At 35.4% G+C, this 253,117-nt stretch overlaps 1 protein-coding gene across 13 annotated transcripts; it reads right to left on the bottom strand.

Moving 5' to 3' along the window:
• Positions 1 to 15,810: 15,810 nt before the first annotated feature.
• Positions 15,811 to 231,252, bottom strand: BLTP1 (bridge-like lipid transfer protein family member 1). Of its 13 annotated transcripts, none has more exons than XM_019025467.4 (88): positions 230,885 to 231,139; positions 229,359 to 229,436; positions 212,731 to 212,860; positions 210,325 to 210,441; positions 208,829 to 208,907; positions 207,568 to 207,632; positions 197,155 to 197,341; positions 195,865 to 195,946; positions 195,290 to 195,483; positions 193,295 to 193,374; positions 190,996 to 191,146; positions 186,953 to 187,109; positions 186,471 to 186,549; positions 184,294 to 184,385; positions 182,646 to 182,763; positions 176,471 to 176,626; positions 176,099 to 176,196; positions 174,401 to 174,579; positions 173,814 to 173,920; positions 172,643 to 172,851; positions 164,161 to 164,388; positions 163,258 to 163,395; positions 159,056 to 159,235; positions 156,889 to 157,017; positions 154,469 to 154,588; positions 153,498 to 153,778; positions 148,692 to 148,942; positions 145,289 to 145,547; positions 143,282 to 144,119; positions 140,567 to 140,637; positions 139,607 to 139,780; positions 138,499 to 138,619; positions 137,341 to 137,487; positions 136,829 to 136,956; positions 136,277 to 136,476; positions 133,947 to 134,144; positions 133,048 to 133,259; positions 129,286 to 129,437; positions 128,677 to 128,827; positions 128,349 to 128,501; positions 126,121 to 126,361; positions 124,769 to 124,911; positions 120,623 to 120,842; positions 120,007 to 120,165; positions 119,179 to 119,354; positions 116,650 to 116,825; positions 111,887 to 112,593; positions 111,206 to 111,451; positions 109,176 to 109,269; positions 107,596 to 107,646; positions 103,629 to 103,835; positions 101,838 to 102,076; positions 96,808 to 97,052; positions 94,437 to 94,542; positions 82,209 to 82,306; positions 72,601 to 72,786; positions 71,539 to 71,707; positions 69,420 to 69,631; positions 68,116 to 68,314; positions 63,888 to 63,947; positions 61,873 to 62,099; positions 61,013 to 61,213; positions 60,699 to 60,829; positions 59,287 to 59,410; positions 53,038 to 53,147; positions 52,254 to 52,344; positions 51,659 to 51,721; positions 49,217 to 49,470; positions 46,035 to 46,250; positions 44,705 to 44,885; positions 43,969 to 44,170; positions 42,159 to 42,320; positions 41,495 to 41,634; positions 39,128 to 39,329; positions 34,938 to 35,138; positions 33,987 to 34,166; positions 31,783 to 31,920; positions 30,764 to 31,021; positions 29,831 to 29,981; positions 29,236 to 29,393; positions 28,909 to 29,101; positions 28,477 to 28,694; positions 25,403 to 25,654; positions 24,541 to 24,744; positions 22,575 to 22,769; positions 21,810 to 21,944; positions 18,844 to 19,009; positions 15,811 to 16,534 (listed from the first exon to the last, which is right to left on the bottom strand). In XM_019025467.4, the coding sequence occupies exons 3-88, from the start codon at positions 212,825 to 212,827 to the stop codon at positions 16,318 to 16,320; spliced, it is 15,282 nt and encodes a 5,093-aa protein (XP_018881012.3). In that variant the 5' UTR covers positions 212,828 to 212,860; positions 229,359 to 229,436; positions 230,885 to 231,139; the 3' UTR covers positions 15,811 to 16,317. The 13 variants fall into 13 exon arrangements, with proteins under 13 accessions (XP_018881012.3, XP_055241605.1, XP_055241603.1 ...); XM_055385630.2 differs by lacking the exon at positions 61,013 to 61,213 and adding an exon at positions 222,233 to 222,341 and having other exon boundaries at positions 230,885 to 231,127; XM_055385628.1 differs by lacking the exon at positions 61,013 to 61,213 and having other exon boundaries at positions 230,885 to 231,252.
• Between the last annotated feature and the right edge of the window lie 21,865 nt (positions 231,253 to 253,117).

Raw genomic sequence — 253,117 nt, 5'->3', positions numbered from 1 at the left:
TAAAGGTTGAAGGAGGCCCTACTCGAGGTATTAGGTGATAGTTCGTGGAAAATAAGAATACTAAGTCACCCAACAAATTTCGGCATGTAAACAAAAAGTAATCCAAAGGATGGAGTAACTTTGTTATAACAAAATTTCAGTGTCCATCTACCTTTTTATAGGGATAAGTTTTCTCTGTAATTAAGTCAGATGTAAATCTTTTTTTTAAAAAAAAAGAAGGAAGCCAGGCATGGTGGTGGGCACTGGTAGTCCCAGTTACTGGAGAGGCTGAGGCAGGAGGACCAATTGAGCCCAGGAGATCAAGTCCAGCCTGGGCAACATTAGTGAGACTGCCATCTCTTTAAAAAAGAAAGAAAAAAAAAAAAAGGAAAAGAACAAATAGACGTAATATGCATCCGGAAGTAGTTGGGCTTATTGGAAGAAAAAGTCCCATCCCCCTCGTTAAGCAGTGCATTTTCAATAAAAATATTTTTCTTTAGTGGTTATTAAAATGTGTGTTCACTATGTTGCTTCGATCAAGTGCCCATTAATGATCTCAATGATAACTCAATCTAGAATTTTTAATTAACATTTAGAGACTTCTGGTTACAGGAAATTAAAAAATTCAAATGTCAAGAAGTAAAAGGATGATAATACAACTTCTACGTACATTAGGATCAAATTTGAGGAGAGACATGCAATGGAAATAAAAGCTCGAGTGAAAGGAATGAGGTACAAATTTCCCTACTGCATACACAAATATATAAATTATGTTTTATTTTGAAGTAATTTTAGATTTACAAAGGAATTGTAAAGATACTACAGTCTTTCCATTCCTTCCATCCACTTTCCCCTAATATTACGTAACTGTCAACTAAAGACAAAGAAATCAGGCTTTTAAAGAATTAAAGTTAGTTTTGTTCAGTCTTAGGATTGCAACCCAGGAGAGTCTTTCAGAGGGTTTCTGTTTCACTGCACCAAAGCCATGTTTCAGCCCATAGCTTATATGTCACGTGATGTGGATGTTCAGCACGTGCTCAGAAGTTACAGTAGAGCAACATCTCATCAAAGTTTGGGTGGGAGAGGAGTGCATTGGTTATAGATTACAGAGGCATAATAATTATTCCTGTCAGACATTATCTCATGTACAGGAAAAGTCAAAGGCTAGGATCATTGAACTTCTTTTCTAGAAATGCAGTGATTCAGGCAAGAGACATGGGAACCTGTTCTCTATCCTGCTTTCCTGCTTATCATCTTCAGGGTATTCCTTCTGGCTGCACTCAGTCACTGAGTCAGGGAGTTGTGAAGTTATGCTCACAAGCAGAGTGAGCAAACATGGCTTCATCACAGCAAGAGTGGACTCTGGCTGGCCAGAGGCAGATGTTTGCTACTTTGTCTCATGTAACTGTGGCACATTGATGGAAACTAATAAATTAACATTAGTACAACACTACTGACTATACAACACACTTTATTTGGATTTCACCAGTTTTTCAACCAATGTCCATTTTCTGTTCCAGGATTCAGGTTGCCATATTGCATTTAGTGGTCATATCTCCTAAGTATCCCATGGTCTGTGATAGTTTTTCAGCCCTTCTTTATTTTTCATGACCTAGGTAATTTTGAAGAGAGCTGGTCAGGTGTTTTGTAGAATGGCCCTCAATTTGGATCTGTCAGGTATTTTCTCATGACTACAGAGTTACGGTATTTGGGAAGAATGCTACATAGATGAAGTTCACAGGGTGTATTAGGGAGTAACATAATGAGTATAGCTGGTGATGTTAACTTTGCTGACTTGGTTAAGGTTGTGTCTGTCAGTTTTCTCCACTGTACAATTTCTGTTTTTCCTTCTCTATTCTCTGTTTGTTAGAAGGTTCACCTGTCTTAGAGAGAGGAGTATCACAGAACTTGTGGACATATGTTCAAACCACGTATTAATAAATATTTGGGGGGGAATACTTTAAGGTTATGTATACGCACTGTTTCACCCTAGAGTTTCACCCACTAATTTTAGCATTCACCTTTGTAGTCTTATCCAAAGCAGTTATTACTATGGTGTTCTAATGATTCTTTTCAATTTCCTTCATTCTTTCTACATTTATTATTTGGAATTATGTAAGAAAGCCTTGCCTCTTTCCTTTATATTTATTCAGTTATTTCATTATATCAGTATGGAGGTATTTATTCTGTCATTTGAGTATAATCCAATACTATCTTTTTGTTTAATTTCGTTTTAATTTTTTTTTTTTTGACACAAGGTCTTGCTTTGTCACCCAGGCTGAAAGATACTTTCACCTCAGTCTCCTGAGTAGCTGGGACTACAGGCATGTGGACCACACCTAGCTAATTTTTGTATTTTATTTTATTTTAATTTTTTGTAGAGACGGGGTTTCGCCGTATCACCCAGGCTCGTCTCAAACTCCTGGACTCAAGCAGTCCATACACCTGGGTCCCCCATAGTGCTGGGATTACAGGCATGAGCCACCTGGGTTGGCACTACCATTATTGATTTTGTTGTTCAAATTATTCCAGCTTTGGTCATTGGGAACTCTTTCATGTTGGCTCTTGTATCCTCTTGACATGTCCTCATCTTTTTTTTTTTTAAGGTATTTTCCCTGCCCTACATCTAACAAAAAGTTGTGGTTACTTTTACAGGAGAATGGTATTTAGAAACTAAGCTCTGAGCATTAGGAGTGCTTATTGCTGCTGGGGTGTCATTGCTTCTATGCCTGCACAGAGGACAGACAGAGCTAGGAAATATATTTGTATGTACTAACTCCTGTATACAGACACATCTATATTTATATATAAAAACAAATTTATACTTACACCTTTGACTGTAATCTGACACCCCAGCAGTCATTCCTGCTTCCCTTTATTTGTGATTTCTTTCTCTGACAATGAGAAATCTGGCAATATCTAAAATGTATTTTAGTTTTCAGTGTATAGTAGATGCATATTGGTTAACTTGTACCTTTGTGAGAAACAAATTTACCACCAAGAAGAGTTTAGCATTTATTTATTTCATTTTTATTTCTTTAACCTTATTGACCAGGATATTTCTTTGATTTTTTTCTTTAATCTTACATTATCTAGTCAAAACAGTTTCCCAAAGTTACTTAGGTTGGTTATTTGTTTATAGTTCTATGGGTTTTGACAAATATATGGTCATGTATCCACCACTACAGTACTGTGTACAGAATAATTTCATCACCCCCAAATTTCCCTTGTGTGGTCATTTTGTAGTTAACCCTTCTTCTCTCTCCTAACTCCTGGAAACCATTGATCTGTTTTCTGTTTCTATAGTTTTTCCTTTTCCATAATGCCATATAAATTGCATCATAAAATACGTAACATTTTGGATCTGGGTTCTTTCACTTAGAAAAACACATTTAAGATTCATCCACGTTGTTGGGTGAATCAATAGTTTCTTCCTATTTATTGCAGAATAATATTCCATTGTACCACTGTTTATATGTTCATCTGTTGAAAGATATCTTGGTTGTTTCCAGTTTGAGGAAATTATGAATACAGCTGCTATAAACATTTGTGTACATAAATTTTCAATTCATTTGGGCAAATACCTAGGAATGGGATTGCTGGGTCGTATGGTAAGTGTGTGTTTAACTTTATAAGAAACTTCCAAACTTTTCCAAAGTGATTGTATCATTTTTGCATTCTCACATGGGTCTGCGCAGAATTTCATTGCTAGGTGTTCTTCCCTGTTCAGCCAGTGCCATGGGGGAAAGCTTTCTCTGGATTCATCTTTGTCTCCTCTGTGAGCACCCTTGTCCTTTATGTCTCCCAAGGAATAAAAACCTTAATCTGCAAAGGGAAGGGCAACAGCTGAACATCTGGCCCAAGTGTTCCTATGCCTATCTTTCTCCAGATTTCAAGTTAGTTTTTTGTACTGTGACCCTTGTTTACTGATGGGTTCAAGAAAAATTGTTAAAGTTTGTCCAGCTTTTAAAATTGTTCTAAGGGTGAGCACAATGCTTTTACCATCTCTCTACCTTTTCAAGTTGTTCATATATCTTTAAATGAGTGATGGTGGGCCTCACATCTCTAGGATACTTAGATTCAACTGGATACATTAAAATGAATGATAAATCAAGATGTATTTAAGTGTCAATACTTCCAGTATGCCAGAAATTACATCCTTTTCAACTAATTATGCTGGAAAAAATACATCAACTTTAAAATATGTAAAATGTTATGAATAGTTTTTCAAAATTAGAAAACAAGGGACTTGTTTGAAGACCAGTGCTTAATTAGATTGGGAGAAAGGTAGGACATTACTCACTTTTTCTGACCCTATTTCATCCACTGGGCTGTTTGTTCTAAAGGAATGCATTCCTGCTGGCATCACCCTTTAAGTCAGAGCCACTTACTGGAGTGGAGGAGTGAGACATTCACCTCATGCTCGAACTTGAAGGGTGCATCAAGAAACTCAGTAATTTAGATAAATGTTTTATTGCAATATTTTAAAAAATCAAAATTATTGCCAAAAGTTTAACAATATGTCAAAATTTCAAATAAAGATACCATTTAACCCTGCACTTGTACTAATTCCAAACTGAAACTTTAAGTCTTTTGTTCATAGGTTTTTAAATGAATGATGTTAGATCTCAAATCCCTACAATACTCTCAATGGATACATTTACAAAGAATAATATAACACCCTAATCTCTTCACCCTAATTCTGGCACTGCTGCAAGATAGGATGAGGAAAGGGAACTACAATTTTTTTTTAGCTATTACTTTATGGAAACTGTACATCTGCGTTGTGAAGTATATTTTAACTGTTGTCAAAGTCTTGTTCAGCATATGTTGGAGCAGGTATTCAAATTCAGGTCTACCATCAAAACCAAACCCTTTCATCAAAGCAAATATGTAGAATGGTGGTGAGCCTTTGGAGATAAGCCCTTATGGTGCAAGGGAACTCCTAAAAGATTTGTAGAAGATAAAACATGTTCAACATCACCAAACATTTTAAGTAGGGATTATTGCCCATGTTACTTTGCTTGGTGCTAAATAGAGATATACACATATGGTAGCTATAATTAAGTAACCCATAACCTTGATGACGCTAATAATGCAAATCACCTCAAGAATATGACAGAAGGCTGGGTGCAGTGGCTCACGCTCGTAATCCTAGTACTTTAGGAGGCTGAGGCAGGTGGATCACTTGAGGTCAGGAGTTCAAGACCAGCCTGGCCAATACGGTGAAACCCCATCTCTACTAAAAATACAAAAATTAGCCAGGCATGGTGTCATGCTTCTCTCATCCCTGCCACTCAGGAGGCTGAGGCAGAAGAATTGCTTGAACCCAGGAGGTGGAGGTTGTAGTGAGCCGAGATCACACCACTGTACTCCAGCCTGGGCAACAGAGCAAGATGCTGTCTCAAAAAAAAAAAAAAAAAAAGAATATGACAGAAAAGTCAATATATGATAATAAAATTAAGTGTGTTATAGAATGTTGTTTGGCATAGGAATAAGAATGAATCTTTGGTGGTAGAGAGAAACTCCTTTAGAAAAATCTTTCATAATCTTTGATATTATACCTTGTAATATAAAAATCTGACCTTACTACCTTAAGTGTTACAACTCTAATGTAAACAACTATCTTCTCTTGTGTTTATTACTCAGTAGCCTTCTAAGTAGTTTCCTGTTTCACTATTTGCTCCCATCCCTCTACTCCCTCCCCTCCAAACTCTCTTTTCTTTACTCTAGCCAAAGCAACTTACAGTCCTGGGGGAATGTTGAAGGGGAAGCAAGCACGTCTGTCTTTACGTGGTGTCAGGAGAGACAGCGAAGGGGGCAGTACTACACACTTTAAAAAAAACCACATCTCATGAAAACTCACTCATTATTACAAGAACAGCAAGGGAGAAATCTGTCCCCATGATCCAATGACCTCCCACCAGGACTCTCCCCCGGCATTGGGGATTATAATTCAACATGAGATTTGGGTGGGGACACAGAGTCAAACTATATCACGAGGCAGGTTAAAACATAGCCCTGATCTTGGAGCTTACAGTAAAATAAAGAATAAATAACATGCTTAGAAAATGGCCAGCCCTTTGATTGGGCCAAAATGTTTATCAGCTCATACATTCTGTCTGAGCCCTGTCAGGTTTATTAAATACATAGTGGCCTATTCCATTTTGTTTCAGCCACAACGTGTTAAGTTTAGCATGTGAAGACTGGAGAGATAATGAAGTTTTGGTTCTTATTTTTAAAATATGCTTAAAATATTCATACAGTCATAGCCTGATAATTTTGGTTGAGGTTTATCCAATTTAGGCTATGAGGCAGATAATCCACATAATTTGCATAACAATTCCTAATGAGTTATATTGTAAAATAATATGTTTAGTAGTTTAGTGTTTAAGATGTTTCAGTGTAATTTAAATATGTTTCATATTTCAAGACCACACTGAATGTTGCTTCTGTATTGGTTTTAGTAAACTGCCTCAGATTCGATACCATATATTTATTAACAAATGATTGATTGCCTAATGGATACATGAAAACATACCAGATTTTAAATACTTCCTTCCACATATTTCTGAATACTGGTGTAAATTAACTTGACATCAAATGGCCCAATGAGTTGCAGGATGTTTTGGCAACTGCTGAACTATATTACTGTCATCTTTTTATTATGTGACTCTTATGATTTGGCAAGGCAGTGGGCAATTGGGCATGATAGTGAATTCTTCATCTCAGTACATGATACTCAGTTGCTCATTAACTCAGTTGCTAAAGCCAGAACCTCAGAAGCAAGGCCAGAGTATAAGGTTGTGAACAAGAACACCAAGCCAAGGGAGTGAGTGGGGCTGAAGTACAGCTTTACTCTGCTAAGCAAGACATATACCTTGGTTTGGGGCTGCTTTGGCTTGAGGAATGGATGCTCTTCCTAATTTCTAATCTAATTAATATAAGTTATCTGACCACGCCAAGAATTATCCTTTCTTTCCCCCAACTCCCATTCCATCAGTTAGTTCTGTTGGCTGTCTCCACAACATTGCCCAAATGAATCCACTTCTTACCACTTCCACTGCTGCCACCCTAGTCCAAACAACTATTACCTTTTCCTGGGATTTCTGTGATAGCTTATGAACAGGTCTTCCTGCTTCCCACTCTTGCCCCTCTTAACTGTCCAATAAATGTTCCGCATTTTACTCGTAGAAGATAAGTGTAATATTGTTACATGGATATATTGCATAGTGATGTAGTTAGGGCTTTTAGTGTATCCATCACCCAAATAACGTACATTGTATCCATTAAGCAATTGGGAAATATCATTCTCCCCAGCCCTCTACCCTTGAGTCTCCATTGTCTATCCATCCCACACTCTATGTCCATGTGTATACATTATTTAGCTCCTGCTTATAAGTGAGAAGATGCAGTATTTGTCTTTGTGTTTCTGAGTTGTTTCACTTAAAATAATAGCCTCCAATTCCATCCATATTGCTGCAGAATAGGATTCCATTCTTTTTTATGGCTGCGTAGTGTTCCGTTGTGTATATATACCACATTTTCTTTATCCAGTCATCCATTGTTGGATGCTTAGGTTGATTCCATATCTTTGCTATTGTGAATAGTGATGTGATAAACATAACAGTGCAGGTATCTTTTTGGCATAATAATTCCTTTTCCTTTGGAAAGAGGAAAAGAAATCCTCTGCTACCCAGTAGTAGGATTGTTGGATCGAATGGTAGTTCTATTTTTAGTTCTTTGAGAAATTTCCACACTGTTTTCCATAGAGGTTGTACTAATTTACATTCCCACCAATAGTGAATAAGTGTTCAGCAGTGAAACAGTGTTCTCTTTTCTCTGAATCCTTGCCAACATTTGTTATTGTCTTTGTAATAAATAGCCATTGTGACTGGTGTAAAGATGATATCTCACTGTGTGGTGTTTTTTTTTTTTTTTTTCTTGAGACAGAGTCTCGCTCTGGAGTCCAGTGGCATGATCTTGGCTCACCACAACATCGGCCTCCCAGGTTCAAGTGATTCTCATGCCTCAGCTTCCTGAGTAGCTGGGATTATAGGTGTGTGCCACCACACCCAGCTAATTTTTTGTATTCTTAGTAGAGATGGGGTTTCACCATGTTGGCCAGGATGGTCTCAAACTCCTGACCTCAAGTAATCCGCCCACCTTGGCCAGATGAGCCATGGTACCCAGCCTCATTGTGGTTTTAATTTGCGTTTCTCTGATGATTAGTGATATTGAGCATTACATTCCCACCAACAGTGTAAAAGCTTTCCTATTTCTCCACATCCTTTCCAGCGTCTGTTGTTTCCTGTCTTTTTAATGATCGCCATTCTAACTGGCGTGAGATGGTATCTCATTGTGGTTTTGATTTGCATTTCTCTAATGACCAGTGATGATGAGCATTTTTTCATAAGTTTGTTGGCTGCATAAATGTCTTCTTTTGAGAAGTGTCTGTTCATATCCTTCACCCACTTTTTGATGGGGTTTTTTTCTTGTAAATTTGTTTAAGTTCTTTGTAGATTCTGGATATTAGCCCTTTGTCAGATGGATAGATTGCAAAAATTTTCTCCCATTCTGTAGGTTGCCTGTTCACTCTGATGATAGTTTCTTTTGCTGTGAAGAAGCTCTTTAGTTTAATTAGATCCCATTTATCAATTTTGGCTTTTGTTGCCATTGCTTTTTGTGTTTTAGTCATGAAGTCTTTGCTCATGCCTGTGTCCTGAATGGTATTGCCTAGGTTTTCATCAAGGGTTTTTATGGTTTTGGGTTTTACATTTAAGTCTTTAATCCATCTTGAGTTAATTTTTGTATAAGGTGTAAGGAAGGAGTCCAGTTTCAGGTTTCTGCATATGGCTAGCCAGTTTTCCCAACATCATTTATTAAATAGGGAATCGTTTCCCCATTGCTTGTTTTTGTCAGGTTTGTCAAAGATCAGTTGGCTGTAGATGTGTGGTGTTATTTCTGAGGCCTCTGTTCTGTTCCATTGTTCTATATATCTGTTTTGGTACCAGTACCATGCTGTTTTGGTTACTGTAGCCTTGTAGTATAGTTTGAAGTCAGGTAGTGTGATGCCTCCAGCTTTGTTCCTTTTGTTTAGGATTGTCTTGGCTATGTGGGCTCTTTTTTGGTTACGTATGAAATTTAAAGTAGTTTTTTCTAATTCTGTGAAGAAAGTCAGTGGTAGCTTGATGGGCATAACATTGAATCTCTAAATTACTTTGGGCAGTATGCCATTTTCACAATATTGATTCTTCCTATGCAAGAGCATGTAATGTTCTTCCATTTGTTTGTGTCCTCTTTTTATTTCCTTGAGCAGTGGTTTGTAGTTCTCCTTGAAGATGTCCTTCACATCCCTTGTAAGTTGGATTCCCCGGTATTTTATTTACTTTGTAGCAATTGTTAATGGGAGTTCACTTAAGATTTGGCTCTCTGCTTGTCTGTTATTGGTGTATAGGAATGCTTGTGATTTTTGCACATTGATTTTGTATCCTGAGACTTCGCTGAAGTTGCTAATCAGCTTAAGGAGATTTTGGGCTGAGACTATGGGGTTCTCTAAATAGACAATCATGTCATCTGCGAACAGAGACAATTTGACTTCCTCTTTTCCTAATTGAATGCCCTTTATTTCTTTCATTTGCCTGATTGCCCTGGCCAGAACTTCCAATACTATGTCGAATAGGAGTGGTGAGACAGGGCATCCTTGTCTTGTGCCAGTTTTCAAAGGGAATGCTTCCAGTTTTTGCCCATTCAGTATGATATTAGTTGTGGGTTTGTCATAAATAGCTCTTATTATTTTGAGATATGTTCATCAATACCTAGTTTGTTGAGAGTTTTTTTTAGCATGAAGAGCTGTTGAATTTTGTCAAAGGCCTTTCCTGTATCTATTGAGATAATCATGTGGTATTTGTCATTGGTTCTGTTTATGTGATGGATTACGTTTATTGATTTGCATACGTTGAACCAGCATTGCATCCCAGGATGAAGCCGACTTGATTGTGGTGGATAAGCTTTTTGATGTGCTGCTGTATTTGGTTTGCCAGTATTTTATTGAGGATTTTCACATGATGTTCATCAGGGATATTGGCCTAAAATTTTCTTTTTTTGTTGTGTCTCTTCCTGGTTTTGGCATCAGGATGATGCTGGCCTCAAAAAATGAGTTAGGGAGGATTCCTTCTTTTTCCATTCATTGGAATAGTTTCAGAAGGAATGGTACCAGCTCCTCTTTGTACCTCTGGTAGAATTCGGCTGTGAATCCTTCTGGTCCTGGACTTGTTGGTAGGCTATTAATTATTGCCTCAATTTCAGAACCTGTTATTGGTCTATTCAGAGACTCAGCTTCTTCCTGGTTTAGTCTTGGGAGGGTGTATGTGTCCAGGAATTTATCCATTTCTTCTAGATTTTCTAGTTTATTTGCATAGAAGTGTTTATAGTATTTTCTGATGGTAGTTTGTATTTCTGTGGGATCAGTGGTGATATCCCCTTTATCTTTTTTTTAATTGCATCTATTTGATTCTTCTCTCTTTTCTTCTTTATTAGTTTGGCTAGCAGTCTATCTATTTTGTTGATCTTTTCAAAAAACCAGCTCCTGCATTCATTGATTTTTTTGAAGGGATTTTTGTGTCTCTATCTCCTTCAGTTCTGCTCTGATCTTAATTATTTCTTGTCTTCTGCTAGCTTTTGAATTTGTTTGCTCTTGCTTCTCTAGTTCTTTTAATTGTGATGTTAGGGTGTCGATTTTTTATCTTGCCAGCTTTCTCTTGTGGGCATTTAGTGCTATAAATTTCCCTCTAAACACTGCTTTAAATGTGTCCCAGAGATTCTTGTATGTTGTGTCTTAGTTCTCATTGGTTTCAAAGAACATCTTTATTTCTGCCTTCATTTTGTTATGTACCCAGTAGTCATTCAGTATCAGGTTGTTCAGTTTCCATGTAGTTGTGTGGTTTTGAGTGGGCTTCTTAATCCTGAGTTCTAATTTGATTGCACTGTGGTCTGAGAGACAGTTTATTGTGATTTCTGCTTTTTTACATTTGCTGAGGAATGTTTTACTTTGAATTATGTGGTCAATTTTAGAATAAGTGTGATGTGGTGCTGAGAAGAATGTATATTCTGTTGATTTGGGGTTTAGAGTTCTGTAGATGTCTATTAGGTCAGCTTGGTCCAGAGATGAATTCAAGTCCTGGATATCCTTGTTAACCTTCTGTCTCATTGATCTGTCTAATATTGACAGTGGTGTGTTAAAGTCTCCCACTATTATTGTGTGGGAGTCTAAGTCTCTTTGGTGGTCTTTAAGAACTTGCTTTATGAATCGGGTTGCTCCTGTATTGGGTGCATATATATTTAGGATAGTTAGCTCTTCTTGTTGCATTGATCCCTTTACCATTATGTAATGCCCTTCTTTGTCTTTTCTGATCTTTGTTGGTTTAAAGTCTGTTTTATCAGAGACTAGGATTGCAACCTCTGCTTTTTTTTGTTTTCCATTTGCTTGGTAGATCTTTCTCCATCTCCATTAGGAGATGGGTCTTCTGAATACAGCACACCAGTGGGTCTTGACTGTTTATCCAATTTCCCAGTCTGTGTCTTTTAATTGGGGCATTTAGCCCATTTACATTTAAGATTAATTTTGTTATGTGTGAATTTGATCCTGTCATTATGATGCTAGCTGGTTATTTTGCCCATTAGTTGAGGCAGTTTCTTCATAGCGTTGATGGCCTTTACAATTTGGTATGTTTTTGCAGTGGCTGGTACCGGTTTTTCCTTTCCATGTTTAGTGCTTTCTTCAGGAGCTCTTGCAAGGCAAGCATGTTGTTGACAGAATTTCTCAGCATTTGCTTGTCTGTAAAGGATTTTATTTCTCCTTCACTTATAAAGCTTAGTTTGGCTGGATATGAAATTCTGGGTTGAAAATTCTTTTCTTTAAGAATGTTGAATATTGGCCCCCACTCTCTTCTGGCTTGTAAGGTTTCTGCTGAGAAATCCGCTGTTAGTATGATGGGCCTCCCTTTGTGGGTAACCCAAGATTTCTCTCTGGCTGCCCTTAACATTTTTTCCTTCATTTCAACCTTGGTGAAACTGACGATTATGTGTCTTGGGGTTGCTCTTCTTGAGGAATACCTTTGTGGTGTTCTCTGTATTTCCTGAATTTGAATGTTGGCCTGCCCTGTTAGGTTGGGGAAGTTCTCCTGGATAATATCCTGAAGAGTGTTTTCCAACTTGGTTCCTTTCTCCCCATCACTTTTAGGTACATGAATCAAACGTAGGTTTGGTCTATTCACATAGTCCCATATTTCTTGGAGGCTTTGTTCATTTCTTTTCACTCTTTTTTCTCTAATCTTGTCTTCTTTCTTTATTTCATTAATTTGATCTTCAGTTACTGATATTCTTTCTTCCACTTGACCGATTCAACTTTTGAAGCTTGTGTGTGCTTCACGAAGTTCTCTTGCTGTGTTTCTCAGCTCCATCAGGTCATTTATGTTCTTCTCTACACTGGCTATTCTAGTTAGCAATTCGTCTAACCTTTCTTCAAGGTTCTTAGCTTTCTTCCATTGGGTTAGAACATGTTCTTTTAGCTCGGAGGAGTTTGTTATTACCCACCTTCTGAAGCCTACTTCTGTCAATTTGTCAAACTCGTTCTCTGTCCAGTTTTGTTCCCTTGCTGGTGAGGAGTTGTGATCCTTTGGAGGAGAAGAGGCATTCTGGTTTTTGGAATTTTCAGCCCTTCTGTGCTGGTTTCTCCCCATCTTTGTGGTTTTATCTACCTTTGTTCTTTGATGTTGCTGACCTATGGATGGGGTTTTGGTGTGGATGTCCTTCTTGTTTGTTAGTTTTCCTTCTAACAGTCAGGCCTCTCAGCTGCAAGTCTGTTAGAGTTTGCTGGAGGTCCACCCAGACCCTGTTTGCCTGTGTATCACCAGTGGAGGCTGCAGAACAGCACATATTGCTGCCTGATCCTTCCTCTAGAACGTTCATCCTAGAGGGGCACCTGCCAGATGCCAGCCAGAGCTCTCCTGTATAAGGTGTCTGTCAGCCCCTACTGGGAGGTGTCTCCCAGTCAGGCTACACAGGGGTCAGGGACCCACTTAAGGAGGCAGTCTGTCCGTTATCACAGCTCGAATGCTGTGCTGGGAGAACCGCTACTCTCTTCAGAGCTGTCACGCAGGGACATTTAAAGTCTGTTGAAGGAGTGCCCACAGATGCCCCTTCCCCCGAGTGCTCTGTCCCAGGGAGATGGGGGATTTATCTATAAGTCCCTGACGGGGCTGCTGCCTTTTGTTCAGAGATGTCCTGCCCACAGAGGTAGAATCTAGAGAGGCAGCCGTGCTGAGCTGCGGTGGGCTCCGCCCAGTTCATACTTCCTGGAGGCTTTGTTTACACTGTCAGCATAAAACTGCCTACTCAAGCCTCAGCAATGGCCGACGCCCCTCCCCCCACCAAGCTGTAGCATCCCAGGTCAATCTCAGACTGCTATGCTAGCATTGAGAATTTCAAGCCAATGGATCTTAGCTTGCTGGCCTCTGTGGGCATGGGACTCACCGAGCCAGGCACCAGAGGGAATCTCCTGGTCTGCCGGTTGCGAAGACTGTGGAAAAAGTGCAGTATTGGGGCAGGAGTGTACCATTCCCCCAAGTACAGTCACTCGCAGCTTCCTTTGGCTAGGAACGGGAAATCCCCTCACCCCTTGCGCTTCCTGGGTGAGGCGACTCCCCACCCTGCTTCGGCTTGCCCTCCGTGGGCTGCACCCACTGTCCAACCATTCCCAATGAGATGAACCAGGTACCTCAGTTGGAAATGCAGAAGTCACCCTCTTCTGTGTCAGTCTCGCTGGGAGCTGCAGACTGGAGCTGTTCCTATTGGGCTATGTTGCCAGAAATACCCTAGAAATTCTTACAGCAATTGATGGAACATTTGAATCTAGTAAATCAAACCTAATAATTAAAAATTTGAGCTTTGTGTATTTTAATTTTTTTATTTTGAATAATTGTTACTATATTTTACAAGATTGATTTATATCATGTTCAACTTTTTCTAAAAAAGGGTTCTTCACTATAGACAGTTTGCAAATCACAGATCTCTAGTAAGCCTAGAAGTACAATATTTGCCGATAGGAAAGCAAAATCCTTTATGTAATTTTTTTTTTACATGTTATTGAAATTTTACAAGTTATCTGGATGCACCATGTGATTTACTGGACTAGAACAAGGTACATGATACTCAAAAAATAACTATAATAGACCACTTGGAAGCTTTGTAATCTAAGCGGCTGACCATGTTTTTTAATTTAGGAATAAATCTTAGAGATCATCTTTTTTTTCATGGTTGCATACTATGCTACTGAATGGATGTCACTTTTAATTAACCTGTCTTACACTGATGAACATTTGAATTGTTTCCAGCCATTTATTACAAAGAATACTGCAACATACTTCCACAATACTGCCCTGTTGCAGAATACTGCAAATATACATGCTTGTATAATTATTTCACACAGGGAAGTACTGTATGTATGTCCAGTAAAAATTATATGCCTTTATTATTTTGATAGCTGTTACTTAATTGTCCTTCATGAGAGTTGTACCAATTTACATTCTCATCAGTAGTGCACAGATGTGCTAGTTTTCTCATAGCTTTGTCCAACAGTCATAGAAATTTTTAGTAGTTACAGATTTGTCCTTTTGCTTTTTATAACATTATCAGTTAGTGCCAGATAAGTTTATACTTGTTATTTTATATGCACCAATGTTAAGAGATTTGGGGGTCGGATTCAAAGATCAGACAGATGACAGCTATGATGGCCTAGCAGAAAGAATACAAGATTAGGACTGTTAAAACACTAGGGTTTTGGTTGTGTGACTAAGTTGCTTTGTGACATTAGACAGCAAATCTTAATTCCCCTACTAACATTTACTAGATCTATACCCTTGGCTAAGTACCCGAGCTCTTCTGGAGTTTTTTGTTGTTTAATCTGTTAGAGATAAAACTGTCTTATCTACCTAAATCCAAGAGTCTGCACTAGAGGCTTTCTTCAGGTGTTTTCTAACTCTAGCTCTTCAATTCTACTGTTTACCCAATCTTTAAACTGGCCATACTGACTTGGCTAGATTTCCAACCTGAGGTAATTATAGCTACCTTTGAGTATTATTTTAGATCTTGCCATTTTAAATTTTTTTACTTAATGTGTGTACATAATACACATATGTATGTGTAATATATAACATACATTATATATAACTTCATACACACAAAAAATACATACAAACATGTAAGAAATATAGTATAATAAAAATTACTTGCTGTGAATTTACCATTAGCTTAAGAAAGAACAATACCTAATATTTCTCGTAGGTATTATTAATACACCTCTTGTGTGCCTGTCCCTAATTGCATCCTTCTTGAGCTAATTTTTTATAAACATAGTCATCTTCCTGTGTTCTTGGGGGATTGTTCCAGAACATCCGTAGATGCTCAAGTTCCTCATGTAAAATTGTGTAGTATTTGCATATAACTTACGCACATTCTCCTGGATACTCTTTAAAAATCATCTGTAGATTATTTACAATACCTAATAAAATGCCTACACATCACTTCATTCATGTGGACTTAATGTACTTGGTAAATACAAAAGTTTTGCTTTTTGGAACTTGGGTGGAATTTTTTTTATTCCTGAATGTTTTTGATCTGCAGTTCATTGAATCCACAGAGGTAGAACCTATGGCCCAACTCTAATATAGGTATAAATCATCATCTTCTATGAAAGCATCTGATCAGCTGTGACACAGCATGGGCATCTATTAATTATAAAAAGGAGAAAAAGATTGAAAAACTACTACAGACTTAAACCATTACTGTGACTTTATTACAATAGTTAACAATATTTTAGTGGTATACAATCATATCACAATTACTCAAGCTATATACAAACAGGTATTTATATAAGTCAACATTTAAAAAAGAAAAAGCAATTAATGACCTCCCCAAAATCACATTATCAACAAGATTTTTTTCTAAAAGTTACGGCCAATCCAATAACAAAAAAATTCACAGTTATTCTGCAGACATTTTAAAGATGCAGGAATTGTATTGCACATTATATAATTATAAACCATAACAAGCAGTTATATATTTTAATCTAGTTTTTCACAAAATTTACATTATCATGCAATACTTCACTGTACACAGAATGATGGAACTAGAACAAACAGGTTAACTTACAAACTTTTAATTATAGTAGCCACAAATTTAGAATTATTTTAAAGTTATATTTAAAATTATTATACTAAAAAAACACTCGTGTAATAAAACAGACACAATCATAATTTGTTCACAGATCAAATTACTTTTTTAGTGTTCTTCTTTGTCTTTGCCTTTCTTTTCCTTTTCATCCTGTAGTGCAGTACCGAGCTTTTTGATAAGAACTGACAGAACCTTGTCCAGTGGATCCATGACTCCTCTTTGAAGCCATTTAGGAATAGTAGTCCTAGCATGATGAAAGCCCAATTTTTGAAGAATATAATCAACACCTACTGGATCAATCTTTCTTCCAGTCCAAGAAATCAATCTAAAATAAAAATTAGTTATTAAGGAGTGTAATGCCCTAAAGCATGGTTCTAATGGTAGGAAAAGAACATCACTAAGCCTCTATAATATACTCAAGACAAAATATTTTCAGTAAGTACATTTGTATAAATGAGCCCATAATTCCTGGATTCACCATAATAATCGCATTCAAAAAATAATATATGTATGATTATAAATATCTTTGACAACCTAAACACAGCAATAGTGTTTACTGTATTTCATCCTGAATATTTTAGGCCTGTTATACAGTTATCTTAAACATATAAAAGGACATCTGGTTAATTTAAGTAGATTTCATAAGCATGTGGCATAATGGGAGAAAAAGGCTAAAATTTACTGAGTGCTATGTGCTAAACATACTTGAAGGGAGAACCATTTTTTCCCTATTCTTGCTATTTCCTTATACGTGGAGAAACAGCTGTTACTGAACCGCTCCTGGCCACCTTCTGCCCCTGTATTGATGATTTATCCAACAGGCAAAGTTAACGGAGGAAGTAACAGTTCAGTACCCTCCTCCCTCATGGGAGCCCTTCATTTTAGTCTGTTCCTTCATACCACAGGTTTTTCAGGAGCAAGCCCCTAAACAGGTTAGCCCTAGAGTATTCTATGTTGTGTGTGGCTACGTACATACATAGAGCTGCTGATTGTACAACTCCAGCAACCCCCATCCCACCCTTCCCTGAAGTTAAGTTCTGCATCGATGCCCTGCAGGTAGGAACAAACCTGAACTTTGTAGAAAGCCATTGTTGCCATATATCTAAGCCACATGTCTTGTTATCAGCTTTATCCATATTTATTAATCTCTCCCACTATTTCAATTGGTTCTGAACTCAGGGTGGGGGTTGGGGGTGGTTAGGCATTGATCTCCTCAAACTCAAATAGTTATAAGCATTTTGCGTTAATTCATTTAACCAGTGTAACGATCCTACAAGGTGGGTAATACCATTTTCCAAATTTTTCATGAGTCAACTGAGGCAGAGAGAACAGAGGGGTTAGGTGTTTTGGCCTAGCTCAGTCAGCTACTATGCAAAAGAGCTGGGCTTACAGCCAGAGCTCTTAAACCACGCTCTCTACCACTACACCACATTACTTAACTAGTTACTCTTGATAGTTTGCTAAAAAAAAGGAATATGGTAACTATTTTTATGCTCACTTGAACCTAAATTCATTTTGTATTCAATTTAAATACATTATTATTTAAATTTGCAAATACAAAACAGATTTTACAAATAGTTTTCTGCATTAGGACCTCTGCAGTATTTTAACAGTTAATATTTCTCATGGGTATATGCACTATTAGTACCAAAGTGTTTTGCTTATTTAGTTACAACAAATTTTACTGTATGCCAATTATTTATTAACACACCAAGTCAGTACTTTCTGCCTATACAAGAGTCCTCACTGCATAATGGAGATTTTATTTTGGAATTATTTTGTGACATAAATATGTCTGAATAAAAACCTTATCTAAATAAAATGTATATCATTTTGCAGAATGTTGTGCTGGGATGTAATGGATTTTTAAAAATAGTGTTATTTCAGGATTCAGACAGTTACAACAGGATTAACAAAGCAGATGAAATGAAAGGAAAAAAACAGGAAGGCTGTTAGTGTTAATCACAAACAAGGACACACAAAGCAAGCACCACTAGTTATAGAAACTGTCATAAATATAACTGAAACTAAAAAATACTTTTGAAATTTTGGGATAGTGATTTAATTGGGATAATTGTAGTAGACCATGACTCAGTAAGGGAACCTTAATCTGATAGTGTTAAATTTGAGATATTAGGCATAGTTTTATAATGCTTAGTATGCAAAGAGAGGGGCACTGTGATGCTGCAGGTTTTATTTCAGTGTTATGACATATATACAGCAAGAAATTAAAATAGTTCCTTAACAATTAAATATGACTTCTGCTGCATCTTGCCATACTAAGTAACAAAACAGTTTACAGTAGCTACCTCAAACCCTGAAAATAACATCTTGGTGAGAAGGTGAAAAACTAATGGGAACAGTGGAAGGACAATTATTCTCATATTTTAGTAATGTCACCCATTGGACAACTCATCAGTGCTGAGCTATTCTCAACATTTGTACTTCATTCGCCTTACCTAGAAACAAATACAGAAAGAAGCAGCAAAGACAGCACACAGAAGCTATAGACATTACAGGAGACTAACTTCTGAATATATTTTTTGATAATCGTATGTAACTTACATTATTCATAACATTTTGCTCATAGTAATCCCTTAGCATATGGGTAAAATGTATATACTCATTACTTACCTAAGAGTAGGTTCTAGATGCCATGTATTGCACATAAAATCTCTCCAGTCCACAGTAGTATAAGTGATGCTATCTTCTCTATCTTTATCAGAGGAATTGTCATCATGTATAATAATTGGACTTTTTTGTCCTGGTCGAGTAGATAAAATCCGAGGTGGAAAGATGGCTATAAGGAAAATTTAGATTAGTATGATACATTTATGTTAAATCACCATAAGAATTAGAACAGAATTGGTTTCATTTCTCATTTTATCTATGACCTGGCCAAAGCCGCATTTAATTGCATTTCTTAAAAATAATATTTTAAAATAAGCCATAAGTACCAATTATTGATAATTCTTGGAGATTAACAGTGTCAACATTAATGATAAAAAATGCTGAGATCATTGACTTGATAGCAAGCCTATGGCACTGAAATTGATAGTCGTAGGTTTCCTAAAGAATGGCTGTAGTAGGTTTTTTTTATTTTTTATTTTTTATTTTATTATTATTATACTTTAAGTTTTAGGGTACCTGTGCACAATGTGCAGGTTAGTTACATATGTATAGATGTGCCATGCTGGTGTGCTGCACCCATTAACTCGTCATTTAGCATTAGGTATATCTCCTAATGCTATCCCTCCCCCCTCCCTTTTTTGTTTTTTTTTTTTAACAGCTTTGAGATATAATTCACACACCATACCATTCATTAATTTAAGCTGTGTAATTCAATGGTTTTTGTATGCTAATGGCTAGTTGTATATATATTTGAACAGTGGTACTAAAGAGGTTTTTATGTAAGCAGGCTTTTCACTCTTTATAAAGACAAGTCTTTTAATTGGCTATAATAATTATATATAAAGTGTAATCTGCAACATAGGTATTAGGGTGGTGCAAAAGTAATTGCAGTTTTTGCCATTAATACTTTCATATGATCTTATTTAATGAATACAGCTTTCCTCTTAGGGCATTAGTTTCAATACACAAATTGGACGTGAAATAATTGAATAATTAGGTAATATGTGTTATATAGCTCTGGTTATAACTTGATTGGGAATGAGCCTCAAAATGAAGCCATAGTAACGCACTACGTAAGAACACAGATGCCCTGTTCAGTTAAGGCCTGCTCAGTTGCTGGGTTTTTGTTTATTACTGGTGGTGGTTACAGTGCCACAATTTATTTTGATGTTCTCTAAATATGTTGATTCTGGTATAGTCTGACATGCTGTTAAGCATTTTCTCAGGTATGTTTGAGTATTTTGGCCAAAACGAAGTGCTTGTTGTTTGTAATAACTTATTTATAATTGAAATCCTCACACATATATTTTGTTATTGTAAATCCACCCCCTTTTCCCATTGAAATGTTTTATAACAGTTTATATTAAAACGGTCTTTTTGTTGTTGTTTTTTAGAAATACACGTAGTTTGTGGCAGACCAAGACCAACACACTATTTCATAAAATGACAAATGTTTCACATCATAACCAAGAGAAACAAATTTGTCAGGTTTTCAAATATAGGTAGACTAGAAAATAATTCTGAACTTCACAGGTTTGTCTTGAATCTGTTTTTTTCTACATTAAGTTTAAATATTAAGGCATAAAAACAAAAAGGATTGCCAGTGACTGGTATCGGTTGGGGCTGTATGTGAAGATTTTATCTACTTATATATAATATACAAGATTGCCTATTATACAGTTTCTGTCATTTTACTTGAAGTTTCTACTGAGGTCATATAGATTTCTCCCAGCCATCATTATTGATTTTACTCTCTCACTGAATTTTGGGCACATCTCAATTGAATATTAATAAAAGAGCATTTCAATGTATGCTATGCTACCTTTGTACTCTTTCAACATGGTCGTTTGATAATCTTTATTTTTAAAAGTCAAGACAAATTTTATATTTTTTCCTCATGAAGAAAATGAAACAGTATTATAGTGTGACTTGAACAAATTACATTTATTCCAAGTTATTTATTAGGAAGCACATATGTGATTTTACCATTGTATATTCATAACGGTGCAATAAATATTTATTGAATGAATAAATGGCCATATATTTTATAAGCATTCCAAATCATTACATTTCAAACTACCTCATTCTTTTAAACAGTTACAGAGTACTATAATATATTAGCTAATTCCAGATATTAGGGCTGCCATACTTTTTTTTTTTTTTTGAGACAGGATCTCTGTCACCCAGGCTGGAGTGTGGTGGTGCGATTATGGCTCACAGCTCACTGTAGCCTTGAACTCCCAGGCTCAAGCGATCCTCCCACCTCACAGCCTCCCCAGTAGCTGGGGACTACAGGTATGTGCCACCACACCTGGCTAATTTTTGTATTTTTTGTAGAAATGGGGTCTCACTTTGTTGCCTAGGCTGGTCTCAAAGCCCTGGGCTCAAGCAGTCCATCCTCCTTGGCATCCCAAAGTGCTGGTATTACAGACATGAGCCACCGCCCCCAGCCACCATACATTTCTTAATGGGTAAACATTAAGTTACCAGTGTGTAAACCAATGTTAGCAAGCTCATGAACCCAAATACCACCACTGAGATTTAAATAATTTATTAAAAAGAAAATGTTTTCTGCATTCCAAACATTTATCAGCTTTCTCAATTCAGTTTTCACAATTAGGTGAATAACTCATGCTTCTTTATTATGTAGTTGTTTCTTTAGTCATTTCACTTTGATTTGCAGTATTTTCTCACATTTTCCTATTTTTCAAGAATCTCCTGTAAGATCTAACTGAAAATGTACATAAGATAATGTATACAGAAACACTTTGTAAAGTATAAAACACCGTTGGTGCTGTATATATAGCAAGTACTCAGAAAGTCTGTGATAGTCTAACACTATTTACTGATATCTTCAACTCACAGGAGATATATTCCACTCATTTTCTCATTAGACCATAACAATTCATGTAAATGGCATTGACAGCTGCCATTCTTGCAGCCTAAAAGAAAAAGAGTATTCCACCCACCTTTTTCTTTTTCTTTAAGATAAGCTGACACTAAATCATGAAGAAACATGATGAGCTCAGCATCCATAGTCACACAAATGTGGTCAGTGAACTCTGTCACCACACTACATTCTACTTTTGGCTTCAGGCTGGCATCTGCAATAATATGGTAAAAGATTTAATAAAATGAGTCATCTTCCTATTAATAAGGATTTATATAGGTCTATGTAAATGCATCCACATGAAATGCAACTGTAAAGAAATGAGTAATATCTGTATGTGATTTACAGGATGATGATAGTTTGTTAAGCACTTCCCTAGTACAGATTGAGTATCCTTTATCCAATTATGCTTGGGATCAGATGTCTTTCAAATTTTGGATTCTGGAATATTTGCATTATACTTACTGGTTTTAGAACCCCAACCCAAAAATCTGAAATCCTCCAATGAGCATTTCCTGTATCATGTCAGTGTTCAAAATATTTTAGATTTTAGGGCATTTCAGATTATTGGATTGGGATGCTCAACCTATATATGCCATTTATTCCTCATAATAGTCCTATAAATGAAGTCCAATTATTCTTCTTCATTTTACTGAGGAGAGAGAGGTATAAGTTGGTTAAATAATTTTCCAGAGGTCATATAGCTGATAAGAAAATAAATCAATTTTGCCTAGAAAATTAATTTCATTAGATATTAATATTACAAAAAATCCATGGGAACACAGCAGTAGTTTGAAGTGCCTTTAGAATTTTCTTATTAACTTTAAATTGTTTTTCTACATACCCTGTAATGAAGGCTCCTGTGGTTCTTGAACATGAATGGATTTAAAGTCAAGCTGCATCCTTGGTAATGCAAAGATAGTCTCTGTTTCATGGTTGTAGCTAGAACCTCCTCTGAATCCACTCAACAAACTAGAATTCTTCACAGTAGTGCTATTCTCAGTGTTGTTAGCATCAACATTACGAAGTAGATTTAGCTCTACATGCATAATGATAAAGAGAGAGTCAAATTAAAACAATAGGCATTGACAAGCCTATATAGCTTTTAAGACAACTATAATATACAGAACTATTATTTCAAAAGTTGGAAAGAATCACATTATATATAGATATACTACATATATCTATGTATACAGACATATACATATACATGGACACATATGTATATCTATATATACATATGTATATATACATATATTTATATATATACATATGATATAGATATATATGTAGTATATCTATATCAGTATCTCACTGTTGTCAAGACCAAAGCTTTATAATGGGATTTGTATAAACCCAATACATTCTAGCTTTGGTTTCTGGGATTTTAAAATGAATATTATTCTCAACTGAATTCATGTCTGAAGTTGGAATTTCACTAAGCCCAAAGGGCTCCATAGATTGAACACTTCACTCTTAAAGAATTTGAGATTAAATAGGATCCTGGTCTTGAAATCAGGTAGAAGTACTGATTTTCCCCAACATATGTGCTATGATTAAACTATAGATCTTAGTTTTATAAAGATCTTTTATAGATCTTAGAATTATAATAGTTAGTATTTTTCTTCAGACAGCAGTTCATTATGCTAATAGGCGCTTTAGGACACTCCAGCCATAAAGATCCCCCTTCCCCCAAATCCCTGTTTGGAAGGTAAAATAGTCAGTACAGGCATAATCTTCTGATTCACTTTCTTATTCTCCTTTGTTCTAGGAACATTTTTAACAGTCTCTATTCAATCCATGAGATGGCCTGTTCCATGGTAACTGTTCTCATGGGGCCTAATCTTTTCCATTTTGAAAAAAGGTCATTTTTGGCTGGGCATGGTGGCTCATGCCTGTAATCCCAGCACTTTGGGAGGCTGAGGCGGGTGTATCACGAGGTCAGGAGTTCGAGACCAGCCTGAACAACATGGTAAAACCCTGTCTCTACTAAAAATACAAAAATTAGCCGGGCATGGTGGTGCACACCTGTAATCCCAGTTACTCAGGAGGCTGAGGCAGGAGAATCGCTTGAACCCAGGAAATGGAGGTTGCAGTGAGCCAAGATCATGCCACTGCACTTCAGTCTGGGCAACAGAGCAAGACTCTGTCTCAAAAAAAAAAAAAAAAAGAAAAAAGGTCATTTTTATGTAAAACATTGAAAAGTCTCAACACCTGTCAATCTAGTCAGCTTTCCAATACACAGAGATAATTGGTAAAAGCAATACTATAAACCCAAATCCGAAAAGCACCACAAAATAAGTTATCATGACCACACTATCACAAGACTGTTGTATCTAATCAAATGAAAAGAAAAACTATCAAAAGCACTTTCTTTTAAACTTACAACTTGATAGAATGATAATATTTGGTTTCATTTTGTTCTAGCTATTCGAACTTTAAGTTTGTGGTATTCCTTTATTTAGTTGTGTAACAACCTCCCCAAACTTCCATTTTTTAGCATTACTAGAAAAATATTTTTCCAGAATCATTTCCTAAATATTTCCTAAAATATTTCTCAATGTAATAATTTTATTTAAAGCCAATTTTATTTAGAATGTTTTCAATTACATCTAAAATAAGTTGAGTCCATGAGATGCCACATTACCAGGGTGGTATTAAATAATTATTACTTGTGTCAGCCAGCAAGATTAAAATGAAAATTGTTTAAGGAAATGAAAACACCATCTCCATTTAAATTCTAAACACAGTCAACAGAATCCAAAATGGAAAAAACAAAATAAATCTCTCCAAAGACTCAAAATTTTAACCTTCATTCCTTGTAGCTGTAACATAATTGAACCATTCTTTCACACTTGCTACTCCATGGGGTGGATTTTCATGGCGACGCCTTGTTATCTTGGTTATTGTTGCCATAGGACTTTCCAAAGCACCACATGGTTTGGTAACCATAGTATTATGACCCAGGTGAAAATCTAGTGTTTGTACAATATATGTAGAATGATCACTGGAGCCTACAACAAAATAAAAATACTTTTTTAAAGTAATAAACCATATTTAGATTCAAGATGATAATTGTGGCCTCAGAGCTATAAATTCAGTTGTCATATATAGGAAGGCTATAAAAATGAAGAATAAATGAGGATAAAAACCAAATAATTCACAAATAATTCTTCTATTAGTGGTAATTGGATTTGTCCCTAGTAAGATGAAGAAAGCATCAAACATCAAACATTTTTTTCCCTCAATGTAGAAACCACCAAGTAGAAAAGTAAAGCTCAAAGGAAATGGGTTTATCACTGTAGAGATAAAAGCACAGCCTTGCCTATATATTTTATAATATAGTCTTGACTGGCAAATAATTTCCTCACACTACCACTATGTTGCCTTCACTTCATGGTTTTATAAGGAAGATTACAGTAACTATTACCATGACTTATGTTTAGCCACAGCAGCAGAAACTTTAATTGCCTAAGTAAGAAACATGGAGTAAGATGGCAAGTTCAGAAATTAACATGTTCCAGACATTATAAATATTGACTCATTGGCAGTGAACTCCTTAACATGTCAGATACATGCTAACAAACAGAGATGGACTTCAGAAATACAATTGTCATTTATAGTCATAACAGAAGATAGGAGAAAGTAAAAGCTGGAAATGTGTCAGTTTACCATCTTCCCAGATTTTCTGAGCTTCAGTCCAAAAAGCAATATTTGGTTCTTCTAAATGAAAAAGGGCCCAAGATTTTGAACGAAAATTTGGACCATGAAAACATGCCAGTGTCATATGATTTCCATGTAAGCTCATTGATCCTCCAAATTGCATTCCATCTTCTGGTAATGGAATCTGAAATAAGGATATGTGGCATCCTGATACCACCTTCAATACTCCAGGCCAGTGTCGATGATGTGCTGCATCAAGTACTGCAAGAAAACCAAAAAACACATATCCTGAAGTGCCTAATGAGTACCCTTGGATAGGGTAGAGTGAGGCAGCAAGTGGCTACTTTCTACAGTCTCAGGTGAGGGATGAAAACAGTGTCCAGTGCCTGTTAAACATTAAGCAATAGCTAATAAAGAGACATTCTAGGAAAAGACGCTGCATGAGGATGGATATAGCTAAGGAAAGTAGTAACTTGCTAAAAATAATTAAAACTAGTATGTCTGAGGCTGGGTGCAGTGGCTCACGCCTGTAATCCCAGCACTTTTGGAAGCCGTAGCGGGTGGATCATTTGAGGTCAGGAGTTCGAGACCAGCCTGGCCAACATGGTGAAACCCTGTCTCTACTAAAAATACCAAAATTAGCTGGGTGCGGTGGAGCACGCCTGTAGTCCCAGCTACTTGGGAGGTTAAGGCAGGAGAATTGCTTGAACCCAGGAGGCGGAGGTTGTAGTGAGCTGAGATCGTGCCACTGCACTCCAGCCTGGATGACAGAGTGAGAACCTGTCTCCAAAAAAAAAAAAAGAAAAAAAAAGAAAAACCAAAACCTAATATGTCTGTAATGATTAATGAGTTACAAAGTACTTGCATGGAATTTTATGTAATTCTCAATTCTCATTATAACTTTGTAAACTAGATATTTCATCTTGACTGATTTCAAGTGAATAAGCAGAAAAACAAAGAGGTTAAGTGAACCAGTAACTGGAAGACCTAGAAATCAAATGCAGACCCCCTTATTTTAAGTACTGCTTTTAAACTCATATTCCTTTGCTACTCAAAGGTCAGAGGGCCAGCAGAATCAGCATTGCCTGGGAGCTTGTGAGAAATGCCGACTCTTAAGCCCACCTGTACCTACTATATCAAAATCTATATTTTAATAACATCTCCAGGGGTTTCAGATGCATGTTAAGTTTGAGAAGCACTAATCAAACATACAACGTTTATTTTCCATTTATTCCAATAATGTTCCTTTTGGCTGTTTTCCGTACCTCTCACCCATAATCCAACCAAAGATCATGAATTGTATTCAGCTAGTATGTTTTCCTTTAAACAATTCCCTAAGCCTTTATGTTTGTTTTTTGTGGCGAGGAGTTTTTTTGAAGAATCCAGGCCAGGCATTTTGCAGAACATCCCTCAATTTTTATATGCCTAATATAAATTCTAGTTTAAAGGAAATACATGGACTACAGGAAAAACATAAATGACACCACAAAGAAGTAACTGAAAAAGATCTAGAAGGTAGGGAATTCTTTAGGACAGTTGGCTACATCTCTTCAACAAGTCAGTTCATATAAAAAATGAACTGTGCTAAATTAAAAGAAGGCAAAGGAACACAACCATATTTAACCTGTGACCTTGGATTGGATAAACTGGTTTGGACAAAACCATTATAGAGGACATTTTAGATCAATCATGGAAATTTGAATGTGTTTTGAAAGCTAAAGGAGATAATTAGCAAAATGGAAAGTTGGAGATTGTTGACCTACAAAATGGTATGAATTTTGATATTTTCTTAAAATGTACGCATATATACAGATACACAGAAAAATATCTGGAGGTGTATGCTCTAAGGTGTTCACAGTGATTTCTGAGTGGAATGTGATGGTTTTATTTTTTGCTTCTCTTGTGTTTTCTAGTTTTTTTCAATGTATACATATTACTTCTGTGATAATAAAGTTATTAAAAAGCTATCCTCATTCTGTTTCTCACCACTTACACCTCTATCATCCTAGTGAAAGCCACCATTTCTTGCCTGGACTCTTGCAATGGCTTCCTTACAATAATGATGTAACTATGTACATAACAATGATAATGGTAATTATTGCAATGGTTTCCTTCCATTCTTAACTGCCTATAGTCTGTTCTTCACACAGTAGCCAGAGTGAGCTTTAAAAGGGAGTATTTTTTGAAAAGATAAATCAGATATCAAATCTGTTTAAAACTCTCTGATAGCTAACCATCATATTAAAAATCTTACCTGTAGTAGACCTCTGTGAATTCATGTCCGGCATTTTCGTCCTTGCTCATTTCTGTTCCAGCCACAGTGGCAACCTTAATGATCCTCAAGCCAAGTTTGTTCCTACTAGGGGAACTTTGGACTCAGTATCCCCCGATGCCTGGAACTCTCTTCCCCCACATCTTAGCCTTGTTCTTTCATTCACATTTCCACTAAAATGTCACTTCATAAAAGGCCTAAATGATCACCCTTTCTAAAATAGCTATCCTCACATTTAATCATTTTCTATATTCTTCCCGTTTTGTTCTTTTGCTTAGCACTTCTCTCTTACTGAAATTATCTTATATATTTAGTTAGTAAATTTATTATGGTCTTTCTCTCCCATTAGAATCTGAGCTTCATGAGGGTAGTGATTCTGTCCACCACTAGATCTCCTGTGCCTAGAATAGTGCCTAAGCACATGGTTGTAGCTTAATATTTGCCAATTGAATTACTAAGTGAAAATAATGACCTGCTTATCACCTAATAAATCCAAATTCAGATATTCTGACTCCATCGACATTCTAAACCAGAACATGATATTCTCATAAACACTATTCAAGAGCGTGGAGTGGGTATGGATGCAGATGCACTGCAGCAGGGGGAAGAGATAACAAATGATGTCTTCCTAAATGATGGCCTCTAATTCCATTGGCAGGTAGAAATTCTGGTCCTTTGCTAACTGAGTGAGATAAAGAGCCTGTGGGCTATTTTCTAAGTGGGGCATACAGATTATTATTATTTTAAATTAAGAATGTAACATATTTAGTGAAAGATAAAGCATATATAAAAGCTTACTTCTAATTCTTACATTGTTCTTGTGAACTTTTTTCTAGGTTGCTAGTCATTGTCTTTGGTGGAAGGTAAGGAACTGGTCCCCAGGTAGACAGAGCTCGTTTGCTGGTATCAAATTGTTGTGTGAAAAATTCCTGGAGCTTCATTCCTATTTTTATCAGATCTGGTGTGGTTGACCTTGATATCATTACTTGGAAAATATCCCACTTCAAATCTCCATGGACGAAAATCTCACTAGAGCATAAAACAAAATCTTTGTCATATGTCTTACAGAAGATACTCAAAAAGTACAAGAAACATTTTCTTCCCCCGCCCAGCTTTTTAATTTGTGTTAATTGCATAATAAATAAGAGTTTTATAAGAAAAATTGCTGTTTTCTCACCAGATGATAGACAATATGTTGAGAACAGTCATGTAAAGTGTCCAAAAAGTAATCCTTAATAAATACCTTTTATCAGTTATGCTTGAATCCAATGTATTATACAAGTTTACTTTCCATTCATCCTGAAGCTTAAGATCAGCATTACTGAAGATGCCCATGAGGATACTTGAGCCCATGTAATCAACACGAGCTTCAGTAGAACCCATAGTAATCTGAATTTTGTGACTGGGTTGCTGATTTGGATGTTCAGAAATATGAGCTAAAATAGAAACAATAATTAATTTTGACAGACATGTCCATGGGAAAACCTCATGAGAATCCATCTCCAAAAGCGTTTTTTTTGATATATATATCTTAAGGATATGTTAGGTCAGTTTTAAAATTTCAACATACCAACCATCTCCAAAGCATTGACATCTATGGTCCCTCCAACTACTCCTCCTTTAGAATCTAATTGTGATCTTCCCAGACCAACAGACATGCTGATCTCTCGATCACGATTACTTCCTACTGACAGACGGCCCTGGCTCTTCAAACCACTAGTTGTCCAACTAAAAAATGAAAAAAAGGTTATTATATATATAGCTTCCAGTGTCATGAATTAAAACAGGATTTAAATTAAAAAGGAGTTAAATCAGATTATTTAAAAGGTCAAGTTTGACAATGAAACAACATACTTTATATAAAAACTGTGTGGTAAATATTTGAATATTAACATTGATAATGAAGCTTTACTCCTAGCTAGAAAAGCTAGAAAATTACCCTGTTCTCCTTATAATTGATTCCCTTTTTATAGAACATATATTTCATGATGTTTTATATTGCAGTATCCTTAGAATTAAGCCATTTTCAGGATAAAACATTTTATATCGTTTACTATCTTTTTCAAATATTTAGCATTCAAAAAAGGTTCTGAATATCTTTACTACAGTAGAAGAAAAGTTACAAAAATGATTAAATACATTTCCTTTGTATCTGAATAGCTTACGTTGTATTTCCCATTACATTACTCATATTCATTTGAACGTTTAATTGCTTCAAGTTGATAGCAAACACGACAAGTGTTTCCCATGGGGTCCCTTGTTGGCTTGCTGCTTTGTTTGATTTGTTAAAAGGAGTTGATGTTTTTGAAAGTGAATCTAAAAATAGAAAAATCAAATACATGTTCATTCACATAAATGCCAAGCTAGTTACAAAGCAAAAACTATTTTTATTGCTATAATCCAAAAAGTAAAAATATAATATTCTTGTATTAGAATCTAATGTTTAATGGTTATCCTATTGCCTCTAAAATAATAGTTACCACTTACTAAATGTTTATAAGTGCTGGCAGCTTTACCTCTTGAAAGCTCATAAAATTATGTATGGCCCCCATTTTATATGAGGAAATTCTGGTGTGCATGGGATATAGCAGCACAGATCATGCATCACCCTAGGATTTTGTTTAACAAAGAAGAAAATCATAAGGTGCTGTTGCCAAATACAGGACTCAAAGGCAGAAACCATTCTGAAATGCAGATGCCGGTTGGGGTGCCTGTCTTTTGTGTTCTTATGGACTTCGTATATATCTTGAATCCTGCATTTGCTCATTATATTTTAATCTTTTGACGAGAACTACATCATTCATTTTTATACAATCAGGCACAAGTACAAGACCAAGCCCATATGGAGCACACAAACAATATGCTAATTCCTCTCCCCTTATCTATTTGTAAAGCTACTGGCCATCTAGCTGTCTTGATGGCAATACTTTGAAATATTTGTTTTGTTGTTTTTACTGTGTTGGGGATTTTTTTTTTTTGACGTGTCATAAAAACCTCAAGAATATATTTTCCTATAGTTAGGGCTGAAATCTGAGAGTGACTAAGATTTTATCCTGAGAACACTGTAGGGCTACTGATAACAAAAATAGCAGTGTTACCTCTTCGAGGAACTGAAGAATCAGATACACTCCTTGATCTTATGGAAGCTGGGGATTTTAGGCTCTGTCCTACTGTCCCTGGTGACATGGTGCTGTTTGTCATATGCTCATTGAACACATTAGGTGACTGAGGCATGTGGGTGAAGGAGGCTGACTGACTTGGCTGCTCCCAGGTCTTGCAGTAAGCTTTTCTTGATGATTCAGGGGAAAGGTGTTGGCTTACCCCTTCAATGGAATCAGGTGTCCCTGGGCCAGATGCTAGTAGAAAACAAACAAAACAAACAAAAAATCCAAAGTAACAGGGTAAAATCCCTATGTTATAAAATAACTTCACCCATCCATCATTTCTAATCACATTGCATATTCCTTCTAGTTCTCTATTTAGCAGCTGTACAGCAATTTACAGTTTGCAAAGAACATGCCAGTGTTTTGTTTAAACTCCATGAAAAGAGCAAAACAGGACCTCTGGTCTCAGTTTACAGGTGAGGGAATACACTCAGACTTAGGGTTTCTCATATTTACCTCTATGTAACTGACTCTAGTTTTCATTTCCAAAAATCTCTTGATTTCATTACCTACAACAATATCTAAATCCAGCAGACAAATGCAGGCAAGATAGTAACATGTCCCCAGCATCTTCTGTTTCCCATGCTTCGCTAACCATGATTAACTTGGATATTTAAAAGGATTACAGAGTAATCATTATAGAATAAATTTACTAACAAATTAACTAACTTATAAATTTACTAATTTGTTAGGATAGTTATAGAATAAACTATATTTATTCAGCCAGAATGTAATCTCAAAGAAGACAAAACTTTTTGTCTTTTTGGTTCTCTAATATATCCTCAGTGCTAATATATCCCTTGTGGTTGGCATATTAGAGGGGCCCAATGGACATTTCTTGAATGACTGAACGCATCACATGGTACACCCTGCCAAGTAAGATCACGTTTGTGTTATCAATTGTAGGTCTTGCTGCTACAGTAACCAAAATTAAAATTACATAACAAGCTTACTTGGCAAATTTATAGTTTGGTCTCCAAGGAATAGACGTCTTGCAATACTTCTTCTATACCATGCTCTTGGAAATGCCAGAATTTCACTGAGTCGGCGCATATCATATTTAAAGGAGGCAGACCCTATATCACAAACAGCTGATACATAAATAACATTTGTCAGTACAGATTTCTAAAACCTTTTATGTTTTCACATGGTAGGTATAAGACAGGGTTATTACACAGCTGAATTATACTTAAGTTACATATTATGATTAGTAAGTGTTACATTCTTCCACAAATTACAAAAACAGCACATTCTAACACTGTTAGTACCATTTCCCTTTTTTGAGGTGATGGCAAGTTGGAATTCTATTATCACTTTATCATGAAATCCTCAGAGAAGTTCTAAAGATCAGTCTGATAGCCAGCTTTCAATTTTAACACAACAGTCTTTTCTATTATGGAAAATGAATCATCAGGATGAGCTGGTATACAAATTTTCTCAAAAGGAATTGTAAACCAAATAGCTGTGTGGCAGGGACTACTATTTTCCTATCAGACTAATAGCAGTGACTTTAGACAAAAAACATTTTGATGGCCTTCTTCCAGAGTTCTGCTCTGGAGCATTCTTCTACTCCTGTTGTATGTGCTCTTGTATTCTTCTACCATAGTTTCTGTAGGGTTTACATGCCAATGACTCCCACAGCTAAAATTTCTGTTTTTGTCTGAGCCCATACCTACATAGCGATACCCGCTAAGTCAGTTGTCTACCAGAACCTTCCACCTAAATGTCCTATAGACATTTCCTTCTTTATTTTCTAAGTTAATGGCTTCACTGCTCCTTCAGTCATCTAAGCTAAAAGTTTGAGGCATTCTTGTCTCCTCTGTTGCCCCTAATACAACTTATACTTAAGTTTATGGATTCTCTTCTATCTCTCTTGAACCCACTCCTCATTCCCTTTTCTCCTTTTTTTACTGCCACAGTTCATGCTCTCATCTACTATTTCATAGTCTACTTCAGCAGCCTCCTCAAGCATCTTTTCTTTCCTGTCTTTCAGGCTACCCTCAACTCTCTTTCTACAACACCATTCTGAAGCATCAACCCATTTCTTAACTTCTAATGGCTTCTCAGTGCCGAAATAATCAGAACCCAATTCTTTAGCATGGCATATGATATGAGTCCCTCCACAATCAGGTCCTATTTTATCAGCTTTACCTCTAGCCTCTCTATTTCTGGCTCCATCCACTTAAACCAATTAAATGTTCCAACATTTAATTGGCTCCAACCAATTAAATGTTCACTTATACCCTGTGCTTCAGCCACAGCAAATCAAAGTATGATCCAGAAGCATACATTTTGATGCTTCTGTGCCATTGAATACCATGTTGCTACCTCCAAGAATATTCCTACTCATTTTTCAAAATGTGGGCCAAATAACATTTCCTATGTGAAGCCTTTTCTGATTTCTCATACAAGACAGAATTTATTGTTTCCTTCTCTTTGTAGAAAGCTCCATTATAGCATTTATTATCCTGGACTTATTTATTTGTCTACACATAAGACCTTGTCTTATTCATGCCTGCTCCCCTCAATCACCTAGCAATCTCAGGTAAAAGTTTACCCTAAAACACAGGCTTAATATATATTTTCAGAATATTGGGTTAAGTGAACATGCCATATTTATTTGATTCATAATTATGAAAGTTTCTACTCAGTATTCTGGATTCTTCAGAATGTCTATTTGCATTTACTTTTAAACACTCAAATCGCAATGTAAAGGAAATGACTTGCCCATAGTTATATAGATGTTTATAAAACCAGCAGTACACATGCACACAATTCAAGGTTTTCTGACATCAAGTAAACATTTTTAAACATCACTCATCCCGTTTTAGTGTTTTAAGCATTTACAATTAGAAGAACAAAAAGAAACTGTACCAATTCATGGTGGAGAAAAAGTGAAGAAAAGAAGCAACTTTTACTGATTTAATTAGGCATACTTGGCCCTTGGGTGATATGTCTATTTATCTAGAAATTATATTCCTAACATTTATGACTTGGATTGACACAGTACCGTAGGCTGGGCATTCCTCTCCTTTATATCAACTTATCACTGAAAGCTTAACATTAAGTGACTTAATATTTAAACACTATTAAAACAGAGGCCATTATTTAATTTTGGAAAACAGTATTTCAATTTAAAAACTATAAAATTGAGTACCAGATATATTTATTAACGTAGTATCCATTTTGCTTGAAGACTTGCTTACAGACTGACTTTCAAAAAATGAGGCACCTCCTGAACGCCTGATCCGTGACAAACTCACTTTTACAAACTCAAGGTTTATACTGAGTGAATCTTTTCGACCAGTGACTGAAGTGGGCTCCTCATCCACATTCCCTTTAAAACAAACAAACAAACACAACCTCCACATCTATATATACATATATACACACAGCTGTCTAGTTAGGTGAAAATTATCTAATATACTGTAATATGCCATGAATTAAAATCACTTGAGGTAAAAATTTAAGCAGAGGGATCTAATGAGCATTAGCATTTCTAACAACAATTTAAGAGGTTCAAACCCACAAACATAATTGGTGATTTTTACAACCCTTCTCCAACAATAGAAACTAGAATTGACGTGGAATATATGTTTTCATCATTTATTTAAATACAAGTCAAGAGTTAGTTACTAATAAGAAGCTTTTATGCATTTGCAGTGTTTTATCTGCTCTTCAAAGTGACAATGAAATTTAATTTCACTAAATGGCTGACTTAAATTATAGTCTCTTTTTAAATTAACAATTGTGACCCATGCACTTTAAAATTTTACTTTCTACACAGTTTGTTGTATAAATGGACAGTGATTTGCTAAGACATTTAAATATTTCAATAACATAAGTAATCTCTGATATCCAGAGATTACTGTGCTGTGTATACTGCTTAGAAAATATTCTGAATTTTAAAATTCTTGTATAATTAATTCACCTGAATTACTTATTGTATATGTCTACTTATTACGTAAATATGAGATAGGTATTATCAAAGAGGAAAAATATAAAAAGCATCTGATCTTGGCTATGTCCTTATGATTTATGAAAATAAAGCTTGAAAGCTTGAAAAGATGCTGTAAATCTGAAAAAGACATAAACATGCAAAGTATACCTAATCCTCCTGATCCAGGTGTGAGGCCAGAAACAGCAGTTTTTTGTTTCCCTGCTCCATATGGATGAAATACATAAAGGGAAAAGTCAGACATGCATGCAGTGAAGCTCAAGCCGGATGAACTACTGCTGGAACTGGTCAGGTCTGACTGACTACTACTATGTCGACTTCGGCCGAGAGGGCTGCCTAATCCCGATGAACCTACAGTGAGCACAGGAAATTGAAAATATAAGCTACAAGAAAAAAAGGCCAGTCAATAATATGTTCTTAAGAACCAGACATGACTTCAGAATAAAATGGAAACACTCAAACATCAGATCAATAGATTTAACAGATCAATAGATTTAAATCCTTAAAACTGAAATAAAGACTTAGATGTATTTTCCAATTAATTTACACCAGGGTTGAATACTCTGTTCATCCTTAAAACAATTATTTTTATATATATGTTTGGCCTACTGCATGGTTTCCTATTTCTTTTCTCCTTCACTACTAGAAGCAGGCAGTGGAAGAGGCCCAAAATAGCTAGGGCTTAAGCAAAGTGGGGGAGAACATACTGTAAAAAAATCCATATCATATACTTGGAGTCCACATTTCAGTAGGTGCAGTGGAAACAGGGCAAGGTATGCAAAAGCAGAAAGTAAAAAAATCTGTTAGAGAGCCAAGTGTCCTTGTTGGTAACATTTACTAGGGATGGACAGGTAAATTCCAAAAACATAAAAAATATGAGACCATTTGAATGGATTATTAAATGATTTTGCTGGTGATTCCAAAATGTATGTCCAGACCAGACCTCCTTTGGATTTATATATTACAACTGCCTACTTGACCTCCTATTAGAATGGGTCACAGGCATTTAAACTGAACTGCACTCTTGATCTTTTTCCTTGAATTTGTTTTTCTTCCAGTGGTCCCCATCTCCAGTAAATGAATACTTCCATGAAAACAGCTCAACCAGGCTGGGCACAGTGGCTCATGCCTATAATCCCAGCACTCTGGGAGGCCGAAGTGGGCAGATCACGAGGTCAGGAGTTTGAGACCAGCCTGACCAATGTGGTGAAACCCCATCTCTACTAAAAGTACAAAAACTAGCCGGGCGTGGTGGCACGCACCTGTAATCCCAGCTACTCAGGAGGCTGAGGCAGGAGAATTGCTTGAACCCAGGAGGCAGAGGCTGCAGTGAGCCGAGATGGCGCCACTACACTCCAGCCTGGACAACAGAGTGAGACTTAGTCTCAAAAAAATAAATAAATAAATAAATAAAAAGAAAATAGCTCAACCAAAACCTGGGAGTTATCTGTCATCCTTCCTACTCCTGACTCTCTGTCATGCAATTTATCATTCATCATTTCTATATCTCAGGCATATAAGATCTGTCCATTTCCTTCCATCTCACTGCTGCCATTCTAGCTTAAGCAATTATTAACTCTGCCTGGACTGCAGAAATGGCTCTCCTTGCCTCATGCTACTCCAATCAACTGCCACACTGCAGCTGGACTGGTATTCTAAAAGTATGTATGTGAATCATATCCACTCCCTTGCTTAACCTTTCAGTGGCTTTCCCACATGAGTTGGCTCTTTCCTATCTCTCTAAACCTTTCTTATGCCAGTCTCCACACTTAACAATGGCTTTTTTTTTCCTTTTTGTTATTCAGAGTTGACAAACTGTTTCTTCTTCGTGCATTTTGTATTCTCTCCTGGGAGCGTCCGTTCCCCCAGTTCTCTGCTTCGCTAACCCATACTTCACGTTTCCATTTAAAATAAGCTTGTTTGCTGGGCTATTACTTGTTTCTCCAAATTCAGTTTAGGTTCCACATTAGTAAGTATGGACCACATCTACTAGCTAAGTTCACTATTACTATGCCCTAGCACTGACCCAGACCACAAAGTAAAGATCCTTTGAAAGAATGGATATTGTCGCAACCTATATATTCTCATCATCATTCCTTGAATAAATAATGATAAAATGAGGAGTGCTATTCATTTATGTTGTTTTCTAAGGAATCATAAAATTTGGGCATAAAAAATTTCTCATTTCATATTCCTTTCACTACCTATTCCTAGCATGGTGCATATATACTGCTATATTAATTTAAGTGCTAATAATTTATGACATTATGACAGTTTGTCATTAAAAGATTAACATTCCAAAAGAGAAATGGGCATGGGCATATATTTACCACTCCCAAGAAATAGCTAATAAAGTAATAGAGTACAGATTAAAATAATAAAATCCAAATTTAATCCATCACATTGACAATGATTAAAATTAAATTTAAAGCAGTGTTGGGAAGAATACAATGAACTGGTGTCCATACACACTATGATGAGAGTGTAGAAATCTTAATAGTCTTACCAGAAAGCAAATGTATCAAACACTTTCAAAATGTTCATATTTCCTAACCTAGAAATTCCACTTTTAAGAATTTCTCCTAAGAATATATCTTTGTTTAAAAATATTTACATACAAAGATGTTGATTTTAGTATTATTTTGAAAGCAAAATAACCCACAGAATCTCAAGTATATGATCAAAACAATGGAATATCTTATAGCCATTAATTTTAGAGATGAATATTTAATAATTTAGGAAAATACCTATGATACTTTAAATTTTAAAAAGTTACATAGCCGAAGAGGCCATATTTCAATTTTTGCCTTGGAAAAATATGGTATCACTACAGAAATGTTGTAGTGTTATCGCTGATAACACTAGTTATCTAGGATAAAGGGATATTCTCATTTTCATTTCACCTTTAGTACTTTTCATTTTCTATAATGAATAGTGAGTGTAACTTTTAAAATCAGAAAATGTTTTTCAAAAACCAACACTACCACTACAATATTTTGTTGACAACACAACTCCAACAGCAATATTTTGAAGCTAAGTACTAGATAATGGGTGACCACATTAGCAAAAGCTTTATTTCTAAGATATCAACCTTTTTGTTTTCCAATTTTGTTGTGAAAACTTTCAAAGATTCACACAGCAAAACAAATGATTTCCTATAACCATTTCCCCATTAATACAAGTAAATACTGTGTTAAGAGATATAATTTCAATTTTTCAAAGATGACTTTTGGGATGCTTTCTCACAAGCCAGTTTGTAATAATTTTTCCAACTGATGCTTGATGAGATTGTTAGAATAAAGATTTGAATCTAAGATGACTCTCCAAAAATAGGACCCAAAACCTAAGCTGTATTTCCTTACAAATCAGAAAGGTATTTCCCCCTCCACTGTCTTCATGCCTCTCTCAAAAATGGAATTTGGGATTTTATTTTTTTCAGGCTTAATGCAAACCTTCTCAACCTTGCCATTATTGACATTTTCAACCAGATAATTATTTGGGAGTGGAGGGGGTTGTCATATATACTATAGAATGTTTAGCAGCATCTCTGGTTTCTCTTCTAGCTGCCAGCTGTACACCCTCAGTTACGACTATCAAAATTGTCTCCTAATATTGCCAACAAGATAGCTCCTGGTTAAGAACCAATATTTTAACGACATTCCAGTCTTCTTATCAGTTTTCATTCAGTCTAGTCTCTTTTTTTCAGAGGTATTCAATAAAATTTTTACCATTTGCATGTGTGATCTCTATTTCATTTTTAGGACAGAAGTGGCACCCAGCTTTAACATAGTGAGGAATGCCTATCATCTCAGGAAATCAATTATATTTTAAAAACAAAACCTTTATGAAACACATATTTGAGTTATATAACCAAATTTGCCATTTAAAAATACATATGCTACTGCTACTTGATACAGTTTTCACCCAGTGTGATAAGAAATCCCTGTAAGGTAACACTATGTTTCTTATTTTCCATTTATAATACTGATTACTCCTTAATGTCAAATGTAGCTTAAGATAAAAGATATTCAAAAGTACTTGAACGTGTGGATTATTATATAGTAGTTATGTCATAGCGCTTGTAGTATGTACATTCAAGCCATATTCAAAATGCTAATTGCCATTCAGCTAAAAATAGAAACCAAAGGGTAACTCAAGTTCAAATAACACATGAAATACACTCAAAACATTGGTCTACTATAGATTTCTTTCTATAAATAATTCTCAAATATTCCCCTTTTCCAAATATATTTTAAAATATGTATTAATTACTATTAAAATATTGATTTAAAAATAGTATTTGGCTTTATACTAGAGGAATAAAAGAACATTATCTATACCTGGTATTCCAGTTTTGCTAGCAGAAGTCTTTGTTCCACTCTGAGTAGCATTACCTCCAGGGGATAAAGTCTCTGCAGGATATGTAGTCCCTAAAGTCTCCAGTTCTCCTCGGTTTGAAGAAAACACCAAATCCAGGGATGGCAGCTTTAACATGCATTCTACTCTTGATACTGGTAAACAGCTAAATTTGATCTGTGAGGGCTAAAAATAACAGACAGCAAAAGGTTTCTAGGAACTGGATAAAAGAAAAGTTTTAAACAGAAATAATATTGAAATGTTCAAATAAACTTAAGAAACATTTTTTTTAAACAGAAAGAAATAAAGTATATCACCTGAACTCATACATAAACCACAACATCTACAGGAAAGTTAAGAAATTTCACCTTGGATTTCAAAAGTTACATTTAATTTCCATTTCTGTCTACATATATTGATCATGTTTACTCATTTGATACTTAAGATTTTGTGTTCATTGTCCTAGCTTTTTAAACAGAAGCATGATATAAAAATCAAAATGTATAAACAAAATGCTATCATTTTTAAAAACCTAAATATTTGAGGAGCCATCTCAGAACAATAAGACAGTTGACCCTTGAGCACCACAGGTTTGACTGTGCTGGTCCAATTAACATATGAATTTTTTTCAGCCAAACATGGATTGAAAATACAGTATTTGGGATGAAAAACCCGCATATACAGAGGGGTGTCTCTTTTTTTAGTAATTCCTCAGGGCTGACTGCGGGACTTGAGTATGTGTGGATTTCGGTATACATGGTGGGGGGCAGGGGTAGTCCTACAGCCAGTCTCCTAAGTACACGGAAGGACTGTATTTAGACATTTAGATAGTTCAGAACCTTAAAGAAATTTATGCTCATATTAAACTTGTTCATAATTAACAAAGGTTGGTTTTTGTTTTTTTAGAGACACTCTGTTTTTTTAGAGACCACTCTGTTGTCCAGGCTGGACTACAGTGGTACAATTATGGCTCACTGCAGCCTTTGAACCTACCAGTCTCAAGCCATCTTCCCATCTCAGCCTCCCAAGTTGCTAGGACCACAGATACATACCATCACGCCTCGCTAATTTTATTTTATTTTATTTTTGGTAGAGATGGGGTCTCCATGTGTTGCCCAGGCTGGTCTCAAACTCCTGGGCTCAAGTGATCTACCTGCCTCAGCCTCCCAAAGTGCTGTGATTACAGGTGTGAGCCACTGCACCCAGCCCAAAGGTTTTATAACCCTCAAACCCTCATTCATTCTGTTTTCATCAGACCTTTAAAAAAGCTAGCTAAAAATTCTGGAATGTAAGACTGAAGCTCTTTTGGCCACATTACTGTTATAGAAGATAGTTGGAACAGATGACCATTAGTGTTTCCTTTACTCTTAAGATTATTAGATTTTAATTGAGGATCAACTAAACCCTGAAGTTTTGATACAAGTAGTTTTAAATCCTCCTTGATAAACAGATTTAAATATATACTATATTTGGTATAGTATATATGCTAATATATATTTTATTATATATAATATATACTAATATATTTGGTATAGTATATATGCTAATATATACTCCCAAAGGCCTATTGGTAGGACTGCATTTTAGAATAAAATATTAAATAAAAACTAGGTAACGCTTAGCAAAAATTTTAACAAAGGTACTATTGTGACTTTATATCTCAATTACACTTTATATCTGCCCAGAAAGAACTATAATGGCAAGAAATTAAGGTGCCAAAATAAAGGCATAAAATGCTCAAAAAAGGGTTTTAACTTAAATATTTTTATTTTTGTCACAGAAGTATGAGCTTTAATGTTTGAAAACCCAAAGATCTATGAAACTTCCCGGTAGAAAAGTGAATATAGATGATCTCCAATTTAGGCTGGGCGAAAGTGATACACATTCAGTAGAAGCTGCACTTTGAGGACCCATACAACCATTCTGCATTTCACTTTCAGTACAACATTCAATAAATTACATGAGATATTCAAGATTTTATTATAAAAAAGGCTTTGTATTAGACGATTTTACCCAACTGAAGAGTAATGTGTTCTGAGCACATTTAAGGTAAGCTAGTTTAAGCTATGATGTTCAGTAAGTTAAGTGTATTAAATGCATTACTGACTTACGCTATTCAGTTTGTGATGGGTTAATCAGAACAGCATCATAACTTGAGCATCTGTATATACATAAAATTTTACACATACTTCACACATATTCTGGCAACCTCCAAGCCATCACAAACATACTAAAGGTTCATGAACCTGAGGTTAAGAAAACTTTTAAACAGTAATAATGTTGAAATGTTCAAATAAACTTAAGAAAAACATTTCTCTTTAAAACAAAAAGAAAGAAATGAAGTATGTCACCTGAACTCGTACATAAACCACAACATCTACAGGGAAGGAAGAGTAAGCAGATGTTGAAGACGACACTAGTGATGTTGTTGATTCTTCCATAGGATCTGGTATTTCAAAATGTCCCATATCTTCATCTTGTGAGCTGACAGCTGTTTAAAATATTTGGTTAAGTTTTATTATTAGATCAAAGGCAAACTATTTATTAAAAGATCCTTATTGTTTATACTAGTGAGATGAAAGGTATGAACACCCGGAAACATTTGCTTCTGTAGCCCTTCATTCTATACGTTTTTCCCTGTTCACACCTCTTGCTCATTCCCCCAAACTCAAATTTTCCTGCTGCTATACCAAACACTGTACAAAGAAGCTAGTGATTATATCCTTGCCCTCAAAGAGATTCCAGTCCAAGGAACACACTAAGGATGTAGAACTTAAATGTTAATTTTGTCATTAACTAGGTGGGGCCATGGGAAAGTTATGTAACCTCACCAGGACTTAGTTTCTTCATTTGTAAATGACAATTAGATGATCTCTCAAGTTCTTTTACAGTTTATAATTCTTTAACATTTATAATTGCATATATTATGTAATAATGTATAATAGCATTAAGAAAACCTTCTATATAATAAGATCCCAAAATATATGTTATGGGGAGGTATATAAGGATGCTTACCTGTATAATTCCTTTCAATTGGTGTAATTGGGATAGTTTCCAGAGCTTTTTCCAGAAAGTCTAATAGGCAGGGACTAATAACCATTTCTTCTGGCAATGACTGAAGTGCTACCCAGGCATATAACTTGGCTGTTTTTACTCCTCCACTTCCTTTTCCTTTGGCTAGAACATTTATAAATTCCATTTAATGGATTTTATAAAAAGTTCCAATTAAACAGAAATTTGAATTATATTAAAGTTTAATCAAGCAAAGTACCTCACATTTAAGGCCTTACAAGAAAATAATAAAAGTAGCAGGTTGATAGGAATGATATGTTAATGTTAGAATACAGAGGCGATTAATAACATATAATAAGTTGGTTATTCCTACTTGCTCTGTGTCACAAGTTTTGGTCCAGTTTTTCAGCTTTATATTTTGGTTAGTCTCTCATTAGCATTAGTCCTTTTGTCCATTTAAGAAGATATAGAGAACTTTAACAATATTTAGTGGCAAGTGAAGAAAAATGTCACTGTTTTCAGGCTTTCCTGTGCTTAGCTTGCATGTATTTATAATGCTTCCCTATATGGGATGCCATTTCTCTTTCCTTTTACCTAACTAAATATATCTGCTTCAGGAGAATGAGTAAAACATCTAAGACTTAGTTAGCTTTGGCTAAGGTTTCCAACTTTTAACATTTATTAGTTGTTCAAATCTAGGAAAGACATCCAACTTCTATGAGCCTTAACTTTCCTCATTTATAAAAGGGGTTAATAGCTGCCATGCACTTAATGGACACAGATGTGCCTTGTTAGCTGAAAAGTGATACTAGGCATTCTCAGCATGATTACTATTTTAAAAGGTTTATATATCAAGTTTTGTCTCCCAAATGAAACTTTCTCAAATAATTCTTGTCTAGTCTGATATTCCTTTTTTTTGGAAATCCTGCCATGTATGTACGGTATCATTCATGTGCTATGGTAGCCAGATTCCAAGATGACATTCAATGATCCTTGCCTCCTGGTATTCATGCCCTTGTGTAGTTTACTTCCGTACTGACCTGTGTGATGAGTAAAACCTTGTGGCAGTGATGGTGTGTGACTTCTAAGGTTAAGCCATAAGAGATAATGCAGCTTCAGCCATGTTATCTTTTGGATCACTCCTTTTAAGGGAAGTCAGCTGCCATATCATTAGAACACTCAAGAAGCCCAGTAGAGAAGCCCACATGAGAGGAACTGAAGTACCAATTAGCCAGTCACATGACTGAGACATGATGGAGGCAGATGTTTCAGCCCCAGTCAAGTATTGTCATCTGAATACTTGACTGGGGCTGAAAAATCTGCCATGACTGCAATTTTGTAAAAGACCATGAGTTAGATCCACTGAGCCAAACTGTGCCTACATTTCTGATCAACAGAACCTGTGGTTGAGGTTATAAGCCACTAAATTCTGGGTAATGTGTTATACAACAGAGAAGTAATAAATGTGGTTAAACCCAGTGTACTCTCAAGTTTGATATTTCCATCTGCTCATAAGCTCCCAAATTTGAGCTATATAAAACTACTTTTTATATATACAGACCTAAAAATTTAATTAAGTAAACTATTTGGTATATTATTTATTTTATAACAGATATTCTAAAGTAATGTCAATTTCAAAAACAGGTGAAAATGGTTGGCCCACACTTCCATATATGAAGTCTGTATAGTCATTATTGACAAATGTATGTCCTTTTTTCTTAAACATGTGCATTGGAAAGTCTCAAAAGAGCAAGTAGGTAATAACCAAAAATTTTTAAAATGACAAAAAATAAAGTATATACTCCTTAAATACCTGCAGGAATAGGTGGGGGCTGGGGAGGAAGTAAGGTGTTAGTCTTGCTCTGGACAGTGCAAGGTAAAGGAGGAGAAGGAGGAGATGTTGCACTATCTTTCATACCATACAGCTTGGACTCTTTGGAGAGTGTTCTTGGCAAGGAAGATCCCCTGGAGGCATTAGGTGATTCAGTCTTTAGCGTCTTGGAATTGTAATGCAACTGTATTGAAATAAATAAACTTTTAAAATTAAAATTATGAAGATGAGGAAAATCAAGAAATATAGAAAAATGTGGTAGAAAGAACATTGGAAGTCAGAAGACTGTTTTAACTTTTAAAAGTTAGCTTTGTGATCCTGGCAAGTTTCTTTGCTTTTATTCATTTTTTAAAATAAAAAGGTCATTTCAGATAATCTTTAATGTCCTTTCGAATTGAATAGTCTATGATTTTATAATTCCAGAATCTAAAAAATTGTTGTTTAATGAAGTTGCACTAGCAAGGTTTAGCAAGTTTGTTACGAATATCAATTTATTAAAAAACCGAACTTCTTTCCATCAAACTTTCATGGAAAATGCTACATAAATGAAGTGGGAACCTGCAGTTTTGATGTTCTTCTGTCCAGAATATGGCTATATTAGACAAAGAAGTCACTAAGTCTCATTTTAATATAATGAGAAAAAGATGAACATATATGATAGAAAATAAACATTGCTACCAATAGTCTAATCCCTTACCCTAGGCAATTGGGTTTTTACCTTTACATCAACTCCAGGAATGTAAAATACTGTTGTTTCTAAGTCACTAGGCTTTGTCTGTAGAGATGATGGCACTTTCTTGCCGGTCATTAAATGGGTGGTAGAAGCATAATTAGTTTGAAACTTCTTCTTTTTTGAAGGTGAATCTTGATCTAAGCTCCTGGAACTTCGATCATAACTCCTGTAAACAGAAAAATGTTCTTATCTTTTTAAAAAATGACACATTTATCTTTTTGTTTAAAAGCAAACTTTTATTTTTACAGTAAATGGAATACAATCCTTCATTTAAGAAGTTGAAAAAAGTAAAGTTCATCAGTATCTCTAGCGAGACCGGTTAATGCCTTGCATGAGTGATGTAAATGTTGTATGTTCCGTAACTATACAGGGCAGTTACCTTTATTCTTTCCTAAGGTCGTGACTTTCATTTGAATATATTAGGTTGAACCAAATGAAACTGCCCTTTATATAGTAAAAATACAGCTAAATATTAGCAATTTATTATGGGTTATGGTTCAATCAAAAATAAACTAATAGTCATCCTTTTATCATCACTACTACATTTGTAAGACATTTTAACCGTTTATAGTACCTTTTTTATTTTCTCTTATTTTATAAAAGCCTCAATTAAATATTTTATTATGGAAATCTTTGAACGTATAAAAAATAATCAGAATAGTATCATTAATGATCCTCCATGTTCCCACTACCCAGTTTCAATAATTGTCAGCATTCTTTTTATCTACATCTCCACCCATCCGCTCAATTATAACTATTTTTTTACAGTTCATTTTTAGATTAGAAAAGGAAAACAAAATTTAAAGAAAAAAATGTTAATCCTGTTTATATCATCATTTAGTTAGTGATGTAAACAAATAGTAAAGCTGCAGTTATATCCTGAACACAATTTCAGTCTACTGAGGTCTGTGTAACTGTCTCCCAGTCTTTCTTATTTCTTTATGAACTCATCAAAGCTCTCAATAACCAAGATACTTCTGAGCATTGTGTTGTTCTTTAAAACTGAAATACGTATAATACAGGGACAGACACTGAGAAATTCATGTGTGTTAAAAGAATTCCAAAGATATAACTATTTTAATTAAAAAATTTGCAAAAATCTAAATCAGACATCCATTTCTAGTTGCCAGAAAATATTATGCACTTGTTTATAAGAAACTGTATAAGAAATATACACTTGACCATTATAACTATAATTACATTTACACTTCAAATCTGCATTTTGGGATGGAGAAGTTTGTTATAATTCAGTGACATATGAATAGTATTTCTAATAGATAAAGTTTCATGTATCCTTTTCCAATCAATTTCTTACCTTCTCAAACTTATATCATCATGTTCTTGTAGAAGGGTGGTTGGGTGGAGTACACATTTTCCACTATCAATTTCAACCCGTATATCAAGTTCAAAGTCAATATTTCTCTCTGTAGCTGTGCCACTAAGACTTCTATTGACTGGTGTTGTTGGCCAGCGTTCTGTAAATAGCTGATGAACAGCAGCAAAGCCTGTTGCTTTTTTACGAGATGTATGTCTACAGAAAGAACAATTGATCATTACATTGTAGTAAAATGAGAGTTCTTTTTAACAAACTAGTTTCCAACATGTTATGTGAGCAACAGTCTGTAAATAAATTTTACTATTTTGTAAATTCACATGAGTGAGTTTAATGGAGCCACACTTTATTCAGCTACTATGTACTGAATAACTATTATATGCCAGGCTATTTGCTAGGTGATGAGGACACAGACATAATCACCACTTTTAAGGAGTCTGAATATCAGTATATAAAATATACTGTGTATGTTGGAAAATATTTCATTTTCTCAAATTATAACATTTAAATGTTACTTTCCAGATTTTATTAAAGACAGAACAACAAGGAAAGAAAAATAATGCCATGTGCTCTTTAACAAATGGTGCCGGAAAAACTGGATATCCACATCAAAAAAAATGAAATTGAACCCTTATGTTATACCATACAAAAAAATCAACTCAAAATGGATTAAAGACTTAACACCTGAAACTGTTAAACTCTTAGAAGAAAACATAGGGAAAAGGCTTCATAACACTGGTCTTGGCAATGATTTCCTGACACCAAAAGCACAGACAACAAAAGTAAAAATAGACAAGTGGGACAACATCAAACTAAAAAAGCTTCTGCAAAGCAATGGAAACAATAGGGTGAAAAGGCAACCCATGGAATGGGAGAAAATATTTGTAACCATATATCTGACAAGGGAGTAATTCCCAAAGTATGTAACAAAATCCTAGCATTCAGAAACCAGAAAAATCCGATTTTAATAATTGGCTAAGAACTTAAGTACACATTTCTCCAAAGAATCAGCCAACAAGTATATGAAAAGGTGTTCAATATTACCAGTCATCAAGGAAATGCAAACCAAAACCACAATGAAATATGACTTCATACCTGGTAACATGACTATTATTTAAACAAAAAGCAAAAACAAGTGTGTTGGCAAGGACATGGAGAAAACAGAATCCTTGCACATTTTGGTAGGAATGCAAAACAGAGCAGCTGCTAGGGAAAATAGTATGGAGATTCCTCAAGAGATTACAGTAGAACTACAACATGATCCAGAGATCCCACTTCTGGGTATTTATCCAAAAGAATTGAAATCGGGATCTCAAAGAGATATTAGCACTCCCAAGTTCACTGCAGCATTTTTCACAATAGCCAAGATGTAGAAACAACCTAAAATGTCCATTGACAGACAAATGAATTAAAAAATGTGGTGCATACATACAATGGAATTTTATCAGCCTTAAAAAACAGATGGAAATGCTGCACTATGTGACAACATGTATGAACTTGAGGACATTATGCTACATGCAGTATGCCAGATACAGAAGGACAAATACTGCATGATTCCACTTACATGAGGTATCTAAAATTGCCCAACTCATAGAAGTAGAGAATAGAATGGTGGTTGTCAGGGGTTGAGGGTTTTGGGGGAGGTTGGCCGTTGCTAATCAATCATGTATAAAGTTTCAGTTACGCAAGATTAATAAGTTCTAGAGATTGTGCCTACAGATAACACTATTGTATGGCACACTTAAAAAGGTGTTAAGAGGGTAGATCTCATGCTAAGTGATCTTACCAAAATAAAATATTTAAAGAACTTATCAAATTGTATATCTGGAAAATATGGTTACACTAATGTAAATTATATCTCAATAAAACTGACAAAATAGTTTTTATGAAGGCAACGTAAAACATAAAAAGTAAAGAGATATAGATCATCTGTCCGGGAAGGCAAATGTCTGATTACTGTTAAGACAAAACAAAAAAAAAGGGAAGAATTTATCCACACAACTATAAAGTAATATTTCCTATAACCAAATTTATATTCTAAGAAATACCAAAATACCTAGAAAAATTGTTAGAAAAGACGCAAACCTGGACCACCATGAAATTAAATATAATGACAAGATTCTAAAAATGTCCAGGAAGAAAACAGATATAAAATATCAAAAAAACTTAAGTCACATTGACAGAACTGAAAAAGATAACCAGCATATGCCGAATATGGATGCTGGAAGATAACAGAACAGTTTTTCTTACTTAGGAGAAGAAATACATATTAGACTAGAATTCTGTTCCCAACGCAATAATAAACACAAAAATAGTAAAGCTACTTTAGACATGAAGAAAATGAAGTAGATCTGCAATAATAACTTTTCATAGTAAGTTATTTGAGAATGTACTCCAGAAAAATGAAGGAATAAAACCAAATATGCTGATGTATGGGATTCAGCAGTCAGTGGCTTCAGTCTAGGAAAGGGAGGAAAGAATCCCTAAAGCTCAAAATGTAGAAGATTGAAGATAGAGAGTTTCTTATAGATCAGCTTTTGGTTACACTCTTGTGCTAAGCCAATTTCTCATTATTTATTACCATTATTAGAAACTCTTACTATTATTATCACAACCTTACTTGAGGGTGGTTTAAATAGACCAGTTCCAAAGATCCTTGCCGCTCCTCTTGAGGGCATATTCAGAGCAAAGTTACACATATGTCATTTATTTCATTAACACCATTTCATGTTATTTCTTTCTTCTAAGAATTTGCTTAAGTCTTTCATCCATTGCTAACCATTTCCCTTTACTACTTTTCTTAACTAGCCTTCACCATTACATATCTCCTTGCTGCAATCTGTTAATTTAATGCCACAGGAATACAGCCCTCTCCTTTAATTTACTCGTAACCCCATCTTTATTTCCATTTTATTTTAGATAATTAAACTTAGGTGACATGAAAAAAAATTTAAATTTAAAAAATAATGTTATATGGAGCTACATCACAATAAACCATGTGATAAATTTTATTAAAATAAATTTTATTTTAATGAGTCTCTTAGTCTCACTCAAGCGAGGCACATTAAAAATGTTTTTTGTAAAAGCTGAGTTATATATAACATTTTGTGCTCATTTCTAGATTCTGAAATACTACATTAGGATCTTAAAATAAGGTTACTCACGAGGGTTTCCTGTAAATATAAAACCTTTCCCTCTCATGGTCTTCATCTTTTTCATCCTTCTCGGAATCTTCACTGGTAGAAGACAAACTGTCATCCCGTCGGCCCTCTTCAGTTTGGAAAGGAATGCCTGGTGAAAAGCCTCCTGGAGTTTTGGGAGAACTGAACACAGAACATGATCCTTCACTATTTGATGAATAATGGGATGGACCTTCAATGGTTACTGACAAAAGGTCCAGTTCTGTCTCCTCTGGAAACTGATTGTAAAAAGAAAAAACATGAATCAGATTCATATTTCAATTAAAAAAAGGAAAAATATATAAATTTAAACATTTAAAAATTATCTCAGAGTTGAATTTCTTCACTCTGAACTGAAAGAAAGGTCAGATTCATGAACATATGAAATAGTACACCAAGGAAGGAAGCAAAAGGGCCAACCACAGAAAGTTACACTACTGACATACTAAAAATCAGAATGAAATTTTACTTAATATAAACATATATTACTGTATCAATAACACTGTAATTCTTTAAAGCAGAAGTTAAACATGTGGAAGCAAAAGAAACATGATTAACTATAAATCAGAATGGCAAGAGCAATTAGTGATGGAAGAGCATGCAGTATCAGTACAAAGTTTATTGTTTTCTCATCATGCTAGTAGATGCTTTTTGGGGATCTTTTAAATGCTAGTAGATGCTTTTTGTGGATCTTTTAAAAGCTAGTAGATGCTTTTTTGTGGATGCTTTTTGTGGATCTTTTAAAAATGAGCCCCACATGAGTTAAAGAAAAATGTGCAAATAGCCGAGTAATAAAACATGTATCAATCAAACTGAAGAACGCTGTATTTTAAGGTAAATACAGTCGGCTCTCTGTAAACACCTACAGATTCAATCAAGTGCAGATGGAAAATATTGGGGGAAAAATAAAAATAATAGTACAATAAAAAATAATACATATAAAAGATTTAACAACTGTTTACAATAGCATTTAAAGTGTACTACTAGGCATTATAAGTAATCTAGAGATGATTTAATGTATATGGGAGGATGTACGTAGGTTATGTGCAAATATTGCACCATTTTATAAAAGGGACTCGAGTATTTGTGGATATTGGTATGCATGGGGGTCCTAGAACCAATCCCCCACAGATATTGAGAGATGACTACAGTTTGTATAAACACCATGTCACTAACTCAGGATTTCACCAGGAGGCCACTGCATTTAAATAGGTCAAACAAAACAAAACAAAACAAAACACCCCCCTATGACCTAATTTTGATGCCCAGCTTCACAGAGTCACAGAGTTACTTGAGCAGTAATAAGCCTTTATAAAGTTTAATGTGCAAGATAATTTATGTGCAGTTTGTTATTAAAACTACTGGATGCTGCTATTCCATATACAGTTAAGTCCTACATTGAAAATTTCAAATCCAGGTGTTCTTCATTTTATATAGTATACATGTTACTGAGTTAACAAATAAATCAGACTGTTAGAACAGCCAATTTTTAAAACTTTGGTAAGAGACAATAAATATTTGCTTGTTTCATATTTATTTTATATTTAACCATGCTTTAATTATTTTCTAATTTATGATTAGAAAAATCTAATATTTAATCTCATAGCTATTATATAATTCATGATTTTTATATACATTTTTTTACAAGCAGTACATGGCTAATTTAAAATGGGACTTGAATTGAATCACTTCAAATATTAATCCCTTTGAGATCACCTAGTTAGCAGAATCCACTCCATTCGTGTAAATTCTTTCTTTCCAAGTTTTCTTCATAAAAAAAGAACAAGCTCACTATATTACAATTAAATAGTTCTTTAAAAAATCCAGTTTGACTAAATTCAGTATGAGATACATGTTGAGACTCAAGCTTGAAGAGAGTGACAAAAGGGAAACAAAATATATTTGGATAAGTGCTAATTTTTAAATGTACCTTGACAAAAAAGATCTAGATATTCATTCTTCCACATTGTTTTGAACAAGAGAATAATTTAAAAAATGGATAGTTTCATAAATGTTCTTTTACACCAGTGACTCAAAAGAATGTTCAATTATTAATGTTTGTTCTGAATTAAATTTAATTCTAGTTTGAACTGATCTTTGTTTATGAAAAAATTCATTTTGTAGTTGAATATAAGGAAAAACTGCTTCACTTAGGGATTAGGAAATAATAAATTGTAGTTTTTTTAATGATTTGGTTGAATTGATTTGATTAGCTGATTTAGTCTTTAATAGTATTAAACTACACAGAAGTAAAAACTAAGACAAATGCATGCAAGAGGTTATGAGATTCAAACAGTCTTAAACCATTATGTAAAATATTTCTGAGGTCTAAGTTAAGTTTGAAATGAGAGGAAGATATTTTGAAAGTAGATTTTCAGTGTGGTTGATTAGTTTTAAAGCAAAATTTATATTGTTCTTAGTAAGTACCTGAAAATACCCTTCCCCAGGACAGCTGGATTGTGGTGTACTTCCCCATACTGTATTTTTCAACTTAATTAAAATAATGAGAAAAGTAAAAAAAAAAAAAAAACTCATGAAAAATAACAATGATTTAAAAATACACAAAAAACAAAATAAACATTTTAATATAATGTTTAATATGCTATGAAATTAGAATACAACTTTGAAGCTGATCTTCTTCCTTCTAATTTCTGCTATCTATAAATAAAATACATAAATGAGTATCAATATTCCACGTTTACATTTGTGTAAGATGTAGTTTAATATGGATTCTCACTTGAAAGAAAAATTATTCAACAAAAACCTTTCTACTTAAGAGAAAGCAGTTATGGAGCCTTTATTGTGCATGTAAAATGTAAAATACTAACACCTGCTTCATGGCTCTCAGAAAATGTTATAAGGGCAGTGCCCACTACTTGGTAATATGCACAGTTCAGTCATCACAATCCATACTTTGATTATAGTCAGAAATCAGTATTTTGAAATAGTATAATACCATAATTTTGTAATTTGTAAAAACTACTTAGCAATGTGTATCTCTAACAAATTATATCTCTCTTACTGTATCCTGGATATTAAAAGTTACTCTAGGTCCAGGAGATGCTGCATCCACACGGATTTCTGGGAGCTCTTCAGTTTCTCCTACTCGAGAACTGCAAGTAAATATAAAGTTATAAAACACTAATATTCTCATTAAAAAAATTCCTGGACTTTATATAAGTCTGATTAATGGCAATGACATTTTATTTGTAAGTATTTACCTAATCAAAGGATTGAAGTTTCTCTTAACCTTTAGCATCCCATAAAAAAGAGTCAATGTTTTGGTTAACTCAAGATTTTTCTAAAACTAAATCATATAAAAAGAATTTATACTTCTTACGTTATAGTGCTGATTTACTATTAAAACTGTATTCACTTCAATAAAATGTAAAATTTTCATTTTTTCATATGCTAAATGTCTGTGTGACTATACCTTTTCTAAACTGACAAATTTAGAGCAGTAGCTACTAGTATGCACCTTTTAATTTCTTTGGATAATCTATAAGTTTACACATAAAACTTGTCTATCCTTCTAAACCACAGTTTTATGTAAATAAAAAAGAAACTTGTCTAAATAGCAGCATACTTCATTACTAAAAAGCACTTACCGCATTGTGGTTATAAATGTGATGAGAGATTCCTTAAATAAACTTCTGAGTTTGATAGTATCCACTGTTATTGCTATTTTACTAATAAAATTAATTTTTGTTATCTTAATTTTATAATTAGAACATAAAAAAGTAGTTGACCTTGGTAAAAGAGTCAACAATTTTATTACTTGTTTCAATGGCTGAAATATATATTACCTTGCCCTTTCCATTCGCTTAAGAGGTGGTCTTCCAGAAGCAGAAATGCTTTTTGATCGGCTATAACTTGGTTTGTAACTCAAACCCCACTTATCCTTTAGGGAAGCAGCCTAACGAAATGGGAGAGAAAAAAAGGTGACTATAGGTGATTATTTACTGTATTTGACTTCAAATAAAAGAAAATATTCTACTATTAAATAAGTTGTTTTCCGCAGGGGACTTTAATGTTACTTAACAATATGAGTCAAAATAGAGGAGGAATCAGCTATTCTTTGGTTCTAACACCAATTAGGAGGCGCAATGAAAACAGGAGCCACCAGCTGACCTGAGGAAAAAGAAGAAAAGAGAAAGTTTGGGGGCAGGGATGAGGGTACAGAAACATGGTGAGAAGAAAGGAAATGATTTTAAAAGTAAGAATGGAGAAAGAAACTGAGAATTAAAGTTTTGGGAGAAAGCTAGGTTCGGGGCAGTGGAGACAAAAGATCACTTTTCTCCAAGGGCATCCCTTTTGTAGGACTCTTCATTACAACAAAGGAAAGTAAGAGTGTTAATGACTTAACACTCTCCCTGTCTCTAAGTCCCTCTTCTAGAAACTCGTGATGGTGCTAGATAGTTAAAAGATTCTAATACAGTGGAGGTTTGGAGTCTAAGATGGATAATGGGAATTGAGGGGAGTATGTGGAATGAGATGTGTTAAGAATGCAGATGTTTTAACAACTTTCCTAATTCTATCTAGTTTTATTTTTAACAGTCAATTACCAAATATGACTTGTAACAGGACACAAGTAATATTTTAATTATATTGTATGACTGTTGTGTAGACAGCAAAAATTTAAAATATAAAATTACATGTTACAGATCTCACTATCCATTATTACTATCAGAGACTAGTGACAAATTGGAGAGCAGTATTCAAACTATATTCTCTGGGAGTTAAGAAGTGATCAAGGAAGGGCAGGTCAAGCCAATAGCTCCTGGAACCCCGCAACAAACTTTCCCCTTTCCTTTGGCACCTGCAGCTCTGATTTAATATGTTTTTCATGTGTTGGGGTACCACCTAAAAATCTCATCCTGGTTAAAAAAAAAAAAAGGGTTCTCTGTTGGTTTAAAAAATTTTAAAACCAATTAATTTTTTTTTTCTTTTTAAGTGGTTTTTAGACTTTGTTTTCAGTTCACATGTAAGGACTTTGGAAGTCACCATTCCATCCTAACAAGAAGTAAAAAGCTGAACAAACTTAAGAATCAACAGCTTTTCTTGGAGCTGTAAGAAAGGCGACGAGGAAGGACAACTTCTGCCCCTCACATTGGAGAAAGAGACCAGTAAATACAGTGAGTTACAGCTTACCAGGACAGAGATGCACAAGTAAAAACTGCTGCAGGAACCAACACTGGGGTAGGAACACCCGAACTGTAATTGAAGAATTGCTGGAAGGTTCAGTGCAGACAAGTCTGAGAGTTAAAAACTCCAGGGGGACCCAGTCACCGGTGCCCCTGCAATATTGTGAGATCGCCTTTCAGTAGTTCCACCAGGTTCCGACAGTAAATGTCAGGGGAAAAAAATCCCCTCAGGAGAAAATTCCCCTAGGCTTCCAACACGGGGAAGGGAAAAGGAACCATTTTGAAAAGACACTAACAGTACTTTCTTTTTCTGAATAAGAAAAAATGCCCTTAGGAGAAATTAGCTAACCAGAGCCTAACCAGTGGGAATATTATCAGAGTATAACTGACCTGGGGAAGGGAAATACAATACCAATGCAGTCAGTTCTATCCATACTGGTCCATCTAAGTTGGGAGGAAAAAACTGACAAACATGAAGTTCACAGTCCAGAGGCGCATAGGCTCATTAAAAGACGATAAAATGCTTCTCTTACCCTGACACCTTAACATTACCTCACTAAAGCTTCTTTACAGCAGCTCTTTTTACTTGGTAAATCATGTCTGGCTATCAATAAAAAATTACAAGGCATATCAAATAGCAAAAAACACAATCTAAAGAGAACAAGCATCAGAACCTCATAGAAGGGATGTTGGAATTATCAGACTAGAAATTTAAACCAACTATGATTACTATGCCAAGGGCTCTAACAGATAAAGTGGACAGCATGCAAGACCAGCTGGACACTGTAAGTTGAAAGATGACAATTCTAAGAACCAGAAAGAAATGCTAGCAATCAAAAACACTGTGACAGAAATGAATTACTTTGATGAACTTATTAGTAGACTGGACATGGCTGAGGAAAGAATATTTGAACTTGAGGATATATCAATAGGAACTGCAAAAAGTGAAAAGCAGAACAGAGACTAAAAAAACAAAACAAAACAGTATATCTAAGGACTGTGGGACAACTACAAAATGTGTAAGTATGTGTAATGGAATACCAGAAAGGAAAGAGAAAGAGAAAGGAACAGAAGAAATATCTGAACCAATAATGACTGAGAGTTTTCTCAAATTATTGTCAGATGCCAAACCACAGATAAAGGAAGCTCAAAGAACACCAAGCAGGATAAATGCCAAAAAAAAAAAAAAAAAAATTACATGTAGTTATATCATTATCAAACTACAAAAAAAAAAAAAGATAATGAAAAAAGCCTGACTTTTTCCTCAGAAACTATGCCAGGTAGAAGGCAGTGGAGTAAAATATTTAAAGTGTTGAGAGGAAAAAAACAACCCCAACAACCTAGAATCATATACCTTGCAAAATTATTCTTGAAAAGTGAAGACTTTCTCAGACACAAAAATTGAGGGAATTTGTTGCCAGCAGACCTGCCTTGCAAGCAATGTTAAAAGAAGTTTTATAGAGAGAAGGAAAATGATATAGATCTCTATTTAAAAAAGGAAGAGCATTAAAGAAGAAATGAAGGTAAAACCTTTATCTTATTCATAATCGACCTAACAGGTAAGTTTGTTCAAAATAATACCAATAATGTATCTGACTATATATATCACATGTGTGTGAGTGTGTGTATATATACACACACATATATACACGTGCACACATTTAATACCAATAATGTATTTGACAATATATAAATCGCATGTATATGTGCACATGTATGTATAAATGTGTGTGCATGTGTATATATGTGTGTATATATGTGCACACGCATTTATGTATATGCTTATATATGCTTAAATATAAGAGAAATGAATGACAGTAATGATACAAGAGACAGGAGGGAGGGATTATGATTATTTTGTTTTAAGGTACTCCCACTGCCCATAAAGTGGTATAGTGTTACTGAAAGTAGACTTCGATTAATTATACGTGTACAGATGGTCCTTGACTCATAATGGTTTGACTTAGGATTTTTTGACTTTATGATGGCACAAAAGAGGTAACATTCAGTACAGTCCTCAACTTATGATGGGGTTCAAGCTGGATAAACCTGTCATAAGTTGAAGATATCATAAGTCATTTTGACTTTTCAACTTATGGGTTTATTGGGATGTAACCCAATCATAAGCCGAGAAGCATCTGTAGACTGCAGTCTCTAGGGCAACCACTAAAAAAAAAAAAAAAGAAGAAAAGAAAAAGTAAAAAAAGAAGTGTAACTGATATGCTAAGAAAAAACAGAAAATGAGATTATATAAATGGCTCAATTAAAACCACAAAAGGCAGAAAAACGAGAAGACAAAGACAGGAACAAAGAGAAAAGGCAAAAAGTAGAAAATAGTAACAAATACAGTAGATATTCAAAGCTATCATTAATCACTTTAAATGTCAGTGGTGTAAAATGATCTTAAAAGACAGACTGTCAGAGTGGATTAAAAAATAAGATCTGACAATGTGTTGCTACAAGAAACCCACTTATATATACATATTTAAGCATATATATTTAAAGACACATAGATTAAAAGTATACAGATTGAGAAAAATATACCATCTTATCACTAATTAAAAGAAAGCAGGGATAGCTATATTAATTTCAGACACAGCAGATTTCAAAGCAAAGAAAATTATCAGGTATAAAGAAAAAGAAGAGCATTATGAAATGATAAAGGGGTCTAGTCTTCAAGAACAAATAACAATCCCTAATGTGTACATGCCTAACAACAAAGTGGGCTGAGCATGGTGGCTCACACCTGTAATCCTAGCGCTTTGAGAGTCGAAAGCAGGAGGATTGCCTGAGGCCAGGAGTTTGAGACCAGCCTGGGCAACATAGCAAGACCCTGTCTCCACAAAAAATGTTTTAAAATCCTGCCAGGCATGGTGTCATGTGCTGTGGTCCCAGCTACTTGGGAGGCTGAAGCAGGAGGATTGCTTGAGCCCAGGAGTTTGAGGTTGTAATGAGCTATGATTGCACCACTGCACTCCAGGCTGTGCAACAGAGTGAAACCCTATTTCTTAAAAACAAAACAACTGAGTGTCAAACTATGTGAGGCCCAAACTAAGAGAAATGCAAGGAGAAACAGATGAATCCACTATTACAGTTTGAGACTTCAATAACCCTTTATCAGAAATGGACATATCTAGCACACAAAAAAATCAATAAGGACATAGTTGAACTCAACAACATCATCAGTCAATTGGATATAATCAACACCTACAGACAACTTCATCTAACAACATCAGAATAACACATTCTTCTCAAGCTCACATGGAACTTTCACCGAGAGAGACCACATTCTGGACCAAAAAGCATAACTTAACACATTTTTAAAAATTATAAATCATGGCCAGGCATGGTGGCTCACACCTGTAATCCCAGCATTTTGGGAGGCCAAGGCGGGTGGATCACGAGGTAAGGCATTCAAGACCAGCCTGGCCAAGATGGTGAAACCCCGTCTCTACTAAAAATACAAAAATTAGCCAGGCGTGGTGGTGGGTGCCTGTAATCCCAGCTACGTGGGAGGCTGAGGGAGAGAACTGCTTGAACCCGGGAGGTGGTGGTTGCAGTACACCGAGATCACACCACTTCACTCCAATCTGGGCAACAGAGCGAGACTCTGTCTCAAAAAAAAAAAAAAAAAAAAAAAAATTATAAATCATAAAATGTCTGCTCTTAGACCACAGTGGAATTTAACCAGAAATCAACAACAGAAAGATACCTGAACATGAGTTGAAGAAAAAAATCTAAAGAGAAATTTTAAAATATAAAAGAAAATCAAAACACACTTATCAAAATTAGTGCGACACAGCAAAAGCAGTGCTTAGAGGATAATTTATAGAACTGAATGCATACATCAGAAAAGATCTAAAATCAATTATCTAAGCTTCTATCTTAGAAAACTAGAAAAAAAAGGGCAAATTAAATCCAAATTAAGCATAAGAAAAGTAATAATAAAAATTAGAGAAGAAATAAAACAAACAGGAAATCAACAGAGAAAAATCAACAAAACCAAAGCTGGTTCTTTGAAAAGATCAATAAAATTGATAAGCCTCTAGCCAGGACAACTAAGAAAAAAAGAAAGACGTAAATTACTAACATCAGCAATAAAGGAGGGTATACAACAACAGACCCTATGGCTATTTAAAGAATACAGGAATACAGTGAACAAATCTATGCCCACAGATTTGATCACCTAGATGAAATAGACCGATTCCTTGAAACATACAATTTTCTAAAATGGAGAGACGAAAAAGACAATCCAAATAGGCCTGCATTTATTAAAGGACTGGATTAATAACTTTACAAAACAAAAAGCAGCAGGCCCAGGTGGGTACACTTGTGAATCGATAACTCTTAACAAGTTACCTTTAATTTAAAAAATGAAGCAACAAAAGGGCAAAATGGTTTTTAAAAAAAGTTTTCTACTCCTAGACTCAAACTCTAATGGGACCGACTAAACCTGCAAAAAATAAAGATTATAAAGTGCATTACAATGCACAGTAGCTGACAGGTAAATTCTGACCTGGGAGAAGGGGATAGGTGAAGAACAGACATCTTAAAATTTTTCACATTTTTTGCAGAGTTCACATTAGAGACTAAAAAGAAGAGTGATTTCATGAAAGACAGACAAAACACAGTGTCTAAGGGCATAGACTATCGAGTCCTACAACCTAGGTTTGACTATTGTCTTCCCCAGGATTACTGGCTGTATAACTTTGGTCAAATTACTTGACCTGTGTCTCAGTTTCTTCATCGTTAAAACAGGAAAATAACACAAGCTACCTCCTAAGTTTGTTGTTAGGATTTAATGGGTTATTACATGTAACGTGCTTTAGATGGTACCTGGTACGCAGTAGATATGATAGGAAAAAATCAGGTGGTTTTGTCACCAGCAATGAAAGAAAAAAGAGAACTCACCCGCATACTGGACCTCCGTAATTTTTTACGAACATCTCTTCTAATGTCATTCACAGCCACAGATTCTAACTGTTGGTAACGTTGAATTTCCTGGTTTATGGTTCCTTCACTTGCACCTAATTTTCTGGATGCAAAACAAATATGGCAATTATTGTAAATAAATAACAAAGTAAGACTGATTTTTTACTTGCTCCTTTTTAATTCTTGTCAGAATACCAAAGATGATTATATACAGACAAGCCAAAACCCTCAATAAGCTTAACACTCATATTTGGCGAACTGTTAAGAAAACAAAAAACATCTCTCTCTAATGTTTGAGGAAATGTGTCTTATTCATTGCTGCATCAAGAGTCTCTTTGGCAATCTCATGAAAACCATAGACCCGCTCTGCAAAAAAATGTCTGGATGTAAAATTCTACATATAATATAAGCCTTGGGTACGATTTTGGAGGAAAGGTATATTTTGCTTCAAGTCATTTTTTCCCCAGAGACCAAAACTCAAATTGTAATGTAAGTCAACAGGAAAATGTGAATCACTGCATGATAACTTACAGACAAGTTTCAGACAATACCTTTTGCTATACAAAATGCATATAGTTGTGTAAGGTCCTTGATTGTTAAAAAAAAAAAAAAAAAGCACCAGTACAAGTATATGCAGATTAGAAAAGATGAGGCATGACCATTACCTTTTGGGAAAATAAAATTGCGAAGTTTAGCAACAAGAATATTTACTGTAATAGAAGAAGTATTACTTAGTAATATCCAGCAGGTAACAGATAAAGATTAATGGATTTATTTATATATGCCTGTGAAGATACATATAAGAGTAAATACACATGTAAAGATACATATATGTGATATAAACCATCAGTCATAAAGTGCTCAGAAATAAGTTGTGAAAAACACTAGGACACTAGGATTTCATGCTTTGTTTTTTTTTTTGGAGATGGAGTCTCGCTGTGTCACCCAGGCTGGAGTGCAATGGCGCAATCTTGGCTCACTGCAACCTCCTCCCCCCGGGCTCAAGCGATTCTCCTGCCTCAGCCTCCCGAGTAGCAGGGATTACAGGCATGTACCACCACACCCAGCTAATTTTTGTATTTTTAGTAGAGACAGGGTTTCACCATGTCACCCAGGCTGGTCTTGAACTCCTGACCTCAGGTGACCCACCTGCCTCGGCCTCCCAAAGTGCTGGGATTACAGGCATCAGCCACCATGCCGAGCCTCATGCCTAACTTTATCACTAATGAGTGTATAATCTTGACCAAATTACTAAACAACTCTGGACCCTGGTGATATCACAGATAAACTAAAGAGTTTGTATTAGACCAAATACAGTTTCTTCCACTTTTAACATCTTATGATTCTAAAATTAGGCAACATTATATTAAATTAAAAATCATTGTACATACTTCAGATCATCTATTACTTTGGCCTGTTCATTCAGTTCTCTGATATCCACTATACGCTTCATAATTTTTCTTCCTCTAAGTTCTCCTGGCTGGCTAGCAGATGCTGCCTGTCTTCGATAATCTATGGCTTCCTGAAAAGTCAAAAGTGTATCTGTCAATACCACCCTCAAGTCACACAGCAAATCTATACTATCACAAAATTAACACCTTAAATCAAAGCATGCAAGAATCAAAACCATCTATATTAAGATTGGAATTCTCCATTGATTTAAGTCCCTTCAATTTCATAAGGAATCTATTTAGTTGCTACCTACGTTTCCCCATGAGTGTGCTCTGCATGCTTTCAAATGGGACTGGCTAGACTGAGGGGAGCCCCACATCTCTGGGTCACACAGATACTCTGCAGGAACAGAATGGCGCTGATTTGGGGGTGTCAGGCCTAGTAGGTGATTTACAAGTCGCTGCCCAAAGGTGAGTTTGTGGCCATCTCCACTTATTGAACTTCCATCTGAACTCTAAGTAATAAACAGTAATATTAAATTTAAAAAAATTTCTTCCCAAGAACAAAACTATTTCATGGTATAATAGTTAAAAGATATTGAAAATAATTTTTAAAAATCAATACCAGAATGAAATCAAAGAATAAGTTTCTTTTTGCCACAAAATAACTTGAAACTACAGAATGTATAGTATAGATGAAAATATGTATTTTTAAAATGTATCATTTCATTTTCTATATGCACTTTGCTTTGAAATTCATCTTGAACATCTTTATTGAGATAGAACTCACGTACCATAAAACTCACCCATTTAGTATATTCACAAAGTTGTACAACCATCATTAAAATCTTAGTTGGGAATATTTTCATCACTCAGAAACCTCATACCTGTTAGCAATTTCTTCCCATTCCCCACCCTGCCCCACTCCCTACTCACTTCAGTTTTAATACTATTATTTTACCTATAGGTTAAAGCACAAGTTGGATGACAGTCAACATGTAGCACAGAACTCGATTAAAATACAGTATTATGAAATGCAGACACAGCGAACCACCACTCCCTTCTCTTCCTCCACAAATAGCAACTATAATATACTAAATAACACTGAACAAAAAATATCCCTGTCTCAGGGTAAAAGCCAATCCTGAAAAATTCTAACAGTGAGTTTACTTACAGTATGGATAGTGGGAGACATAGTATCAACTTCATCCTCATCTGACAGGTCAGCTATGTTCACTGAATTTAAGTCAGCAATGTCATCTATGTCTTCCTCTCCTGTCAGTGTTGTAAGAGTATTGCCCAGAGCATTAAGCCTTTTGCCAATGTTAGGATCCATGTGAACATCAATCCCACACATTTTCCACAATACGTTGAGTGTCCAGGTTCCAGCACTACTGCTTTCTGTTTAAATAAAGAAGTTGCATTTTTGTTAAGTCCTGGGTATAGAAATTGAAATAACTTTACAAAGTAATAAAATGGATGATGGCCACATATAATAACTAATGTCTTTCACTGCTAAACTTGTCAGAAATATCAGACTACAGGATTGATTTCTCTATGTGTACAGTGTGCATCTACTGTTTCCTCTGTATAGCACCTATTTTCTTTTTCCCTATGAACTACAGGTTCACTCCCTGACCCCAAGTTGAGGGGTCATCCTATAGCTGTAGTAGGAATTGCCATGACCTTAGCTCATTAGACAGAATTAATTAGGTAATTGGTCCAGGTGAAGGTCAAAGTTGGAAAAATAAGATATTTTGCCTGGACTTGAGGAAAGGTTGGTCGTTCTCTAATGACTGAGGGTGGAGAAACGAGACTCCACAGTGTTTCTTGCCATGTATAAGAAAGAGGTTACAAGTTAGAAGAAGAAGAAAAACAAGTAGTCAAGAGGGGAGCAAAGAAGCAAAGACAAGAGCTACAAAGAGTCTTGGTGACAGTTGGGATCTTGGTTCTAGTAGTTCCTAAGGGCTCCTGAATTGACCTGGTTCCTTCTCTTCCCTGAAATAACCATTCCTAAGTTTAACTGTAGTCTGAAAACATCCTTTTAATAAGCATCCCCTTTTGGTTAATCTAGTCTAAGTGGGTTGTTGTCACTTAAAAGTCCTGACAAAGATTTATTTGTGACCTCAGTTGAAAATTCTCTAACTTTTCCAGTTCTTTGTCAGACTCTAGGCCTTGGTGCTTTCTAAGGTAACTTAGGATGAGCACTAAGGCTAGGCTTGGGGAGGAAAACAGAATGGTAAGGAGAGACTGGCAATCTACTAACCTTAATCAATTTCTACCTCTCTCAACATTTTAAGAGCCCTTAAATAAGTATCTCTGTAGCTCACCCTGTCCCTGTCCAATTTTATAACAAGCAAAACAATAAAAATTTATATTGTGCTATCATCTTAGTCAAGACACATTACCACTATCATAGTTACCTCCTAACTGATTTCCTAGGCTTTTCTGCCCTCTAATCTTTGAAAGTGTTCCTTTGATAGTGTCGTCATTTGCCTTCTTGTTCAGAAACATTCAATGGCTAGCCTACTCACTACCCACCAAATCAAACTCCTTAATTTGGCATTTAACATTTTTCCATCTTATTTTTTTATATAACTCTATTCTAGCTAAATTGGACAAATCTGAATACTGTGCTTTAACATCATGATTCATGTTACATTATTCTCTCTGCCTGAATTTTCCCTGGCCCACATCTCCCAGTTTTTGCTTAAGAAAGATTTATCCTGTCCTTTGAGTGCTTGTTTAAATGTTTGTCCCTCCATGAAGTTTTCTCTGATCCCAGTATTCTCCCATATTTGAAAATATTCTCTTCTTTTTATACATTTCAATAGCAACTGGAATTTTATGTTTTATTGTACATATCACATATTTCAATGTAATTTTGCTACATGTGCCTTAACTACATTGTAAAAATTTAAAAGTATGAAGGATAGAAAGTATATCTTATTCATTTTAATCTTTTGTAAAACATCTTGTAGTATATATATATGTATATATTTATATATATATATAAACACACAGTAGGTGTCTGATTAATAATTGTTAAATAAATACAAATGTTCTAATACAAAATAGTTTTTTTTAAAATTAGTGAACACCAGAATTAGCCTAGCCAAAAGATTCTCTTGCCATTAAAATAAAGGCAGAATTCTATCTAACATAAAATAATGCTGCATGTGAACCTACCAGCTGCTGCTTGTCCTGTAGTTCTTGAACATACTTCATAGGTGCCATCTGGAACTACACCTGTACAAAAATCACCCCAAAAATAGTTTTCAATAAAAATACATTTGTGACTATATATTGTACTCTTTAATTTTTCACACAAGATTATTATCTAAATACAAAGAGGATTACTATCCTTCCTAGATTTTAGTTCTTAATCTTTGGAATGAAAGGGCTATCTTAATGACTCATAAGATCGATTCTTATTGTGAAATAAAATATTTCACAATATTTTATTCTATGATTTAAATAATTTAACTGCAGTTTTAGCTTTACTTTCTGCATGTGATTTCCTTATTTGAGTGACAACACCTGGCCAACTGTGACACTCTAGATGGCTTATCCACTAATATCCAGGATGCTATGACAATTTGTTATCATAAATGAATGGCACTTTGAGAATGCAAATGACTTAAAATAGAATTTTGGTAACTAAGAGCTGCCACATTAGGTCAGACACATGATTCATCAGTCTTACCTTCTCTTTTGACATGGAACATTTTATGAGAAAAAAAATGGCTGAAGGCTATGATGTCAATCTCAAGATCATGGACCTATCTCCAGAATATATCTACTTTAACTTTGAAACTGGCTTTTTTTTTTTACTACCAACTGGCTTTAATCTGGTAACTTCAGCTTCAAAAAAGATGTTAATTAAATTCAACAATTTTACACAGTAAAAGTTGAAACAACTTTTAAACAAAGTAAACTCTAAACATAGAATTAAGACCTTCCTCAGTCATCCTTAGAAGAAACTAAATATCAATTTAAACTCCAGAGTACATATATCTTTAATGTCCTTTTGTAATTCACTCTGAGAATCCTAAATTGGTATTCAAATGTTACTTAAATTTGAGCTTACTATTCATATTTTAGGTAATTTGGTATTACATTTCTGTCTTTGAAAAATTTTTCAAAAGGGAAAAATCTTTCCAACTTAGAAATATTACAACTTAGTTTGTGAGAGAGGATCTACTTGTTATTATGTTTTTTTAAAGACTGCCAATAAGTTTAACATCTAAATTATACCTTTGAACTGTATAGTACCTGTGTCTCACATACAAATTCTAATTAAGAAATAACTAGATTTGATTTTGGAGTATCACCCAATTCACCTTTGTAGTCATGGTTACAAATCTGAACAATAAGACCTCCATTACCCTTTCAAATCCAAGAATGCTAGAATGAAAAGAAAACCCTTTGAAATCTGAATAACATAACTGAGGCCAAGTGAAAGGAAGAATTAGTAAATAAAAAGGGAGAAGAAAACTTTTAGGATTTCCTATCCCAAGGAGTAGTAGAGAATTTTTAAAAATTAAGCTTAAAGGCTAGGTGTGGTGGCTCACACCTATAATCCCAGTGCTTTGGGAGGTCAAAGCCACAAGATCACTTGAGGCTAGGAGTTCAAGACCAGCCTGGGCAACATAGTGAGACTCCATCTATACAGGAAATTTAAAAATTAGCCAGGTATGGTGGCATGTGCCTGTGGTCCCAGCTACTTGGGGGGCTGAGGCGGGAGGATTGCTTGAGCTCAGTAGTTCAAGGCTGCAGTGAGCTATGATGGCACCACTGCACTCCAGCCTAGGTAACAGAGCAAGATTCTGTCTCTAAAAAGCAACAAAAACATTAAGCTTAAAAGATGAATAGATAAACTCATAGAATATAGAGCCATGATGAATTAATAAGGAATATTATGATTTTTAGATGTAGATCTGAATCCTGAAAATGAGGACTAAGAAATCAACTAGTCTCTTCCCCATGATACCTGTGGTTTCTGTATCACAGACAGAATGATGACTTGGAGCAACCATTAGGCTGAATGCAGGATGGTAATTTTTCTGCTCTGATGACCAAAGGCTACCTAGGTTTTACAGAGAGCTTGCAGACATCTAAACTTCTGATGGTTTATTTTGTCTAAATACACATTCATGATATTGTCCTAATATTTACTATCTACTTAAATCGTTCTTCGAACTCTTCCAATAGACTGTCCTTGCTAATTTTTAATGCATTTCTCAATAAACATTATCACCTAGAGAAGAAATTTTACTGGGTCACCTTTTTTTTAGAGTATGTTTTAAAAATGACCTGTTAAAAAAATTCTAAGGCATAATCCTAACATTCCTTATTTCTCTGCCCTATACACATCACCTTTGTTCAAAAATATTGAGGTATACTTATTACTAATAAAAACTATACTAGTAAACTAATTTGTCCATTTTATCATTTGGAAGTTTTGTAAATATGTCAGTTACATAACTACTCTGCTTATCTCCTTCTGGCCCCCTCCCAAGAAACCCAAACAATAAGCATGTTACAGAAGCATGTCAGTTAGTCCCCTCTAAAACCCAAAATAAATTATTCTGAGTATCATGATTACCAGCATGTTAGTGTTCTGTATTAACAGAATATATACTGAGGTGCTAAATTATTTGTTCAGTTTTTAATGTATGTTTCTGATTCTGAGTCAGAGCGTATTTCTCATTTTATATCTTATGCATTTGCCCTTTAAGATAAACTGTTAAGGAAATGGTTTACTTCCTTTTTTTCCAAATATATTCTACTTATGTTAATAAATACAATGATAGTAAAACTGTCACCTTAATAAAAATCACTAAGTTTAAATTTATTTTTGTCTTTTATTAAAAAACAAAAGATATGTTTTAGTGATTTTAAAAAAACCATGTATAACTATTGTGTAAAATAATAAATCTATAAAGATTTCTGTTGTAGGCTGATATTGGTCTTTTGGATAATAGGCATGAGTATTTCCATATCAAGTCTTCTCAGTAACCTGAAGTATTTCAAATAAGTACTGGTATTTTACCTATAATTATCTAAATGCAAAGTATTTGATGGGGTTTAGTACACACTGCCTTCTAAAATGGCACCTTGTCATATGGAAGGTATTTTAAACTGAAGCAATTTGAGAAGCAGCAGATACAGGAAGGACTTTGACTTTCTTCTGAAGTAGGTCATATGAACCACATGTGAGAGATGCCCTTCCTATACCCAGAGGAAAGGAGCATCCTCATCTCCAAAGTGGAGGGACACTGAGAGGAATCTGAACAAACAGACCTTGGTTAGTTTCCCCCAGTTTACTACGCTTAACTCATACCCCTTTTTATTTTCTCACATTGTTCTACAACTCTCTCCTCTTCATCAAACCTAGCATAAAAATACTCAGGTTTAACCATTTCTTTGGATCTTCATTTCCTTATGAAGTCTCCATGTCACAAAAAAACCTCATATTAAATAAACCTGTATGCTTTTCTCTCATTAATTGGTCTTTTATTACACAAGCCCCAGCAAATAGCCTAAAAGGGTAGTAGGAAAAGATATTTTTCCTTCCCTACACATTAAAACCAAGACTTTTTCATTTTGAATGCTAAAACTTCAATTTTTGTAAAAATAATAGAAATTTTCCCATTCCTCAAAGAAAATGGGAAGTAGAAAGATTTCCCTCTAGTGGAGAGAGGAAAAAATTACATAAACAATGGGCTACCGCTTTCTAAAAAGTAAGTAATTTAGTTTACAAGATTGAGGAATTTTAGTTCACAACCTTTTAACTCCTTATTTATAATTTTTCTTTATTAAGATTAATGATGCTTTACCAACTCTGCTATAATATTTAAAATATAAAAATATATACAAATAAATTCCGTATCTTCAATATGGCCTATAAACACAGCTTTAGTTATACCCAACCTTGAATATTATGGAATTGCAGGAATTCATGTTACACTCTGCACTCCTACAAATTTGAACATGTGGATTTATTCACGTCAATATTAATTAAGGCTGGCGTTCCTGGTCCTGGCTATTTACAACCTGTTCTGTGTTTTATGGTGAGTTGGATATTGCACATTTATCATTTTCTTTCAAGATTCCGACAGGTCAAAAATGCTTTATCTGGTCAAACATGGATCAATTACAGGAAAAATCAGGGACTGTGTAAACATTCAAATGTTATAGTACCAAAAAGAATGCCTGGTTGGTTTACTTACCAAAACTACTCAATGCTGTAGTTTTTCACGAATATGGTTTGTTACCTGTAACTAGAAATAGCCCTTCTTTCTCAAAGTCTAAAAACATTTGCTATATCTAAGCATCTTTTAATTTCACAAATGGAGACTTAATGTTTTATTTTTTAAGTTCTAAACTGTATATAGAAATAAAAGATACTCACAGGCATTCATCACTAAATCCCCATGAATTTCTGGTTTCCAGTCATCCCATGATGTCTCAAATCCATCAGCAAAACGGATACAAAAGTTTTTGAAATGCCCTTTGCTAACCAGAGACTCTGAAGAGCACGCAGTGATGAGAGTACTTTCAATGGTTAATACCAAAGCAGAACCAGTGTCAAGGTCTCCAGTATGATTAGACTGCAAAATATATTAAAGAAGAAATAAGACAAAAGGTGACAATTTTTTAAACTTAGAAATCCTCACAGGATTCATAGGAATAGAAATCTAGAAACGGTCAAGCCTAGATATGTTCATTAAAGAGCAGCTTAGAAAGATGCCTTTTAAAAATTAAATTGCTTAAGTGAAATGTACTTGCCATGTGCATTTTTTTTCTTACTTAACATACAAAGGGCTATCTACATTTCTATCTCAAGCCTCTCTTTTAGTTGTGGGGAGATGCTCTCACTATGCCACCCACCTGTGGTGTTTATGGCCTTCCTAGGCAGTGCCCATTATGCTATTAAAAAACTACTATATTTCAGTTCCTGAAACACAAACATACCAATGCCAACCATCCTCAACCTGAAGTTTTTCTTAACACTGTCTTACCAAACAGAATCCTAAAAGATAAATTAATTCAACAACTGGTTACAAGTTATTAAGGTAAATTGTAACAGTAAAATATAGATCTCTATATGCTATTGTTAATAACTGTTGCTTCTTGGCCTGACAGGTGTTCATAGCCTTTTCTCTCTCTCATACACACATGTGCATGCAGTTACATATTCCTGAAAATTGGTCTTAAGTTGCAAAGAGAAAATTCCTGGTTTATGTGCACACTGCTTTGAAGTTTCATTACCATTAAATATTACAGTATAAAAGCATTTTGGAATTCCCTATTCTATTACAGGTTAAGTTTATTAAACAGTATTCTTAAATGTCCTTTTATTTCCATCTTATAAACAAGTCCATACCAATGACTTCCTTGTTAAAAAAGAAAACAATAAAATGATTCTGAAACTAAGCTTCTTTTTATGAAGGTAAAAATTAAGAGTTATCTGGTGGGTATCAATCTTATCACTATTCTGAAGCATATAAGAGTGCTTCAGAGAAAAGTCCCATGAGATTCAGATTTAATACATTGAGATGAGTAATGGTTGAAGGAATTCAATCTTACTTGCTACCTACTAAACAGTTATAAACTGTTACACTGAAAAATGTACTGTTATATTCTAAATACTTAGAAATGGTTATGTAGAAATGCCTGGCTCTTAATCCTGGAATATGACTTGACTTTTTGTACCTGTGCAGTATTTGTGATAGGTAGGCAAATTCCCAGATCATTGACAGTGAGCTGGAGAAAAAGAGTCCCAAAGGCCTGGGCTGATGTTTGCTGGATACCAGGTAGCATATCTACTACTTCCTTTGTAGCCATATGAATATCCTTATGTAAAGCCATTCGTTGTTCATTCCAGTTGTCATAGGCAGCCTTATAATTCAGCCAAAACAGCACAGCTTTTGATAATTAAGACAGGGCAGAAAGAAAATTAAAATCAACACTGTAAATCTATATGTTAAGTAAAGCTCAAAAGCTGCAAAATCCTGGTGCTTAATAAAAATTACACCCAGAAAACTGTAGCATTAGAATTAGGAAAGATCTAAGAGGACATATAGTCACCATTTTTTAAATAACAAATGAAAAAATAAAACAGAAAGCAGGCAACCACATAATGGCACAAGGAAGAAGAAAATCCAGGTCTGTTGATTCCCTCTAACTTATTTGTGAAATGCCTATTATATGTTAGATACTGGGATGGAATAACAAATGAAAACAGACATGGTGCTTAACTTCATCTGTAGAGCTGTTACTTCTTTTAAAATTCTTTAAGGTACATAATGCTAGGAACATACCATTAAAAGGATCTGATTTACAGAGAAAAGTCAAAGATGTTTGAGTTTGTTAAGCAGAAACAAACCTTAAGGAAAACCTTCACTTCACAGTAGTGTATAGATGGAGGGGCCTCTAAAAAGGACATAAAGATGGAGAGGCCAGAGAAGTAGGAGGAAAAGCAAATGCAGGTTGAGCATCCCTAATCCGAAATCCAAAATCCCAAAACTTTCTGAATGTTGATGTGATGCTACAAGTGGAAAATTCCACATCTGAACTCATGTGAGACTGCAGCCAAAATGCTGTCAAAACTTTGTTTCATGCACAAAATTATTTAAAATATTTTATAAAATTATCTTCAGGCTATGTGTATACAGTATATATGAAACATAAATAAATTTCATGTTTAAACTTGGGTCCCAGCCCCAAGATATCTCATTATGTATACACAAATATACCAAAATCTGAAAAAATCCAAAATCTGAAACACTTCGTGTCCCAATTACTTTGGAAAACCAGTACTCAACCTGTTTTGTGTCAAGGACACCAAGGGTACAAAATACTTTAAGAAGCTGATGAAAGCTGATGAGAGGTCAGTAAAATGAGAACTGAAAAACATGTACATGGGATTCAGCAAAATAAAATGTTATCTGTAACACTGCCAAAAGGGCAATTTTCTAACAGGATTCTGTTACTAGCCTATGTCCATCACTGATGAAGATCTTAAATGGCTTCTTAAATGGCTCCTCATTACTTCTAAAATACAGTTCAAACATATTTGCCCAATCCACATTAATTAGACCTTGTCTACCTGTTCAGCCTTCTTTCCCATTATTTTCTTCTATGAAACCTACTGCTATATTTTCTTAGACTTATGTGTTTAAACACATTCATTCTTATTCTCTCTCACTCAATGTTTATTTGGTTCTTATTGTATGCCAGGGACTGTTCTAGGCCCTGGGATATAAAAGTAAATGTCATTTCCTTATCTCCCTGGTGAACTCCTAATTCAAAGTCAAATCAAGAATTAGTTTCTCCTCTAAGAAGCATAGGGAAAGGTAGAGAATTCCTCAGAACCAAGAACACATCTCTAACTCCACTGTGTAGTCTACTTTGTTTTCTTTTCCACTGGATTGACAGGTCCTTGACGGCAGGGATACTGTTGTTTATTTTTGTATTCCACTTCTAGCCAGTACATGATAAATGTTTATAGAATATAAAAATAAACACAGTGCCAAAACACAAATGGGTGCATTAATTATCAAAACAAAAAAATTCAGCATTACAATTACATAATCTGAAGCAGACACTCTATGTATCCATCCAGAAGACAAAATAACTTTAAAATGTAAAATAACTTTTAAAAACTAAAGGGAAAAAGCAAGTTTGTTGTTTTTTTTTTGTATACACACATTTCAGATTTAGGAACCATTTAGCTGTCAAGCATTTACACCAGTAAACTACAAGATTCTTATCTAGCATTAACAAAGCATTCCTAGATCCCAGAGGATAGTAGTGATTGACTTTATCTTACCTCTATCAAAGGCCACAGGCTGTGCATAAACAATTGGTCTATTCAAAGTAATAAGCACAGCTTCCCTATCTGAAGAACCACTGATTTCTTCTCGGAGGGCATTTCTTAATCCAATTCTGGTTTTAAAATAGGCAACTTGATGAAAATCAGAACCAGCTTCCTCATAAACCTAGAATAAAATTTAAAGCTCAATAAAATAAAATAATGGAAAAAGTTTTAATATGAAACTAAACATTATTAATGGTATTGTTCACCAAAAAAACTATAATACATTTTTCTCAAATTCAGCTGTTAATGTATATTCCTTATACTCTGTACCATAAACACTTGAAATTAATATACAAAATAGCCATGCAAGAAGTAAATATGAAGTCATAGATAAACTTTATATAAAAGTTAGGATGAGGTCCATATTCTAAATGGCAATGTATTAAATATTTCAGAATAATTAGAACCTCTAAGAGATGACAAGAAATTTTTGTTCATTTTTTCCTCGTATCTTTAATGCAGCGATTCAGTTTTGAAACTGTGACTGGCATTTTTCTACTTGGTTCTTCAAAGAGGAAAAAAGATTAAAATCTACATAGTAATTTTTGGCAAAAATAAAAATAAAAAAATCTCCAATAAGCTGTGAACATTCATTTTTATAAAATAGAGAATCTAACTGCTGTTTTTTAACTTTATTTAACATTACTATATGCAGAACTTGCTAATATTCTACAGGAAAGGTATACACTTAACATTTTAAGAACTGAGTAATGTTAGTACAAGACTTTGAAATAAAAAATGTTTAGCAAAATAAAAAAAATTACAAGCAAATGATTACAAAGATACTGGATTAAGTTTTATGTGAGTGCATCTGCACTAAACTATAACAATATGCGGCTACAATTTTCAATGAAATGCCAAGGTAAATGAGTTTTCACTGAATTTATAATCAGAAACTTTAGGAAATTAAACTAAATATTTTTGTAAATATAATAATACATAAGTTACAGTAGTTAAAATTGATGTGCAAAATTTAAAAGCCATAGTTCTAACATCAACATATTCTGTACTCACCTGATGTTTGACAATTTGTCCTAATGCCAGATTTAAATCCACCTGGCATTTGCCAAACAGTTTCAGATAGCTGCTACTTCCTGGTGAAGCTTTGGTTTGAAGTCGGTTAGAAAGTTCCAGTTCAATCAATCCAGTTTCAAATCTTACAGCTCTCATTGATGGAGTAGTGGCCGTTACTTGAATACCCTAGCAGATTATATGTTAGGAGGAAAAAAATGAATCTTAAATCAACAACATATACCTACTCAAATGTAGTCTTTCAGTATATGATAAATAAAATAGTCGTGTTTTAAACCATGAACAGGCATACCTTGGAGATAATATGGGTTTGGTTCCAGACCATTGTAATAAAGTGGATCACACAAATTTTTTTGTTTTCCAGTGCATATAAAAGGTTATACTACAGTCCATTAAATGTGTAATACCATTATGTCTAAAAAACATTGTACATGCCTTAATTTAAAAAATACTTTGGCCGGGCGTGGTGGCTCACGCCTGTAATCTCACCACATTGGGAGGCTGAGGCAGGCAGATCACTTGAGGTCAAGAGGTCGAGACCACCCTGGCCAACATGGTGAAACCCTATCTCTACTAAAAATACAAAATTAGATGGGCATGGTGGTGTGTGCCTGTAATCCCAGCTACTCAGTAGGCTGAGGCAGGAGAATAGCTTGAACCAGGGAGTCGGAGGTTGCAGTGAGCCGAGATCATGCAACTGCACTCCAGCCTGAGACAGAGCAAGACTCTGTCTCAAAAACAAAACAAAACTTTATTGCTAAAAAATGCCAACAATCATCTCAGCTTTTAGTGGGTTGTAATTTTTTTGCTAGTGGAGGGTCTTGCCTTGATGTTGATGGCTGCTGACTGATCATGGTAGTGGTTGTTGAAGTCTGGGGTGACTGTGGCAGTTTCTTCAAATAAAATAACAATGAGGTTTGTGTCACTGATTGACTCTTCCTTTCATGAAAGACGTCTCTGTAGTATATGATGCTGTTTGATAGCATTTTACCCACAGCAGAACCTCTTCCAAAGTTACAGTCAATCCTTTCCATACCTTGCCACTGCTTCATCAACTAAGTTTATGGAACATTCTAAATCCTTTGTCATTTCAACAGTGTTTACAGCATCTTCACCAGGAGTAGATTCTATCTGAAGATAGAATTTCTTTGCTCATTCATAAGAAGGAACTCTTCACCCATTCAAGTTTTATCATGAGATTGCAGCAATTCAGTCCCATCTTCACGCTCCACATTTAATTCTAGTTCCCTTGCTATTTCCACCCTGTCTGCATTTACTTCCTCTACTGAAGTGTCTTGAGTCCCTCAAAGTAATCCATGAGAGTTGGAACCGACTTCTTCCAAAGTCCTAGTAATGTTGATATTAGCACCTCCTCTCATGAACCAAAGTGTTCTCTCTTCCAGAAGGTTTTCAATTTACTTTGCCCAGATCCATCTGAGGAATCACTATCTATGACAACTGTAGCCTTACAAAATGTATTTCTTAAATCATACACTTGAAAGTTGAAATTACTCAATTCATGAGCTGCAGAAGAAATATGTTAGGCATAAAAACGTTAATTTCCTTGTAAATTTTCACCAGAACTCTTAGGTGACCAGGTGCATTGTCAGTGAGCAGTAATATTTTTAAAGGACTCTTTGTTCTGAGCAGTAGACCCATAGTGGGCTTAAAATATTCAGTGAACCATGTTGTAAAAAGATGTGCTGTCATCAAGACTTTGTTGTCCCACTGATAGAGCATAGGCAGAGATTTAGCATAATTCTTAAGGGCCCTAGGATTTTCAGAATGGTAAATGAGCACTGGCTTCCACTTAAAGTCACCAGCTGCATTTGACCCTAACAAGAGTCAGCCTGTCCTTTGAAGCCAGGCATTGATTTCTCTCTAGCTGTGAAAGTCCTAGCTAGCATCTTTTTCCCATAGAAGGCTACATGGAAAAATCTGTCGTTTAGCGTAACCACCTTCATCAATTATTCTAGCTTGATCCTCAGTTTGCACTTTTATGTTATGAAGACAGGTTCTTTCCTTAAACATTATGAATCAATCTCTGCTAGCTTCCAAGTTTTCTTTTGCAGCTTCCTCACCTCTCCCAGCCTTCATAGAATTGAAGAAAATTAGGGCATTGCTCTGGATTAGGCTTTAGCTTAGGGGAATGTTGTGGCTGGTCTATCCACACCATTCAAACTTTCTCCATATCTGCAATAAGGCTGTTTGGCTTTCTTATCATTCCTGTGTTCACTGGAGTAGCACTTTTAATTTCGTTTAAGAACTTCACCTTTGCATTCACAACTTGGCTAACTGGCGCAAGAGACCTAGCTTTCAGCCTGTCTTGGCTTTTGACATATCTTCCTCACCAAGCTTAATCGTTTCTAGCTTTTGATTGAAAGTGAGAGATGTGCAACAACATTTAACGATTTAGTTTGCTATCCTACATTGGTGCAGCTCCTGGCGCCCCTAAACAATTCCCATAGCAATATCAAAGATTTCTGATCACAGAGCATTATAACAGACATATAATACTAATGAAAAAGTTTGAAATATTGTGAGAATTAGTAAAATATGACACACAGAAAGTGAATATATGCTATTGCAAAAATGGCACCTTCAATTCATAAAAAAACCTCAATACCTGTGAAACACAATAAAGCGAAGTGCAATAAAACAAGGTATGCCTGTATAGGATATGTCTAATGAACTGATAAAACTGGCAACATTAATTTCTCATGTTAGTAGCAATTTTTTCCCATTATGTTTCATTTTGATATTTTATATTTAAAATTTAGTATTCAATGGATTGAATACATTAAATACAATTAAATAACTTTTATGAACACCAGTATCTTAAATATTGGAAATATTAAGTTTTCTATTAAAATAATATAGTCTTTGTTTTGTTTTTTAAGACAGGTCTCACTCTGTTGCCCAGGCTCAAATGCAGTGGCACAACCACAGCTCACTGTAGCCTTGAACTTCCAGACTGAAGCAATCCTCCTGCTTTAGCCTCCGAAGTAACTGAGACTACAGGTGTGTGCCACCCACCTGGCTAATTTTTTTGTTTTTTCAAATTTTTTGTAGAGACAAAGTCTTGCTATGTTGCCAGGGCTAGTCTCAAACTCCTGGGCTCAAGCAATCCTCCTGCATCAGCCTTCTGAAAGTAATATAGTTAACTGGAAAAGTGCATAAAATATTTCTTGCAGAGTAAATTATAACAGCAGTACTTGAAGAAAAACAAAATGTTCGTCAGAAGGGAGTGGTTGAATAAACTGTTAAAACTGTACAACATACAATACAGATGTTCAAGAAGATAAAACTAATCTAAATATTCTAATATGGAAAGGTATCCAATTATTTTTCAAATGTATAAATATATGCATATATAAAAATACTAACAGGAAAAAAGTCCTAAAGCATATTCAAGGGGAGGAGCCAAGATGGCCGAATAGGAACAGCTCTGGTCTACAGCTCCCAGCGTGAGCAACGCAGAAGACGGGTGATTTCTGCATTTCCATCTGAGGTACCGGGTTCATCTCACTAGGGAGTGCTAGACAGTGGGCGCAGGTCAGTGGGTGCGCTCACCGTGCGCGAGCCGAAGCAGGGCGAGGCATTGCCTCACCTGGGAAGCGCAAGGGGTCAGGGAGTTCCCTTTCCGAGTCAAAGAAAGGGGTGAGGGGCGCACCTGGAAAATCGGGTCACTCCCACCCGAATATTGCGCTTTTCAGACCGGCTTAAAAAACGGCGCACCACGAGACTATATCCCGCACCTGGCTCGGAGGGTCCTACGCCCACGGAGTCTCGCTGATTGCTAGCACAGCAGTCTGAGATCAAACTGCAAGGCGGCAGCGAGGCTGGGGGAGGGGCGCCCGCCATTGCCCAGGCTTGATTAGGTAAACAAAGCAGCCCCGAAGCTCTAACTGGGTGGAGCCCACCACAGCTCAAGGAGGCCTGCCTGCCTCTGTAGGCTCCACCTCTGGGCGCAGGGCACAGACAAACAAAAAGACAGCAGTACCCTCTACAGACTTAAATGTCCCTGTCTGACAGCTTTGAAGGGAGCAGTGGTTCTCCCAGCATGCAGCTGGAGATCTGAGAACAGGCAGACCGCCTCCTCAAGTGGGTCCCTGACCCCCCGACCAGCCTAACTGGGAGGCACCCCCCAGCAGGGGCACACTGACACCTCACACGGCAGGGTATTCCAACAGACCTGCAGCTGAGGGTCCTGTCTGTTAGAAGGAAAACTAACAAACAGAAAGGACATCCACACCGAAAACCCATCTGTACATCACCATCATCAAAGACCAAAAGTAGATAAAACCACAAAGATGGGGAAAAAACAGAACAGAAAAACTGGAAACTCTAAAACGCAGAGCACCTCTCCTCCTCCAAAGGAACGCAGTTCCTCACCAGCAACGGAACAAACCTGGATGGAGAATGACTTGGACGAGCTGAGAGAAGAAGGCTTCAGATGATCAAATTACTCTGAGCTACGGGAGGACATTCAAACCAAAGGCAAAGAAGTTGAAAACTTTGAAAAAAATTTAGAAGAATGTATAACTAGAATAACCAATACATAGAAGTGCTTAAAGGAGCTGATGGAGCTGAAAACCAAGGCTCAAGAACTACGTGAAGAATGCAGAAGCCTCAGGAGCCGATGCGATCAACTGGAAGAAAGGGTATCAGCAATGGAAGATGAAATGAATGAAATGAAGCGAGAAGGGAAGTTTAGAGAAAAAAGAATAAAAAGAAATGAGCAAAGCCTTCAAGAAATATGGGACTATGTGAAAAGACCAAATCTACGTCTGATTGGTGTACCTGAAAGTGATGTGGAGAATGGAACCAAGTTGGAAAACACTCTGCAGGATATTATCCAGGAGAACTTCCCCAATCTAGCAAGGCAGGCCAACGTTCAGATTCAGGAAATACAGAGAACACCACAAAGATACTCCTCGAGAAGAGCAACTCCAAGACACATAATTGTCAGATTCACCAAAGTTGAAATGAAGGAAAAAATGTTAAGGGCAGCCAGAGAGAAAGGTCGGGTTACCCTCAAAGGGAAGCCCATCAGACTAATAGCGTATCTCTCGGCAGAAACCCTACAAGCCAGAAGAGAGTGGGGGCCAATATTCAACATTCTTAAAGAATTTTCAACCCAGAATTTCATATCCAGCCAAATTAAGCTTCATAAGTGAAGGAGAAATAAAATACTTTACAGACAAGCAAATGCTGAGAGATTTTGTCACCACCAGGCCTGCCCTAAAAGAGCTCCTGAAGGAAGTGCTAAACATGGAAAGGAACAACCGGTACCAGCCGCTGCAAAATCATGCCAAAATGTAAAGACCATCGAGACTAGGAAGAAACTGCATCAACTAATGAGCAAAATCACCAGATAACATCATAATGACAGGATCAAATTCACACATAACAATATTAACTTTAAATGTAAATGGACTAAATGCTCCAATTAAAAGACACAGACTGGCAAGTTGGATAAAGAGTCAAGACCCATCAGTGTGCTGTATTCAGGAAACCCATCTCACGTGCAGAGACATACATAGGCTCAAAATAAAAGGATGGAGGAAGATCTACCAAACAAATGGAAAACAAAAAAAGGCAGGGGTTGCAATCCTAGTCTCTGATATAACAGACTTTAAACCAACAAAGATCAAAAGAGACAAAGAAGGCCATTACATAATGGTAAAGGGATCAGTTCAACAAGAGGAGCTAACTATCCTAAATATATATGCACCCAATACAGGAGCACCCAGATTCATAAAGCAAGTCCTGAGTGACCTACAAAGAGACTTAGACTCCGACACATTAATAAGGGGAGACTTTAACACCCCACTGTCAACATTAGACAGATCAATGAGACAGAAAGTCAACAAGGATACCCAGGAATTGAACTCAGCTCTGCACCAAGCGGACCTAATAGACATCTACAGAACTCTCCACCCCAAATCAACAGAATATACATTTTTTTCAGCACCACACCACAACTATTCCAAAACTGACCACATACTTGGAAGTAAAGCTCTCCTCAGCAAACATAAAAGAACAGAAATTATAACAAACTATCTCTCAGACCACAGTGCAATCAAACTAGAACTCAGGATTAAGAATCTCACTCAAAGCCGCTCAACTACATGGAAACTGAACAACCTGCTCCTGAATGACTACTGGGTACATAACGAAATGAAGGCAGAAATAAAGATGTTCCTTGAAACCAACGAGAACAAAGACACAACATACCAGAATCTCTGGGACACATTCAAAGCAGTGTGTAGAGGGAAATTTATAGCACTAAATGCCCACAAGAGAAAGCAGGAAAGATCCAAAATTGACACCCTAACATCACAATTAAAAGAACTAGAAAAGCAAGAGCAAACACATTCAAAAGCTAGAAGAAGGCAAGAAATAACTAAAATCAGAGCAGAACTGAAGGAAATAGAGACACAAAAAACCCTTCAAAAAATCAATGAATCCAGGAGCTGGTTTTTTGAAAGGATCAACAAAATAGATAGACCGCTAGCAAGACTAATAAAGAAAAAAAGAGAGAAGAATCAAATAGACACAATAAAAAATGATAAAGGGGATATCACCACCGATCCCACAGAAATACAAACTACCATCAGAGAATACTACAAACACCTCTACGCAAATAAACTAGAAAATCTAGAAGAAATGGATACATTTCTCGACACATACACTCTCCCAAGACTAAACCAGGAAGAAGTTGAATCTCTGAATAGACCAATAACAGGAGCTGAAATTGTGGCAATAATTAATAGTTTACCAACCAAAAAGAGTCCAGGACCAGATGGATTCACAGCCGAATTCTACCAGAGGTACAAGGAGGAACTGGTACCATTCCTTCTGAAACTATTCCAATCAATAGAAAAAGAGGGAATCCTCCCTAACTCATTTTATGAGGCCAGCATCATTCTGATACCAAAGCCAGGCAGAGACACAACTAAAAAAGAGAATTTTAGACCAATATCCTTGATGAACATTGATGCAAAAATCCTCAATAAAATACTGGCAAACCGAATCCAGCAGCACATCAAAAAGCTTATCCACCATGATCAAGTGGGATTCATCCCTGGGATGCAAGGCTGGTTCAATATATGCAAATCAATAAATGTAATCCAGCATATAAACAGAGCCAAAGACAAAAACCACATGATTATCTCAATAGATGCAGAAAAAGCCTTTGACAAAATTCAACAACCCTTCATGCTAAAAACTCTCAATAAATTAGGTATCGAAGGGACGTATTTCAAAATAATAAGAGCTATCTATGACAAACCCACAGCCAATATCATACTGAATCGGCAAAAACTGGAAGCATTCCCTTTGAAAACTGGCACAAGACAGGGATGCCCTCTCTCACCGCTCCTATTCAACATAGTGTTGGAAGTTCTGGCCAGGGCAATCAGGCAGGAGAAGGAAATAAAGGGTATTCAATTAGGAAAAGAGGAAGTCAAATTGTCCCTGTTTGCAGACGACATGATTGTTTATCTAGAAAACCCCATTGTCTCAGCCCAAAATCTCCTTAAGCCCAAAATCTCCTTAAGCTGATAAGCAACTTCAGCGAAGTCTCAGGATACAAAATCAATGTACAAAAATCACAAGCATTCTTATACACCAACAACAGACAAACAGAGAGCCAAATCATGAGTGAACTCCCATTCACAATTGCTTCAAAGGGAATAAAATACCTAGGAATCCAACTTACAAGGGATGTGAAGGACCTCTTCAAGGAGAACTACAAACCACTGCTCAAGGAAATAAAAGAGGATACAAACAAATGGAAGAACATTCCATGCTCATGGGTAGGAAGAATCAATATCGTGAAAATGGCCATACTGCCCAAGGTCATTTACAGATTCAATGCCATCCCCATCAAGCTACCAATGACTTTCTTCACAGAATTGGAAAAAACTACTTTAAAGTTCATATGGAACCAAAAAAGAGCCCGCATCGCCAAGTCAATCCTAAGCCAAAAGAACAAAGCTGGAGGCATCACACTACCTGACTTCAAACTATACTACAAGGCTACAGTACCAAAACAGAGATATAGATCAATGGAACAGAACAGAGCCCTCAGAAATAACGCCGCATACCTACAACTATCTGATCTTTGACAAACCTGAGAAAAACAAGCAATGGGGAAAGGATTCCCTATTTAATAAATGGTGCTGGGAAAACTGGCTAGCCATATGTAGAAAGCTGAAACTGGATCCCTTCCTTACACCTTATACAAAAATCAATTCAAGATGGATTAAAGATTTAAACGTTAGACCTAAAACCATAAAAACCCTAGAAGAAAACCTAGGCATTACCATTCAGGACATAGGCATGGGCAAGGACTTCATGTCCAAAACACCAAAAGCAATGGCAACAAAAGCCAAAATTGACAAATGGGATCTAATTAAACTAAAGAGCTTCTGCACAGCAAAAGAAACTACCATCAGAGTGAACAGGCAACCTACAACATGGGAGAAAATTTTCGCAACCTACTCATCTGACAAAGGGCTAATTAATATCCAGAATCTACAATGAACTCAAACAAATTTACAAGAAAAAAACAAACAACCCCATCAAAAAGTGGGCGAAGGACATGAACAGACACTTCTCAAAAGAAGACATTTATGCAGCCAAAAAACACATGAAAAAATGCTGACCATCACTGGCCATCAGAGAAACGCAAATCAAAACCACAATGAGATATCATCTCACACCAGTTAGAATGGCAATCATTAAAAAGTCAGGAAACAACAGGTGCTGGAGAGGATGTGGAGAAATAGGAACACTTTTACACTGTTGGGGACTGTAAACTAGTTCAACCATTGTGGAAGTCAGTGTGGTGATTCCTCAGGGATCTAGAACTAGAAATACCATTTGACCCGGCCATCCCATTACTGGGTATATACCCAAAGGACTATAAATCATGCTGCTATAAAGACACATGCACACGTATGTTTATTGCGGCATTATTCACAATAGCAAAGACTCGGAACCAACCCAAATGTCCAACGATGATAGACTGGATTAAGAAAATGTGGCACATATACACCACGGAATACTATGCAGCCATAAAAAATGATGAGTTCATGTCCTTTGTAGGGACATGGATGAAATTGGAAACCATCATTCTCAGTAAACTATCGCAAGAACAAAAAACCAAACACCGCATATTGTCACTCATAGGTGGGAATTGAACAATGAGATCACATGGACACAGGAAGGGGAATATCACACTCTGGGGACTGTGGTGGGGTGGGGGGAGGGGGGAGGGATAGCATTGGGAGATATACCTAATGCTAGATGACGAGTTAGTGGGTGCAGCGCACAAGCATGGCACATGTATACATATGTAACTAACCTGCACAATGTGCACATGTACCCTAAAACAAAGTATAAAAAAAAAAAAGAATATTCAAATAATTATTGTTAAAGCTTTTTTCTCTGAGTAGATGGAGTTATAGATCATTTTTATTTTCTGTTTGGTAATTTATGTAAGATACAAATTTTCTATAACAAGCATATATTAATTGATTAGAAAAATTTTTATAAAAGTATCATTATATTTATATTACCTTGAACTGCAAGTTTAGGGAATAGAGGAGAATTTTAGGTTTATCTCCATCTGCTGTTCCATCATGTTCGTTCCAGAGAGGAATAGGCTGCTCCCCACCTAAAGGAAAGAAGAGTTCGGGACAATTTTTTTTAAAAAGAAAAAAAATAACTATTTTGTGCATTAAAAAAAAATCCTCACAAAATATTTTCTTTTTACTGACCACTGATACAGAGATCTTTAGCTAAGTTACATTTAACTGAGACAGATATATGAAAGATAGGGATAATTCTGCATATGTAGACATTTATTAATAATATTTTATATTCAATTAAAACACTGTATATATTATTGAACCAAAACATGTGTTTATACATCTCAGAAAACACATTTGAGGGAAAAAAGTAAACTGGACTAATTTCTTCAACTAATAATGTGAATTCTGTTGCAGGGCCCCTGGTGGTGAAGTTACTATTAAGAGAGCATTTTTTTTTTTGGCCTGGGCAATGTGGCATACAGAAAATAATGTTCTAATATCTTAATATCTTACTTCTGTTTCCACTTCTCTTTCCATTGATTTGAAAACATTCTGCCTGCCTATCTTTCAAATATTCTATCTTACAATGATTAATCTTTTTGTACATATGTTGAGTTTATCATCATCCCAGGGAGTCTGTATAGGTGGAATGGAATTTTTTTTTCCCCTATTAGGGACCACAGATATTATCAAAATAACTAAGAACCAAATAGATAAAAAGCAGATTTTGTTTGTTTTGAAGGAGAAATTAATCTTTTTTGGGCTTTTGAAATTTAGGGGTCAAAAATCCATTTAGTTAGTACTATGATAAAAATATTTTTTAGTTTTCTACTAGAACAGAAAATAGGAAGAAAATAGAGGCAGCAGTCAACAGAAGGTACATCCAAGATAAGACCAAGAAAAGGGAGACAAGGACATAACTTGGCCCCCCAAAAAAGACCTTTGTACATAAAGATGAATAAATACACCAGAAAGGGAATGAAAGAATGATATGGATGAAGAGATGGGAAGTAAAGTATTAAGGATTTGTGGATCGGTTATACCAGAACATATTAATTAACATATATTTGGGCCAGGCACGGTGGCTCATGCCTTAATCCCAGCACTTTGGGAGGCTAAGATGGGTGGATGACCTGAGGTCAGGAGTTCGGGACTAGCCTGGCCAACATGGAGAAACCCCATCTCTACTAAAAATAAAAAAAATTAGCTGGGTGTGCTAGTGGGCACCTGTAATCCCAGCTACTCGAGAGGCTGTGGCAGGAGAATCACTTGAACCCAGGAGGAGGCAGAAGTTGCAGTGAGCCGAGATGGCACCACTACATTCCAGCCTGGATGACAGAGACTGACTCAAAAACAAAATAAAAAAACATATATTTGTATTTTGGAAGAATAAACTATATGTGTCTTTGTAGATTATATGTGTCTTTGTACACTTAGTGCCTGCCTGTACGCTTGTACCTTTCCTCTCTGAGCTATCCTTCTCTAAAATATACAGCATACAGATTACATTTTCTTTTCTTCAACTTATAATTAAGTACTTCTCTCTGCCTCCTAACTCAAATCTACAATCATCCCTTACCTAAGCCTCATCACTGATAACCCTACCTACAGCCATACACATATATACATATATGTATGTGTGTATTTGTGTGTATATAATATCACCCCCCCCAACCCAGCTATCAACTACCTCTTCCCATCCCTGTTGTCTCTATCTTCCATCTACTACCAGGAAAGCTTCCACTGTCTTATATTATGCTTTTCATTTCCCTGATTCTCTAACTTCATTTGCATATGGCTTTTTGTTGCCATTATTATTTGGAAATCTCAAATTCATTCATTCCTTTGATCCAGTAGCAGGTGGTGTTTAGCTTACTTTTCAATGCTATTTCCAAAACATTAAACTACTACTGTCTCTGCTTTTCATCATTTGAATTCCAAACCACAGCCCTCTTACACATCCCTGTTCCTTGAGCTCACTTTCCTTAAATGACTTTATCCCCTCACTTACATTCTGTTCTTATTCATTTTTTACTCCTAAGTAGTTATGTGTAAATTCTAATACCTCATATTTGCTTACTGAGTGCATATATTTATCAATTCTAATACCTAATATTTGAGTGCTTACTGAGTGCCAAGTGCTCTTCTAAGTTCTTTATCACATTTTGTTTATTCAAACTCTTTCTGATACACCCTTATCAGCATTTGGTCCTTCCTTCCTACATGATGTTTGCCAAAAAATACACATTTCTGTATATTAATTTATCTACACAGCAATTTCCCTAATTAAAGAATTCTTAAGGGGAAGGGCCATATATATGTGGATCCTAGCAAGCAGTACCTTAGCTGACCCTCAGTGTTTTCCTGAACGCAATTATAAAGCACCTATGTTGCTTGGTGATCCAACTCTTCATATTCTGTCATTTCTCCAACACACTCCTCACAACAATTACTGCAAGTCTTTATAATTTTCCTCATACTCCCACAATTCTTATCTCATTCTCAGCAAATAAATGTGTCTTTCAGTCCCAGTTTCTTGCTATTTTCTTTCATCAAACTGTCCCTCTCTTGAAAGGCGCTCAGTCATCAAAAAGTAGAACTTACTCAAGTATCAGTTCGAATCATTCCTATGCCTCAATACATCCTCTATTTATACTACTTAACTTCTTCATTCATCAAAAATTCATTTAAATCTTTTATTATTATATGTTTAAATACCTAATGTTCCAAACAGAAGTATAATGTTCCAAACAGAAGTAAGTAAAATTTTTACCCACATATCTTTGTAATTTGCTCATCACCTAGTTTGGGGTCATATGTTTTTAAAGTTCTGAATAAGTAACTATGGAATGGATTATAGAATCTTCTTTTATGTTTTCTAAGATACGGTTGCAATTTCTACTCTGAAATACAGAATGAGTTATGTTATAGAGAGGAAAATATTACATGAAATAATGTCTACATTTTGAGGATTTGTTAGAATACTGCCACAAAAAATTGTTTATGACTCTATGTATATCTTGACACTTTCTAACAGGATGGGTGACATTAAGCTAAGAGAGTTCTTAGTTTCTCTTGGCTCTATAGGCAAGAGCATGGTGCAGGTTATTTAGGAATCATCATGAGATACAACAAACACAACACAATAGGTGATCAAATAAAAACTACATGATTCTGATTTTGAAAGTTAGCTGTCTTATCTATTTGTTCAATTAAATAATAAATAGTATTTTATCTAAGTAATAAGAATCAAAACAAATCTGAAGAAAATATGAATCTACTATTATGATCTATCTATGTATCTAATATTGGCTACTCTTGTCTTTTCTTTTTCTTCAACCTTTTATTTTAAGTTCTGTAGGATACGCACATTTGTTACATAGGTAAATGTCTGCCATGGTGGTTTACTGCACACATCAACCCATCACCTAGGTATGAAGCCCAGCATCCATTAGCTATTCTTCCTGATGCCCTCCCTCCTGCTGTCCCTGCCGACAGGTCCCAGTGTGTGTTGTTCCCCTCCCTGTGTTCATGTGTTCTCATTGTTCAGCTCCCACTGATAAGTGAGAACATGCAGTGTTTGCTTTTCTGTTCCTGCATTAGTATGCTGGGGATAACAGCTTCCAGCTCCATCAATATCCCTGCAAAGGACATGATCTCATTCCTTTTTGTGGCTGCACAGCATTCCATGGTGTATATATACCACATTTTCTTTATCCAGTCTATCATTGATGGGCATTTAGGTTGATTCCATGTCTTTGCTATTGTGAATAGTGCTGCAATGAACATACGCATGCATGTATCTTTACAATAGAATGATTTATGTTCCTTTGGGTATATACCCAGTAATGGGATTGCTGGGCCAAATGGTATTTTTGCTTCCAGATTTTTTAGGAATTGCCCCAACACTGTCTTCTACAATGGTTGAACTAATTTATGCTCCCACCAACAATGTGAAAGCATTCCTTTTTCTCTGCAACTTCGCCAGCATCTGTTGTTTCTTGACTTTTTAATAATAGCCATCCTGACTGGTGTGAGATAGTATCTAATTGTGGTTTTGATTTGCATTTCTCTGATGATCAGTGATGCTGAGCTTTTTTCATACGTTTGTTGGCCACATGAATGTCTTCTTTTGAGAAGTGTCTGTTCATGTCCTTTGCCCACTTTTTAATGAGTTTTTTTTTCTTGTAAATTTAAATTACTTGTAGACTCTGGATATTACATCTGTCAGATGGATAGATTTCAAAAAATTTTCCCCATTCTGTCTGTTTAGTCCGATGGTAGTTTCTTTTGCTGTGCAGAAGCAGCTCTTTAGTTTAATTAGATCCCATTTATCAATTTTTGCTTTTGTTGCAATTGCTTTTGGAGTTTCCATCATGAAATCTTTGCTGGTGCCTATGTCCTAAATGGTATTGTCTAGATTTTCTTCTAGGGTTTTTATAGTTTTGGGTTTTACATTTAAGTCTTTAATCCATCTTGAGTTAATTTTTGTATAAGGTGTAAAGAAGAGGTCCAGTTTAAATTTTCTGCATATGGCTAACCAATTTTCTCAGCACCATTTATTAAACAGGGAACCCTTTCCCCATTGTTTGTTTTTTCTCAAGTTTGTCAAAGATCAGATGGTTGTAGGTGTGTGGTCTTATTTCTGAGTTCTCTATTCTGTTTCATTGGCCTATGTGTCTGTTTTTGTACCAGTACAATGCTGTGTTAGTTACTGTAGCCTTGTAGTATAGTTTGAAGTCAGGTAGTGTGATGCCTCCAACTTTTTTCTTTTTGCTTAGGATTGTCTTGGCTATTTGGGCTCTTTTTGGTTCCATGTGAATTTTAAAATAGTTTTTTCTAATGTTGTAAAGAATGCCAATGGTAGTTTAATGGGAATAACATTGAATCTATAAATTACTTTGGGCAGTATGGCCATTTTCACAATATTGACTCTTCCTATCCATGTGCATGAAATGTTTTTCCATTTGTTTGTGTCCTCTCTGATTTCCTTGAGCAGTGCTTTGTAGTTCTCCTTGAAGAGGTCCATCACTTCCATTGTTAGCTGTATTCCTAGGTATTTTATTCTCTTTGAAGTGATTGTGAATGGGAGTTCATTCATGATTTGGCTCTCTTCTTGCCTGTTATTGGTGTATAGGAATGCTAGCAATTTTTGCACATTGCACAACTTTGCTGAAGTTGCTTATCAGCTTAAGAAGCTTTTGGGCTGAGATGATGGGGTTTTCCAAATATAGGATCCTATCATCTGCAAACAAAGATAATTTGACTTCTCTTCCTATTTGTATACACTTTCTTTCTCTTGCCAGACTGACCTGGCCAGAACTTCCAATACTATGTTGAATAAGAGTGGTGAGAGAGAGGGCATCCTTGTCTTGTGCCAGTTTTCAAGGGGAATGCTTCCAGCTTTTGCACATTCAGTACGATATTAGCTGTGGGTTTGTCATCTATATCTTATTATTTTGAGGTATGTATCTTCAATACCTAGTTTATTGAGAGTTTTTAACATGAAGGGATGTTGAGTTTTATCAAAGGCCTTTTATGCATCTATTGAGATAATCATGTGGTTTTTGTCTTTAGTTCTGTTTCTGTGATGAGTTGCATTTATTGATTTGAACCAACCTTGCATCCTGGGGATGAAGCCCACTTGATTGTGGTGGATAAGCTTTTTGATATGCTTCTGGATTCGGTTTGTCAGTATCTTTTTGAGGATTTTTGCATCAATGTTGAACAGGGATATTGGCCTGAAGTTTTCTTTTTTTGTTGTATCTATGTCAGGTTTAGGTATGAGGATGATAGTGGCCTTATAAAATGAGTTAGGGAGGAGTCCCTCCTTTTCATTTTTTTGGAATAGTTTCAATAGAAATGGTACAAGCTCTTCTTTGTACATCTGGCCAGATGTGAAATTCTAGGTTGGAAATGTTTTTCTTTAAGGATGTTGAATATTGGCCCCCAGTGTTTTCTGGCTTGTAGGGTTTCCACTGAGAGGTCTGCTATTAGGCTGATGGGTTTCCCATTGTAAGTGACCTGGCCTTTCTCGCTGGCTGCCCTTAACTTTTTTTCTTTCATTTCAGCCTTGGATAATCTGACGATTATGTGTCTTGGGGTTGATCTTCTCGTGGAGTGTCTTACTGGGGTTCTCTGCATTTCCTGAATTCGAATGTTGGCCTGTCTTGCTCAGTTGGGGAAGTTCTCCTGGATGATATCCTGAAGTATGTTTTCCAAGTTGGTTCCATTCTCCCCATCTCTTTCAGGTACCCCAATCAGTCATAGGTTTGGTCTTTTTATATAATCTCATAGTTCTCAGAGGTTTTGTTTGTTCCTTTTCTTTTTTCTCTATTGTTGTCTGCCTGTCTTATTTCAGAAAGACAGTCTTCAAGCTCTGAGATTCTTTCCTCCACTTGGTCTATTGTGCTGTTGATACTTGTGAGTGCATTGTGAAGTTCTCCTACTGTGTTTTTCAGCTCCAACAGGTCAGTTATGTTCCTCTTTAAAATGGCTATTTTGGTTATCACCTCCTGTATGTTTTGTCACGATTCTCAGCTTCTTTCCATTGGGTTAGAACATGTTCTTTTAGCTCAGCTAAGTTTATTATTACCCACCTTCTGAAGCCTACTTCTGTCAATTCAGCCATCTTAGCCTCAGCCCAGTCCTGTGCCCTTGCTGGAGAGGTGTTGCAGTCATCTGGGAGAGAACAGACACTCTGGCTTTTTGAGTTTTCAGCATTTTTGGATTGATTTTTTTTCTCATCTTTGCGGGCATATCTACCTTCAATCTTTGAGTTTGCTGACCTCTGAATGGGGTTGTTGTGGGGCTTTTTGGTTGATGTTGTTGTTTTCTGTTTATTTTTCTTTTTACAGTGGGGCCACTCTTCTGTAGGGCTGCTGCAGTTTGCTGGGGGTCCCCTCCAGACTCTAGTGTTCTGAGTTCCTCCTGTACCAGGTTCCTCCTGCACCAGGTATCAGTGAAGGCTGTGAAACAGCAAAGATGACAGCCTGCCCCTTCCTCTGGGGCCTCTGCCCCAGGTACCGACCTAATGCTGGACCGAACACTCCTACAGGAGGTGTCTGGAGACCCCTGTTGGGAGGTCTCATCCAGTTGGGCAGAATGGGGTCAAGGACCTGCTTAAAGAAGCAGTCTGGCTGCCCCTTGGCAGAGCAGGTGTGCTGCCCTGGGGGAAACGCCCCTCATCCAGACCACCGGGACTCTCCAGAGCCAGCAGGCTGAAAAGGCTAAGTCAGCTGAACTGCAGAGATGGCAGCGCCCCACCCCCCAGGGAGAGATCAGAGTTCTGTGAGTTATGTATGTATAACTCTGGTTGGAGTTGCTGAAATTCCTGCAGGGAGGCCCTGCCCAGTGAGGAGGGATGGACCAGAGTCCCACTTAAAGAAATAGTCTGGCCACAATCTGGCATAGTGGAGCCCCACTTAAAGAAGCAGTCTGGCAACATCTGGCACAGCAGCTGTGCTGTCTTGTGGGGAACTCCTCCCAGTCTGGACTGCCCGGACTCCCTGGAGCAGGCAGGCTAGACCTGCTGACTTGAACTGCAGAGATGGCGGCTCTCCCAGGGGCCGTCTCAGGCAGTCTCCAGCCTTCTGCTGTTGGCCGGCTGGAATTCCAAGCCAGTGGTTCTTAACTTGTGAGTTGTCCTCGGAGTGGGGTCTGTAAAATGACACTGCTTGAATTCCTGGATTCAGCCTCCTTCCTAGGGGAATGCATGGATGGATTTCCTGCCTTGCTGGAATTCCCAGGGCCGGAGTATGCAAAACTCCTGTGTCTCTGTGCGTGCCCGAGTGGCTGCTTCACCGAGACTCCACACAGCTCTGTGCTTCGGACCCAAGGCCCCGGTGGTAGGACTCACAAGGGGAATCTCCTGATCCACAGGTTGCAAAGATCTGTGGGAAAAACCTGGTTTTCCCGGGCAGGGTCACACAGTCACACATAGCCTCCCTTGCCTGGGGGTGGGGGCTCCCTGGCTTTTTGCTGCTCCTGGGTGGGCCATCACCTCACCCTGCTTTTCCTTGCCCTCCGTGGTGGAGCCGTCTGCCTAGTCCCTCCCAAAGCAAGAAACTGAATACATCAGTTGAAAGTGCTGAATTCACTCACCATTTTCATTCCTCTGTGTGAGAGTCCTGGACTACAGCTGCTTCTACCGTCCTACTTTTGTGTCAATCAAGTTTTATTTCATAGTATAAGTATGGCCCGCCGTCCTACTTTTGTGTCAATCAAGTTTTATTTCATAGTATGGCATAAATATATAAGTTTAAGTGCATCATATCCTATATACTTGATTAAGCTATTAACTTGCTTATTTTGAAATTATAGCTAGCCTCATATTTTTCTGAAAAGTATTAGCATGACTTAAGAAGTGTTATTAAGGAGTTTATTTCCTAAGGGAGACTAGACTAAGTAAAAAACATCAGATTTTTTTTTTTTTTTGGATGAGCCTTTGGGGTATCAGTTCCTTGAGGCTCCTTTCCAACCCTTCTTTAAGTTAGGTACCCCAATTTTCCTGTGTTTGGAGACCTCTCCTGATACCCATGATTTACTGAAGTACATTCTCAGAGGTACCAAGAGGTCCTCCATTAGTTCTTTTAAATAACTTCGATGTGTCTCATTTGGACCTGTAGATTTATATACAAGTTGGTTGGATAGGCTTATTGTTTCTCTAGTTATTCTCATAACCAGGCAAATATCTCATCAATTTCCATTTTCTTAATATTCATGCTTTTTAATTATCCTTTTCACTTGGTTAAAAGCAGATTCTTTTTCAATTTTCACTTACTTAAGTAGAGCGAAATCTTCATGTTATATTACCTAACAGTATACTTCCTTAACATACTATTGTCTTCTGACAGTCTAAATGTAAGCCTTTCACTTTTTCATATTCTCTTAAATCATTTTGCTAAACAAATACATGTTTTAACATATCTGAAATCATCTTAGATTTTTACATTGCTTAGCACACTTTCACTTTGAATATTGTAATACTAATACTCTAAATGTCTAGAGCTTCGTGAATATTCACACCTGTCTAATTTTTCTTATACTCAAGTTGTTTTACAAAAAAAAAATGGCTTTGTGTCTGTTCATTTGATAATCCATCTCTGAAGATAAAACTGTTTGATGGGCTGGGCACAGTGGCTCATGCCTGTAATCCCAGCACTTTGGAAGCCAAGGCACGCAGATCACAAGGTCAAGAGATCAAGACCATCCTGGCCAACATGGTGAAACCCTGTCTCTACTAAAAATACAAAAAATAGCTGGGTGTGGTGGTGCATGCCTGTAGTCCCAGCTACTTGGGAGGCTGAGGCAGGAGAATCGCCTGAACCCGGGAGGCAGAGGTTGAAGTGAGCTGAGATCGCGCCATTGCACACCAGCCTGGCGACAAAGTGAGACTCCATCTCAAAAAAAAAAAAAACAAAAAAAAACTGTTTGATGCATGAGCACACCTTAAAGGCCTATTTGTTTTGTTTGCCTATCACAACCTTGAATACCTTTTATCTAGTTTCAGAAAGAAAAGTTTAAAATTTAAAAGCAAAAGCTCAACCATTCACAAAACATACTAAACAATAATTTTAGCTTATGGAACCATAAGAGACGCTATTATATTATTTGCATTAATTCCACAGTATTTTATGTCTTTATCAACAAATATATACCTGGCCCAATTCTAAGATGGTAACCTCCTTATGTGCTTCTAAGATGGCTGTACATTAAAAATAGTCTATTCTGTTTACTTGATCAGTGCTTACTTACATCTTTCTGAAACCCAAGCATTCTTGAAAGTCCTTCGTGGACAAATAAGGTAATCAATTTTTTAAAAAAGTATTTTCCTAACAAACTTGATGATTGTTATGAACATTAGTCTTCCTACGTAACAGAAAATGTCCTAACACTAAATGTAACATGATGGAAAATCATGAAGAATATAAGAAAAAATTAGGAAAATAACTGAAGATTATGGGAGAGGGAAGAAGCAATACAGAGATCAGAGTACTGAGAAATTTGAGCTACAAGGGTTCAAAGTATTCCCTCTCAATATTCTGTTATGTTCTTTGGCCTTGACAGAATAACTGAATGCCTATGCAGCATCAGGCCCTGTGGCCAGCTAAATCATATGTGATTTACACTTTAGCTATTTTCTCAAGGTTCATGGCTGTCGCTAAAGTCAGAAAGAAATGGTTCAAGGAGCAGATCTAGCCACTCCTTTGTCACTATCATCTGATTCTCTCACAGTAAACAGCAAGTCTTCATGGTTAGAAATATTAATTTCCAGTCCTCTTTGTCCATCTTATTCTTCATAGACCTTGGGATATACTTTCATCTCCTGACTACAATCTAAAGGTTAAGAAAAGCCTTTCTCTTTAATCAAAACTACCTTAAGAGAGGCTTACCCTGACAGTCTGATACTAGGAACTCCACAACACTTGTTTTTTTTACCATAAGAAATACAAGATTAGTTCATGTAAGAGTCTATTTATTTTTTAATTATATATTATATATAATATATATTATATAGTATGTTATATAATATATAATATTATATATGTGTGTGTGTGTGTGTGTGTGTATATATATATATATATATATATATATATATATTTTTTTTTTTTTTTTTTGAGACGGAATCTCGCTCTATTGCCCAGGCTGGAGCACAGTGGCGCCATCTCAGCTCACTGCAAGCTCCACCTCCCAGGTTCACGCCATTCTCCTGCCTCAGCCTCCCAAGTAGCTGGGACTACAGGCGCCCACTACCACGTCAGGCTAATTTTTTGTATTTTTAATAGAGATGGGGTTTCACCGTGTTAGCCAGGATGGTTTTGACCTCCTGACCTAATGATCCACCCGCCTCGGCCTCCCAAAGTGCTGGGATTACAGGCGTGAGCCACCATGCCTGGCTTATATTTTTTCAGTAATAAAACTATCTTGAAAGTATTCTTTAGAACTCATAAGTTTACCAGCTTGATATAGTCTTAACAACTTTCCTATCATAAAAAATGTCATAATGTGATTTTTACCAGGTAAATGGGACACACCAAAACTTGTGTATGTTTCCCAAGTTAAGGCTTCTTCAGTGGCAGAAAGGAATTTTACTATATATTTATTTCTTCCTTAATGATTTCTAGTCAACCATTTTTGGAAAAACTCCATGGCTACCAATGATCTGATCTTTTAAGACCTAACTTGTAAAATTCTACAGCTCTGCAGGGCTTCCTCAATATGATCATTAAGTAGCTTCCTGACCTCAGATACAGCCAGAACCAGCCCAGGAGAATCAAGGAAACTGGCTGCTCACACAGCTGCTACATAATGTAGTTCCTTCGTCCAAGGAGCACTGTCCTCCTTCAGACCCTTATCAAATACTGGTACATATGCCCTGCCTGCATCCTCTCTACCTCTCCTTTCTTGCCAAACTAGGCTTCATTCTTAAGTTTTGGGATACGACTTCTTCTGAGAAGCCTTTTCTGATCCTTTAGACTACAGTAGTTTCTCCTATGACACAGACTCATAGCACCCTGTTCTTGTCATTCACCGAACTCATCAAAATTGTAAGTGAATACCTAGATACTTTATAAATTTGTTAAATGAATGAATTAATCCATGAGCATAAAGGAAACTCCTTTTGATGCCAATTTATGGATGTGGCTTAAAAATTCTTTTAACATGATAACATTCATACAAAAAATACTCAGCATTAAGAACTGTTATACAGTCAACTTTTCACCCTAATTCCCTAATACTTTAGCTTGTGAAAAATGTAGAGCAATGACTAAGCTCAACTGTAAGCTATTCTTGAGGAACAGCAAAAATATAATGAGGGTTTCCACAGACAATTTACCATGCTGCCAGCATATAGCCATCATCTGGTATAGACAAAAGGTTGAAATCTTAGTAGCTATCTAAATGTTGTTCCCAAATGAGTATGATTAATTTGGTTAATAGACATACTGTAAGCTTTTCTTTTTTCAGGGTGAAACATAAAGGAGCTTTCTGAAGTTTATGAATCTTAAATGTGTATATTATACATGACAAAAATGATAAGCAAACACTGTAGGTGGAAAAGCCATAAAAGGAATGCACAGTTTCTTAGGAGTTATTTGACAACTATATCCAAATGCTGGATCAATACTTATACCACAGACATATGGGATATCACACGGTCAATGAGAATAAAAACCTACACCTATACTATAAGGTACTAGATCATCTTACCAGAAACTTTTTGTATTACTTCATTAACTTCCTTCATGAACACTTTCTGTACAAATACCAAGTGGTTTAGAAGATCAGTTGTAAGATTATGTTCAAAGGAACCAACCTGCCAGACAAAATCATATTAGATTAACACTGATTATATTAGCTTTACACTTTTTTCTTACATAAATCACCCTAAACTGAGGAAAAAAGGGATAATTATCTCTATATGATTTGAAATCAATATATTGAAGAAAAGTTAAAAATATTCAGCGTTCCTAATACGTTACTGGCCAGACACTATTATAGTACACTCCCAAAATGGGTTTTGTTTTTTGTTTCTTAATAACAGTAGTTAATAAGGTATGAGAAGTCTGGGGAGCAAATCGAAGTTATATATTTAACTTGCTAATTTTGAAATTAAATTTTCTCCTAGAGTAAAATTTACTTTTAATGATCATTTTAATGGCCACTTTTGTGGTCTTAGAATCATAGACGAGTTAAGTAAAAATAGATTTATTTATTTATTTATTTAGAGACGGAGTCTTGCTCTGTCACCCAGGCTGGAGTGCAGTGGCGCAATCTTGGCTCACTCTAACCTCTACCTCCCGGGTTCAAGCGATTCTCCTGCCTCAGCCTCCTGAGTAGCTGGGACTACGAGCACCCACCACTATGATAGGGTTTCACCATGTTGGCCAGGCTGGTCTCAAACTCCTGGCCTCAAGCGATCCGCCCACTTTGGCCTCCCAAAGTGCTGGGATTACAGGTGTGAGCCACTATGTCCAGCCAAAAATAGATTTATTTAATCAAATATATATTTAATGACTGTCTACTCTATGTACCATGTTAGGTGCTAAGGATGCAGCTATGAATAAAAACCAACAAAATTCTGGGTCTCAGGCTTACATTTGAGTGAATTAGCAAATCATCAGAGATACCCAGCTAAGATTTAATATAATTTGTGTCCTATGATTAGTACAAGGTATTAAATTTCTGGCAAATTAGTTAATAAACTAATTAGTTAATAAACCAATTTGCCAGAAACTATTTTCAGGTATGTTTATTTCAGGCCATAGTAAAATAGGCAACTCTAAGAGTGATGCAATTTTAGAGTCTTTGAAATGGTTGAAATTAAATACATTTTTTACTAAATTTGGGATTGTGTTCCGCCTCGTTACAAACTTATACCTTTCTAATATCTAGTATTAGCAAGGAATTATACAGTACACTGTATTTGTGTATTTTCTTTTAAATGGAACATTAATAATAGTATTGCTAAACTAGAGCTTGGGGCTTTTAGTTTTCAGAGTAGACAGTACAAGTGGGATACACTTTAAAATATTTTAAGTAAATCTTTGACTTGTTAGAATCTGAACACTATTTTTTTGTACACTTGTTTTTCATATACAGAAATCCCAACTCTTAGAGAGCTTCCAGGGCAAGCAGGACCTAAGAAGGTAAATCAGACTTAAATATGTCCCCTGCAGTTATAATATTTCTATCAGAGAACCCAAAGAGCATTCTTACAGATGCTTCAGGTTATGGAGAACAAAATTTATAAAACAAATAGCACACTGCTTTTTCATAAAGTTGCAACTGTTTCTGACAAACTGACAAGGTGAGCTGAGACACGGCACAGTGTGTCTGGAGGCAGACCACTAAGGCGTGGCTCCTGCCTCTCTCAGTTGATAGCTAGGTCTCGAGACTTAAGGAAAGGTGTTTACTTCTCCGCTTCAAGTTTATATCAAATTAGGAAAATAACAGATGACCTGCTTACCACAAATCAAATGAAAAATGTGTCCAAATGCTTTTTAAACTTTTGACAGCTATACAAATATAAAGTGAAAAAATTATGATGGAATTAGATATGCTACTTTCAACTTAACCTTAGTAAAGAAATTAATCTGTAAGTCTAATTTATCTTTCAATATGACCTTTAGATTATCTTAATAATTATGTATACCTGTATGAATTTGTTACCCTGCTAAGGCTTAGTTTGCTCACTTACAAAATGAGAACAAATATTTCTACCTCATAGGATTTACTTAAGCACTGCAGAAGTCAATGTGTGTAAAGCACATAATGAATGTTAGCTGTGATTTGCTTTTAATAATCATTTGAACTATGAAAATATTGCAGAGATGGAATACATAACTAATACATATTTTTAAAAGCATGTGTAAATAAAACTACAGGGTAGTCAGACTAACAGACACAAAAATACACATACACCCACACACACACACTTGATTTGGTATAGAATTCTTCTGTGAAAACAAATTATTTTAAGACTTTACCTTAAAAGTTTGGATTACTACATATTCTGGTACATATAAATCTTGAAGACTCCTAAATTACGAAGAGTAAGAAAATTTTAAAGTAAACTTACTTCTGCCACACAACGCAGATAATTTCCCTGTAAATAGTAACCTTGTTTAGAAGGCAGTTCATCTATACTCCACACCTGATCCGAATAACTATCATGTTCTTCCATTATATATTTCCCTGACATGGTAACGGGAGGAAGGTTAAGACTGGCAGAAGGAGGAATGGTTGACATATCTGTGGCAGAAACTTTTGAAGTAAAACGCAATCTGTGATTTGGCAGCTCAAATGTAAATCTTGTCTGTGCACCTGTAAGAAATGAGAAAAGTTATTGTTTGTGCTAGTGTTCATTCAATCATTCATTCCTCACTTTTTCCAAAAAGGGTATCTAAGAAAAATGCATGGATATTCCCAAACCTACCTTGAAATATATGAAAGGATATTTTAAAGTTGCTTATAAAATATTCCCTATCTTTAAATACGCAAGTCAATCAGCAAGTATTATTAAGCCAGTATTATTAAGCAAGTATTATTTATTAAGACTGGCAGTGTGTTAGGCACTAGAAAAACACTTATGTTCTTTATTTCATAGAAGGTAGAACAGAAATAAAGTGCCCTTATTACAGAAGCATTGTAACAAGAAAATTAATCAAGTTAAAAAAATTTCCCCAGTCCACACAGTGCTTTATTCACAGAGAATAGTAGGTAGTTAACAATATGTCTGCTGATCCTGATTCAGTGTGGAAGTAGCTAAAATTGCCAAATCAATTAAATTGTACTCACTGAAACATTCATAAAGTATAAAATTATACAAACATATGTCTCTTTGACCTTCATAATTATCCATGGGACCATATATCAAATAAGGATATGCTACGAATTTTAGTTTACTGTTGACCTTAAACACTAAAATCAATAATCTAGCACATAATTATTCAAACAAATATAAATATACCAGCTTTACTATTATTCAGTCCATATTTCTCCAACTGTTTATGAGGGCATAAGGAGAAGCCTTATTAAAATCAAGATCTGTTATTGCCCTTTACACATGTAATGTACATACACATGCTCCTTTCAAACCAGCAAAATCTACTGATATTCTTCTGCACGTTACCAATTCTCTCCACTCAAACATCATCAAATTGCCTATTTAGCCTACATATATAATTTATTATATATCCCTACTGCTCTCAACTGAGCCAGAAATAATTCTCTTTTTTTCAAAATACTAATCAAGGGTCATCTCCTATATGTCACATTCACTATATTCATTAACTAATGTTTGCACCTAGAATGAGTTAGCCAAAAACAGAAAAATGCTCACTCACCAACTGGGGCATCTGTGAATGGCCAGATGAGTCATGACTGCCCTGATCTCCTCTCACTACTCCAACCAAGAGACTCCTTGACTATCATTTACAAGCTGCAAGGGGGTGGGGACTGTCTACCACTGTCGCTACCACCACTACTATTGCTAGCACACCACCAAATAAAAACTCCAAGATTGAAATAAAAACGCCAAGATTGAAATAATCCTAGGCCTCAGTTACTGAGTCATCCCTTATTACTAGTATAGTCATTCTTTTACTGTTTTTATCCCTTTCCTTCAATTTCAATAAGAATTTTGGGTTCTTATCTCTCTGGATATTTAACAATATGTTTACTCTAAGATCCTAAACTGCCTATCTGGCTTTCGACTTGCTGCTTCTGTGGACCCCTGTATTTCATGGGTGCCCTGAATAAGTGACCAAATGTGTGTAACTTATTGTCAGCCCTGGACTCTAATATCTGAAGGCCTAAGACTTCTGACTCTGCCAAATCTGGAAATTTACTTTAAAATGCTTCTCTTTCTGGTAATAGAAAGTTCTAAATGTTCAGCCAAATTACTCTTAATAAAGAAAGCCTAAAATGGTAGAGATGGGAGTACACATATACAGTAATCTCCCTTTATTTGGGGAAGATGTGTTCTAAGATCCCCAGTGGATGCCTGAAACCATAGATAGTATCAAACCGTATATATGTCTTTGCCTATACATACACTCCTATGATAAAGTTTAATTTATAAATCAGGCACAACAAGAGATTAACAACAATGACAACAAAACAGAACAGTTATACTGTAACAAAAGTTCTGTAAGTATCTTTGTAAATATGGTCTCTCTCAAAATATCTTATTGTATGTAATATTTTTGGACTACAGTTGACCATAGGTAACTGAAACGTGAAGAGACAAAACACATGAATAAGCAGGGACTACTGTATACACATACTTACATAAATATGTACATGTCTGCATATATTCATATATATGTATATATTTTTAAATTATGTTAACATAATAAAGGAGACAATAAATTTTCATTTCATTAGATACAGAACAAAGTATCTGATTACATTTACCAATAATTCTTCATAGAAACTCTTAAGCACAGTGGGAAAATAAGTACATTTTCTTAACCTGATAGCAGAAACCTACAGCAGACATCAGACTTATTCATGTAATGTTGATTCCTTTAAGAAAATCGGACAAGGCAAGCACAATAAGGCAAGAAAAAGAAATAAAAGTTGGAAAGAAACAAAAGTATCATTATTTGCTGTTTAAACAGTATGACTGTCTATAGATAAAACTCCTAAGAATCTACAACTTATTGGTAATAATAGTTTAATGTGGTTGCTGAGTATCAGATTAACATAAAAGCATCAAGCACACTTGTAGACTACCAACAGTTTAGAAAAACGCCATTTTACAAAAGATAACATTTGTAATACCTACAACACCACAAGATACCTAGATATCTAAATAAATAAATACATCTTGTAAAAGATGCACAAAAACCTTTAAGTAGAAAAATTTTAAACTTTATACAAAAACATTAAAGAAGACCTAAACAACAGAGAAATAAGACTTACTCAAGAATAGGAAGGTTGAATATTGTTTAGTTGTCATTTCTCCCCAAATAAATCCATAGATTCAATTAAGTTCCTACAAAAATCTAAACAGGCTTTTTCAGGGAACTTAAACTGATTCTAAAATGTTTATGAGGCCAGGCATGGTGGCTGATGCCTGTAATACCAGCACTTTGGGAGACCAAGGCAGGTGGATCGCTTGAGGCCAGGAGTTCAACACCAGCCTAGGCAACACAGTGAAATCCCACCATCTCTACAAAAAATTTTAAAATTAGCCAGATGTGGTGGTGCATGCCTATAGTGCTGGCTACTCACAGGGCTGAGACTGGAGGATCACTTGAGGAGGTCAAGGCTGCAGAGAGCTGTGATCATGCCACTGCCCTCCAGCCTGGGCAACAAAGTGAGACCCTGTCTCAAAAAATAAAAATAAAAATAAAAATAAACAACGTATATGAAAGAGCAAAGAATCAAAAACAGCCAGGACAATTCCTGAAAAAGAAAAAGTCAGGCAGCAACATGATACTGGTACAAAGAGATCAATGAAGCAGAATAGAAAACTCAGAACTAGACTCCCACATTAAAAATAACACTTAAGATGTGACTAATTTTTGGATTATATGCCACTGGAAAAAAAGAATAAATTAATCAATAAGTGATGCTGAGATCATTGGTTATATACAATGATCACTGGTTATATACGATGATCACTGGTTATATACTACCCCATGCCAAATCTAAGAATAATAATTGATTAAGATAGATTAAAAACTTAAATATGAATAGCAAAGCTCAAAACATTCAAGAAAAAATGTAACAAAATATCTTTATTATCCTAGGAAGAGAAGCATTTCTTCAGGACATAAAAATACACATCATACAGGAAAAATAATGGTAAATTCAATTACATGAAAATGAAGAATGTCTGCTGATCAAAAGAAAAAGTTAAGTGATAAGCCTCCAACTAGGTGACAACATATAAACATGATATCAAAGAGTTAATATACAGAATTTATGAAGAATTATTGCGAATCAAGAAAAATACAAATGACTCAATGGTAAAGTGAGCAAAAAAAAAGAACCATCAACTGGCATTTTATATATATAAACTCGTAAGGAGCTCTTAGTCAAATAAAAAAATTCCTAGTTAAAAAATGTGAGATTCCATATAAACAAAGTTCAAAACAGCTAAAAGCAAACTTTAAACCATTTATGAGTATATACATATATGGTAAAACTATATGGGAAAGCAGAAGAATGGGTAAGACAAAATTCATGATAGCAGTAATTCCATGAAAAGTGAAGACTGCCTTTTTTTTTGAGATGAAGTCTCACTCTGTCGCCAAGGCTGGAGTGCAGTGGCACACTCTCAGCTCACTGCAACCTCCGCCTCCCGGATTCAAGCGATTCTCCTGCCTCAGCTTCCTGAGTAGCTGGGATTACAGGTGCCTGCCACCATGCCCAGCTAATTTTTGTATTTTTAACAGAGATGGGGTTTTGCTATGTTTTCCAGACTGGTCTTGAAGTCCTGACCTCGGGTGATCCACCCACCTCAGCCTCCCAAAGTACTGGGATTACAGGTGTGAGCCACTGCGCCCGGCCAAAGAAGGCTTCAAAGTATTGGTAATGTGCCAATTCTTAGGCTATATTGTGGGTTGGTGAGTTCACAGTACTTAATTATTCTTTAAAATGTGTATATGTATAATTTACACGCTTTGTATACATGATAAATTTCATAAATATTAAAAGCAAGGAATTTTGAGATAGGATATATTAATATAAGGGTCACAAAACCATACAGAATTAGCTGTTTTGAAGAAATCAAATGACCCCTGATTTGAGCTAAATGAACTCAATGTGAAAATAAACCAAGTTATTCAGTCTATTAAAAACTTAATAGATGTAGAAATGGGTTAATTTATTCAACTTAAGTTTAAATTGGAGAAATGGCCTCCATAGTTGAATAATTTTATGGAGTTCAAAAGAGTTCATTCTGGTCATTCAAGGTTTTGGGGTGGGGGATTGATATTTTTACTTGACTAGAGAATATCATTAATGAACTTTAAATGTTATAATCAAAATTACTTATAATATGTATAAAACCAAATTTACCTTTTTATCAAAATATTACTAATTTCTCAAACAAATCATAAATTTTAAGAGAGTGAATTCAGAATTCAATATTACCTGTCATTCCATGACTTCTCATTCTTCCCATCTTGTATTCTGCTTTCAGAGATGGTAAAAGTGCTGCTCCAATGGCTATACCATCTAACATGGCACTGAATTTAAGAACAATAGGCTTCTTTTCTAAGCCTTCTGGTAGCTGAGGAAATTCATTTGTTTCAACAGGAGTTTGATTAACACTTGTTGGGGTTTTTTCAGAAGGTAGTGGGGTTGCAATATCTTCTTTTACAGGCTGTGGGCTAGAAAGCAAAAAAAAAAAAAAAAATTAAAAAATAAACACAGGACGTACCATTTTATTGTAGAAAATCACTGGATTTCTCAGTGAAAAATAGCAAATATATACTGTGAATAGATGTTTTCTTTCCAATATCAGATCATATTCAGACTTTCTAAAACACCTGTTGAACAATGATGATATGGAAAAGTAGACAAGAAAAAGTAATAACAATATGAGACTCCTAGAATGTTATACTGTGAAGGTGATTCTTATCATTATTACAAAACTGGGTTTTAAACTCAGATTTGTCTGATTCCAAATTCTATCACTTAACTATTACACACTACTATTGATATTATTGACACTACTACTACTACTACTGTTAAGAATGACAACACCAACCCCAACAATAACAATAATAACAATTTGAGTGGCAGGTACTGTTCTTAGTGCATTGTGTGCTTTGTCTCATTTATCTCACTTTAATAAGTAGGTACTATTGTCTCCACATTGCAAAATGAGGAAGCATAGCTGGAGTGCTGAAACTAGGATTTGAACCCAATCAGTCTGACTCCAGGGTCTGATTTTTCAACTACTATACTCTACTGATACTATAGTAAGGAAAAGCTCCTTGGAGCATTTTAAAACTAAAATTTAAGTATACACTCTGGATTCCATATTTCTATTCAGAGGAAAAACATTTAAATTTTTACTACTTAGCTTCAGCCATGATTAAACATTATATCAGAATTAAAGATTTAGATAGAACAATTGGAAAAATCAGCTTTGAGGCACCTTCAAAAGACACACTAATGTTTTCCCACTTATAGGATGTGGGAAATAAAACGTAAGACAAATTTTTAACCTTTTACATGGTTTTTTTTTTTTTTTTAGATGGAATTTCGCTGTTGTTGCCCAGGCTGGAGTGCAATGGTGCAATCCTGGCTCACTGCAACCTCTGCCTCCCGGGTTCAAGCGATTCTCCTGCCTCAGCCTCCCAAGTAGTTGGGATTACAGATGCCTGCCACCACGTATTTTTATTAGTTATAGTTTTTGGAGACCAGGAATAAGGCTCAGCAGTGAAGATGCGTGAACAAAGGCTATAGACATAGGGAATAAAGGTTAATGCTCAAATTTACTGCCCTTTAAAACATTTATGTGGCATGGTCAAATGCTGCCTTGGGACATAAATGACCACTGCTATACTTTCTTAAACCTGTGCAGTCATAAATTTCCAATGAATTCAAAGTAAACAAGGATTGACATGGTCCTGGAATTCATCAATTTGCTTTTTATTAGTACCTCTTACAATACCCACAAATCTCTAGGAATCTCTTAAGCTTTGTTTATGCAATATGGAACACTGACAATTGCACTGACGACACTGTACTTTAATGCCATCAAAAGTCATTCTCACATGATCACAATTTGCTACTCTCCTCTTGCTCCACTGTCCATAATGGTCGATACTTAGAAGTAACCCTTCATCTCCCTCCAAACTTTTGTTAATGCAGCAAAGAATACCCTGAGGTAGTATATGGAATCACAGAATGTGAACAAATAAAATAACTTACGCTGTAGAAGGTTGTCTGATTAGGTCTGAAATTTGTTTAGATAGTTGGTGAGAACTTCGAACCATCATGCTATGTAAGGTGGCAGGGTGCTGAGGAATGTTGATACTGATAGCTCCTACTTTGAACACAGCAGCATTGTTTGTCTTCAGCCCTCTTTGGGCGCTGTAGAGGGCTTGGGACTTGGCAATACTACATTTCACTACAGTTCTATCAATAGAGAAAGAAGACTATTAAAATACAGCCAACAGCCAAGTAAAGAGAAATTTTGAAAAAATATTGACAGCAAGAAAAATACTTATAAATTTGAGAGGTCTTCAAAAAGTTCATGGAAAATGTGTATTATAAAAAAACTACGTGTAGATTTCAGAATTATTTTGCACCAAAATAAACTCATATTCACTTGTTGAAACATGTGAACATGATCTTCTTTAAAGTACCAAGAAGGATAAGATATCAGTTTGACAGAGCCCCCATCAAAACAACATGAATTCTGCTAAAATTGAAGCAAACAAGCATCAAGTTTATGGTGAAGTTTGGGCGAATTATAGCAAAATCATTGATGCTTTATAAAAAGCCTTTGGGGATAATATCCCAAAGCAATCAGCAGTTTACAAATGGATAACTCAAGAAGGGACAAGACAATGTTGATGAAGCCCACAGTGGCAAACCAAGTATCAATTTGCAAGGAAAAATTTTATCTTCTTTGTGCCTAACTGAAGAGGACCAACAATTAACAGCACAAACAACAGCCAACACCATAGACAACTTCAATTGATTCAGCTTACACAATTCTGACTAAAAAATCAAAGTTGAGCAAACTTTTCTATTCGATGGGTGCCAAAACCATTGCTCCCAGATCAACTCCAAACAAAGGCAGAGCTTTCAATGGAAATTTTAAACAAGTGAGATCAAGATCCTGAAGCATTTCTTCAAAGAATTGTAATGGGAGATTAAACATGGCTTTACCAGTACAATACTAAAACTAAAGTACAATCAAAGCAATGGCTACAAAGAAGTGGAAGTGGTCCAGTCAAATCAAAAGCAGATCAGTCATGGCTGGGCATGGTGGCTCACACCTGTAATCCCAACACTTTGAAAGTGAGGTGAGCAGATCACTTGAGCTCGGGAGTTTGAAATCAGCCTGGGCAACAAGGAAAAAACCCATCTCTAGAAAAAATACAAAAATTAGCTGGGTATAGTTGCACATACCTGCAGTCCCTGCTACTTGGAAGGATGAGGTGGGAGGATTGCGTGAACCCAGGAGACGGAGATTGCAGTGAGCTGAGATTGCATCACTGCACTCCAGCATGGGGAGCAGATAAAAGTGGACCAGTCAAAAGCAAAGGTCACGGCAACAGTTTTTTGGGATGCTCAAGGCATTTTGCTTGTTGACTTTCTTGAGGGCCAAAGAATGATAACATCTGCTTATTAAGAGAGTGATTTCAGAAAGGTAGCCCTAGCTTTACTAGAAAAATGCTCGGGAAAGCTTTACCAGTCCTCCACCACAACAATGCTCTCGCTCATTCCTCTTGTCAAACAAGAGCAATTCTGTTAAGAGTTTTGATGGGAAATCAGTAGGCATCCATTTCACAGTCTTAATTTGGCTCCTTCTGACTTTTTTTGTTTCCTAATTTAAAAAATAAAAAATTAAAGGGTACGCATTTCTCTTCAGTTAATAATGTGAAAAAGACTGCATTGTCATGGGACCCCTCTGTTCATTAGCGAAGGAATAAATGGCTGGTATCACTGATTAGAAAAGTGTCTTGAACTTGATGGACCTTATGTTGGGAAATAAAGTTTTTTTTTTATATCTTTAATTCCATTTTCCACAGTTTGTGAAGCCCCCTCGTAACTGAATGAACTGAAACGACTTAAAAATTTTCATGTGTTTATACAATGAAGAAACAATGTTATCTAAAAATATTAATATATTTATTTTATGCTATTTGCACTGAATAGTGTTTAATTTCTTTAATAGGAAGAATCTATAGAAGAAAATAAGTATATTCTCACATGTAAGTAAAAACATGAACAAGGTATTTTATATTACATACACAGACACACAACATTCCACTTTTTATTTTACCCCCATTCAGAACTCTTTTCTTCTCCACCTTATTTTAGAGATCTGTACAACCACTATACAGACATTAAATATGAAAAGAAAAAAATATTCACTATACTTCTTAAAATCTAATTAGGGAGTCAAAGAAATTAGAATAACAATCATCCACTATGTTACAAGAAATTGATAGGAAGGAGGAAGTGTAACTTGCATTTTCTGCTTTTCATTTTCAGTGAGTGGTAAACAAATGATAAAAGTCTGATTCATAATGAGCAAGGCTATTACTTTTATTAAGAATTGGTATCCTTTAATTACTAGTACAGATATAAAGCAAAGATATGATCTTTCTTGATTTCTTTTGCTCTTTCCAATGCCTAGAACAGTTCCTGGGAGATTAAAATAGACACTTGCCAAATATTTGTGAAATGAAAGAGCAGAAAGAAGTAAAGCAAAAGAATGACTTCTACCACTACAACTGTGGAATTCCACAGATAGGACATGATAGGACATTTATGTAGAAGCCATAATGAAGTAGTGTTTGACACATACACACACCCTCACATACATTATTTGTTTTTTAAAGATGGGGTCTCGTTGTTGCCCAGGCTGGAGTGCAGTGACACCATCATAGCTCACTACAGCCTGGACCTCTTGGGCTCAAGTGATCCTCCCAACTCAGTCTCTCAAGTGGCTGGGACTACAGAGGCGTGCCACCATGCCCAGCTAACTTGTTTTCAAATTTTTTGTAGAGACAGGGTCTCATTATATTGCTCAGGCTGGTCTCAAACTCCTGGCCTCAAGCAATCCTCCCACCTTGGCTCCAATAGCTTCTAATATAAATGTGATCCTTCAAATGGGCAAGTGATTCTTGACAATCACTAAATTTGGCAAAATACACAAAATACATATTTCATATTAATTACAGGCCAGTTTACATACATTAATCTCTGCTGGGCTGCAGAAAATTTGCCAATTATTTATAGTCTCAAAGATATGAAGAACCAGTTCATCACATTTAACTTTTATTAGGATAAACACAAAGCCCAACAGTAGCTCTATCAGAGGTCTTGATTGTTTATAAACAGTAAAATCTAGGTATTACATAAAATTCAAAACCAATTACTAGAGAAATACACTTTTTTCTTCCATAAGACACTATTTCTCGGAGATGATCACCAGAGGGTGGAGGCAGTAGTTTACGGAATTGGCCTAGTCAGCATGAAGGTAGGCTCTGAAATGCTGACTACTTACTGAATTTTGAATCATTTCTAACATTATAATAATTAAAACCACTGTTTAACACCAACATTTCAAGTTCAGTTTCAACATAAGCCAGAACACACCCAGATGGTGCTGACACGCAAATGGCTCTCTAGATGTGAATAGCATTCACCTATTGAATGAAACTAAACACATATTTACATATAGTAAAGGCCATTAAAATCTATTAAAAGAGCAGTCAACTCTCCCCATCTTAAATACAGAATTATAAGGCTGAGATGTACAGATGTTTTATTAGTGTTTTAATAATTACTTCTACAATTAGTGAAAACTCTTTCTTGCAAAGTGAATTTTTTAAGCTTCCATTATCATATCAAAAATTAAGTACTTTGATCATAGAAATTTTAATAGTAGCATGTCTGAAAAGGCACAAGCAACACACAACTACAGTGTTACAACTTGTCAACAACAACAGACAAGGTATGAATTACCAAAAAAGCAGCCCTTACCTGTGTTTTCCTTGATTACCAGTAAGCTTTAATCTATTATATAAAAGGGCCTATATTACAGCTACAAAACAATAACTAAATAATTCACAGCCATGAAAAAAATTTAAATATTTTTAAAACTATTCAATACTACAGTAATCACAAAGCCATGAAAAAGAATAATATGACATACAGAAACTCTTGTTTGGCTGTACTTGTAGGAGATGTAGGAAAATCCTCCAGTCTACAGATGAAGAGTCAAGAGAAAGCGGGAAAACAAAAAGGAGGCAAATAAACATTCATGCACAAATTAGTTACAATATGACCAATCATCTGGAAAGCTTTTCTAATTTCCCACTCTTAAAATGTTCCTTTAAAGTACCATTTGAACTATTTTTTTCCATTCCATTTCCTCTTCATTGCAACTGAAAATGAAATACCAAAGAATACACTACGAGTTTGGCAGTAACTAATAAATAATTTTTATTTTTCAAATAAAACTGTTAAGGGATCTTTACTTGGGGGAAAAAAGAGCAAGAAATATCAGCTATATAATACTTTACCAAAAATCTGTTCTATAAACATTATGTTTTGCAAGGTTAAAGACTATTGGAAGCCTTTCTCTTAAGAGATAACAAATAATGAAGAGAAGTGATCCAGGAGGATAGAGTAAATAAAACTCATGGGACACCTAAAGAAATTTAGTTTACTTTCTGAAGGTAACGTACCCATGGTACTTCAAATTTAGAGTAAATGAAGGAATCGTGGAATCCATGGTCTATGACTTTCAGTAGAAGCATTATAAGGTGGAAAGAGTATAGATTCAGGCATCTCTTCTTACTGACTATATTAAGTATTTTAGGCACTATGTTGATCTTTCTGAACCTCAATTTATTGTTCTGTAAAGGTAGATAAGACCACTCCAGTTCCCAAAATTGCAGTGAAGATTAAATATAATAATCTAGGTGAGGCTTCTGGCCCACAGTAGGCACTTAATAATAATTAATACATAATAATAACCCCTCTCCTATACTGAATGAACAAAAAAAGATCTCATCTCTCACAACCACCGGAATTTCCTGCCTTTCTTGAAAAGACTTCTTAGGAAATGTGATCTGAATAGTAGGCAGCTATTATGAAATATACAGTCTTTAGTTCTACACTTATAGGTCCAAACCGAACCTCAGACAGTCTCCAGGAAGTCTTGAGAATGGGCCCTGTCTGAGTTGCTGATTTTAGCCAAAACTCATTGCAGAAAGCTATGGCCCATTAATAAACATCCATTTCAGGAAATATTCCCCAAGGTAGCTATCACATTATTCAGACTTTTAAAATATTATTAGAGCTGTAACATATCATACTTCTTAGTCAATCTAGGACTAATACTTAATTTTTATAACGCTGAACCAAATCCTCTATTTAGTCATGTTGGATGTGTTACAGGATAACAGTAGCACAACATTAACTAGTCATAATATTAAGAAAGGGCAAATTCTGGAAATCTGACCTAAATTATCAAAGGCTGTTTTGTAGTTAACATGAAACTGCTCTGCTGAATGGAAGTTAGGAATGAAGGTATATACCACCAATTTTAGAAAGACAAAAAGTATTTTTCTAAAATATTTTATTTGGTGATATTCTTAATGACAGGATTCTCAGTATCTGGGAACTGATATTGTATATACAAACCTCAAAATTCAGCATGTTTATCCAAAGAATTTCCATTTTTGTCTAAAACTACAAGTGTAAGAAAATAAAAACTGACATACTTACTGTATATTTGGTGTAATCCCTTCAAGCAGCACAATATTAACCCCACCAATATGAGCAGTAGCACAAGTCTCAGTCATCTTTTGATGTAAAACATCTTAAATATGAGAAAAAAATATTTATTTGAATTCTGGATATAAGATACTTACATTTCATATTAAAATTACATTTTATTCATAATATATTCAGTAGCAAAAGATAATTTTAAAGTTATGGTAAATTTTGTTCAACTATTTCAGAGCTACTTTTTAAAAAATTTCCTTAGTTTTTCATTTCTCTGCATTTAATACATACATACATATTAAATGTCAAAATTGCAATAATGCAAAATATACACTTCAATATGTCATTCCTGCATTAGTCTACTGGCATTACATAGCCTAATGGCATTTTACATCTCAGAAATAATACTTACTGCAGAAAAGTTGGAAAATTTTAAAAAATAGGAAAAAGAAACCACATAAACCAGCACTCTTGGTCCATATAATTCCTGTGATTTTAATGGAGGGTATAAATATTTTAATTGCTTAAAAAAATGAAATCACATAAACAATTTTGCCTATTTTTCATTTAGCATTATTGTTCATATTAATAAATTCTGCAGTATAATTTTAATGGGTAAATTGTAAACTGGCATATGTTTGTTTATAAAAATAACCAGTTCTTTAATGCCAGACACTTGGCTGCTTCTTTGTACAGATATCTTTTCACACAATTCTGATCATTTCTTATACCTAGGTTTGCAGACCTCGAATTGCTGAGTCAAAAGATAAATGTGCTCTAAAGACTACTGATAAAAGCTATTAAATTAACCTTCAGGCAGGTTAAACCAATTTATATCAATTTAAAAGTGAATGAAAATGTCCATTTCTTTAATTCTCACCATAAATGAGTATGGTCATTCTTAACTTTGGCTAAACAGATGAAAAAACTGACAATTTTTTTTTTTTTAAATATCAACTTAGACATCTGAGCGTTTGTGTATTGTTTATAGCCTTTGTGATATTTCCAGGGAAGGCTGATGTATTTGTATTTTTCTTAGCAATTTGCAGTCAGTCCACCTAATTTTTTCAGAGAACCATGTGTGTGGTTCACCATGTCAATCCCAAGTACATAATCCTCAAATTTAAAATTAGTTTTTGAGTAAATAATAAATTTTTAGGGTACAAAACAGGTAAAGAAGGGTATATAACAAAAAGTAGGTTCAAAGTAAGTTTTGATTAGACCTAAAAATTTCTGAATCATAAAGTTAACAATAAAAACACATGGTGATTGATAACTTCCTTTTCTCATGTAATATAATCTGTCAGGTTATTTTCACGACCAGAAAAAAAACCACACTGGTTTTATATAATCATTGCTGCAAGAGAATCCCTGCAACTTTACTGCTGTATCCACTGAGCCTAAGAAACATTTGCTTTTTTATTTTAGCATCTCTGAAAGTGGGATGCAGTTTACAATCAATGGCATCTGACCATATCTGGCAATGGTATTTTCTTTGTGATACATAAAATAATAGTGCATCTTCAAATTGATGGGCTCCTGGATTTGATAAAATATCATACCTTGTGTAATCATTCTCAAGATAAATGGTATGTTTTCACTAACCTAAGAAATTTTATATCAACTAAAGGGACTTCTTTTTATAGAGATACTTAGTATTAGATTATAAGATTTCTATGGTAGTTAACAAAAGCAAATTTTTCATAAATTTCATTATTTCGGTAAAATGTTCAGCCTTTAGAGACATCTTAGTAGCTGATATTAAAAGACAAAGAATAAATGTCACCGAGTATAGGTACATCGGCTCAATATTTATGTGCTAAAATATTTAGACATCAAAGCTGCCTCAATTCACTGATACTCAATTACAACAAAGTTCTTGGTACCTCAGAATTTGGGAAGTCCAGTTTTTCTGGGAAAAAAAAAAATTTGCCAATTAGGAATTTTGGAGACATGGCAGTGGTTTTCTTCAGAGAAGTAGCACTAATTATTATGTATACATAGCACTTTATTAGAAAAATCATTCATACCTTTCATTTTTTCCTTAAGAGTAAAACTGCCATGGATCCTCTTCAGTTCTGATTCCATTGTTAGTCCACCAATATCTGCCTCTAGGTGTGTGCGGTTCACCATGCCAATCCCAAACACTATTAGAGTAACATGCTGAGGTTCAGAAGTTACCAAGCTACGTTTCCTCTGCGTCTTAGTCAAACTGCTGTTGTCTTGTTCATTCTCAAACACAACTTTACATGTTGGCTCTGTAGGGCTCCGAACTCCTTTATAAGTAAATGAAAATATACAATTTTAGATACGAAGACTGAAAAATGGAAGGACATTCCAAACATTGTCTTACCTTTCTTTCCTTCACATTCCCAACCAGTCCTCTTTCTCCTAATCCCCAACAAAATGATTAAAAATTTCTTCAACATTTTTCCAAGTTCCTACTGAAAGTGAATAGTAGAGCCAGATATTTTAAATCAGGTCTGTCTAAATCCTTTAAGAACATACCATGTAAGAGTTTAAAAGGATGGGAAATGTGGTGGCAGGATATCTGAATTCCATTACTGTTTTATTTCCCTGGTGATAGACAATTTCTCTCCATTTCAATTATCCACTTACGACATTAAGAAAACATGATGAACAGTCTTCTGCTTCTTTGTTATTATTGTTATTGTAAATGGAAATTTTTAAAACATAAAAATGTCTGTTACCTGCTGGTCCAAATGTTTCTGAAGACTTTTCCAATATTCCAGTTGGATCGGAGATAAGTGAATAGAAGTTAAGCAATTTATACATATTCTGCCAGCACTCAGCTGAAGGCTCACTTTGTTCTGACACTGTAATTGAATCAGAGTCATCCATATGAATAGTCATGTGATCCACCACATCTTTTGAACCTTTCCTAGACACTTTTGATGTTCTTCTTTCAGATCTTCCTAATGAATTCTTGTTTCGAGATTCCTTTTTGTTATTCTCATTGTTGGTCCGTTTGTTCTTTGCATTATTTACTCTATTGCCACCATTAAGACTTCCTCTAGAGCTGCGGCTAAAGTCAGATGAACGAAAGTCCCGATGTTTTCTGGTTTTGAAGGTAGGTGTTGGGGAAGCAGATCCGGCTGTATATCTGCTAAGTTTAATATCAGTCTGAGTTGCTTTGATGTCATCTATCATTGTGCTAAACTGATGAATAAGACGAACCAAAGCCATATCTACATGCTGGCTTATTGACTGACAGGAAATAGTAAAGTTGCAGTGAAAGGTGTTATAATACCGCTTGCTGAGATCATGAAAAGAAAGGGCACTGGTAGAGTTCTGAGGGGTGCACACGGACTTTTCCATTACAACAGCACTGATGCTAAAGGTTCCCAACATTAATGCTGGTTTGAACTCAAGTGGAGGGAGATTCACATGGCCTTGCCTAAAAACGTGAAATAAAAAAAGGACACGGTTTTTCTTCTATTTTTCCAGAAACATACATCTTTATTAATTTATAGGCAAAATCATCTCCAAGGTAAAATATGAGTCTTAAATAATTTTAAGCAAGCAAACCAGTAAAATATGCTTTTTCACTAGGCCAGGCTTTTTATGAGTTCAAAGATGGGCCTTTAAGTCTTCTTACTTAATCTTATTCTAAAACTAATAAGTCAAAATCAGTCTTCTTATGTTAAGAAATGATTTCACTGAAGTGATAACACAACTTTTACTGTCATTTGATGGTACTGCCGTAGAGTATTGGAATTTAGAGTTAAGTACAGATCAATTAGGATACCTTACTTAACCATCCCCCCCTCCTATAATCATGTATCTAATATATTCATATTTTTAACATAATTTTATTTGATATTAGATAGGAAGCCCTCATGCTAAGTTGAAAGCAGACAGGAAAAGCAATTGAAACAAAAATTAGAAATACACACACACAAAACCTTAAAATCTGATAAAAAAATTATTTTGGCAAATCCTCCTGCTTATCTAAAGATTTTCATGTAAGACTATTATAGTAAATTTTAATATAGAAAGTCAAAAATGTCTCAAATTTCTATAAACCAACTACCAATAATAACAATAAGCCCCAAGCACCAAAACTGTAAAAAGGTATTTTTCCCTCTTCTTCCATGCACTCTATCAATGTGCAGACATGGGAGTTTTTTCTGTAACAAAAAGAAAAAAATCAGAAGCTGCTTTGATATTTTGCATTTAACTTAAAGAATTTATAACTACAGAGCAATAATTCCTTAATGAATACTAGTATTTCTTAATTAATAAGAAAAATGCCCCATTGTAGTGTAATTTATGTAAATGCATAAACTCACAGGAAGTGTACAATCAATGCCAACTAAGCATATGGTCAGAGATGGAAAAACTTGATTTTGAGAATTAGAACAGACAGGAGAAGACTAAAAAGAGATGAAAATAATCCACAATTGCAAAAACAAGAATCTAAAACATGTAAGGGTAGTAAGAAAATCTTAAAGAGGGGAGATTCAAATAAAGGAGAAAAAGAAAATGGTATACCATAACAATTTGCCTGACAAGTAAAAGCCTGACATGGGCACTGCAGAGCCAAAGTTACAATTAAAATTTTAAAATATAAGTCCCTGATAACGTGCAGCTACTTTTACTAGAGACAGCAAAGAGACAAAGAAACTATCATGTATGAGGACTTACTACATGCCAGACTCAATGCTAAATGTTTAGTAACTGCCCTGGCTTTACAAAGTAGTAGGAGAGTTATACATATTCATACAAGAAACTGTAACCCCAAACTAATATACAACAATCAGCAGAATGAACAATCTGCTACAAAAACAAACAAAAAACCCAGACAATACTGAAATTAATGGCTGGGAAAAGTATATTGTGGTGAAGGTCTCCAAATAAATAAGAGCTTAAGATGGAATTACAGGAGATCTGAGAAATAAAAGCTGATCATGAGTTAGTTGTAAGAATGTGGAGCATCGGAGCTGGCGCGTTAGTAGAAAAATTAAAAGGAATATCAAGTTCAGCTAGACCAAAGGCAATGAAGTTCACAGAATCACTCAAAGAAGCTCTCACTCAAAAAAGACTTACTTGTGTGCTCAAATGAAGGTCTAGTCTGTTGTAGTATTGCATGGTTTTTACTAGGCCAATAAATAGGCTACAGCTATAATTTTATTTATATAATCTATATCTCTATATACAACCTATTACATATAAATTATATATAATTGAATTATATATAACCTAGTTATATATATGAAAACATAGACTGTATTTATACATATAAACATATTTATATATAAATGGATATATTTGTATGAAAGCTGTCTCTTGCAAATTTAAATATAAATTTAGCTCGGATATTTTAACCCTAGAGAGTTTGTGTAGGTATTAATGTTTTGGGTCTGGATTTGATGGTTCCAATATTTTAAAATTTCAGTTACTGTGGTTTACTTAAATAACAAGTCTCCCAATAAGGTGATACAAATTTGTAACAAAGACTTACTGCGAAAACTGCATAAAGCACAAACTTACTGCTAGCTCTTCAGCCCACAAGTCAGTACAAAACAACAGATGAGCACTGTGATCATTGACTAGTCACATCACTTCAAAATGTGTCAGTGATAGTGATTAGTTGAAGCATATCTGTTGTTCACTTCATGCACAGAAAGCATAATATGTAGTTACTTGTGTTGCCTCCTTGTTTCTCTCTGTAATAAATCCCCGTAACATTTTACAAAAATGAATAATCAAATGAGGGAATTGGACAACAAAGATGAAAATGCAAAAAGAAACTAAAAATGAAGATATTGGTAGGGAAGATCAATTGAACGGTGTTATAGAAGAAACAGCTGACCATGGAAATGTTGATACTTCCACTGTTCGAGACACTCTTAATATCTAGCCAGAAAAACTCAGTGGAGGCAAAATTATTGACATAAAGAGGAAAGTGGCCACGACAGAAAGGATGAAGATATCCCAGAGGAAGTGATGCTGACAAAAAACTTCATAGTAAAGGGAATCAAAGATTATTTCATGACATTGAAAGTGCAAAGGATAAAATGCTGAAAACTGATCCATACATACAAAGGAGTTCGACATTTTACCAAGGCACACAAAAGCTCCTTGTTCTGTATTATATGTTATATCATAAGAAGGACAGGACCGTTCAAACTACTCTTTGATAAGTTTTTAAAAAGAAATAAAATAGTCTAATTCTCAGTGTTTCTAACATTTTAAATTCCAATGTACTAAATATTAGTTTTACTTTTTTTTCATTTCCCTATACATTTATAATAGTAAGAACATTTTTAATGTTTTTACAAATACTGTCAACGTCACAAAAGTAATTTTTTTCACCGATTATTAAAATTGGCTTGTAGTTTCAGCTTGTACGGTCATTGTTATGGTATAACACTATTGTGAAAAGCAAGAACTTTTGTTAAATTATTTAAAATTTAAATAGAAATATTTCAAATGAAAAATATATTTTACTTAGCTATATATCAGACACAAGTATTTTAATTTACCACCTTGCAAAAACACAAAAAGAATGAAAGAAACAATACTACAGAAACCTCTTGTCATAAATGCCATTTATCTCCATATTCTACTATTTCTATCGATTTAAGTCCCACTCAAAATAAAATCCCAAGTTCCCAAAATATTACTCAAATCCTGTTAGTGGGTATATTATTTCCTATTAAACACTAAAGAAACTGAAGAACCATCCATGACAATATAAAATAACAGCAAAAGATGGTTCTTAACTTTTACCATGCTACATTTCTATTTGTTTCTGATGGCTAGACTCTCAATATGACTTCTGCCCTGTTTCTAATACAAAATACTACCTGACACAAGTCAACCCAGAACCCTTAAGATCATAAAAATTCCACTATTACAAGAGCCAAGTAAATAAATGGTGAGTGCATATATCAATATATATGACCCTCATCTATGTGCTAATGTGGTTCAAAAATATGCCTAAAAATAGGCCTCATAATCTGTTCATAAATGCAACTAGTTATTAATAAGAAAATGTGGCTACTACTTTTACTAAAAGGTAATTATCTTCTGATTAACATATTAAAATTACTTTCTTGGCTAGGCACGATGGCTCACGCCTGTAATCCCAGCACTTTGGGAGGCTGAGGCGGGTGGATCACGAGGTCAGGAGTTCAAGACCATCCTGGCTAACACAGTGAAACCCCGTCTCTACTAAAAATACAAAAACTTTAGCCAGGCATGGTGGCAGGCGCTTGTGGTCCCAGCTACTCGGCAGGCTGAGGCAGGAGAATGGCATGAACCCGGGAGGTGGAGCTTGCAGTAAGCCGAGATCGCGCCACTGCACTCCAGCCTGGGCGACAGAGCGAGACTCCGTCTCAAAAAAAAAAAAAAATTACTTCCTTATTTGGATTACACGAAAGTAACGTTAAAAAACAAACGTATTATAATTCTTGCACAAAATTATACACAAAAATGCAAAAGACACCTTCTTGCTCTTTTGCCTTTTCTCTCTTTGGCTGTGTCTGAATCCACAATATCTGCTCTGAGGCAGTCCAAAGTCCCTGAAAATGAAAGGTGTTCTCCAAAGTACATTCGGTAGCAGAATGGCATTGTATCCTGTGACTGGATCCCTGTATGACTCAGAAGAGGCTTGAAAACAACCTAAAAGACATAAACATTCATATTAGCTCAACTTATAGCTTATCATTTACTGTAGAAATTACATATAGAAAAATGCAGCTTTTATTTCTTACCCTACACCTCAGTACATATTATTATTATCATAGTGTGAAGCAAAAATGGTCTCATATAATTGACTCTAACTTTACTTAAAATTTAATATTTTTAGTACCTATTATAGGCCACTCATCTTCAAATTAATAATAATAAATAAGGACACAGATTCCTTGACCCTACCAAAGTGTCTGAAAGTACAAGGAAAATAAAATTATGAATTAGTTAAATCATTCTACCTCTTGCTTTTAAAACAGGTATGAATTCCTATTGTGTTTCCATTTACAAAAAAAAACATATATTACATTCACAAAGTTGACTTTTCAACTTCCTGTGTTAATATAAAAACATTATAAATGTTATGAATATCTGACCTATTTTTAAATGGAAGCACTTCGTTGTAATAGTCATTTAACATTTATCTTCAGAGAACTTCCTTTACATTTTAAGTATCATACATGCTTACGGAGATACATTATTCTGGTTAAATCTCTAGTTAACTGAATTTCAGACACAGCACTAACCTGAATAGAAAGAACTACATGTGTTCAATGCTAGAGCACTAAAATCACTCTGACTACTCATCCTCTGCCACATGGTTCCTTTTCCCCCTTCTACATTCTAAATATAGGTGCTATCCAGTGCTTTTCTCAGCCTCCACTTTCACTACACATTCTACCTTAGTGATCTTTTCCTGAAGCTTAAAAAAACCCTATCTAGGCCGGGCACGGTGGCTCATGCCTGTAATCCCAGCACTTTGGGAGGCCAAGGCAGGTGGATCACGAGGTCAGATCGAGACCATCCTGGCTAACACGGTGAAACCCTGTCTCTACTAAAAATACAAAAAATTAGCTGGGCATGGTGACGGGTGCCTGTATCCCAGCTACGTGGGAGGCTGAGGCAGGAGAATGGCGTGAACCCGGGAGGTGGAGCTTGCAGGGAGCCAAGATTGCACTACTGCACTCCAGCCTGGGCTATAGATCGAGACTCTGTCTCAAACAAACAAACAAACAAACAAAACATATCTAAATGGACAAGTGCCATTTACACAATGAGAGCCAAGCCTGTATTTCCGATTGTCCTAGGTCACCTCATTTTTTTGTGTGTGCTTGGGAAGACAGCTCTCTCTTTAATTGACTCTAAATTCCAATACTTCTCATTTTTCTACTGATTTTGCTCCATCTGCTAACCGTTCTTTCCTTTATTTTTGATCATTAGCTTCCTAATTTCTCAAGTACAGTTGGCCCTCCATATCCAAGGGTTCTGCATCCAAGGATTCAACCAACCACATTGAAAATATTAGGGAGTAAAAACCAATAAAATATAACAATGTAACAATTAAAAAATACAAATAAAAACCCAATACAGTGTAACAATTATTGACGTAGTATTTACATTGCATTAGGTATTATAAGTAATCTAGAAAATATTTAAAGTATACAGAAGGATGTATGTATGTTGTATGCAAATATATGCCATTCTATATAAGGGACTTGGGCATACCACAGATTTTGGTATCCTGGGTGGCGGATCAGAGGGTGGGTAGGGGGTTGGTCCTGCAACCAATCCCTTGAATACTGAGGGACAGCTGTATGTAAATATGCTCAAGACACCTTTATCCTGAAAAAATGATGCCTCCTCTCACCCACGTCCCACTCTCACACTTGCCTGCTGGCTGTTCCAACCAAACAGTATGTTTTAAAGGATTTCACTCTTTATTTGCCATATTTAAGAAATTAAATAAGACTTTCACCATATCCTCATTTACCTTTTCAAAGCCATAAACATCTAAGCCTAGAGTCTCATTACCACTGGGTGAACTATTTCAATAATTCATCTTTTCAACACTAGTTTCTCTATTTCAATCAATTTAATACATTTGCTACTCATATAATATTTCTACATCTATAGTTTGTTACTTTATTCCTCTGCTCTAAAATCATCAATGCTTCCCCACTGCTCGCTCAATAAAGTCTTAACGTAGCACTAAAAACCATAGGGTATGATTATCTATTCATGTTGCTTAGCCAATTTGTTACAAATAACAAAAAGGTTACTATATGAGACTCTTCTATTTAATGATTACATATAGATACTTAATTTGCATTTGTAATTAAGCCATGTACTTTTTAAAGGCTCCTCCTGTTTTGCATGAAGGCTGTAGCAGATAGGTAAGGTATATCCTCACTAGAATTCCAAGGTGCATACTATTGGAGGTTCCAGTTGCTAAGCAATGCCTAAGGAGGTATTATTATAATTAGGAAAAAACAGGCTGGCTCACCTGTGCATCAGCAAGCTGAACAGCAGGAAACCCTTGGTTTGCTTCTTCTACACCTGCCACATCATCCTGACTGGTGCTATGCTGAGAATGTGTCCCATCCAAAGTATTTTGGTCACTAGACAAGACAGTGTTGAAATCTGAGGCTGAGGGTATTGTTGGAAGATTGGGTGCAACACCTAATGGAGTAAATTTTTAAGAATAAAATGTAAATTATTGGGGAATAGAAACACATAAAAGTGTACAGCAGGGTAAACTTTTGAAGCCTGTATAGTAGTACCATTTCAAGACTGATTAAATTGAAAAGAAAAAAAATAATGCATAATTTTAGGTTATTTTACAGACATGATTTATTAGTGAAAAATGAAATTAACTTTTCAGAACACATGTCATCCTTATCTATCCTTATACATACATACTGTTTTAGATTTAATTAAATATTTGTTAAGTAACTAAAGGTTTAGAATGATAGTTATTAGGTCTCAGAGGGATCTAGATAAATTAAAACTATCTTTTGTAATATCAAGTATATGATGTTGTAATTACACTTTGCATTTTTTCATTTACCACTTAAACCAGCCACATTAAAAGGAAGCTTTAAACTCTTTATATACAATCTCACATTTGACATATTTGCCTTTCAACAAGAACACTGAGTGACTGCTTACTACTCTCTCAATTATAATATTATCAAAGGCATTTAAAAATATAAATGGACCAATTTCAACCAAACAGTACTTGTTTGAGATTTTTAACCCATCCCCTGAAAAATAAGATTTTGATATATGTTCCCCTTAGACAGTTAAGCAAAATAATGTGATAACTCAATACCTGTGGGAAGACTATTGTGTCCTGATTTTGTAACAGGAGATTCTTGTACCACACTTCCTCGATTACCCACAGCATTTGACATCCAATTATAGAAACTCACAGATGATGGCTCAGATAGCAAGGGATGTTCAGATAACATATCAGTGGCTACTGTATTTCCTGAAAATAAAATGTTTCTGAGTATAATATTATTTATATACTAAGGAGCAAAAAAATGTAATTTATATACCTATATTTGAAGAACCAAGTTAAAATGTATGTTTGCAGATGGTTTTAAATTCTCACTGCATAATGTTGGTATTTGGATATTAATGCATTAATAAATAGCTTATTTTTATTATAACGGGGGAAATTCTATGTTGCTGGTCTAGACAGTACCCCACACCAAATGCCTACATTGACATTCGTCAGAGCTGCAATTTAAAAATGCAAACTAAGGGCATGAAGACTCCGAAAAGTTACAAACAGAACAATGGATTCCTAAAATTTTTTCTCAAAGATAAGGTATGAGAGATAGTTGTACTACCAAAGTATATATCTAACTAAACTTAAGTCCTGTTTCATCTCAATTCCCCCGTAAATATAAACATGTAATTATCAAATCTAGAGGATGTACCTGTTCTCGTTAGGGAGCTACTTTTCACAGCAGCACTGCTTCTCTGAGGAGTACCTTCCAGGAGGTTGTGCAGGCTTGGGAAGCTTCCAGTCAGGTAGCTGAGTAGGCTCTCCTTCCTTGGACTCTCCTTTACTGGCATCCCAGCACGTCCAACATGCACTGGAGAATCAGTCGCAGTATCTCCACTGGTATAACTCAGAGAATGATATGGGTGAATGCCCTACAGAAAGTGTAACTTAGGGTTATTTCTTATGTATATAAAAATGACAGCTGATAACTACAACCACTATTACTATTACTGTTGCTATAACTGCTAGCTACTTTGCACATTAATACCAAAACTGATCATGTATACTAGGATTGTGGTGAATCCTTTTTACATACGTCCTTAAATGTAGGTAAAAATGTTTTGCAACTCTATAGTACAAGACAAAGAGCCACTTTTATTATCAATATTATAATGAAGCACATCCACTTATTTTAACCATGGATCTTTAATTCCCTTCTTAATCTGATGAGGGAATCTGGTGACAAGACATAAAACCACATAGCACAGTATATCAAATAGATGGTGGAAATGAAGCACTATTCATACCTAAGGAGCAGTAAATAGTATATTGAAACTTCAGAAAGTTATATATAGCATGTTTGTGGAAGTGCCAGAGAACATTCATATGGGTAGGAAAGAAAAACAGTAGCCTGAAATATTTATATCACTGCTTATTTACTGAACCAGCAAACTGATACCTAGACACAATATCCCTTACACAAAATATTCCCTAGAAAAACTTACTACACACACACATACACACACACACACACACACACACACACACAAAGGATCTGTAACATGACTGATCCCATCAAAACTAAGTCTAGGTACTCAAAGAAACTAAAGAAAGAAAAGCTATCTATCTTCAGCAACCTTCCCTGCAGTTTTTTACGGGAGTCAGAATAGACATCTACCTGGAAGGAAACTAGAGGCTTTTTGCTAATAGCAAGAAATGTTGACGCAATGGATACCAGTGCTGTGAAGCCCTTAAATGTCTTAACCTCCTCTGAAAAGCAGAAAAGTTTATTCCCTTTTCAATGCCCTCCCAGTCATCCTCACTTAGATGAGGAAAGGTGGAGGAAGGGTGTTGACACAGGAAGTAAAAGAACACTCACAACGTATTAAACACTTGATAAGCATGTTTCATGTATTAGCTTATTTAATCCTTAAGTTCTCCAAGGTAAGATATTCTGTCCTAAAGGATGAAGAAAAGTCCCTTACATACTTACTAAGGAAAAAGCCAGATTTTTAACCCATCTACCTAACTTCTACCTTCAAATTCTTAACACTAAATTATCCTTCCTAGTACTCTAATAATCAAGGTGTGTGAAGATTTAATTCTCTGGAGAGCTCTGAAATGCCAAAAAGACTTTCCACAATTAATGAAAAAAATTTAAAATTACAGAATTTTTCGATTTCTATCTTCTGTCACATCTATGATTAGAATGGCCGATCAATTTAAAATACAGTACAAAAAAAGACTACACAGGCAAAAAAGATCTTGAAAAGCAAAGATCGGAAACTAAGCATTTGGAATTTCACATTTTTAGAGGACTTTAATAACCCACAGCAAAAGAATGTTCAAAACAATTCTGAAAATGAACAGCTTTAACAGGAAAACACCTAAATATGATTCAGAAGGTTGAAAAAACTGTCCATCAGGAAAAAAAGCTAAGACAGATTAAAGTGTCCCAAGCGTCTAACTATACTGTGGAAACAATAAGCTCAATAGTTCAGTCTTCTTTTTAAAGTATATCAAACTATCATCGAAGGTTTTAACTAAAAGAGCCATACTTACACAGAATAAAAACTTTGAAAGCCAAAGAGACTATTCAATAGAAAGTAAGTCCTGTGTTCCAATATACTGGATCCCTTTCCCAGAGACTCTCTTAACTGTTTCTTATCTATCTTTACATAAATCAGTTAGGCCTATATAAGTACATACATATTTATCCGTTTTTAAACACACAAATAGATATCATCCTATACTTTATCAGTGTACTTCGGTGATCATTCCATATCCACTTACAGATCTACTTCATCTAAGAGATTTCATAGTATGCATCTATATCAGTGTACACTAGTTTATTAGTCCTCTAATGATTAGTCATTTGTGTTGTTTCCACTATTTTCCTTTTATAAATAGTGCTGCAAAGAACGTTCTTAGACTCATCATGTCTTTGAGCATCTATGACTTTCTCTAGAATGAATTCCTCAATATGCAAATACTAGATAAAAGAGCATCACCTTCTAAATTTTGACACATATTGCCACATTGTTATTCAAAGAGGTTGCACCAATTTGATTCCCATCAATGCCGTATGAGTATCTGTTTTCTTACATCTTCACCAACAATGTACACTATTCAAAAGTTTTAGTCTTTCAATCTGATAAGTGAGAATGGAAATCTCATTTTAATTTCCATTTCTTTAATTATAAGAAAACATTTTTGTATGTGTATATGTATTTTTCTGTGAACTACCTGTTTATATCATTTAACCATTTTTTCTATTTAGTACTGGCTTCTTTCTTAGTGATAAGGATGAGATCTTTATATTTTAGAAAATTAGCCTTTTGTCATGTGTCTTACTGTTCTGTTTACAATACAGTCATGTGCCACATAATTACAGTTTAAGTGAACTACAGGCAACGTATACAACAGTGAACTCATAAGATTATAATATCATATTTTTACTGTATCTTTTCTATGTTGAAATACACAAACACCATTGCATTCCAATTGCCCACTGGTTTCAGGATAGTAATATGCTGTACAGGTTTGTAGCCTAGGAGCAACAGGCTATCTATCCCATATAGTCTAGGTGTGTAGTAGGCTGTACCATCATCTAGGTTTGTGTAAGTACAGGCTATGATGTTTACACAATGACAAATTGCCTAATGATCCATTTCTCAGAATGCATCATCCCTGTCATTAAGTGATGCATGACTGTATATTACTTTTTTCTGTGTAGAAATTTTTATTTAATATTGTCAAAATTATCATTTTACAGATTCTGGGTATCAATGTGAGTCTATACACAGACTTTCAAAGAAAGTTAAAATTTTTTTTTTTTTTTGAGATGGCGTCTCGCTCTGTCGCCCAGGCTGGAGTGCAGTGGCAGGATCTAGGCTCACTGCAACCTCCACCTCCCAGGTTCAAGCAGTTCTCTGCCTCAGCCTCCCGAGTAGCTGGGATTACAGGCGCCTGCCACCACACCCGGCTAATTTTTGTATTTTTAGTAGAAATGGGGTTTCACCATCTTGGCCAGGCTGGTCTTGAACTCCTGACCTCAAGTGATCCACCCGCCTTGGCCTCCCAAAGTGCTGGAATTACAGGCGTGAACCACCGCGCCTGGCCAGAAAGTTAAAATTTTAACTTTTTCAGTGCTCACAAAAGTAAACTAGCACAAAATAAAGAACCACCAACAACAATAACTAGCAAAAAATAAAGAACCACCACCAACAAATGATTCATTAAGGGTCAGATATTGCTCTAGGCATTTTTCACGAATTAACTCAATTATTTCTCACAACCCTCTTCAGAAGTTTACTATTATAATCTCCATCTTACACCAAGGAAACTGACGTACAGTTAAAACCTGTTCAGTCAGAGAGCAACTAAGTGGCAGGGCAGGTTTCAAACCAAGGCAGTCTGGCTTCCAAGGTGGTACTCTAACCACTTTGCTATATGTCTCTTATCAAGCATCCATTAAATTCATAAAACCAAAAAAATTAAAATCATAAAACAGTCTAACCCAAACCACCTATTGATCACACACTGCCTAAAAGGCTTCTCATTAAAACTGATAATTATAAGATTATCAACATTTTCAATTTGGGATTTTATGGAATACAGTATTCAATAAACTGGAGACAGCTCTAAGGCTTGGTAGTTATAGTGGTCCTTAATCAACAGCAGTTACTGATGATACAATTTTCAAAGAAATATTTACACTGAAATTACAAATCAAGTTAATTTCAACACGAAAATGCTATCTGAATATTTAGGGTGGACACCTAACATTTAAATTTGAGATAAAATTTTAGGTTTTCTCTGTAAGTCTGAATAACTCTAACCAAAAAAAATAATATACCTTTATTTTTAATGCAGAGTCACTATGGGTATGAGTTTTAGAAAGTTTCCTCATTATCTCAGCTCCAGTTACAGGTCCAGAGCTACCAGGTGGAGGCCGGTTAGCTGTTCCTTCTAATAGCATTGTGTGTTCACTGACTGTGGCTGAAACAGTTCAAAAGAATAAGTGAGCAATAGATTATCACACATTTTCATGAAACATCAGCCCCTATGTTTCTAGTTATATAATGACACTCAACTTTCATATTCCTTGACAAATATTTATTATTTTCTCCCCCACCCCAATCCTCTCACTCAGTTTCAAGAAAGGAACAAACGGCTTTTATTAGACTTTTACATATTCCATGCAAATGATACTTGGACCAAAAGTCAATTCAACTAAGCGCAAGAAAGCACAGACTGCTCAGATTAACAGAGGGATTTGCAGATAATTGGAAGGGATATTCAGTGTACTGGTTTTCAAACTTTTGTGTAGATTTGAAATTTTCTAAAATAAGTAATAAAATCTACCCTATTCCTCATAACTCATTTATTTGTTAAATATCAAGTTATTTTTAAAACTAAGCTTGGTAAAGTTTTATATATCAATGTTCTAAAATCTCTAAGACTACTCTTTCAATATTTTTTTCAAAACATCATAACATGCATTTTCAATAAATATGATAGATCATGATAATAAAAATTAATCTTTGGCAAAGCTTAAGGTATGCAAGTACATTTCATAAATGTATATCCACTATCTTTATTCTGACACAGCCATTTTGTTGACAAAATTGTATGCTGAGCGCAGGCCCCAAAGTTTACATAAATTCAGGATCAAGCAGGCATCAGGTAAAAAAGACAAAGGCCCCTTTAAAATACTGTGGCATAGGGAAGATGATAGACAAATACAAGTTTTAAATAGAGGTTTATGTGTTTCATTCAAAACGTTCTACTTAAATTAAGATATCTTTGTCCTGGATAGATCAAGAGAAGTCTACTGTATTTCACAAAACTGAACTTATAAAATCAGGTCAGTATGAAGATTCCTAATCATTATCACTTACTTGGCCAATAAAAATCATACGTGTATACTTAAGCCATGACCATTTTCCAATTTGGGACATGAATTATTAAAATTATCACAAGTACCATATTAACAAGTATGTAATATCTAAAATTGCTTATATTAGAAATTTATTTGTAACTGTCAGGAAAAACAAAGGGTCTTGACATTTTTAAAGAGGTATATTAACTTACTGATAAAAGATGCATAATATCTAAGCAAAAAACATACAGTAATTGTGTTGAGTAAGAAAACACCCTAGTTTTGTGAGGTGTAAGAAAGTACTCAATAGAGGCTTACAAAACTACCTGCATCGAACTCAAATTCTGCTCCATCAGCACTGGTATCACTTTGAAGACCACCCCCATTGTCCAATCCAAGTCCATCTTCATGTTCATGATCCATAGCTATTTGAGGTTTCAGAGGCTGAGCTGGTCTATGTAAGCTAACTCCTTTAAAGGCTGGTGTCACCACAATAAACTTCATCCACTGCCTTGCCAGTGCAACTAAACCTTTCTTCAAAGTTACCAAAGCAGGAAGTCCATCGCTCTGTAACAATAATCATGTGGTTAGAAGTAATCTAATGTAATAATATCAGTCACCATTTAAGTGCTTTGCATGTATTTATTCAAATCTCATAATACTCATTTAGAGATAAAGAAATTAAAACTTAGATGTTAAGTAATTTGTTCAAAGTTACCCAAGAGAGTCAGGATTTCAATTATATGTAGACTACAGAATCTAATCTCTAGGCACAACGTTTCATCTTTGTGTCATAAAACAACACAATAGCACAGGTCAATATGATACTAGATGTGGAGTGCAAAGTTGGAATTTTCCTTAAGAAGCATTCAATCAACTTTACTTATTTTGCCCAAGTGAAGAATCAAAATGTATTTTGAGCTACTTAGAACATTCAATAAGCAAAGAGGAAGTAAAATTATTTCCTTCAAAGATTAGGTAACTACCATTGTTTTAACGCTTAAAAAAATAAATTACTATAACTTATGTAGTATACTGGACATAGATGAATTTGTAACTGCCTTGAAAGTTAACTGTATTATCAGTAATAATTATATAGTTTAAAATACATTTTATTCCACATGGTGATGATTGTAAGAAAGAAACTTTTGGCTCTTTTCCTGTTACCTTAGTCTAATTACCTTGCCTTAGCCTAAAGAAAGAGAAAAATATCTACCTCCTCTCCATCCTGTTTCCTATCATTCCTCATTTTAGGAGAAATGGTTAATTTGATTGAAGAGCACCATTTACTAGAAGGCAGGAATCACCCCGTTTACTTTCTGAGGAACACCAAGTCCACTAGCCTCTCCTTTCATTCCCAGCCTTGCATGAGGGCCATGTTGTGCCTCTTCCTCTTACATGGAAAACACATCTGGCAGAGCATCCATCCATGGGAAACACCTGCCATTCTCTCTGTTCAAGCTTCTCTACCTATAACTACACAGGCAAGTTAGGCTTAAACTGTAGATTTCCCAGTCTTCAATTCACAGGGAGGGAATAAAAAGTACTACACCAGCCTTAGGTCTAAGTGTCTTTTTCAAATCCAACACTTACTAGAGATTCTTGACTTGCCTGAACAATGGCTTAACTGGCCATTAATAATACTGATACATTGGTCCCTAATTTGACTAAAGATTCTTGTGTGTCCCCTATTGGCCAGCAACTTGGAGAAGAGAGATCCTAAAAGTTCTAAAACTCTAATCATGATGTTATCTGCTTTTCCAGAGGCAGAGATGGATTGTATTTATTTCGTGTGATTGTATATTCTCCCCTCAATCATCAATTAGTCCCTGTTTCATCAAACTGTATGTGAAATTTGGCTCTGGTGATTATTCTCTTGCTTAAAAACTCTTTATACCTTTAGCTTCCAAGACATCACTCTTTCCTAGTTCTCCTACCTCTTTCTTTCCCTTCCCATCACTTGGTGTATCCCTATCCAACCACCTACACCCCCTTTAATTTTGGCTTTCTTCAGAATTCCATCCCTGAGCAATTTCTTACCCAACATAGCATTCCTGGAAATCTCATCCATGTCTACAGCTTCTACTAACACCTTTATGCTGGCAACTCCCAAATCATTAGTCTGAGCACACTCTTTGTCTATAGACTTGTATTTCTTTTTTTTTCTTTTTCTTGAGACAGTTTTGCTCTTGTTGCCCAGGCTGGAGTGAAATGGTGCGATCTTGGTTCGCTGCAGCCTCTGCCTCCCAGGTTCAACCAGTTCTCCTGCCTCAGCCTCCCGAGTAGCTGGGATTACAGGTGACAGCCACCACGCCCAGCTAATTTTTTGTATTTTTAGTAGAGACAGAGTTTTGCCATGTTGGCCAGCTCTTGGCCTCAAATGATCCAACCGCCTCAGCCTCCCAAAGTGCTGGGATTACAGGCATGAGCCACTGCACCTGGCCTATAGACCTGTATTTCTAACCATTCTCACATGCATCTCAAACCCTGTGTATCAGTGGTCCACCAACAGAATAGAGAATTCCTTAAAACTAATGTAGTTTCAGTAACTTACCATTGTAGCATCATCAATGATGGAGTAATTTGCCTGGTGCAGATAGTGGTGTAGTATATTACACAGTAAACATGAAGGATTTTCTTGGAGAAAGCGAGCAACTTTTGTAAGCCTGTTGTATTTACTTCTTAGGGGAAAATGTACACTTTTATTCTAAAATCAAGAAACAACAATAGATTTAGAGTGATAGGTATGAAAGAGCCTACAAATAAAAGACATTCAGTAATTAAGAACTTGTAAATCTGATATTTTCCAATAATGATTAACAATAAGGGGTCATTTTCAATACTAAAGTTTGTATAATACCTTGTATTATTTAAAGACATACCTCTAATGCTTCTGTCATTATGCATCCCATAACAGCACAAATTCTCAAGGTTCCCTCAGTTTCCAATTTGTTTAAAGATGACTTGAGTTGGTCAATGGGAACAAGCCATGCACCAACAGCTGGCGTTGCAGTGCTTAAAAGGTTCAGCTGCCTTTTTAACATAAATAAAAAATTATAAAAACAAGTGTCAAAATTTGTATTCCAAACAATCTCCCATACCTACTGTACTTAGTGGTTGTTTTACTCAGGCAAAATTAATTTCTTTTCTTTTTGAGCACTGATAAATTATGAAAGCATAACTAAGAAATGTTAAAAAAAAATGGACAATAGAAAAGAAAGAAAAAAAAAGCCTGTCAGAGATAAAAAGAGTAAACAAAAGTCTAAGGCAGAGGAACAAATAAAAATAAAACTAAAGTACTATGAAAGAAATTGGGTCAAACAAGGTAAGACTAATGTCTACAGAACATATGAAGTAAGAATGATGAAAAAGTTGCAACCTTAATACTATATATACCAGAAAAGTAATTTTTAAAAATATGAAACAGAATTGTATACTATTTAAAATAAAGAAAGATCAAGCGATAATACTATATTTTAAAAACTCTTTACCTAGAAAATGCATGTGTGTGAGATCTCACATTGGTGGGAGCTGCAAAACTAAACCAAATTTCTTTAATGGTCAACTTCATGCTACATGAATCTGGAGGAGGAGGCATCAGAGGTAGATCTTTTTTCAAATCATCAGATTCGACTCCTTCATCCTATATAAAATAGAATGCCAAAAACTTATTAACATACAGCCCCTTAAAACCACTAACACAGAGGCTAATGTTTTAAGTGCAAAACCTTTTCATCAAATCAAGTCTGGGAAAGTCTTTACTTCTCCTTCAGGTTTGAAGGATATTTTTGCCAGATATACTATTCTTTTAAAAGTGTTTTTCCTTCAGCACTTTAAATATGTCATGCCACTCTCTCCTGGCCTGTAAAGATTCCACTGAAAAGTCTGCTGCCAGTTTTATCAGAACTCCATCGTATGTTATTTGTTTCTTTTCTCTTGCTGCTTTTGGGATCCTTTCTTTATGCTTGACCTTTGGGAGTTTAATGATTAGATATCCTGAGGTAGTCTTAATTGGTTTAAATCTGCTTGGTATTCTCTACCTTCTTGTACTTGAATATTGATATCTTTCTCAAGGTTTGGGAAGTTCTCTGTTGTTACCCCTTTAAACAAACTTTCTACCCGTCTTTCTCTACCTTCTCTTTAAGGCCAGTAACTAGTAGATTTGCCCTTTTGAGGCTATTTTCTAGATCTTGTAGGCATGCTTCGTTCTTTTTCTTCCTTTTTTCTTTTGTCTCCTCTATGTATTTTCAAACAGTCTGTCTTCAAGCTCATTAATTCTTTCTTCTGCTTGAACAATTTTGCTGTTAGGAGACTCTGATGCATTCTTCACTATGTCACTTGGATTTTTCAACTCTAGAATTTCTGCTGGATTCTTTTTAATTATTTGTCAAATTTATCTAATAAGATTCTGAATCCCTTCCCTGTGTTACCTTGAATTTCTCTGAGTTTCCTCAACACAGTTATTTTGAATTCTTTGTCTGAAAGGTCACACATCTGTTTCTCTGGGATTAGTCTCTGGTGCCTTATTTAATTCATTTGGTGAGGTCGTAGTTTGCTGGCTGTTTTTGATGTTTGTGGACGTTCATCAATGTCTGGGCATTGAAGAGTTAGGTGTTTATTGTAGTCTTCACACTCTGGGCTTGTTTGTACCCATCCTTCTTGGGAAGGCTTTTCAGGTATTCAAAGGGACTTGGGTGTTATAAGTTTTTGGTCAGCAAAGTCATATCTGCATTAGGGGGCACCCCAAGCCCTGTATCACTGTTCTTGCAACTTATAGAGGTACCACCTTGGTGGTCTTGGATAAGATCCAGAAGATTCTCTGGATTACCAGACAGAGGCTCTTATTATCTTCCCTTACTTTCTCCCAAGCAGAGTCTCTCTCTATGTGTGCTGAGCTTCCTGGAGCTGGTGCAGTGACACAAGCACCCCTGTGGCTACCACCAGTGGAACTGTGTGGGGTTAGACCTGAAGCCAGCATAGCACTGGGTCTCACCCAGGGCCCCCTGTAACCACTACCTGGCTTCTGCCTACGTTTGCTCACAGACCTAGAGCTGTACAATCAGCAGGTGGCGAAGCCAGCCAGGCTTGTGTCTTTCCCTTCAGGGTGGTGAGTTCGCCAGGCTCTGGGCAGGTCTAGAGATGCTATCCAGGAGCCAACAACTGGAGACAAAAACCTTATAAATCTACTTGGTGTTCTATTCTACCATGGCTGAGCTGGCACTCATATCACAAGACACAGACCTTCCCACTCTTCCCTCCCCTTTCCACAGGCAGAGAATCCTTACCCCATGGCCACCACCATCACAGGCCCATGGGGAGTACTGTCACACTACCACTGATGTTCACTTAAGGCCCAAGGGCTGTTCTGTCAGCTTGTGGTGAATGCTGCCAGGCCTGAAACTCACCCTTCAGGACAGTGGGCTCCCTGCTGACCCAGGGCAGGTCCAGAAATGCCATCCAGGAGCCATGTCCTGAAATCAGGAACCCCAAGAGCCTGCTTAGTGCTCTGCGCATTGTGCTGGCATCTAAGGTGCAAGACAAAGTCCCCATTACTTCTCCCTCTGCTTTCTCAAGCAGAAAGAATCTCTCACTATAGCCACCACAGCTAGGAATGTGCTAGGTCACACCTAAACCAGCACATCGCAGAGGGTCACCCAAGGCCCATGATATGCTACCTGGGTACTGCTGCTGGTTATTCAGGGCTCAAAGGCTCTTTAGTCAGCAGGTGATTGATCCTGCCAGGACTGGGTCCTTTCCTTCAATGCAGTGGGTTCCCTTCTGGCCTAGGGTGTGTCTAGAAATGTTGTCCAGGAGCTAGGGTCTGCAATGGAGGCTTCATGACTCTGTTAAATACTAAATGATGATGTCTAAAAGGCCACTAAACACAATCCTGGAGCTCAGGTGAAGAGCTGGTGCTAAAGGTGTGGCCAGTGGGAAAGAGAAGTGTCATTAAATTACGGAACTGACCTAGGAAATGAAATTCATCAGGGAGTAGTAGACAAATAGCAAGAAGAAAGGAAGATCCAAGAACAGAACCTGAGGAAACCACCACATTTAAGAAGAAGAAAAAATTCCATAAAGAAATGGACCAATAAAGTCAGAGAACCCAAAGAAAGTAATGTTAGCCAATTCAAGGGCTTTCAGCAAGGAGAGTAGGATCCGAGAGATCAAGAAAGATGCCTGAATTTCTGTCAAGTATTTTAGTAGGTGAAGGAGAAGGAAAGAACAGCTAGCCTTTTCTCAGCTCTTTTGTCCAGTGAGTAGCTATTGTATTTTTAAATTTCCTTAATTAAAGTGATAATCCATCCCCTAAACATTTCCAAAGACCCCAAAATAAAACTGTGATTAAACTCATTAAACTACATATTAAATAAAAACAAATGTTTTAAAAATAAATCCCTAGGAATCTGGGGGGTAAAGGTGAGTATACCCATGATTACTAGATACCCATACTAGACTTCCTAATTAAAAAGTGGTTTCTTTGGAACTTTTTCCTCTCCAATTGGCCTAATTTTCAAAGTGATCAGAAATATATGTACATATGTTTAAGAACAACAGTTACTACATTCTTATTACATACTACATACTGAGCTAAGCCCTTCATATGTATTACCTGCTTCAGTCTTCACAACGCTGCAAGGTCAATAACATGACCATACTCCTATTACAGGTAAAGAGACTTAGGAAAAGGTTAGGAACTTGCCCCAGGTCACCAGTTAGTGGCACGACATTTCTTCAACCCAAAATTTGGAATATTTTTGTTGTTGCTGTTACCGTACTCATCACCACCCATGTAATTCTACCATAATAAAAATAAAAAGTGAGTTGAATATAAGGTGCCATTCAGAACTCTTAACTGAAATAAGCAAACACTGACAAAAATATTTAGAACTGACATAAAATACTACCAATAACAAAATGACTTCTGCTAAAATCCTCCACACCCTATAGGTGGATTTCTCTTAAATTTTGTTAATTTATTAATTCAACAAATATTTATTAGGTATCTAATTTGAGCAAGGCATAATGCTAGGACTATGATGGATATAAATATATCTATGATATACTTTGGAAATTATATTCTAGTAGTATATTCACCAACACACTTTGACTAACATTTAAGCAGATATCATAAATCCAAAATAGGGAAAGACAGGCAAATACACTCCAGAAACTAATTTTGAATTGCATATGTAGTTTTCTTTGTTATTTTTCTAAAGCACCATTATTATTACTATTAGAAAGTCACTAACCTGTTCATCTGAAACAGAATTTCCATTTAAGTCTGAGGAAGGGCTTGTCCGGTCACATGGAAGATTATCATCAGAGACATCAGTATTATAGCCACTGCCGGTTGGAGAATCAGAAGAATTATTGGATGTCAGCACTCCACCCCTTTCTGTGTCACTAGCTTTACCCATAATTCCAAAACTGTTATATAAAACAGCACCAGACTGTCTTCCTCCTATAAAAATAAAAAAAGCATTTATTATAAATGGTGAATAAGTGTCTTAATGCTGTACTCTACAATATCTGTATAAAATTTCATAAAGACTATTTTTTTCTCACCAAGTCTTTGCCCTAATCTATAAAAGTAATGTATCACTGAATTATCAGGTAAATAATTGTAGGCATATACAACTACTATTATTTATAGTAGTTACTATATTATATATTACTAAACCTAAAAAAAGTGTTATACACATTTCAACCTTCCTTTTTGAGATATTACTCAAGAATATATAAAAAAGCAAATATAATTCTAAGTAGATACAGTAGATATTTTTCACTGAATAAAGAATTTACAATTTTTATATCCTATATGGCATAATTCTACTGACCAAAGATCCAGTTTTCAAAGATGCAAAGTTTCAAAAAATTGGGTGGCTTTATATTTTATTTGGGAATTTATTCAGAAAAACATATTGTTGTTTTTCAAGCTCTACCTACTTTTGAAATCACATAATGGAGGAAAAGCTCCACTTAAGCAATTGGTATGAGGCACTCACCCCCGGTAAATAATCCCAGATACCACACTTTCTGCTTTATTATGTTGATTCAGGTTACTGAAAGCCATGATTGTTCAAAACATTTCTGCAATATAGGACATATTTGTCCCCACCTTAAGCAGAATTCAATAAAAAATGCTTGCCTTTTATGGTTAAACTTTCAAGTCCACATTCAAACATTATCCATCCCCATTTTTCTTGGCTGGGACCTATTCGAGTTAAATCTGGAACAGCTTGCTGATCAGTTTCATCCACAAAAGTAAATTCATCCAACTCTTCAAGAGTAAATAAAACTTTGGACTTCTCAAAAGGAATAGCAGTGATTGCACAGGTCCCAATGTCTATTATCAAAAGAGAGCAAAATGACCATTTTTAAAGACATAAGCTTACATTAAAAAACACAAACATTTGGACATCTGGCACACTGGTTGTCTTAAAAGATATCTTAGTGCTCTGTCGAAAAGATAGAAAAACAGGCAAATGAGCTAACTTTTAGAATAATGCTGCCTAAGAGGAAGAAAAGAAGATTTTATGATTAACAAGTTGCTCAAAGGTAGTATGAATTTGTTTCTGAATGATTACAGGATACTCTAAAAAATATAAAGTTAAAAATATCCTAAATAATTTATCTTCACAGTAGTTTTAAATACTTTCATCATCTCACAAAATAAAAAAAAAATTCAATTAATTACCAAGCCTTAGGAAAAACATTATTTTCTAGGCAAATTATAGCTTTTACTAAAAGACTGTTTTATACTGACATATTTTACATAACTACAATTCATCATAGACCTTGTCATGGTTCCACTGCTTACAGATACACTGTGGAAATTAACACCCCAAGTGCCTGAGAGAAGTTTTACTTTATCTTACTTTTTTCATTTCTCTCTCTGATTATTGCTAATGAATATAAAAAAACAAAAAGAATATTAAAAACACATGTAAATTTACCATTCAAGGATAACTTGTTTATATTTGAAGTACACTGCATTCTAGCCCTTTAGAGATCACTTTGCAAACCCAGCTTTGGCTCCCATTTTCATGCAACAGTAAATAATTTCCTCAGGTCATTAAAATTTTTTCAAAGATATCATTTTAATAGCTATATAATATTCTATTCTATGGAAATGTCATTCTTTGCATTTATAATTAAAAGGTCTTATTCAGAGAATAAACATTCACCTACATTTTCCTATGATTTTCTCATTATTTAATTTTTTTGTATGTCTTTAATCCCATACATATTCAGATGTATCAAAGTTCAAAAAATTATGAAAAAGTATACAATGAAAAGCCTCTAACACCACAACCAGACACCTAGTTCCCCTCCCTATAAGGGTAACAAATATTATGAGGTTATTAAGTATCCTTTGGCAGATAACTAATGTACATATAAGCAAAGACATCTACATTTTTACAGAAATGTCCACCTTGGAATTTCGTTGGGAGTTTTGTCTTCAATGAGAGTGTTTTCTGCATGATAATGCCTTTCAAAATTATATAAGGTTCTGCTTATGGTCTGTATAATACCCAGTGCAAATTGGTTACCCACACAAACCACAGAGCTGATAAAATGTCTTCACTCAAGCCACCACATTTTTCACCAGTTTTAGGACTACAGATCTTAGGTAGTCATGAAAAGTCCCTTGAAAACCTCAGGTCAAATGCTTTCAGCCTCACACCTGGGATGAAAAAAATAAGCCTTGAGAAAGTCAAAACAGGTACACAGACCCAGAATGCAGACAGGAATCATGGAAACTTCAGAACCTATAAAATACAGTAAGCAAATTCAGGGAATTCATTTGTTTACTCAGGATTGGTCACCAGTCCCACATAAAGATTTCAGCAGAGCAATCATCTCAAATACGATTAGCAAATCTAACTTTTTCTGAATTGAATCTCTGACATTCTGGAAACATTTAAGCATCTAAATGATAAAATGTGCTAAATAAGAATCAAAAATATTAAAATGATGTATAACAGCTCTACTTTCCTTTTACCTAACTAGAGACTTTAAGAGGAATGTGTGTCACCTTATTGCTGCTGTATTTTACAGACTCTCTGGTTTTGATTAATACTACAATTAATTCTAACACTGTTTTACAAACAGAATGATTTAAAAAATAAGAAAGACTATAAAGATCATGTCTTCTCTGTTCTATAATGAGCAAGTAAATAGCATGGAAAAAACATGGGAAATAGAAGCATGGGAAATAGAAACATGGGAAATAGAAGTTCCTAATTTGGGGCCATACCACTTAATTTTCTTACCAAAGTTTATTTTCTATTCTGTACAGAATGTGAGTGACAAGTAGCTAAATACCACATGTTCAATATAGGGAGAAATACCTTTCTCTTTCTTATAGAATACCGAATTGTAGCAATAGTCAAAGGAAAAAAACATGTTCCCTTCTGCAAAATCATCTTACATTTATATATGCCAAGAAAAAACATATTTGTTGTAGAATCCTACCTGTTGTATCAAGACCCCTAAGTTGCCCATGAACTCGATGAATGTTTAACTTAGCTGCAATTTCTTTGCCTTTTTCTGCTCCAGCATTTGATCTGAGAGATCCAGATGACTGAGGCTGCATCTTTGTGGCATGAACATACCTATCAAAATTTGATGTTCTACCAGGTTCTGCATTGTTTGAAGTCTCTTCAACCACACCTCTTTATGAAAAAAAAGAGAGTAAAATGTTTAACATTTAAATAATACAGTTCAGAGAAAACATTTACCTAAAAGGTTTCCTTTAAAAAAAACAAAACAAAACACTCTACTATTATATACCAATAGTAGTAAAAAATTATTCAATGTTTACTGAAAGATACTATGAATAGAAACAGTAAAAATTTTTTAAAGACATATGTTACTAATCTATAAATTAAGATTTGAAATTCCAAAACCAGTTCTGAGTTTTAACATTACATTCTTAGAAATGTATTTTTAAAAGAAAAGATGATCAAGGCTTGCTTTTACATCCAGCAAGATAATCATGGCTCAGATTAATAAAGTCTTTCTTACCTGTTCATGCGAACCTGTGTAGCAATTCTGTCAAAACACAATGCCACTAGGGAAACATGAGTCACACTCCTACTAGGAGCCGTAGTTGGAGATTCTTCCACTGAGGCTTGTAACAAACATAAGTTTACCTAACACACACACAAAATTTCAGAACTGACAAGTGAAAAATTACCACTTAAACATAAAATATGCACAAAAATGAAAAACTACTGTTAAGAATGGCATATCTATGTATCTGACAGTGAAGACAAAGCTTATGAATACAGATTCTCATAAAATAATCATAATTAAATTTTTACTGGATGGATGTGGAACATTCTACTATTACCTAATATTCTGCTTAAGTAAACTATTTATATTCCATTAGATCTACATTAGATCATAGAAATAAAACATATATTTTTAATATTACACACTGTTCTACCATTATTCACGTTGGTAACTGAAAAGGACAAACACCATCAAAATGCTCTCCTCTTTCAGGAAAAAAATTTTAAATATTAAATTGTTACCTTTGGTATGCTAACATTAGTCTGAAGACCTTTAATTGTTACATTATCTTGCTTCATTGTAAGATCTGTCTGTGCTTGTCCTTGGTTAGTCGTTCCTATTGTAGACTGCTCAGTTTTTGTTCCTCTAACGTCTTGTTTGGAAGATAACTAAAAAGATCGTAAGTGAAATTATTTCACAAGCTTTTCATAACTTCCACATCATCCACAACAGCAACACACTTATTCACGCTGCCCCTCTATGCCCATCTATGTGCCAGCTGCGTTCTAGTTTTATATCCCACCTTAAAATCCAAACTTTCGATAAGCTAGGAAATAGACTGGTAGCATCATGGTTGAGAAAAGTAATACACATTAAATTGAAATCAGCCTATAGAGAAGCAGACAGAAAAAATGGTACAGTAATTACAGGCATTTTTTAAGATCACTAAACTCTACTGGCTTGAAAACAAACTTGGTTTCTGATAATTGGCCCCTTTTTGGCTAGGAATATTTTCAAATTTCTTTTTTTCACTCATCTACTCTATCACATGAAATGCCAATATATATTAAATAAATAGTCAACTAAAATAATCAGTCTCACTTTCATCTCTCTTCTGGTCCCTACTCTAAGTATAATCCAGATAAATTTGAAAATCAAATGGAGAAGCTCTGGAAGAGCACTGGGATATGACTGCTAAGCAACTGGCTTCGTGGCTAGAACCACAATGTAAGTAGAATATCATACAATGAGAGTAGTGACTTGATTCACTTAAGTGAACGAGGAAAATCTCAAAAGTAATATTAAGATACAAGTCATCTAATCATAGAGGAAAATCAAAACATAAACAGCTGTCTTAGAAAAACAAGGTGTCAGTCCTAAAGAATATTCATTCACTTAGGGCCAAAGCACTTTAGAAAAGGCTTGGAACTAAGCTGCTTCTGAAATAAAAGAAACAAAGAAAGCTATTAATATATTTTTTAAATAAATATTTTTACTACTATTCAATCTATAGTACAGTTATATGTCCTATCTTTTACGGAGCCAATGACATATAAACGCTTTTAGAACATGTCCAAATATTCTGATTTAACTTGTAAAGAAAATTTTTCAAGTTTGAATATTCTGTAACCATGATAAATATTCAATTTGCTATGCCCATTGAATTAAAAAGTTCTTACATTTTCTGAGAAGGTAGTCTTGCTATTTTGGACAGCTTCCCTGAGGACTTTAGCATGAAGATCATCTACAATTGCAGCTGGATGTCGGGTACTAGCACAATGAACCATCGCTTCAATATATCTGAGGGGAAAAAACAGTAAATGAAATATTTAAATGTCGCTAATTCTACAACTTAGTTTATGTAAACATATCATGAAACGTAGCACCATCTGAATATGTACAACAATTGCTCAACATTGAAATGAGAATGTCTAAGCCACATATTTAGAAATTATACAAGGGAAACATTTCTGAGGTTATCCCCACCATCACCACCCTCACCCCAAGATGAAGTGTTCCACACTGGGCAATGATCTTTTCTTTAACAAACTTCTGAAGAAGATTTCCTGTGTTCTTCATTTATATGACATATCATAAGAATCTTAATAGTATAAGTTATTGAAGAAAATTATGTGCTTTTGCAGGAAAAGGAAGATTTTCATGAAAGCTCGTTTCCACCGAACCCCTTTTCTCTTCCCAACCGCTTCTATACCACTTCCATTATGTTCCATTCTCATTTTTATTCATGTTAGTTTTATATAATAATATGTAATATTATATTATTGTAATATTATATTATTGCAATATAATAATTAATTTGAATATACAGTCAGCTCTCCATATCTGTGGGTTCCAAATCCACACATTTAACCAAGCGCAGACTGAAAATACAGTATTCAGAATACAGTATTTGTGGGATGCAGAACCCACCAATACAGAAGGTTGACTTTTTTGATCCGCGGGTTCCACAGGACCAACTTGCAAGACTTGAGCATCTGTGGATTTTGGTATCCACAGGTGTTCTGGAACCAATACCCAACAGATATGGAGGGACAACTCTAATTTAGGCTAAGAAAGTAGCAAATGATAACTGAAACACAGACCTCTTTAAGCATATTTTCATTTTTATTCAATCAAAATAGCTATCAATAATCTTCTATATGAACATATATCACATATACTTACAACTATCAACAATCTTCTACATGAACATATCACATATACTTATCATATCACAGAGTAATCATTGTATAAAGCAACAGTTGTATTTCTAGACAAAATCAATACCTGTCTAAAGCTTCAGCCACCAGGGGAGTCAAAACAATATCAACAGTTCCTTTTACTTCAACTATGGCTGTTGTCCTGGTCTGGGACACTGGTTGATCCAGGGTCCACTCTTCTGTTAATGTTTCATCATCTGTGTTATCAGCGAGTTTTTTTTCCAGTGGAGTATATGGCGTACTATACAATTTAACAAGCAAATCGTATATTAAAAAGACCATGAATTAGAAGTTGGAGCTTCCTTAAGATGAGTGAACACATGCATTCATTACAACTAAAAATTTTATGGAATTGGACTTGACTTTTTTTTTTTTCTTTGAGATAGAGTCTCACTCTGTCACCTAGGCTGGAGTGCAGTGGTGCGATCTCAGCTCACTGCAACCTCCTCCTCCCAAGTAGCTGGGATTACAGGCATGCGCCACCATGCCTAATTTTTTTGCATTTTTTGTACTAAAAAGTAGAGATGGGGTTTTGCCATGTTGGCCAGGCTGGTCTCGAATTCCTGACCTCAAGTGATCTGCCAGCCGTGGCCTCCCAAAGTGCTGGGATTACAGGTGTGAACCACCATGCCTGGCCTGGACTTGACATTTTATGTCCCAAAGACCTTCCAAAGACAGGCCAAAAAGAAGTACTAAAATGCTAATTGATCAAAGATGGCTAATACAATGAATGAGAAAATTTTAATATATTTACCTGATGTACCTTTGCCAAATTATGAAAAACACGATACTGAAGTCTTATTAGTCAGCAATTTTGATATGCCAAGTTACAGCATGTTTAATAGAAATGCTACTGACTACTTATAAATGTAGCCAAAGCCATGGCAGACAAAAGAGCTGAATTATTTTGGTAATTTATTCTCAATATAAAGTTCATACTCAAATAAAGAATGATTATTATTCAGAATAAACTCTATCCATCTCATAATCAAGGAAGACACTTTAAAAGCATGATATTTTTACTTACTTTGAAGTTGATCCTGAAAGTTGCATGCTTCTGTCTAGCAAAGAATTAGCTGTGAGCCCCTGCTTGATAACCTAGAATATAAAATACTATAGTCTAGATTTTTAATATATTTCCCTAATTTTATGATATCAACTGATATATGTAAATACCTGAATTACCTAATATGATTTTGATATATTTGATATAAACATTTAACAGACAAATTGAGCAAATCAAATAATATATTCAATTGGCAGTTTCACTTTGTTGATTCAAATAAATGGCAAAGCAGGGTTGTGAAGGTAAAAGACTATAACTGAAACTTAAAAGCAAGTGTTTCAAATGTCTTTCCTCCAGAGTTTCTTTTTAAATTGAGTTTTTCCTCAAGCTAATTTTAGACTTCTCCTAGCAAAACCAACCTTTAAGTGGGAAAGAGAGACACAGAAACATTAAACTATAGGAAAAACTAGTCTTGTATTTTATATCCATAAATGATAACAAGGAAAATAAATAAATGAACCTGACTAATCAAATTGAACCTTTACAAATGCTTGTCAGTTATTTAGACTTAATGGCAAAAAATAACTTTCTTACCTCCCAGGTTACTTTTTTTCCCCCCAACTACCCAAGCCTCTGGTAACCACCATTCTACTCTCTACATCTGTAAGAGCTTGCTTAGATTCCACATGAGTGAAATCATGAGGTATTTGTCTTTTAGTGCCTTACTTATTTCACTTAACATAGTGCCCTCCAGATTCATTCATATTGTCACAAATGACACGATTTCCTACTTTTTTTATGGCAGAAGAATATTTCACTGTGTGTATATACTACATTTTCTTTATCTGTCTATTCATTGATGGACATTTAGGTTGATCCTGTATATTAGCTATTGTGAATAGTCCTGTAATTAACATGGGAGTACAGACATCTCTTTAATAAACTGAATTAATTGCCTTTGGATATTACCCAGTAGTGGGATTGCTGGATCATATGGAATTCTATTTTTAATTTTTTGAGGAATCTCCATACTGTTTCTCATAATGGCTATACTAATTTACATTGCCACCAACAGCGCACAAGTGTTCCCTTTTCTCTACATCCTCACCAATACATGTCATTTTTTTGTCTTTCTGACAATGGCCTATGTTCTGTTTTGAAGCTGTCTAAAAACACTGATTCCTTGACCTGTCTTCTCTAGAGATTTGACTGCCTAATCAAACTAGAAAGATTTATTTAAAATACTGAAATAATTCTATCCTCTCAGGTACTATTCTGCACAAGAGCCATTCAGTTTTACACTGGAAAATTCATATACCAACATATTTCCACATGGACTAAAAAGGACATTTTGAAATCAGCATGGGCAATTGGTTTTGGGCAAGATAAGAAAACAGTACAACCTTAAAAACAAAATTTTGCAACTTTCACTAATGTTTCTTCTTCCTTCAATACATATTATTCAAATGCCTACATAATCTATGAGAATATTCAACTCCATGTATCATGTCCCATCATTACTAATACAGTTTAAGTCCAAGCCCTGGTCATTTCTTGCACAGACTACTGAGACAGTCTCCTAAGTGATCACCCCAATTCATCTCTTGCTTAATGACAATTCAATTCTACGTAGTATTCAAAGTACATGAGATCCTATCATATTTCCTTAAAACTCTGAAGAGTTAATAAGTTAAACTAAAATGAAATTCAAACTCCTGATGCCATGGTCTATAAGCTCTAAATGACCTAGCCTTTGCTTAGGTCTCCAGCCTCATTACAAGCAAGTCTCCCCACTCACTATTTCTCGGGCATGCTGACCTCTTTCCCTCTTCAGGGCTTTAGGAAGGCAGTTGCCTCTGCCTGAAATGCAGTGCCCCTAGGTCCTCCTATCTTCAATTCCTCATCATCCTTCAAATTTCAGTCTAAATATTATCTCCTCAGATGGACCTTTCATCTCAATACAATCTAGGTGTCCCCACCCCTTGTTATGCTCTATCCCGGCATCCCTTGGTTATCATCATAGACTCTTCTCACTTTGTAATTATATACTGATCTATTAATTGTCATTTTCCACCTTTAAACCATAAGCTCCATATCCATTTCCCTCACCACTCTACATCAAGTGCCTTGTTCACAATACTGTATAATAAATATCTGAATTAAGAATAACTAAATAAGCATTTAGACACTTCAAATAAGTATAGTATTTCATATTGGCTATGACCACTAAATTTATTTTGAGGTATTTTTAGCTTACCTAAAACATTCTGTAATGCATTTTCAGAATACATTACGGAAATGCCCAATAACCATATTCATACTGAAATATAAGAACTCAAATGTCAAGTAAGTGGACATTGAAGCCTTTGCATGGAAGGAGTTATGAATTAACAAAAAGAACATCATTAAAAACAACTTCAAAATTTTATTTTTAAGACACGGAAAATATGAATTCAGAGAGAGTTGATCCTAATCTTAGAGTATAATGCAGACACAGAATATGTGTTGATTAGATTAATGCCGTGACAACTCATAAACCATTTCTCAATTTAATTTACTTAAATTTCCAATATTCATCAATAACTCTGTGACCTATCATACGTAAAGCTATGGCTTCAGAAAGTCTCTCTCTCAGAAAGGTAGCTAAAAAGAATGAGAGTAATTATGAAAATAACTTCTTAAAAATCTGTTTTTCTAAATCAAGATATCAATGGAAACTAATGATTTGGTTTATACCTTAAAAGTTGGAACAGAAAGCTGTTCAAATGATGATGAACTTTCTTCACTGGTTGGTGTATCCAGATCAAGGGGACGATGCAATGAGGATTTAGAGGTTCTTTTGTTGGTTGGGTGCTTAACTGACCAATTAATTACCTGGAACTGAGTAAGGTAAGTCTGATAACAATTCATCACGGGTTGTTGCGGAGTAATCTGTTCACTCTCCACTGTTTTCTCACCTTCTACAATATATAGATGCTCTATAACATCATCTTCTCCACCTAACGCAGAAACAAATGAAGCCTGAGAAGGATGAGTTTTGAATGGCAGAGTTCTGGAATCCTGAATGCTTTCTCCATGTCCAGTAAGTGGCCCTTCTACACTGTGATATATGGAACCCCTACTGTAGTCAATCTGCTGGGTTTGCTTTTTCTTCTTTTTTCTACCCGGATAAGTTCCAGGGCCTTCATCACTGCTAATGGGCTCAAATTCCTCAGCAGCAGAAAAGTAGGCTTCACTATCAGCCATTGACATGCTGGAATCCATTGATCGATACTGATGAAATGAATTAGAGTCTGCTGATGGTGTATATGGGAATGAACCAAAACTTCTCCTCTGCTTTGGTGAGTCTAGTACATTCTCATCACTTCGAGAGACATCACTACTAAACTGGACTCCAACTGTTACAGGCTGCTTGTCCCCATAGAAAGCAGCAGTAAGACTCTTAGTACTTCCAAGACGGGTGGAACAGACAGAGGCTTGTCGTTTCAAGGGAGATCTAAGAGGAGACTGACCTACTGACTTATCCTGAGTATTAGGAGACACAGGGCTGTTTCCTGAAATTTCTGTAGGGATACTAAAACAGAAAGCAAAGCTATTACCATTTTCTATACATCATAAAATTTAAGCATAAAAAGAAATATCAATAAAAATCCTTTTAGTAATTTTAATCATGTACTTTACAAGTAAAAGAAAATCTACAATTTTATAGTAAAATACCCAAAGTAGCAAAACAGTACAATATGTGTTCACATCCCCCATTAGTTCCAAAAAATTTTGAGGTAGCTTAAAACACAATAAAAACTTAAAGAAACCCCAGAATGTAATCTTCTATCCATAATCCATGGACACTAATGCACTTATAAACGTTTTTTTTCTTTCACATCCTTTAAAAACTTGTCCAACAAAATACACCAGGTGCCTCTGATTAAAGGAGACTGGAGGAAGAAGTTATACATAACCCCAGTATTTCTGACTTCAGCAACTGATGTAGTAGTGCCATTTACTAAGGCAGAACAAGTTAAAACTGGTAAGAATAAGGCCATTTTTAATATGTTGAGTTTGAAGTCTCCATGAAACATCCAAGCAGATATAACAAGAAGGTAGCTAGGCCTTAGGAACAAAGGTTTTGGCTGGAGTTTTACATTTAAAAGATGTTAGCTAGAGAACATAATTGAAACCAAACAGTTATTGAGACTCCCTAGGGAAATAATATAGAGTAAGTGGAGAAAAAGGAGAGAATGTTCAACAAAGGGCAGGCTATAAAAGGAAGAGAAAAAAGAAAGGAGGAAGAAATGGAGGACAGGACAATGGAGACTGAGAAGGAATAGCCAAGGAGGTGGGACAAAATTTTGAAATGTGCTATCAAACCAAGAGGAAACTGTGATTCAAGAAGGGAGTGGCCAACTATTAAGGTGGCAAGAGGAGGAACAAAAAGTATCCATTAGACTAGAAGGATAATATCTGAATGTTAACAGTGATTCACTCTGAGTGGTGGGACGACAAGAAACTTCCACTTTCATTACACTTTCCTGTACTTTCCTCATATCTTGAATGAATATATGTATGTATGACTTTTATAATCAGATAGACAACAGCAAACTGACATTTCAAAATATGTTCAGATATACAGGAAACAATTTTCTAAAGTGGGGGAGTGGAGAGGGAAGAAGTTTTTCTTGCCAGAATTTTAAACAATTATAATCCTATTTATGATCAGGCTTCTAAATCTAAGTGAATACTGACCTTGCTTGGCCATCATCTCTTTTTGTCCCATGCAAGAACTCTTTTTGAACCAAATGGTCATCAGCAACAGATGAAGGACTTTCCTTTTCACCAGCCAACAAAGGCTGTGCAGCACTAGAACTACTGTTCTCTTCTGAGGAAGAGGATGAACTATGAGATCGTAATGGTACTTGAAGACTAAGGTGCTGAGTTTTTCTCTCTACTTCTACTCCCACTGATTTGTTTTCCCATTCTTTCCTCTTCATGCCATTCACATTACCTAAACAAACAAAAGGTGGGTTAAGTGAATACACAAATCTCAACAGCAGTTTATAAAAAACATGGCAATCTAATCCATTTTTAAGTATAATTTTTTTTTTTTTTTGAGATGGAGTCTCGCTCTGTCACCAGGCTGGAGTACAGTGGCACGATCTTGGCTCACTGCAACCTCTGCCTCCCGGGTTCAAGAGATTCTCCTGCCTCAGCCTGCCAAGTAGCTGGGACTACAGGCACGCACCACCACACCCAGCTAATTTTTGTATTTTTAGTAGAGAAAGGGTTTCTCCATGTTGGCCAGGATGGTCTTGATCTCTTGACTTCGTGATCCGCCCTCCTCAGCCTCCCAAAGTGCTGGGATTATAGGCGTGTAAAAAGCACAAGTGACTAATTCCATATAGCAATTTGTTAAACGTTTTAGAAATATATCTACATAAGTATAGATCCCAGGCCTATAAACAGTGAAGTTTTTTCTTCTTTTTAAATCTTTTATTGGAAAATTTTCAAACTTACAGAAAACTTTCAAGAATAGTACAAAGAACCCCATATATCTTCTACTCGGATTTACTTATTTTAAGCATTTTCCCCTTTTGCTTTAAAAGTTCAATGTTGACAGGGACTGTATCATTTTTCATTCACTGATGTACCTCCAGTGCCTAGAACAATGCCTCATACACAGAAGGCACTCAATACATGATTTTATGAATGAATAAATAACGACTTTAGGATCAGAGTGAAGCACCACTGTTTCACAGTTTCATAAAGAGCTCTGTGATGTGTTATATAAATTGAGGGGCTGGGGGAAATAAAAAGAGAATTCTATAGCTGCCTAGATCCAAAAAAAATAACTCTTGCTCAACTTACCCTCTCCTCCTACCATCCCTGTTTTAGCCAAAAAAAGTAAATCCGCTAATGGAAAAAAACATCTCTGTGAACAGAATGCAGTTCTAGTGGCATTCAAGGGGCAAGAGTCATAAACCTAAAATATAATATTAGTTACTTCTACTACCACAAATGTAAAATAGAGCAATGAAAGTCAAAAGAAAAAACGGTCTTGATTTGCTTCTAAGTGATACAGGAACATAGTGCTCACTGACCTTCCAAATAGATCCTTAATTCTACCCATATGCCCTCCTTGATTTTATCCTGACACTGCATCTGTACTCCATTCCTGGAAGACTCAACAATCAGAAACTCAAGTACGTATGTAGGGGTTATTTCCAAGCTTCCCTGGACAAGAAACTTATGGCAATTCGGCAATTACAACTCACTACTAAGAGAATCACCAAGAGATACAGACACTTCCTATTATACATTATAAGAATTTTACTTTCTTCAATGTTAGAAAGAGAATTTACTATTTTCCTCATTTCACATCAGTATAAATTCCCTGCAAATATTATTTCTTGAGTTTGTGATGGTTAATCTTTGAAAATCAAGCAATCTTTATAATTAGCACCAGTTGTAGAACATTAGACAGAACAACAAAGTGGCTTCGATGGCCCTGATTCTATTTTCTTCTCAGCCATACTTGGCTATATCACTTCATGCAACTCAGTCTCAGTGACAGGCCTCAGTTTCCTTACTAAAAAACAAGGATAATGTCCACTTTACATGGTAGCTTAGGGATTAAATGAGAAAATGCCAGTGTAAACCTTTAAAAATGAACATTATTCAAATGTAAAAAAGTTATATAAGAAGACAGCTAAATTATTACAATCTATCTTATCACTTAAATGCCAAGAAGTTTTGGTGTTTGCTGATTTTATAAGATAATCTGCTCTCATTCTAGCAAACCTGCCAAAGTACAATGACCTTAAAATAACTTGTGCACACTTACTACTACTCAGTAAAAAAATCATTTGGAATTTAGTATATGTAGTCCAGCTGTTTCCTCTAAGAGCTCCTATACATGGGAAAGCAATCTGATCAACTCTTAAAGGTGAAATTACCCCTTTCCTATCTTTTTGTGTGTACTGATAAAAGGCAGAGGTAAATTAATATTTTTAAATTAATTAAGGGGAAATGGCTAAATATTCGTGAAGTATCAAGACTTTTCTACAATTAACATCTTCACAGCATGGCAACTTAAACAGTAAATATTGCACTGAATCATAGGAACACAGAACTAAAAAAATCCAGAGGAAAAATCTGTTTCTGAAGTCTCTGGAGAAAAGACTCTAGGTAAATCTAAATATAATACACTTAAAGCCACTCTTCACTGCTCATAGCAAACTGGTGTATTTGCAGAGTTATGCTAAAAATTATACATATGTAACTAACCTGCACAATGTGCACATGTACCCTAAAACTTAAAGTGTAATAATAAAAAAAAAAAAGATTCTTTTTTTTTTTTTCTTTTTTGAGACGGAGTCTCGCTCTGTCTCCCAGGCTGGAGTGCAGTGGCGCCATCTCCTCTCCCTGCAAGCTCCGTGTCCCGCGTTTACACCATTCTCCTGCCTCAGCCTCCCGAGTAGCTGGGACTACAGGCGCCCGCCACCACGCCCAGCTAATTTTTTGTATTTTTAGCAGAGACGGGGTTTCACCACATTAGCCAGGATGGTCTCGATCTCCTGATCTCGTGATCCACCCGCCATGGCCTCCCAAAGTGCTGGGATTACAGGTGTGAGCCACCACGCCCAGCCAGAGTTATGCTAAAGATTCTAAGACCGGAGTTCTTTTCTTGACATGTTTAATTTTACTATAAGGAAACTATTCTGCAAATGTAATTGGTAACATGGGGGCCAACAGTATAAATATTACTATCCAAAAGTTATCCTATAAAAGCAAGCTGGTGAAACAATTGTTACCTTGAAGCACAGCTATTCCTAAGTATTTATCTGGATGCTGTGCTACAGGAAAATAACAGTATGTAAGGAAATATTTAGAAAAAACTCTGTGAGGAAAGCCACCCACGTCAACAACAGAAGATCTGAATAGCAGACCTACTTCTAACTCCGAAAAAATCACTAGTTTTATCTGGCTTTAGTTAAGTCATGTGCAAAACAAAGGTGGATTATACTAAACCCTACTCATAACATCACACGAAGTAAACTGAGTTGAACAGAGTTAACACTGAATTTCTCTCAAAATGGCATAGTGACGAAGAAAGTAAACAATTAGCACAAGTGACGAAACATTTTATTACCATCTATAATTTTGGGAATTTCTTTAGTAATTATCCATTCTCCAGGCTGTAGTAGAGACTGTCCATAATACATATCAGACTCTGCACTTGTGCTTGAAAATGCAGAGCTACTGGACGGTGTCAACTCTTCAAGCTTGAAGAAATCTAGGCCAGTTACTGTGCCACCAAAGAATCTGCAGCCACCGAGACAACCACATTTGTTTCTACACCTCTTATTCTTCAGGATATCATCTGGCCATAAAAACCACAACCTAAACAGACCCCAAAAGAAAACAAAAAAACAACAACATAAAAAAAAATCATTAAGAAATGAAAAACTTTTTGATAGATACTTAAATATAAGTTAATTGTAAATATTTTTAAATGACAAAGTAAACACAAACACAAAGGTTTATTCCCACTGTGTTTTTTTAAATCATTTGCCTTTCTAAAAAATATAGTCTTACCAGGGCAAGTGAGATGGAAATAAGCAGAATCAATAATAATAGAGATATGGCATACATTAAAAAGCCCAAAGCATTAAAAAAAAAAAAGCAAATATAAAAATCAGACATTTAAGTCCAGTTTTACAATGTAGTAAACATTCTCAAAAACACTAAAATTTTAAGACATTAATCCAAAAAAACCATTAGTATAGATTATGCTTGATAGCTCATTACCTTTAGCATCTCAGGGCCTATTTCACATTGCAAATTTAAAACACTGAAAAATTACAAATATGGAGCAACTAAGAAATTATTTCTCAATAAAATTAAAATAATGAACCACTCCATATTTTAGAGAAAAATAATATCGAGGTCTACTCCTTTGTAATAAGGACTACAAATAAAGTATTAAAAATGTATGTAAACTTCAGGTTCTGTATAAGTGACTCATAGATCTGTCAGTATTTATTAACTCCCCTCTTTTCTTAAACAATATTATATAATAGAAATCTGTGAGATATACCTTTATTCCTTTTTTTTTACTTTAATAAAATCCCCTCATATTTACAGTCTATTTTTCTAAGCATTTTTACATGTATTATCACCTTGGATTCTCAAGACCCTCACAGGGAAACAGAATAGGTATTATCACCTTCATTTTACATTCATTAATTTATATTTCTTGAACATATCTATTAAGTGCCTAGTGTCATGCTAAGCAAACTGATATAGTCCTTATCCATATGAAGTTTACAATACAGAGGTAAAGACAAACAATAAACAAGAAAATAATAACTAATCATAAATTGTATTAAGTGCTATGAGGTAAACAGGGTGTTGTGACAAAGAAAATAGGGAGAATCTTTTAAAAAGCAACATAGAGACATTAAACATAAGGTGAAACAACTTAGAAGTGGAACATCTATCTAGAGAAGACAGAAGGAAAAATGTTTGAGCAGGCCTTAAGATGAGGGAGAGCTTGAGACTGCATTGGTCGGATGTTATCCATTTCAAATCACTTCTGTATTTTAAAGTATTAAGTCAAGCAGCAAAGATATCTTAAAACACCATCAAAATAAAAGAACTTATATACATAATAGACATTTTTTTACTTCATTTCCACAGCAAAAGCTTGGTAGAATGCATGGCTCTGAGTCCTCTAGACCTGAGTTCAAATTCCAGCTATGCCACTTACTAACTCTACAACTTCAGACAAGTTAACATCTCTGAGCCTCAGTTTCCTCATCTGCAAAATGATGGTATGATATATCTAATTAAAGATCATTGTGGGCATAAAATAGCATAACACGTGTAAAGCACCTGAGATGCAAAATGTGGACTACACAAGTTACACAACAAACCTTAGCTCTCCTTTCCTATCTTTGCATAATCCAATGCACTAGTTCTCAAACGTTAGCTTGTATTAGAATCAACTGAATGGCTCGTTGAACTGTAGGTGGCTGGGCTTCACCTCCAGAGTTTCTGATTGAGGTCTGGGAAGGCCTGATTATGTATATTTGTAATAAGTTCCAAGGAGATGTTGATGCTAGTAGTTTGGGAGCCATATTTTTAAAAAACATTAATCTAATGGAACTAATGGTCTATGTATTCAGTAGCTTTTCCAGTAATATCAGAAATGAATATACATTTCTCTAAAACTCCTGGGAATCCAATATGTACAAAGGCAGCCAAACCTGAAGGTCAGTGAGTTACCATGTGGGGAGAGGCAAATCGTCATGAGTCCTAGGAATCCCTGTATGTTCCTGCTGGGTATGCCATGAATGCAAGCTCTGTCCAGGCTATTTCACAGGGTTGTGTTTGGAGCAAGCAACCTTGAGGGTTGAGGTAATCTTTCTCTCTGGAAAAGAGTAGGCTTGCTTCCACTTACTATAAAAATAGTAAGAAACCCTAAGTTCAGTGTTCCTCTTCTATAACGTAATCTACTTTATGCACATATTCATCATGATGGGGCTTTATGTTTTTTATCTTATTTTTTTTGAGACAGAGTCTCACTCTGTTGCCCAGGCTGGAGTGCAGTGGCGCAATCTTGGCTCACTGCAACCTCCGCCTCCCAGGTTCCAGCGATTCTCCCGCCTCAGCCTCCCAAGTAGCTGGGACTACGTTATCCCCTATAGGACTCAGGGACAGAGTTGCTAGATTTAGCGAATAAAATACAAACAAAAATAAGTTTGTTCTATGCAATATGTGGGACAAACTTATACTAAAATGTGTTTTGTTGTTTATCTGAAAGTTAAATTTAACTGCACATCCTGTATTTTCCCTGGCAACTCTACTTGGGGGATACAGGGAACCAACCCGCCCACACGTGACTGGCTACCACTTTGGCTGTAATATAGTCTCTGATCAGAAGTTTTGTGTATTTTTCCAGCATCCATGAAATTGTAATAGCTAACTTGTTAACTCGTAAGAAAGATAAAAACCCCAGACTCTTCACAATTTTTCACAAGCTACAGCACTGAAACCAACCTAAATGAGCTACTTGGAGCAACTCGAGTCACCTGAAGTAACCTCCTTAGTTCCATTCGCACCTTGCTCTACCACCTAACCTAATCAGACAGGCATTTGGTTCACACTAAGTGGCTTCCTGCACAACATATAACAAAGAAATCCAATTTATTTTACACAATATTCTTCATACATGAGCTTTCATACTCGGATATATGTCAAATCTTCCTCAATTAATTTAAAAGATTAATGTAATATCAATAAAAATCTCAACAGATTTTCTTTTTTTAACCAGAAAAATGGACCCCAAGTTCTTTTGGGAAAGTTAACAGGTAACAATAAACATTTTGTTAAACAGAGAAATGAATATGTCGATTTATCTCCTTACCTATAGTAATATACACACGCACCCCATATAAAATCCAGAGGGATTCGAGTTTTATATGTTAACGAGAAAAAGGAAAAGAAAAAAATAATACAGATGCTATCTGATTACTAGCAAAAGAATGGCTTTCTCAAATTAGTAACTGACATATTTGAATGCATAAAATTAAAGTCATATATGAAAATAAAAACAAAATTAAAAGATAAACTGTAAAATACTAGCAACAGAGATCACAAAAAGGTGATCATCTATAAAGAGCTCTTAAAAATTGAAAACCACCAAGACCCCAGTAAATAAATGTACACAGAATATAAACATTCAATTCACAAGTGAAGAAATCGAAACAGCTAACAAATGTGGTTTTTAAAGTGTTAATTTCAGAAATATATAAATGCAAAATAAAGAGATGCCACCTTTCACTTATCAGAAAACATTCAAAAGGTAGCAATGGTGCAGGGTGACAGGGACTAGCTAAAAAGCCATTGTGGATATAAACTGAAATTAATTTCTGGCGAGTAATTTGGGAATGCATATGAAAAGTCTTAATTTTCAACTCATTCATACTCCCTTCCAGGAAATTATCTAAAGGAAACAGCCAGAAAGCATGGGAAAATATTTTATGTGCAAAAATGTTCCTCTATCATTTATAATGGGAAATTTAGAAACAATCTAAATATTTAATATAAGGGCAATGGCTAAATAAAACATGTTGTGTCTTTTTGGTAATATATTATCATTTGTTTAAAAGGATCTTTATAAAATGTTTAATCATGTGGCCAGACGCTTGGGATATAAGTTTAATACAAACATGCAGAATTTTAAACTGTATATACAGGATGATTTCAAGCATTAAAAAAATACAGCAAAATCCTGGAGATAAAATTTCATGTGGTGGGGTTATGATCATTATTTTCTTTTGTTTCTTAATAGTTTCCTATATTTCTAGAATTAGCACATATTAAATATACAATGGGGAAGATGGGGATGGAAAAAGTCACACTGTCATTTTAAATGGAAGTGATTCAGTAAGAGGCGCTGGCAACTTTTTAAATCATATATAATAATAATTTCCTAATGACCAAGGAAATAGGCCTGAGTACTCTTAGTCTTCCTTGCAGTTCTGAAGGCCCATAAAAGGAGTTTTATACAGTAGACGATAGTAGTACTGTGATTTCTAGGAATGAATGATGACTTGAAAGTGGAGAGCTGTGGTGAGAGAGAAAATGTAGTACTTTACAAAACGTTATTTGGGGACCATAACTTAAACTTGTTTCATTGTTGGCATACATGGTATAGACTTAGAAACACATCAGAAAATAATGTTATTTCCAACAACTACACCATCACCAGAGACAAGATATATATTTACTTAAATATCAGGTCCTTATATATTCATTGAGGTGCAGTAGCACAATCATGTTAGGTCTTTATTTAAAATATTCTTAGTCCATTCTCTCAGTAGAATTTACAATTATCTAGTTTTTTTCATCTGAACAGGAGACTACTGCCATTCTTAACATTTTCACTTACCTCTTAGTTCTGGCATCATGAGTTTCTAAGAAATGTCTTTGTGCCTCATGTTTAGAATGATGGTCAGCAGCTAAAGCAATATCAACAGTAATAAGTCCTAAATTGGCTGACCCAGCTTCAAGCCAATAGGCTCTCCGTAGCACTGCAGGCTGAAGTCCAATTCTGCAATTATTTAATTGCTCAATGTACTGTCTCACTTGAAAATCCTGAATTGCAGCACTGATTCCTTCCCCAACCGATTGATTGTGGAGATTACAGTTTGCAACTCGAATTGCACCCATCTAAAATTGAATGAAGAAAATGAAACAAAAGTGTAATTTCTGTATTTTTAAGTAGCTTAGCCAAAACTACTGAATAGGTGATCATTTCAAATAGAGTAAAACATAAATGGAAGGAGAAAATAAAGGAAAAAGAAATAAAAAAGGAAAAAATGGGAAAGGGACAAGAAGGGAACAGAAAAGTTAAACAAAATAAAAACAAAAATAGACAACTTTTTAAAAAGGAGAAAAGGAAAAAAACAGAAATCCACAGGCGAACAAGAGAAGTAAATAATGAAATAGTAGAAACTTAACAAGGCTTGATTTTACACTACAATCCATAAAAGAGTGGGAAACAAATGTTTTCAAGAGCCGGGCAGAAAATATAAATGTATGAATCCTAAAGACATTCAAAAATCAAATCATTTAAAAGCACTGCCAGTTTACATCCCTGACATAAAAGCAACCTACTATTTTATATTCTTCCCATAAAGCAATGTTACAATAACTCAGAGTAAATAACTGGTGAAAGTATGCCTTAAAAAAAATAATACTGGAAGAGAACATGGATTAGTAAAAATTAGAAAGTTTTCTCCTAAAATTTTGTAGCTGTCTGTGAGATGACAAACTATAAATGTGTGTTTTATTTCAAGAAATAGAGGTTTGGTTTAGTAAAAACGAAAAAGCACTACACCGGCCAAGCAAAACACTTACCTTTATATTTGTAGCACAACCATGCTCAACAATGTAAATATCGGCTCCATCTACTGCTAAACGAATCATAGTATATTTCAAATCATCTGAAGTTGGACAAGGCCCAGGAATACAACTCAACTAAAATAAAAAAGGATTGTACATCTAAATCACCATCATCAACTTATTATTTTGATACTTAAGTCATCTTCTTTAAATAAACACAAAAAATCTAGTTATTGATGTATTTTTTAAAAATCAGTCTAATTTCATTCTTTTATAATAATAAATGAAATCAGCAGTTAAAGTGTTATCAATTAGAAAACTATATGTTAGAAAACAATAAGTAAGCATGCACCATTTTCACTCAGAAGGGGCAAGTAGCAAGTCTAATGGACAATACATATACAACTTCTTACTGAAACTCAGAAAGGATAAGCAAAGTAAAGTGAAAAGTAAAACAGTGTCACAGGTTTACAAGAATTGTATGAGTTTAGAGTTGTAAGGTTTTCTTACAGGTACTCCATACACACAGATGTATTTTCACACACACACACAAATAAATTCACTGTAAATATTATGATATCTAAGACAATCCACATTAATTTTATTTTACTCCTAAAACACAGATTTTTATGATGTTTAGGTTAGAAGAAAATGTATATATCACCTATATCAATAAATTTCTTGAGGAGATGGCAGCCCTGAGTAAATTATTGGCCCAATAGCATGAAAATGCTCATTAGTGGCAGAGCCAGAACTAGAAACAGGTGTCTTACAGTGTAGTCAATACTCTATAAGGATATATTTCCTCTGGACAAAAATAGACCTAAACAAACTGAAGTGACAGAATGGAGATCAGTAGTTGCCTGAGGTAGGGGCTGACTGCAAAGACACACAAAGGAATTTTCTAAGGTGATAGAAATGTTCTATATCTTCACTGGTGGTAATAGTTACACAGGTATATACAGCATTTGTTAAAACTCAAACTGTACAACTTTAAAAGGATGAATTTACTGTAAATTATGTAAATTATGCCTCAATGAAACTTATTTTTAAAAATTTAAGAGCCGGGCACAGTGGCTCACGCCTGTAATCCCAGCACTTTGGGAGGCAAAGGCAGGCGGATCATGAGGTCAGGAGATCGAGACCATCCTGGCTAACACAGTGAAACCCTATCTCTACTAAAAACACAAAAAATTAGCCGGGCGTGGTGGCGGGCGCCTGTAGTCCCAGCTACTCGGGAGGCTGAGGCAAGAGAGTGGCATGAACCCAGGAGGCAGAGTTTGCAGTCAGTCGAGATGGCGCCACTGCACTCCAGCCTGGGCGACAGAGCAAGACTGTCTCAAAAAAAAAAAAAATTTTAATGCAACATGAAAACTTCAAGTTAAAAAAAAAAAAAGAAAAAGGAGGGGGAGGCACCTAAAGGTATGTGCGTATTATCCATAAAAAACTGCCTGCCTGACCTATGACTAAGGAACCAATTCTGTGGAGCCTGGCAATGTGTTCATAATAAGAAAAAAAAAATTTTATCACCAAGTATAGCTGTTTCCTTTACTGTCAATATATAAGGATGCGTTACAGATTTTTTTTGGACATAAAAGTAGGATGAACTAATTTCAATTCACAGTAATATAACAGCAAACAAATATAATTTGTATAGCAGAAGAACAAAAAAGGAAAGACATATAGGAACGAACTAGAAAGAAAAACTAAGTTGTTAACCACTGTGTTGTAGAACCAGGGTAAGTTATTTTTCTTTTTTGAAACAGCCATGCTTTCCAGATTTTCTGAAATAACCATGCTTCCAAAATCAGGGGAAGAAAATGCCTCCCTCCCCAAATTCATAAGGGAGAGTATTTATTGCACAATAATACTATGGCATTTTATTGCCACTGCACATGGTTTTAGGGATTACCATCTACTTTTTGCAACCCTTGTGAAGATATTGTAATGACCCTTAATGAAGGTGGCACAATGTTGTGAAAAGAGCATAAGATGTGGAGTCAGGAAACCTGGCAAACGACCAACCTTGCTATTACATTATGGGAGAAACGGCATGTCCAGAGTGGTCTGCAAACCATGTCATGTGAAGAATTCAACCTTCTCTTTGCTTCAATTTCTAAATCTTCTACATAAATACATAGCCATATCCCAACAAGTATAATAATGCAATATGACATGAATGTTAACAGTAAAAATGTAAGCAAAATATAATTTTTATAATTGTTTCTTTTTAAATTTTTATGTTTTAATAATTATCTCATATTTTAGATACTTAAAACTAAAATGGGTAAGAATTTAAAAAATAATTTTATTAACTGAAAGAACTGTAGTTTGCTGCATGGCTATGTCTATTTGACTTGAAGCTGATATCTCAATATTCCATTTTTTAAAATTCATAAATGTTTATAATATTGCTAACATATTTGTTAACATACCTTGGATTCACAGAACCGACGATCAATTCCATGCTGACATATTATTACTGATTTTGGTCTTTCCAGTTCATACTCCCGACATACCACATGAAAAACAAATGTCTGTCCCCATTCCAAGAGGCATGCCAGCTACAGATAATCAGTGACAAGTTGACAACACTGTTAGCATTCTAAACAAGGGTTTAGAGTTCAAAAGCTTCTGAATAATGTTAACGTAGCTTGAAAGAACCCAAACACTGTCTTAAAACTTCTGCTAAATAAGCAACTTGTTAGCCAATGATTTTTTTCTACCTTTAATATCATTTATATGCTTATGTTACTTTTCCTTTATGAATGACAAAATGCACTGTCAAAATGAAAACTAATTGCAACTGAAAAATTTCACTTCAGCAACTTTTAACGCAAATCCTTTTATTCAAGGTTATATATCTTCCCTCTTATATAGCTAACTGAAATCTCCACATAGAAAAGCACCTAAAATTCTCCAATCATAAACCAAACTTTTTTGTGAAAAAGTATCTAAATATCACATTGAGCTACAATTTTTTTAAAACCAGGTATTTTGAAGATTAAAGCACTTTTGTTTATGTAAATAGAAGCTTAAGTAAGCATATATCATAATTCTTCAAATCTTCAGTTTAAAAAAAAAAAAAACACCCTAATTGATTAGAGCTGTTAAAAACATTGAGGGATAGATACACATGACATTATCCCCCCAAATAAGTACACAATTTAAACTCTTGGAAAATATAAATTTTACTTTTAAAACATACAGAGAATGGAATAAACATAAAAGTGCCTACAGAGTCATGAACTGTGCAGCAAACAGTGATGCCAAGATTTTATGCAGGAGAAAGAGAAATGTTTTACCTTATAAAGGCAATTTATAAACATGTAAGATTCTAGCAGGCCTTAGAATAAAGGAATTGTACCCAGTCTTGCAGGATCAGCATGGCTTTATTCCCTTCTTAGGGAACAAGCTGCTTTGGAATATGCTTCAGTTTTTACTAGTATACTTAGGGATGGGAAATGGGAGATAATAAGGAGAGGACAGTTACAAGACCAGTGAGCAATGGCTATTGCTTTTCATCCATTTTTATACATTCCATTATGCATTTCTTTTCACATATTTTTATAAATATCATTATACATTCTAATATTATACTGAGATGACGTTCAACTCCAAAATATCCCTTTTCAATTCTATTCATTTTCTCACCATTTCTAGAATATTAATTTTTGCTACCCTCTGACGATTTCTTCCAGGTATAAAGGGCATCTAGGTTCTTTATTACTTTCTTGTTGCTACTACCTACCTCTAAATTATATGTTTTATACCTATTCTAAAACTTTTTATCAAAATTGAGTATGTAACATTCCTATCAAATTCCAGTCTTTTGAAATATCAAGATGAGCATTCATATTATAATAAATATATGACTCAGGTGAAATGTTACAATAATACGGCAATTCAACTAAACTTCAGTGGCCAATTAGAAACAAATAATATATTAAGGCTTTTGTGCCTTCTAAGGATTAAGTGAAAGGGGTGGTGGGGGACAATTTATCCAAAAGGATCACATCTAGAATTCTAGACCAGACTTACATACCAGTAAATTCACTTTTGTTTTTTGAAACTATTATCCACATCACTAACAGCAGGTACAAATGATGTAATCTTGCTTTGGGACATGACAAGCAAAGAACCTTATTACCTAATCCTTAGTATCATAAGGGCTACTTTCAAATCCTACTTTAAACATATGTAAGAAAACAAAGTTCTTAGAAAATTACTCCATATAGTAGAAAAATAAGATTTTTCCAACAATGGAGGGCCAAGTAATATAATTTTAATAATATATTAATGACTTCTAGGAAAGTACTCATCCTGAATTTTTCCCAAAGAAAGTCTCAAATTCTTTGAAATATTATATAGGTCTACACACATTACACCCAACAAATTATATGTGGCTCAGAAAAGTGAAACTTGTCTCTGATTCACCTATAACTAAAATTCTGAATGGCAAGAATGACTCCCATCAGAATGCCATCAGTGGAAATGCAATGAACATTCAAACAGGCATATAAGTTATTCTTGAGAAGGTGGGTAGAGGGTAGAGAAAGGAAAAAGAAAATAAGTCAGGAGATAGTACTCTGAAAACCATACCTGTGGTGCTGTGACCTTAGCTGTAAGACTTCCAGCCTGCACATCAATTAACCATGCGTATTCTAAGGAATCGCTTCCCAAAGGAAGACCTTCTGCTGAGAACATAGCGTGTGCTCTCAGCTGGAGACCTGACAAATTGATGTGACCTTCCCTGAGTACTTCATCCACAGGGGGTCGCTGCTGAAAACAATAATGATGAGACTGTAAAATGTATAAGAAAATCACATTATAATTTCTAGTTGTTTCCCCCCACACCCCCTGCAGAGATGAACAATAAAATCATGCCATCTATAAGGTTTCAGAATCCACAAGCTCCTAACACAACCTTGTACCCGCAGAGGTATTCTGAGTTAAGCATCTTTAATGAACAATACCTATGAGAGTCCAACTATTATAAAAAGCAAGATAGCTGAGTCTTAAATAGTAGACAGATCTCTGATTGGTAACTGCCTTTATGAATAACAAGAAACTACAGTAGTACTCTGACAGGGAATACAAGAGACCAGTCTTTTGTAAGAAATCTAAGAATCATGAGATTAAAATATTTTTTAAAAGGAAGACAACATTGAAGAACACAGACCATTAAGACCAAACAATGAAGAATGGTGGGGAAAAGTAAGCTTCCATATAGATTCTGAGGACTATGTAAATACAAGGAGAGTTTTCTTACAGAGAATAATTTCATACTCACTACTAAAAAGCAGCACGTATTTCAAAGGGAATATTTCTAACGTATTCAGAGAAATAAAGGATATGTCATAAAACAGATTATTTCATGGAACACTAGTTCCACACATTATTAAGAATAAAGAATCAAATAAGTTTGGGAATGCCCTACTGATCAGTCACCAATTTCTGTTAAAACTACCTCCCAGTCTCTGACAAATGCATTGACTTTTTTTCATCTTCAGTGCTCTCATCCTGGTCCAAATAGTATCACCTCTTGCCAGGACCTTTTCAAGGCATTAAGTTTTTACATCTCTCTGCTCCATACTCTATGAGTAATCACAGAGATCTTCTAAACATACAAATCTGATCCTGTTCTTGCCTCCAGACCATTAAATGCTACCAGAGCACTGCCTACCTCACCTTGTGGCACTTTTTACACTTGAAATTATTTATCTTAATTTTAATGTTCTCAATATTTATCTTCTCCCCCAGGTTCATTAATAACCATTTCTGCCTTATGTACTAAGTATCACTGCACCTAACAGTGACCACAAAAAGTAGATGAGGCTGACTAGACAGATTTCTTCACAGCAAGTGTCCACAGAGCCTTCAACATACCAGTATACATTGAGGCAGTTCACAAATTATTTCTCAACCTAGTTTTATTACAGTAGTCCTCTTCATGTATGTCTAGGCTATCTCACAGGTTAGTGTTCTTTGCTTTCAATTTATGTTGGGAAACAGTCTTAAAAAAATTTTTTTTAAGGATAAGGGCTAACTCTAATTCATAAACTTTTTTTAAAAAAATTCAAATTGTGACTACAATAATCACTCTAGAAGCTCTTCTGATCCAATCTTCATTTTATTTTCATCCAAGCTGTGTGACTTTATATAAAATCACCTGACTTCTCCAGGCATTAATTTCCTTACCTTTTTTACTGAGGGAACTGGGGAGAGTGGTCAAGAAAGTTATCTTCTGACACTGAGAGTCAATAATTCTCAGTATAAAATTTTTATGAAATTTTTTAATCTCAAAATTACATGTGGATCTTGGGCTTTCCTAAGGTATAGCCTACATGATACACCAATAAATATTATATTCTAAATGTTATTACAGTTTGCATCATGCGTCGGTTGAATGGCATCCCTCAAAAATATATGTTCAAGTCTGAAGCCCTGGAACCTGTGAATATGATCTTTTTTGAAAACAGGATTTTTGCGGATATAATTAGGTTATGATAAGGTTACATTGATGGTGGGCCCTAATCCAATATGACTGGTATCCCTATAAGAGGAGAAAAAATGGGACACACAGGCACAGAGAGAGAGTGGCAGCCAGTCGAGATGGAGGCAGAAATTTGAGTGAATACCAGAGATTGCTAGCAACCACCAGAGCCTAAGAAGAGGCAAGGAAGGATCTTCCCCTACAGCTCAGATAGAATGTGACCCTGCCAACACCTTGATTTAGGACTTTGAACCTCCAGAACTGTGAGAGAATAAATTTCTGTTCTTTTACGTCACCTAGCATAGGATACTTTGTTATGGCATCCCTATGAAATTAATACATAAGATGACCACAAAGTAAAAAGTGCATAGTTTCATAATGGGACACAGTAGTCCATCAGTCACCTTAGATCCTTCATCTTGAAGCCTTGAGTTAAGAGACTGATGCTACCCAGGATAAACTACAAGTGGGTAACCCAGATTTGAGCCTTGGGAGTAGACACAGTGTGAACCCTCTCACTGTGAAAGAACATTAGATAGTATAACGACAGATGAAGAAAAAAATTCTTAGGAATAGTCGTGTCAACACTATAGAATGTAAACAAGGTAAGTAGACAAGCAAATTCCAAGAGGATATATATGGTACCTTTGTCTTTGGGGTAAGTTGTCAACAATCGAGGAAATGAATTATCACTAGTACTTCTACTTTCACCTTGATATCTCTACTCCATGAACTCCTTCTCTAATCCCCAAATAAGTCATACTTTATAATTCAGTCTCTCCACAAGTTTGCCATACCTCTATAATAAGAATTAATGTGAACATTCATAATCAGCTCAATAAAATGTTTTCTATGTCTGGAAAAGCCTTTTAAAAGTGCAGTGATTAAAAGTTGAAGTGCTACCAGGTACTCATAAAAAACCAGGGATAGTCATCTAAGTTTCTCAGAACTCATCCATAGAACACTTTCCCTTTTCCCTTTATTAATTTCCTTAATAGACTGAAAAAGGGAGATGGGCTTCCTCTCCACATACCTGCCTCCCAGAATAAAAAACAACCGATTCTAATGACCTACTAATTATAGAGAGGACAAGAGGTTTTTTTTTTTAAGGTTAATATGACAAGTTAAAATAATGTGTTATGTGAGATCTTTGTGATGACAGAATAGTTCTGTATCTTCATTTTGGTGGTTACATGAATGTACACATGATAAGAAGACCTAGAACTACGCACACACATTGTATCAACGTCAGTTTCCTTGTTTTGATACTATAATTATGTAAAATAACTTAACCATGGAAAAAAACTGGGTAAAGAGTACACACAGGATCGCTCTGATCTTTGCAACTTCCTGTGAAACTATAATTATTTCAAAATAAAAGTTTAAAACCAGAAACACACATTCTGTGGCAAAACAAAAACAATGCCTAGCACATAAGTTTTAGCTAATATGATCTCATATATGTCAAATATATGTATGAAAAATTAAATTGAAATTCCATGAAGAAAAATATAGTCAGTGATGGCAAAAGAATAAAAAGGAGATATGCTATTTTAAATAAAATGATCAGTTACTACATATAATCATAATAAATGATCATTCATTGATGATTTCTGGTTGTCAGATTCATCTTCCCATTTATAATTTTACTTAGTCTTGTATTAAGTTCCATTTATATTTCTAAATCACACAACTTGATTAAAAGTAAGACGGGGCATATAAAGTGGTGGTAGGTGCCACAGAAAGCCATTTGGCATGAAAAATAAAAATAAAATTATAATCTACCCAGAAATGTAATACATTCTCAAATTCTCACTTGATGAATATCATTGGTTCTCTTTTAAAAGAGCCCAGAGGTATCTTGAAGGAATTAACAAAGTATCTTATGTTAGATGAATAAGAATAAATCATTGATCATGTAGATACACACGTTTTAAAATATTATGGTACTGGTTAATATTAACATTTATGCTGTGATACTCAACAGAACCTACCAACATTTCATATAGTTAATTTTTCCCTTCCATAAATATTTGAGAAAGTACTTATTTCCATTTCTATTATAACAGCAAAAGGTATAAAATATAATTGGGATCACAGAAATAGGGAGCAGCAAAAGAAAATTGAGATTCTTGAAACATATCTCATACACATAAACATACATACAAAACTTCTTAATACAGTTAACTTAAAAGTCTCCAACTTAAAGAGCTACAAAGTCCATGCACAGAAGCTAATACATTGTTTTAACCCAATAAATATTAATAATAAATCTCTATGTCTCCACCATATTTCATTTTCACCTTACCTGATAGTTATCACTGACAAACACATTCAGGGGTGACAGGATAAGTTGCAGCATGGTCTCCCTAAATCCTTTTTTCATTTCAAAACATAGTCTTTCCAAGAAAGCTGTAGGGCATTCAGGACCATCAGTAGTTCCATGCTACAGTCAAATGAAATAGCATAGTTGAAATGCAGAAAAGGCAAAAAGTAAGGAAGTACAGGAAAATAAAAATTACATCTGTCATGATTAAGAGAATTTGTTTTTCAAAAACAGAGAAACTACGATTACTGACAAAAATAACTATTCTGTACCTCAGTAGGATCGTTAGCTGCACTAAGCAACAGAGGGCCACCGGCCCTACCACCCCACTGTGACCCGGACACACACCTCATTTGGCCCTGCACCAAAGTCCCTGGGTTCTTGGGGCAATTTAATATAATTCCATGTCAGCCAGAACAGGTCCACGGGTTGTCCTTAGAGCGACCCAGGATACCGTGCTAGATCCAAACTACATAATTCAACCCCCAGGGTCAAGCCAGAAACTCCATTTTATAACAGGTCCACCATAAGGCCCCAAACTGGTCTGGGGTCTAGAGATAAAAGCTAAGAAAATGTAAAGTCCTTGAATACCCATCAGGTTAATTATAAACCCAACAACTCAATGTATGACACGATGTCCTGACGTTACACAAATAGCAAAGAAGGAGCTAAAGTTAAATTAGAAGAAAAATAGAAAATAAAAATTACCAATGATCAAGTAATCATATTATGAAGAAAATACATGAGTTTTATAACAGTAAAAGAATAAATTTAGAAGTTTCTAAATCTGATTTTCTTTTTCTAAGTGTGTGCTGAATGCTTCACATCTATACACAGGTGGATGTTATAATATATTCCAGACTACTTTGATGTGTAAACACTTACAACAGGAAGACGCCCATGAACTTTGTACAAATTAACAAGTACAGTAATATCCCAAGGACGCAAGGCAAGTGGATGAATTGACTTGGCTGAACCTTCATTTTCCTTTTTGTCATTTTCCATTCCAACAGCAGTCCACCCAGAGCTGGATGATGTTGACAGTGACAAAACAGGACTTGAGATAACCTCTTCAAAATCCATATACATGTCATCTTCCCCAAAGTAGTTTTCCTATAAATATTAAGAAAACACAAATTGCTGTCAAAAGAGGTATGTAAACATATTTTCACCTATGAGCCTAAATTTGTAAATTATGCATTTCCTTAACCTATTATATTTAATAAAAAGGCATCAGGCCTATTGTCTTAAAATACAAAAGAAAACATATGTTAAGACTTACACATAGCTGCTTGGCAAATAAATATTCAGTAGCAACAAATGCAAAAAGTTACAGAAGCCTATTTTATAGAAAAACTTCATGGCATTGCCCCAGTTACAGCAAAACCTTGTAATTTAGGTCCTCAGAGACCTCTGAAGGTTTGCATGGTTAAACAGTTTTCAATCACTGCTCCTCAGAGTTCTCAGGCAATACCGAGGACATCCTTTGGGGGAAGCAATTCACTGAAAATCAGTCTGGCTAAATTCAATTAGGTAACTAGTACAATTCACATATTCCTGTTGGAATATTTATTGGGCATGTTTTAACAGCTTTAATAAAAATATCCAATCTTGGTTATTGATGAGATAAAGGCATGTGTTACCAACAATTACCAAAAATTCCTTTCACATAGTTCATCCTGGTTTTTTATGCAGAAGTGTTTCAACTATTGTTTTCTTTTGCATGAAAATATAAATTTAGCTTCAATTTAAATTATTTTTTTCCCATTGATTCTAAGTTTAAATTTTGGCCATTTGATCTCTCAGTAGTAAATAAAAGTTGTTAAATATTCCTGTTAACATTGTCAGCATATCTGTTAAATATTAGAACCAAGACAGTATTTTGGTAAATTCTGCACTTTGGTTATTGACAAAGTTATTTTCTGACTAGAGTTATGGACATCAGTACATAATATCTTTTCATAGGAAATAATGTTGAAGGGCTTAAAGTCATACAGTTCATTGGTAGGGGGATTAATATTTAAATCCCAAACCTACCGGCTCACAAAACCAGTGCTTTTTCCTCTATTCCCTATTGCTGTCCACCTCCTAATTACAGATGCCACTTGAAACCTGCTTGAAATCTTAATAACTGTCTTTATAATACAATTCTGAAGCATGGACAAATTTATGCACAAATATAACAGAAAACACTGGGTTATATTTTAAATTCCAACATTGAATTTTTAAAAAATAACATAAATGTCTAAGTGAGTTCGATCAACATTAAAAACTTGAAGAGATAAAACAAAAAGCTGGTTCTTTGACAAGACAAAAAAAAAAATGATGGACCATCCATGAGATTAACCAAGAAGAGAAGAGAGAAGATCCAAATAAGATCAATTAGAAACAAAACTTGAGATATTATAACCGATACCACAGAAATACAAAAGATCATTCAAGGCTACTATGAACACCTTTAGGTGAACAAACTGGAAAATCCAGAGGAGATGGATAAATTCCTGGAAATATGCAACCCTCCTAGATTAAACCAGGAAGAAACAGAAACTCTGAACAGATGAATAACAAACAGTGAGAGAGAAAAATTTTTTTAAATTGCCAACAAAAAAAAGCCCAGGACCAGATGGATTCACAGCTGAATTCTATCAGACATTTAAAAAAGAATTGGTACCAATCCTACCGAAACTATTCCAAAAGATAAAGAGGGAGTCCTCCCTAAATCATTCTTTGAAGACAGTAATCACCCTAATACCAAAACCAGAAAAAGACATTTAAAAAAGGAAACTAAAGATCAATATCCCTGATGAACAAAGATGCAAAAATCCTCAACAAAATACTAGCTAACTGAATCTAAGAGCATATCAAAAAGATAATTCACCATGATCAAGTGGGTTTCACACCAAGGATGTAGGGATGAGTCAATAAATGTGATATATCACATAAACAAAATTAGAAACAAAAACCTATTCAACAATTGGGTAGAATCAATATTGTGAAAATGACCAAAATGCCAAAAGCAATCTATGAATTAATTGCAATTCCCATTAAAATACTACCGTAATTCTTCACTCAACTAGAAAAAAAAACAATCCTAAAATTCATATGGAACCAAAAAAGAACCTGCATAGCAAAAGTAAGACTAAGCAACAAGAACAAATCTGGAGACATCACATTACCCGACTTCAAACTATATACTACAAGGCTATCATTACCAAAACAGCAAGGTACTGTTATAAAAACAGGCACGCAGACCAATGGAACAGAATAGAGAACCCAAAATAAAGCCAGAGTGGAGCCAAATACTTGCAGCCAACTGATCATCGACAAAGCATACAAAAACATAAAGTGCGAAAAGTGGGTTTCATACCAGGGATGCAGGGATGGTTTATACAAAAATCAATAAATGTGACACATCACATAAACAAAATAAGAAACAAAAACCTATTCAGCAAATTGTGCCGGGATAACTGGCAAGCCACACGTAGAAGAATGAAACTGTATCCTCTTCTGTCACCTTATAGAAAAATCAACTCAAGACAGATCAAAGACTTAAATCTAAGACACGAAACCATAAAAATTCTAAGATAACATCAGAAAGACTCTTCTAGACATTGGCTTAGGCAAAAAATTCTTCACCAAGAGCCCAAAAGCAAACGCAACAAAAACAAAAACAAATAAATGGGACCTAATTAAACTAAAACACTTCTGCACAGCAAAAGAAATAAGTAGCAGAATAAACAGACAACCCACAGAGTGGAAGAAAATCTTCACAAACTATGCATCTGACAAAGGACTAATATACAGAATTTACAGGGAACTCAAACAAATCAGCAAGGAAAAAACAAATAATCCCATCAAAAAGTGGGCAAAGTACATGAATAGACATTTCTCAAAAGAAGATATACAAATGGACAACAAACATACGAAAAATGTGCAACATCACTAATGATTAGGGAAATGCAATCAAAACCGCAACATGATACCACCTTACTCCTGCAAGAATGGCCATAATTTAAAAGTTAAAAATAATAGATGTTGGTGTGGATGTGGTGAAAAGGGAACACTTTTACACTGCTGGTGGGAATGTAAACTAGTACAACCACTATGGAAAACAGAATGGAGACTCCCACTAAATGCAGAACTACCATTTGATCCAGCAATTCCACTACTGGGTATTTACCCAAAAGAAAAGAAGTCATTATATGAAAAAGACACTTGCACACACATGTTCATAGAAGCGCAGTTCACAATTGAAAAATATGGAACCAACCTTAATACCCAACAACCAATGAGTGGATAAAGAAAATGTGGTAGATAGATAGATAGATAGATAGATAGATAGATAGATAGATAGATAGATAGATAGACAAAGATAGATACACACACACACATATATATACCATGGAATACTACTCAGCCATAAAAAGGAATGAAATAATGGCATTCACAGCAACCTGGATGGAATTGGAGACCATTATTCTAAGTGAGGTAACTTATTAATGGAAAACCAAATATATGTTTGCACTCATAAGTGGGGGATAAGCTATGAGGTCACAAAGGCATAAGAAAGATATAACAGACTTTGGAGACTCGAGAGGAAGGATGGGAGGGGGGGTGAGGGATAAAAGACTACACGTTGAGTATAGTGTACACTGCTCAGGTGACAGGTGCACCAAAATCTCAGAAATCACCACTAAAGAACTTATCCACGTAACCAAAAACTACCTGTTCCCCAAAACTATTGAAATAAAGTAAACAAACGAACAAAACTTAAAAGATGTTCAAAGCAGTAGTTCTCCCCTCCAGAAGCCTTTATGAAATACACATTCCACCCCAGTCCTGATGACTGTTCACAAAGTTTGCAGTAGGCAGAGTCCAGGGTCAAGTGTAAAGTGGAAAAACTCCTTTGATACTTCCATCTGTAAATGGCCCCCAGAAAATCACCTCTGTCCCACCTTCTCCCCAAACAGCTGATCTAAGGACTCAACTACTATTAGGTTTCAGCATACTAACATGTACCAACAAAACAAAACAGTTACCAGCACTCATTTTAACTCATTTTTAATGATCCTAGCCAACAGATCTCTTATTTTTTAAAAATTCCCTTGTAGTCTGTTATCATTGTAAATCTTAAAAAAATTTAGATTCCTGTAGATTATCACAGTAAAAAGAAAAGAGATTCCCTTGGGTCTAATGTTCAATTTGCTACTAAAGCAATCTCCATTTAATTATCTGAAATGGAAATAATTCATATCAAATTCTTTAGGGAATACTAAATGTCCAACATAGCAGAGAACATTTGCTAATTTTTATTAAATGTGTCAGTGACTTTGCTCTAAAGGAGTTATAAAACACTAGGATTCTTTCATGAGTTAATACATTTGTAGTTACTGAATATTATCAACAAAATGTACTTTTAAAATTATAGCTCCTTTAAGAACTTTGTCTAATGTTATATGTCTAATGCTGGGTGTGTGACTTAAGGGTTTCTCTTAATTTATGAATTCCAAATCTATTAGTTAATTTCCTAAGAATTAACTGAAAGGCCAGGCACAGTGGCTCATGCCTGTAATCCCAGCACTTCAGGAGGCCCAGGTGGGCAGATCACTTGAGCCTAAGAGTTCGAGACCAGCCTGCGCAACATGGCGAAACCCTGTCTCCACAAAAAATACAAAAATTATCCAGGCATGGTGGTGCATGCATGTGGTCCCAGCTACTTGGGAGGCTAAGAAAATCACCTGAGCCCAGGAAGTTGAGGCTGCAGTGAACCATGACCATGCCATGCCTGAGTGACAAAGTGAGACCCTGTCTCAAAAAAAAAAAAAAAAAAAGAATTTACTGAGAAAAAAAATAGTTACCAAAAAGGTTGACCAAGTGTAAGGAAGATGGTAATACATTACGGCAAACTTTTATGGTACTTTAAGATTAATAAATGTACACAAATATTTACAAATACAAATAAAACTTTCAATTTCATTTTATAATAGATGGCATGTAAACTTAAACTATCTTTAAAACAAATTCCAAACAACCCCAGAAAAAATTCACTGGCTTATATAGAACCGAGAAAATGTGTCCTTTTGTCAAATTTACATTATGCTTGAATTTACGAATGATAAACTACATTTCAATTTACTTAAGAATTCTCCAAAATTTTCTTTACATAATGGTATTTTGGTATATGAGTGTCTTGTCACCTACTTCAAGTAAGAGACTGCAATGTTTTCCCTAGCTAAAAATGTATACCTATCCAATGATGCTCATTTCTCAAAACAGAAAAAAAAAATAACAATAGGCTAAAAGATGACAGCTAATACAATCAGAGAAACAGTAGGAAAAGTCCACAAGTACTGTTTCCAAAATTATATTTTTTTGAAAAAAGAAAAATTAATAGCCAGGTTTCTGTTCAAGATTATTAAAATTATTTTTAATAAGAAAAACATATATGCCATATATACCCTTTCATGCAGTTATTTGCTACCACTGACATGTTATCACTATAAAAAGATTTATTTTTCTTCATTAACAAAAAAATGAAATAAGACTAAGAGAAGTCAATTCAGAAAAGTAATATAAGTAGCATTGTTATCCAACTTTATATCCACAACAGAAGAAATGACAAAGTTTTAATATGACTGAAATGACTTTGGGCTGACAGTTAGAATTACAGTATTGTCTACATCTGCAGAAGACCTTCCATTTCCATACATGTCCTCATAAATTTTAATGCATATTCAGTAGACATATTCTTCTTAGAATTTTTTTAATGATAATGCCAGGTCTAGTTTCTTCCATGGATTTTGGAAAGCAGTCTTTCATATACAGCCAAACAAATATAGTGATTTTTTTTCCTAGTTTATTCTTTATAATTTCTTGATGTTTAATTTTGATAACTAAAAAAAGACAATCTCGGTTACATGAATTTTTACATTCCTTTAAATTCCCATTTTCTTTTTCATGTATACATGAAAATACATGAACAAGAAAATTTCATATATGAATTTGAATATATTATAAAAATAATATATACATTTTTGAACTTCCAAAAAGTTTTAAAGTACTAATACTGATACCAAGTAAAATACACATTATATAGTTAAACAAACAGACCAGGAATGGTGGTTCACACCTATAATCCCAACACTTTGGGAGGCCAAGGTGGGAGGATCACTTGAGGCCAGGAAGAAGTTTGAGACAAATCTGGGTAACATGGCAGGACCCAGTCTCTCCAAAAAATAGTTTTTTAAAAATTAGATGGGTGTGGTGGTGCTCGCCTGTAGACCTAGCTACTCAACAGGCTGAAGCAGGAGGATAACTTGAGCCCTGGAGTTCCAGATTACAAAGAGCTATGATTGCTCCACCGCACTCCAACCTGAATGACAAAGCAAGACCCTGTCTCTTAAAAACCGAAACCAAAACCAGAAACTCAAAGAATTGCATAAATTCCTTATAAAAGGAAGCATAGAGTTCATTGGGCTAGACAAAGTTTTTACCTGTCATGTCTTTGATATATATTTAGTAAACATGTCAAAATTTAAAATTTTACAATTTGCTTTAATAGACGTTTTATACAACTTCTAAGCTAATAAGATGAATGTCATCACTAATATAACATTTAGGGCAAGACAAACTTTTGAAACTACCAAAAAGTTGCTTTAAAGCCTTTAATGCACAAAAGTCTGTATGAAAACAATAACCTATCAGCAATGGCTACATCTGCAGAGAACTTATAAACAAGTCTAAAATGAAAGCATATATTTATTTCGCTGTATTCTGTTTTGTTAGAGTCCTCTTATTTTTGGTGAATATGTATTACTATCAGTTTTTTTTTTGATAAAAACAAATTGAGGTTCCATGTGTACATAGTCACACAAAAACGAAAGTTAATACCACTCTAGCAGTATTCAAAAACTGATACTGTATCACTATGACTACCTTCACCCACTAATTAAATCATTACTTATATTTAAGTAAAATACAATGCAGCCTCTTCAGGAAGACTATAGCTTGAAAATTACCTTTTAAATCCTTTATAGTTATTCACATGCAATCCCAAGAAAGTAAGACATTGGGAGACATATTTGACATACATTTTGGGTCAAACGATGGTCACAAGAAGGAAGAAAAGTGTGTATGTAATCAACAGAAACTCTAGGTATCTACAAATATTAACCATATTTTCCCTTGCATCTTTTATACTAAGTTACAACATCTGATGATTTATGGTAGTTTTTCATAAATACAATATAATAACTCAAATATTGAGATGCTATATACCTTCAAAACCCAGTTCAGCCAGCACTTCCTGCAGACAGCCTTTACTAACAAACCTTGATTGTGCTTCCCTGTCCAACCCTAAACATCCTACTCCCTCTCTCCAGAATTAATTACTCTTATCACTGTACATTACAGGATTCCTTGTCAGCTAGGTATTCAATATCCAAAGTGAATCTGCCGATCCTGTAAAAATGCAAAATTTCTTAAGTTGTTGAACGTGATGTTGGATAACTCCTCTAATCACAGGCAAAGGTGATAAGTAAGGATCAGGAAGGATTATAGTAGTTACCATAAAGATTAAATCAGTAAGAATTGTTGATAATCTGTTGGGGACATTTAAAACATGATTTGAACATCAAAAGAATAAGAGTGATCTCCAGAAAACTGATGAACTCCTCAAATATTTATCCAAAAATAGACTCTCTTCATAATCATTCTACAGAGATCAACTTTAAAGTGCTGTCATACTGTGCAATTACCCAATTTCAGTGGAAAAAATTATACCAAAATGAGTCAACACTTGTTCTTTGTTCTAAGAATTAGTGCATATTTATTTAGAACCTAAGTTTGATATACTCTGAAATAAACTTATTTTCATATATTTGCTTCAGTTTTTCAAATAAAGCACCAAGCAAATATTTGTTCATTATTTATCATAAAACGTTGTCACTTATTTTTAATGGATTCACTTGAAGTAGTCTTTTCCATTACCAATTATTCTCAGATATATGTAGTACTTCTATTGCTACATTACTTACAATGTGTTAAAATTTGTCCATATATCTGTCTATCCTAGCTATCCCTCTAGCTTACCTCCCTGAGAACAGATGCTACATCATCTCTATCTATAGCAACTAGCACCATTCCTAGAACATACTAAATGCACAAAAGAATGCTGAACTGAGGAGTACTATTTTTAATAAATAATTTTGTAATTGAGTCTAGCACCCCAAGTCCAGTCAACATATCTGGCATATCCTCAACACTTTAAATAATCCAATTGGCTATTTCAAACAGTCTCAATTTTCAATTAAATTTTAATTGCTTTGTCTATATTTAAAAGTATGTAAGTTGTTTTTAAGAATCATACCTTTATACACAAAAAGGCATTTAGTAGAGGTCCATAAAGAGTTATCTGAGAATCTGGAGAAAGTTCCATTTCTACATGAAGTTTATCAGGTGGAAGTTCTGAGGGATCAATAGGTGGGCGTGAAGAAGTAGAGGGAGAAGAAACAACTCTGTCTGATGTCTTCTGGGATGGCCTTAATACAGATAGCATTGTCTCTTCCATTTCTGATACTGTAATAAATTAAGAAAAAAAAGACTAATGTTTGAGGGGTGGGGGACAAAAGACTTCTTGGAAGATCTTCAAGGAAATATTCACTAAGAAATTTTACTTTGCAAATATGACATCAACTAATCTTTACATAATGTATATATAATGAAAACAGACCTAAAAGACCAATAATTAAGAGAGCAAATAAAGAATAAATCATTGAAATATGAGAGAAATACATAAATCAGCCTGCAGAGAATCAATGAAAACTTTCTGTTAACATAAACAACATTCTTATTGAGTCCCTGCAATACAAATTTGGGTCACATCAAGACCTTAACTATTCTTGGGCACTAACTACAAAATTTTTTCATATAAATAGCTATTTAAATACAGTGTGATGTTATTAAGCCACTATGAAACAACTATGAAAACTATCCTTTGAAACTTAACTCACTGGAAAAATACAAAGAAAGCATCATCATTTGGCTCTAATTCATTTTTGGACCTAGGTAATAAGGCAAATTACCTTCAGGAAACTATAAATCATATGAGAACTGTCAAAATGCATTAAAGAAACTAACATTTCACAAAATCATGCACCTTAAATATGCAGATTCACACATACCTTGTTTCATATTCAGGCTCTGCTGCTTCTAGCTTGGCAGACTTTGAGAATATTACTTACCTTTTCTGAGCACATTTCCTCAACTTTAAGATAAAAATAACGATAATATCTTTCTCACAGAGTTGTTATAAGGATTAAACATAATAGAAGATAATAGAAGCCAGAAAATTGCTTGGCCCAACATTTGATACAAAGTAAATGCTCAAAAGGTAGCTACAATTAATCTAAAATATGTAAGACTATATTTATACTATGTCACAAGAATAGATGCATTTCAATTTATTTGCTTCTTATTTTTCATGATTATCAATCATAATAGCAGCTGTATAAAAGCACAAATTATATAAAAACACTTACATGATTGTTTTAGCTGTTCATCTGCTTTTTGTGGATAAATTGGATGCCATGTATAATCAATCGTAAGCATGACACTTGGGACAGTACAGCATTCAACCCAACCAGACCTTTGAAGAGTAAAACAGACAGTTTCTAGTCAGATACTCATTCCTTTAATTGTACAGAGATACCAGTTGCAGATAATCAAATTTTATTATTATTTTTTGAAAGAAGAATTTCTCCACATATAAGCACAAAATACTTGTCACTAATTTTATTTTATTTTACTAATTGATTTGTTTTTTGAGATAGGGTCTTTGTTGCCCAAGCTGGAGTGCAGTGGTGCGATCTTAGCTCACTGCAACCTCTGCCTCCTGGGTTCAAGCCATTCCCCTACCTTAGCCTCCCAGGTAGCTAGGACTACAGGCATGCACCATGATGCCCAGCTAATTTTTGTATATTTAGTAGAGACAAGGTTTCACCATGTTGGCCAGGCTGGTCTCGAACTCCTGATCTCAGGTGATCCACCCATCTCGGCCTCCCAAAGTGCTGGGATTACAGGCGTGAGCCACTGTGCCTGGCCTGTGTCACTAATTTTACGTACTCACTTTTCCTGAGTAACGTTGCGCCATTTTGGTTTAACTGTTTTCTGGCCACTTTGACACTCAGCAGGAATACCAGTATCATGAATCATCTTATTTGGATGGCAATTTTTTACCAGCATAAATAAAGAATATTTACTAGGGTGGCAATCTGGTAGAAACAAATGAAGATCAACATCTTCTCCCTAAAAAATAATTATAATAAGCCAAAGTAATAAAATTAGTGCATAAATATGTTGGTTAATACTTACGGGCAAACCTGTCTACAACAATCTTGGAAATAAGTTTGAAAGAAAATAAACAAATTTTATTTATTTTTATTTTATTGTATTATTTATCTTTTTTTTTTTTTTAAATGGTCTCACTCTTTCACTGAGGTTGGAGTGAAGCCTTGAACTCCTGCACTCAAGTGATCCTCCCAAGTAGCTGGGACTAGAGGAATGTGCTGTTTTTTGTTTTTTTTTAGAGACAGGGTCTTGCTGTGTTGCCAAGGCTAGTCTCAAACTCCTGACCTCAAGCAACCATCTTGCCTCAGGCTCCCAAAGTGCTGTGATTACACGAGTGAGATAAACAAATTTGAATTGGCAGATTTTACATTCGACAGTCAGATAAATAACGAATAAGATTTTACATTGACTAAAACTAAATTTGAATTGAAAAACAACAAAATAATCAGGGAAAGAAACAGCATAGTTTCCAAACAGTGAAAAGAATGTCTTCCATGGGTATCCATAGATATTTTTTTTAAGTTCAGTTTTTAAAAAAACTTTTATAAGCTCAGGTGGACTATGTTCTATATTTTTATTAATTTTTAAAATAGTATTGTCTCATTTGATTCTAGTAAGTCTCGTTTCCTCAACTGGCTTTTAATAATTCAGAACTGGCAAATCAAAGGATCTTCATTTGGCTTTACTTTTTTCCTAATAGGACTTCTATTCTTTGTTCACCTTGATGACTAGTTTCTTAACAGGCAGCAAGGTAGAGTGGTTAAAAGAATGGAGCCCTAAGCTATACTGCCCAATAACTCTCTAGCTGTATGATGAGTTACAAAAGCTCTGTTCCTCACTTTCCTAATGTATAAATGCAGTTAATAATAATCTCAATAGGGTTGTTCTGAGAATTGAGTTACTACATAAAGCACATGGAATAGTGTCTATGTAGTACCCAGAAAATGTTTAATAGATGTTAGCTGTTTCTATATGTTGCTAATTTTACCAGTATAACCACTATTTAATACTACAAGTACTACTGGTTATCCATACCAAAAATGTTCCATAAAATTTTGAGCTTAGAAGTACATAAGAGCTGGCATTCAGATAAAAGGAAGAAAGCTACTGTGGTTACTCCTTGAATTCATGTTTACAATTAAGAATCAAATAAAGGGAAGTATAAAATTAGTTCATATGAATTAGTAAATATTAGAGCTAGAAGGGCTAACATACAGATTAGCCACAGAGATCAGAAATGAACTCTAAGAAAATAATCAACTTGAGATATTTTTAATTGCCCAATTTCTTAGATGCAGTTAACTACAAAAAGAAAACAACAGGAACTCTGTGACACTAAAGGTAGTAGACATTGGAGGAAAGCTAAAAATACCTTGAAGTTGCAACGGACTGGGGAGAAGAGAGTAAAGATAAGCTTTGGGAAATCAAATTTACTAATACACCTTGTGGAATAAATAATGCATTCAACTATACATACTCTTAAAGAGAACTTGGTATTACATGTAGCTGGAACAAAGTCCGTAAAAGGCAAAGAAAAATCAATGTTTAGTGTTTCTCCACAGGCTGCCAGATACACTACAAAAGAAAAAAAAAAAAAAAAGAAGAAAAAGTAAATTTACTTTTAACGTCCATTAAATTTCAATTATAAAATTGCCTAAAATGCACAACTAAACAAAATTAAGTTTTAGTCCAATACAAACTCTGAAACAGTCTTCTGAGAGTCTCACAAAGATAATGGGGGGAAATAACTTCTAGTACCTGTTAAAACTATCAAATCAATACTAATTTTCTTAGTTGGTATTTGCCTTAATGAGAGAAATACTTAACCTAATTTTTTTTAATGTCTTACCATTTTCCTGTTGTTTCGTAGAACAGTCGATCCAATTGTGTTGATTAGCAGCCCAAATCATTTCAAACTGATGAAACATGATTTTAAAATTCCACGTATATGGAACAAATGAAAAAATGTCTGGAGGACTGTCACTAGACCAGTCTTGAATTAAATCTAAAATTATTGGGGTAGTGAATAGAAATTGTAAAGTTAGTTGAAACTCAGAAAAGTAAAACACAGATTTTCTAACACCAGTCAAAAATGAATTTTTCTTTTGTGTAACTAAAAAAATTTTATACTGAAATATTTAAAAGGTGATTAGGATGTATTTAAATAATTTGACAGTAAACAGATGTTTACTTACTAATCACAGTTCCAAATAAGAGAAATTTTATATATTAATATATCTATTTTTAAGGAATTTTAGAAAATTAAAAAAAAATCACCTGCTATTCCACTACCCAAATAGCCAACATTGTGGATACAGTTTCTTCCAGTTATTTTTCTACATAGACTGACACTATCCTATATGCACATTTTTTATGTGTTGCTTCTTTCACTGAACTCAAATATTTTTCCGTGTTATTTCACATGTTTACATAAATTTTGCATAATAGCTCATTAATGAGATTTGTCAGGACCTACTTAACCATTTTTTATAGTTGGATATTTATACTCTTTCCAAATTTTTGTGTTATATATATTATCATGTACTATATATTTTTGTGAAAGATATTTTACATATTCAGGATTACTTGTCAGTATAGATTCTAGAAGTGGAATTGCTGGGTCAAAATTTAGGAATATTTTTCAAGACTATTATAAATTGCATTCGAAGAGAAGTGAGTCCATTTACACTCCTACCGGAAAGGTACGCTTGACTACCTATTTCACTGAACTTTCTCCTGCATTCTATTTCTTTCTATCATCTATCTGTTTTTTGTTTTGTTTTACTTGACATTTAATAACTGAAAAATGGTATCTCGCTTTCACTGAACTTCTTAACTACAAGCATGGCTGAACAGTTTTTCATGTTGTTTTATTCATTAAACAAATATCTACTGAGTGTCTACTGTGTCTTAGGCTCTGTTCTAGACTCTAGGACTACAATGGTGAATGAAACATAGACTTGACTTTCTTAGAATTATAATCAATCATATTTGTTCATTGCTGATTCACTGTATGTTTAAACTGCTTTTTAAAATTGTGTTCATATATTTTGTCTGTTTACCCTTTGGTACTTTAATTTTTTTTAATCCCAGTAAATAAAAGCTCTTTAAAGACATTAGCACTGATCTACCATCTACCATAGCAGTTTGTACAACTTTATCTTCTGGCCTCCACAATGTTTTACATGCATTGTACACTCCCAGCAATGTCTTTCAATAAAAGGGCTCCTCCTAGAGGTATCAAACTCATCTTTGTATACTCACAGTACATAACACAATACCATGTACATAAAATTAGAACGTGTGTGTGTGTGTGTGTGTGTATGTGACAGAGAGAGAGAGAGAGAAACAACTGGAAAAGGTATTATTATAGCACAGACTTTAGAGAGAGAGAGAGAGAGAGAGAGAGAGAGAGGGAAACAATTGGAAACAGTATTATTATAGCACAGACTTTGACACTAGAGAGAGAGAAGGGGGGAAACAATTGGAAACAGTATTATTATAGCACAGACTTTGACACTAGAGAGAGAGAGAGAGAGAGAGAGAGAGGGAAACAATTGGAAACAGTATTATTATAGCACAGACTTTGACACTGGGGGGGGGGGAACAATTGGAAACAGTATTATTATAGCACAGACTTTGACACTAGAGAGAGAGAGTGAGGGAAACAATTGGAAACAGTATTATTATAGCACAGACTTTGACATTAGACAGTCCTGGGTTTAAATTCTGACTTTATCATTTTACTAGCTGTGTAACCTTGAAAAAAGTGACTTAAATGTTATCAGTTTTCTCTTGTACAAAATAAGAACAACCTCACAGACTTATGATGAGAATTCAGATGATTTATGTAAAGTTTGAACAAAGTAACTGGCACAGGGTAAGCATTCCACAAATGGTAGCGTTTATTATTAAAGATATCCTAAGGAAAATTACAGGTAAAACTATGAAATATTTAAAGTAGTTTTCCTTGTATTTTAAAGGTGATATTTAAACAGAAAGAAGATTCAATAATGAACTCAGAGTAAATTTATCTTACATAATATCATATGAACCCATTTAAAATTTAGCTGCCACATACAGAAGCTAGCACAAATGTATTAGAAACTCTTGTCTTACTAAAATGGCAGAATAACATACTTAATGTCAAATGACAATCACAAATTAATATTAATGAGATATAGAGTTTTACTGCATCAACAATAAAAGGCATGTGGCTATTAACCTGTTCTATTAATAGACAACAGAAAATTCCAATTATCAAATTTACCTTAAATATATTTTTATTTAACAATCACAGTGATTCATCACACTTTACATAATCTATGCTTACCTCAAATCTTTTACTCCCACCTAACTAGGCTGACTCTATCCCTGCTTTCTAACTTTAGTCTTTAGCACAGCGTCTAACACTTGGGAAATGCCCAAAAATCATCTCCGGATATAACCAACTCTACAATATATATTCATCATTCATCAGACTGATTTTCTCACCTTTTTCACTCATTCACAGTTCAGCATTTTTGGTCAAACTAAATACTGTCTTTCATATCCTCTCCGCTAAGGAAAAACTAACCATCTTTATTGCCAACATAATACTACAGAGAAGGCAAACGGTCTGCAGTCTGAAAATTGTTCTTAAATGTCTTCCACCTCCTAGCCTCATAAGTCTGCCCAAGTCATGCAATGTTTCTATGCCTCAAGTTCCTCATTATTAACTCAGGGATAGTAATAACAGCTACCCTATTTTAGAGTTATGTGAAGATAATACAAGTGAACGTGCTTTGTAAATGGCAAAATACTATCATATTTTAGTTAATACTACTGAATTCATTTAAAAACACCATTTCAGACCTTAGTGTCTTTCCTTACTTTCTCTGATTACCTTCAGACAACAGTGATTTCCTCTGTACTCAGGTCTTACATGCATTTGTCAGCTTCACATTTCACACTTGCATTTCGCACTTGCACTCAATATACATAATGTCTGGTATTGTTTCATTTGTCTATGACTAGTACACATGCCAATGTACTTGAGACAAATAATACAAAACAAGAAATGCCCATAAGTGAGGGCAGAGATCATATTTAATGTTTGTTTTGAATCACTATTCATGTATGAGACTTACAATGTATATTGGTTGTATTGTATCTACTTTATACTTCTATTAGTCAAAAGATTGAGATACGATTGCTAGTGAAATAAACAAAAATTGAACTAAACAGAAATTCAGACTACTTATTTGAAGAAACTAGTATAATTTTATAAAGTTATTAGCCAAATTCTATTTTAACAAATCTTATTATTTTATTAACAACTAATGTGAAATGTTACAGCTATTAGTCTATTTCTAATAAATCGTGTTAGTTTTTTCTTTAATAACTAATTTAAAATTTCAACATATCATTTTATAATTAGTTTACCTACCAGTTTCTAGAACATCTTTACTGATAAATATTAAAAATTATGGTGACAAAATATTTTTACTAGGAGCATCAACAATTTTTAATATGCATCGTTATTAAACCAAAATCTGTTTCTCATTACCAGACAGTCTTATCAAATAATCTGATTAGAAAAAGGAAGCACTTTCCTGATGACTGCCTTACTCATTTGTACAATGAATTAAAAAGTTATGGCAAGCTAAATGTTACTCTGAAAAAACCCACCAACAACTCACTTTATCTTTGTTAGGCAAACACCCTATAAAACATCAATCAATTGGTATTAGAGCTTTGCAATGCCTAACTCCTTATCTTTCTTCTCCTCCTTATCAGAGTAAATCTAAGTTATTTTCATTATTCCCAGAAGAGGCTTCAGTTTCTGCTTTTGTTTTATAGCTTTCATTTCTGAGGCTCTATATTATATTTATCATAAAGCTATCTTTGTCCCACATTGAAATCTCTTAAGAACAATTTTATCTTATTAATAAATGGTATGAGAATGGCTGTTGAGGAACATTAGGCATTCCCTCACATCAGAGATAATTTCTTTTCTATAGAATTCCAACAATAGACAAAGCAATCCAAACACTATGACCAAGTAGGTTCACTCCAATACTAAACTAATATTATTCTCTAGTAGTCATCCTTTTTAGAGAATAAGTTTAAAAAGGACTCTACAGTTATTTGTTATGCTATATGTCTTTTAAAAACAATAGAATATGACCAATTGTTAGTTGTTAAATCTGTAAAACGGTGATTATGTTTACTTTTGTATTGATGTTTTTAAAAATTTCTCCAAACAAATTTTATAAAAAAAAAACCAAAAGAGTGAATTTCAATAGAGAAAGCATAAAAATTAGAGTTAGAGAAAGAAAATAATTTAAGGAAAATCAGTTGCAATTTAGGAAATGTGTACTTAGCTGTATCAATGTAACTAACACAATAGTGTAAATGAAAGTGCTACTACAAAATAATATTTTCAAATCATGAAGAATTTATATGTCTACTGCAGCTATTCTTAGTACTGCAAGAGTCTAAAGATGGGAGATGTCGGAAGAAAAGTAATGTGAAGGAGTAAATACTTGATGATAGGTATCTATTTTAAAAGATTAGTAAAGTTAAAAAATACAAAATCTTAAGTGAGAAGCAAAAGGCTAGTCAAAGAGGTAAGTAATGTAACAGATTCTTGAGCCAGACTACTTGAGTTAGAATTCAAGCTCAACCAAGTGTGACCCTGGACATATTGTTTTACCTCTCTGTAACTCATCTTCCTCATCTATAAAGTAAGGAAAATAATAATAATATTGATCCCTGAGAGTTATTGTGAGGATTCAATAATTTAATATGTGCAAACTGCTTAGGACAGAGCCAGACACATAATACACACTATAAGTTTTTAGCTATAATTTTTTTCATAAATTTGAACTGAGAAGTGTTTATTCAATGCTCTGCTTCACTAGCAAAAGCTTAACTTGCCAGGGACTTTCAAAATTTCTACTACTGGGACACTGGTTCAAGCCTTGGAGAAGTATGTAACTCCAGGAAAGCAGAAGCAGTCTATCTAGTCCCCAAGGCTCCCAGTCAAACCAGAAAAGAAATACGAAAGACTTGATTGAACATATTGCAATAAGAGGCATTTTAAAAGGTCAAAACTCTAGTAACAGCAAAATTAGGGTAGAAATTGTTATCCCTATTTCACAAACAAGGAAACTGAAGCTTAAACAGTGAAATCATTTACACAACATTATAGAGTAGTATTGTCAGGAGAGGACTACCTACATATGCCTTAAACACCACTATACCTCCAAATATCTAATAGTACTCAGCATCGATGAGATGCTTGTATAAAACAACTGTTGCACAAATGGATGGATGGATGGATAAATGTAGCAAGCAGTCAAGCAAAGATTACGTTTCTGTGGAACAGCCAACTGACCCTGGCAAATTAGACCAACTTTATGGGGCTAAACTTTTTAGAAGAAGACTCAATAAATGCCACTTATTTTAATGTAGTAATATTTATGCTATTCATAGACCAACAATATGTGTTCTTATAGTTACAAAATATGCAAAGCTATCAATATATGCTGCAAGAAATAAAGGAATGTTTCTTCCAACTAGTGACAGCACCAACTCAATTATCCATGCCAACAGAAAAGATTAAATAAGGGCTCCAAGTATAAAAATAACATTTAGCTATTTGCATATACTGTTGTGTATTATAATTATTAAAACAAAATAATGAAGCCATGCTGATGCCTAATTTGGGAAGAGAGAGAAATTGATTCATCATCTCCATCCTACCCTCCAACTAGACTGATACAAAGCAGCAGCCTAAATTGAGTTCTTTCATTTCCTTCTAAGCTCAATTTGGGGTTTATATTTTCCTTGTTTAGGTTAGAAAAGAATGCAAAATGTCTATATTTAAATTTTCTCTTTCACATTTTCAGCCCAAAATGAAATGTTGAAGAAAATATGAATCATATCATATCCCTATGTAATTTGAAAGTAAAACTTATCAAATGTAAACAAGTTCACTGTGATAAATCTCACTGTATTTATATCTATTAGAAAATTACCTGTAAAGAAGTTTTTCTGTGCAAAGATGAAGTGGTAAGTGGCTTTATAAACCTCTAATTCACACTGCCATGTCTGCGGCATGTTCCATATTCGGGGGTAGCTGGCATTGATGTGGAACTGCAAAACAAATGTTAGGTAAAAGTAATTAAGGCTTAAAATGTGACACTGTGAACAGCATTAGAAATGAAGTTACACACACTAGTGAGTAATTAAAACTTATTTTCCTACTGAGCTGAACAGAAGGTCCCTTTGAGACTTTAATATTGCTGTGGCTGAAGGTCAATATCCATGGCTACATCTAGCTCCTTGAAATATTAAGTCAAGATGTGGTCAAAAAACTTTCAAAACAACAAATCAGGCTACAGTGTTGATACTGCACTCCAGATAATCCAATGGGGTAACAACCGACATCCCTAATTTCTCCTTAAGCCTAATCTGTTAAGTGACAGGCTCAGTGTGAAGGAAGATAGAGTGTGATGCGTACTGTCACACAAAGTAACATTAGTATTTCTGCAGTTTGGCATTTCTTTTTTTGTTTGTTTTTGTTTTGAGACGGAGTCTCACTCTATTGCCCAAGCTGGAGTGCAGTGACACATCTCGCCTCACTGCAACCTCCGCCTCCCAGCTTCAAGCAATTCTTGTGCCTCAGCCTCCAGAGTAGCTGGGATTACAGGCGTGCGCGCCATCACACCTGGCTAATTTTTGTATTTTTAGTAGAGGCAGGGTTTCACCATATTGGTCAGGCTGGTCTCGAACTCCTGACCTCAAGTGATCTGCCTGCCTCAGCCTCCCAAAGTGCTGGGATTACAGGTGTGAGTCACCACACCCTGCGCAGTTTGGCATTTCTGCAAACGGAAAAGCTGCCTACCTAGGAAGAGCATTGTCACACAGCACTATTTATCAGCAATAGATGAAGAATTCATTAAAATACTGAATATGCCAGTTTAAGGTATATTTATGGTATTTTATATATTCCTGTTAATTGCAGAATTTTTCTCTTAATTTACATATGTCATATGTAAAATGTTTAAGACATATGAAAGAATCTCTGAATATTAACCATTTTACATAGCAGCTTTTGTTATTGTTAGTGTTGTTGTCCCTGATAGTAATAATAATAATAATCTGCTTGATTAATGAGTCCCCAATCAGCAATTTTAATCATGGGCATTTACATATTGTTTCTCTTTATAATATGAAACAATCCAGGGTATCAACAAGATTTTCTTCATTTTACCTTACTCATCAAGTAAAAGGCACAATAAATTACATTATTTAAACCCTGGGAAAGAAATCCAGCGGGGCTAGAAAACATATATTAAAGAATTATCTTACTTAGAACTTAGAAGAGATTTAGTCCAGCCACACAATGTACTTTAAAAACAATATTCTAACAACTTCTCATATTTTTCAGGCCAAAAACACATATCATTGCCTTTTATTCACCTCCCTCATACTAGAAGGAGAGCAACAGAGAGATGCCAACAGGAGTCCATAGCACTGGGAATCCACTCCTCTTCCCTAGCTGTTCTTGAACTAGAAGATGGACCATTTGATGATTTCCTGGTTACTTAAACTTAATATAAGAAAATGAAAATCAATTGTTTTTCATACAAGTATGTATATCATCATGTACTACAGACTTACTGCTAACATTTCTGCTTCTAAAAGGGTCCGATATTGCATGCTGGTAGTGGCATCCACATGTAGGAGTTGTCCCTTAATAGCAGGAGTGTAACCTAATAATAAAAACATAAAAACTAAGAACCAGGAAAACAATTACAAAATGAAACATCTTTGGACTAGAACCAACTCCTACCACCACTCAAAGAAGGAATCCTTGAAAAATGGTAGTCACTATTTAAACACACCTCAGTGACAGGGAGCTTGCTAACTTAATAGGTGATCCTTCTCATGTTCTAAAGGAACAAAGTTCCAACTCCATATAATATCTATTCTGATTTTACTTTCCTTTGTAGTTTGCAAAACTACAAGTCTATTCTTTAAACAGTAGTTTTCAGTTACAGAACACAACTCCTTTTCTTCTTCCACTGACTCAAGGGTACATATTTTCATCATTTTCAACTACTCCTTATATAATGACGGTTACTAAGTAACAGCTATTCCCCTCATGTAATGACAGTTTCTCAGCAATATAGTCCATTCTCAACAAAAGCTGAATAGTTTAGAGTATTGTATTTCCTTTCTTAAAGAAATCTCTTCCTATGAACACTACTTCTGTGGTGGTCACTATTATATGGCTAGTTCCACATGCATCCTGCATTCTGCTCTGGGCTTTTTTTCTTTTTTTAAATACCTGAATCTCTAAAAAGTTTTGTTATATATTGTTCTTGCCTGACACCTAAGTCCATTTTCTCTTTGCCAGTTGTCTTAAAAGCTACCTAACCTCTATACCCAAAACCTGACTGGGCTTTCCTTAGACCCTTAACTCAAGAGTTCCACAACAAGTATGCTGTGGTACTTGCCACACATTTATAATAGATATACTCAAGATATTGACTCCTCAGTCCTCAGGTGACTCCTTTACTCCAGTGTACCAGTATTTGTATAATACTGCATAAAACAGTAAAAATACTATTTCCTATGTGTATCATAAGTTGTGAAAAGGCAGAAGCACTTCCTTAACTGAAACATTATCAATTGTGTAAAACTCTCAACTGCCTTTATACCCCATCATACACCTGTAAAAGATGTATGGCTTTTCTAAAAGATGCTTTTGGCTTTTCTAAAAGATGCTTCTTTCCAACTGCGTACTCTGAATTAGCACTCCTAGAGAATCTCAAACATTTCCTTCAAGCCTTAGTAAGATTGTATTTTTAACACTAGATAAGGGTTAGTTATTCACTAAAATAGCCTCAGAGTTATGGGAAAAAGATACACTATGCCATTCACAGTCACTTTTTCAATTGATTATCTAAGCAGGCAGGCCTGAATGCTACCACTTTACATAAACTAATGAACGTAGTCAACCCTCTGCCTGCTTTCCTCTTACAGCACCAAAATAAGTGACAGAACCAAGAAACAAGAGCTAAGAATTACATAAAAATGAATTATACTTAGCAACAGAAACACTAATGATGATTGATTTTAAATGTGGGTAAGTTGCTACTCTTTACTCTCAAGAAAGAAAATAAAGCAGAATTTCATCTTAACTGCTCTCAATTACAAGGCAAAATGAAGTTATAACAATTTGATAAATTTAACAAAAAGTATTTATTCATGTTATTAACTGTGTCAGTCCCCATATTTCAAGTGCATGATCAACTTAGATCATCTCAGCTCAGATGAAACTAAAGCTGTGAGGACACACTTTAACATTTTTAACATGAAATGTTTATTAAAGTTATGCCACTCAAAGTACCCAGCTTACTCCCTGACGAAATCTACTAATAATATAACCTAAAACAAAGCCTTGCAGTCATCCAATCAATTACTGCCCAAATGTCTGGTACAGGGTTCAGCACTGAGAATACACTAAAGAAAAAAAAACAGCACCTGCTCTCATAGTGCAACAGTCTAACTGGAAAACTATGCATTAAGTAAATTATGCTCAGTTCTACAAAAGAAATGTATACGTTATAATAAAAGCATATAAGACTGAACTTGATTAGAAAAGGTTTCCCTTTTCTCTAAATGCTCAATTATATAATATTTCCCTTTAATGAGTATAGGCACATCAAAATATAATTAAAAAACTGAAAAAGAAAACCTTATTAATGTTAGTCTAAGACGATTAACAAACTTTATTATTTATAATTATTTCTCTAATTATTTAAAAAAGAAAAGTAACAGTTGCAGCTTACCATTTTCTTCAACTGTCATTGGAATATTAATTTCTAAATATGAGCCAGCTCCTACATTTACATGTACAGCATTTGTTTCCTACCAAAAGAAAAAATTAATTCATATAAAACATTAATTATAATTATTCTCCCATCTTTACTTTTCAGTTATTATTACAGAAGAAATTATTGATGTGAAGTAAGTATTACAAGTTCCTAAGAACAAAAGTTCAAATTTTTACCAAAAATACACTAAAACAATTTAGCCAGATATAAAGGAGAAAATGAGCCAGAATATAGCATGAAGGTCTATTACTATTAATTTCTTCCCATTATTTGACATTTAGTAAAATTATGATGATAGTAAAATACATAAAATTATTTGAAGGGAAAACAGCTCTTATAAATTAATCCAAGTATGGGACTAGTCACCAGGAAAAAACTCTGAAAAATAATGTCAAAATTTTAAATACTATTTTCTACTATATTATTATAATAATTACCCTATTTTTGGTAAAGAGCAAATCAATTGTAGCATCTGCAATAATATTCATTCGTAATTCAAAAGCAAGGATCTGTCTTGGTCTCCCAGGCTGTGCAATTTCAGAAACTTTCAGAACTTGATAGTCAGGTGGAAAGAAAAACTTCCACAAACAATCTCTACATTAAGGAGGTAGAAAGAATAATGACATGTTATTCAAACAAAATTACTTCTGATAAAGGAACATAATCAATATTCTAATTTTTTATCATTGCTATCACATTTAGCAATTAGACAATTAGACTGCTTTCTGCAGTATTTAACACTTCCAGAGATCAATGAGCCTTGATTACTCAATAGATATACTATTATCAAATGAGACACAAGAGAAAATTTGCACTATTCAAGAGTACTACGACAAACTAAAGACTCTCTACAAGTATATAAATTGCCCAAATGGCAAACAAAGAACTGACAGAGGATAGCTTAATTAAAATCATCATTCCAACCTGGACAAGTTACTCAATCTTCCCCAGAAAATTTGAGCTGCTTCCTCTTCTGTAACACAGGAATAATATACCTTGTCTCATACAAAGGCTCGGAGGTTTAAATGGTAAGATACATGGAAAACACTTAGCAGTGTATGGCACATGGAAGAATTGGCTATTTCTATTAGTTTCATAATAACTTTAAATCAATATTATATCATTAAAAGGCTAAAGAGCAATAGATTTCTAAAAGGTAAATAGGTATTTGGAGGCTAAAGTACTAATGTTTTTGCCTCCCCTTATCATTTGACAAAAATGAAAGAGCCCAAGAAATTTTCAATTCAGAGTCTTCTACATGAGCTAACATTAGTATTGTATAATGTTACTCATACATTCAAAGAAGGTGCCAGTCTATGGCTTTAAAACAGGAAGGGTTGAGTCAGCAGTGACAGAAAATGCTACCTAGAATAAATTAAGACTGGGAAAAATTAGATGAACCAGACAAAATCTGTACACTAAGTCTCACAGACTTTAACTTGCTACCGTTAAATTAAAATATATGAAAGGAAAATAAAGTTCTGCAAATGTTTTAAGACACATAAATATAGAAAATTAAGAATATTAAGGATAGAGAATCCATTAGATGATCATTGACTACAAGGTGGGTAGATAGGAGGACATAATGAGAAGGGCAGTAGACCTGAAGGGCTGGTTTGAACCTCAGCACTTCCCCATTTTCGCACAAGTTTAATGAGTTCATTACATCTGTCCTATGAATCTCACTGAGTTATAAGGATCAAGTCGGAAAATACTAATGAAAGTACTTTAAGTGAAAGCAATAAAAAAAAAATGCCAGACAATGTTAGGAAGGTTTGTATTATTATAATCATCATCTGAAGATTAAGTTTCATTGTAAAACAGTTTGTATTTCAACTCTGTCATGAAAATTCATAAAAAGAAAACATGAAGTAAAAACTGAATAATATCTTAAATATTCAGACAATCATGTAAAGGTAGTAGAACTGACACCAAAATCTAGAAACTAAAATCATGTTATGATTATAAAATCTATAGGCTAAAACCATGCTATTTCAAAAGTCAGTAACTCCTCACAATGCTGAGTGAATTATCCAACAGCAAAACAGCTGAGATTTCTTTCTGTATGCCTTATGTTAATAGACGGCTGCTAAGAAAACTGTCCTTACTATTCATTACTGATTACAGTTCATATTTGTGCAGAAACTCAATACAGGGAAGGAGAAGAGGAAATGGCTGCATAAGACCTTTTGAACATGTAATTGAGGAGACAAATATTGCTCACATTAGTGAATTTAATATATGTGAAAAATAGACTTTTTTTTTCTTTTTTAAATAAACCTGAGTGTTTTTTTAAAGTCCGGGTTAGAAATGCATTGCTCTTCTCTCCTGGCAGTGGAAAACTCTACTGAAAGGAGTGGTTAAAGCAAATTTCTATCTTCAGTGTCATTTCTCTATTGCATTTTAGTTTGGGTTTTTGTGTAAATATACCCTAAAACTTATGAAAAATACATAATGAAATTAAATACAGTTTAAGAAGAATCACACTTTATTTAAAGTGCTAAAAAATGCAAACACACTTCATGGCCCTATGTTAAAGCATTATTTTCATTTTTTCTTCGCAAACAATACATAACTGTTCTGCCAACCTAATAAAATAAACCTTTCTTGAGATTTCTCAATATAGTTTAAATAGATGTAGCTCTATTACTTAATGAAATGTAAAATCTCTCATTTTCAACTATATGCTGTATGTCAAATATAGCATGACTTATAGGAAAAATTTTACCAGAACAGGAAAATTTAAATCCAATAATGTGAAAAGTATTTTCTAACGTGAAATTTTATGCTCTGCTTACTTTCAAGTTTAACAAATGACCTAATGCAGAACTTAATGAAGTATTGTTTTAGCATAATGCAAGAATTTTCAAATAACGAGCTTATTCATTTACCACATAATTGTTAGTTAGCTACTTAATGAGGCAGGTATTCCTATATACTACAGATAACAAGATTAATAGAATATACTGTTCGGTATATTATACCTCAACCAGCCTTCTTAGAATATACTACTTGACAAAATATATAATTCTAATAATGCTAGCTAGATGGCACTTTTTAAAAAAGCATTTAAAAAGTCAATACATCAAGTTAGTATCAGCACTCTTTCACTAATCTATCAATGGCCCCATAATATCTGCTCAAGTGGATGACTTGGCTTGTATTTCTCTATTCAAAAAAGCTAGTTCATGAATAGAAAAACTAAACTAATTTTAAGAAATGTCTAATTTTGTACATAAAAACTTAGATGCTCCCTCATATTTAATGGTAAATGTCCCCTTTGTTTAAAATTCTTCAAGAAGTAGAAAAATGTTCATAATATATTAAAAATTAAAAATACTTTAAAATAAAATGACATTATAAAATCTATACCTCTTAACCACTATAGACTATAACTATAGGACAATTCTCCACTATCCTCATGCATTTATAAAACTCTTCCCTTGCCTCAATGATTCACCCTCCTCTTCTTTCCCTGGCTAACTCTCAATAATCTTTCAAAACTTAATTTACACGTTACCTCAACCAAACAGCCTTCTTCTCTCCCCTAATCTTTAATATAAATTATATACTATATACTAGGAATACCAAGTAACCTAAAAATTCATACGTTGAAGTCCTAACCCCTAAAATTCATATGATGAAGTCCTAACCCCCAGTACCTCAGAATGTGACTATATTTGGAGATGGGGTCTTCAGAAGGGTAATTAAGTTAAAATGAAGTCATTAGGGTATGCTGTCCTAATCCAATATGACTGGATAGTATGATCTGGACACAGAGGTACACAAGGGAAAGACCACACGAAGACACTGGAAAACAACAGCCATCTACAAGTCAAGGAGAGAGGCCTAGATCACATCCTTCTCTCATAGCCCTCAGAAGGAACCAATCATGCCACCACCTTGTTGGAGGACTCTTAGACTCTAGAATTGTGAGAAAATACATTTCTGTTGCTTAAGCCACATTATCTGTGATGCTTTATTAAGGCAGCCCTAGCAAACTAGTAGAGTACTTTTCTAAGTTCTTCATCAAGACCCTTTACTTACCTTTATTATAGCACCTAATATTAGTCTTTTGGTTCTTTCTTCCCCACTAAAACTGGAAGATATATGTCTTTTATTTCTGAATTCCCATAGTCCCAACAATATCTGGCATACAGTAGGGGATCAATGAAGAAATCGTTGTTGATTAAATCCAAAAGAAAAAAAAATGAACCAATAAATATGCTCCTCATTCTAATCAATCTAATTCTAATCAATCAGAATTAGATACTAAGTCTAATCGATCAGCTCCACCTTTGGAATGAACTTGCTTGTGGACAAGCCACAAGCAAGTTATTATTTGGATCAAAATGTTTAGTGATATCTTCCTCTGCCATAATAAAATAGTTTATAAAAATTTTAAGCTAGTTTTTATTTAAAATTATATACATCTAAATACATCTAAAAAACTTATTAGAAATATAACATACTCAAGTACCTCTGCCTATCGGCCCATGGTCCATAATTAAAATCTGTTCCTTTACCACAAACTATATCCAGTCCCCAACATGGAGGCAAGTCTTGTAATTTGCAATCCTCACTGCTCATTTCTCCTTCAATATTTTCTTCTGTTTCTTCCGGAACAAGTCCTATATTCCAGAACATACAATATAAAGGCAGTTATTTAAAATGGCCATTAAAAAGTTTCCTTAGATCAGCAGTTCCAACATTTTTTGGTCTCAGGAAACCTTTACACTCTTAAAAATTATTGAGAACCTAAAAGAGGTTGTTCTCATATTGTATTATGTCTATCAAGAATTACTATGTTCAAAATTAAAATTTAGCAATTTTAAAAAATATTTTAAAAATAAACTCATGTTGACATAAAATATTTAATGTAATTAAATATAACATGTAATATAAATATAAAATTAAATGAAATTTTAATCTCACTTTTAATGAAGAATAACTATATTTTCTAAAACAAAATAAGTATAAGAGGTTTTTTGGGCAAATCTCTAATGTCTAGCTTAATAGAAAACAGGTGGATTCTCACAGCTGTTTCGGCATTCAATCTGTTACTGAAGGATTTGGAAAAGATCTGGCCTCGTAAAGATATGTAGATAGAAAAGGGAGGAGTATTTTAATAGCTTTTTCAGATAATTTTTAATACTCTTCTTTGATACTACCCCAAAATTCAACAAATGGAAATTTCTTAAAGGTTAATTGCAATGTGGAATCTGAAGCCATATCACTAAACTTTTCATACGCTGTTATGTTAAAATCTACTGGCCTATCTTGCACTTTGAATACATTTATCTATGCACGACTTTTGTAACATCATGCATTGGGAAATACGGGTTCACTGAGTAATGCAAATTTTTTCCAAATATTGACCAATTCCATTATTAAACATTTAAAAACATCACACTTGCTATATCATTGGTGGTCTCATCATAAAAGATGTTAACTATTGGGATGCTGTCAAGCTCATAACAGCAGACTCCAATTTTCCAAAGTTCTAATTTTCACAAGAAAGCTCAAATTATAGTTTGTCTCTAATTACTCTTTCAAATAAAACTGGCACTCCATGAAAAAAAAAAAACGCAATTAGTGCAGCTTGCAACTTAATCATACAAGTGCTTTTCCTCAAGACACCAGAATATTTTGGTATGCAGCACAAGCGCTTTATGTGTACTTCCCATTTTCTCACACCAAATATTAAAAACACTTTAATCAAAGGTCAACATTTGACAAAATAAATAATTTCTATTGCTTAATCAAGGAAATTTTAATGTGATTTTGACATTTTGTTTCACCGTAAATGTGTGGCAGTTGAAAAATACAATGACTACTAGTATAATTAGGAACCACTTCCTTGATTAGTGTTAAAGCAACAACAGTTTTACCCACCATTGCTCTGCACCATTAGAACAAATGTCAACATGGTGAAAAGGCAAATAACATCTTAGTTTTACTTTCAAAATACTTTGGCCTTAAATACTTTTATACTCTGAAAGGTATAAAAAGAGCAGAAGTATGAAAAAAGAGCTTAAAACCCAATGTTTAGATACTTTTAGAAAATGGAAGCCACCTGTCAAGAATTCTAACTAGATGGATTTCAATCCTCAAACTTTAAGTCTCAAATCTAATATACTAAGCTTCTAAGCTAAGATGAACTACCTTAACTATCACTACATCCTTTAAAGGTTTTCACTCATGATCATTTGCATTCTCAATTTTTGAGGTTTGTCTATGAAAACTGAATTTGAAAAAAATAATGTTCTCTTTTAATCTATAATACTAAACTAATATTCAAGTTTTGAGAAATGACACAGATATTTTTCAGATATTTTCACTCTTATCTACATTTACCATTTCCTGATGGCTAAGCAAGAAGATTTAAAATATTACTAGATATCAGCATTTCATAGAAGAAATAGAATTGTAGCTACGAAACATACTTTAAAAAAAAAACAGGCCAGGCACCATGGGCTCATGACTACAATCCCAGCACTTTGGGAGAATGAGGCAGGAGGATCACTTAAGGCCAGGAATTTGAGATCAGCCTGGACAATATAGCGAAATACCATCTCTACAAAACTTTAAAAATTAGTCAGGCATAGTGGCATATTCCTGTCATCTTAGCAACTCAGGAGGCTGAGGTAGGAGGATTGCTTGAGCCTGGAAGGTCAAGGGTATAGTGGACTATGATTATGCCACTGCATTCCAGCCTGTGTGACAGAGTCTGACTCTGTCACTTTAAAAAAAAACAGCAACAACAACAACAACAATACCTGGCTCATCCATGTAGTAGTAGATGTCAACATCATTTGACTGCATCACCACAAAACCTTCTCCCATTAATCTCGGTGGTCTATAAGAAGGTGGAGGGGAAAGCAAACTAAACAAATCTCCAGAATATAAAATGTTCAGTATCCTAGTTAATGCTGGCAATAGGTGAAAAGGAAAAAAAAACTAACAAGCACATAACAAGTAGCATCCTGAAAAGAAAGAAAAATATCTTTCCAATGAACAATCATCCTAAGAAATTGTTCCATGTTTTATTCTATGTTGGACTTAATAATAAAATGATACTAAAAATTTATCAGTAAATTACTTCAAGAAGAAAAAAAATTTGGTTTTAAAAAGAAAAAATTTAGTTTTATATTTCTCATTTTCAGTTTTGAATGAGAGAAATCGATTTAAAACAAAGTTTAAATACAATGGAATGATGATCACTAGAATAAAATGATCATATTCTGCATTTACAACAAAATTAAAATTTGACCACTTTATATTAATAACTAATAAGTATCATTTTATCTATCTGTATATTAAACTATAATCATTCAAAAACATTAAATAATAAAAGTTATCATTTTTATCTTCTTATTACCTATTTCCATGAATATTTAATCAACTTGAAATAAATCTAGAGCAAACATCGTGAACTCTAACTCTGGAATGAACGTTTTTCTACCATCAATAATTTCCCAGAAACCATTAATCTTTGCTTGCTTTGATTAAACAACTTTTCTCTTTGTCATACATACATCACAATATCTTCTTGCATATCAAAATTAACTTCTCAATCATTAGATGATATTAAATGCAAAAACTTGCAATTTTTTTCTAAATATGTATTAAATCACAAAGGTTAATGTTTAATATCATCATGTAATCTCCACACTTAAACAAGTGAAAAATACAATTTTAAATCTTTTTATACAAATTATTAATAGCAAGACACTTTTTCATCTTACTCTCTATAATTTTTCAAAAAAATCCTGATTTATTCAGTATTATACCTTTACTCATACACATTTGTGTGCACAGTCCACATTCCAGAAGATTCTTAACCAAGTCCATGATCTTGAAGAGTGAGGCCAGGAAAACCCACAGTCACTGTGATACTCAAAAAGGAAAAACCCTCTTTCTATCATTCTAGCCAAATCCTGGAAAATCGAATACCAGGCCAGCCAAGAGTTACAACTAAAAAGGAATAATCATGTTTCACATAAAACCTCATAAGGTACCTACACACAAAGATAAAAGCTGAGACACTGTACTGAAAACTCTCCATATGAACACTTAAATTACATAAATTCAACCAGAGTATCCTTTACACACACAAAAATTGAGAAAAAACATAAAAATCACAAGAGCCCATCTCCCACCCAGCATCCCACCACACTGAGTCTAGTGTACAACATTCCTATAATGAGTCTTATAAATACAAGCAGCTACTTCACTGAAGGAAAAAAAAAAAAATGGAAAGCTAGATGGAAAACTGACAGTTTGGAACTTAAAGAAATGTCAAGTGGGTCTCAAAACTATACCATCTTAACTTCACCAAATTTTCCAAGAGTAATTTCGATTCAATTTTCGACTTTCAATAACTCAAAGTGGTATTCCACTGCAATGAATCTGTTCAATTTACTCTTTAGTCACATCTTCTAGAAACAAAAACCTACCTGTAATGTGTATCTCCTAACATACAAACAGGAACTAATTGCACAAAGTAAGTTTCCAAAATACAATTAGAAGGAGAAAAGGATAAAAAAATTATAGTTATAATCATGCAGAAAAATATTTAAAATTAGAGTTATCACTGGATAGCATATCCATTTATCCTATAAAGAAGGACTACATTGTTAACTGCTTTAATAGAGAAATATACCTAATTTTTGTACAACTTGCAGCAAAAAAATTAAAAGGATGTTAAAGTTTCTAGCTGTATCTATATTACCTATAAGAAGTTTTTTATTATTTTTATAAGATTTTCTTACTCATCATTTTGAAGACCAACATATCTTGGACTAGGAACAAGCATGACTCGAACATTTTCAAGCTTTCCTTTCACAATATGCATGAATTGGTCAAGATGACTTGAAGGTGGTTTTGTAGTATAAGTTAAGAAAGCATCATCAAAGTTGATGCACAGAGTTTGCGGCTGGTAGTGATTTCCAAAGGCCAAACGTCCCTAAAAAAAAAAAATAAACAGATAAGAGACATTATATCATGCTATTCTGGCCATATTTCTTTCTTTAGCTAAACTAATAACAATCATTTTCAAACAACAGCTTAATGATTCCACTTTAGGACTATGTGCTATTTAAATTATTCCACTGGTCAATTTAAACCAGTACTTAAAAGAAAATTTAAGTACTTAAAGAAATTTAAACACAAATTTATCAGAAAACAGTATTTTAAAATAATTATTTCACTCACACTATACAGAAATGGGAACTAAAAAAAACTCCACAAAATTATTTAATTTTCTTACATTAAAATAACATTTGCAAAAATTAAAAGTTCTACATTACTACCCCATGAAACAGTAATTGTAGCAGAATTTACTTACTGTGCTCACATTGACCTTTATGACTGGAATAAGTGATCTCCATGAAGATGTGGGGTCTTGGGATTCTGTTTTTACTTTAACTCTAACAAGAAAAAATAAAACTGACATGAATAAGAAAAACTTAAATACCTGAGGACATAGTTCACTTCCTCACAATACCATACCTCACAGTATCAGTTTACCTTTCCAAATACATCTAATGACTACTTCAGTAAACAGAACAATGATCATCTGAAGGAATACTAATATTCCTACAGCTGTCTACTGGAGCACTCTTATCATATCAACTTTTAGATGGATAAGCTATTATAACAAAACTATGTTTTTAGAATAACAAGCTTTAATGACAAAACTATAAGGGATGATATGCTGTCATTACACCTACCATTTTGCCCATTATGTTACTATACAACATTTTATAAGACAGCCAAAGTTATTATTAAACATAAATGATTAAGGTACAAGTCACTTTGATGTTTGTCTACTGTTTTAAGCACTTCTGAAAACAATCCAGTTGCTCCTCTTCCTTCCCTCACCCAAATGCCTTGTGCCAAATTAATTTTCCCTTAATGAAATGAAAATGACAAGCCAAGAGTAAGAAAACTGGCCATATACAAAGTACACAAATGTTAAGAAATCAAAATTTCACAGCAATTCACTAAACAGATAGATAATATATAAATAAATAGGTGTGGCTATGTCCCAATAAAACTCTATATACAAAACAGGCAGTGGGCTAGACTTGTGCTATAGTATAGGTCTAAGTTTGCTGATCCTGTTCCAGAATAATTTTGTAGGTAGACCTACATACACAGATACGTATTTTTAAAAGCAGACCTACATATACAGATATGGAACAATCTTACAGACAAACTGCTACATAAAAAGCAAATTACAGAACAATACACACTATATGAGGCACATATTCTAAACATATATGTTTAGAAACACACAGAACAAAATCATGTATTTTATAAGCACCTTAAATATGTATGTATATGTTTATGTACATACATTCAAAAGGATAAAAACTAAATTGATAACATTAGGTATTAATATAGAGAAAAGCAGGATTTGTGTGCAAGGGAATAGAACAGGACTTTTTTAGATTACATATTCTATATTATCTCAATTTCTAAAATAATTATATAATTATTTATGTTACTAAAAGTTTCAGTTAATTTGCAAAGAAATATTAGGCTCTGTTTAGGTGCATAGCCTCAATGATATTCTAATAAAGGCAAATGTTTAAATGCTAGAGATTAATAAAATTCAAGTATGATACTGAACCTTTCAATTTTCGATTGGGTTCTTGTTCTTCCATTTTCCCGTGTTTTATCATCATCTTTCTTAGGTGGAATTATTGTTGGCTCCAAACCAAACAACTCTTGAAGGCGTCCATAAAGATCCGAACGATTATAGACATGAAATTCAAAGTCATTGACTGTGATGTATAACCTGGTTTCTGCCTTTGGATCTAAAGACACCAATTACAAAAAAATTTTTAGTCAACTTTTTAAGAACTTCAAAGTTTTTACTCAAACATTTTTATACACCTAAAGTAATTCAATTTATTTTAAAATAGAATTCTATGATACAGAGAAGCATATTAATAAAATAAACACAAAACACTGGCCAAAAAAAGAAAAAACTTGATGTTTCTGTTATATTTTAATTTAGCATTCTAAAAACAACTTTAATTTCTAGATTCCGGTTATATACTGAAAAAATTTAAAGATTTTTATGCTAAGAACAGTAAAGTACCACTTAAAGAGTAAAAGTACACCTTTACCCTAATATAGCCATAATTTTATACCAAAATATATGCAGTAAAATATTTACAGTATGATGCTTTATTTAACTATCATATTGGTATTTGAACTTTTGCATCACAGAAACTACAATTTTTCATAAATACTTATTTCCATAAACATAAACACTAAAACATAGGTTTTATGAACTGTGGACTTCAATCTTCTCAAATAAAAGACATAATTACATTAAGTAGAAATAGCAATAGTAATTAATGAATCCATTTAAAGTGATGGATGAGGCACTTGTTTCTACTAAGGAAATAATCTAAAACAATGCATCACATGTCAACCAAAGAGAGCCATAGAAGAAAGGTACCACAATCAATGCTTTCTTTTGTTACCAAATGAAAGAACTACCATGTTTTCTGAGACCTCTTTTTTATAACCTTTATCCATTTTTATCTCTATTGAACAAATTCAAACATTTATGGATATTTAAATGTTTTCCACTTTATAACAGATGTTTTAGAAAACTATGGAGTTTACAAAACTCTGATTTTATCATCACTTGGTTGAAAAATCCTTTCTTTTCACCTAGTAATCTACTATAATTTATAACTTCATTCCTACAGGAATATAGATTTAAACTTACAAGTCTGAGCCAGCCAAAATTACTTTAGATTTCATTATTACTTCACTAGTATTTAGTCTTCTATCGTTTTGCTATCATTCTCTTGCCCCACATAGCTTTTCCCCTCTTCTATACTGTATGATATACTCTTCCCTGATGAAGACTGGCGTAAATGGGCTAGTATTTGGCATCCGTAGAAATAATGAAATCAGAATATTAGGGGCAGATTTCATGTCTGGAAAAAGTATTCCAACAGCTAGAGCAGCTGTTCATTAGATAAGTTTGAACAAAGGCTAAGTTTTGTCATACAATATTCTGAGAGTATGAAATGGGCATTTTGCAGTTTCTCATGTGTGGTTTAGAAAGGCAGTATGCTAATGAGTCTCTAGACTGTGACTGTATAGTACCAGTTGTTAAACCAGCATTTTTACCTTTTTTTCTTAGCAACTGCTATGAATGTTTTTTGTTTTTTGTTTTTTTTTTTTTGAGACGGAGTCTCCCTCTGTTGCCCACGCTGGAGTGTAATGGCACAATCTCAGCTCACTGCAACCTGGCACCTCCCAAGTTCCAGCAATTCTCCCACCTCAGCCTCCCAGTGAGATGGGATTACAGGCACTCGCCATCATGCCTGGCTAATTTTTGTATTTTTAGTAGAGAAGCGGTTTCACCATGTTGTCCAGGCTGGTCTCAAGCTCCTGACCTCAGGTGATCTGCCCGCCTCAGCCTTCCAAAGTGCTGGGATTATAGGCATGAGCCACCACACCCAGCCCTATAAACTTTTTTTCTTAGCAACTGCTATCAACTATCTAAAAAATAATTTTAGGTGGCATTTAAGTGAAGATATCTTACTCACACTGCAGAGATGGCTAAACTTATTCCTAAGAGCCGCGTTCTTTTCAGTCTTGGCTTTTGACACATTCACTTAACTTTGAGCAGGCCCAATATTTCTGCCTTTGATTTCATTTATAAAGTCTATCTAGTTTGTTCCTTAGAGAGATTTACTTTAGGTGCATATTTTCCCCTACATGTCATGCTTCTATTAATCTTGCAGTCTATTTGTTAGATGATTTGCTCTTTTGACTAAACTTTTCTTTTTTAAAAAAATATTTAGTTAACATAAGCCATATTATTAACAAGATTACAGTGGAGCTGAAACAAAATTTTTTGTTTACATAGCTGGTTTATGATTTTGAAAAAAAGAATGTACCTCTTTGTGGATACTTACACTAGATCTTTTAGTCTCAATTATTTTCAGTATTTAGGATATTTGTGTGAAAAATAAAGCTGCAGGGGGACAGTGAGGTTGGAAAGTAGAGAAGAAGGTCCATTTGAACTAATATCCCATGCTATGAACCCTAGAATTTTGTTCCAAAGAACAAAACTTGGAAAAAATTGATCTTCTCAAAACCCCTCATCAACTTGGAAACAACTAATACTTTAAAAACCTCTCATTTTGCTGATTAAGAAAGAAATTCCTGTGATTGTAACTTGTAGAGTCAAAGCAAAAACCTAGGTCTGCTAAATTCTAGTCCAGTGCTCCTTGTATTATAAAACAGCCTTGTCAACTGGGGCCCAAATAAGTCCTTGGAAATTCTTATCATAAATATTGATTGCAGCTTGTGGAAAGGATGGACACCTGCAGTATCCAGAGGCAACTGACTGTTTAAAGCGATAGGCCTAATGACACTGACCACTTTAGAATTTTCTGATTTTAGAAATTCTCTGATTCTAGAATTTCTAGAGTGCAGAATGTAAATCTTAAATTGTTTAAGCTTTTTTTTTTTTTTTTTTGAGACAGGGTCTCGCTCTGTCCCCCAGTGTGGCATGCAGTGGTGCAACCATGGCTCACTGCAGCCTCCATCTCCATGGCTCAAGTGATCCTCCCACCTCAGCCTCCCAAGTAGCTGGGACCCCAGGCACATGTCAGCATGTCTGGCTAATTTTTGTATTTTTTGTAGAAACAGGGTTTCACTATGTTATCCGGGTTGGTCTCAAAGTTCTGGGCTCAAGCAATCCTCCCACCTCAGCCTCCCAAGTAGCTGGGACCCCAGGCATGTGTCACCATGTCTGGCTAATTTTTGTATTTTTTGTAGAAACAGGGTTTCACTATGTTATCCGGGTTGGTCTCAAAGTTCTGGGCTCAAGCAATCCTCCCACTTAGGCCTACCAAAGTGCTGGGATTACCAGTGTGAGCTACTGCAACCAACCCAGCTTTTTTTCTTTTTGAGAAAAGTAGTTACTTCGTTTGATCATGAAATATTACATCTCATTAAAATGAATTGCTCCTCACCAGAATACACATATGAAGTCAAGAATAAGTGACCCAAGTGTCTTTCAGGAAAGAGGTGGTTTTTGACAAAAATCTTTAACAGGTATTTATTTGGCATTCAGTTTATTAATCATTGTGTTAAGCTGGGAGGGGGATTTAAAAAAAGAAAGAGGGAAATGAGTGCTACTTGAATCAATTTGGTGGAGCAGATGCATATAAACAATTACAATTAAAGAAGAAAGGGAGCAGTGAATGTGAATGGAGGAAAAATACTGAGAACTTCTAACTTTGATACAGAACATTTGGTACGGTCCCAACAGGGTCATGGTTTGACAATAAAGTTCTGCCCATTTGTCAGGAAGTAGAATGGCAGATGGAGGGCTCCTGTGAATGCCTTATTCCTCAAGGAGCATGCATGATGATGAGTGAGTAGGATTATGTCAGACAGATGTGGAGGGGAGGGGAGCTCAGATGGAATAACTGATTAGACCAATGGCACTGAGGTTAGAAAATGTGTGTGTTTAGAAATTCAATTTGGTGGTGGTAAATTTAAGGTAATGGGATAATAGGGGATGATTTGGAAACTGTGTATGGAGGACCCTGAACACCTGGCAGGCACAGTCAATAAACTCAGGGGAGGGCAGGGAAGTGCCATAAACTCAGCTTCTTTGAAAGGACATAGCAAAATGTAGTCACTACTTCAGATTCATATACCTCAGGTTAACAGAAATAGCTTAAATACTGGCCTTCCCTTGACTGGCTTTCCCCCATAATTTCTGTCAATGTCTTGAATCCTTTTTGTCACTCTTTTAATATTAGCATATTGCTGTCTCTCTGTATGCTCTCTGTAATTGCCCATAATCTAGAATAGAAATATTATAATTTTTGGAAATTCTGTATTCTTCTTAACATTTAAGAATATTTAAATTGTTTTTGGCTTAAGTGTTCTTTTTTAAATTTTTTGTGTGCCAATGATTTTCAATAGAAAAAAAGATTCCACACCTCTATTTTATAGTGATGTTAGAGGTTGGTAGATGTTATCAATTATTACTTTTGCAATTACTAATAATTTGCTCATACTTTTACCTACAATATGACATTTAATTCTCATCAAGAGGAGCACAACATTGGTGAAGAGTCAATTAAGTTTTTCTTCCCTGTGCTTTTTTAAAGGAAATTCTCTAGTATGGAGGATGACATTCTTAACAACATACTCAATGTCCTTCAAAAGTAAAGACATGATGTCAAATAGTAATGCAGGAATAAATAATTTGGTTTGAGTACATTATCGGTCTACCATTACTCAGGGACAGAATTTAGACTATACTAGATAGAGGAATGAATAGGCTGCAAATGAAGCTTTTGATAAAAGTCTAACAAGATTAGCAGCTTATACAATCTTTACATATAATATTAAAACAGATTATGTTCACTAACAAGACCTTATAATCAGTATTTCTCTCTCTGATTAAGGGCAGATCCATATGCTTGGCAGTTAACCAAGAAGGAAGTTGATGTTTCTTGGTGGAAAAGTTAGAAGCCTAATTGGGGCATATGCCTGAATAGACAGATGTGCATTCAGCCTTCCAAGGAGATGGACCAAAGTCTGTCTGTAGGTAGGACCAAGATTTTTATTACTAAGTTTTTGAATTGCTCTATCAGGAAAAAAGAGGAGTGTTCAAGTGCCCAAATTCTGTGACAGGAGCACATTTAGATCTGTCAGTTGTCCAGTATAGCTCTTTAAAAAAAAAAGAACACATCTAATTTGTTTATCATAGAATGTCTGTAAATACTCCCTAGGTTATAAAATTAGTGATCTGCTTTATAGATGATTGTCAGCTAAAGACCAATTATATCTGTCAAAAATCTTTATTTTGTTTTTAGGATAAAGACTGTCTTTTGGAAAATAAACTGTAAGACCAGTTGCCTCTTAACAGGCAATGATATATCATAATGTTTAAATGAATATGGATCTGAATAAATAGTCATGCTTTCTTCTTAACCACAAGAAATTCTTATATCAAGAAGTGAAAGAATGATGGTAAAGTATGTCCCTTTGTGTTATTTTATTACTTAGAGGTTTTAGCCTACTATAATCTATTAGTGTAATTTAAAACTGGTTACATCTAAACCTTGTTTGTTAAATAAATTACATAAATAGAAAACCCTGAGCAGTTTTTAAAAGGTCAGTAGACTGTTTTGTCTTTGTATTGATTCTAAGAATTGTAATGCCTTGGCAGCACTTCTGCACCTTGCCTTTTTTACTACAAATAGCATGTGTCCCAATTACATAATTAAATACGTATCTTTTTTCTAATTTCTCTTTGGAAAACAAGGAGTCTCAATTAGCTGTTTGTTCAGAAGACTTAAGCAGTTCTACAAAATGCATTTACTTTTACTTTTGTTTTGTGAAGAGTTTAGTATCTGGGTTCCAATCTACTTCTTGCTGGTTGTGTAATCTTGGGCTCCAATCACTAGAGTTGTTGTGAGGATTAAATAAAATTATGTGCATAGAGTGCCTAGAACAGTACCTGGAACACAGCAAGAGTACAATAGAGCTGAGCTGCCTTTATCATTATTCTGAACATTATATCACATTCTGAAAGATTATCTTAAAAGAATAACTTGAAAACAAATATATAATTTACATGACTAGTAAGAATTTGACCTTCAAAGAGAAAAAAACTAGTATTTATTTTGTACAGCAATCCTACAGGTTACTAGAGGTGTTCTCATTTTATAGATGAAAAAGATGAGGCTCAGAGTGGTTAAAATTCTTGCCTTAAGTCACAATATTAGTAAATGACGTTACAGGGATCACATCCTATATTCTTTCTACTATTTATTTACCTCCTTTGTCCAGTTCCTGAAGAATCCAATGCAGCCATTCTCAACATATTAGTTTTTAAAGAAGCCGTGTGTGTGTGTGTGTGTGTGTGTGTGTACATGCACGTGTATATGAGAGATGGATGCCTTTGGAAGAACTGCCTGTCTTTTGGAGGGATACTTGTTTGTGAGGGGACATGCTCACTGCTGGGGATATGCCTCCGTTGATCTGGAATGGTACCCCTGTCTGTATGTGGGGGGCAGGGAGGATACTTTGCATGTAGCCTCTGTGTATTCATCTCTGTGAGGGGGATACAGTGAGCATACTAGCACTTGTGTAGGCATGCATGTGTGGCTGTGTTGAGTGTGTGTGCATGTATGTGCTCATCTTTGAAAATGTTTCTCTGTACATAAGCATACCTATATGTGCATGCCCATTTCTGTATGCATATATATGCCTCTCTATATGTGTCCTTTTCCCTGTGTTTCTGTTCTATGGGTGTGCTTTTAGGCAACCTGTCTCTTTGTATCTAAGTGTGTAATACTGGGGTACAGGTATGGAGGATGAAAGGAGTGTTGCCACATAAAATACTCCTAAGGATGGTAGAAGGCTAGGAATATTAACAAAAAAGATCCTGGACAGAAGCCTTGAAGAAAATACAGACCACGTAAGCATGGAGATCAGCCCATGCTTGGAGATCTGGTTTACTGTTTAATCATACAGGTCTTTGGCTGGAATATTATTAATGCAGGTGAACTAAATAGAAACAAGAGAACGAATAAAGGTGGGATGTGAACTGAGCTAAATGTTTCTCTTTTAAAATATGAGACCAAGCAGTGCATTTATTTATTTATTTATTTATTTTTTAGAGAAAAGGTCTTCCTCTGCCACCCAGGCTGGAGTGCAGTGGTGTAATCATAGCTTACTGTAACTCAGCCTGAGGCATGTTCCCACCTCAGGCCAAGTAGCTAAGCCTACTGGCATATACCACCACACCCAGCTCATTTTTTAAAATTTTTATAGAGACATGGTCTTGCTAATGTTGTATAAGCTGGTCTCAAACTCCTGGCTCAAGCAATCCTCACACCTCAGCCTCCCAAAGCACTGGGATTACAGGCATGAGCCAACATGCCTTGCCTCAAAAGGTGCTTTTTAAATGCTTACAGACTTGCTATTTGTTCAATACTTTTCTAAGGTGATTTTTGGAAGGAAAAGAGTGATTTAGGCATTTTGTTCAATCTTAAAATTTTTAAACCTATTTATTATTTTTATTTAATAATTTAACAATTATTTATTCAACATCTTCTATGTACTAGTCACTGTTTTAGGCACCAGAGATACGGCAGTGAACATAGGAAAAATTATTCACTAATGCAGAAGGGTGCATTCGGGTTGCAGAGGTGAAAATAAATAATAAAATAATAAATGAGATAATAATGGGGGAATAAAAGCTGAAAAACAGGATAAGGAATGTTGAGGAGGATCTTACAATATTTTAGTATTCAGTATTTAGTGTTTATCAGTGTTGTCAACGTACATTCAGAAATTAATACCTTTCTCTTTATGCCTTGGTGTCTCCAATTAATGAAGCCATATCTTATCATAGCTGTTATATTGAAAGGAGAGAATCTGTTGTACATGCCCAGCAAGTTAGAGATGGATTTGAGAGTAATCCTGTTTTCATTTTTATACAGTCACCATTTGTTTATGCTTCACTGCTGATCCAATTAGGGGCAGGTCCAGGCTCTTAATTTCCCTCATTGCTGCTTCTGCAGCTCACCAACTGGCCTTTAAAGTGTATGCCTAATAATCAGGACATTTGTATGCAGGTATCATTAGTAAACTATTGCTTATGTAAATTTGAAAACAAATAATTTAAAAGAGTTTCCTGGTAAATTTTGATTGAGTTGTTCATAACCTTGAAGAATCTCATAAGAATTAATTTCTACTGGTATAGGTCTATCTGGGAATAGAAACATATTGTATTTTAGGTTTATTATGCCTCCACATGTTAGATTTTCAAGCATTCTATAAGATGTTTCTCAATGTTTTGTTTTACTTAGAAGTATGACTAGGAGAAAGATACTCTGTTACTCTTTTATACAAATGAGTTCTTCTATGTACTAAGCATTTTTCTAGACACCAAGTATAGAATACAGAATAAAACAAGTCCCACCCTTTACAGAGTTTGCTTCATTCAAGTTAGGTAGATTCCACTAATAAGCAAGTAAATATATATACAGCATCAAGGAATGCAGGAGAAAAATACAGCATTGAAGAAAATAAAAGCAAGGTTAGTGGAACAAAGAGTGCTAGTTTGTGGGGGAGGGTGCTGCTTTACAAAAGTACTCAGGAAAAGCTTCATTGATAGAGGATAGTTAACCAGAACCACCAAGCAAATAAGGGAATGAATACTGTGAATATCCAGAGGCCAACATTTCATGGTGGCTCTGCTGCAGTTTCATCACCAACACTAACAGGCCAGTTTATCTGGAGTGGGGTGGAAGGTAAGATGATCAGCAGGTAGAAGGAATTTTATAGAATATTTATAGGGATATAATATAGGATTTTATAAGGTATTTATAGGAAGTTTGTAGGATTCTATAGGTCACTTACAAGACCTTGGTGTTGTTCTGAGTGAGATGGGAAGCCACGGGAAAATCTGGGAAGAGAGAGGAATAAAATGATCTTACATTTTTAAAAGATCTGGCCAGTGTATTAAGAGCAGGTTGAGGAACAAGTGCACAGAAGCAGGGAGACTAGTTAAGAGACTATGTGATAAAACAGGTGGAAGATGATGGCGACTTGGGCCAGTGTGGGGAGAAGTAGTTGGATTCTGGATGTAGGATGAAAGGAAAGCTGACAAGATTTGATGATGACCTCTGGGACACAAAAGACAGCAGTCAAGATTTTTGGCCTGAGCAATAGAAAAGACAGACTTGCTGTTGATAAGATGGAAAATACCGTGGGGTAGGTTTGGGTGGGAAGATCAGGTGTTTGGTTGAATATTTCAAGTGTAAGAAACCTGTTACACATAAAATTGGAGACGCTGAGTAGGCTGCTAGATATTTGACCCTAGTGGTCTGAGGAGAGATCGAGGATGATGACTGAGGAAAGGTTTAACGCTAGTGAATGACAGAGTTTAATGTGTTTAAAACTGGGTTTATTACTATCAAATCTCAGAATACTTCATACATATTAAAACACCGGTGTGTTTCCTGGAGTCTGTTTAAGATTTAAACTACAGCAAGTAAAGGTGATGAAGTGCTTGATATAACAGTTTAGAGATTATTTTAGCTGTTAGTCATGTGATAAATCTGAGGAAACAGGAGGGAACACAGGCCAAAGAACTACGGCAAAATATTAGGAAAATTACATCTTCTAAATATTTGTTTTTTGAAGGATTGCGCCTTTATCATTTTTTTTATCAATTATCCTAAGAAGTCATAATAGAAAAAACCTACACTGGAGTAGAAGCAAAAGAATTTACCTGAAAAATTGTTTAACAAGTAAATTACTCATAAAAATATTACTATATGAAAGATACTATGAAGTGAAAGTGAATGTTGCTGATTCATTTTCCTTAGTTTATTTTTAAAATATGAGTGGTAGTGTACTTTTAATTTGTTGGTTTAAAATTTACCTTTGTTTGGAATATTTTGTATTTTATATATATTTTTACAAATAATTCAAATTATTAATTTTGGTAAAATGTGATGCCTTACTGAAGAGTATATACCTCTCATTTAAATCACAGCTAATGCTACAAAAGTTAATAATAATTCTCTTCACTCATTTTTAAAAATTAAACTTTTCTTTTTCTTTTTTTTTTTTGAGACAGAGTATCGCTCTGTTGCCCAGGCTGGAGTGCAGTGGCACGATCTTGGCTCACTGCAACCTCCGCCTCCTGGGTTCAAGCAATTCTCCTGCCTCAGCCTCCTGAATAGCTGGGATTACAGGTGCCCGCCACCACGCCCAGCTAATTTTTTGTATTTTTAGTAGAGACAGGGTTTCATCATGCTGGCCAGGCTGGTCTCAAATTCCTGACCTCAGGTGATCCACCTGCCTCGGCCTCCCAAAGTGCTGGGATTACAGACATAAGCCACCGTGACCAGCCTAAAAATTAAACTTTTCTAACTGGTCATATCTAATTTTAATTAGTTTTCATAAAATCCTGATTATATGATTGAACATTTTAAACACATAAAAAATGAAAACTCACCATGTTGCTTCTGTTTTGGGTTATACATTTTCCACCACCGAAAAATGATGAATCCATCTTGAATCCTAAGAAAGGGAAATTACAAAATTAGAATTTAAGTAACAATTTACTTAACTCATTTCTTAGTTATTCCAAAAGGAAGCCAATTGATAATGAACAAGGAAATACAGGAAATCCTCAAAAGAACATTGGCATACATAAACACACATCTTTTCGTGAACAAAGACTTATAAAGTATGTTTCATGATCTTCTAGTTAAAAAAGGAAAAGACTTTGCATAGCTAAAGATTCTTGATGCATAAAAAGTGCATATATTTATCATATACAACACGTTTTGAAATATCGTATTCTTCTAATTAATGGTCACAGGAAAATGAAGCGCTAACAGAAATGTTTTCCTTTTTAAATCATATTTTTTAAAATAAAAAATTACAGATACCTAGTTCTACAGAAGACAGGGAAAAAAATTATGTAACAATCAGCCAAATCTTGAAAGAGGGATGTTAGCACACAAAAGAGAAACTTTTAAGGATGTTCCTTCATTTCTCATAAATAACCTATCATCTCATGCCCCAAAAGGATGGACTTACAGTCTCTGAGCTTTTTATTTTTCACTTTTGATTTGGAAATAATTTTAGACTAGTATAGAAGTTGTCTCCTATAGTTTTAAGTGAGGTGTGAGCATTGCCAAACTCTAGCACCTCTCAATTAATTCAAAACTTTTGAATTCTACCTAAGTCACAAATTTGAAGAAAATCACAAAAATTGAGTAGGCTTTTCTTTCAAGGCTTACAGAAGAAGGAACATTTCAATCATATCCTTATTATATTCATATTTGTGTTTCCTTCTTTGAATAAAATTAAGAGTTTCTAACAAATGCTGAACAATTCTATAAACTTATTATCTCTAATAAGGAGCTAATGGATGACAGACCAACATCTCTAAACCTTGCTGTATATAACGAATGACTACTATGAACTCTGTGATATAAAATGGTCAGGCAATTTAAAGGTTCACTTTTTCATCTAGAAATGAAAGATTACTCATTTCTATAAACAGCTATTTTTATATTCTGCTAAATTAATCCACTGACAAAATATTTTAAAACATCAATTCACCAAGTATGATTTACTGGAAAAAAAATTTGATTTAGTTTTATTTGAAGAAGCAAGTCACATTCAATAAAATATCATAAAACATTTTAACAATATTTTAAAAGTATGTTTAACATGGGTCCTTTTCAATTTTTTAATTTTGTTACCTAATAGACATGTCTTCTGTAATGTAATAGATTTCACGAACCATGACTTTTCCAGAAAGAACAGAGAAAGAGAAGGAACCTGTTATAGGAAGGAAAAAACAGCAGTTAATGTAACTGTTTTAACAGACAGTAGGGCCCTTAAAGTTTAAAATAACATTAGCACTAAATTTATTCAATAAGCATCTCTTCTCACTCTCTTCCTGATACCCTTACAGCCTTACTGATTTTCCATCATTCTTTCCCCAATAAAACAAAAAGTGCCATACATATCATCACTATGAAGTAAGCTACTAAATAACCTGAAGAGGATATTAGTTTAAGTAACTGCTTCGTATGGATAATTCCCTTAATTATGCACTGCCATTAAATAAACCCAAAGTAGTGACTAATTCACCATTTTTCTTTAGAAACTTGAGTGACTGCAGGAACCAGCCATTGCCTCAAATTAATGGAAGACAATTTATGTTTGAAAGAAGTTTTATGTCGACTAAGAGGTACTCAATTATAAGGCAGGTTAGAATGGTTCTCTCCAGTCATCTCTCCCCATCCCTTTCTCCCACTGGTTTAGGGCTTTCAAAGCACATAGCTTCCTAATACACCCTCCTATCTACCTGCAAATTTCCTACTTTTAAGTAGTCAAAAATTTAATTAATAAAGCAGGCCATAAAATGAAACATACAAGATGATTCTAACTTACATATTTTTAAAGTATGGGTTACTTTAAAAATAACCAAAACTACATTGAACATTAAAAACTTTCTTTGAATGGTGGACTCTCAAGAAATTTCTATTTCCACATTTAATACATATCCAAGTTTTTCAAACTCTTTTAATGAGCATCTTTTATAAGTTAAAAGTCAAAAAGTTACTACAGAAACACTTAAAGAAGTAATAAATAATGGGGTAAAGGACATAACCAAGTGGATATTATCATGAAGTAATGGAGTGCTGTGTGAGAAAAATTCCAGTTAGATTATCTTAACTATCATGAAACAAAGGTAAATTTCTAATGCTACTATCTGTTCATGAAATATAAATTTATAATATACATCTGCTATGGTTTGAATGTTTGTTCCCTCTAAAACTCACGTTGAAACTTAATTCTCATTTTAACAGTGTTAGAAGGGTAGGAAATCTGACTACAGTATTTGAGATGTGAGACATTTGGGAAGTACTCAGGATTAAATGAGGCCATGATGTTGGGACATCAGCGGCTTTACAAGAGGAAAAAGAGACCTGAGCAAGCAAGCTCAGCCCCCTCACCATGTGACACCCTGTGCCACCTCAAGACTCTGCAGAGTCCCCACTGGTAAGAAGGTCCTTACCAGATGCACCCTCTCAACTTGGGACTTCCCAGCCTCCAGAACTATCAGACATAAATCGCTTCTCTTTATAAATGACCTAGTCTCAGGTATTCAGTTATAGCAACAAAAAATGGTAAGACAACATCTCAAGATTATAAGGAAGAAAAATATTCAGTGTTAACTCAAACTCACCAATATGGATATAGCCATGCTTGTATAATCTGTTAAGAACTAGTGTTAAAATAAGACCAACATTCCGGGAATTATAATATGTGAGGTAAATAATCCATCCACAGGACAAAATGGTAGCTGTTGGGAGGAAAAAAATCAGAAATAATAGGATTTACTTCTACACAGTAATGTGTCCTCTTACAATTTAATACTTGGAATTTTAAAACCAGAGGTTGATTATACTTTATCCAGCTTTCTTCCTCTTCTTCATTCATTATCGAGAAAAGCATAAATTCCGATCAGATCCATTACAGCAATGTTTCAAGTATGCCTGCTTTCATTTCTGTTTACTTTATCACTGCTTTGTACTGTTTTAGTTAATAAACATTATGTAAAGACACCCTGGGAGAAAAAAGGCCATATTTCTGAATATTCTGAAACAAATTCACCTTTATTAGGCCAAAAACTCATCTATACACAAGTTCATTCCCAAGTTATTTCCTGAAACAAGCTATATCCACTTGTAAAGGAAGAAAAGTAATGATTTTTAAAATCTCTGCTTTAAAGAAAAACCTTCTGCTTTTTAAAGCTGTGCTTTAAGTAAAAGAAGTCGGAATTTAGTATAAAGGCATATCAAATAGGCCACCTGTAACTAGATATTTTGCTGTAATGGGTAAGACAATAAGTTATGATGTCATTGAATATGCTACAGTAAATGATATTCTAAATTTATTTTTTTAATGAAAGTATATGGTTACTTATAAAATTCATATTCTCAAAAAATCTAGTTAATGAATATACAAAAGGCAAAACAGGAAAACATTGTTTTGATAATAAATTTGCTCTTACTTATCCTTTTCAAAAGTATTACTTCTAAATTATGAGAAAGTTATATAAAGCAACTTAACCTGTATAACCCTTTAGTAACATCATATTAAGTCCTTAACTTTTAAACAATTATGTATTATGGATAAAGCAAAACAATCACTGAGAGTCAACATAAAATACAATTCCCAGGGCAGCTTAGATTGATGGTAATAGCTTTGACGTAGCAAGTGCTATGATTTGCCATTTAAAAAAAAAAAATTCTAGAAAAAATATTTTGAAAAGTTATTTTGATGATATGCCATTATATCTCAAGTTTAAAGTCATTTTGTATAAATTTTTACTATAAATCATTGTGTCAACAGTAGGTTGTTATATGAGTCCTTCAGAATGGCAACAGGCATTTGCTGAGAAAATATGCTTTCAATATTAAACAAGCCAGGAATCGTAGTCTTTTCATTATATCACGCCCCACTATGCTCATAGTAAAACAGAGGGATTAAACAATTGCTCAATGTTTTCCTGCTTGTTATTGTTGTTGTTTTTTTCTTAAAGAAAGGAGGTGTTTATAACAGGAAAAAGTCTGAAAAATTCTAGGTGATAGGAAAGAGAACAGACACTTCATCTCTACTTATATTCCTACCCACATCCTTGGGTGTCATGAAAGAAGCATAAGCATCCCCTCAGGAAAAAAAAAAAAAAAAACCTGTGTAACCCATATAAATTACTTAATCTTTATGGGCCTCAATTCCCCAACAGGGAATTAAAAGGAAAAGAATAAAAACCTACCTTCATAAAGCTACTCTGAGCATTAAGTGAGACAACATATGTACAACCTGGCATCTAGCACACAGAAGATGCTTAACATATTATCATTACCCTTTGCTTCCTCTCTTACCCTTCCTAATTTCCTCTGTTTCCAATTCTTATGCCAAAATTAAAGTCAAATACCATTCTCCCATGAAAACTTCCAGAGCAGAAACAGCCTACAATAATTTCTCCCTTCCCTGTATTATTTTTGTATTTCTCCCTCTCATTCATTCATATTCATTCATTCGTTCACTCATATTTCCTTTCTCCCTCTTCTATTTAGTTTAAGCTATTTCTATATACCTAGAAAACTTCTAGATTATACCAAAAAATTATTAATAGCAGATCTCACTGCCAAGTGCACAAGGAATGAGGAAAGAGATTAAAAGATTAGGCATATAATTCTATTTTACTATAAAAATAGAATTATTTTTACAGTAAAATTATATTTGAGGATTTATTATTTCTGTAACAAAACAAAAGTGTCTGGGTGTGTGTTGAGTCGAGAAGTTGGGGAGGTGACCTGAAACCAGAAAGATAAGCTAAGTGCAATGTTCTTCTTCTCTTTCCACTTCCCCTAAATCAGATGAGAATGCAGCCTAAGAAAAAGTAGAGCATTTCAGAGCAGTTTCCAGAACAAATGTTCAAGAAATATAAATAACAATCTTCCTTCCTAAAAATAAATAAATGGTAGTGTTAGTGTTCCAACTTCAGTCAACCACTGTTTAAAATCTGGCAGCTGTTAATCCATACTTAAAACACAATAAAATAGAAGAAAAATATTCCACTTACCAACAAGGAGCCAAACAACATTGGAATTGTGTTCTGTAAGAAAATCTTCTAATTGAGTTATACTAGGGACAATACTCTCATTCTTCCTTTGATCCATTACTAAAGTTTTTCCAGAACAACATCTAAAGGCCTAAAAGATTTCAAAGATTAAATTTAGAATCAGAGATTTATAAAATTGCAACAGAAATCATTAAGGGAAAAAAAGGGTGAATTTAATAAACGAAGTTGATTAAATCACCTTTCTGTTTCCTTCAATGATGAGAATGCAAAAATACAACAAAAATGCCCACATTTCTACTAAAATGTAAGAGAATGGATCATACTTGTAATGTCCTGATTTCACCATTCTAAATGTAAGCACTAACTAAGCTTCAATTACTATACTCTGGCTCAAAATAACAGGAATGTGATTATTCTTTTTTTTTTTTTTTTTTTTTTTTTTTTTGAGAAGGAGTTTTGCTGTTGTTGCCCAGGCTGGAGTGCAATGGCATGATCTCGGCTCAGGCAACCTCCACCTCCCAGTTTCAAGCGATTCTCCTGCCTCAGCCTACCTCGTAGCTGGGATTACAGGCATGCATCACCACACCTGGCTAATTTTGTATTTTTAGTAGAGATGGGGTTTCTCCATGTTGGTCAGGCTGGTCTTGAACTCCTGACATCAGGTGATCCGCCTGCCTCGGCCTCCCAAAGCGCTGGGATTACATGCGTGAGCCACCGCGCCCAGCGTGATTATTCTTTAATCAAAAACATCTCAACAATCAGAAATACTAGCCATCTATATTAAACAAATTCATCCAGACTTGTCCCAAAGCCAACACTTAATATTATCATATTTGTATATTAAGCTAGATAAATCCCTCTTACCCTCCATCACCTCTATGTATTCTCCATTATTCCACGGGGAAACAATCTTCCTAGTTCAGATTCACTCTAGGTAGTCTGAACAGTAAAGAGACCTCCTGCTACCAGATACTTAGGATAAAGAAAAATTCACTGTAGAACTGTGACCCAACTTCTGACAAATATTTGTATGCATACACATATGTGTGCATATACATATGTATGTATATAGATATGTGTGTATATGTATATACGCACACACAGTAGGATGAATATGAATATTGAGATGTACCAACAATAAGAAAAAAGGAACAAAGTTCATATTTTATGATCCAAGAAAACAAGAAAATATTCCTTCATAATACCGTAGTAACATACGACTAACCCAACCTACCGATAACAAAACTATCTCATAATAAACCAGAAAGAGCAAAAAAAAAGCTAGACTTAATCACAAAGAGACCTATACAGTTAATACTACTTTAAGACTAAACAGCAGAGGAGATTTTTACAGATAACTACAAAAACAGCAAATTTTTTCTGCAGTAAAGAATACGGAAAGATAACTTTCTAATTGAAATTTGGTACATCTGACTTAACTTTCTAAACCTGTTTTCTGTTTATTCACCACAACTCTTATCTTTGGACATCACAAAACAAGTTTAAAAATTGGATGAGGCCAAGAACCTATAATCCCAGTGCTTTGGGAGGCAAAGGTAGGAAGAACTCTTGAGGCCAGAAGTTGGAATCCAGCCGGGGCAACACAGTGAGACCCCATCTCTGCCAAAAAAATAAAAATAAAAAACTAGCCAGGCATGGTGGTGTGCACCTGTAGTCCTAGCTACTCAGGGCATGGGGGCAGGATTGCTTGAGCCTAGGAGTTCAAGGTTACGGTGAGCTATGATCATGCTACTGCACTCCAGCCCAGCTGAGAGAGGGAGACCCCTTCTAAAATAAATAAATAAATAAAAATTGAATGAGATAACATTGCAGACACAATCTACAACACATTATGTTTCATATTTCTACACTGTTGAAATCTTATAATTTACAGAGGCAAATCAAACATCTCTTAAGAAAATAATACAGAGCTCAATAACAGAAGGTTTATTATTAACAGTGATATGAAAACCTAAACGCAGGAGCTAGAGAAGATTAAGAAAATGTTTTCAGTTTACAATAATCCTTTTTTTCCTACAGTGTAGAAACTGAGTAAAAAATGTTCTCATATTTTTCAAAGCTTTGAAAAATCCCTGTCAGCACCTTAAAATTTGAGGGCTAACTTTATAACATGAGCTTTCTCTTTCTTCCCTCTAAGTTTTTTTTTTTAACTTTGAAAAGGAAGCAAATACTTTGAAAAAAACTATCTTAAAAAATCTAAAACCAAATATTCACATATTACATAATGGTTTACATATCATAAAATAACATATGTATCGATTTCATACTTATTTTTACCATTCTACAGATTGCTAGCCAGCACATCACTAAGGAAGAAAAGACTCTGGAAGTTTCATGAGAGATGTGTCCCAGCATTCAGGTCTCCACATAAAAAGGAAATCTGTTTCTAATCAAATTCAAGGGGAAAGGATCTATCCACCAAAAATACCTCATCTAAAATAATCACGACCTACCACTGTAACAAACCATAGTCAAAAAGAATGTGGGAAGAGGTTGTTTAGGCTGTAAAGACAGAAACCCTACAGTATCAAACAAGTTTCAATCAGTATTTCCCAAATATTAGATTAATGCAAAGCCTTTAAGAGAAATCAACAGATAAAGGCTCAATATTTAAAAGAACATATTTTAAGCAAGTACAGAAATAAAGGCTAAGATTTTCAAAGCCCCTAAAGTAAGAAGTAGATATTCTGGTATAAAGAAAGTAAGACAACACTAGACACAGAATCCAAACAAAAATGTTGTTGTATGCTCAGCCACATGAAGTAGTATATCGCCAATTCCTTAATAGTGAGAGACTGGAGACTGTTATGGTAATCTATTGCAAAATCTTCATGGAGCAAACGGTGGAACAAAATACAAACTGGTTGTTTCCTCTTCCTCTACCCTTCCTGAACAGTTCAATCTAAAAGTTGCAAGGTGAAGCAGAGTAAAGCATGCGTCTGCACATGGGGAAGAGAGAAACAGAAGTCTCAGCAGCCTAGAGCTGGATGTCAGAGCCTGATACGAATAAATTAAGTATCCAATGGCATGACGGACAGGCTTGTGGAGTAGTGGCAGCACCTAAGGGTGTCAAAACCAGAGTGAGATGAGGAGCATACACTTGTAGGGGAGAAGTTAGGCACAGGATGCTGGAGCCTGAGCGGAAGGAGAAGAACATCCATGGCCAGTAGGGGCAGGAGGCGGCACAGGAGAAGCACCCAGCTTAAGGTTTCAGAGACTGAGAGGAATGAGAGCCTGAGCAGAGAGAAAAGAGTATCTACTCAGGAAGGCTGCCTGGCATAGGGTGTCAGAGCTCAAGAGAAGGGTCCCAGACCCAAAAGAGCTAAGTAGGGTTTCCATGCAGGAGAACAAGCTGAAAAGTATGTTGCGGCAGAAATAGGATAAGGAGGACACACCTGGGAGATGAAGTAAATAAACATATTAAGGATAATGGGAGCCATTATTACAATGTCTCACTGTTTGAGATATATAAAGGAAGAAAATTAGAATGAAACCTAAAATGGTAGATAAGAACTGGAGCTATGGTTTTCAATATAAATGGATATAGAAATAAATATAGCTGTAAATGTATTTATGTACCGTATATGTGCACGCATATGTTCACTAACAGGTCCTGAGAGCAACAACACCTCAATAAAAAGGAGCAGAAAACTTTCCTTCTAAAAGCTATTTTCTACTAAGAGGAAACAGGGCCCCTTGCAAAAGTGGCTGATTCCACAACTAAGGGACAGAAAGTAAAGATAAGCCTTGTTTTCCAGAAAGGAAAGAAGTACCCAAAGAATGATACGAACATGTCAAAAGGACACAGAAGCCAGCTTAAAGAGGCTCCCACTGGAAAAAGCTGGGACAGACTAAACATAAAAATGAATGATAGAGAGCCAAATCATGAGTGAACTCCCATTCACAATTGCTTCAAAGAGAATAAAATACTTAGGAATCCAACTTACAAGGGATGTGAAGGACCTCTTCAAGGAGAACTACAAACCACTGCTCAATGAAATAAAAGAGGATACAAACAAATGGAAGAACATTCCATGCTCATGGGTAGGAAGAATCAGTATTGTGAAAATGGCCATACTGCCCAAGGTAATTTATAGATTCAATGCCATCCCTATCAAGCTACCAATGACTTTCTTCACAGAATTGGAAAAAACTACTTTAAAGTTCATATGGAACCAAAAAAGAGCCTGCATTGCCAAGCCAATCCTAACCCAAAAGAACAAAGCTGGAGGCATCACGGTACCTGACTTCAAACTATACTACAAGGCTACAGTAACCAAAACAGCATGGTACTGGTACCAAAACAGAGATATAGACCAATGGAACAGAACAGAGCCCTCAGAAATAGTGCCACATATCTACAACTATTTGAACTTTGACAAACCTGACAAAATCAAGAAATGGGGAAAGGACTCCCTATTTAATAAATGGTGCTGGGAAAACTGGCTAGCCATATGTAGAAAGCTGAAACTGGATCCCTTCCTTACACCTTATACAAAAAATTAATTCAAGATGGATTAAAGACTTACATGTTAGACCTAAAACCATAAAAACCCTAGAAGAAAACCTAGGCAATACCATTGAGGACATAGGCACGGGCAAGGATTTCATGTCTAAAATACCAAAAGCAATGGCAACAAAAGCCAAAATTGACAAATGGGATCTAATTAAACTAAAGAGCTTCTGCACAGCAAAAGAAACTACCATTAGAGTGAACAGGCAACTTACAGAATGGGAGAAAATTTTTGCAATCTACTCATCTGACAAAGGGCTAATATCCAGAATCTACAATGAACTCAAACAAATTTACAAGAAAAAAACAAACAACCCCATCAAAAAGTGGGCAAAGGACATGAACAGACACTTCTCAAAAGAAGACATTTATGCAGCCAACAGACACATGAAAAAATGCTCATCATCACTGGCCATCAGAGAAATGCAAATCAAAACCACAATGAGATACCATCTCACACCAGTTAGAATGGCAATCATTAAAAAGTCAGGAAACAACAGGTGCTGGAGAGAATGTGGAGAAATAGGAACACGTTTACACTGTTGGTGAGACTGTAAACTAGTTCAACCATTGTGGAAGTCAGTGTGGTGATTCCTCAGGCATCTAGAACTAGAAATACCATTTAACCCAGCCATCCCATTACGGGGTATATACCCAAAGGATTATAAAACAAGCTGCTATAAAGACACATGCACACCTATGTTTATTGCAGCACTATTCACAATAGCAAAGACTTGGAACCAACCCAAATGTCCAACAATGTTAGACTGGATTAAGAAAATGTGGCACATATACACCATGGAATACTATGCAGCCATAAAAAAGGATGAGTTCATGTCCTTTGTAGGGACATGGATGAAGCTGGAAACCATCATTCTCAGCAAACTATCGCAAGGACAAAAAACCAAACACCACATGTTCTCACTCATAGGTGGGAATTGAACAGTGAGAACACATGGACACAGGAAGGGGAACATCACACACCGGGGCCTATCATGGGGTGGGGGGGAGAGGGAAGGGATAGCATTAGGAGATATACCTAATGTTAAATGATGAGTTAATGGGTGCAGCACACCAGCATGGCACATGTACACGTATGTAACTAACCTGCACGTTATGCACATGTACCCTAAAAAAGTATAATTAAAAAAAAAAGTGACAACACAGGTGCAACTACACTAGAAGAAACTATGAAGTAGTCTGAGGCTTGCACCTACTTACAGTGCATAGGTTTGTATTTAAATGAAGACAATATTCAAATTCATGCTATAAATACCTTCTTCTATATTGGCATTTTGTAATATGGTCTAAATAATTATATTCTTACATATCACCATGAATGTGATAATGTAAAATGCAGAGACATGGGTGTATTTCATTAGCAACTCAAACATGAGAAGAAGCTTTACATTTCTAGGAAAAGTTTTGTATTAACATTTGATTACTTTATATTTTAATGCAAAAAAAATAAAATAAATGATAGTAATGGATTATCACCCATTTAATAAAACAGGTATCTGAGTCCATACCAATATAATCAAATTTTGATGGCTAACAAAATTCTATATAGTCACATCAAAATAACTCTTTCCCCACCCCCCAAAAAATAATTATTAATGACAAAGGGAAAAAGAGGAACTTTGAGAAAGGCAAGTTAAGTGATCAATGTAAATACCAGCAGCAATAGGATAAGTCAAAACTGTGAGCCTCTTAATAGAACACAGTCTCACTTCTGTGATATTCCTGCCAAAGATGCATATAGCTTGAATCTAATCTAATCAGTGGAAGGAGATTCTGGGGGAAGGAGAAGCAGCAACAAAACCAGACTTTCACTTTTATTCTGGGCAGTCACATACTGTTTGTTTTACAACTGGCGTGTAATATTTCCATAATTTAAAAAGACAAAGTGATGGCTGGAGGACAGGATGCTGTAGTTGGGAAAACGGCTTTTTTTGCCTAAGCACACATTTCTTGGCCTCTCCTTATAACCATGGCCAAGGTATAGGTGTCTCCCAATCCCAAAATTCTAACCTAGTCATCTGTAACTCTATAATCACATCTTTCTTTCTACGGTTCTTAAATATTTGTATTTTGTAATTAACATGCAGATACTCACCGAGCAATACCAAACTCAGAGGCCTTCACATAAACTCAGAAATATCAGTTAATACCTTAGCAAGAATTATTTGATATGATAGCCTTGAGTGTAAAATGGAAAGAGGAATGCCTACAATGTTCTAGAATTGCAGGGAGGGGCGGAGACAACTACAAATAAGGAAGTAGATACAGAACACTAAAACAAAAGAGATTAGGGGAAAGGAGAAAGAGAAGGCAGTTATTATGGAACAACAGTAGAATCAAAAGATGCTGCTTCAGACTATATTTTTCCAGAAGCAGATCACTATATGGATTAAAAGCATAGACTCTATACTATGCTTCACCTGGGTTCAAATGTCAGTTCTGAAATTATAGCTGTGTGATTGTGGGCAAAATACCTAACCTCTCTGTACTCTGTTTCCTCGTGTAAAGTGAGGACACTAATAGTACCTATCTCATAGAGTTATGGTGTGTAAATTGATAAGTTGATGTAAAGCATCTAGAACTTCTGGCACATCATAGATACTGAATTGTATAAATGTTTGCTATTGGCAGCCAATGCTATTGGTGTCTTGCCCATATACTGTTGGCACTCACCTCTACACAGGAAACCTGCTCATTATGAACACCTGTGATACCCTGCTGAGTGCTGCTTTCTGACTGCAAGGACACACTCAGCTTGCACTCCAGGGACAAGCGAGAAACACCAGAGGTTTAATGTCAATTATGGCTAGGAAGTTGGTGGATTTAACACTCAAATTGTCCTTGCTCTTGGTTTGGGATAACTCCGATGGTAGTTTATTTGATGTCTTCAGAGTTCCCAATATGAGTGAACTCCAGGTGCCCACAGTGGTAACAGCCAGAATAATGCCCTTTATTCACTTCTATCCCTTTCTTTTCTTCCTTCCCCACTTCTACCAGTGTTTCCTATGATCATTTCCCAATAAACTATATTCCCTTGAATCTTTATCCCAGGTTTGTTTCTGGGGAAACCCAAAACAAAGCACTGTGTTTTTATTATTTATAACTAGGCCTATCAAATCTAAGGACAATTTTCTTTACAAGAAACATGACTGTGTGCTTTAGAAGAGACCATGAAACCATATGACTGAAGGCGCACAATATTTAATACATAAGACTTTTAAAATCCCAATCCAGAGCATACGTATGTGCAGGAGCTAGCTTTTGATAGAAAGAGGAACATTTCTTTTATCAGAACAGGAACAACAGAGAAAGAATGAACCCAAATGCAAGGAGATTCTGTAGAGAAAAGAATGACAGACTCTGATTGCTTCCATATATTTTTAAAGTATGAGTCAAGTTCATATTTATTTTAAAACATTTTTACTTCATCCTTTTTCTTCTTATTACTCCCAGTTTTTTTTGTTGTTGTTGTTATAACCCCATTACCTTCTATTGTCCCTTTTCCTCTTCAATTTTTCTTAACATTTAATTTGTGTTAATAACAGCTAGCAGAAGGATGACCCTAGGGTGATAGCTGAAAGGAATTATGGATGAGAGGACTTTCATCACCACAGCTTGACCCAAATCCCCCAACTCCACCCCATCTCAGCAAGATTTGATTAACTCAAAGAAGAAGAGTTGGAAAGAACTGGTTGATTACAATTTTCCCAATTCCCATCTGTGAACCTGCCCACAGGTCCTCAAGAAAGCTCAGTGCACTGGTTAATCCCCTTCCAGGGCTTCATGGCTCCTCTAAAACAAATATCCCATAAGTTGAACAGAACTGTGTGAAATAAGGTTTTCCTTTATCAGGCTTAAGCTGGAATATGTCCATATAACATTACTTATCACTTGAGAAGACCTAGCTGTGAAGAGCCACAGCTTACCCTGGCACTGTCATGAGAAAGTATATTTGATTTTGATTATTTGGAGCAACATAGAAAGTACAATATAACCTTTTCTATGTGTTTTTGCTTATCCATTCAATAAATATTTATTGGGCTTAAAAATTCTACCATACAGCTCAGAAATTCTGAGTATTAAGTGTAAGAGTTGGAATATTCATAATATTTACTAGAATGTCTAACAATATAGAAAATGCTAAATAAATGCTGCTTGAATGACTACCCGTCTCTTAGTACTTATCACACTGTATTGTAATTATCGGTTTAGAAATGTATCTCCCCCACTAATGACTGCTCCTTAAGGATGTGCTTGCCATACTCATTTGGGTATCCAATATCCAACAAAGTTCCTGGCATTGAGCAGTCTCTCAATAAATATTTGCTTCATAAATGAATGAAATAAATGCATCATTATAAAAAATACATCATTATGAGCTATTGTCAAAGATAGGCAAGTATTTCTAATGTATTCAGGGCCAAAGACACTCCTAAATGATCTTTTCTACCCTTAAGAAAATTTGGTTCTCTGGTTGAGTGTTGTAGCTCACGCCTGTAATCCCAGCACTTTGGGAGGCTGAAGTGGGCGATCACTTGAGCCCAGGAGACCAGCCTGGGTAACATGGGGAAACGCCGTCTCTACAAAAAAATACAAAAATTAGCTGGGTGTGGTGGCAAGCACCTGTACTTCCATCTACTGGAGAGACTGAAATGGGAAGGACACTTAAGCCTGGGAAGTCAAGGCTACAGTGAGCTGTGACTGCGCCACTGCATACCAGCCTGGGTGACAGAGCAAGACCCTGTCTGAAAAAAAAAAAAAAGAAAAGAAAAGAAAAAAGAAAAAATGGCTCTCATTTTCCAGAGCTAAGAAGAGATCTCATTACAGTATTTCTCACCCACCCCCTACAACCGGCCTGCCAAAAAAAAAGTAAAGAAACAGAACATTCAATATTTTAAGAACCCAATTCCAAATAGAACAAAAATGAAAAAAAAAATTTAATCATACCCAAATCCCTCATGCAACAATGAAATCACAATCTTTGGACCTAAGCCATCCACAAATCTTCACACCATTATATTAAAGTCTTCTGGATTTCATCACAGTTCTTTAAGGGCTGGAAAATAAACCAACTTTAAAGCTCTCCTTTGAACTCCACCAACATACACTCTCTTCATCACCAAGTAAGGTTATGTACCTGTTAGCACATAGCACCATTACTGTATACTAGAAATTCTGTGAATTATGTACTCTGTACAATCACATTTCTACATTGCTTTCTACATTTAGTGATCAATATTAAATGTTGCAGACCAAACGTTTAACTTGAAAACCTTTAACTGGTCTCTGCGCATATGTAACAAATTATCTTCAGATAATTTGTGTAGGGTTACCAATTCTAAAGACATTTATCTCCTCCTTAACAATTAAAACACCAAGTAATTGATCCAAATATCTCAGTAAATACCAAAACAAAAGATCTGCCTGAATAGATTGTTTATCTTTGCCATGGCCTAAGGAGATCCCAAAACAAAAGTAAAATACAAATCAGATCATACAACATTTTTATTCAAAATAAAGTTTCAAGGAGTGTTTAATTCATGTAAACTGTTTGTAAAGTGACAAAAATGGTCTAAGCACTAACCAAGCCTCAGGCAGATGGCCTGGAACAAATGACTTTGTGAAGTTCCTTCCAATTCTATGATGCTATACAGATAAAGTATACAAAATATGTGTCTACTGCAATTGAATATCTCACTTAAAATAATTATGTAAACTTTATACATTTAAGATAGTACTGGAATGTATAAAAAGGTTGACACTACCCATTACATGTACAGTGATTTGTAGGACCCTCTCTGCTTAAAAATTGCTCCCATCATGACACAACAAGGCCTAAAATTACACCACCCATTTATTTAAATAGAATGCTAACCAATATTTTTAAGAATGCAAAGATATCTTAATGGGATTTCAATAATACCTACCATTCATGATTACCATGTGGTATTAGTGTAAATTGATTCATTAGAGTGCTTTTCTCATTCACAAGCAGGACCTATGAATATTACAAAAAGCCTAAGATTCCTGAAGATGTGGAAAATCTTCAAAAGAGATGGGCAACAAATGCAAACTTAGCCTCCTTAACAATTCTGGACAGGGCCAGCATCTTCGTGCACATAAATCAAAATTATATAATGTCCTATTCTGTTTATTCAAGCAGACAAAATAAACAATTATCCTCTTAGGTAAAATAGATTAGGTATAATCCTTGCTACCTAGGAAGGGTCACTCCAGGTCCTTTTCAGTCCCAGGATTCTATACACAACAAACACAATTTCACCTGTTAACTAATTCTAAAGCCCAACAGAATTATGTGGTAAAATAACATTCAATCAGAAATAATAGAAATTGTCTGGTATCTTAGAAGTAGAGTAGGCTTTAAAACCAGATTTGAAATGGAAAGCTGGCTTCATCCCTTTTATACTTCTGTTAGCTGTGAGCAAGCCTCTGAATCTCTTTGCGCCTGTTTCCAAATAGTAGGATGGCCATCTCTTCCTTGAAGAGATGCTGAAGGCATTAAAAACATAAAGCAAACATAAAACTCACAGCACAGCACTTGACAAAAAACATTATAACAGTAGTAGCTAAGCTACTTTTATTAATATTCTTAAAGAAAAAATCAATTCAACAAAAAAGTGAAAGCTAAAAAACAATAAAGTCCATGGCAGTAAACAACGATTAAAATGTATTTCAGTCCTTACAATAAGTAAAATAAAAACTTTTTTTTCTTTTTTGGGACAGAGTCTCACTCTGTCACCCAGGCTGGAGTGCAGTGGCACGATCTGGCTCACTGCAACCTCTGCCTCCCGGGTCCAAGCGATTCTCCTGCCTCAGCCTCCCAAGTAGCTGGGACCACAGGCGCCTGCCACCACGCCCGGCTAATTTTTTGTATTTTTAATAGAGACGGGGTTTCACCATGCTAGCCAGGATGGTCTCGATCTCCTGACCTCGTGATCCACCTGCCTCGGCCTCCCAAAGTGCTGGGATTACAGGCGTGAGCCACCCACCATGCCCAGCCAAAAACCATATTTAATAACAGAATTGTACTTATAACCAAAAGAAATTAGTTGCCACAAATAACAATCAAGAAAGTACCAATATGAATAACATAGTTCCACAAGTACTAGTGAGCATGATTCTTAGAAGAAAATCAAATACTAGGCAAAAGAAATATTCAGGTATGGCGACTGATGATCCAAACACTATAAATCAGCAAACGAAACAAACATAATTTTTAATATCATAATCTATGCTACAAAAATGGTTCTTCATGCTTATATATCGAAGAACTCTGAATATCTAAGAAGTCATATCACCCAACCAAAAATGCTGTATTTTACCGAACCTCACCTCCATAGCCAGAAATTTATGCTGGTTCACCTAAATACTTATCAAAATAATTTTTTCAAAAACTTTTTTTTTTTTTTGAGACAGAGTCTCGCTGTGTTGCCCAGGCTAGAGTGCAGTGGCGCAATCTCAGCTCACTGCAAGCCCCTCCTCCTGGGTTCATGCCATTCTCCTGCCTCAGCCTCCCGAGTAGCTGGGACTACAGGTGCCTGCCACCACGCCCGGCTAATTTTGTTTTTATATTTTTAGTAGAGGTGGGGTTTCACCATGTTAGCCAGGATGGTCTCAATCTCCTGACCTTGTAATCCACCCACCTCAGCCTCCCAAAGTGCTAGGATTACAGGAGTGAGCCACTGTGCCCAGCCTCAAAAACTTAAAAAGCTGTAGAAAACATATCAACTAAGAGGACAGAGAGAGCTAACTACAATCTCTCCAAATCTAGAAGAAATCGTGACTTTTAAATATTATCTACTTTTAATGGTAATACTTTAGGGGTAATTACTACCTTCAGCATACTCCTTAAAATGGTGAGCAATACAAAGAGATAAATAGAAACTACCACGAATGAAAGGGTTAGTCCTCATACCATAAATTAATTAGTTATAGGGCTTCATTTATGCTTTTTTCATATTGGCTAACAAACACATTCTGTAAGTTTCTTTTAATCAACAATTCAATTTCTCACTTCCATTTTTATTTAAAATACTCTAAAACACTAAATAACACTAAAATGCTAGCATCAACAAAGTAAAATTCTAAAGGTTTTTTTGAAATAAAACTATTTCTTTTTTCCTATGTAGCATTTAGGCTTTTCTCATATCTTCCAGTCTTAAGCCACCTGGATCAGGAACCCTCACCTGATACACAGCAAACTAGCCACCCAAAAAAACAGGGACTTGGGAGACAGGGAGGGGAAAATGGTCACATGTGTTTACCAACACTCTCATCATATCAAGTTCAAAGAAAATATTTTTTTAATTGGAGTGTTGCTAGGCAGAGAGCCAAATGGATCCACATAATAGCCAATTCCTGTGAACCAAGAATATTACTATAACTGAAATTGAATTTTTATGTGACTATGACAAAAAAAGCTGTTGGTCTCCATCCAGCAGCTAAACTAGTGAGCCATCATGGAATTAAACCCTCCAGCCCCAGTTGAGCCCCTAGATCAGGGGTCCCCAACCCCCAGGCCGCAGACTGGTACTGGTCTGTGGCCTGTTAGGAACTAGGCCACACAGCAGGAGGTGAGTGAGGATTACCACCTGAGCTCTGCCTCCTGTCAGATCAGCAGGTGGCATTATTCTCATAGGAGCGCAAACCCAATTGTGAACTGCACCTGCGAGGGATTTAGGTTGTGCACTCCTTAAGAGAATCTAATGCCTGATGATCTGAGGTGGAACAGTTTCATCCTGAAACCATCCCCCCACCAACCCCACCCCTGTCAAGTGCACGGAAAAATTGTTCTACAAAACTGGTCCCTAGTGCCAAAAAGGTTGAGGACCACTACCCTAGATAACTAAAGTCCCAACCTACATCTTTGCTGCATCCTCCTCAAAGACCCTGAGCCAGAAGCACCCAGTTTAGTCATTCCCAAATTTTTGATCCACAGAAATTGAAATAAAAAACATTTATCGGTTTAAACCCCTAAGTTCTGGGATAATTTGTTATTTAGCCATAGATACTAATACAAAGTATGAGAAGGGTAATTTTGCAAGAGATCTTCAAGGTATCTCTAACTTGATGATTCATATATGTCATCTTAAGCTAAGCCACCTCACCTCCTCCTCCCTACTAAAAGATCAGGAGTCAGCAATGCCACATCAAGAAGCCTACTGATTACAAGAGTGAACCATTTCCTCTTTCTACAATAAGTCAGAGTCTCCTGCATAAACTTTGTAGAGTAGCCCTTTATCCTGCCTCCTACAAATTTATCTGTATATATCATCATCATCTCCTTCCTTCCTGTCTCAGTAGAAGTCTATCTAAAGTACCCTTGACCTGAGCCCTTGTATTATATCCTTTCCAGTTTGTTCAGTGACTTTGCTTCACCAATTATTTTGCCTCATTCCTTTATCTTCAGATTTTCTTACTGATCACTCTTTATCTTCAGCAAATAAACATGTGCTTATATCCCTTATACCTTAAAAAACAAAAACCTTCTCTCAAACTCATAGCTTTAGCTATATCCTTCTCTATTCATTTACAACTAAACTTTCTGAAATAGTAAATGACATTAGCTATTTCAACATCCATGTCTCTTACCCAGTGTGAATTAGCTTCACTTGTAAAACTGCTCTTGCTCAGGTCATCAACGATTTCTTAAGTGATATGTCCAATGGATACTTTAGTTGTCCTCATCCTATTTGATGTCTATAGATGTCTAATACTCATTCCTTTTCTCTAAACTCGGTTCTTCCACTGACTTTTGTGACTCTCTTACCCAATCTTACTTCCCTGCCCACTCCTTTGAGGTGTATTTTTCTTTAACCTCACCCTTAAATGCTGTTGTTCTCCAACCTCATTTCTCTTCTATTTTCACTCTACATTTTCCTGAGTGATCTCATCCATTGCCATTGCTTTTAACTATCATCTTTAAATTGTGACTCCAAAATTTACATCTCAAGCTGGGTATTCTGCTTAATTCAGATCCATATACACAACTGACTAATGACATTTCTTAGAAGTCACGGATGCCTCAGATTTAATGGACCAAACTGAACTCATCTCCTCCAATCATGTTCCCCAATCTACTGCTCTTCCTACACTTCCTACCTCAGTAAATGGCCCCAGAATCTACTCAGTTTCCCAAGCCAGAGAATTCATTCTAAGCACCTCAAAAGTATTTATTAAACATTAACATATGCATAAAGATGATGGTGGCTAGAAATTACCCTGACTTCATTTTCCCTCAAGCCCACTAAATCCTATCCATCTACCTTCTTTACATCTATTAAATCCATCTCCATTTCTTAATTCCAATATGCACTGCAGTTCTCATTTCCCACCTGGATAACTATAATAGCCTCTAACTGATCACCAGTCTTCAAAGCTCACCTCCCTCCAATTCATCACCTAAACAGTTCCCTATCTGACCATGTATCTTCTATACAAGTTCCTCAAAATTTTCTCAAATCAAAATATTAATTTTGCTAAGCTCCCATATTATCTTTAATATGAAATACAGTATGCTAAAATTAAGTCTACAAAAATCCTCGTTTCACCAGGTGTGGTGGCTCACACCTGTAATCCCACCACTTAGGGAAGCTGAGGCGGGTGGATCACTTGAGGTCAGGAGTTCGAGACCAGCCTGGCCAACATGGTGAAACTCTGTCTCTACCCAAAATACAAAAATTGGCCAGGCATGGTGGCACATGCCTGTAATCCCAGCTACTCGGGAGCTTGAGGCATGAGAATTACTTGAACCCAGGAGGCAGAGGTTGCAGTGAGAAGAGATTGCCCCACTGCACTCCAGCCTGGGAGGCAGAGTGAAATTGTGTCTCCAAAAAAAAAAAAAACCTAGCTTCCCACTGTACATTAATGCAGAACTCACAGAGAATCCTGCTTTACCAACTAAAATAATATAAAATTTTTTATTATAAATTCTTACTATATGAGTAATGCTCACTTTCTAGTCTTTTACATAAACCAAAAACATACTTGCTTATCAAATAAAGACAACATATTAATTCACAAAAAATGTTACCTTCTAAGAGAAAATGCACTACTGTAGTGTTCTCCAGGGCCATGAAGACCATTACTCTATTACCAGAAGCCTGGATGTCTGACACATGATACTCAATAGCTAGTTATGAAATGAATTACACTGCTTCTTAATCACCTTTGATCATGTCTTCCATTATTCTCTGTAGAATTCATAAAAAATATACTTGAGTTCAGCCATACACAATATTCTATGAAAAACAAACCAAAAGTCAACTACTTTTCTTCATTTTCTCAATTTTTGTTTTTTGAGATGGAATCTCGCTCTGTCGCCCAGGCTGGAGTGCAGTGGTGCGATCTCAGCTCACTGCAAGCTCTGCCTCCTGGGTTCACGCCATTCTCCTGCCTCAGCCTCCCGAGTAGCTGGGACTACAGGCACCTGCCACCACGCCCGCTAATTTTTTGTATTTTTAGTAGAGACGGGGTTTCACCGTGTTAGCCAGGATGGTCTCGATCTCCTGACCTCGTGATCCGCCCGCCTCGGCCTCCCAAAGTACTGGGATTACAGGCGTGAGCCACTGCGCCCGGCCATTTTCTCAATTTCTTCTTAAAACACTTTACAAACATAGGTAGATTAAAGAGCAAGCAAAAGAGAGAACAGAATTTTGACACCTGTTAAGCAAAGGATTTCCCTGCTTTCCCCTGCCAATACACAGGCTAAGCACATGACTTAATTTGTCAATCAGGTATCAATAGCTCAAAAGTCAAGTAAAATGACTAACAGGTTACATTACATATCACCACCACCCCACCCCCATTCCCTAGCAATATAGGCAGATTAAACCACAACTGAAGCAGAAAGTCAGAAGACCCAGCTACTTGGGAGGCTGAGGCAGGAGAATGGCGTGAACCCGGGAGGCGGAGCTTGCAGTGAGCCGAGATCGCACCACTGCACTCCAGCCTGGGCAACAGAGCGAGACTCCGTCTCAAAAAAAAAAAAAAAAAAAAAAAAAGTCTTTAACCGAAAATTTGACCTTTTTAAAACTTAGCCAAAAATACTTACCCAAGTTTTTTTCCAGAGTTTGCAACGTTCTGTTTTTCCTTCTCCTTTTCTTCAGATAGTCTTTCTGCAGTGTTTCATCTTAACAAACATGAAAAGAATGGCATTTTAACTAATTATACAAGGTATTCTGGCTTTACGAGCAGCATAACCATTTCTGATTATATGATTTCGTTACTTAATCATGCACAAACAGGAGGAAACTCTTTTAGTCCAATATTACGTTTCCTTGTTTAAAGTTTCCAAACAAGAAATACTCCTAAGTATAAAATAAAACTACAACTTCCAAACTAAAGCCTTCCAAAGACTCCAAAACCACTGTACTTAAGAGCATGAGTTTGGTAATCAAAGGTCCTAGAGATCAAATCCTATGTTTAAAACATAACTCAAAATGCGACATTGAGAAAGTTTCTCTCAAACTGCTGGGTCCTTGCTGGCAAGAACAGTGCCACAATGTCCTTCCTGGCATACTTTTTATCAAATGAAAATCTTGCAAAATCACAGGGTGCTTGGGAGTTGGTATGGCATACTGACTAAGGGACTGCAAAGGAGTCAGATTACCTGGTTTCAGTCACAGCTCTGACTTTGAACATGTTACTTTGTAGGTCTATTCTGTTCTTTCATCTAGAAAATGGGAATAGTAGACTTTACATTATAGGATTGTTATGATGATTAAATGTGATAATATATGCACATAATTATATGTACCACTCAATAGTTACAAAGTATTCTGGTTATTCATCTATTTTTATACTTTGTATAATTAACTTGGAATAAAACAACTTCATTGCTACGCACAGGGTGAAAGCAGAAACCACTAAACCAGTTGAAACTTACAGGCGCTTAGACAGTTATAAAGCCCATGATTTCCTTAAAGAGGAAATTCACATGAACTTTTACCTTTAACAAACGTCAACACTAAGGCCAACAGGAAGGTAAAAAAAAAAAAAAAAACGACAACAACTAATACTCTCCGGAAGAAAAATCAACTTCTCTTCACCTTCCTTTGACCAATAGGAAATTCTGCTGAAACGTAGTCTTCTAGAGTGCAGTGCAGCAAGCACCAACTCAGAATACAAAACACATCAATCCTGGAGAAGAAAGCGGGGGTTGTTCCAAGGCTTCCCTGCCCTCGGTCAACCGACCCTATATTAAGCAGCATGGGGTCTACTACAACCCAGTGCAGCTGGCAAGGCTGCAGTCCGAGCCTGCGGGTGCACGGTCCTTCCTGCCGAGTCCACACACCAGCAAGTGGAGCGCCTCACCATCACCCGCAGGAACTGCTCCTGTATCAAAGTCCCCAGCCATCCGACTGCCATGGCCCTTCCAGACTTTGCCACTGACCTCCAACCCCTGGTCTATAGGTGCCAGGGCTGTAGGTAAGGATGGCAAAGGAATATGAAAGAGTCGCCGCCGCAGGCAGCCACTACTAAGCCAAAGCTCTCAGACTCCGACCAGGTTGAGTTCCAGAGACACTGGAAAAAGGGGCTGACGACCTCAACCCCGTCTGGGCCGGCCCATCCCCTCACCTGGGCGAGTGCCGAGGCAGCCCGAAATCCCTCTGGCCTCTCTCCGGGGAACGCCGAGGGCCTTGGGCGGCGGCAGGGGCGGCGACGGCAGCAGCACCGAGCCGGATGCAGCCTGCGAAGCTCTGTCGGTGCCCACACCCTTTAGCCCCGCCGCCCGGGGCCGCCGCCCAGGTCCAGACCCTGGCCGCAGCCACCGACACCCAAGGGGGCGGAGGAGGAGGGGAGGAGTCCCAACCGAGGCCGGGCGGCACTGCGCCTGCGTCAGGCAGCAGCGTCACACGCCAGCGTCGCCGGCGCCTCGAGGTGCGCCACTCAAGCCCTGCCCAGGAATCCGGCGGCGTCCCGCCCTGTTTCCTCCTCCCTGGGCTGCAGAAGGAGCCAGAACCCTGAATTTGAAAATCGCTTTGCTACCCTAACAACCCAAAGGAAAAGTTAGTGCCTTCCTGATAGCAGGAGACAGATAAGCCCACTTAGGAGACGGAGGCTAACGAAAAAGGAGCATCGGATGGGTGTATGACGTGAAATGAGTCCTTACGAAATAGAGATGCTTTTATGACATGATCGATGAGAGCTCGATTGTGTGAAATGCTGCCACGCTGAATATCTCAACTAAGTCTATTATGCTGATGATATTAATGAAAAGTAATTTGCTGCTCCTCTTTTTAAAGAGAAAGGCTCTTAATATTATTTAGCGGGTGAACCAAGGCAAACGACTTCTTGGAATTAGAGGAATGTCGCAGATATTTTTTTATCTGCGCTATATACTAGCAATAGTAAACAGTGTTTAGCAGGGCTTATTGACTAATCCTTCCAAAATCCTGTGAGGCTATTCTCATCCCCGTTTATCTCCATTTCACAAATTGAAAAACTAAGACACTGAGAGGTTAAATAACTTGCTAGAGAACCAGGGTTTGGACCCAAGAAATGTGGCTCCAAAGTATTACTGTATACTGCCTCTGAAGTTCCAAATGTCTAAATCTCTAGTTCTGACTTCTTTCCGGAGCTGAGGTACTTACTACAACCTTAATATTTCCACGTGGCTGTTCCACTCTCACCTCAAAAGGAACAGATATGAAACCAAATTTAAGATAATGCCAGAAAACACATGAGGTACAACAATTAACTGTTATTGCATATAAGGAAATAGAGGCCCAGACAGAAGTGGTTTATGGAAGGACTGGATGAAAACCAAAAGGAGAAAAGCATGCACTGTCTTAGTCACTTCCTTCTGCTACCTGGACACTGGTACTGGCCTTATGTCAATTAACTCTTTAGAGTTTATTTCTGGCCCTCTACAAAGAAATTAATTTCAATTGTCTTTTTCAACATCTGGAAGATTTCTAGTCATTCTTAATCTTTGTTTTCTAATAAGGGAACCACCACAAGGATTCAAATTTGCTACAGCCAAACTTCGGATTTTGCCCAAGAAGGACATTGTGCAAGTACAAGTTCTCTGGACTAGAAATTATCTAGAGATGGTTCAAGTTCCCCAAATCAAAAACTAAACTGAAACTAAGTTGCACTGTAGCAGAGGGGAGAGGAGAGAAGGAAGTTCACTATGGCCTTTCTGTAACCGTGTGAGGGGACTGTGGGAATCTGGAAGTTTCTGCCTCTACTTCCTTTCCATCCCTGTGATCAAGAGTCACCCTGTAACTACAGCTATGCATTAGGCGACATTGTATAAATGAATTATTTATTTTAGAAGTCTCTATTCTAAAGGCCTTTAGTCTTGTGAAAATCATTATGTTCTTTGACATTTCATATCGCTCACTAAATTTGCATGGCAAGGCTTACTGCCTTCTCCAGTCTCCCACCTATTTTTCATTTTTCTCTAGCATGCTGTTAAAGTAAGGATGCCAAAGAAACTGTCTCCATTGAATCCAAGAAGAATTTCTCTAATGATGAAAGCCTTCAAATGATTTTTTATATCTTACTTTTTATTTGAAATAATTATAAATTCACAGGAAGTTGCAAAGATAGTTCAGAGTGGTCTCATGTACCCTTCACCCAGTTTCCCCCATAGTTACATCTTGTATAATTATAGTACAGTAAGAAAACCAGGAATCTGACATTAGTACAATGTCTGTATGTAGCTCTATGTCATTTTATCGTGTGTAATTCCATGTGACTATCACTACAAACAATACAGACCTCTTTTATCACCACAAAGATCTCCCTTTTACTACCCCTTTATAGATGCACCCACCCCTCCTCCCCATATAACAACCCTAACTCTTGGCAACCAGTAATCTGTCTTCCATCTTTGTAATTTTATCATTTTGAGGATGTTATATAAATGAAAGTGTACAGTGTGTAACCTTTAGGAACAGGCTTTTTTCACTCTACATAATTCACTTGAACTGTATCCAAATTGTCATCTATATCAATAGTGTGATCTTTTGATTGCTGAGCAGTATTCCAATATATGGATGTTCCACAGTCTAATCATTCACCCATTGAGGAACATTTTGTTGTTTTCAGTTTGAGGCTATTACAAATAAAGCTACTATAAATAATAGTGTACAGGTTTGTTTGTGTGGTCTAGTGATTTTTTAAAAAGGAAAACAACACAGGAAATTTTGGCCACTAAAAAGCACTGTTTTTTAAACTTCTATTTTAAGTTCAAGGGTGCATGTGCAGGTTTGTTACATAGGTAAACTTGTGGTGTCATGGGGGTTTGTTGTACAGAACATTTCATCACCCAGGTATTAAGCCTAGTACTCAGTTTTCTTGATCCTCTCCCTCATCCACCTTCACCCTCCCATAGCCGCCAGTGTGTGTTTTTCCCTTCTGTTTGTCCATGAGTTCTCTTCATTTAGTTCCCACTTATAAGTGAGAACATGCGGTGTTTGGTTTTCTGTTCCTGCGTTAGTTTGCTAAGGATAACGCCCTCCAGCTCTATCCATGTCCCTGCAAAGGACATGATCTCATTCTTTTTATGGCTGTATAGTATTACATGGTATATATGTACGACATTTTCTTTATCCAGTCTATCATTAATGGGCGTTTAGGTAGATTCCATGTCTTTGCTATTGTGAATAATGCTGTAAATGAAGATACGTATGCACGTGTCTTTATAATAGAATGATTTATATTCCTTTGGGTATATACCCAGTAATGGGATTGCTGGGTCAAATGGCATTTCTGTCTCTAGGTCTTTGAGGAATTGCCACACTGTCTTCCACAATAGTTGGACTAATTTACACTCCTACCAACAGTGTATACATGTTCCTTTTTCTCTGCAACCTCACCAGCACCTGTTTTTTTTTTTTGACATTTTAGTAATAGCCATTTTGAGTGATGTGATTTTGATTTGCATTTGTGGTTTTGTTTTGCATTTCTCCAGTGATCAATGATGTTGAGTTTTCTCATATCATTGTTGGCCGCATGTATTTCTTCTTTTGAGAAGTGTCTGTTCATGTCCTTTGCCCACTTTCTAATGGAGTTGTTTGTTTTTTTCTTGTAAGTTTAAGTTCTTTATAAATGCTGGATATTAGACCTTTGTCACATGCATAGTTTACAAAAATTTTCTCCCATTCTATAGGTTGTCTATTTACTCTGTTGATAGTCTCATTTGCTCTGCACAAGCTCTTTAGTTTAATTAGCTACCAATTGTCAACTTTTGCTTTTGTTGCAATTGCTTTTGGCATCTTCGTCATGAAATCTTTGCCCGTACCTGTTTCCTGAATGGTATTGCTTTGGTTTTCTTCCAGAATTTTTATAGTTTTAGGTTTTACATTTAAGTCTTTAATCCATCTTGAGTTAATTTTTGTGTATGGTGTAAGAAAAGGGACCAGCTTCAATCTTCTGCATATAGCTGGCCAGTTCTCCCAGCACCATTTATTGAATAGGGAATCCTTTCCCTGTAGAACACTATGTTTTTAAGGTGGGCTCACGGTGAAAAGGTGAAGTTTATCTATTTGAGCTCTCTCTTTTCCCCCTTGGTCCTCTTATTTTCCATTCAGAGGTTTACATACAAAGGTCAGCTTCTGAGTCAGATTAAATAAGGCTTTTGTGGCCTCCCTGAAGTTATCCTCCGTACCTCTTTCTGCCCCTATAAATTTCACTTTTTTTTTTTTTTTTTTTTTTTTGAGACAAAGACTAGCTCTTGTCCCCCAGGCTGGAGCGCAATGGCGCGATCTCAGCTCACTGCAAACTCTGCCTCCCAGGTTCAAGCGATTCTCCTGCCTCAGCCTCCCGAGTAGCTGGGATTACAGGTGCCTGCCACCACACCCGACTATTTTTTTTTTTTTTGTATTTTTAGTAGAGACGGGGTTTCACCATGTTGGCCAGGCTGGTCTCAAACTCCTGACCTCAAGTGATCCGCCTGCCTCGGCCTCCCAAAGTGCTGGGATTACAGGCATGAGTCACCACGCCCAGCCTAAATTTCACTTTTATATAAAGCCCTAAAAATAAATCAATGAAGACAAAAATCTTCAAGTTTAAAGAGATCGAATGTAATAAATTTCTAACTGTATAATTTTAGACACAATAAAAGGATTATTTAGAGATAAAATAGATTGCTTTCAAAATACAAAGGTAGCCACCAAGTTAGCCAAGATTTAGCTGCTTTCTATTTACATTGATATTTTCACCATGAAAATGTTCTATACTAGAGTAAAATAAAATGTGTTTCGAACATGCAGTAAATAAAAACTAACCATTTATTAAACATATATGATATTTTGTAATGTATGCATGTATTACTGATTCTAAAGTAAAATAACATAGTTTGATGACATTAACTATCTTTTTCTTTAGCTCTCCCTTCAATTTATACTTTCTCTGTCTACACCTAATACGAATTGACACTTGTTTTAGTTTACTAGGGCTGTCATAACAAAACACCACAGATCAGATGGCTTAAACAACGGAAATTTGTTTTCTCATAGTTCTGGGAGCTGAAAGTCCAAGAGCAAAGTGTCAGGAGGTTCAGTTTCTCCTGAGGCCTCTCTCCTTGGTTTGCAGATATCCATCTTCTTCCTGTGTCTTCACATAGTCCTTTCTCTGTGCAATCACATCCCTCCTATCTCACTATGTGTCCTAATCTCTTGTAAGAAGGACTCTCAGCAAAACCAGTTGCTATGCTGGCTTCAATCTCATACTTCAATGGCAGCAAGATGCTGGCAGAACTGTAGTCTTACACTCTTCCTTTTTTGATCCAGCAAGAAAGATCAAGAATTTTGTCACACTGACTTCTGATTCATTGACTGCTTTTGGGTTCCATGCTTATTCTCAATCCAGTTGCAGTGGTAGTGAGAACTGAGATAAGGTTGCCCACTGTAGGCCTTAGTCATGTACTCTACCTCCAGAATCACAGCTAGTACCAACTATGCACTACCATTATGTTATCAATAAAGTGTGTATCATGAAGGTTTCCAACTTTTCTGTTTTGAAATACCTATTGTTTCCATACTAGACTGTAAATTCTCTGAGGAAGGAATTATGTCTTACAGATCTTTGTATTTAGGCCTAGCAGTGAGTCCTGTATAAGGTAAACATTCAATAAGTGGTTATTAAATAAAGGAAGGAAGAAGCAATTAGCTTCAGATAATACAACATTATATTAAAATAAACATGTTAAAGAATGTTTAAAAACCAATAAATGTCACACCTTGCATTTGAATGTGAACTACCACATACTTTATTTGAATTTCCATTAAATGAACCATACTTTAAAAGTAACGTTACCATCATCTAGTGCTCGCAGTTACTGCCTATACTTCTCAACTTAAAGTATGATGCAATAATTAAACATCTGTTATATTTAAAGGACATTACATTTTTGACTAACACTGCATATTCGTATTTGCTGATTGAAATAATCATTATAACAACTGCTATTGTTAGTATACATTGACTGGAAGAGGAGTGCAGTAAGAAGGCCGAATAAAATCCTCCAGTGATCATTCCCCACTCAGGAACACCAGAACTGTCCACACAAGAAAGCACCTTCATAAAAACCAAAAATCAGGTGAGTGATCACAGTATTTGATTTTAACATCATATCAAGGAAAGAGCACTGAAGTCGGTAGAAAAGACAGTCTTGAATTGATGAAACCACCCCTCCCACATCTTCTGCAAAAAGAATCTGTATACTTGGGGAAGGAGAGTGCAGTGATTGTGGGACTTCACTTTGGAATTCAGTGATGCCCTGTCATAGTGGAAAGCAACACAGGGCAGAAATCAGCTGATGTCCACCTGAGCATTTAGACCAGCCCTAGCAAGAGTTGAATTGTCCGTCCCAGCGGCCAGAACCTGAGTTCCAGCAAGCCTCTCCACCATGGGCTAAAGTGCTCTGGAGTCCTAAATAAACTTAATAGGCAGTCTAGGCCACAGGGACTACAATTCCTGGGCAAGTCCTGGTTCTGTGCTGCACTCTGAGCCAGTGGACTTGGGGTGCATGCATCCTACTGAGACAACAGCTGGGGAGGCCAAGGGGGTGTTTGTGTCAACCTTCCCCAGTCCCAGGCAGTGCAGCTTGCAGCTTCAGGAGAGATTCTTCCCTTCCACTGGAGGAGAGGACAGGAGAAAGTAAAGAAGACTTTGTCTTGCAACTTGGATACAAGTTCAGCCACAGTAGAATATGGCACAGGCTGTCTTGAAGTCCCCATTCTAGGCCCTAGCTCCCAGGGGGCATAATAAATACACCCTGAGCTAGAAGGAAACCTGCTGTCTTGAAGGAAGGACCCAGTCCTGGCAGGATTCATCACCTGCTAACCAAAGAGTTCTTGGGTCTTGAATAAACATCAATAATAATAAGGTAGTACTCACTGAGTGAGACTCAGAGACATGCTGGCTTTAGTGTGAACCAGTACATTCCCAGCTGTGGTGGACATAGGGAGAGACACCTCCTTGAGAAAAGAAGGGGGAAGAATAAGGGAGACTTTGTTCTGTAGTTCAGGTACCAGGTTGGCCACAGTGGGGTAGAGCACCAAGCAGGCTCCTATGGTCCCCAGTTCCAGGCTTTGGCTCCTGAACAGCATTTCTGGACCTGCCCTGGGCCAGAGGGGAGCCTGCTGCCCTGAAGGGAGAGACCCATGGCAGCATTCACCATAAGCTGACTGAAGAGCTCTTGGGTCTTAAGTCAATATCGAAGGTAGCCAGGTAGTACTCGTCGTGGGCCTGGGATGGTGGTAGCCATGAGAAGAGTCTTCTTCCGGATGAGGAAAGGGAGAAAAAAGTGGGAAGGGCTTTGTCTTGTGTCTTGGGTGCCAGCTCAACTGCAGTAGAATAGAGCACCAAGTAGCTTCCTAAGGTTCCTGACTCTAGAGCCTGGCTCAAGATGACATTTCTGAACTTTCCCTGAGCCAGAGGGGAGCTTGCTGCCCTGAAGGGAAGAAAACAAGCATGGCTACATTGGCTAACTGCTGACTGAAGAGCTTTTGAACCTTGAGTGAACATTGGCAGTAGCCAGGCAGTGGTTGCCGTTGGCCTTGGGTAACACCCAGTGCTATGCTGGCTTCAGGTCTGACCCTGCACTGTTCCAGTATGGTGGTCACAGGAGTACCTGTATCACCTCTCTCCTAATCCCAAGTATCTCAACACACACACAGAGGCTCCATTTTGGGGAGTGAGTAGGGGAAGTGACAGAGGAGAACAAGAGTCTCTGTCCAGTAATCCAGAGAATTTTCCCAGATCTTATCTAAGGTGGTACCTCTGTGAGTCTGCAAGAGTCATAGCATTAATGGGCTTGGTGTGGCCCCTAATACAGATATAGCTGTAGTTACCAAAAACTTAGATCACAACACCCAAGTCCTTTCAAATACCTGGAATGCTTTCTCAAGAAGGATGTGAACAAACAAGCCCAGACTGCAAAAACTGCAATAAATGCCTAAGTCTTCAATGCCCAGACACCAACTAACATCCACAAGCGTCAAGACCATCCAGGAAAACATGACTTCACCAAGCAAACTAAGGCACCAATCCAGGAGAAAAAGAGATATGTGACCTTTCAGACAGAGAATTCAAAATAGCTATTTTGAGGAAACTCAAAGAAATTCAAGATAACACAGAGAAGGAATTCAGACTCCTATCAGATAAATTTAGCAAAAACACTGAAATAATTAAAAAGAATCAAGCAGAAATTCTGGAGCTGAAAAATTCAACTGACATAGTGAAGAATGCATGAGCATCTCTTAATAGCAAAATTAAGCAGAAGAAAGAATTAGTGGGCATGAAACAGGCTATTTGAAAATACACAGTCAGAGAAGACAAAAAAAGAATAAAAAAAGAATAAAGCATGAATTTAAGATATTAGAAAATTGCCTCAAAAGGGCAAATCCAAGAGTTATTGGCCTCAAGGAGGAGGTAGAAAGTTTATTCAAAGGCATAATAACAGAAAACTTTCCAAACCTAGAGAGAGATATCAATATTCAAATTGAAGTTTATAAAACACTAAGCAGACTTAAACCAAATAAGACTATCTCAAGGCATTTAATAATCAAATTTCTAAAGTCAAGGATAATGAAAGAACCCTAAAAACAGCAAGAGAAAAGGAAACAATTACATAGAAGAAGCTCCAATACGTCTAGCAGCAGACATCTCAGTGGAAACCATACAGCCCAGGAGAGAGTGGCATGATGTATTTAAAGTAATAAAGGAAAAAAAAACTTTTATCCTGGAATAGTGTGTCCAGCAAAATATCTTTCAAACATGAAGGAGAAATAAAGACTTTCGCAGATAAGTGAAAGCTGAGGGAATTAATGAACACCAGACCTGTCCTACAAGAAATGCTAAACAGAGTTCTTCAGTCTGAAAGAAAAGGACATTAACAAGCAATAAGAAATCATCTTAAGGTACAAAACTCACTGGTGATAGTAAGTACACAGATAAACATATTATTACACTGTAATAGTGGTGTGTAAACTACTTGTATACTAAAAGAAAGACTAAAAGAACTTAGTAAAAATAGTAACAGCAAACACTTTTCGAGACATAGATAGTATAAAGAGATATAAATAGTAACAATAAAAAGTTAAAAAGCAGGAGGGATGAACTAAAGTTGTAGAATTAGTATTCGTTTTTTCTTTGCTTCGTTAGTTTGTTTTTGCAATCTGGGCTAAGTTGCCATCAATTTCAAATAATGGGTTATAAGATGTAATTTTCAAGCCTCATGGTAACCTCAAATCAAAAAACCTACAACAGATATGTAAAAAATAAAAAGGAAGAAATTAAAACATACAGCAAGAAAAAATCACCTTCACAAAAAATAAGACAGTAAGGAACAGAAGACCACAAAACAACCAGGAAACCAATTGTTTAAAATGACAGGAGTGAGTCCTGACTTATCAATAATAATACTGAATGTAAATGAACTAAACTCTCAAACCAAAATACATAGGGTGGCTGGATGGATTTTTAGAAAACAACATCCAATGATCTATTTCCTGCAAGAAACACACTTCATTTATAAAGGCACACATAGACTGAAAATAAAGGGATGGAAAGAGATATTTCATGCAAATGGAAACCAAAAAACCAACTGAAATGAGCTATACTTATGTCACACAAAATAGATTTCATGACAGAGACAAGGTCATTATAAGTGATAAAGGAGTCAAGTCAGCAAGAGAACATAACAACTGTAAATACATATGCACCCAACACTGGAGCAGCTAGATATTTTATAAAGCAAATATTTTTAAAGCTTAAGAGAAAGATTGACCCCAATGCAATAATAGTTGGAGACTTCAACAGCCCACTTTCAGCACTGGACAGGTCTTCCAGACAGAAAATCAACAAAGAAACATCAGACATAATGTGCGCTATTGACTAAATGAATCTAACAGATATTTATAGAACATTTCAGCCGATGGCTGCAGAATACATATTATTCTCAGCACATGGATGCTTCTTAAGGATAGCTCATATGTTAGGCCACTAAACAAGTCTTAAAACATTTTAAAAATTGAGATCATATCAAGTATCTTCTTTGACCACAATGGAATAAAATTAGAAGTCAATAACAATAGAAACATTGGCAACTATACAAAAACATAGGAATTAAGCACTATGCTCCTGAATGACCAGTGGGTCAATGAAGAAATAAAGAATGAAATTCAAAACGTTTTGAAACAAATGAAAGAGAAAACACAACATAACACAACCTATGGGATACAAAGAAAGCAATACTAAAAGGAAAGTTTATAGTAATAAATGCCTACATAAAAAAGTAGAAAAACTTGAAATAAACAACCTGAGAGTGCATCTTAAAGAACTAGACAAACGACAAAACTAAACCCAAAATTAGTAGAAGGAAAGAAATTACAAAGATCCAAGCAGAAATAAATAAAATTGAAATGAGAAAAAATAAAAAGATCAGTGAAGGCTGGGTGCAGTGGCTCACGCCTGTAATCCCAGCATTTTGGGAGGCCAAAGCGGGTGGATCACAAGTTTCAAGACCAGCCTGGCCAAGACGGTGAAACCCCATCTCTACTAAAAATACAAAAAAAAAATTAGCCGGGCATGGTGGTGGGCACCTGTAATCTCAGCTACTCGGGAGGCTGAGGCAGAGAATTGCTTGAACCCAGGAGACGGAAGTTGCAGTGAGCCGAGATCCCACCACTGCACTCCAGCCTGGGCAACAGAGCGAGACACTGCCTCAAAAATAAAAAATATATAAAAAACTTAAAAATCAGTGAAATTAAAAGTTGGTTTTTTTAAAAGATAAACAAAATTCACAAACTTCTAGCCAGACTAAGAAGAAAAGAGCTAAAATTTAAATAAATAAAATTAGAGATGAAAAAGGAGATATTACAACTGATACCACAGAAATTTAAATGATCATTAGACACTACTATGAACAACTACATGCCATTAAATTGGAAAACCTAGGAGAAATGGATAAATTCCTAGAAACATACAACCTGCCAAAATTGGACCATGACAAAATCCAAAATCTGAACAGATCAATAACAAGTAATGAGATATAAACCATAATAAAAAATCTCCCAGTAAAGAAAGGCCCAGGAGACAATGGCTTCACTACTGAGTTTTACCAAACATTTGAAAAAGAACTAATACCAGCCGGATGCGGTGGCTCACACCTGTAATCCCAAAACTTTGGGAGGCCAAGGCAGGTGAATCACGAGGTCAGGAATTCAAGACCAGCCTGGCCAAGATGGTAAAAACCTGTCTTTACTAAAAATACAAAATAAATTAGCAGGGCGTGGTGGTGGGTGCCTGTAATCCCAACTACTCAGGAGGCTGAGGCAGAGAATTGCTTGAACCCGGGAGGCAGAGGCTGCAGTGAGCCAAGATCGCAACACTGCACTCCAGCCTGGGGGACAGAGCAAGACTCCATCTCAAAAAAAAAAAAAAAAAAAAAAAAAACTAATACCAATCCTACTCAAACTATTCTGAAAAATGGAGGAGGAGAAAATACTTCCAAACTCATTCTGCTGGGCCACTATTACCACGATAACAAAACCAAAGACACATCAAATAAAGAAAACTAAAGGCCCATAGCCCTGACGAATATTGAAAAGAAGATCCTCAAAAAAATGCTAGCAGATCAAATTTAGCAACACACTGACCATGTGGCTTTTATCCCATGGATGCAAGGATGTTGCAACATACACAAACTAATCAGTGTGATACATCGTACCAACACAGTGAAAGACAAAAACCATATGATCATTTCAAGTCATGCTAAAAATGCATTTGATAAAGTTCAATGTCCCTTCATGATAAAAACCCTCAAAAACTGGGTATAGAAGGAACATACCTCAACATAATAAAAGCTATATACAACAAACCCACAGCTAGTATTATACTGAATGGTGAAAAACTGAAAGCCTTTCATCTAGGATCTGGAACAAGACAAGGATGCCCACTTACACCACTGTTATACAACATATATTACTAGATGTTCTAACTAGAGCAGTCAGACAAAAGAAAGAAATAAAGTACATCCAAATTGGAAAGGAAGAAGTAAAATTAGCCTTGTCTGCAAGTGATATAATATTTTATTTGGAAAAAACTAAAGACTCCACAAAAACAACTTTTAGAACTCATAAATTCTGTAAAGACACAGGATACAAAATTAACATACAAAAATCAGTAGCATTTCTAAATGCCAAAAGTGAACAATCTGAAAAAAGAAATCAAGAAAATAGTCCCGTTTACAATAGCTACAATTAAAATAAGATACCTAGGAATAAACTTTAATCAAAGAAGTGAAGGGTCTTTACATTGAAAACTATAAAACATTGTTGCATGTAATTGAAGACATTTAAAAATGAAAAGATACTCCATGTTCATGGATAAGAAGAATCAATATGGTTAAAACATCTATACTGCCCAATGAAATCTACAGATTCAATGCAATCCCTATCATAATATCCATGACAGTCTTCACAGAAATAAAAAAAATCCTAAAATTTATATGGAAACAGGAAAGACCCAGAATAGCCAAACCATTCTGAGAAAAAAAAAAAAAAAAAAAAAAAGCAAAACTGATAGAATCACACTACCTGATTTTAAGCATACTACAGAGCTGTAGTAACCAAAACAGCATAGTACTGGCATAAAAACAGACACGTAGACCAATGGAACATAACTGAGAACCTAGAAACAAATCCATAAATCTACAGTGAACTCATTTTTGAAAAAGGTGCCAAGAATATACACTGGGGAAAGGACAGTCTCTTCAATAAATGGTGCTGGGAAATATTCATATTCATATATAGAAGAATGAAACTAGACCCTTATCTCTCACCATATACAATCAAGTCAAAATGGATTAAAGACTTAAATCTAAGACCTTAAACTATGAAACTAGTAAAAGTTTGGGGAAACTCTACAGGACACTGGTCTGGGCAAAGATTTCTTGACTAATACCCCACAAGCCTAGGCAACCAAAGCAAAAATGGACAAATGGAACCACATCAAGTTAAAAAAAACTCCTGCACAGCAAAGGAAACTATCAACAAAGTGAAACAACAACCCACAGAATGGGAGAAAATATTTGCAAACTACCCATCTGACAAGGGATTAATAACCAGAATATATAAGGAGCTCAAACAACTCTAAGGAAAAAAATCTAATAATCCAATTAAAAATTGGGCAAAAGATCTGAATAGACATTTCTCAAAAGAAGACATACAAATGGTGTATTAGTTCATTTTCACGCTGCTGATAAAGACATACCTAAGACTGGGTAATTTATACAGAAAAAAGGACTTAATGAACTTACAGTTCCACATGGCTGAGAAGGCCTAACAGTCATGGCAGAAGACAAGGAGGAGCAAGTCACGTCTTACATGAATGTCAGCAGGCAAAAGAGAGCTGTGCAGGGAGACTTCCGTTTTTAAAACCATCAGATCTTGTGAGACTCATTCACTGTCACAAGAACCGTGCAGGAAAGACCTGCTCCCATAATTCAATCACTACTCACCAGGTTCCTCCCACAGCTGTGGGAATTTTGGGAGTTAAAATTGAAGATGAGATTTGGGTGGCGACACAGCCAAACCATATCAAATGGCAAACAGGTATATATGAAAAGGTGCTCAACATCATTGACCATCAAAGAAATGCGAATCAAAACTATAGTGAGATATCCTGTCACCCCAGTTTAAATGGCTTTTATTCAAAATCCAGGCAGTAATGAATACTGGCAAGGATGTGGAGAAAAGGAGACCCTAATACACTGTTGGTAGGAATGTACATTAGTTCATCCACTATGGAAAGCAGTTGGAGATTTCTCTAAGAATTTAAAACAGAATTACCATTTGCCCAGCAATCTCATTCCTGGATATATACCCAAAGGAAAATAAATCATTCCACCAAGAAGATATGCACACATATATTCAGCACAGCACTATTCACAGTAGCAATGACATGGAATCTACCCAGGTGCTCTTCAATGGTGGATTCGATAAAGAAAATGTGGTACACATACACCATGGAATACTATGCAGCCACAATAAAGAATGAAATCTTATCCTTTACAGCAACATGGATGCAGCTGGAGGCAATTATCCTAAGCAAATTAATGCAGCAACAGAAAACTAAATACTGTATGTTCTCACTTATAAGTGGGAGCTAAACGTTGAGTACCAATGGACACGAAGATGGTTACAATGGACACTGGGCATTACTAGAGGGTGGAAAGGGAAAGAGAAGATGAGGGGCAAGGGCTGAAAAACTACCTATTAGGTATTATGCTTACAACCTGGGTGACAGGATCATTCATACCCCAAACCTCAGCATCACGCAATATACTCATGTAAAAAACCTGCATATCTACCCCTAAACCTAAAATAAAAGCCGAAATATACCTTTTTTAAAAAGAGAGAGAAATATTAGGATGATGTGGTTGTGTGAAGAGGGAGAGGAGTAGCATTCCAGGAACAGCACATGTAGAAGCCCTGAGGAAACAAAACTTGTCATGCACAAGGAATTGACAGATCTATTTGGCCAGGGCACAGAGAAATTGGGACAGGTGGATAAGGTTGAAGAGAAGGTAGGCCAAGAACTTGGGTGCTTTTGAGGCTTTGTACTAGCTAGATATCACTTTTTAATTTTAAGCCTGAAATCTAGCAAATGGCGACTTTTTCTAAGCAAAAATAAACACCTTGACTGTCACTGCATTGTCTAAATTATTCATTTGTACACCAGTGCTCCTCACTTTCATGTGCATATAAATCACCGAGAGTTCCTTTTAAAATACAGATTCTGATTCAAGGTCTGGCATAGGACCTAATATTATATTACTTAATTATCTAAGCTATTCCAGCGTTGCATACCCAAAATCATATTATTTCTCATTATCAAAATTTTTTTGATTAGGCGCTTGTAACACTAAGAATTAGAAACCAATCATAACCAGGTCAGGCACGGTGGCTCATGCCTGTAGTCCCAGCACTTTGGGAAGCCAAGGTGCATGGATCGCTTGATGTCAGGAGTTCAAGACCAGCCTGGTCAACATGGTCAAACCCTGTCTATACTAAAACAAACAAACAAACAAATAAAAAAACAACTACAACAACAACAAAACAAAAGCTAGGTTTGGTGGTGCATGCCTGTAATCCCAGCTACTCAGGAGGCTGAGGCAGGACAATCGCTTGAACCCTGGAGGCAGAGGCTGAAGTGAGCCAAGATTGTGCCACTGCATTCCAGCCTGGGCAACAAAGTGAGACTGTCTCAAAAAAAAAAAAAAAAAAAAGAAAAAAGAAAAAAAAAAGAAATAGAAAAGAAAAAGAAAAAGAAAAAAATCAATCAGAACTTTTGGTTGCAAATGATTATTGCCTAGTTATTACTCATTTAATTCAAAATGAATTTACCAAAACTAGACAAATGATAATAATTATGCTTTTGATTTTTGGGGATTTTGTTTGTTTGTTTGTGGGGTATTTTTGTTGTTGTTTGTCTTTTGTTTTTTTGAGACAGGGTCTCACTCTGTCACCCAGACTGGAGTGCAGTGGCATGATCACGGCTCACTGCAGCCTCAAACCCCCAAGCTCAGATGATTCTCCTGCCTCAGCTTCCCCAGTAGCTGGGACTACCTACAGGTGCATGCGACCATGCCCAGTCACTTTTTGTATTTTTTGTAGAGAACAGGGTTTTGCTATGTTGCCCAGGCTGGTCTCAAACTCCTAAAATCAAGCAATTGCCCACCTCAGCCTCCTAAAGTGCTGGGATTGCAGGTATGAGCCACTGCGCCAGCCTAGTAATTATGTTTATTATTCTTTTCACTTAGAAGTACCTTGTTTAACCTGTTGTACTTAAAAAGAGTTAGGAAATTTGAAATACAGCTGGTCCTTGAACAACACAGGGGTTGGGGTGCCGACTGCATACAGTCGAAAATCCATGTATAACTTTTGACTCCCCCAAACTTACCTACTAATAGCCTGTTGACTAGAAGCCTTACTGATAACATAAATGTCCATTAACATATATTTTATGTTATATGTATTATATACTATATTCTTACAATAAAGTAAGCTAGGGGAAAGAAAATGTTATTAAGAAAATCATGAGGGAGAAAAAATATATTTGCTATTCATTAAGTGGAAGTGGATCATTATAAAGGTCTTTATCTTCATTGTCTTCAAGTTGAGTAGGCTGAGGAAGGGGAGGAAGAAGAGGGGTTTGTCTTGCTCTTCTTCCTCCTCCTCCTCAGCCTACTCAACTTGAAGACAAGGGGATGGAAGAGGCAGAAGAAAATTCTCACATAAGTGAACTCACACCATTCAAACTTGTGTCATTCAAGCTACCAGGTCTTCTTTATACTAGATTTTCTAAACTTGAAAAACTGGATTAAAAGTTATCAGCTTATTTCGTATCAAATTTCATAATAAGCAGTCTTTAGGAACTAGTTAAATTGTGGGGGGAAGTAAAGGTGAGTGGTCCATATTTCTGAGAAAGTAAACATTTCATAAACCAGCAACTCACCATCATTATATTATTACTTTCTCCCTCTGTTGCCCAGGCTGGAGTGCAGTGGCGCGATCTCGGCTCACTGCAAGCTCCGCCTCCCGGGTTCACGCCATTCTCCTGCCTCAGCCTCCCAAGTAGCTGGGACTACAGGCACCCGGCGCCACGCCCGGCTATTTTTTTTTATTTTTTTTATATTTATTTATTTATTTATTTATTTATTTATTTATTTATTTATTTATTTATTTATTTAGTACAGACAGGATTTCACCGTGTTAGCCAGGCTGGTCTCTATCTCCTGACCTCGTGATCCGCCCGCCTCAGCCTCTCAAAGTGCTGGGATTACAAGCGTGGGCCACCGCGCTGTCCCAACTAATGTATTTTTAAAATAGTAATGTAGTTATTTGCTGGACTCATTGGAATTTTGTTTAAAAAGAAATGCGCACCCCTTGCATACGTATCAACATAGGAAGCATATTGAGACTGATGAGAAAGACAAGAATGTTGAAATTGTTTTGAGGTTTTAAAAAAATGCAATTGCTTGGCATTGTTGACTGGGTACAATGATTGCAGAAATAAATAAAATCAATAGCACAAAAGAAAAACCCCAAACAAAAAGCTCCCACAAACCTGTGTTGTTCAAGAAACAACTGTATTGCTAATTTCAGCATATTTTTTTCATATTATGTGTTTGATTAAAATGTTAGCCTGGTCAACATGGTGAAACCCCATCTCTACAAAAAACTACAAAATATTATCCAGACATGGTGGCTGTGCACCTGTAGTCCCAGCTACTTGGGAGACTAAGGTAGGAGGATTGCTTGAGCCCAGGAGACACAGGTTGCAGCAGACTGCGCTCCAGTCTGGGTGACATTGATTAATGAGACCCTGTCTCCAACCCCCACAAAAAAAGTTTTAAATATGTTTTTGACAAACTGTAGAGCTGCAGAATAAGCTTATTTATGGAAAATGTCTACATTAAAACCAATTAGCAAAGTCAGGCTTTGTTGTTATATCAGTCAGCCAAAACAGATTTACTTTCCATTAAAAAGAAAAGCTTAATGTTAACTTTCAATTCAAATGAAAGTGCTAATATGCATTCTGATGAATAATATCACTGAAAAATAAACCGTAAGAAAGAGTACTAACAGTAAGACAATGAATATTAAAATCTAATATAATATTTTTCATTTTCACAGTAAGCTATAAACCCAATAATAAATTTCATGCTTGTTTTCACTACTTATAATCCAATATGATACTCAAAATTATAATTTATTTATAAAGCAAGGAGTATAATTAAAGGCATGGCATATGGTTTATTCTGAGTTCCCCAGAAAGCAGAACCTAAGGCATAGGCTTAAGAGCAAGTGCTTGACCAGGAAGTAAAGGAGAAGAAAGGCAAGGAAAGAAGCGGAGCACTTGCAGAAGTTGGCTGCCTCTATGTATGACTGGTTCCTTGACTGCACACTATAAGAAATGTGTCTCCAGACCATCCATCTGGGGAAGAAATGGGAAAGCATTTTTCTCTGGCTCCTGGCAGATGGTGAGGACTAATTATTTACTGTGTTTCCTCCACCTTTCAATTCACCATACCAAACTCCCGTACCTGTTAAAAATGTTTGGGGAAGGACTTTTGGAATGTTGAATTAAGGAGCTCAGTAGGACCTCTCCCCAGCAAAACAACAATTTACCTAATGAAAGTGATAAAAAAAAATCATTCCAATCTCTGGAACTGTACTAAGGACATACAGCAAAAGAAAAAACATTTATTCAAGAGAATTTACTAAATCTTGGGTAAGAAAAGTGAAAGGCTGGGACATTTAAGCAGACTACTCCATTACGGACCCTATCAGCTCCACATGATGGAAGCTCTACTTCAGGTATCTGTACCAAAAATAATGGGATTCCTCTCCCGCTTCCTGCTACCCCAACCTCACACCTCCCCTGCTCCCAGTTTAGGGCTATGGTGACCAATGATGGGCAGGTAGCTGGTGTTTCTCCTACCCCCACCAAGCCCTGTGTTATGGAAGCTCTATTTCAGGCAGGAATAGCAGACAAGGTCTCTCTTCCCAAACAGCCTCTTCTCAAAGACAAAAACCCTACCCCCAGTACGGCAGGCTGAAGACACTAGGGCTCCAATTTACCTCAGCCCTGACTGGCTAGTAGGCAGAAGGTCCTGCACTAGTAAGAACAAGCTGAGAACACCAGATCTGCTCCCTCTCCCCTGCAGTGGGTAGTCACTAGAATTAGAGAGGGGAGGAAGCCCAGAGCTTTAGTGCAGTGGTGCAGGAGTTCTGCCCAGTGGGTAAGGCAGACCATAAAGAGAAAGAACTTTGCAAGTCTGCCTGAAGGGACTCACATCCATGCCTAAGGATGCTATCTTGTTGGACAACTGTTAAAGGGAGGCTGGTAGCTCTCAGAATTTATAGTGGCTGAGAATCTTTCAAAATTAATAACAGATACCAAACCACAGGTCCGGTAAATTCAGAGAACACCAAGTAGGAAAAATACCAAAAAAACTACATTTAGATTTGTTACACTCAAGCTACAGAAAATAAAAGACAAGGAGAAAATCTTGAAAAATGTCAGAGGAAAAAACCCACGTTGCTTTTAGAGGTAACAGGATAAGAATAACAGTAGGCTTCCCATCAGAAATCATGCAAACAAGAAAAGAATGGAATGAAGTACTGAAATCATTAAAAGAAAAATCTCATAAATGTAGAATTCTATATCCAAAAGAAATTAAAGTTCAAAAGTAAAAATATGTATATTTTCTCAGACAAACAAAAACTGGGAATTCATTGCCAGCAGACATACTCTAAAAGAAATAGTAAAAGAAATTATTTAAAAAGTAAAACTACATCAGTCAGAAACTTGGATTTACATAAAGAAACAAAGAGCATTAGAGAAGAAATAAGGTAAAATAAATTATATTTTTCTTTTTTGGGGGTTAAGCTTCTGTTTGTCATGATATTTTTCTTATTCTTAATTGATCTGAAGAATAACTTTGTTTAAAGCAACGATGGTAATAATAGTGCTGGGTGATTACAGCATAAGATAAATGAAAAGAATGACAGTAATGTTGAGAAAAGAAAAATAGCTCAGAGCAGTCTTAGTTTTGCTAGTTGTGCAAACTTTATCAGGCCCAGAGAGACTAATGGGACTTCAGTTACCTAACCTCACCCACCCATGCCTGAGGGCAATTGTTTATAGTCATTTTGTTCTTGATGAGCTGCTTTTCCCATTAGCTTCTGGAAATTTCTGGAATTTGTGATACAAAAGAACAATATATAGCCAATCAATCGCTTATATTATTTTAATGCAAAATTCTTGGTAAGCAACTCAGGAATTGCCTCTTCTTTTTCTTTAAAAACCAATTGTAATTACCATTAATTGGAGCGTATATTTAGGGCAACTTGAATCTATGCTCCCAGGTTGCAGTCCTAAAGTTTGGTCCAAATAAACTCCCTACTTATATTAATTTTACCTCAGTTTTTTCCTTTTAGGTTAACAATGTCATAAAGGATGAGATAGAAGAATTAAAAATACTGTAATAACCTTTTAGGTTGACAATGTCATAAAGGATGAGATAGAAGAATTAAAAATACTGTAATAAGGTATCTGTACTATGTGTGAAGTGGTATAGGGTTATTTAAAGGTAGATTTAGAATAGTTTAAATTACATGAGGAGACAAAGTTCATGGAAAAATGAAATTAATAGATAAAAATAAAAATAAAAACTTTATTTCTTAATGTAAGCTCCATCAAGTTTGACACTTTTGTAAGAAATATACCAGCCATTTTAGTCCATCCCTAAAGAACTGAGGGTTCTGGGAATTTAACCAAGTCAATGCAGTATTTTTTACATTTGATAATGTAAAAAATTTAATAATGAAGAAAAATGGGTGCCCTTTAAAGATTTTTTTGAGATCAGGAAACAAAAAGAAGTCAGAAAGAACCGAATTAAGATGGCAAAGTGAATGCCTAATGATTTCCCATCAAAACACACACAAAATTGCCCTTGTTTGATGAGAAGAATAAGAAGGAGCATTGTTGTGGTAGAGAATTCTCTGGTGAAGCTTTCCTGGACATTTTTCTGCTAAAGCTTTGGCTAACTTTCTCAAAACTCTCTTATAATAAGCATATATTATTACTTTTTGGCCTTCCAGAAAATCAACAAGCAAAATACCTTGAGCATCCTCAAAAAACTGTTGCCATAATCTTTGCTCTTGACTGGCCTGCTTTTGCTTTGCTTCAACCACTTCCTCCTCTTTATAGCCGTTGCTTTGTCTTCAAGATTGTACTGGTAAACCACGTTTCATTTTTCTGTTATGATTCTTTGAAGAAATGCTTCAGGGCTTCGATGGCGCTTGTTTAAAATTTCCATCCAAAGCTCTGCTCTGGTCTGCAGTTCATCTGGGATCAATGGTTTTGGCACCAATTGAGTAGACGGTTTGTTCAACTTTTAACTTCTTAGTCAGAATTGTGTAAACTGAACCAATGTTATTGGCTAGTGTTAATCATTAGTCCTCTTCAATTAGGCCACAAACAAGATGAATTTTTCCCTTGCAAATTGATGTGGTTGGCCTGCTGCTATGGGCTTCTCTTCAACATTGTCTCATCCCTTCTTGAAATGAGTTATCCATCTGTAAACTGTTGATTGCTTTGGGGCATTATCCCCATAAACTTTTTGTAAAGCATCAATGATTTCACCATTTTCCCACCCAAGCTTAAGCATAAATGTGATGCTTTTTCTTGCTTCAATTTTAACTAATTTGTATTGCTTTGATAGGGGCTCTTTTCAAACTGATGTTTTATCCATCTTTGTGCCTCAAGCTAGATCCTGTTTAGACATGTTTTAGCAAGCTTATCTCAATGCAAAAAATTTTTTAAATCCATGCACAGTGTTTTCAAAATACTCATTTTTCGTGACATTTTTAAGACCTCTAATGGAAACTCTAGGGTAATCACTAAAACATTTTAAAATACTAATTGATATGATAAGAGAAAACAGTAGTCCTTCCTTATGCATGGTTTTGGCTTCTGCAGTTTCAGTTACTTGATGTCAACCAGTCTGAAAATATTAAATGGAAAATTCCAGAAATTAACAATTCATAAGTTTTACATTTTGTGCCATTCTGAGTACCATGATGAAAGCTTGTATTGTTGTACTCTGTCCTACCTTGCTCCTCCACATACCAATTCACCATACCAGACCCCTGCACCTGCTAAAAATGTGTTTGGGGAAGGACTTTTAGAATGATGAATTAAGGAGCTCAGTAGGTCCTCTCGCCAGCAAAACAACAATTTACCTAATGAAAATGATAAAAACCAATCGTTTCTACCTCTGGAATTGTACTAAGGACACACAGCAAAAGAAGAAACATTCAAGAGGATTTACTAAATCTTGAGTAAGAAAAGTGAGAGGCTGGAACATTTAAGCCACAGACTATTCCATTATGGCCTCCCTCAGTTCCACATGATGGAAGCTCTACTTCAGGTATCTGTACCAAAAAGAATGGGATTCCTCTCCCTCTTCCTACCATCCCATCTACTTCACACCACCCTGCTACCAGTCTAGGGCTATGATGATCAAAGATGGGCAGGTAGCTGGTATTTTTCATCTCTCCCAGCCTCGTGTTATGGGAGCTATATTATAGGCAGGGGTAGCAGACAAGGTCTTTTGTCCCATTATAGCCTCAAACTCCTAGTCTCAAGTGATACTCCTGTCTCAGCTTCCTGAGTAGCTAGGACTGCAGGTATGCACGATGACACTTGGCTGAAACTCACTTTAAGTATGAAGATTCAAATAGGTTAAAAGTAAAGAGATAGAGAAAGCTATACTATGCT

Source organism: Gorilla gorilla, chromosome 3 (genome assembly GCF_029281585.2).
Source record: "Gorilla gorilla gorilla isolate KB3781 chromosome 3, NHGRI_mGorGor1-v2.1_pri, whole genome shotgun sequence".
Classification (NCBI taxonomy): Eukaryota; Metazoa; Chordata; class Mammalia; order Primates; family Hominidae; genus Gorilla; species Gorilla gorilla.
The sequence above is the reverse complement of the archived record's forward strand: the minus strand, read 5'-3'. Positions and strand labels throughout refer to the sequence as shown.

Bases quoted from the DNA above. Each gene is read 5' to 3' on its own strand.
- BLTP1 (XM_019025467.4), bottom strand. From the start codon at position 212,827: ATGGATCAAAGGAAGAATGAGAGTATTGTCCCTAGTATAACTCAATTA. The intron at 137,488-138,498 runs GTAAGAACTTTT...CGATCTTTTTAG, and splicing joins AGACTACCTTCTCAGAAAAT to TTATCTTCCAAACAAGACGT. The intron at 128,828-129,285 runs GTAAAGAGTTTT...TATGTTAAAAAG, and splicing joins CACACACATGCATTTTCTAG to GCAGCTGAACCTTTTAAGCA.